This window comes from Thamnophis elegans, chromosome 15 (assembly GCF_009769535.1).
Source record: "Thamnophis elegans isolate rThaEle1 chromosome 15, rThaEle1.pri, whole genome shotgun sequence".
In the NCBI taxonomy this organism is placed as follows: Eukaryota; Metazoa; Chordata; class Lepidosauria; order Squamata; family Colubridae; genus Thamnophis; species Thamnophis elegans.
The window spans coordinates 14,688,465-14,976,822 of record NC_045555.1 but is presented as its reverse complement, the minus strand read 5'-3'; the positions used below and the strand labels follow the sequence as shown (position 1 = coordinate 14,976,822).

Sequence of the window (288,358 nt, the reverse complement as noted above, 5' to 3'; positions counted from 1 at the left end):
GAAAGCAAATAAAGTTGGCAAAAAATCAACAGTTTGAGGAAAAACTCATCGTCCTCTTACATCACAACTGGGTGCAAATCTGACCTAGCTAGTGCTATTGAACTATTGAGTAGAAAAATGCACACGCCAGACAAGAGGACTGGACAGTAGTAAAAAGGTCAGAAACTGATGGTCTTTAGTGCTCCCTGAGCTTGGTTGTTTTCTTGCAGACATTTCATTACCAAACTATGTAACATCATCAATGCACTAATAAAACATCTGCAAGAAAACAACCAAACTCAAGAAGCAACAGGAACCCCCAATTCCTGATCTTTTTATTATTTTCCAGTCCTCTTGTCTGGATTGTGGACAAGCCAATTTTAAACCCTGAGCCACAAACATTCTCCTTTACTGAGAGCACGAACTAAGGGCTGTGGTTTAAAACTGCCTACAATCAACTATGGCAAAGCTAGACGGCATACTAAAAATCAGAGACATCACCCTGACAACAACAATGCTTATAGTCAAGGCCATGGTTTTCCCAGTTGCAATGGATGGCTGTGAAAGTTGGATCATAAGGAAGGCTGAGCTCCAAAGAATGGAGGCCTTTGAACTCTGGTGCTGGAGAAGACTCCTGTGAGTCCCTTGGACTGCAAAGCGATCCAACTGGTCAGTCCTAGAGGAGATCAACCCTGACTGCTCTTTAGAAGGCCAGATCCTGAAGAGGAAACTCAAATACTTTGGCCACCTAATGAGAAGGAAGGACTCACTGGAGAAGATCCTAATGCTGGGAAAGATTGAGGGCAAAAGAAGAAGGGGACGACAGAGAATGAGGTGGCTGGATGGAGTCACTGAAGCAGTAGGCGTGAGCTTAAATGGACTCTGGGAGATGGCAGATGACAGAAAGGCCTGGAGGAATGTTGTCCATGGGGTCATGATGGATCAGACATGACTTTGTGACTAACAACAACAACCAATGATTCTACTCCTATTGAAATTATAGATTTGGATTGGACTGAGAATAAATCTGCTAGGAAAACCATAGTGGAATCCAAACAAAGCCTTACAATCTTCTCATCTACAGAAGCTGGAGACTGTGCTACAGAACAAGTATGCAGCAGAGACTTGACTCCTCCTTCCAGCACTGATAACGTTACCCAGCTGGGCAACGAAAGATCTGCAAGGAAACGAAGAAGCTCAGAGAGCACCAAGGACTCCACTATTCAACCCTGAGCTACACCTATTCTCTTCTGTAGACCTGAGTTTGGATGTGGGACAAATCTGATTTATAGTGGTTAGTTTTTCACTGAAGAACTTCTGACAACAGCCACAAGATCATTCTGCTGAATCAAGTGGCATACCAATCTTTACACTACACATATGCCTTTCAGGCATTCGAACGATACTAGCTGCGTTTTTAAAAGATAGTAACTAATACTATGTTTTAAAATGTTTTAGAATTCAGTGAAGGTCCCACTCACACACATCATTTCTGGGTTGAGGGCATGGATAGGATAAGGCTGTGATGGTGAACCTGTGGCATGCATGCCAGAGGTGGCACGCAGAGCCCTCTCTGTGGGCATGCACACTGTCGCCCCAGCTCAGCCAGGTAGTTGTCAAGTTTCTGATATGCGGCCTGCTGGTCGTCGGGTTTCCAGAACTCTGGCGCATTTGTGCCTTCTGGTTTGGGCACTCTTTTGTGCCAAAAGGGTTCACCAACACTGGGAAAGGTTTGAAAACCTGGCTACCTAGGTGTTGTGGCCCAGCACGAGCCATTGGAGCTGCCACCAGACTCTGACAGCGAGGGGCCCTATGATTCGGCTCTGCAGGATGTGGAGGACCCTGAACAGGGTTCCGACTCCAAGCAGGGCTGGTTGGCTACCAGGAGGCGCCTGAGCCTTGGACTCAAGGGAGTGTGATCCTGACATCATGCATTGGAGCAGTGCGGAGGAGACAAGGGAGTTGGTCCTGGATGCCCGGCAACGGAGAGCTAATAGGCGTAAAGAACAGTTAAGCAGTTACAGGAGATAATTGCACTCAACTGGTGGTAATTAGGCTCCTCTCAAGATTATAAAAGGAATGATTGTGCACACACTCGTTGCAGGAGTCAACGTATTCACTAGAGCTGGAGAACTCTCATGGCTAGCTTGGCAGGATGGATTGCTGCCAAGGTTAATGTGGGCTGGATTGCCACCAACGTCTAGTCTGTGCTGGATTGCTGCCAAGGTCTGGACTATGCTGGATTGCTGCCAAGGTCTTGTCTGTGTGTCAATAAATCCTTGAAGTATCTTTGTCTCAGCATGCTTTGGTGTAGGATCAGGGGGGTCAGAACACCTATGGATGTCAGGATGTCCTTGAAAAGCAGTCAGAAGAACAGAGTTGGAAGAAACCTTGGAGGTTTTCTAGTCCAACCCCCTGCTCATGCAGGAGACCCTACATCAGTGATGGCTAACCTTTTTTGGTCAGAGTGCCCAAAACCTGTGTGCCTGAATGACCAAAATGCAATGCACAATCAGACACACACCCCTGTGCATGCATGCATGAACTTCAACATGCGCATGCACAGCAGAGAGCTAAAGACCAGCTGTCCGGCAGGAGGCACATGTGCATGTGCGGCGGGGCTGAACTGGGGCAACGGCTGGCATGCCATCACAGAGGGTGCTGCGTGCCACATTTGGCACTGTGCCATAGGTTCGCCATCATGGCCCTATACCTTTTCAGACAAGTGGCTGACCAGTCTCTTCTTAAAAAATCTCCACTGTTGGAGCACCCACAACTTCTGGAGGCAAGTTGTTCCCCTGATTAATTGTCCTCAATGTCAAGAAATTTCTTCTTGATTCCAGGTTGCTTTCTCTCCTTTCCCATCCATTGCTTCTTGTTCTGACTTCCGGTGCTTTGGAACATAGGTTGACCCCTTTGTGGCAGAACCCTCAAATATTGGAAGCCTGTTATCATATCATGTCCCCCTGGGTCCTTCTGATGAAAAGAAATCCCAGTATTTGGATAATATCACTGTCTAAGTTCCCACCTTCTCCTCTTAATTGAGGAAGAAGCGGGAGAGCTTGAAGATTGCTGATACTGTAAAGAATGGGAAGGGAAGGAGGCAGGCATGGAAAATTAAAACGAGAAATTTGGCTCACCAGTGGATAACAAATGCAAGATCATCCTTTAGGCATCCCCCCCAGGGAACGATGTGCTCCAGATACGTAGCCACTTAACACTGCAGGTTGGTTTTTAATAAATAGGCACCGTATTGTCAGTGTAACATGCACGGTATGTTGTTCTCATTATATCAGTCATCGGCCCCATCATAAATTAAAGTAATGATGGCAGCCTGACATAAGCCTTGCAGCCATAAAACTCAAGTCCTACCCTTAATAGGCAGATGAGGGACTCACAAGCCGCATGTGAGCCATCTTAATTTCTGACCTGGTGCTGAAAAAGAACCACTGCTTAACTGGATGAGACACTCATGGCATTTGGGGACCTTAGCTCAGCTCAGATTGATTGAAGGCAAACCTGGAGGAAGTAAGGTTGACAAACTAAAAGAATAATGACCACACACATTGTTATGTATCCTCTTTCCCTGAAAATAAGACCTCTCCGGATAATAAGCCCAATCAGGCTTTTGAGCGCATGTGCTAAAATAAGCCCTCCCCAAAAATATTGCTGCACAGCAGCAGCCATGAGGAGACCACACTCGCTGCCTCCTGCAGCTCAAACATAATAAGACCTCCCCGAAAATAAGGCCAAGCACTTATTTCAGGGGTCAAAAGAAAATAAGACCCCGTCTTATTTTCAGGGAAATGTGGTATTAAATGTATATAGTTATGCTAAAGGGGGTTAAGCTTTAGATGACCCTGACTGTTGAATTGGGCTAAAGTGAAACTAAACTTTACATGAGTCCAACTGTTGGAAAGAAGTTCAGAACAATTATATGGGGGTGGGTTTTTACTAGTTTATGATTGGTTAAATCCCTGTGAGCCTAGAGCCAGGATGGCGAACCTATGGCAGTATGGTTTGTCCCTCTGATGCTTGCTTGCTATAAAGCTGCCATAGTAATGGGGAGGTGGGGGGATGACACTTGGGTTTGGGAAGTGCGCTGGTATGATGAAGGCCCATGTGAAATAAGAGGGAGGTTTGCTGTCCCAAATTACTGTGCGGTTGAATGGAGTTGTTTAGACCCAGTCAAGGCCAACCATCTTAGAACTCCAGATGGAGCAAAAAGATGATTAAGGGACTGGAGCCTAAAACATATGAAGAATGGTGGTGTGAATTGGGTATGTCTAGTTTAATTTGGGGGGGAAGGATTATGGGGTGATATGATAGCACTGTTCCAATATGTGAGGGCAGGGGTGGGTTATACAATACAATAGCAGAGTTGGAAGGGACCTTGGAGGTCTTCTAGTCCAACCCCCTGCCTAGGCAGGAAACCCTATACCGTTTCAGACAAATGGCTATCCAACATCTTCTTAAAGACTTCCAGTGTTGGGGCATTCACAACTTCTGGAGGCAAGTTGTTCCACTGATAGATTGTTCTAACTGTCAGGAAATTCCTCCTCAGTTCTAAGTTGCTTCTCTCCTTGATTAGTTTCCACCCATTGCTTCTTGTTGTGCCCTCAGGTGCCTTGGAGAATAGTTTGACTCCCTCTTCTTTGTGGCAACCCCTGAGATATTGGAAGACTGCTATCATGTCTCCCCTAGTCCTTCATTTCATTAAACTAGACATACCCAGTTCCTGCAACCGTTCTTCATATGTTTTAGTCTCCAGTCCCCTAATCATCTTTGTTGCTCTTCTCTGTACTCTTTCTAGAGTCTCAACATCTTTTCTACATCGTGGTGACCAAAACTGAATGCAGTATTCCAAGTGTGGCCTTACCAAGTGGTATATAAAGTGGTATTAACACTTCACGTGATCTTGATTCTATCCCTCTGTTTATGCAGCCTATAACTGTGTTGGCTTTTTTGGCAGCTGCTACACACTGCTGGATCATATTTAAAATGTTGTCCACTAGGACTCCAAGATCCCTTTCACAGTTACTACTGTTGAGCAAGGTACCACCTATACTGAACCTGTGCATTTCGTTTTTGTTGCCTAAATGTAAAACCTTACTCTTTTCACCATTAAATTTCATTTTATCAGATAGTGCCCAATGTTCAAGTTTGTCAAGATCCTTCTGTATCTTTAGCCTATCTTCTGGAGTGTTGGCTATTTCTGCCAGCTTGGTGTCATCTGCAAATTTGTTGAGTTCCCCATTTATTCCCTCATCCAAATCATTGATGAAGATGTTGAAGAGGACTGGGCCCAAAACAGAGCCTTGGGGTACTCCACTGCAAACTCCCCCACCATGAAGATGCAGTTCCATAGAGGACTACACGTTGATTGTGGTTGGTCAGCCAGTTACGAATCCAACTGGTGGTGATGCTGTCCAACCCACATTCTTCTACTTTATCATGTAGTAGGTTATGGTCTACCTTATCAAATGCCTTACTGAAGTCCAAGTAAACTATATCGACAGCATTCCTCTGGTCCACTAATTTTGTCACATTATCAAAGAATGCAATAAGATTAGTCTGGCATGATCTGTTTTTGACAAACCCATGTTGGCTTTTGGCTATTACTTTGTTTGATTCTAGGTGTTTGCCAATTTGTTGCTTGATTATCTTTTCCAGAATCTTTCCTGGTATTGAGGTTAGGCTGATAGGTCTGTAGTTTCCTGGATCTGTTTTTTTCCCTTTTTTGAAGATGGAAACCACATCAGCTCTTTACCAGTCCTCTGGTAGTTCCCCGGTGCTCCAGGATCTCTGAAAGATATAGTTCAGGGGTTCTGAGATCTCGTCTGCCAGTTCCTTCAGAACCCTGGGGTGTAATCCGCCCGGTCCTGGTGATTTGAACTCATCTAGGGCAGACAGGTGCTCACTTACCATTTGCTTCCCTATTTCAACTTGTGTTCCTATTCTGATTTTTGTGGTGCTGTTTTTGATAGGTTGGACTGTTTTGTGTAAAGACAGATGCAAAACATGAGTTAAATAGTTCTGTTTTCTCCCTGTTGCTTGTCACCTTCTTGTCACTTTCTCCCAGCAATAGACCAATTGTTTCCTTAATTATTTTTCTTGTTTTTAACATGTTGGAAGAAGCTTTTTTTGTTATTTTTTACTTTTGTGGCAAGCATTTCTTCATTGTGAGCCTTAGCATTCCTCACTTCATCTTTACAGGCTCGGGCTATTTGCTGATATTCTGCCTTATTCTCCCCCCCTTTCCACTTTTTATACTTATCTTTTTTTGTCCCTCAATTTGTCAGAGAGTTCTTTATGCAGCCATGCTGGTTTCTTTTGGGAGCTGTTCTTACCAGTTCGGCCAAATAGGTAGTAACTCAGCCTGCCACGCCCCCAAATCAGTTCTAGTGTCATTGACGCCATCTTGATTTTCGGTTCTGCTCATGCACAGAAAAATCTTCATTGCAAAAATGTACATTTTTTCCCTTTTCTAACATTATGCGCATACACAGATCTTTCTACGTGCAAATGCGCACGCACACGGAGCACATGTTTTGGCACGCCGAACCAGCAGTAATCCCGGCAGCAACTCACCCCTATGTGAGCAGTTGCCACAAAGAAGAGGCAGTCAAGCTATTCTCCGAAGCACAAGATGGCAGAATAATAAGCAATGGATGGAAACTAATCAAGGAGAGACGCAACCTAGAATTAAGGAGAAATTTCCTGACAGTTAGAACCAGTAGAAGGGCTTGCTTTCAGAAGTTGAGGGTGCTTCATCACTGGAAATTTTTAAGCAGAGACTAGACAACCCTTGTGTGGAATGGTATAAGACAGTGATGGCGAACCTTTTCGGCACCATGTGCCCAAATAGAAACATGTGTGCATACACATACATGCACGTGCACCGGAGTGCCAGAAATGCAAAGATTAGCTGGGTGGTGCACATGCATGCTATATTCAGGCTGTTTTTCAGGCCACTTTCTGGCGCTCCAGCACCCACAAAGACCAGTGTGCCAGAAACCAGAAGAGCAGTTGGCGACATCGTGTGTGCCCACGGAGAAGATTCTGCATGCCACCTCTATCACGTGTGCCATAGGTTTACCATCACGGGTATAGGATTTCCAGCTTGAGCAGGGGGTTGACTAGAAGACCTCCAAGATCCCTTCATCTCTGCTATTCCATTGTTATTCAAACGACTCTCCTTCCTAAATTCTGTCTCTCTCCTGTTTGATCTCATCAGGAAATCTAGCCCATCCCCATTGCTTAGACCTCTTAATTTCTCACTCCTTTTACTGTGATAACCGAACTGGACAAAGGCCTTTGAAATCATTTCTATGGAAAGACACAAGGCCAAAAGAAAAAGAGCCTTGTACTGGCTGTGTAGCCTCTTCGTTTAAGCTCTTGTTTGAAGTCCATTTCACGTAATTCTTTTCTGTTTGGTTACCAAGGTAAGAAATGGCAGTTCTCTGAGCCGCCTTCACCTGCAGCTTCATCGCATAAAGGAGTGTGCGTGCCAAGAATAAAAGAGATTCTTCATCGTTGGGAGGGAAACCCCACGGCCCTTCCTAAAAGGCAATTCTTAAGACATCATCCAATGCTATTTTGCATTTGCAGAGATGTCAGTCTGTCCATGATTGCACAGTCAGACCAGTAAACGACCATGGGGAACTGCAGCCAATTAGTGGGAAGACTGTGGTGTCTGGAGAAAGGCATTTCCACAAATATTTCACATGCATGCATATACATGCACACATGGACACAACTGGTAGATAACGGCAATTTTGTCAATAGCAATACCTATTGACCAGCCTTCCTTAACCTTTCTGAGCTGGCGACCCAGTGCAGGGGGATATGGAGGGGCAGTGCAGGGGGGGTGAGGGGGGAAGAGGGGATGGTTTTATGTGAGAGGCAAGCACATGTGCACACATACACACACCAGTGGTGAGATTCAACTTTTTTTAATACGGATTCTGTGTGTGTGGCTTGGTGGGTGTGGCTTGGTGAGCATGTAAAATCTCCATTCCCTCCCCTCTCCAGGGGGAGGATCCTGCAAAATCCCCATTTGCTCCTGATGAGCTGGGACTTAGGAGACAGAGAATAGATGGGGGTGGGACCAGTCAGAGGTGGTATTTACTGGTTCTCCGAATTACTCAAAATTTCCACTTCTGGTTGTCCAGAACTGGTCAGAACCTGCTGAATACCACCTCTGACATACACCACTTCATTTATGTGAGCAGTGGCACAAACCTGGTTGCAAATACCCCACAGCTTAGTAGTAGATCATGGCCCACAGCTTGGGGGGGGGGGGCTGACTTAGACTTATATACCACTTCACAGTGCTTTGCTGCTTTACAGTGCTTTACAGTGCCTTAACCCATGGATCGTGGCCCACCAGTGGGCAGTGAGGAGTTTGCAAGTGGGCCATGGAAACGAGTGGTAGGTGTGCATGCACACACTTGCACCTTTACTTGCACAAGCATTTGCATAAGTGGAAGACCAGTGTGCATGTTCTCTACTCTGTAGAGCAGGATAGAAAAGATGTAACATCTGACAAGCTTGATTGTCAGAGCAGTTTACAGAGTTGGCATATTGCCCCCATCTGTCACGTTCTGGCATTCACGTTGCATACAAACAGAGATTCAGTTTGTTTGGTGAAAAACTTTTATCTCTATCTAAGAAACTACATGATAACCAGCACTAAATGACAATGATACAAAGGTGTGGGGATTCCCCCACATCCGTCCTCAGATAATGAACGTTAAGTGTAGTTCTCTGAGGTCATTGACTGGCTGTTGAGTGACAGGTCTGTGGCTCAGGGAGGCCCATGTAGTGGTCTTCACAAACATTCCTCTCTCAAAACATCCCTCGCCTCTGTATTTGGCAAAGATCACATTTCCCGTGTAAATCACAGAATGCTCAGTTCTCTGGAGTTGTGGCTGTTAAGTCTGGGGTTGTATTGTTCCATAAGGGACAAAAGTCAGACAGTAGGGGGGGGGGGGTTGAGCGAAAAGGCCATTTATTGGATGGAGCAAACATGGTTTGCATATTTGAAATGTTTTCTTTTTCCTTTCCCTGACTGTAGATTTGGAAACGTTTATTTTTCTAACATGCCTCCCTGACTCCAGTCTCTCTTTCTCTGAGAATCAAGTTCACATGACGTACTAGTCAGAGGTAGTATTCAGCCGGTTTGAACCGGTTCACCGGAAATTGTGGCTGGGCCCCCCCCCAATCGCCCCGGCTCTTTGTCATCCTATTTAGGCACGTTTTCAAGCCACATGCACATGTGCAAGCCACAAAGCAAATGTGCGGAAGGCCAAGCGCATGCGTGGATGTGGCTCGTGCCCTCACATTTGTGAACTGGTAGGGAAAGTAAGTGAATACCACCCCTGGTACTAGTGCCTCTTTATAAAGACTTAGTAAGACTGCATTTAGAACACCGCAACGAGTTTTGGTCACCCATATTATAATAACGATGTTGAGACTCTGGAAAAAGTGCAGAAAAAAGCAAAAAAGATGATTAGGTGGCTGGAGGCTAAAAATGTATGATGAACAGTCACAGGAATTGCATTTGTCTAGTCCAGGGGTCAGCAACCCGCAGCTCTAGAGCCGCATGTGACTCTTTCATCCCTCTGCTGTGGCTCCCTGTCACCAGTCAGCACCACAATTTTGAGAGGAGCTTCCGGTTAGCGGAGGGAAGCAGGGCGCGCCAGGAGGAGACTCTATGGCAAGGGGTGGGTTTTTCTTTCAGCTCCTCAATTGTAAGGGCTTTTGGTTAGGACAGGTAGAGGAAAAAGGATGCAGCTCTAAAAGGAGACTCTATGGTGGGGAAACCGGACTTCCAGACAGCTCCAGAATTGAACAGGGGGCATCCGATTAGGACCTTTGTGGCTCTTTGAGTGTTTAAGGTTGCTGAGCCCTGGTTTAGTCCAGTGAAATAAAGGACCAGAGGTGACATGATAGCAGTCTTCCAATATTTGACGGGCTGCCACAAAGAGAATTCCAAAACACCTGAAGGCAAGACGAGAAATAATGGATAGAAACTAATCAAGGAGAGAAGCAACCTTTTTTTTTCCAAAGCATCAACAGGGGGGGGTAGAATCAAGGCTAAAACATCTAACGAAAGGCTGCAGGAATTGGGTAAAGCTAGTCTAGAGATAAGAAGGATTAGGGGGCGACATGATAGCAGTGTTTCAATATTTGAGGACCTGCCACAGGAAGAAGGGGTCAACTTATTCTCCAAACTCTGGAAGGCAGAACAAGAAAGAATTGATGGAAACTAATCAAGGAGAGAAGCAACCTGGAATTAAGGAGAACGTTTTTGACAGTGAGAAATATTAACCAGTGGAATGGCTTGCCTCCAGAAGCTGTGGGTGCTCCATCACTGGAGGTTTTTAAGAAGAAGGTAGCTATTTGTCTGGAATGGAACAGGGTATCCTTGCTGGGGTAGGATTAGAAGACCCCCAAGGTTCCTTCCAACTTTGTAATTCTGTTCTTCTTTGCTTGTTGATTTTTCTCACCAACATCACAGGAGGGGAGGGAGCTTCACCCCTTGTCGGGCGCTGCGAACGAACTGAGCGGAGAGAGGGAAACCACTGCCCTCTAAAGGCCACATCAGGAACGACACTTCAGAGAAATAAAAACTTTTTTTTTAAAGGCGTCCTTTTTAAAATTGTTTTCTTTCTTTTGGAAAATCGGGACTTTTTGAACACGCTGCAGAACACGGGACAAATTATTAAAAATTGTGACTGTCCCGCCAAAAGCAGGATGTCTGGTCACTTTAGGAAAGGGGCTCATTTCCAGCCTCTGGAGGGCTTCGGGTTTCTGGGGGAGACAGTTTTCGCCCTCCTGGAGGCTCAAGGAAAGCCTCCAGATCCTGGGGAGGGAGAAAATTGCCCCCACCCACCATGGGGCAGGAGACTGAGTAGGCCAAGCCCACCATTGCCACATGCACCCAGCAACTGGGCAGAGAACCAGTTGCTAAAAATTTTTAATCCCATCCCGGGTGGAAGCTTATAAAAAAGATTCAACCTGGAAATTAGGAGACATTTCCTGACAGTGAGAACAATTTATCCGTGGAATGGCTTGTCTCTGAAAGTTATAGGTGTTCCATCCCTGGAGATTTTCAAGAAGAGGCTGGACAATGGTTTGTCTGAAATAGTATAAGGTCTCCTCCTCAACCAGTTGGTTGGACTAGAAGACCTCCAAGGGCCTTTCTAACCCTGTTAATCTATGTTCTGTATTCTATCTTGACTGAACACTTAAAAAAAATATTGGAAAATTAGAGAAGCCTGGTTAAGTTGCCAACTCATAAATGGCTGCCATTTTCAACAATAGTGTTGTGTTTTTTTGCACTCTAAAATTCAGTGCCAAGTGTAGGACTCTTCTTTGGGCAGAGATGGATTTTACTGAAGCTGCAGTGAATTTTTGAAATTCACTGAATCAAAAACTGTCAGCAGTGGGTTTCACATTTTGTTACCACCGGTTCGCTGTGCACACCCCTTCTATGTATGCACCCAGCCTTCCATATATGCGCTTTGCTCACACGCGCACCTTCCATTCATGCTCCCAGCCTCAAAAACATGCCTAAATAGGACGGCATAGAGCCGGGGCGGGCAGGCGGGCCCACTCACAATCTCAGCTATCAGTTCAAGTGAACCAATCTGAACCAGCTGAATACCACCTTTGAAATCAGTGCATTGGGACTATGTCATAGGTTTAGAGAGCTTCATTTTAATCAAAACTTCAAAGTTCTCCCCTTTGCTTAAAAGGATTTGCTACCCTGCATGTTTCAAGCCAACGAGAGTGATTTCTACACACATACAAGGGTCAGGTTACATAAAGGCTTGTCTGTCTTTCTTTCTGTCTGTCTGTCTGTCTGTCTGTCAAATTTATTGGCTGCCTGCCTCACCACACAGCAATTTTTAGTGTGATTACCTCAGCTGTAATTTGTTCCTGAAATGCAACAATAGATTAACACAACCGCATCCCATCTTGCCAAAGGTGTGGATTTCACATATCTCCCTGTTTTTTGTCATCCTCCGTGCCTGATGGCTTTCTTTTCCTTTGCCAAGCAGCTGAGATCCCTTTCAGCCGACCAAACCTTGACAAGTTTGATTGTACTGCGATGTTAAAGAACACCCAGGATTGAATGGGTTGGCCTCTAAGAGGATGAATGTCTGCCTTACAGAAAGCACTTGCTGTGTCGGGCTGCCCGTTTTGACATGCTAGTCACATCCAACCTGCCATCTATCTGCTAAGAATGCTGCGGCGAAGAGATTCCTGCCAGAGTTTGGACGGTAAATAAGCTGGAACGAAGACCAGAAGACGTGAGATTCTGCCTGACCAAGAGAGAGAGGCTGTTTCAGCTGCAACATGTTGTTTTTTCTGTCTGTGCCAACGTATCCCCATGGGCACTTAGCCGCTGGCTGAAACATCATCCAGTACAATGCAGAGGAAAAGGCCAGGATGGTGGTAGTGTGGGAAAAAAGAAGACCAAGGAAAGACTTTAGCCATTAAGCTGTGTGTCATTCAACACCAGGACTCTGCTTTCTTCTGTAGAGCTTAAAGGGGTCACTCCCTATTACTGTCAGTGAATGGAAACTCTTTAAATAGCAGGTTATACACCAGCCGTGTGAACTAAAGTCAGAACGGTTAAACTGGTCAGCTCCCAAATGAACAGCCATGTTTAAAAGGCTGGAATGGACCAATAAAGGAGAATATTTGTAGCTCAGCATTGACAGGAAGGCCTGGAGTAACATTGTCCATGGGGACACGATGGGTCAGACACGACTTTCGGGATCACGTGATCCCCTTTTGTGACCTTCTGCTAAGCAAGGTCATTGGGGAAACTGGACTCACTTAATAACCGTGTTACTAACTTAACAACACCAATGATTCACTTAACAAGTGTGGCATAAGAAAAGCCATAAAATGGGGGGAAAGTCACGTAACAAATTTCTCATTTAGCAACATAAATCCTGGGCTCAATTGTGGTTGTAAATTGAGGACTACCTGTACTATGTTTCTCTCCTAATACTAAAGAGCTGGAAGGCACACAAATTAGGATCAATTATGTGAATTGCATCTTCATTCTAAGACAATGATCCCCAATCTTCCCAGCTCCGCATACTGGCAGTGGTGGGTGGCGGTGGCTGCAGTGGGGAGGAGGGGATGGTTTCACACATATAACCTAATCCCGCGCATTCTCAAATGGAGTTTCATGAATTCACCTACTGCTTGCGCTGCCTGGCTCCCAATGGGCCACATATCAGTACTGATCCCGTGGACTGCGGGTTCTAAGATACCAGAGGCACATTTGTGATTAAGAAGAGGTGATGTGCCACCACCCAACTGACCTTCTCTGGCTAGGAAGCTAAGCGAGATTATAGCAATAGTTAGACTTATATACCGCTTCATAGGGCTTTCAGCCCTCTCTAAGCGGTTTACAGAGTCAGCATATTGCCCCCAACAACAATCCGGGTCCTCATTTTACCCACCTCGGAAGGATGGAAGGCTGAGTCAACCTTGAGCCTGGTGGGATTTGAACAGCCGAACTGCTGAACTGCAGTCAGCTGAAGTAGCTTGCAATGCTGCATTTAACCACTGCGCCACCTTGGCTCTTATGTCTGATCAACACTTGAATGGGAATCACCAGAGCTGTAGGCTAGACTGTAGGGGAATGGGTTTATCCATAGGGTCACTAAGGGTGAACCTTGATTCAATGGTGTCTTCCTTTAACAGATTAACAGAGTTGTGGAAGGAACCTTGTAGATCATCTAGTTCAACCCCTGCACCCAAACAGGAGACCCTACACCATTTCTGACAGATGGCAGTCCAATCTCTTCTTGAAAGCCTCCAGTGCTGAAGCTCCCACAACTTCTGAAGGCAACTTCTTTTTTTTTAAACAATTTTTATTTGTTTTTGAACAAGGACAAACAAATATAAAACAATATAAAAAACCAATCTTCCATCACAAATTGTAGAAAGTGTGTCAATTGGTTACAGTATTTCCACGCATCTCTTCCATAGTCACCACCTTCTTTTCATATCAAATCGCATATTTTAAATTCACCTATATTCATGTACATCACAATTATTATATCTCAACCTTAATTTGACTATAATTGTTTTTACATTCTTTTATATATAATATTCAAAATCTAGAATAGGATTATATGATAACATTCCATTAAATCATCCTAAAATCATTCATTCACAATACATCTTTATAATATATTCTAGATAAAGCTTTTAAACCTCCTCTCATAATCTCCATATATTGTTTAGATAAAATTTCATATTATCAAACTAATATATCTATATGTATTGTTATCATTATTAATCATTATTTAACTATAGCTATTATCGCTTCATTTTATACATACTACTAGTAAACTAAATTTAGCTTAATTTTTATTATACATTTTCATTACATCAACCTGTATCCCTCCAGCTATAGTACGGTCTTATATCTCTTGCCATTTGTACCATTAATGTTCTAGTTACTTTCTTAATAAATCTTGTATAAACCTCCCTTGGCAAGATGCTGTTCCTTTCGTATCTCACAAAAGCTTGAAACCCAATATCTGCTCTTTCCATCAGCTTATCTTTGGTTCTCACTAGTGCTTCTATTAAGATTTCTCTCCTTATCTCCGTCAATTTTTCTCTCTTTTCTTCTTCTGTGCTTTGAAGTCTGGGGTATCCAATCCATCCATCTCTCCTTTCCATATTCCGCTCTTGCCATTACCAACCACATTCACTTTGTTGTCAGTATCCACAGTTTTCTTATTTTTTGCTCGTTTTTTTCTTCCATCTTTTGAACTCAGTCCTCCACTTTCTTCATTTGGTAAACATCCTCAGTTTCTCCATCAGATTTTTCTGTTTTGAATTCCATATTCTCCAAACTCTTTTCAATTCTCTCTGTCACAACTAATAGATTTTGAATTTGAAACATAATCATTTGCAATGTTACAGTTTCTTTTTCCTGCTGGGCCATTCTTTCAATTTTGTGGATACTGCCACTATAGGGTTCAAGGCTATTTTAATAAACTTCAAACAGGTTCATTTATTATCTTTCAAGTCAAAATGTTGTCTTCTCTCCAATAGCTAGTGATAGAACTTCCAAAAGGCACCTGTATAAACAACTTGTGCACTTCCTACTATCACTGTCAGTAAACAAGCTGAAAGAACCTTATATCTCAAGTGATCAAAGAGAAAGAAGAAAAAACAATGTATCCAGCCTCCAGCCTCTAAGTGGCAGTGTAACTGCTTTTCCTCCTGTTGTTACAACCCTCTTTATAATCCTTCTCATTTTCTTCTTTATATTCCAAGCTTATGAAAGAAAAAAACCCTTACATGGAGATCAGAAACAATCCAATCAATCAAATCAAGCATTATTTTAAAAAGGAGAATTTTAATCCATAGGTATAAGCAAAAGTGAAAAAAGAAGAAGAAAAAATTAATCCATTCAGTTTAAAAAATAGGGAGCTCCTGGAAAAGTTCCATCCATGAAAAAAAAAGATATTAGAAACTGGATAACACAGTAAGTTCCATGCAGATCAATCTCACCACCTACAGTCTTTTGTCTTCAATCTTAACTTCAATTTTTTTCTTGGGTAGTCTCTTCCTCTAATAATACAATTTCCTCACCAATTCTACACACTTTCTCTTTCCGCTTTCTTCCCATTCCGCAGCTGTCCCAACTTCAGCAGCTTCATTAACTGTGTTTCTGTCAATGGGAGAAAAGGCTATTCCTAGATCTTTCAGGGACTTTGTGGTGTCCCTGAGATCAGCAGGAGGGGCCCTTCTCAATCACCGTCTTTACGGGATGGTTTAGGTCCGAATGGACCATCCAGCAGCAGGAATTCGACTGCAATCTCGGAACACCAAGATCGCACATCGTGCCGTCGCGACGTCAACTCTCTTCTCTCTTCCTGAAGGCAACTTCTGTTACATTGGTTGATTGCTCTCATTGTCAGAAAAAATCTCCTTATTTCCAGATTGAATCTCTCTTTGTTCAGTTTCCATCCTTAATCAAGCTTACAATTCCTATCACAAAAATATGCATGTCTAGTTTCCTCAGAGTCCTATTCCAGCCTTCCCTTGCAGGAACAAGCTTTTAGGCAGCTGATATTGGAAGTGAAACCCCCTTTCTGATCTTCCAAAGGTCCAGTTGGACAACTGCTATTGATTTCAAAGATTGACATCATTTCCTCTTAACTATAAATGTACCTCTGGTATCTTAGAACGGAGGTCCACACCCACTAATCTACAGACCAATACTGATCTGCATCCTGTTGGGAACCAGGCAGCACAAGCAACAGGTGAATGCATAAAGCTCCATTTGCACATGTGCAAGATTAGGTTGTGCGCGCGAAACCATCCTTTCCCCGCACTGGCGTTGCCACTGCCCACTGCCACCAGTCTGCAGAGCTGGAAAGGTTGAGGACCCCTGCCTTAGAATAAAGATCACATATCATGAAATGTCTATCAGGTTGTCCCCCGGATATACAAGAACTTAAGGGAACAGAGGAACCAGCAAAGAAATTAGAGCTGTAAGGGGTTACATTAAGACAATCTGAAAACTTGGTGACATAAAAAATTGGTTGACTATTTGCCTCAATGCAGCTTACTGTTGATAACAGCAACATCCAGAGATGTTTTTATGCATTCCTGGAGGATAACTGTATAATGGTGTAGGTCTCCTGTTTGAGCAGGTGGTTGGACTAGAAGGTCCCTTCCAACTCTGTTTCCATTCTATTCTATTCCATTCCATTCTTTCCATTCTATTCTGCATTATATTATATTCTATTCTGCATTCTATTCTATTCTATTTTCTATTTTGTTCTGTTTTATTCTGTTCTAACCTATTCTACTCTATTCTGCATTCTATTCTAATTCTATTCTATTCTATTTTCTATTCTAGTCTGCATTCTGTTATATTCTATTTTCTATTTTGTTCTGTCCTGCTCTATTCTATTCTATTCCATTCCATTCTTTCCATTCTATTCTGCATTATATTATATTATATTCTGCATTCTATTCTATTTCTATTCTATTTCTATTCTAATTCTATTCCATTCTGCATTCTATTCTTTTCTTTCTATTTTGTTCTGTTGTTCTATTCTATTCTATTCTGCATTCTATTCTAATTCTATTCTATTTTCTATTCTATTCTGAATTCTATTATATTCTATTTTCTATTTTGTCCTATCCTATTCTATTCTATTCCATTCTCCACTCCACTCCACTCCAGTCCATTCCATAATTCTAGTCTAGTCTAGTCCAATTGCAGCTTCTGTTTCTAAGCACGTCTTATTTTGTTTTTTCTTGAAGTTGGATCAGCCATTTCCAATATATTTTTTCTCTCTCTTTGAAACTTTCATGTCTGTGGCTGCCACCTCTTCTCCATTTATTCCATCTGGACATGCAGTCTCGAACACCACCTCTCGCTGTAGATCTGGCACTCACTGTCTGTCAAGCATACGGAGAAGATCCTGATCTAAGGAACCCCAGGGATTGTCACTGTGTTAATGAGTGACACCTCTAAACAAAGCAGCCAGCAAAAAGGTAAAACTCCTCTGGGTATGTGTGTGTGAGGACGTAATTGTTTTCTTGTTTCACACAAAGGCTCAAAACTATGTAACAAAGACTATGTAACAAAAAATACCAATATTACAGGTGCGCTTAAAATCTGGACCTTAGTTCTTCTGTAGCTGATGAAAAGAGAATGATTCCAATAAAGAATGACTCCAAGTTCTAGGACAAGCATGTCAAAATTGCGGCCCATGGGCCAGATGTTGGCCATGCCCCCACCCAGTTTAGCAAAGGGGGAAAGTCCTGATACGTCACGTGATGCTGCCGTGATGATGCGGGTTTGATGCCCCTGTTCTAGGAACATCTCCTCCTACAGGCAGCTCAAAGAAAAATCCAGTCTGGTTCCAAGTCAAGAGAAAGTTGCAAGCGCCAATAAATTGGAGGCAGGCTGCAGGGAAGGAAGTCTCCATTTATTTAGGAATCAGAAACAAAGTGATTCAGCATTCAGTTCTGGTACAGCTGACAGGCTGGCATGGGGAGTAGAGTGATTTTTTTTTTTTACCCTGTTTGGACCTTTGAAATTGAGATGTCTGGTAGGGTTATTTGATTAGATTAGATTCTGTATTCTAATTGTCCCTATTTGGTTTCCTGAGTCAGGGTCATGGCCAGCCTCGGGGAAAGGTGGGGAATTCTGTGTGGCTTTGTGTTTTCTGACTTAATCCTGTCAATTCAGCCTCTCTCAGCCTTCTAACACAGGTCACTTGAGACCACTTTGGCTGGGAAGTAGGGATTGCTTTAGCTTCTGTGGATGGTTTTCTTGGCCTTCTCTGGGGACATGGAAATAAAGGGGAGGGGTGTATTATGATCCTTCCTACACAGCATTGAAACATTTGGTTGATACAGAACACTGATATCAAATCTCAACCAACAAATGCTCTGCCTTACCCATTGGCAAAAAAAAAATCAGAACACAAAATACAAACTCAGTGGACATGGCCTTGTAGATGACCCCCACTCTGACAAAGACCTTGAAGTACTCATATCTAATGATCTAAGTGCCCACTGTAATAACATTGTCAAAAAGACATTAAGAATTGTTAACCTAATCTTGCATAGTTTCTTCTCTGGTAATATTGTACTGCAAACTAGGACATACAAAACCTTTGCTAGACCAATTCTCAAATACAGCTCATCTGTCTGGAACCCACACTGCATATCAGATATTAATACAATTGAGCGAGTCCAGAGATATTTCATGAGAAGAGTCCTCCACTCCTCTGCTCTCAACAGAATACCTTATGCCACCAGAATTTGGGGCTTAGGCAACTTAAAACTACACCGTCTTCGGGCTGACCTAAGCATAGTACATAAAATTATCTGCTACAGATAATTGTACAATGTCCTACCTCTCAATGACTACTTCCGTTTCAACCGCAACAACATACGAGCACACAATAGACACAAATTGAAGGTAAACTGCTCCAAACTTGATTGCAGAAAATATGACTTCAGCAACACAGTGATCAATGCCTGGAATGCCCTACCTGACTGTGGCTTCTTCCCCAAACCCCAAAACTTTAACCTTAGACTGTTTACTGTCCACCTCACCCCACTCCTAAGAGGTCTGTAAGGGGCATGCACTAACATGCCTACTGTCCCTGTCTTAAAGTTACTTTTTATTCATATCCATTTCATGTATCCAAAATCATGCTTATACATATATATGTTGTCTAATACATGCTTGATGAAATAAATAAAATAAATAAAAATAAAATAAAAGTGTTGTCGGCCATGCCCACCTGGCCACGCCCACCCAGCCATGCCCACCTGGCCACTGTTAGTCATCAGTGTTACCTGCAACTGGCCCTTTGAGGTCAACCATAATGCTAACGCAGCCCTCAATAAAATTGAGTTTGACACCCCTTGTATCTTGCCTTGAGCCGTGACCCGTCAAAACCGTGCTCAACTAAACTGCGCCCGATTAAACCGTGTCGCTGACGTCATCAACAGGACGACAACAGCCAGCGTGGAGAAAGAAGGGCGCTTTAAATAGCGCTTTGAACGCAAGCCGATTCAACTTAAGGTAAGGGTTAGCTTTAGGGTTAGCTTTAGGGTTAGTTTTAGGGTTAGGTTAAGGGTTAGGGTTAGGTTAAGGGTTAGGGTTAGGGTTAGGTTAAGGGTTAGGTTTAGGGTTAGGTTTAGGATTAGGTTTAGGGGGGCTAGGTTTAGGTTTAGGGGTTAATTTTAAGTTTAGGGTTTACAGCGTGCTTCTGTCTCCGCGCTGTTGTCACCCTGTTGATGACGTCAGCGACGCGGTTTAGTCGGACACGGTTTAGTCGAGTGCGGTTTTGTGGTGGAACCGCCTTGAGCAAGGGCTTGGACTGGAATACCTTTGATGTCCCTTCCAACTCTATGATTCTATGTTCTACATAAGCGAAGGCTGACTTTGGGGGTCTTCACCTTTCTTTCCATGACCATGAGTCTTTGGATATTGATTCACTCGTGTACAGAACACACTTGATTTCTTCAGCTTCGGTGACTCACCCCTCTGACTTGGCTTCTCTGGAAAGCTTTGTCTTTGAGGTTACACAGGTTAATCTTCCTTCAGAGATGCTCAGTAACATTTATGATGCCCCATTCACATGCAAATCATGAGGTCGCAGTAATCCGACAGCGTGTGGACCAGGTTTCCACCCATGGCTGCATGAAATAATATCCCTGAAAATCAATGCATTTTCAGTTTGTTTCATTCATCAATATGAGCTGGGTTTCAGGAAACTAGACCTCTGCCTGCAGATACAGACATGACATAATATCTTGAGAGGCAAGAAAGAAAAATAGCAGCTATGAAAAAAATGCCCCAAAAGTCAGTTTACCTGGAATATAGCTAATCCTGCAAGCCCAGGAAGGGGTGATCTGAATATGAATATTATTTGCATCTTATTTGCATATATTGATATCTGCCTCGCTTCAGCTGCAAAATATCTGAATGTGTCAGCCCTCTCAGGTATACCTGACAGAAACACATGAGCTCAATGATGAGCTAAATCTACTTTAGATGAGCTAAATCTACCTTATTTGTATGAGCTGTTAAGCTACTGTAGGAAGGAAAATCCATCTGGTTCAGTTCCAAGCTGGGAGAAAAACCCTGGAAATAAAATGGAGGCTGGAGGCTGATTGGAAAGAGGGTCCATTTATTGATGAACAGAACAGGGGTGGGTTGCTGCTGGCATTACTGCCGGTTCGCTTTGCGCATGCTGCGCGCATATATGCAGTTGAATGTAAATTGTTCTGTGCATGTGCAGAACATGAAAAAATGATTAAAAATCAAGCAGGCAACAGCAGCGGAGGCTGGGTAACCGGTTTGGTGGCATGGCCAGCCTGCCATCCCCATTGGTTCAGCGATCCAGTCCCAATTTCCACTACCGATTGTGAACTGGTAGTAACCCACTTTTGGAACAGAAGCACCAGGGTGGGATTCAGCCAGTTCCGACCATTCAGGCAAACTGGTTGTTAAAATTCTGCCCAGTTCAGTGAACCAGCTAATCCCATCACTGACTGGCCCCGCCCCCACCCATTTTTCAGGCTGTTTTGGAGGGCATTTGGGGGCCTTTTTCAGGCCATTTTGGATGTTCAGTAGTAGCATATAGAGAGGGAAATTGTACCTTGTTGAGGCCTTTGAGGTGAGTGGCTAGGAGGCGGGGCTTGGTGTGATGAGTGACATTGATTTGGCCATGCCCACCCAGTCACATGACCACCCGGCCACGCCTACACAGCCAGTCATTAGGGCAGAGAACCAGCTGCTAAATTATTTGAATCCCACCACAGGATAGAATCAAGGCTAAAACATCTGAAGAATGGTTGCAGGAATTGGGTATAGCTCGTCTAGAGAAAAGAAGGTAGGAGTGACATGATAGCAGTGTTTCAATATTTGAGAAAGTGCCACAAAGAAGAGGGCCTTACATTATCAGGTAGGCTCAGTAGATGTGAACCAATGCTCAATTTTCCCTCCTTGCTTTGTGTTGTTAAACTGTTTGGCAATGAGTGGGTGTAGATTTGTCAGAGTTTTCAACTAAACACAATGCAGTTCATCTTCACCTGGGCTCACCCAAACTTGATCTTCCTTGCTTTTTTCTCCAAGTATTTTTTTTATTTAAATTAGGGTAGTCTGATAACTTTAAAACTTCCAAATATTGAGGGAATCCTTTAGGTATTACTCCAGGGGCTCCAAACATGATTAGTATAACAGTGGGTTTCTTTTTTTCATAAATGTTAAACTTTGATCTGGTATTTTGTAATTTTTTTTAGATTGCTTTTCCTTAATCCTAGCATCACTCGGTATAATAATTTAACTGAAATAATCTTCTTTCTTTCTCTCTTTCTTTCTTTCTTTTTCCTTCTTTCTTTCATTCTCCTCCTCCTTCTCCTCTACCTCTTTTTCTTTCTTCCTCCACCTGCTTTTCTTTTCTTCTTTCTTTCCTTCTTTTCTTTTCCTCTTCCTCCTGCTCCTCCTTCTCCTCCACCTCTTTTTCTTTCCTCTTCCTCCTCTTGCTTTTCTTTCTTTCCTTCTTTCTTCTTCTTCTCCTACTCCTCCTTCTCCTTCTCCTTCACCTCTTTTTCTTTCCTCCTCCTCTTCCTGCTTTTCTTTCTTTCTTTTTCTTTCTTTCAGCAGTTCTTCATTTGTAAATCTTTCAGAAAGCTAGCTCATATGTACAAAGATATAAGAAATATGGGGACATAATGGTTTCAAAGAAAAGATATTAATGCAATCCCTTATTCCACATATTCAGGGCAACTTCCAGATTTTGTGAAAGAGGGCTAGAGTAGGAAATAAGGCTGTTTGAATTTGGGAAGCAGTGAAATGAGAACCACATTGGGAGAGCAGATAACAAGTTCCAGCTGAAATCTCCAGTGTGTTTCAGACTTAAGATTCCGTTGGGATGATAGCAGAAAGAATTTCTCTGAAATTCCAGTATCCTTTTGCCCCCAAATCTGTGCAAGGCTTTGACATTTCAACTAAGTGTACTGACAGTATGATTGCTACAACTTGATCAAAAACAAGTGTGCTGCATTTCTTAGCTGGTCTGTGAAGCATGACATCACTAGGACCTCTTGATATTCCTTGAACCTCCAAGACAGGTGTAGCTAATGCTCATGGCATTAAATTTCACACAATTGTCAAATCCATATGAACAAGAGCAGGGTCAGAGAACAGGATTTTCTGCAAAATCCATTTTCTTCTTGATGCCGTGATTTGCATTCCAAAACTCTGATGATAAGGGACGCGGTGGCCCAATGGCTAAGACACTGAGCTTGTCGAGCTCCCGTTACTTGTCCCAGCTTCTGCCAACCTAGCAGCTCAAAAGCATGTAAAAATACAAGTGGAAAAATAGGAACCACCTTGGTGGGAAGGTAACAGTGTTCCATGCATCTTCAGTGTTTAGTCATGCTGGCCACATGACCACAGAGACATCTTTGGACAGCGCTGGCTCTTTGGTTTTGAAACGGAGATGAGCACCACCCCCTAGAGTCAGGAACGGCTAGCATATATGTGCGAGGGGAACTTTTACCTTTACCTTTACTCAGATGATAGGACTAATCAAGCGAGCATCATTCCAGCTTCCTTTACTGCCATGTGGATTCCAGGGCCCATCTGCTCATACATCAACATGATTCCTTCATTTCAATAACAGAGGCTTTTGATGGCTTTCTTTCAATTTATGGCTATTATTTATTGTGAAGCCCAAGGCAGGTGTCTGTGCAGAAAAGACGGTGGAAGCAGAAACGCAGTTATTAAAATAAAATAAAAACTCATTTGGGGAAAAAAACAGCAATAGTTAAAAGTGCATCTAGACCAGGGATGTCAAACTCGATTTCATTGAGGGCCACATCAGGATTGTGTTTGTCCATTGGGGGGGGGGGTGAGGGAGCATGGCCAGGGATGGGCATGGCCAGTTCAACATCACTCATCGAGACTCAATTTTCGGCTGCAATGGCCTCCTCTTCCTGTTTCCAGTGTCTTTTTCCCCACTTGGAACTGAACCCAGAAGGACATTTCTTTCCAACATTGGTGTTCATGGATGCATTCTGTTGTATGGAGGCTATGATTTGCAGTTGTGTACGCATTTGCTTGAGCTGTACCAGGAATCATCCTACTTAATAATACCATCCATTGCCATCCTTTTAACAAGAAGCCATTCTCCACAAGCAATAAACGGGTTTAAGGTTTACCTTGAACGCCGTCGTTTTCATTAAGCAAAATCGGAGCTTTTGCCTAGATGTATTTTTGCTTCTTCCTTCCCTGCTAGAGATTCTGTTTTCCAGGAAGAAAATCCTCAGGGAGTTGGTTAAAACCATCGAGTCAACCGTGGTTGTGTTGTTTTGACAAAGTGAGGAGGGGGAAAATATTTACCGCGCCTCTCAAATCTCATTTAAAAAGGAGCTCTCTCCTAAGTTTAGCACCGATTTCTCATCTGCATAATTCAGAGGCCGCCTCGTGTCATCAAAACATGCTTTAGTAAAAACTCTCTTTTTTGTAAAAATAAAAATAAAAAAGGATCAAACAAACAGGAAAGGGCACTTGGTGTGCTCCACTTCAGCATTGCGGTAAACCAAAGGAGCGTCTAGGAGGGTTTTCAATTTGTTTGCGCATATAAATGTTCTGCCTTTATTAAAGTGAACAAAGGAGTTTCTAAACATCACTGGTCGGTCGTTGTTAAGATGCCGGCCCTTTGAATGCAATTTTGGAAAAGACAAAGATGCTGGAACATCTGGTTATCTTTCTCCAGATGTCTCCAGTGGCCGTGAAAAGGAGATAAACAAGTTTGAGAGGGAAGGAACTCGCCTCCCACTTTAATGTTTATTCTTCGTCTCCTTCCATGAAAAACCTACAATCATGTTTGTTTTGGTTTGGTGTTTTTTTTTAAATCTCTTTTTAAGAAACTCTTGATTTCTGCCTTAGGAGACCATCGCTTGGAAGCGTTTAAGTCTTCTCCTGGTTAGGAGAGTTGTTTACGTTTGGGCATTAATGCACGCCCACTCCTAAATTTGTGTAAACCTCGTCTTTCTTTTTCAAATAAACGCCCTGAAGTAGAAGCAGAAGAAAATCAAAGGAAATATGTTTGTTCTCTCCTTTTAACCCAGTTCCTCCAAATCCTCGGCGGAAGAGCATTCCTCCTGTGTAAGCTCTTTTTGTCTTCCACTTCAACCTACAGAGCCCTTGAAAAAGATAGATATATTCTTATGTTTCACCCCCAAGGTCTTTAGGGAATTTAATGATGAAAGTAGGGCCTCTGTCATCAAAAATGTTATAAGTCTTCCTTCCCTATCCTACCTTTCCCTTCTCTTTCCTTTCCTTTCCTTCCCTTCCCTTCCCTACCCTTCACTTCAGGGGTGGGTTGCTGCTGGCGTTACTGCTGGTTTGCTTCATGTGCATTTCACTTCATTCATGCTTCACTTCACTCGCATGTGCAGTTGCCTGTAAATTGTTCTATGCATGCGCAGAACATTAAAAAGGACAAAAAACCATGTCAGCAGCAGCAACCAAGGAATGGTTTGGAGACATGGGCAGCCTGGGTCACATACCACTGCCGGCTCTCTCAAACTGGTGTGAACTGGTAGCAACCCACCTCTGCTTCACTTCCTTTTCATTTCATTTCCTTCCTTCCCTTCCCTACACTACCCTACCAATTCCACTTCTCCTTCCCTTTTTTCCCTCCCTCCCTCCCTTCCTTCCTACCTTCCCACACTAAAAAAAGACTTCCATCGGTGTAGAAGGTCAAGTCAATGTATGACCAAAACAAGTACATTAAAAGGATAGAAACTCTCAGAAAACCATCAACCTGCCCAGCGTCTTCTATACCAAGTGACCTCTACATGACTTTATCTCCTGTCCTGGTTCAACAGACCGTATTATAGGAGGATTCAACGTCGCACCGACACGGACATGCGGTCTTGATGCTCCGAGACTGCAACCGATACTTTTGCCACTGGGTGGTCCAATCAGACCTAAACCGTCCCAAAGAGACAGTGAACAGGAAGAATACATCTTGCTGACCTCAGGGACTCTTCCTCCTTCTCCTCCTCCTTCTTCTTTTCTTCCTCCTCCCCCCCCCCACCTTGCATTGCATATATGCAGGGGTGGGCTGCTATGGGTTCGCCTGGTTTCAAGAGAACCTGTAGCTAACGTTATGGCCAGTTCGGAGAACCTCCAAATCCCACTCCTGGCTGGCCCCACCCACCTTATCCACCCTACCCCGCTCTTCCCAGGAGTCTCCACGCAGCCTGTTTTGAATGTGAGGTAAGTGTAGGGCCCATGCGGAGGCTTGGGGAGAGGGAAAAACAGACCTCACGGAAGGCCTCTGGAGCCCGGGGGAGGCAATAATGCCCCCAGCCACCATGGCGCAGGAGGCCAACTAGGCCATGCCCACCCAGAAACTGGGCAGAGAACTCGTTGCTGAAATTCTTGAAGCCCATCCCTGCATAGATGGATTTTAAAAATCCATGTTCCATCACTCTATGCAGGGCCCAACGTCATGAATAAGGCACAAGCTATGGAATAGAAACTTTCTCTAATTACAATGTAAAATTTAAGCAACTTTCTCGTCCCCATATTATCATCAAGTATGTCTACTACCACTGCACTCTAAATTCCAAGCTGTCTGGGTTTTTTGCTACTGATAATACTGTTGTGATTTTTAGCTTGAGGCTTAATGCTCATGAGGCTAACATCTACAAAATACAGAATGCAGATTTGATCTTTTGCATTCCTATTGCACCGTTCCTCTCAGCATCACACCTTATTATTCAAAATTATGCAGTATAACACCTTTCTAACCTTTTACCCTGGCAGATAAATTGATTTTGTTTTTCACACCAGGCAGTTCTGGAAAAAAAAAGCCAAATGGAAGTTGCATTCTGGGTAGATTTTTTTTCCATAAAGAAATAGGTTTGTAGAAGCTGGCAGCAGGGAAGAACATCTCAAAGTCACGTCTGCGTTCCATTACCTGTGACAAGCAGAGTGTTTTGCAACAAAAGAGTGTTAAATCAGTGGGTGAATGGCAGGAGAATAATAATTAAAGCTTGCTTTGGAAAATAAACGTGTTTTCCAAGCATCTCAGGAAAACTGTGGGCAAAGTTAAATTCATTAGCTGGTTTTAAAGTTCCTTTTTAAGAAAGATGGGTAGAGTCCAGGGGTGTGCTTCAAAATTTTAGCAACGGGTTCTCTGCCTGGTTGATGGGTGGGCGTGGCCATGGTGGGTGTGTCCTAGTCAGCCTTTTGCACCACGGTGGGGGGAGGGTGTTTTCGTCCTTCCAGAGACTCTCGGGAGTCTGGAAATGGACCCATTTCCAGCCTTCTATAATTTCTGGAAGACCTCTTTTTCACCCTCTCCAGGCTCCGGAAGCTTTTTTTGAGCCTCTGGGAGAGTGAAAATGGCCTCCCCTGGGCTCCAGAGGCTCCCTGGAGGCTGGAAACAGGCCAGTTTCCAGCCTTCTGGAGCCTCCAAGAGGCCTGTTTTTCGCCCTCTCCAAGCCTCTGTGTGGGCCCTGCACTTACCTGGCATTCAAAACGGGCCACGTGAAGATTCCTGGGAGGGGAGGGGTGGGTGGGGCCAGCCAGGAGTGGGATATGGGGATTCGCCGAACAGTGCAGAATCTTTGCTAAAGGATCACTCAAACCCAGGCGAACCTGGAGCAGCCCACCCCTGGTAAAGTCTCTTAAACTGTACTGGATGCATTTGCACACTTTAATTTTTTTTAAAAAAAAATGGTTATTTAAACTTTCTCAGACTTTCCATGTAGTTAGAAAGGCCCCTAAAGTGAAACAAGCACAGACTGCCATCTGTTATTTTTCTCTGCAAAGTGACAAATTAACTTTGCCTCCTGTCCTCTATGCAGACTTGCCTCTGCCTCTCCCGCCATGCATCTTTTGATAGCAGCCAAGCGATATTGGCCTGGCGGTAGCTATTAAAGAGAAAAGATAAGGCTTCTTCTGGCCCTCTTCCTTTTAATTCACCCTGCATGGCAAGCGGCTGCTGGAAACCTGGGGCATTAGCTAGCTATCTCTTGACCTATGGCAAAAGAAGGACGGGCAGTTTTGAAGGCTGTCCTTTAGAGCAAACAAAAGGAATTGATGGGGGTCGGGGAGGTAAAATGAAAAAAAAGGAGCGATGGAGAGAGAACCAAAAACCCCTGAGGGAGCATTCATTGTGCTCAAAAGAGTTTCATTTTCTAGAACCATCTTTCAGGATTGACTTTGTTCTACAGAGGAATTATTGAGTCTGTCACCTGAACCTCCATAACTGCCTGGTTTGGTTCTGCAACCCAACAAGATAGAAACAGGCTTCAGAGGATAATCAGAACTGCAGAAAAAAACAATTACTACCAACCCTCCTTCCATTGAGGACCTGTACACTGCAGTGGTGGGTTTCCATTTTTTTTACTACTGGTTTGCTCATGCGCACATGCGCAGAAGCTTCCGGGCAGGTGGGTGGAGCCTCCCACTGCAGCCACTACTGGTTTGTCCGATCTGGGCTGAACTGGGAGGAACCCACCTCTGGTACACTGCATGAGTCAAAAAGAGGGCCGTGAAAATATTTACAGACCCGTCGCATCCTGGACATAAATTGTTTCAACTCCTACCCTCAAAATTATGCTATAGGGCACTGCATACTAAGACAATTAGACACAAGAACAGTTTTTTCTCAAATGCCATCATTCATAAACAAATAATTCCCTCACCTCAAACCATTCACTAAGTCTGCATTACTATTAGTCTTCTCATTGTTCCTATCACCCACCTCCTCCCACTTATTACTGCAGGACTGTAACTTTGTTGCTTGTATCTTTACAATATATATTGATATTGATTGTTTCCTGATTGCTTATTTGTACCCTATAACTATCATTAAGTGTTGCATCTTATGTTTCTTGATGAATGTATCTTTTCTTTTTATGTTCACTGAGAGCATATGCACCAAAGACAAATTTCTTGTGTGTCCAATCACACTTGGTCAATAAAGAATTCTATTCTGTTCTGTTCTGTCCTGTCCTGTCCTGTTCTGTTCTATTCTAGTCTATTGTGTTCTATTCTTTGATTCTCTCTATCTCTTTCTCTTTTTTTTCCTCTCTCTCTGTTTGCCTGTCTCTTTCTTTCTGCTTTCTTTCTTTCTCTCTCTTTCTTTCTTTCTTTCTCTTTTTCTTTCTTTTTCTTTCTTTCTCTTTCTTTCTTTCTTTGTCTGTCTGTCTTTCGTTTTCATTCTCTCTCTTTGCCCCAAAGGCATGGGTGGTATACACTTACCTTACCTACCAGTTTGCAAATGTGAGCATGCATGTGAACACACGTTTTCTTTTTTCCTTTCCATTTTACTTTTATAGGGTTATGATCGGCCCATAAATTGGTTTCTATTTCTGCCTCTTGCATGTTGGTTCTTAATTCAGGTGTGCTCCAAATCACGTCGATTCTGGACCATGACTTGTGCCTATTTGAATAGAATGTATATTGATTTTCCCCCGGATTCATTTCTCTCCATATATCCTGCATAGAAATTTCTTCTGCCATTTTAAAAAATGCTTTTGGGATTATCTTTCTTGCCTTCTTCCCAATCTAGTCTTGAATCTACAATTGCATTAAAATCTTCTGGTCCACAAATATTTTCACATTCCAATTCTAATATCTTTTTATACAGCTTTTAATAGAATTGATATTTCCCTATGTTAATTAAAGGTTACTTACTCTCAAATTCCACTGAGAAATGACTTCTCTTAACTGGCCTGATGTCATTTTTTTCTGTTCTTGTAAAGGCCTGGGAGAGTTAATGAACTGGCTGTATTCACAACAAACTCACACCATAGTCAACCAAGCATATTTTGTAAATGCAGCTCATGGGAATATGTCTTTGAACTAAGTAAATAATGTTAGGTGTGTGATTGTGATTGTGAATGCAATTTCTTTTTTTTAAAAAAAATCCGACATTTTCTTTCCGGATTATTTAAAGCAAAATTGCTTTCTCTCTATCTGTCTCTGTCTGTCTGTCTGTCTGTCTGTCTGTCTGTCTATCTATCTACCTATTTATCTATCGTCCGTCAGTCTGTCTGTCTGTCTAAGTAGCTAGCTATGTAGTTATCTATTCTAACCTAGGCTTCACAATATCACGAAGCAGACTCCTTGTCCTGACAAAAACTCCTTTTATTAAGCAAATGTGAATTCCCCTCATTCACGTCCAACAAAGTCCCCGCAAATAGTCTTTCAAGGGTGAATTTACAACCACAGACTTTATCAGGCTTGGAGCTGCCAGGCCAATATCTTCCAAATGCAACACTGTACAAGAAAATACTTGGCAAGGAGTCTCTGAGAGTCATGAACAAATCTTCACACTAATTAAGTGAACAAATTGTCTCCTGCAAACTCCACTCCCCTTTCGCTCCTCTTTATTCCCTATTCCCTATACTGTGGGGATAAGACACTCCTAAAACTCCTTGGGGTGTGCAGTCTGTTCAAATACAGTCTGTTGTGCCTTAAAATGGCTTCTACTGTACTGTTGTAGAATGACTTCTACTGTACAGCGCAGTGGAGTTGCCATGATAATGGCTTCACAGTACTCCACAAGGGGGCTTCCTCTGGTAAGGGGGGGGGGAAATCCAACATTATAAATTACATTTGGTCTGGACATTTTCCCCCTATAAATAAATGCCTGGGCAACGCCAAGATATTAGCTAGTGAATAGTAATAAAAAAAAAACATTCTGCATGTACTATCTTGATCTGTCTTGCTCTAATAAATAGCTTCTCTTGCTAAGTGGCAGAACTATTCTGCCAGGCCGCCAGGCCAGAAAAGTTGGGGACCACTAGTCTATTCTCCTTGGAAGATGTAGAAATTTGGTAAATCTAAACATCATAATATTGTATTTTTTTTTAATATATATCACCTCTATGAGTTGTCTACTCAATCTCGGGTTGTCAATAAAAAGTCTGGAGTCTGAGGGTTCCTTCATGTATTTTAGCTGTTCCTAGCACTACACACTTCTGGATAGAGAGCTCTGATGTCATTCCTGGGATCTGTTGGAGCCCCTCACCCAATTTAGGAGTCACAGCTCCAAGTGCTCCTATCATAAGGTGACCAGACGTCCCGATTTCAGCGGGACAGTCACACTTTATAACAATTTGTCCCGTGTCCCGGGGCGTTTTTAAAAAGTCCCAATTTTCTGGCTTCATGTTGAAAGCCCAGTGGATTTGCTTAAGAAATCCTAACCAGGACAAGACAAAAGACACTCTGTCTAACCCTTCTCTCTCTGTCTCAATACTTTCATTGAAGATATTGAAGATATTAAAATGTTAAAGCAAGAAAATGGACCCCCCGCGCCCCTTTTACCTCATTTTATAAGAAAAAATGACCAAGTACCATAGAGCTCCACATATGGAGGTGTGCGCATGCATGGGGATCCATATGGGGGACTGTGTTTGCATGCACAGGAGAGTGGGGAACATGTGGGGACCGCGTGGACATGTGTGAGGGGCAGGACACATGTGGGGCTGTATGTGCATGCATGGGGGTGCATGCATGGGGGCCACACGTGCAGTGCATTTTGGGTTTCAGACACATGTGGGTGCATTTGTGCAGGCACTTTGGGGCACTTGGTCTGGGTTAGCCACCTCTGGTCTAGCCCACAGTGTGTGCATTGTGTTCCTGTGCACAATGCCAGCTACTTGGTTGTTCTTTTCAATATATGCTGTTCTATCCTGCCTACACTTTTGGCAATGCATGTATGTATGAGTGTATGTAAGCATGTGTATGTACACCTCATCAAAACATCACACAAGAAACCTTTTCCCATAAAAAATGAAAGTGTATTTCAGGGTGCTTCACTTTTTCAGTTGTGTTACTAAATCATTTTTCCCTTCCAAAGAGATCCGTGGTGAAGCATAAGGAGAAAACTGTTGACAGATGGCCCTGAAATACCACAGCCTATAACTAGGGTTTATTTTCATACAGCCCTGCCAATTTGGAACTTATTTGCCAATAAAACAGTGCTGTGATATTGCCACTTGTAATTCCAACATATCTGAAATCCAGGGGGAAAATATGAAAAAGAAAAATGGTTAATATTCCCTTTAAGTTGAGTTCCACTCCTGAGGAGTTCCATTAAGCTCTTTGTTTATTTCTTTTTAACTTGATGGAAAAGTTGGTATTCGCTGCCTCCAAGCTACTGCTAAATCCTTTTCCCCACTGACAAATATACAAATATGCACATTTCCCGTAAAGTTCAAACTCCAGTATATTTTGAGCAGGATCAGACAAACCTCCAGGGGCCTCAACCTCTCTCTAAAAGGACACAAATGACTAGCTGTCTGCAAGGAATATAAATCCTTCCATTCCCCATCATCCAGTCAGAGCTGAAGAAGCTTCTTGGATGCAAAGCGAAATGTCTTCAAAGAAAAACAAAGAAAGTCCAATTGCCTCTGGAAAAAGCACCTTTGGGACATTCATTACCTCGGTGACTGAGAATCTCCATAGACTGACTGTCTCTCTGTCTGTCTGTCTCTCTCTCTTCTCTGTGTGTGTGTCTCTCTCTCTGTCTCTCTGTCTCTGTCTCTCCCTCCCCCCTCCTCTCATGACCAACAATAGAATTAATGTCCAGGAACTGGGCGTGGCTAGTCTAGTGAATAGAAGGACCAGGGGAGACATGACAGCAGTCTTCCAATATTTGAGGGGCTGCCACAGAGAGGAGGAGGTCAACCTATTTTCCAAAGCACCTGAAGGCCAGACAAGTAATAATGGATGGAAACTGATCAAAGGGAGTTTCAATCTGGAATTTTTTCTTAACAATGAGAACAATCAACCAATGGAACAGAAGTTGCCTTCAGAAGTTGTGGGAGCTTTATCCCTAGAAGCTTTCAAGAAGAGACTGGACTGCCATCTGTCAGAAATGGTGTAGAGTCTCCTGCTTGAACAGGGGGTTGGACTAGATGACCTACTCTATCTAATGCAAAGAATACAAAGAAGCCCCATGGACAGAAAATTGGTGAAGAAGACACTCAAGAGACATATGACAAAGATGATGCTTCTGTCCAATCTCTGGTTCAGCCTTAGTGCCTGCAGAACATAGGTGTTTAGGTGAAAGAAGAAGAATTGTCACTAAGCTAGTACAGCCACCTATTTCTCCAGCCAAGAATTGGCTTGACGAATTTGCACTTTAAGAGGCTGCAAATTATCAGGGTTTTTTGTGTTTTATTATTATATTTTATTCTCTATGCAAGGTAGATGAACTTTAGCTTTTCTCTGATCACTTCTGAAGGTCATGAGCTTATCAAAGCATGGAAAGATGCAGTATTTTCATGGTCATTACTGTTCTGACCCAGCCTTAGCAGAAGCAAGAAATAAATCCCTTGTCACAAAACAACCCTCTTTATGTGAATTAATTGCATTCACCCACTGAAAAATCCAGGCAAGAGTCCTGCAAGGAATTAACTACAGGAACAGACTTTATCAATTCCTTGTGATAATTGTAAGTCCATGAGCTCCCAGCCAAAAGGCTTCAAATTAAGTTCTGGCAAGCAGTCTTTTTGGCACAAAACACAATGCGCAAAATCTTCAGAAATACGAACTGTTGTCTCCTACAACAACCACTCCCCTTTCCTTCTATATATTTCCCAGCCAGGGAGAGGCCATTCAGCATCCAAGTGTGCTTTGCTTCCCGAGTTGACTCCTTGGCCTCCATTGTTCACCTCACCACTCTGTGCATACGTGCATCTGGAACAGGCCCTGGCTGTTCTTCCTCCTCGCTCATATCAGCCTCCAAAGGCAACTGCCTCTCTGGTGGCTGGGAAATGTTGGAAGTCCCTGGCTCTATCTCTGCATCTGATGCAGCACATTCATCAGACTCCAGCACTGGCCCAAGTTCCTCCCCAACCTCCTCATTATCCAAGTCTGCCACCAGCTCTGCTGGCAGCTGGTGGGCCACAACAGTAACTATCATATCTGGAGTCTATGGAAAAGACATTTACTTGTACTTCATGAAGATTGTTGCAAGTTGTGCACATCACAAGTGTGATCTGAGGCAATTGGAATTATTGCATTTCTAGTATTGGGGGTCAATTTTCACCACAAACCATCTAACCACAGGTCCAGGTGAGTGGCTTACCCTTGCTAAGACCTCACTTGGAGGTCTTAGCAAGGAACAATCTCCCCATGGAGATTCGGACCCTCACCACCCTTCAGGCTTTCCGCAAAGCTATCAAGACCTGGCTGTTCCGGCAGGCCTGGGGCTGATGAGTTCCTAGCCCCACTTGAATTGTTGCGACTGTTGCGTTGTTTTTTAAGCTGTTTTTGTCTTTGTTTTTGTCTTTGTTTGTTCTTGTATTTTCCCCCTCCCCACCTTGTTTGTTAGCCGCCCTGAGTCCCTCGGGAATAGGGCAGCATAGAAGTGTCATAAACATAAACATAAACATAAACTTGGAATTTTGCGTCCAGTTTTGGTCACCATGATAAAAAAGATGTTGAGACTCTAGAAAGAGTACAGAGAAGAGCAACAAAGATGATTAGGGGGCTGGAGGCTAAAATATATAAAGAATGGTTGCTGGAATTGGTTATGTCTAGTTTAATGAAAAGAAAGACTAGGGGTGACATGATAGCAGTGTTCCAATATCTCAAGGGTTGTGTTAAAATATTCATGACTAGGGGAGACATGGGAACAAGATCAGCCAATGAATAGGCATAGCAACTAAACCAGCTAATGGGAGTTTAGACAGATCTGAGTCTGTGCAGAGAATTGAAACAAAAACCTAAGCAATCTGCTGCTCTGAAAAGTAAACAAGCAGTCTGTCTGGGCTTGTCTGCTGATACGAAACTAACTGCTTGTGTTTGCCTGTAACTTTCCTGCCTTGTTTACTTGAAAGAACCACCTATTGGTATTGTACATTTATTCATCTGTTGTTATCTATATAAAAAAGTTAATAATCCAGCTGAATCAGTTATCTGTGTGTGCTTTCTGGATTTGATTTTTCTGCAACAAACTCTGACAGGTTGCCGCAAAGAAGAGGGAGTCAAACGAGTCTCCAAAGCACTAGAAGGCAAGACAAGAAGGAATGGATGGAAACAAAGCAAGGAAAGGAGCAACCTAGAACTAAAGATAAATTTCCTGATGGTATGAACAATAAACCAGTGAAGTTACTTGCCTTCAGAAGTTATGGGGGATCCAACACTGAAAGTTTTAAAAAAGAGACTGGACAACCATTTGTCTGAAATGGTCTAGGGTTTCCTGCCTAAGCAGGGGGTTAGACTAGAAGACAAAAAAACTCCAAGGTCACTTCCGATTCTGTTAGTCTATTATTCTGCTAAAGATGAGATGGAAGCCTGGGAGCTGAGCAAGCCAAACCTGCATTCAATCTTGGCTGCAACTGAACAGGGAGACCAAGCGGCGAACTACTTCTACTGGAGAATTTGCTCACCTCAAGGCCTCGAAGTTAACTGCGGTCGGTTGATTAGACTGTCGATGCTTGGTTTCATAGAGAGTTATGACAGGGAAAAGGTGTTTTATTTCCACAGGGCTCAATGAAATCACCCAACAAGGTCAAACACGTGTGTATCTTCATCTTACTCAAGACAGTAAATTTTGATTGCTCACTAGCAAAGTCCTTCCACGGATTTCAAAAGATCAAGAGGGTTACACTAATTACATATTTGCAAGCTTGACAGGCTGGGAGGATGGTAGACGCGGAGACAGGGGTGAAATTCAGCAGGTTCGGACCAGTTCTGGAGAACCGGTAGCAGAAATTTTGAGTAGTTCAGAGAACCAGCAAATGCCACCTCTGGCTGGCCCCAGAGTGGGGTGGGAATGGAGATTTTGCAGTATCCTTCCCCTTCCACACCCACAAAGCCACAGAACTGGTAGTAAAAAAAAACTGAATTTCACCACTGCGTGGAGAGTTCTTTGCTTCCTCACACCTAGATTATCCCATTTCTCCCTAATTTTCTCCAAAAGTGAGGTCTAGGCTCAGGGCCACTGGGAAGATTATTAAGTGCTGGAACAAGACTAATATGGGCCCCCTCTCACCTACACATGGACACATAAATCAATAATGTCATAATTGTACATTTGTTAATTGCATTCAAACATACTTGCAAATATATTAAAAAGAGGACGGGTACTTCTGTAAAAGATAATAAAAACAATAATACACATTAGTATATAAACAATAATGAAGCAATATACATGAGCAAAGAATTTAATACTAGACTGATTACATGATCATAACAGTTATTATAGTTGCGATGTAATGGCAGTTATATTCTGCTAAACAAAGCCTTTTTCCCTGGCAAAATTGCAAATCACATCATCAAAATCAATCGTTTTTGCAAGATCAGATCCAGTACTGAGTCTTGCCAAATCTACCAGTCACCTCTGTGACATAGTCGATCTTAGATATATTTTTTTTAATCAGCTTTAGTTTGCTGAATGAGCGCTCTGCAGAGGCAACAGTATGGGCCCACCAGTTCGGACCAGTTCTGCTGGGTAGGTTGTAACTAGGCCAGCCCTGGCCCCAAATTGGTTCTATCGGCCATCTTGTTTTTTGCTTCTGTGCATGTGCAGAAGCATTTTTTACCTGCTCCACATCAAGCAAGCAAGTGCCTGAAGCGTGTCCCTGAGCCAACCAGCAGTAGAAGAAGCCGGAACCCACCCCTGGCCCACCCTTTGAACTCCATGGGCCCTGGAACAATGTACCAGCTGCACCCCCCTCTCCTCAAGCCTGTCTGGGCTTCAAGTGAAATTGGGCTTGCTTTTTCCAAGCACAGCTGCATCTCTTTTTCCATAAGTTGAACATAGCTTACAAGTTCAAAGAGAAGATGGAAATGTTCCCCTATTTCTTCAGAGTTTGTGAGGGGAAGGAGAAATAAAGCCCAGGTTGCCTTCTCCCCTTTCTTCTGTCCTTCAGGATTCTGAACAAAGCTGGAAACATAATTCTCCATGTTATTGGGCAACTACAGGTAGGCTCAGTAGCCAAGACGCTGAGCTTGTCAATCAGAAAGGTCGGCAGTTTGGTGGTTCGAATCCCTAGTGCCACATAACGGAATGAGCTCCTGTTACTTGTCCCAGCTTCTGCCAACCTAGCAGTTCGAAAGCACATAAAAATGCAAGTAGAAAAATAGGAACCACCTTTGGTGGGAAGGTAACAGTGTTCCGTGCGCCTTCGGCGTTTAGTCATGCCAGCCACATGACCATGGAGATGTCTTCAGACAGTGCTGGCTCTTCAGCTCTGAAATGGAGATGAGCACTGCCCCCTAGAGTCGGGAATGACTAGCATATATGTGCAAGGGGAACCTTTATCTTTACCATACAGGCAGGCCTCGACTTACAACCAGCCTACAAACCTGAGTTGGGCAACTGTCAATCAAACCACTGCAGAGTAAAACCCTGATACAGGGTCCTTGATGCTGTAACCTTGATACAGTAAGCCCTCAACTTACAACAGTTTATTTAGTGGCTGTTCAAAGTTACAACGGCACTGGAAAAAATGACTTGTGACCATTTCTCACACCTGGGACCATTGCAGTCACATTCTCCAATGAAGCAATTTCACGGGTTGTAGAGATCACTCCCCTCCGACCACTGTGGGTAACCGCGGAGGTGGCCTTGACAGAGATGTGGCTGGAATGTGCTTTTGTTTCTGACTGAGTGCTCCCTCGCTTCCTCATTTATTTATTTATTTATAAAATTTATATGCCGCCCAATCCCGAAGGACTCTGGGCGGCTTACAAAAAAGAGGGGGGGGAAAAACAATTTAAAATCACAACACCACATACATTCATTCTAATCGGGGCTGGACCTCAACAGTGAGGTCAACAACCCCAGGCCTGCCGGAACAGCCAGGTTTTTACAGCTTTCCTGAAGGCCAAGAGAGTGGGTATGGTCCGGATCTCTGGGGGTAGCTGATTCCAAAGAGTCGGAGCAGCCACAGAGATATTCCCATCTCTCTTGCCTATGGCAACTCAAGAGCAGGCCAGGGATGCTTTGAGAGTTGACATTCTGCTATTTGTTATTCTCATTTCAGGATTCCCTTGGCCACACCCTAAGTTTGTTTGAAGCCCCACAGATGAGGTGCTTTCATAAGAGCTCCCAATACAAGTGAGAAGGGCAGAACCAAATATTGCTCCAAAATCTCTCTCAGGGGTGAATAGAATTGCTAGAATCATCCATAGGGTATATATTTCATGTTAGGGGTTTTTTATTTAAGACATTTAAATTCCAAGGCCCCCAACGCATCAATGCATCAATGCATCCTTGGCAAGCTACAGTTTATCATTCAGGAACCAAAACAAACCTCCCTCAATTCAGAAAATCAATTCACCTTGGTCCGTCACAGATACATTAGTAGTATCAAACCCAGGGTGCTATTGATCATCTCTTGTAAACCTAGCAGAATTTTGAGGAATGGATTATTGAAAGAAGGTGATGAATAATCTGCTTATGTGTTCCAAAAGCTGAAGCAGAAACGTGGTCTTACATATACATCAAATGCAACAAATATATATTAGATTATATATCTACTAGGAGCTGGCTACCCATGCTTCATGATGAAACTATGTCATCGGGCTATGAAGGAGAAATTTGGTTCACAATCCGTTGGCTCAGTGGTGGTCAATGATTGAAACACATAAGGGAAAATCACTCCTGCCGCTGTGAGACCAGAAGCAGTTCTATAGGTGGAAAGCATAGACAATTTTGGTGAGGTACTGATATTTAGTACTGTAAGGAGCTCCGGACTGCTCCTGAGGGAAGGAGTGGAACATCTGCCAGTTTGAACTGAGGTAACAAAATGTGAGGCAACTGGCAGTTGGAACAGAGTTCTTTTCAGGTGGGAAGGAGGAGTAGAACTCCTTAGCATCAGGGCATGTTAATTACTGTATAAGAAATACTAATGATCTGATGGTCATTTTGAAAAATCCTTTCTTAGTGAGCACCTAGAAGCTAAGAGGAACATACGTGCCAAATGTCAAGTTTGTAGGTTGTACGGTTCTGGAGACATGAGTGAGTGATACTTGCCAGAATAACAGATCCCAGTTCTGATTCTGTTATTAGTCTAACAAAGAGAAGGACTAGGCTAGGGGTGATATGATAGCAGTCTTCTAGTACTTGAAGCCTCTGAAGGGCAAAAAACGACCCTAGGAGCAAACCAGAAGTCACTTCCGGTTTGCTCGTAGAGTCAGTTTAAGCCCGCCGGAGGCTTCAGGGACCTTCAGGAGGCTTCCCTGAGGCCTCCGGAGGACTAAAAACGACCCTCTGAGCAAACCGGAAGTGAGGATCCTTTTTAATCCTCTGGAGGCTTCAGGGAAGCCTCCTGAAGGTCCCTAAAATCTCCAGAGGGCTTAAACTAACCCTCCGAGCAAATCAGAGGTCCGTTCCCAAACTTCCGATTTGCCCTTAGGACCAATTTTTTGTGCTCCAGAGGCTTCAGGGAAGCTCCTGAAGCCTCCGGAGGACCTTTGGGGGGCAGGGGGCTCTTTTCGCCCTCCCCAGGCTCCTATAAAGCCTCTGGAGCCTGGGGAGGGTGAAAAATGTCTTTAAAAAAGGCTGAACTCAGCTGCCCAGTGTGTGCCTCAAGTGCCCTGACAAATGGCTCCGCGTGCCACCTGTGGCACACATGCCATAGGTTCACCATCCCGGGTATAGGGTCTCCTGCTTAAGTAGTGGATTGGACTAGAAGACCTCCAAGGTCCCTTCCAATTCTGTTATTCTGTGTTCAATGTTATAACACAACCTGAGCCATGGACTACCAACAATTATGCTTCTCCGCATTTCTCCCAATAAAGTTCATTTAAAAGAGTTTTCATTATTAGTTTTCATGTTCTCTTTTCTTTAACAAAAGGAGTCTAATGTTTGTAGAACCGGTCTTTTTTTTAAAAAAAAAATGTGGTTGAAAATTCTTTATAAAACCCCTTTGCATGTTGCGATCTGTTTACATGAATATTTAATAGAACATCACTTGGAGATTAATGTCTGTGATCCTTATTTTTTAATTTTGTTAAGCAAAGATGCTAGAGGGTCTCCTGTACTTTGGAAAACAGAGCAAAATAGTGATATAGATTTGGGTTAAAATTGCTCAACCCCCCCCCTTTTTTTTTTTGGTCCTCTTCCGCTCCTAAAAAGACATCCATCCCTGGGTCCTAACAGAGCTCTGATTAAATATTCCAAGCCATAATTTATGCAAAAGCAAGTCCCAATAGGACTCTGTAAAATCTGTTGTGAAATAATTATCCTGAACGACATTGTCACAAGGATGTTGTCAATAATAAATTACACAAAATCAGTTGGAAATAAACCCTGAAAATTACACCACATTCCTGGAACCTTGAAAGAATTACAAGTAAACAAATTTAATCAGTTTGATGCGATGCATCCTATTCAACCTCTTATTATCTGATCATCTTGGTTTTAAAGTACTTTGGGGAATAAAACCATAATGAGCTGCAAGTTAGAGCTGAGGAACTTTGTCTGCCAGTTTGTCAGCTATCTGATTGCCCTTAATTTTCCTGACTTGAAAACAATTTGCATTCTTGCCTTGTTTCAACATCTTTGCCGATACCTACCAATAGCTGTTTGTTCTGCTACAGTCCTTTTTCTAACAAAGCTTAGAAACTCTTAAATAATCACTTTATAAAATGTCTAACCTGTTTACTGTATTTTTTGGAGTATAAAACACACTTCCTCCCCCCTTAAAAAGGGTGAAAATTTGGGTGGGTTTCAAAAATTGTTCGAACCTACTCTGTGGGTGTGGCCTCCTTTGTGGGAGTGGCTTGCCACCCATGTGACCGGATGGGAGTGGCTTGCCACCCATGTGAATTATGAATTAGTACTTAGGTCGGTCCAAGTAGCTATTCAGGAACTCTGGCATTGAAGCATGCAAGTCTTAAAGCTGTCAAGTTACAAAATCCTTGCACCCCTAACCCTTTAGCAGTGGTGGGTTTCAAAAAAATTTGGAACCTCTTCTGTAGGTGTGGCCTGCTTTCCAGGTCCTCTGGTGGACCTCTTCTAACCGGTCCGGTAGATTTGACAAACCGGTTCTACCGAATAGGCTATGGCAATCCCTGCAGCCTGAAACAACTGATCATCAGGAGCCCCTGCCGAAACTGAAATTGAAAGTGAAAGAGGCTGTTTGCTATTTGCTGCAAGGAAACAAATTGCTGGGAGGCAGAGGCAGATTTTTTTTTTCTTGTGCTAATCAGGTTAAACTGAAACAGGCTGTTTGCTGTTTACTGCAAGGAGGTAAGTCAATAACTATAAATGCCTATAGAATGTTCAAATTATTAGAGTTATTTTTTTAAAGACAGCTTTATTATTGTTCTATACAACTTAACAAAATGAAGAAGCTTTTTAAAATAAATGCTTGATCTGATAAAGCCCAGTGCTATTGTATCTTAAATAGCAGAGAATAACATATACTTCCAGAAAGCCACATCGATTTTAACAGCATCTGTACCAGTATAGTCTGACATGTAACACCACAAACTGTGTATATTGTTTGTACTGTTTGCTGCAAGGAGGCAAATTGCTGGGAGACAGAGGCAGATTTTTCCCCTTGTTTTCCTCCCCAAAAGCTAGGTGTGTCTTATACTTTGGAGCATCTTATACTCTGAAAAATATAGTATTTTACCAATTTTGCTGTCTGTTAACATGAGGTCTCTCTTGTATACTGATAGGATTAAAAACAGAAATAAGGAAACACTAAAATGTTAAACTATCAGGTGCAAGAAATCAAGAGCAAAGGCAGTTCAAATGAATAGTTTTAATGGTTTAATTTAATGTTTAATTTTAATTAGGAGCCACAGTGATGCAGTGGTTAGACTCCAGTACTACAGGCTATGTCTGCTGACTGCCAGCTGCCTGCAATTTGGCAGTTCAAATCTCACCAGGCTCAAGGTTGACTCAGCCTTCCATCTTTCTGAGGTGGGTAAAATAAGGATCCAGATTGTTGGGAGCAATATGGTGACTCTGTAAACTGCTTAGAGAGGGCTGTAAAGTACTGTAAAGTGGTATATAAGTCTAAGTGCTACTGCTATTGCTAACACTTTCTACAAGAATCTAAATTACTGACAATCAAAGGAAATTGGTGGTAGATAAGAGTCAATGGAATTCAAGGTGGGCTAGACTGAGATCTCTTGTGGGCATGAGGGGACTTGAGGCTGATAGCGTGTTTGACCCCTCCCTCAGGGGCAGCCTGCTCATCTCCTACAGAAACACTATAAAACATTCAAGAGTGAAACAATAAAGGCTTAAGTATGTGATGTACAACTTAGGATTGCATTAGCTTTAGTAGCTAACGTTGGTAGTTGGGCTGTTGGTTTGAGCTCCAAAGTTGGCATTTTGGTTGCGAACATTTTGTCACCATTTGAGGAGACATTGTCAGTGTGCTTTGAACTGTGGTAGTCTATCAGAACACTGGCCTTAAGTATCTTGTCCTGCCTTCTGATGCTTTGGAGAATAAGTTGGCCTCTATTTCTTTGTGGCAGCCCCTCAAATATTGGAAAACTGCTATTATGTTACCCCTGGTCCTTCTTTTCTCTAGACTAATTAGAATAGAATAACAGAGTTGGAAGGGACTTTGGAGGTCTTCTAATCCAACCCTCTGCTTAGGCAGGAAACCCTACACCACTTCAGACAAATGGTTATCTAATCTTTTCTTAAAAACTTCCAGTGTTGGAGCATTTACAACTTCTGGACACAAGTTGTTCCACTGATTAATTTTTCTAGCGGTCAGGAAATTTCTCCTTAGTTCTAGGTTGGTTCTCTCCTTGATTAGTTTCCACCCATTGCTTCTTGTTCTACCCTCAGGTGCTTTGGGAAATAGTTTGACTCTCTCTTCTTTGTGGCAGCCCCTGAGATATCGGAACACTGCTGGCCTGGTGTCTAAGGATTTGGTCCCAGCTTTGTTGCCAATTGATTTGACACTCCGTCCTCAGAAGACATTGATATTAGGAAGTCCTGAACAGTAACAATTTCCAATTGTTATAACCGTGGAGTAGCTCTGTTTTGACATTTCTCGTTGCCTAAAGGAAGCGAGGAGTAATGGGGTGGGGGGAACCTAAACAGCAGAAGAGAAACCATTCTTTTAAATTATCATAACATTTCTAGGCTTTCTCTTACCTAATCTTACACTCACAGTAGGGAATTGAGGCAGAATGATGCTCCCATCCAAAACATGGATCTGTTTCATGTTGTTGATTCAACTTATTTTCCTCTCCTCTTGCTGTTTCTTCTTCTTCTTCTTGTTTTGCTCTTTCTCTTTCCCAGAATTCACACTGAGACTGTGCCGGTAGCACCTGCTGTAGCTGTTCAAGCCCACCAGCCCAATGGGACTAATTACTGCATTTATAGTAAAACATGCAAGGAAATGTATCTTCCCGTCTCCGTCTACCCCAGATTACTCAAGGATAACCCGGTACATTACACAGTTTAATACTCCAGTGAGTAAATTAATCCTCAAAATTTCACTCACTCCTTGTGGCTTATGACTCTTAATTGGCTCTACACCACCACATGAATTTACCTGAATGGCTGTGGATGGCGTGCTGGAGATCAGAAATTATTCTACCAACATCTGAGCCTCCAGGATAAGCTAGGCTGAGACTGATTCACAAACATGTCAAGCTGGGAATTCAAAACATATAGGAATTACAGCATTTGCATATTGTTTTACACAAATCCCAGAATTCAGGAGAAAGGAAAATAACATAAAAATATGTTATGTGCCCCGATTTGGTTTCTCTTGAGCACATACCTGGATCATTGATCATGCATGAGAGATGCATTTTTAATTAAACAAATCAATAGAGGATGGATTTAACCAAGATATTAATAACTAAACCTGAATGCAGCTTCATTAAATACGAGCCTGCGGTGTGCCGCAGCAGCTGCCAGAAAGACCAATGCAGTCCTAGGTTGCACCATCCGAAGAATAGTGTCAAGGCAACCAGAAGTACCATTTTCTACTCCTTTGGTAGGACTGTGCTTGGTATACTGTGTCCAGTTTTGGTCACCACAATACAAAAACGTTCAGCATTCTCTAGAGCAGGAGGCCCCAAACCCCAGGCCGTGCCCCACTACTGGGCCATGGCCCATTTGGAACTGCACCATGCAAGAGGTGGGCCAGTACACATGTACCGGTACACACAGCTCCACTCATGCAAATGGCACCCCAAGGGCTTCTCTTCTGTCGTGTGTGAGTGGAACCAGGCATGTGCACATGTGTGCCAGCCCACCATTCGGGAAGCATGGTTCCTGTCAGGGTAATGATTTAAGAGCTGATCAGCTACTACGATGATGTAATGCCGGAAATGAGTCAGCAAGGTTTGTTGGCTGATATCACTTTAAGAGCCTGTAATAAAAAGAGGCCCTGTTGGGGTGTATCTCTCTCTCCATGGGTGCTTCCATGCTATAATTGCTGATTGCTGTTTGTTTGAGGTCTCATTAAAGTATGTGTATGTATGTATTCTTTGTAGATAAAACCACTATTTAAATACAAACCTCCATTTACTGTATTTGCTCCTGGGTTGTCTCACACAGTAACACTGTGCGCACTCTGACAGTTCCCCTCTCCCCCACCCACCCACCCACCCAGCTGGGCCACCAAGCCACCTACCTCTGATGCTCCAGAAGCAGAGTAGTGAGAGCAAAGGCTGAGTGGAACGAGCACATCCTGCTCAGCTTCACTAACTCACCGAGGCTGCCAGCACAGGACACCCCATCTGATTTTGGAGTGTCGGGCAGCCTCGGGAAGTCTGAAGGAGCATGCAGCCATATCCCCAAAAGCTTCTCTTTTCCATGCCGAAAGCTTTTGCTAACAAAGAGTTTCTGGGGAATGATCTCATATTACTTCAGGCCTTCCATCCCTTTGCAAAAAGCTTTTGGTGCAGAGAAGCCTGAAGAAGGGTTCAGCCATGAGTGGCCACAGAAGTCGGGCAGTTGTGCAACAGGTGCCTGTGGTGGTCCTAACGTAAGAGGATGTGGGGTGCGTGGGGCAGCTCTACCCCCCCACTCCACCCTAGCTTGATTTTTACCCATGTGCCTCGCCCAACTTCGTACAACCAGATGATGGGTGGGGTTAACTAGGGCTTATTTTGGGGACAGGACTTATATTAGGCGCAGGCATGAAAATTAAGGTAGGGCTTGTTTTCGGAGTAGGTCGTATTTTCAGAGAAACACAGTATATTACGGTGGTAACGAACCTATGGCATGTGTGCCACAAGAAGCACACAGAGCATTTGTCAGGGCATGCGAGGTGTTGCCCTGTCAGCTGGCCAGCGTGCATGTGCACACTGGACAGCTGAATTTGGCCTTCTTTTCAGGCCTTTTTTTGCCCTCCAGAGGCTTCCCTGAAGCCTCAAAAGCGCAAAAAAATGGCCCTATGGGCAAACCGGAACTTCGGGAATGGCTTCTGGTTTGCTCGTAAGGCTGTTTTTTGCCCTCCAGAGCCTTCAGGGAAGCCTCCTGAAGGCCCCTGAAGGCTCCAGAGGACAAAAACCAGCCCTACAAGCAAACAACAAATGACTTCCAGTTTGTCCATAGGTCCATTTTTCGCCCTCCGGAGCCTTCAGGGAAGCCTCCTGAAGGCTCCAGAGGTCGAAAATTGGCCCTACAGACAAACCGGAAGTCACCATTCCTGAACTTCTGGGTTCCCCGTAGGTCCATTTTTTGTCCTCCAGAGGCTTCAGGGAAGCTCCTGAGGCCTCCGGAGGGTATCCGGGGGGAGTCAGGGAGGCTGTTTTCGCTCTCCCCAGGCTCCTAGAAAGCTTCTGGAGCCTGGGGAAGGCGAAAAAACCGTGGCAAAAGTGGGGGGTTGCTAATTGTGCACATGCGTACATGCTGGGGGGTGCATGTGCATAGCATTATGGGTGTGACACGCCAGTGCACAACACACACACCCTGTGCTTCCCCCGCTTTTGGCACGGCAGCCAAAAAAGGTTTGCCATCACTGGTATATTAGATCCCTTGCAGCTTGCAAATTGTTTCTAATGCAAGAACAATTTTAGCAACTATTTTGTTCGTCTCACTTAGATGTATTTATTAACTTATTGTAAAATACATAAGGCTAGCTGATTCCATCGTGATTATGGGCCGGGCATGAAATAAAAATTTAAAACAAGGCAATCCAAACAGTACAAAAAGGAAAATCACAATAGAGACAATCAATCAGAATAGAGCTGGAAGAGACCTTGGAGGTCTTCTTGTCCAACCCACTGCTGAAGCAGGAGAACGTATATGATTTCAGACAAATGGTTGTCCAGTCTCTTCTTAAAAGCCTCACATCTGAAGGCAAGCTCTTCCATTGGTTAATTGTCCTCACTGTTAAGACGTTTCTCCTTAATTCCAGGTTGCTTCTCTCCTTGATTAGTTTCCATCCATAGCTTCTTGTCTTGCCTTCTGGTGCTTTGGAAAATAGATTAACCCACTCCTCTTTGTGGCAGCCCCTCAAATATTGGAATACTGCTGTCAAGTCACCCCTGCTCCTTCTTTTCTCTAGACTAGCCAAACTCAATTCCTGCAACTGTTCTTCATATATTTTCATCTCCAGACCTTTAATCATCTTCGTTGCTCTTCTCTGCACTTTTTCCAAATCCTCAATGTCTTTTTTGTAATGAGGAGACTAAAACTGGTCACAGATATATCATCTCTGACTCAAACATCTTCTGGGATATCTTGAGTCTCACAAATCAAACCTCCCAGAGGGATTCAACAACAGTGCTTGTCCCAGGTCTGAAAGAACAAGTCTTTTAGATATTACTCCAGACCCCTGGCATCATGATAAGGAAGAAATTTTTCCTGCACCCCATCATGTGATGCTCTTTAAATGATATTGTCTGAACTCTCAACGTTATCTTAATGTTATTTGTCTGAGACTAAAGAAATGAACTCTAAATGGATGGAGTTTTCATTTCCTTTTACCGAGTTTATAATTAACATTTCCTGAAACTCCTGGACAGCTTAATTCAATTGTAACTACGGAAGGCCTTCTACGATTAAATCCCTGCAGCAAAAGTGGGGCATTTCTGTTATGTTTTAAGCCATGGCACTTAAAAGTCCATGGAGAAGCCAGATTCCCTTAACAGTCGTGTTACTAATATTGCAATAGCAATAGCACTTAGACATATACTGCTTTACAGTGCTTTTACAGCCCTCTCTAAGTGGTTTACAGAGTCAGCCTATTGCCCCCAACAATCTGGGTCCTCATTTTACCCACCTCGGAAGGATGGAAGGCTGAGTCAACCTTGAGCGGGTGAGTTTTGAACTGCCAAACTGCAGTTAGCAGTCAGCTGAAGTAGCCTGCAGTACTCCACTCTAACCACTGCACCACCGTGGCTCAATTTAACTTACTAATTAGGTTAAGTTAATTTACTAACTTAACAACTGCAGGGATTCACTTAACCCCGTGACAAGAAAAGTCGTAATATGGGACAAAAATCACTTAATAACTGTCTCACTTAGCAGCAGAAATTTGGGGATCAGTTGTGATTGTTTAAGTTGTGGACTACCTGTCGTTCATATTTGCTCATTGAAAATGTAATGGCAATGGGCTTTTAAGCATTTTTGCCACACGCTAAATCAATAAATTCCTCCAATCTGTCTCGATAGGCAAAGAAAGTACACATATAAACTGGGTGAAACAGGCTTAATAGCAGTAACGTTGAGAGGGATCGTAGAGTCTTAGTGGACATCCAATTAAATATGAGCTAGCAGTGTGCAGCGGCAGCCAAAAAAGCCAATGCAATCCTGTTACATTAACAGAGATATACAATCAAGATCAAGTTAGATACTAATACCACTCTATAAAGCCTTAGGAAGACCACACTGAGAATACTTCATCCAGTTTTGGTCACCACACTATAAAAAAGATATTGAGACTCTAAGAGGAGTTCAGAGAAAAGCAAAAAAGATGATTGGGGGACTGGAAGCTAAAACATATGAAGAACGGTTGCAGGAACTGGGCATGGCTAGTCTTGTGAAGAGAAGGACCAGGGGAGACATGAGAGCAATGTTCCAATATTTGAAGGGCTGCCACAGAGAGGAGGGGGATCAAGCTATTCTCCTGAAGGCCAGACAAAGAATAATGCATGGAAACTGACCAAGGAGAGATTCAACCTAGAAATAAGAGGAACTTTTCTGACAGTGAGAACAATCAACTAATTGAACAGCTTGCCTTTGGAAGTTGTGGCAGCTTCATCACTGGAGACTTTCAAGAAGAGACTGGACTGCCAGAAATGGTGTGGGGTCTCCTGCTTGAGCGGGGGGGGGGGGGGGTTGGACTAGATGACCTACAAGATCCCTTCCAACTCTGTTAATCTGAAAAGCAAATATGTTTGTTTGGGGTTGTTGTTTTTTTAATTGGGAAGGTCACTTGCTCTCCCTGAGACCCCCCAAGCGGAGCCCCCAGAAATCTCATCCCTTCCTCTCTCACCTGAGGGATGGATTCTAATTTGATAGGAAAGTGCAAACATGTTTTGAAAAATAGATCTCAGCAGAATTCACTGCAGACGCCCTTCAAGCCTCTGCCAGAGCAATCATTTATCAACTCTGCGGAGAAGGTGTCACAGCAAGGATTTCTGAGTCTTATCCCAAATTGCATTTTATATATGGATTAATGAATGAAGTAATAAATCAGGAAGGACGGCCAATTGCTTTCGCTCTAGCGGGCGGAGGCTCATTTTAAAAGCTTTCTCTCCCGCCAAGCAGAGAGAAAACAAGATCCTTGGACCGTGGTTGTGGCTCCAATAGCCTCTTTGTCTTCGGAAGGCCCTTCGCTTTGGGGAGGGAAGTGTTGGAAGAAATGTCCATCTTGTTGCAAATGCGGGGTAGGGGAGACACTGGAAACAATGGTGGCTGTTTGGAAAGATGGTTTTAATGGTGGACAGGACCACATGATTTTGAAGTCCTGGGCAAAAAAGGCACATGAATGAGAGGAGAGAGAGAGAGATTTATACCCTCTGTTGGGCTTTGAATTTGAGCTTGCATTCTGATTGGTTGTCATGGGGCAGGGGTCTTAGCTAACTTTGTAGGCTGTCCTGAGTCCCAGGCTTGGTTGAGTCTTGCTGGGTGATGTAATCTTCCCAAGTGCCATGTGGTGAGATGGGTAGAGGGCTAATCATAACATGTCCCAAGGCCACATCTTAATCCCATTGTTCTGACCTAGGCTTCCCCAAAAAGCACGAGGAAGAGTCCTGGTCCTGACAAAATGCCTTTTATTAAACACATTTGAATTCCTCTCATTCACATTCAGCAAGGCCTGGCACACAGTCTTTCAAAGAAATATTTATGACCACAGACCTTATCTATCTTGGAAAGCTGCCATGTAAATATTTTATAAATATTTTCCAAATGAGGCTCTATGCAAGGAAAGACTGGGCACAGAGTCTCTGAGATTCACGGACAGATCTTCACACTCCTGAAAAGAACCTAACGACAGAACAAACAAATTGTTTCCTGCAAAAGCCCACTCCCCTTTCGCTCCTCCTTTATTTCCTATGGGAGGGGCCAATCACCTTCCACCTATGACTTTAGTCCCAAGCCTACCCTGGTTTCTGACTTGATTTTTTCTTCTGGCAGCTCTGCATATGCTCACACTGGGAACAGGCTCTAGTTGTTCCTCTACCTCAGTACTGTCTAGCTCTGTAGGCATCTGATCACTGCCAGACGGCCTCGGTCCTGTCTTTGCCTCCGATGCAGAGCCCTCGTCCGAGCCTTCCCCAACCTCCAGGACTGTCCCATGCTCCTCCCCAACCTCCTCACTGTCTGACTCTGCTGCCAGCTCCTCTGGCCAATGGCAGGCCACAATATCCATCACCCTGGAGATGAAAGGGGACAGAGAGCTGCAGGAAGCTGCTTTGTCTTTAAAAACATGTTTCTCCTTTTCTCATCAAGAGAAATATAATATTCTGCCTTTTTAATATTTCCCAGAATATTTCATTCTTCTAGGAGGGGGTGCTAACTTCCTACAGAGGCAAATGGGGCTTTTGGAAAAAGGATCGGACCAGCTTAGAAATAAGAAGCCCTACAATATCACATCCCCGTTATCTTTCTAGCCTAGGCCTTGCAGGACAATTCTCAGTGTCGCCAACAGAAGTGAGCTAAGTGAGAACTGTTCCAGTTGGCTACCTAAACAAATCTTTTCACCTCCCAGAAGTCCAGCTTACAATTTTTGAAAGTATTTTTAAAAGAGACCAAAGGGGATGACAGATAGTTAAGTATGCAAATAGAGAACAAGTCCTGCTCCTTTTCTAGCACTGGTGATGTTACCTAGTTGGGTAATGAAACATCTCCAAGAAAACAACTAAGCTCAGAGAGCACCAAGGACCACTCAGTCCTCCTCCTCCTCCCTCCAGTCCACAAACCCTACTCACTTCTGGCACTGATAATGTTACCTAGTTGGGTAATGAAACATCTCCAAGAAAACAAGCAAGCTGAGAGCACACCAAGGACCCCACAGTCCTCCTCGGTTCCACCACAAAACCGCGTTCGAATAAAGGACGCTTGACAAAACCGCGTAGCTGATGTCATCACAGCGCGACAACAGCACAGAGAAAAAAGCACGCTGTAAACGCTAAACCTAAAATTAACCCCTAAACCTAAACCTAACCCCCCTAAACCTAATCCTAAACCTAACCCTAAACCTAACCCTTAACCTAACCCTAAACCTAACCCTAAACCTAACCCTTAACCTAACGCTAAACCTAATCCTAACCCTTAACCTAACCCTAAACCTAACCCTAAACCTAACCCTTACCTTAACTTGAATCGGCTTGCTTTCAAAGCGCTATTTAAAGCACCCTTCTTTCTCCGCGCTCGCTGTTGTCACCCTGTTGATGACATCAGCAACGCGGTTTAATCAGGCGCGCTTTAGTCGAGCGCGGTTTTGTCATGCCACGGTCCTCCTCCTCCTCCTCTTCCCTCCAGTCCACAAACCCTACCCCCTTGTAGCACTGATCATGTTACCTAGTTGGGTAATGAAATATCTTCAAGAAAACAAGCAAGCTCAGAGAATACTAGGGACCCCACAGTCCTTCTCCTCTCCTTCCTCCAATCCACACACCCCACTCCTTTCTAGCACTGATAATGTTATCAAGTTGGGTAATAAGACACCTCCAAGAAAATAACCAAGCTCAGAGATCACCAAGGACATCACAAGGCCTTTTAATATTCTTTTTCATGACCACAATTTGGGTGGATGAGGAAAATAAAGAAGCATTGAAACAAAGCAATGGAGTTTCTCCATTATTCCCACCGAGGAAATTTTTTTTTTTATTATGACAGACAAAACAATGTAATTTTAGGAAAAGGAAATATTTTTCTTTCTTTTTGAACTAAGCAAGATTGTTTAAGACAAGATCTGTTGCAGAGGTGGTATTCAGCAGGTTTTGACCAGTACTGGAGAACCAGTAGTGAAAATTTTGAGTAGTTCGGAGAACCGGTAAATACCACCTCTGACTGGGCCTGGCCCCATTTATTCTCTGCCTCCCGAGTCCCAGCTGATCAGGAGGGAATGGGGATTTTGCAGTATCCTTCCCCTGCCATGCCTACCAAGCCACGGCCATAGAACTAGTAGTAAAAAAATTTGAATCCCACCACTGATCTGTTGGTCTTTTAGAATGTACAGTAGATGAAATATTAATAAAATTGCAGAGATATTATGAAATGATCATCATTTTACTTCCTGAATAAGCCAATTATTTATAATTATTAGTCACACTGGTAAATTAGATTTCTTCCTGATTGCTGTTTTTTTCCTTCTTCGTCTCGACTACGTTTGCTCACCTGCTAATATTAGATACGAAAATCAATAATGCAATTTGCGCCATCAGCCTGTCTGCCGATAGTATTTTGAGGTCTGCAGAAAAGTCTGCAAAGGCCCTTCCAGCTTTGAAAGAGACATTAGAGGACTGTCATATCCATGGAAGACGTGCAAAATCAATTTTGAAAAACCCTTCTGCTTCTTTCAACATACCTTTACTAGATATGGGTGGGAGGGAAGCGGAATTTAAAACAGAATTTCTCCAGAGTCATTCCTTAAAGAGTCATCCTTTAAACCTTTGCTAGGATAGCTTCCTACAGATTATATATTTCAAGCTAAATAGCTTGAAATAGATCTATACTAGTCTCCCTTTATTTATTTATCAGCACAAATACAACAAATGTAACAAAAAGGCAACAGTAAAAATATTGGGTTTCTGTCTGGATGGTCTCTTGTGACGAGCTGAAGCACAGAGAATGGAAGTAGTGATCTTCCTCCCATATTTGGGCATACCGGGGGTTGTAACTCATCATATATATATATATATATATATATATATATATATATATATATATATATATATATATATATATATATATATATATATATATATATATATATATATATTATATATATATATATATATATATATATATATATATATATATATACATACATACATACATACATACATACACACACACACACACACACACACACATACATACATATATATATATATATAGTGTCACAACCCCTGGTATGCCCCAATTATGGGAGGAAGCTAACTGCTTCCATTATCTGTCTATCGGCTCGTCACAAGAGTCCATCATGACAGAAACCCAATATTTTTACTGTTGCCTTTATTACATTTGTTGTATTTGTGCTGATAAATAAATAAAGGGAGACTAGTATAGATCTATTTCAAGCTATTTAGCTCTCATCAGCTAGCCATACCCTTACTGGGATTTGAACCTGTGCTGTATTGCATCTTAGGCAGATGTCTTAACCATTGAACCACAGGTCCTCCTCCTTATCAGCTGAAGCCAGGGAGGTAGATATATATTTAGTGTCACTACATAGATAGATAGATAGATAGATAGATAGATAGATAGATAGATAGATAGATAGATAGATAGATAGATATGTGTGTGTGTGTATGTGTGTGTATTTGTGCTGATAAATATTATATATATATATATATATATATATATATATATATATATGTATATATATATGTATATATGTATATATGTATATATGTATATATGTATATATGTATATATGTATATATGTATATATGTATATATGTATATATGTATATATGTATATATGTATATATGTATATATGTATATATGTATATATGTATATATGTATATATGTATATATGTATATATGTATATATATACATACACATACATACATACATACATACATACATACATACATACATACACACCAAGTGCCACTCACTCATCACGAAATCTCCAGAATCATTAAGCCGTTACTTCTCCATGCTTGATGTTATCCAACTGCAGAATGCCTAAGTATTTGTAGGCTTCATTTTTGTTGCATTTAATTAGTTGGCCATTGGGCATTTCAATTCCCTCACATGCAGGGATTTTGCCCCTTTTTATGGATACAGTGGCACATTTTTCCATGCCAAACTGCATTGAAATATCGGTGCTGAATACTCGGACTGTGTTTGTCAATGATTGGATTTCTATTTCTGACTTTCCATAGAGTTTCAAATCATCCATATAAAGTAAATGCGAAATTTTTTCAGCTTCTTTGGCTGTTTGGTAGCCTAATTTCATTTTTTTTAAGATTACTGATAGTGGGATCATTGCGATGATGAAGAGAAGAGGTGAAAGTGAATCACCTTGGAAAATTCCTCGCTTGATATTAACCATTCCGTAGATCTCATTCCCTACTGCCAACTCAGTTCTCCATTGTTTCATCGCCTTTTCAGTAAAGGATGTAATATTTTTGCTAATGCCAGTTGTTTCTAAGCATTTTATGATCCAACTATGTGGCAGTGAGTCAAGTGCCTTTTTGCAATCAATCCAGACCATATTCAAGTTCGAGGTGGCGCAGTGGTTAAATTCAGCACTGCAGGCTACTGCTAGATCAGCAGTTCAGCGGTTCAAATCTCACCGGCTCAGGGTTGACTCAGCCTTCCATCCTTCCAAGGTGGGTAAAATGAGGACCCGGATTGTTGGGGGCAATATGCTGACTCTCTGTAAACCGCTTAGAGAGGGCTGAAAGCCCTATGAAGCGGTATATAAGTCTACTGCTATTGCTATTTTATCAATTAGGAGCTGATCTTTTGTGCCCCTGCTCCTTCTTTTGTTGCCTTTTCGCTCTACTGGCAAGATGTTGTTTGTTTCCAAATAATCCATCATGTTATCTGCAATAATGCCTGTGAGTAATTTGAAGGTTGTTGGCAAGCATGTTATTGGTCTGTAGTTTTCAGGTGTTGTTCCTTTAGTTGCATCTTTCTGAATCAAGTATGTTTTTCCAGTTGTCAACCATTCATCAATTTGGCTCTATTATTATTATTATTGTTGTTGTTGTTGTTGTTGTTGTTATTATTATTATACTTTATTAATTAAACTTGAAACTCAGTCAACTCAACATTCAAAACTGCATCACAAATACCATTTACAAATACCAATTAGTTTTATTGATATTATTGGTATTAATTAGTATTATTAGTATTATTTTTATTATTAGTATTCTATTGCTTTGCCTATACACTGAGAGCTTCTGCACCAGCTTTTGCATCAGAGACAAATTTGTTGTGTGTCAAATCACACTTGGCCAACTAAAATTCAATTCAAAGCATGCATGGAACTCTCTGGATCTATTAATATAGGGAATGGTGACAGTTTTTTTACATTGTATAAATATGTATATGTATAAATATGTTTTATATATGGGTACAGTCAGGAGGATGGGCAATTGGCATCACCTGAATTAAGACGCCACCACAGCTTCTGCTGGGGAATGTCTACAGGCAGGATGTTATCAAGCTATTCGGTTCCTTGCTTCTTTGTTCTCCATAAGCTGTTACTGCCTTTATCAAACTGCTGTTCAGGCGAGAATAGCCTGGGAACCAGCTCAATAAAGTTTCTGGCCGGGGCCCATCCCCACCATAAATCTGAACCCAGTATTATCAGGATCAACCTTCCCACGATGGACAATGCATTCGAGTTGGCAAAGTTGGTGGCTTCACCCGGACGAGACACTTAGCGTCCAAGTTTTTCCTCTGCCAGGCATCCATCAATCTGCCTTCAAAATAGACGCCACATGAACACATTTGGATGTTCTGGACCACTCAGGACTTCCCAACCAAGTGTATATAAGATTGGTCTGGTTTCCTTGTCCATCCTTCGATATTTTAGCTGTCCTTATCCCCAAAATAGGGACACGGTAGCTCAGTGGCTAAGATGCTGAGCTTGTCTATCAGAAAGATCGGCAGTTCGGTGGTTCGAATCCCTAGCACCCAGTAACACAGTGAGCTCCCGTTACTTGTCCCAGCTTCTGCCAACCTAGCAGTTCTAAAGCATGTAAAAATACAAGTAGAAAAATAGGGACCACCTTTGGTGGGAAGGTAACAGTGCTGCGTGCGCCTTCACCATTTGGTCATGCTGGCCACGTGACCACGGAGACGTCTTCGGACAGCGCTGGCTCTTCGGCTTAAAAACAGAGATGAGCACTGCCCCCTAGAGTTGGGAATGACTAGCACATATGTGCGAGGGGAACCTTTACCTTTACCTTATCTTCAAAATAGAAGGAACTAATTGCTACAACCATACTCTTTTCATTTGCTCCTCTTTGCCTGGTGTTCATTTCTCCACAAGCTAAGCTTGCCTTTCCAATCTTAAGTAATAAAGTTAGCTCTGCTTCCGTGATTTTGCTGAAACGGTACAGAAATAACATCAACAAAGCCATGCCTTCATAACAAGCAATTATTTTATACAGGAGAAGAACATCTTTGAAATTTTGCTGTTGACAGTAGCAAGGCCACACCTAGAATATTGCATCCAGTTTTGGTCACCACACTATAGAATGATGTTAAAGACTCTGGAAAGAGTGCAGAGAAGAGCCACCAGGATGATTAGGGGACTGGAAGCTAAAACATACAAAGAACGGTTGCAGGAACTGGTCATGGCTAGTCTAGTGAAGAGAAGGACCAGAGAAGACATGATAGCAGTCTTCTAATATTTGAGGGGCTGCCACAGAAAGGAAGGGGTCAAGTTATTCTCCAAAGCACCCGAAGACCAGACGAGGAATAATAGATGGAAACTGACCAAGGAGAGATTCATCCTAGAAATAAGGAGGAATTTTTCTGACAGAGAGGAGAGCAATCAACCAATGGAACAGAAGTTGCCTTCAGACTTTGTGGGAGCTTCATCATTGGAAACTTTCAAGAAGAGACTGGGCTGATATTTTTCAGAAATGGTGTACGGTCTCCTGCTTGGGTGGAGGGTTGAACTAGATGACCTACCAGGTCCCTTCCAACTCTGTTAATGTGTTAATCTCCAGTGAGGTGGGAGTAGAATCATGGTCTGTCTCAAAGTGAGGAGGAGACCCATAATATCCCCCAACTAGAAGGAAAGGTTTCCATTTTTCTCTTTTTCTTGTTCTTAAAAAGCATCCCTCCTTTTTAAATCTAGGTATAAATATGCTCCTTTGGGCCTTCGAGTTATTGCCAGCATCACTGGTATATTGAACGCTACTCAGCAGTTACTCCACCCTGGGACTGTAGAGTAAACTGTACAAAGAATGCAGGGAAGTCTACTTTAACGAAGAGAACTGGGAACGTCTAGTTTAACGAAGAGAAGGACTAGGGGTGGCATCATAGTAGTCTTCCAATATTTGAGGAGCTGTCAAAGAGAAGACAGGATCAACCTAGACTCCAAAGCACCTGAGAAAGAGAACCAACTGGAACTAAGGAGGAATTTCCTGACTGTGAGAACAATTACTCAGTGGAACATCTTGCCTCCAGAAGTTGTGGGTGTTGCACCACTGGAGGTTTACAAGAAGATATTGGGCAGCTCTTTTTCTGGAAGGTGTAGGATTCCCTGCCATAGGCAGGCGGTTGGACTAGAAGACCTCCAAGGACTCTTCTTTTCTTCTTCTAGTTTCTGATAATCTTAACCAGTGATGGTTAACATTTTTGGTGCAGAGTGCCCAAAGCACATGCACGTGCAAATGTGCATATGTGACTCCAAAATGCAATGCAAATCCACGCCCAGCATGTGTCCCACACACCCACCTACCCCATGGCACATTTTTGGCTTCCAGGTTGGTGCAATAGCAATAGCAATAGCAGTTAGACTTATATACCGCTTCATAGGGCTTTCAGCACTCTCTAAGCGGTTTACAGAGTCAGCATATCGCCCCTACAGTCTGGGTCCTCATTTCACCCTCCTCGGAAGGATGGAAGGCTGAGTCAACCTTGAGCTGGTGAGGTTAGAACCACTGAACTGCAGATAACAGTCAGCTGAAGTGGCCTGCAGTACTGCACCCTAGCCACTGCGCCACCTCGGCTCTTAAGGACGTGCAGGAGGCTTTCCAGGCCCAAAAGGTGGGGGGGGGGCCTTGCACGGCACCATGCACCTCATTTTGGGCCTGGAAGACCTGCACCAACCTGGTCCCTCTGGGAATAGGGCGGCATACAAGTCTAATAAACTCAACTCAACCTGGAAGCCAAAACAGGACACGGGGGAGGCGCACGTGCCCCTCCTGCACCCCGTTTTGGGACTGGAAATCCTCCTGCACCAACCTAAAAACCGAAAGGGGTGTAGGGAGGCATCACGCGCCCCTCCAAAGCCCTGTTTTGGGCCTGGAAAGCCTCTTGCACCAATCTGGAAGCCAAAATGGGGCGCAGGGGTGCCACATGAGGCCCCAAAATCCAATGTGAATGCCTTACCGTAAAAGTGTCCTGCCATCCCACACATGCACACATGCGTCCCCTGCATGTGCCTGGGGGTGCCTTGCGCATGCATGGCAGAGACCTGAAGACCAGCTGGCCAACAGGAGGCACACACGCGTATGCACAATGGAGCTGGGTTGGGGCGATGGCTGGTGTGCCCGCAGAGAGAGGTCTGCATGCCATCTGTGGCATCCGTGCCATAGGTTTGCCATCAATTGGGGGGGGGGCGGAATGCTGTAAGGCTTCACAAGACGTACTGTATGTCACAGTCATTTTAGCAGTAATACAAACAGAGGGAAAAGTGAGGGGAGGGAAAACACAGACGTGTGACAAGAGTGGTGGTGAGTTCTTTCAAGATGCCACAGAACAAGCTGTCTTCCAACTCGTGTCCCCATTCTCCAAAGGGCTTGATTATCACATCAAGCATTTGTTTCTTTGCCGAGCTTGTCTGCGTTTGGAGCCATGGAGGCTCAGAAAGGTGGAAGAGAAAGCACTCCTATTCCTTTAAGGAAAGCACAGAAGTTAAACAAATCCCCTTTCCAAGTCCACCTCTCCGTGACGTTTAAGCTTTGTAATCTCCATTCAGGGATGCTAGAAATTTGCATCTCCACCCAGTTGGGGGGGAAAAATGTGACAATTTCCTCCCTCGATGTTCAGCTTGCTGAGAATTGAAATTCAAGCGCCACCAGCTCCAAATTTGAAAATCAGAGCTGTTATCTTTGCCCAGATGTTTGCAAACCTTCTATTTCCCAACATTATTGAAGTTCCCTAATCCTAATTATTGTGGAGATACGCCACAAGTTTCATGCTGACCTGGTTTTTTAATCCCATTTATTTATATTTACAATCTCTTTCCTCCAGAAGTGCAGTGTGGCATTAAATTTCCCACTTAATTTCCCCCCCTACAATAACAGCAACCAGTGTAAGATACATGTTGGGGTAAAAGAAAGGGGCTATCTTAAGTCTGCCAACGAACTTCCATGGCTGAAGGCAGACTACCTGTTTCTCTGTTTCTAGTCCATGGCATTCACCATTACATCACAATATCAATAGTAGTGGGATTCAAAAAAATTTACTACGGGTTCTGTGGGTGTGGCTTGATGAACGTGGCAGGAGAAGGATACTGCAAAATCCCCATTTCTTCCCAATCAGCTGGGACTCGGGAGGCAGAGAATAGATGGGGATGCGGCCAGTGAGAGGTGATATTTACTGGTTTTCAGAACTACTCAAAATTTCCACTACCGGTTCTCCAGAACTGGTCAGAACCTGCTGAATGCCACCTCTGAATAGCAATAGCATTTAGGCTTATATACCACCCCAAGGACTTTTACTGCACACTCTGGGTGGCTTACAATGGAAAGGCATTATTTGCAACTTGCCCCCCAACAATCTGGGTCCTCATTTTACAGACCTCGGCAGGATGGAAGGCTTAGTCAACCTTGAGCTGGTCAGGATCAAACTCCTGGCAATGAGCAGTGATTTAGACTGCAATACTGCATTCTAACCACTGCACTGCCACTACGCAGTGTAGAAATATCTGCCAAAAAAATGTTTGAAGTAGAAAACAACAATCCTGGATGCAGTATTTCAACTGTGATTTTAAGATAAAGGTTCCCCTCGCACATATGTGCTAGTCGTTCCCGACTCTAGGGGACGGTGCTCATCTCCGTTTCAATGCTGAAGAGCCACACTGTCCGAAGATGTCTCTCTGGTCATGTGGCCGAAGGCACACGGAACCCTGTTATCTTCCCACCAAAGCTGATTCCTATTTTTCTACTTTTTTTACATGCTTTGGAACTGTTAGGTTGGCAGAAGCTGGGACAAATAATGGGAGCTCACTCCGTTACGTGCCGCTAGGGATTCGAACCGCCGAACTACCAACCTTTCAGATTGACAAGCTCAGCATCTTAGCCTCTGAGCCACCACGTCCCTGTGGTTTTACCAAGGCATTAATTATAAAACGATGCGAACACTTCACGTGATCTTGATTCAATCCCTCTGTTCATGCAATAGTCACAGATCCGTAGAATTATAATGTTGGAAGGCAGCAATTCTCAGACTATCCCAGACATTATTATTTTTTGCAGATATTTCTACACTGCATGGTGGCCCAGTGGTTAGAATGTGGTATTGCAGGCTGACTCTGCTCACTGTCAGCAGTTTGATACGGGCTCAAGGTTGACTCAGCTTTCCATCCTTCCGAAGTCAGTAAAATGAGGACCCAGACTGTTGGGGGCAATAGGTTGACTCTATAAAACCACCTAGAGAGGTCTGGAAAGTAGTATATAAGTATAAAGAGCTGAGGTGGTGCAGTGGTTAGAGTGCAGTACTGCAGACTGCTTCAGCTGACTGCTAGCTGCAGTTCGGCAGTTCAAATCTCACCAGGCTCCAGGTTGACCCATGCTTCCCACTTTCAATGGTCGGTAAAATGAGGACTCACATTGTTGGGAACAATAGGCTGACTCTGTAAACCACTTAGAGAGGACTATAAAGCATTGTGAAGTGGTATATAAATCTAAGTGCTATTGCTATATAGTGATCCTGTTTCATTTCTTGTAAATCCTGATCCTTTATTTCAGAAAGTTGTCCTTTAGATGCATTTTATTTATTTATTTATAAAGAGCTGTGGTGGCTCAGTGGTTAGAATGTAGTATTGCAGGCTAACTTTCCCCACTGCCAGAAGTTCGATCCTTACTAGCTCAAGGTTGACTCAGCCTTCCATCCTTCCGAAGTCAGTAAAATGGGGATCCAGATTGTTGGGGGCAAAAGGCATTTAGAGAGAGCTGTAAAGCACAGTGAAGTGGTATATAAGTCTAAGCGCTGTTGCTATTGCTATTTAGTTAGCAGTATTTTCGAAACAGCTCTTAGGGCTTTGTATTATTGGAAACATGATCAGTGCAAGGTGGAAGGGAAAAAAAAGATTCATTTTCTGAAGAAAACAAGCTTAGAATCATTCAAAGTAGTCGGAGGTGTTCTGATCAGTGGTGAAATACTACCATTTCTGGCCAGTTTGCTTGAACCACTAGTAAAAAATACTAAAAAAAAATTTTTTTTTTTTAATGTTCCAATGTTCCCATGTTGCACAGCTGATCTTTGGAACTTTTTTTCAAAAAAAACTTTGAAGCATTTTTTTTTACTACAGGTTCTCTGGAAACACAGGGGTGGGGGTCCATTTGTGCTCCCAGCAGGCTTCCCTGAGGTCTGCTAGGCTAAAAACAGGGGTTGGGATGTACTGAGAAAGAAAGAAAGAAAGAAAGAAAGAAAGAAAGAAAGAAAGAAAGAAAGAAAGAAAGAAAGAAAGAGGGAGGGAGGGAGGGAGGGAGGGAGGGAGGAAAAAAGGAGAGGAAGGACTAGAAAATCTAGCACTAGATGCAGCTTCAGAGGATAATCCAGGGCTGGAAGGGACCTGGAGATCATCTAGTCCCAGGGAAACATAATACTCTGTCTTTTTAATATTTCCTAGAATATTTCATTCTTCTAGGAGAGGGCTAGGTGCTAACATCCTACAGAACATTGCAGTATCCCCACGGTCACGTGATCAAAATTCAGATGCTTGGGAACTGACTCATATTTATGACCGCCGCCTTGTCCCATGGCCACGTAATCACTTTCTGCAACCTTCTGACATGCCAAGTCAATGGGGAAGCCAGAGTCACTTCCCAACCGGGTGACTAACATTAACAACTTCAGTGATTCATTTAGCAACCATGGCACAAACAAAAAGTCGTATGAATGGGGCCAGCTCACTTAACAAATGTTTCGCTTAGCAGCAGAAACGTTGGCCTCAGTTGCAGTCGAAAGTCGAGGACACAGCTAAGATGCTGAGCTTGTCAATCAGAAAGGTCAGCAGTTCAGCGGTTTGAATCCCTAGCACCGTGTAATGGAGTGAGCTCCCGTTACTTGTCCCAGTTTCTGCCAACCTAGCCGTTCGAAAGCATGTAAAAATGCAAGTAGAAAAATAGGAACCACCTTTGGTGGGAAGGTAACAGAGTTCTGTGAGTCTTTGATGTTTAATCATGCCGGCCACATGACGACGGAGATGTCTTTGGACAGCACTGGCTCTTCAGCTTTGAAACGGAGATGAACACCACCCCCTAGTGTTGGGAACAACTAGCAAATATGTGTGGGGGAACCTTTACCTTTACCTTTAAATCTCAAACTCAAAAAAGCAACGTGTTCTGCCTAAAAACCCAATAGCAAGTTTTAGAACTGATTTTAATGAAGGTTATTTTTTTCCTGAATGATATCACTCTGCTAAACAACTAATTCCCACAACACTGTCAAACTATTTACTAAAACTGTATTACTATTATTCTTCTCTTCCTTCCTAGTACCTATCTCTTCCCACTTATGACTATAACCTTGTCGCTTGTATCTCTACAATTTATACTGTTTTATTTGTTTCCTAGCATGATTTGATTGCTTATTTAGTAATCTATCTCTAAGTGTTGTATCTTATGATTCTTGATAAATGTATTTTTTTCTTTTTATGTACTCTGAGAGCATATGCACCAAAGACAAATTCCTTCTATGTCAAATCACACTTGGCCAATAAAGAATTCTATTCTATTCTAGTCTAGTCTAGTCTAGTCTAGTCTAGTCTAGACTAGACTAGACTAGTTTAGTCTATCCTTGAAGGATAGCATCAGCTTTCTTAATAGCACTCCCATATCTCTTAATAGCACTCCCATATCTCCAAATGCATTCCAAGTAGAAGTGGGTTGCTCCCGGTTCAGCCCAGATCAGGTGAACCGGTAGTAGTGGTGGTAGGAGGCTCCGCTCTCCCACCTAGACACTTTCGTGCATGCACAAAAGTGCCATGTGTGCACGTTAGTGGTGGGTTCCGGCTTCTGTTGCAACCGGTACACTGCAACGGGGCCGGGCATCCATCACGTGCATGCACGCAGCACGCGCATGTGTACCCACCACCCGCGACGCTCCAGCTGCTCGGTGGAGCATTGCACAGGCGCCATAGGTCCCATGCACATACGCAAATGCCCCTGTCAGCTCAAATAGAGGTAAGGAGAGCAGGGGGGAGCGGGGGCAGGCCCTCCGGAGCAAACTGGGATTTGCAACCCACCTCTGCTTCCAAGTACAGTACAAAGTAAACATTCTGAAAAAAAAGAATGCAACGCAAATTCCCAGCAATCTTCAGCAGGATGTGTCTGTGTGTGTGTATGTATGTGTGTGTCTGTGTGTGTTGCATGCATTCATGAACAAAACAGGGGATTTTGGTGGGTGGGGGAAGGAAGACTAGCAATATTTCATCCTGGATTAGTGGATTCTGTTACCCTTTTGTATATCCTTCCAGCAAAACGTTCCAAACAAACATTTGTCTTCCCGCTGGGAGTTTTGGAAGTTCAGTTGTGGGATTGTATCGCCCTCTCCTGGAGAAATGTTTGGTTTACATGCTTTGAAATCAAAACGGAGGTGCTCATTAGATAGAATAGCAGAGTTATTGGAGGTCTTCTAGTCCAACCCCCTGCCTAGGCAGGAAACCCTATACCACTTCAGACAAATGGCTATCCAACATCTTCTTAATGACTTCCAGTGTTGGAGCATTCACAACTTCTGGAGGCAAATTGTTCCACTGATTAATTGTTCTAACTGTCAGGAAATTTCTCCTCAGTTCTAAATTGCTTCTCTCCTTGATTAGTTCCCACCCATTGCTTCTTGTCCTGCCCTCAGGTGTTTTGGAAAATAGCTCGACTCCCTCTTCTTTGTGGCAGCTCCTTATAATTAAAATTATTAGGGCACAAGGTATACAGGCAGTTTTCAACTTGCAACCACAGTGCAGCCCAAGATTTCTGTTGTTAAATAAAACCTTGGTTAATTGAGTTTTGCCCCATTTTACCACCTTTCTTGCCATTGTTAAGTGAATCACTGCGGTTGTTAGCATAGTGACATAGTTGTTAAGTGAATCTGGCTTCTCCATTGATTTTGCTGATCAGAAGGTCGTAAAAGGGGACCCTGAAACTCTGCAAGTATCATGAATCAGTTGCTAAACATTTGAATTTTGATCACGTGACCCTGGGGATGTAAATGTGGAAAACCATCCTAAATCATTTTTTTTCCTCATAACTGTGGAAAACGGTCCTAAATCACGTTTTTCAATGCCGTTGTAACTTTAAAACCGTCACTGAACAAACTGTTGTACTACTACTTGGATAATCCAAATGCAGGCTAGAACTGATGAGTGCTTCCTTACTCCTTAAGGAAGTGTAATAATAATAAATATGGAACAAAATCCAGTACAACACTCGCAGCTGATCAATGCTTGAGTCTCTCCTTTATTAATTAAATGTATGCATATGAGTCACATTTATGCATTTGTGTTTTTACTTACTTATTTACTTGCTTTATTTTTCAGACTGTAAGATGCTCCGGACTCTAAGAGGCATCTAGATTTTGGGGAGGAAAGCAAAAAAAAAACAACCTGCCTCTGCTTCCCAGCAATTTGCCTCCTTGCAGCAAACAGCAAACATCCTGGTCACCTTCAGCTGATGTAGCACGAGCAGCTAATTGGCGATTGGATCAGCCTCCCAGAATACCATCGATCAGCTGTTCCAAGCTGCAGGGATCGCCACCAGCCAGCATTGCCATCGCTGCCCAGTGCTGCCACCACCTATCTCCACCTCCGCGTGTCCCATTTTTGACCTCTGCGCATCCTGTTTTCAGCCCGTTCCAGGCGCCCATCATCGCCGCTTATCCCCACTGCCTGGAACAGGTCAAAACGGGATGCGCAAAGGCCAAAAATGGTGCATGCAGAGGCCAAAAACAAGACACATGGAGGCGGTGATGGACAGTGACAGCAGTGATGGGTGATGGTGAGCCCTGCAGCCTAAAACATCTGATTCCAGGAGGCAGATCCTACTGCTAATTAGCTGCTCATGCTAATTCATGCTGTGCTGAAGCTGACCAGGCTATTTGCAAAGAGACAAATTGCTGGGAGACAGAGGATGGGGGGCGGTGGGTGGTAGGGGCTTTGGCCATTCACTCTATAAGACGCACAGATATTTTCACCCACTTTTTTGGGGGGGGGGAGTGTGTTTTATACACCGAAAAATACAGTGTATCATCTCTATTGTTTTGTAAACAACTCAAGGCTGTGAAATGATGGTGGGAGTTTCATCCCTGGAAGCTTTCAAGAAGAGACTGGACTGCCATTTGTCAGAAATGGTGTAGGGTCTCCTGCTTAGGCAGGGGGTTGGACTAGATGACCTGCAAGGTCCCTTCCAACTCTGTTATTGTGTTTCAGTTATTCTGTTACCACACACCAGTATTCACAAGGTGCCCCGTTCTGCACCCATTCATCCATGGTAGGTATCAAACCGTCTTTCCACTTTTGCCCATACAGTGAGTTCCATTTTTTTTCTCCCGTTCTTTTTCCATTAGTGACTAGTCCCAAAAAGGTAGGGGGGGGGGAATCTGGTTTGAGAACGGAAGGGGTGTTGTCCCTTTGGAGCAAAGGGAGAATACAGAGCTGAGATTCCTTTACATCACCTGTGTCAGAAATACCGCTGAGCTAGGAACTGTGCTGCTTTTAAGAAGTCGGGAACAGCTGAGCAAAACGGAAAAGCTGTTTGTCTTTGCAGAGATATGCCATTTCTTCTCTGGTTAGTGCGTTAGCATCACAAGCTTCATGGATTTGTTGTGGCTTCAGGTTGATCAAACACACAAACACACATATAAAGAAGTTCAACTGGAACACAGCTTAGTGATGTCTTCCCCCCACTCCTTGAAACACCTCAGCAGACAGTTCTACAACATGCTGGCTTGAAAAAGCTGTGTCATTTCTGGCAGACGGGGGCGGGAGGGGGGGAAGCACCCCACGTATGAAAATACGAAAACCAGCAAGGAGGTTTACTGAGATCAGTCAGACAAATCCCGACAGTCTTTGTTTTCAAGGGCGCCCCTGTAGAAAGTCAGCACCCACCCACCCGCCTAGAGAATGAAATATTTGCAGAATATTAAAAAGGCACATAGAATATTTCCCCTGAAGAAGAAATGGGGAGGCAGAAACCAGCCCCAGTCTCCCTGCCCCAAGCAGAAACTGAGGAGGCCAGCTTTTAGAAATGCAGATTTGGTAATCCATTCAGAAAGACTGGGTCAGACAGAGACTTCAGATAAGCAGCACAGTTAGGCAAGCCAAAGGTTGACAAGATTAGCTCAAACACCTAGAATTTTCCTTTTCCATTTTGCCTATAGAGCCAGCCATGACCCCTACATGACTCCATAGGAATCAAGGTATTTTTTTAAAAAAAACCCACCCACTCTAAACTCCATTTTATCAGCTGTCCCAGCTGTGTGTGTGTGTTGGTTCTCATCAATAAACAGAATCTTTCTTTCCAATCAGCCTCCATTTTATTCCCAGCTTGGAACTGGAACTGGATTTTTCTTCCTACGCCTCCTTCAAAGGTAATGGTTTAAACAAAGGCAATTGAATTTAAAAGAAAAAGTCAAACAGGGAAAGCAACCATATACGGTCATCTGGAGGCCAGGCCTTGGAAAGAAAGCAGAAAGCGGCATAATTACTGTTGCAACCTGTCTTGATGATGGATGGAACCAGGTCAGCAGGAGATGGGAAGGTGTACTCAGGGCGCCGTAAGCATAACATTAAAAGCCTTTGATTCATCAATACAACTGCTTCAGCTAGCATAGGAAAAGGGGTTCCCCATCGTATCCTCCTGGCATGAAGCTTGCAAGTGGTTTTTTTTTAAAAAGGTTATACAAGGCTGGTGCTTATGCATGCTTTTTTTGAGAAACAGACATCATGTACTGCCTCAATTGTAAGCTGAGGACATTTATCCGGTATCTGATTATTATTATTTTTTTAATCTAAACAAAGCTGTGGCTCAATGGTGAGATGGCCTAGACCAGTGATGACGAACCGTTCTCGGCTCAGGTGCCAAAAGTGAATGCCCATCCTCATAACTTAATGCCCCCCGCACCTTGCCCCCCATGCATGTGCGTGTGATATCCCCACCCCAACCCGCTGCCCCATGCACGACTTTCTTGGAGCCTGGGAAGGGTGTCCCGAGGCCGGAAACAGCCCATTTTCTGACTTCCGGTGGGCCCAGTAGGTTTGTTTTTCGCCCTCCCCAGATTGGTTTTTCGCTCTACCCAGGCTCCAGAGGCTTTCTAGGAGCCTGGGGAGGGCGGAAATAGCCTCCGCCCCACTCCCAGAGGCTTCTGTAGGAGGGAAATGGCTCATTTTCCGACTTCCAGTTTGTGTGTCGGGCTGTTTTTCGCTCTCCGGAGGTTTCAGCGGGCTTTCCTGAAGCTTCCGGAGGGTGAAAAACGGTCAAAAATGAAGGCCGAAATCAGCTGGATAGTGGGCGCATGCACGCTGGAGCTGACAGGGGCAACCCCTCGCGTGCCCTAAGAAATGGCTCCATGTGCCACCCGTGGCACACATGCCATAGGTTCGCCATCACAGGCCTAGACATAGGTATTTGAACGAGCGCAGGAGCACCGGAAACCAGAAGAGCATCCGCCCAGTGCGCATGCGCACGCCAGGAAGATCATCTTCCAGTTTCTGGTGCACGCATGCTGACTGGCCAGCTCTGGCATGCACACCAGAAACTGGAAGACCCGGCTGTCAGCATGCAAGCTTGTGCTGGAGACTAGATCATCTTCCCGGCTGCACACGCACACCCGTTTCAGTGCCAAAAGGGTTCACCAACATTGCTCTAGAACGTCGGTCTCCAGCTCTTTCTGACTCAGCGGACTGGAGGTGGCAGCGGTAATGGGGTGAGAGAGGGGGTGGCTTTCTGCGTGCATGTGTGTTGCTTTCACAAATGCAGCTTTGCAAAGACACACTCTCTCGTCCTCCACTTTTGCAGCCCGGTTCCAAATGGTCTGCGGGCCAGACTGGGGGTTGGGGGGCCCTGCCGTAGAAAATTGGGGGGGGGGGGGTAGATATCTCTCACTGAGGCCTAGGTCATAGCAGAATAATGAAACGACACAAGAGTAAGTTTAAAAAAGAAAAAAAAACCTTAGCTTGAGCTGTTCTATTGTTTTTATCAGGAGCTAAATGCCACCCTTTCTATCAAGTCTGCCTCCAAAAATGGTTCGTCAGCTTTCTCAAAATTTAATATACAAGCAGAGACCAATAGGGCAAACAGGAATTGTTTTTTTTTCTTTTTAAAAAGTAGCAATTTAGCTTTTTTTTTTCCCCCTTCATCATTCTCTCAGCAGCTCCCCCAATGCAAAAAGTTAATTTGTTAACCCAAGTGACTGGGAGAGTTTCAGAGAGAACCCACTGCAAAGCGATTTCCTCGTTAATTAGCCCCCAGAGGCATCATTACCAGGTCAGAATTGAAATCAACCAAAAAGCAATTTTCAAAGTTGCTGGAAGTGAGGACTCAGGCAGCTGATGAAAAAAAACTATTGGAAAGTTTCAAGTCACCATTGATGTTTTTAGTTAAAGAATAAAGAATGATTGCATGCTCCACGGTTTTAGATATTTTTTTTCTAAGGATCCAAAATCTATAATAAATGAGCCATCAAGAATCCCTAAATCAGCCAAAGAAACCAAGTTGCAAAATTGTCACTATTGACAGTCATGTCACTATTTTCCATAATTAATGTCAGTACCGGATGGCTCCTGCAGTGATGGGATTTAAATAATTTAACTGGTTCCCTGGCTTGGTAGGCGTGGCCAGGTGGTCATGTGACTGGGTGGGTGTGGCCAACTCAACATCATTTATCACACCTAGCCCTGCCTCCCAACCACTCAATAGCAGAGCTGAGATTCAACAATTCTGACCAGTTTGGACTAATCCCACCACTGGTTGGTCCTGCTCCCGCCTGTTTTTCGGGGCCAAAAAAACAGGCAGGGGCGGGGCCAGCCAGTGGTGGGATTAGCCGGTTCACCAAACTGGGCAGAATTTAAACAACCAGTTCACCCGAACCGGTCCAAACCAGCTAAATATCATCTCTGGGTTCCTGATACCTTACGTAAACCAAGACACTTACTCTTCATGTGGAAGGAAGTTCAGAAGTGCCTGAATTTATTCTTCAAGGTTTCTCTATCCTACACTGAAGATCATCAGGGTTTCTCAAATAGCTTGAAAGCCACCATCATGGGGAATTCTTGGAAACCCAGAGCCAAATTGAGAAGAAACTAAAAGGTTAATTCTTGCAGCATTTACTCGGACACCTGGTTCTGCCTTCCAGTTGGGTTTTGATGATAATTACATCATTGCAAAACCTGCTTTGAGACTTTTGAGAGTCTAAACTAGCTAGACGACATTACTTCTGACAGATAAAGGCGGAAATGCCAGAAAATCCGATCAGGGCAAAGCAACAATGGAGGATGTGATATTAGTACATACAGTACAGCACAACTTGTGACGATAAGACAAAATGCAGGACTGGAGGAATCTCTCTTTGGAGACCCAGGAATGCTAGGGAACAAGAGCTAGACTGTAGCAGAGGAATTCCGCCAGTTCTGCTTTGTTGTCTTCGTATCTGACGACCCACCAAGACCAAAAGGAAACAGATACGAAGGAGGAAGAAATTTAGACAGACAAGATTGCTTTTGTGGGTGGGTGGGTGGTTTAAGATAATGGTTATCTTTTGAGAGATAAATGCAACAAAAATTAATTTTAATGTATGCTGATTAGTGTACAACTAAAGTGACAATAGTCTATTCTGCATTTTATTCTATTCTAATTTCTCTATTCTATTCTACTCTATGCTATTTTACATTCTATTCTTATTCTTATTCTACTCCACTCCATTTCTCTATTCTATTTCTCTATTCTATTCTACTCCATTTCTATTTTATACTTTCTATTCCATTCCATTCTGGATTCTCTTCTGTATTCACTTCTCCCCTCCCCTCCCTTTCTGATTGCTGCTCCTGGAATTAATGCTCAGTATCTCAGGGTCATTTCCCAATGTAAGGATTGTATTCTACATTCTGATTTGAGTAATTATGGCTGCTCTTTTGCAAACGCACTTAATTTTAAACACCACTATTTTAGATTAAACTTCATCTTCTCACTCCCTGGGGCCAATTACCTGATTAAATCAAGTTTGTTTTTCTCTTTTTGATTCTGTGTGCAAATCTGAGCAGTCCCAACTCATCAGGACAAGAACATTCAGTAAGCAGAGCTTTGATTTTCATAGAAATTTATTCATAGAACTGACTTCAGTACAACCTCCATAGACGCGGGCTATTTTAGTTTTCCTATAGGTAAAAAAAAAGGAAAATAGTCAGTTTTTAGCATTAGGCAGTAAATTATAAATCCGAGTAAGATGCATATAGTTCCTCCTATCAATTACAACCCAGAACTGGGACTCAGATGCATTTATTTATCTAAATATATTGATTGACCAACTTCAGTAATGAGCTTATTATAATTGCAACAGTGCTAAAAAAGAGCAGCTAACTGAAAGCATGTGAGAATCTAAGATTCCCAAAACACTTCTGCTTGCAATACTACCAAAATAATATCAGTCCCAGAGCTGTTAAAGCATCCAAAATGTGATTGTGAGCTCCTAATTGTTTGTACTTCCATTCCAGCTCCAAGGGATTCATGTGAAAAGAGATTTAGCAGAACTTTCTAACTTTGTTGGTGGAGAAACACAGCCTCTTGCTCCAAAGTCTGGATTAGCTAAATTCCACATTAAATGACTAGTGTCAGCTAATCAATATATAGATATAGGTGTGTGTGTGTGTGTGTGTGTGTGTGTGTGTGTGTGTGTGTGTGTGTGTGTGTGTGTTCTCCATCATAACTCTGCAACGCCTCGAGCACACCCCTAAAACCACTCAGGGTATGTATTCTGTTCAGATACAGTCTTTTGTGCCTTAAAATGACTTCTACTGTACTGCCATAAAATGGTTTCTACTGTACAGCGCAGTGGAGATGCCACAGTAACTGCTTCACAGTACTCCACAAGGGAGCTCCCACTGGTAAGGGGGAAAAATCCAACATTAGAAATTACATTTGGTCTGGACATTTTCCCCCTATAAATAAACTTGGTCAATGCCAGATTATCAGCTAGTCCTAACTATAAAATTCACTACATCCAAACATTCTGGAGGAAGCAGATAGTTAAAGGAAATCTTTCCCCACTAAGGTAAGCAGGTAGAAAATGAACTGTAGGTAAGCAGGTTGTTGAATAATATAATTCAAACTACTGTACCTGTTTGGCTCCTTGACTGGATTACTGCAAGAAAAGAAAAGAAAGTTTGTCAGTACATCTTTAACATGCAAGATGTAAAACATGCTTCAAATAATCCAATGGTTTGGCTGTTCTGCTACTATGGATACTAACCATTTCCAAAGGAAACAGCTTACCAAGATAAAAAATTTACCTGAGCTGTCTCAGGAGGTTAAAGATTCAGTTGAAACTTGGTTCAATTTCTAAGGATGATCATGTTAGATTCTGTTTGTGGCACAGAGGACCACGGACATGGCAAAATAGAGTAGATGGAGGAGGGGAAGCAATGAAGCAACGGAATTTTGAAGGTAACAAAAGCACATAATTTAGTCGTTGACAATTATTGCTTTTGGAGTGAAATATTTAAAAAAAATTCCCACAGATTAGCTATTTAACACAAGGGAAAAAAATATAGTGGGTTTCTTTTTACTGTACAAGTCAACTGTAACAGGTGAGATGAGAGAGTGCTCTGCTAAACCTGGTTTAGCACTCCAGTGAAATCAAACCTTGGTTATAATTGACTACTACAGGATACATACTAGACAGAAAATGAATGCTATACATACAAAAATAGAATTACGCATGCATAAAGCTATGAATGGGTTCTGTCCACTAAACTAGAGTCCAGTAAATCAATCAAGGGTTTTGTGGCATGTTAAGGAACATAAATTAGATGTAGAATATGTGATAGCCAATTTGCAACAGATTTACTCCAAGTGACTAATAGAGGCAGCAACAATTTGATACACTCTGAGTGGCCGTAACAAATCCAATCTATAAACATTCAATTTAAGGCAAGCCAAAATAAGGCAGGGATATAAAATGCCTGCATAGCACAAGACATTGGATGTCTTCTTGTCCTCTAATTTATATAGCAAGGAAACTACCATTCTTGGACCTAAACCCTGAGAAGAAGAAAGCTTACCAGACATTCCACAACCCTCATCAATGTGGGTTGCCCCAAAATTAACTTTACTGATCTTTTACCAGTAACTTACAAGCAAAAAAAGGGGGATTTTCTTCCCATTCTACGAAAAGGAGAGAAATCTAGAGTGTCAGTTTTCCCAACCCTTTTAATTATAGTTAGCTAACTCAAAGAGGTATTTTCTACAAAACTTCGGTAATACAGTTCAACCTAAATGTGAAATAAACATGAACATAGGAACAAGCCAATAAGGGCAACTTATGAGTCTATAGCACATGCAGCTGGAACCAGGGTGGATAAAAATTGATTATTAAAAAAAAACCAATGGATTTAATTTAAATTGGATTTTTATCCAATTTATTTTAATAAAACGCTTTTGGAGTAAAACATTTATCTAAAGATAGTTTTCTGTTTAAGATACATTAATAATTTAGTTTATTCAGCATGAAATGGAGCTTAGTTATGTAGCATAAAGCTGTACTATATTCTGCAACATTGGGACTATCAGTGAGTCAACAGCGGGGTCAGAGGAGCTGCTGCAGGACAGAGGTGACGGTTGCTCTTTAAAAATTATGATTTGAGATGTTTAAAAATGTGTGTGAAATTTTGGAGGGCAAGGTTAAGCTAGAAATTCAGATGGACCCTTCAGACCTGGAAATAGAATAGAAAATAAAAGAGGGCTTAATTGAAGAACAAGAATAGAAGAAAAAGCAACTAAAATAAAAAAAATAACTATATGGTTTCATTGGGGTACAATAGATGAAAAGCAGAACCATGAAATAATAATTTGGTATAACTTTAAAGGGGCAATTAATGATATTGTATATATAACAAGAAGAAAATAAGTTGAAGATGGAAAATATGAGAAGAGAATAATAGAGTTGAAATTGGAAATAAAATTATGATGTAAAAAAAGAGGATGTAAAAGGGGAAAACCTGGACAACGCTTTGTTCATAAATACGTTATTTGTGTTTAAAAAACAATAAAAACTTTATTTAAAAAAAATTATGATTTAAATCGAGTTGATTTAAATCAAGCCTTTTTACTAGTGATTTAAATCCACCCTATCTGGAAATATATCAGAGATGCTTTGCAGAGTTAGATTGGCAGCATACTAAATTAATAAACTAAATGTGCAGAAATGTGCACTAAAATAATAAACTAAATGTGCACAAAACACAGAAACTCGGCTTGAAAATGAAAACCCATCAAAAAAACAGGTGAGGGACACTCGGCTCATGCAATCATAACCATGCTTATTCTCTATACCTACCAAACACCTCATTTCTGATTAGGAAGAAATCCAAGGAAGTAGAAAAGAGAAGTGAAAGCAAACAGTTATTAACAGGAAGGATTTATTGAAAGCACCATAAAACCTGGCTGAATAAAAAGCTTGAAAACCACAAAACCTTTCAAAGGAATTCCACACAAAATAAAACTGGCCCAGGGGTGTTCTAATCCTAAATAGGCTATTCCAGAATCTGAACAATTATGTCCTTGATAAAAATGGTTACATTTGTATGCCTCTCCTTAAATGCCAGTTTTAACGAACATCTGTTAAAAGCCCGTAACTTTCTTTTTCTCTTTTGAAGCTAACATTATAATTCGACCTACATTTTCCCCATCTCATTAAATGCCAGTTAAATGAGCATTTCAGTTTTGACACCTGCCAACCACCAGCCAGAAGAAATTATTTCTCAATTCTAAAATTAAATAATAAACTGTAATTAAAGCGGCATTTGACAAGGTAAGCGAAGGAGGAAATTAGATGCAATGCGAGGAAAAAGAGAAAGGGGGGGGAAGAGACATGCTCTAAAAATTCTAGGTTTCTATGGAAATGCTGAACACCCCCATCCTTTTACCGCTTCACTTTGTTGGCTACAAAGCCAAAACAAAGGAGCTCGGAATTACCTTCTGTGAGCCATTGGTGAAAGATGGAAATTGGCGAGAGGGGGAAAAAAAACAAGAGTCCTTTTGTCAATGAAATAAGTAAAGTGGCAATAATTGTGTCTGGTCGACGTTTCTAATGTTCAGGGGGATGCCCTTACCTTCTTGCCAGCGCCCACTGTGGCTTTCGCCGTTCCTCTGACCTTCTTCATCCTATTCTTACGCTCTTTCCGTTGTTTCCTGGATGTCTTTTTCTTCTCGTAAAGGCCATGCTGGTGAAGACAACGAGAATGAACCTCACATCGACATTTCTAGGGCCCTCAGGGCCTAGTCTTTTGATGAATGGACTACCGTAAGGTGCTCTACCTGGGGCTACCCTGGGAGAGCATTCGGAAGGTACAACTGCTGCAGAATGTGGCATCGTGGATAGTTCCCCCCCCCCCCGAATAGCCCCTGGGACACCACTGCTCCGTTAGATGCACTGGTTACCAGTCTGCTTCCGTGTGCAATTTCAAAGGGTTGGTGATCCACTTTTAAGCCCTTCACAGCATGAGTCCAGGTACTTGAGGGACCGTCTGGCCCCACTCATGCTGGCAGATGGCCAGTCTCTCTCTCTCTCTCTCTCTCTCTCTCTCTCTCTCTCTCTCTCTCTCTCTCTCCCTCCCTCCCTCCCTCCCTCCCTCCCTCCCTCCCTCCCTCCCTCCCTCTCGGCCCAACCCATCTCATAGGGTGGTGGTCGTTGTGGGGAAAAATAGAAGAATATTATGTGTCTTCACTGCCTTATTCATAAAAACAAAGGTGGGATTATAAATAAAGAAAGAAATAGAATTACATTTAATTTGAGTAGCTGTATTCCATTTCACAAGATCTAAGATTCTATAATAGGATTATTACAATTTACAGAAATTATGAGCTAATGATTCTCAATCTATAATGAGCCGCTATTCAAGTACCCAACTTGTACAAAAATCACTTTTTTTTGTAAGCAAGTTACATACATCTAAACAAAAAACTAGACTGCAGTTAACCACTATTTGTATTTTCAAAATACACATCAAAGATAATAATAGCTAGTGGTTTGCACAATACTTACTATCCTGTTACAAACCCTTTTACACAAATCACTGGTAGCAGAGAAATGGGGACACGACATCAGGAAAATACAACTTTAATTTAGGCATTTTACAAACATGGTATTTATTTATTTTGTTATAGAAATGTGCAAAAACATTGGGCACAACAGTGATTCTTGCTTCAGTGGTAGAAATATTAAACCTCTTTAAACACATTCAGAAATTGTCCAAAAGGTGTTTTTTTCCAAGAGGAAACTAGGCTTTCTGGTTTTTTCTTTGAAGATGTTTCACTTCTCATCCAAGAAGCGTCTTCAGCTCTGATTAGATGGTGGGGAATGGAGGGATTGGATTGGAATGGAAAGAAGAAAAATCCTTCCATTCCCCACCATCCAGTCAGAGCTGAAGAAGCTTCTTGGATGAGGAGCGAAACGTCTTCAAACCAAAAAAAAAACCAGAAAGTCCAATTGCCTCTTGGGACAAAAGATGACATGGATGACTGAGAATCTCCATAGACATTCAGAAATTGACATTTTCATTGATGTTTCATTAACTACTGAAAACGGAATAAGAGAAAGTGCCTCTTAATTCCAAACTTCGTAAAGTGATACGCAACCAGAATATTCCTTTTAGCCCAAAATGATCCATATTCCAAGAAAAAAGAAAGATTAAAAACAACCTACCCTGGCCAGTCTGTGCTTTGGTTCATTTTTCTTTGCATAGTCTAGAGAATCGTAGATCATGCCAAAGCCAGTGGTTTTCCCACCACCAAAATGGGTCCTGAAGCCGAAGACAAAAATGACATCTGGTGTTGTCTTATACATTTTTGCCAACTTCTCACGAATTTCTGTTTTGGGGACAGTGGCTTTTCCAGGATGAAGGACGTCAATTACCTGCAAATTCAGGAGTGGAAAAAAAAATCAAAGCTTCTTTATGCCTGTGAAGGAAACATTGTAGTGGCAGAGATGGCTCATAAGCTTGTTAACAATGCAGCATCAAACTTGAACCGGTAGGCCAGAAATATGCAATGCCTCAATCTTTATTGAGTGTGAAGAGGAACTAAAGAGCCTCTTGATGCGGGTGAAGGAAGAGAGCGCAAAAGTTCGCTTGAAACTCAACATTAAGAAAACTAAGATCATGGCACCCAGCCCTCTCAATTCCTGGAAAATAGATGGGGAAGAAATTGAGGTAGTGACTGATTTTACTTTCATGGGCTCCAAGATCACCGCAGATGGGGACTGCAGCCAAGACATTAAAAGATGCTTGCTCCTGGGGAGGAAAGCTATGGCAAATCTAGACAGCTTACTAAAAAGCAGAGACATCACCCTGCCAACAAAAGTGCATATAGTCAAGGCTATGTTTTCCCAATTGCAATGTATGGCTGTGAAAGTTGGACCATAAGGAAGGCTAAGAGCCAAGAATTGAGGCCTTTGAAATACGGTGCTGGAGAAGACTCCAGCAAGTCCCTTGGATTGCAAGGCGATCCAACCGGTCAGTCCTGGAGGAGATCAGCCCTGACTGCTCTTTAGAAGGCCAGATCCTGATGAAACTCAAATACTTTTGCCATCTAATGAGAAGGAAGGACTCACTGGAAAAGAGCCTAATGCTGGGAAGAATTGAGGGCAAAAGGGGACAACAGAGAATGAGGTGGCTGGATGGAGTCGTTGAAGTAGTCGGCCTGAGTTTAATTGGACTCCGGGGGGGATGGTAGAAGACAGGAAGGCCTGGAGAAGTTTGTCCATGGGGTTGCGATGGGTCAGACACGACTTCACAACTAACAACAACAACAATCTTAATGCTTATAGGTTGTCCCAATACATAAGAGTATTTTCAGATTTAAAAACGAGATGAGATTTTTTGAGGGCCTTTTGTAGGGGGAGTGGTGGTGAAGAAAGACAGCAGCAACAGGGGCTACCCGTGCAGAAACATAGGCAAAAACCCAAAAATGAAACAGGTCAATTGTATGGTAAATGTTTGCAATTTTAGGCATTTTGATTCTCTACTTGAACACACAAGAGTTTGTGTCGGAACTCATTTGTATATTGGCCAGCGCAAAACATATATGCTGGTACACCATGCACAAAGCTCTTAATACAGGTAGTCCTCAACTTACAACAGTTTATTTAGTGACCATTCAGTGACAATAGCACTGAACCAAGTGACTTATGACCAGTTTTCACACTTACGACCGCTGCAGCATCCCCACAGTCACACGATCAAAATTCAGACACTTAGCAACTGGCTCATATTTATGACCGCTGCTATTTCCCAAAGTCACGTGATCCCCTTTTGCGACCTTCCAACAGTGTCAATGGGGAAGCCAGATTCACTTAACAACCGGGTTATTAACTTAACTGCAGTTGATTAATTTAACAACTGAATCAAGAACGATTGTAAAATCCACTTAACAAATGTCTCACTTAACAACTGAGCTTAACTGTGGTCATTAAGCCAAGGACTACTTGTACAGAAAAATAATAATGCAATATTTAAGGACTGAAAAACACTCTGTTGTTACACTTTGGGAATACTGTACAGTCCATATAGAATAGAATAGAATTCTTTATTGGCCAAGTGTGATTGGGCACACAAGGAATTTGCTTTCGGTGCATAAGCTCTCATTATAAATAAAAGCTATGGGTGATAAATCATGATCATAGTCATCATAAAAATAAGTCATAAGATACAACAGTGATAGAATCAACATAAATCGTACTAGGAAACTAAATAAAATATAAATTGTAAAGATAGAATCAACAAAGTTTTAGTCATAAATAGAAAAGGAGATAGGTAATAGCAAAGATGAGAAGAATAATATTAATAGTCTTACTAAATATATTATTGAATCTATGTTTGCCAAATAACCATTTCAAAACTTGCAATTCCGCAGTCATTTTATCCACACCAATTTCATATTAAAGATTGACAATTCCCTGGACATTTAGATCATGAGTTTATGACAGCCAGTAAGGATGAGAACAGAACGAATTTACAAATGACACCTCATGTTTTGTGTATTCATACAGCAATTTTTGCTTCAATGTAACACACGTTTCCCAATTGTCTCATTATTAAACCATACTCATTGGAGGAAGGGATCCATCATTGCAACTTATTACATCCACATTGTTGTAAAACCTCCTGAACCTCTCCAGTTAGCCTGGCATGTCACCTTTCCCATCAACACGGATCAGCCTTCCAAAAGCTAGACTATACTACTAGCTATGTTTACAGTGGGAGGTTTTAACTCTTCCTGTAGGCCAGCGGGATTAGGTTATTAAGATGGCATGCAAATGAAATAATTGCAGGCCCAAGAAGTCTTTCACCTGGGACTCCAATAAAATAAGCATCTTACCATTTGCTTACGTTGAAGCAGCCGGTTTGTCATGAACTTCCTCGTCCGGATGGTGACTGTATCGTTCTATAATAAAGTAAAACAAAAATTCAATAAAAAGCAATTCCTCTTTTCCAAAACAACCAACCACCAGGTGAGCGTGCACAGCTACAAACCTCTAGAAGTGTACAAAGTTGCAAAAAAAAGTTCAATTTAGAGAGCCATGTTAGAGCAAAGACCCACAGTTCTCCAGCCTGACACCCCTCAATGCTGGAGAACAGAAACAGAATAACCGAGTTGGAAGGGACCTTATAGGTCATCTAGTCCAACCCCCCCCCAAACAGGAGACCCTGCAACGTTTGACAGATGGCAGTCCAGTTTCTTCTTGAAAGCCTCCAGTGATGGACCCACAACCTCTGAATAACAGAACAGAATAATAGAATTGGAAGGGGACCTTGTAGGTCATCTAGTCCAACCCCACCCCCACCCCCAAGCAGGAGACCCTACATCTTTTATTAAATTAACAGTTGGAAGGGACCTTGTAAGTTATCTAGTCCAGCACACACACACACATAGCCCAAGGAGGCCATACACCATTTATTAACAGATTAACAGAGTTGGAAGGAACTTTATAGGCCATCTAGTCCAACCCCTCATCCAAGCAAGAGACCCTACACTATTTCTCACAGATTCCACTCCACTTTCTTCTTCATGAAGCTGGCCCATAGCAGAGAACCGGGGACCCACGGGGAAGCCCCGGCGTCGGCATCTTCTCCCCCTTTTCTCCACTCCATAATCCCCCTAAAAGACTCGGCAGCCCCCGCGTTAAAGAAGGCAGGCGGCCCAGAGTCCGTAGTGCCGAGGATGGCGCCCGGGCAGGGAGGATTGAAGGAGCTTCTCGGTCCCGATAATCTCCAGCGCCAGCACTCACCATCTTGGCGGCCTGTCTCGCAGCGCCAGAGAGAAAAGAAGGAAGGGATGTTCGCTAGCCAATCATATGTCGCAGCGGGGAGGAAAAGGAAGTGCTCTCACCAAAAAAGGCGGGACTTCCGGCTAGTCGCGGGAAAAAGACTTTCCGGGAAAACCAGCGAGTGGAGAGGGGAAGAGAGACCCCTTATTAGTGCTCCTGATTCTATCAGGTTGAATGTTATGGCGTATGGATTATGAAGTTCTGATTCATATTTTGTATGGAGAAAAATGGAAATAGGAATTCCTATCGGACATTAATAAGATGCATATGCATTTCAATCGTCAGCTAGCAAGCAAATGCAATTTAAGGATAATCCAACCAAGTCTGTTTGTAATCCATGAAATATCTCTGCAACAATGAAGCTCTACATTTTCAGGGATGCTAGTAGCAGTTTGCAAATTCAATGGATAGCGACCATCAACTGGATATCAACTGTGTCCTGCTCATAATAGTGGAGCTGTGTCGCAATTCAAATTTAAAACACACCCCTATATGCAGCTTTTAAACATTGGTGCAGGTAGTCCTCGACTTACGGCCACAACTGAGCTCAGAATCATCTGTTGCTAAGCGAAACAGTAGTTGAATGAGTTTTGTCCCATTTTGTGACCTTTCTTGCCACAGTTGCTAAAGGGAATCGCTGCAATTTTTAAGTGAGCCACATGGTGGTTAAGTGAAATCTGGCTTTGCCGTTGACCTAGCTTCTCAGGAGGTCGCAAAAAGGTCACATGATCCTGGGACACTGCAACCGTCGTAAATATGAGTCAGTTGCCAAGTGCCCAACTTTTGATCATGTGCCCCTGCGGAGGCTTGTCATAAGTGTTAAAAATGGTCTCTTTTTTCACTGCTGTTGTAACTTGGAATGATCACTAAACAAATTGCAATTTCTGTATTCCACTTCCATATTGCCAAGATAAGCTAATGTACCCGTGTTCCCAAAATCAACATGGGATGAGCTTGACTTGAGGTATACAGTCTATATTTCCATGTGTGTTCTGTATTGCTCTGTGTAGCCCATCTAACACACCAGTATTAGGTATTTTACATGAAAATTAAAATCTTCAAGTGAAGCCAAACTCCTCCTGAAAACATGGACTAAATCTGTGCATTTTTCTTGCCAAGCATACAATTTGCCAACATTATTCTTCCTACCCACAACTGGGTAAATACCATGCCTCAGCCATGAAAATCAAGCATCTCCCAACGTGACATCCCTTTTCATACCAGTGATTGCAATTGCTTATGTTATTCCACTTTTTATTGTTTTTAGTTGTTTTCAGTTCCCTTTTTTACCTCTGGCCTTGGGCTGCAATAGATTCATTCATTCAACCCTAACATTGCTTGGTGGTTTCTCATCCAAGTCCACCTTGATTTCTTAAGGTGACTAGGAGCTGCCACTTGCTGAGAGTCATGGTTTACCACCACCTTCTTTGCTGTTTTGTTCACAGACTTCTATCCCTACATAGTTTATTTACACTACTCAATTCTATACAGTTACCCTTTCATCACATTGTTGTGTCTATATAGTTATAGTCTATCAAGAGACTCCTCTATCTTGCTAGTATCTGATGATCTATTAACTATTGATTATACACCCATCATTCTAAGAAATTTTCTCTCTATAGATGTATATTAATGTCAAGTCTTCTTTAGCTATCAAATTTCTATTACTTTTTAATATACCTATGAACCATCTATCTATATCCATCAAGAGACTATATGAATCAATTAAACAATAGTCAAGAAACTCCTCTATCCATTTCTCTGTCTCTATCATCTATCACTTATCTGCCTGTCTATCTCTAGCAATCTATCTATCTATCTATCTATCTATCTATCATCTTTTTTGCATTAATCATATCTAGATAGATAGCTATCTCTATTCGGTCATCATATCTATCTATTTCTTCATTGTGTCTGTCTGTCTGTTTGTCTATCTATCCAATCTATCTCTTCATCATCATATCTATCTTTATATATATATATATATATATATATATATATAAATATATATAATTTATATTTATATTTATTCTTGGTCATCATATCTATTTCTTCTTCATCATCATTGCATCTATCTATCTATCTATCTATCTATCTATCTATCTATCTATCTCTTCTTCATCATTGTATGTATCTATCTATCGCCATCTCTGTTTATTGTCTGTCTTTCCATATCTGTATCTCTCTCTATCCAGACATTTTTTCTATATATATATATATTATCTATCACTCGAATGATCAAGTGAAGAGACTCCCATTCATATTCTTTCCCCCTCCCCTCTGTCTGCCTATCAAAAACTCCTTCCTTCCTCACTTCCGGGGTTTCCCTGGGCTGCCCGTGGGAGGCGCTCGTGACGTCACGGGGAGGCGACCGTCGTCGCTCCGCCGTGTCGTCAATCGGTCGAGCTTCTCTGCCGGCGTGGTGTTCTCTTCCCTTCGCCTTGCTCGCTTCGGGCCGACCGGAGCCATGGTGAAGGAGCAGTTCCGTGAGACGGACGTGGCCAAGAAGATGTGAGGCCGGGAGCGGGCCGTGGGGGGTGGGGGTGGCTGTATGTGTGCGCGTGCGTGTTTGCGTGTGTGTCTTTGGGGGTGTCTGTACATGTGTTTGTGGGGGGGTTGTGTTTGTGTATCCTGTTTTGTATGTGTTTGTGTATCCCTTCATTTGTGGGTATGTTTGTGTGTGTGTGTGGTGTTTGTGTGTGTTCATGTGTCTGTTATGTTTGTGTGTTTGTGTATTTGTCCATGTTTTGTGTGTGTGTGTGTGTTGGTGGTTGTGTTTGTGTGTGTTGGTGGTTGTGTTTGTATGTCTGTTCTGTTTGTATGAGTGCGTCCATTTGTGTATCTGTGCATTTTGTGTGTGTTGATGTTTGTGTGTGTGTTCATGTGTCTCTTCTGTTTGTGTGTGCCTGTTTGTGTTTTTATCTGTTGATGTGTGTGTATGTTAGTTGTATTTGTATGACTTTGTGCGTGTTTGTATGTCCAATCAAGGAGAGAAGCAACTTAAAATTGAGGAGAAATTTCCTGACAGAACAATTAACCAGTGGAACAGCTTGCCTCCAGAAGTTGTGGGTGCTTCATCACTGGAGTTTTTAAGAAGAGATTAGACAGAAACTTGTCAGAAATGGTATCTGGTTTCCTGCTTGAGCAAGAGTTTGGACTAGAAGACGTCCAAGGCCCCTTCCAACCAGGATGGATAAAAATCGATGATTTTTAAAAAAATAAAACCTATTTTTTTAATTTAAATTTATTTTACTAAAATGCTTTCAGAGTAAAAATTATCTAAAGATAGTTTTCTATTTAAGATACATTAATAGTTTATTTTATTCAGCATGAAATGGAGCTTAGTTATGTAGCATGAGGCTGTATATTCTGCAATATTTACATTTTTTGTAAACTGATTCAATGAATCCAAGCTCTGCAAGCTGAGAGAACATGCACTGCATTGATGCATTCACACCATTTCACAGTAACCATGAGATAAATCATAAAACAAAGTTCAGGAATATTCCTTTATCCCATTTGTTTTGCAAATCTATGTACACTACAAACTGGTTTGAAGAGAAATGTATGTACCACCAGGCTCTATGTGTGAGGAGGAAGGACAAGCAGTAAAAATGAAAGTGAAACCTAAGAAGCTTATAAATATAATATTAAAGGGCACCTGTCATTTCAGATCCATCATGGCAGCGCTTGTTAGCGGGCATCCACTCACCTGCTGCTCACCACATCCTTCACCTAATTGTGTCACTGTTGCATCACCAGCTGTCCCATTAAAGTGAATGGGACTGTCGGTGAGTCAACAGCAGGTCAGAGGAGGAGCCGCTGAGGGGGAGAGATGACAGTTTATCTTTAAAAATTACAATTTAAATCAAGCCTTTTTACTAGTGATTTAAATTGTGATTTAAATTAACTATTTACCGTATTTTTCAGAGTATAAGATGCACCTTTTCCCTCAAAAAAGAGGCTGAAAATCTGGGTGCGTCTTATACACTGAATACAGCATTTTTTGCCTCCTGAAACCCTGCCTCTTCACCAAAAATGGCCACGCAGAGCCTGTAGAAAGCTTTCAGAGAGCTCCTGGGGGCTGGGGAAGGCAGTAATGAGTGAAAAATGGGCCCCAGCCCCCAGGAGTACTCTATAAGCCTCCTAAAGGCTATGCATACAATTTTGGGAGGTTTGCAGAGTGCAAAAACTTTTCTTTTAAATTTGCCTCTTCTTGTTTATATATATTTTATTCATTTTCACATTCCATTTTACAATCACTTATATACAGGGTATTTGCTATAAGGAAAAAAAATAAAAAATAAAAAAAAATAAAAAAAAATAAAAAAGTAAACACAACTCATCATTCACAACCCCACCTGACACTTCCATCCTCCATACACCCCATCTACCCCCTCCAACTTTCCTTTCCTCCCTCTAACACTCCCCTCCTACTTCCCTTTCCCCTCAAACCTTCCTTCTCCCCTTACTCCCAACACACCCTCCTTACATTCCCCTTACTCCTTCCTTACTCCTCCCTCTTCTTTCCCTCTACCTCCCTCCTTGGTGTATGCCTTTATTCAAGTGTTGTTTAATCTGATAAAAAGTAAAATAAACCAAGGAAAAAAAATATAAAGAAAGAAAAAAGAAAAAAAAGGGGGGGGAAAAAAACAACCGTATATAAGTGCATTCTTATTCTTATTGAGACTATGTTAACACCCACCCACCCCCCATAAATCCCCATCCCTAATCCTCCCGACTTCCCAGGGCCCACACCTGGCACTGCCTTCTATCTAAAGTATCTTGTGTTCGTATGGATTAAAAATAAAAGTAATATATTAAAGGAAAGAAAAACAAGAAAAAGGAAAGAAAAGAAAAAAGAAAAAGGAAAAAAAAGAAAAAGAACTCTTTGTGTTAAGCTCAGCCCCCCATCTTTATCTATGCTTAAATAGTGTAAGTCATTCTATCTATATTTTATTCTCGTCTCTTACTTCTTTGTTATTTACCCCAACCTCCTGTAGACTCTCCCGTTCCTCTTCCTTAACCTTGTATTCAGATAAACATTTATACAAATTTGTATAGACATCAATATACAATCTAGCTCAAAAATAATCCCTTCTAGTAAAATTTAAGCAGCGTGGATCATTCCACATATTCAAATATTACTTTACAGAAGAATAATCAAACTTTCCCTTCTAATAGGATTTAAACAGCGTAAATAATCTTTCTTAACCTTATTTTCAAACAGTAATTCAAAATAATCTAACCAAACTTTCCCTTCTTAGTAAAATTTAAGCAGCGTGGATCAAGTATTACTTTACACAAAAATCAGTTTACATTCTATCTTAAGATGATCCCGACCGGCTTTCCCTTCTAATAGGATTTAAACAACGTAAATCATTCCGCATGCATTTTACCCTCATCCCTTGCTTGTCTGATATTTACCACTATCAAATTTATGCAGACATTAGTTTAAGATCTAGCTCAAAATAATTTCACCAAACTTTCCCTTCTAATAAGAATTAAATAGCATGGATCATTCCACATATTCAAATAATACTTTCAACAAAAATCAGTTAACCTTCTGTTTTAAAAAATAATCTCGTCCAGCTTTCCCTTCTAACAGAATTTAAACAACATAAATCATTTTGCATCCTTTTACATATATACATTCAATATCGCCCCACCAATATACGTAAATCATTCCGCATGCATTTTACCCTCATCCCTTGCTTCTCTGATATTTACCACTATCAAATTTATGCAGACATTAATTTAAAATCTAACTCAAAATAATTTCACCAAGCTTTCCCTTCTAATAAAAATTAAATAGCATGGATCATTCCACATATTCAAATAATACTTTCAACAAGAATCAGTTTACCTTCTGTTTTAAAGTAATCCCTTCTAACAGAATTTAAACAACATAAATCATTCCGCATTCATTTTACATATATACAATCAGTATCACCCTACCAATAAGTTCCGCTTTTTCTACCGGAGAGAGGTCGCAAACCCCCATTCAAAGGTATTTCTTTGAAGACAATCAAGTCCTGGTCATCAACTCGCAGAGTATTATTATGAAACTTTTGCATAATCGCGTTTCTGGATTCTTTTGTGGAAAAATATAAAATTATGTCCCTCGGGAGCTGTCGCTGTTCCGCTACCAACGAGTTCTGGCGATAGATTTTCCGAATCTGCCAATCAAAGTTAAGTCCCGGGCTTCCCACCGCATGGCTGAAGGCTTCAACAAAGGTCTGTTTCAGATTCTCTCACTCCTTTTCGCGGAATCCTCTGACTCTTATTGCAAATGCCTTCTTATTAAAGTTTATCATCACGAGCTGTTCTTGAGTGTCTCTAATTTTTTGTTGTAATATTTGAATATTAGTAGTCAAATTAAAATTAGCCTCCTCCAGGCTTTCCAATTTATTCTCTATTTCAGCAGAATAATCTGACAGGGCAGACACGGCTGCAAACGTATTCGCCTTCATTTGGTCAATTTTAGACTTTAAATCATCATATAGCTCCAATACAAATTCCTTAATTTCTTGTTTAAAATCATTAAGCATTTGAAAGAAAAATTCCTGTGTTAAAAATTCTCCAGTAGAGGGCGTAGGAGACAAGGGCTGCGATTCCAGTATAGATTCTTTAGATTCTTTAGGCACATTTGTAGAGAGACGCTTCGATTTTGGCCTGGGTGCCATTATAAATAAACAGATAAACAGCGCTTTCGCTCCCCTCTGTTTCCAAAAAAAAAAAAAAAAAATTATTTTGTTAAGGAGCGGTCTGCAGGAAGGTAAAACCGGCTAAGTACATCCCCTATCAGTCACCAACGGGGAGAAATCGCCATTTTGAAGTCCGTTTAAACAAAGAAGCCTCTAAGACAAATGGTGCTGGTATTTAAGATAGTAATAAAAGCATAAATCTCACAGGAGTGGGACCCGCCCGTATTAATCCTAGCTTCAAACAACTTTGCTTTGTCCTGGGGGGGGGGGGCTCGCCTGTCTGGGGCTGCAAAAAAGGCAGCTGAGAAGAACTGGCTGGAGATAAAGCTCCGCTCACGCTGGATCTAATCTCTGTCCACAGCCAAAAAAAAGAGAAAGGCTGTGAATTACGAATAGACCCTAGCACACAGAGCTACTCCCTGCCCCTTTCTTAGCCAAAAAGGGGTGATATCTATGATCTTATTTAGATATACAGACCAGATCTCTGAGAGGAGCTCGGTTGAGCCCTCCTTGGCAACAGGCTCCGCCCCCCCAGATCCCTAAATTTGCCTCTTCAAAACCTTGGTGCGTCTTATACTCCGGTGCATCTTATACTCCAAAAAATATAGTAAATCAAATCCACCTGCTTCCAACTCTGTTAGTTTGTATCTCTACTTTATGATATTCTGTGGTGTCTTTTTGTTCTAGAAGCCACATCTGCTTTGGGATGAAATCTCCTGAAGAAATGCGGCAACAGGCTCACCTCCAGGTGGTTAGTAAAAATTTATACAGCCAAGACAACCACTCTCCTCTTCAATATGGCGTATTGGACCATCGCATGGTAAGCCTTCTAGGTGCTCAGTCTGTTTTAGTCACGGTGGCAGCAAGATTGAGGAAGTAAATATCTGAAGAGTTTGAGAATAAATGATGGTAAACTAGAACTTAGAAATTATTCAGCTGATTGGAACTGAGAAATCAGTAAAGCTCAGTGAAGCAGCTCTAAAACAGAAAGGATAGAATTTGTCTCATATATTCCTATTGAGGTGAAAGTACTTCCCTGACCATGCTGAGCCAATCCATGCTTCATTTTGCAAATTATATAATATTAAGTTTAGCTTCTTTGTAATTTGTTCATGTGCAAGCTCACATCTTGTAGAATTACAGACCCCTTACATCCTGGGCATAAACTGTTTGAACTTCTTCCCTCAAGACGACGCTAAAGGGCAGTGCACATCAAAACAATTAGACACAGGGACAGTGTGTCCGTTCGACCCCTCCCGTCCTGTCCCATCCCCCCTCGCTGCCTATTATCCTTCTCATTGTTCCTATTACCTATTTCCTTAGTTTCTTATGAGTATAACTTCGCTGTTTGTCTCTCATGATATATGTTGATTGCCTTTATTTGGTACCCTATTGTGATTTATGTTGATTGCTTATTTAATATATCCTATGACTATCGCTGAGTGTTGCATCTTATAGATTTATGATGAATGTATATTATGATAATGATGTATCACTTGTTGCTTGCATGTACACTGAGAGCTTCTATACCGGAAACAAATTCCTTGTGTGCCCAATCATACTTGGCCAATAAAGAATATTCTATTCTATTCCCATTCCATTCCATTCTGTATTCTGTTCTATTCCATTCCATTCCCATATTCTATTCTATTCTGTTCCACTCCATTCCATTCCTATAATGATTGTATTGCTTTCTGGGATTATCGCCATCCTTAAGACATCCTTCAGTTCAGATTTGTGCAAGATTTGTGAATCTAGAAATGGACCCTTCTGGAGCAAAATGAAATGTATCATTTTCCTCCAGATCCAGGTTTTCATGGGAATAGTTTAAAGTGTTTGTTGGAAATAAATTCTTTGCGCTTTAAGTGACTTGAGGTATTCCAGAGGTATTGGTAAAATACTTGAGGCACTTTTTTTTAAAGAAATCTCCACTTCAGGCCATGGATTGTTGTTACTTCTCTTTCTGAAAGTTTGTGATTAATTGGAGGAAAAAGTCTGATTCATCTAATAGTACCTTGACAAATTTTCATCTTCTTTTTATTCTTTTATTCAAGGGTACAAGTGAAAAGGATCGTCCCTGCAAAACCTGTGGAAAAAATCTGGCAGAATGTTTGGGGCATTATGGCTACATTGACCTGGAGTTACCTTGTTTTCACGTTGGATACTTCAAAGCTGTGATAGGCATTCTCCAGGTAAGTTCAAGCCAAAAACTGCAGAAGACGCATCTTTCATTGGAACTGATGTCAAGCTGCATGGTACCTTGAGTTCGGTTTGGAAAACGGTGCATTATAACGTGCAGGAATGCAAGGATGTGTTGGGCTCATTAAAGCAGTTACATCTCTTTCTGCAGTTGCACAGTTAGAGCGGAAACAACTTTCTAGAGCCCTACATGTCTGAAAAGTGATTCAGTAACTTTAATGAGGAGTGTTTAGGATGCGTTTACACTCTTGTTTGTGCCGAGTTTATCTGAACTATGACTTAGCTGTAATATATGGTTTTAATTAGGGGATAAATGCTCCTGCTAAGAAAAATGATGCAGAAATATGATATCTGTCTGTCTCTCCATCCATCCATCTATCTCCATCTCTATCACTATATTGTCTACCTGTTTGTCTATTCTATCATCCTTACTCCAACTTTACCCCCTCTCTGTGTGTATACACCACACACACATCTATATCCATGACCATGTATCCATCCATCCATCCCCATCTCCATCTCTATTTGTTTATTGTCTGCCTGCATGCCTCTGTCTTTCTCTTCCTGTCTCCCCCACTCTCTCAATCTCTCTCCTTTCTCTCTCTCTGTATATGTGTTTGTGTTTATTATCTATATCTATCTATCTATCTATCTATCTATCTATCTATCTATCTATCTATCTATCTATCTATCTATCTATCTAAAAGCAGGAGCAGAACTGTTTAGCCGTTGGATGGAAGTCTATCAGGGAATGTATTGAATTTTGTTGTCTTTATATTGCTTAAACAATGAGGTGTCCAGAATAGGTTGGAAATGAGCAGGCTATCCATTGCTAAATTCTTTGTGTGGTGTTCAGAAGAAGATTGATTGCTTGTCAGGTATTTGCTACCACGTATGTTTCTTTATATGTCTTGTATATAAACCACTGTTAATTGTCTAAGTCTCTTGTGTGCTGTGTTTTGCTGCTGGTTTGTCTCCTAAGAGTAGTCCCACTGCAAACACTCTGACATTTTTCTCCTCCTCTTTTAGATGATTTGCAAGACTTGTTGCCGTATCTTACTAACTACTGAAGAACAGAAACAATTTTTGGATTATCTGAAGAGACCTGGGTTGACCTATCTCCAGAAAAGAGGCTTGAAGAAAAAGATCTCTGAAAAATGCAGGAAGAAGAACACTTGCCCCCATTGTGGTGCTTTCAATGGTAGGTTTGATTCTCAACCCCCTTCATCTGCATCTTGACAAGACGATTGGAATTTACATATGGAGTTCAGCAAATAGCAATAGCCCTTAGACTTATATACCGCTTCACAGTGCTTTGCAGCCCTCTCTAAGCTGTTTACAGAGTCAGCCTTTTTTCCCCAACAGTCTGGGTTCTCATTTTACCAACCTTGGAAGGATGGAAGGCTAAGTCAACAGCAATAACACTTAGACTTATATACCACTTCACAGTGCTTTACAGCCTTCGCTAAGCAGTTTACAGAGTCAGCCTCTTGCCCCCAACAATCTGGCTCCTCATTTTACCAACCTCGGAAGGATGGAAGACTGAGTCAACCTTGAGCTGGTGAGATTCGAACTGCCGAAGTGCTGGGAGTCAGCTGTCAGCAGAATTAGACTGCATTCTAACTACTGCACCACTGCTACACCTAATATAGTAAAATAAGAGGAATGGATATTTGTTTATGGATGGATGGAAGGAAGGAAGATAGCAATAGCACTTAGACTTATATACCATTTCACCAGGCAGTTTACAGAGTTAGGATATTGCCCCCAATAATCTGGGTCCTCATTTTACCAGCCTCAGAAGGGTGGAAGGCTGAGTCAACCTTGAGCTGGTATGTATGTATGTATGTATGTATGTATGTATGTATGTATGTATGTATGTAAGGAAGGAAGGAAGGAAGGAAGGAAGGAAGGAAGGAATAGCACTTAGCCTTATATACCGCTTCACAGTGCTTTACAGCCCTCACTAAACGGTTTACAGAGTTAGCCTCTTGCCCCCAACAATCTGGGACCATAGAAGGCTAAATCATCCTTGAGCCGCTGAGAAGCAAACTGCTGACAGTTGGCAGAATTAGCCTGCAATACTGTACATTCTAACCACTGAACCACCAGGGCTCCTTGACCCTTTGCGGGGGAAAGTTGTCAGAGATGGTTTGCCATTGTCTTCTTCCTAAGGCAGAGAGAACGTGACTGGCCCCTGGTCACCCAGTTGGCTTCCCCAGTTTCTAGCCAGTGTCTTGAACCACATTACCAGATTGGCTCTCTTATCTCCATAACGGTCACCTTGAATATTAGTGTCCCCAACAAAAACCAACTGGGGCTGAATGTGCTCATTCTTCACATTTTGGAAATCATAACATTTGCACCACCTTTACAGTTTTTGGGTGGTATCCTTATGGCAGAAGACTCTTTTCGTTGCTTTTTGTGCTAAGCCGCAAACTCAGTTAAAGAGCGGATTCAAATATAACCTTGGTTTGGAACCTTGTTACCTTGTAGGTACTGTAAAGAAATGTGGCTTGCTGAAGATCATTCATGAGAAGTATAAGACCACCAAAAAGATTGTCGACCCCCTGGTGTCTGATTTCATCCAGTCCTTCGACACTGCAATAGAACATAATAAAGAGATTGAATCTTTACTGGGAAAAGCCCAGGTGAGTTAAAAACATATCAAACCATAGATTAGCCCAGTTCGCTCTTTTTTGTTTTTTTACAATAAGTGGATCTCCTCTATAGGTGATGGCGAACCTATGGGATGCAGAGCCCTCTCTGCGGCCATACGAGCCGTCACTCCAGCTCAGCTCTGCTGCACATGCGTGGGGGTCACAGGTGCATGTGTGGGGGTCATGCATGCATGCGCAGGGGGTTGGGGCACACCAGATGGTCGTGCATGTATTGCATTATAGGTGTGCGTGCACGTGCTTTCGGCACTCATTGCGGAAAAGGTTAGCCATCACTGTTTGTGTGTCTGTGCCTTGACTTGTATAGAAGGATCACAGGGAGAGCAAATTAGCTTAAATATTGGGGGGCGGGGGGGGTTTATAGTCCTTGACTTAACGACCATGATTAAGCCCGAAATTTCCATTGCTAAGCAAGACAGTGAAGTGAGTTTTGCCCCATTTTACAACTTTCCTTGCCACGGTTGTTAAATGAATCAGTGCAGTTGTTAAGGTAGTAACCCAGTTGTGAAGTGAATCTGGGTTCCTCAATTACTCTGCTTGTCAGAAAGTCACAAAGTATGATCACGTGACTTCAGGCAAGGCAACTGTCATAAATATGAACAAGTTTGCCAAGCCTTCGCATTTTGATCCCATGGCCTTCGGGATATTGCAAAGAGGTGAGAAACAAAAGTCATAAGTCACATTTTTCAGTGCTGCTGTAACTTCAGTCACTAAACAAATTGAAGGCTACAAATTCCTACCAGGAGGAATGATAATATGAATTTATTATTACTAAAACTACACTGTAACACTCTAATGGAGACAACTCACTGCGGGACAATTCAACAATTCAATTTAATTATTTTAAATAATTAAAAAATAATAATTTTTGTCATTCATATTTTATTTTGTCCCTTCTTTGGCATCCTTTCTTTAATGATTCTATTCCATTTCAATATTAGTGTAACTAATGCTGTGGTGAGTTGGCCATACTGAATTGGCCATGGCAAGTTGGCCATGGTGAGTTGGCCATGGTGAATTGGCTATGGCAAGTTGGCTATGGCAAATTGGCCCATGCAAGTTGGTAATGGTGAGTTGGGTGTAGCGAGTTGGCCATGGTGAATTGGCTGTGGCGAGTTGGCTGCGGTGAGTTGGCTGTAGCGAGTTGGCCATGGCAAGTTGGCTGCGGTGAGTTGGCCATGGTGAATTGCCTATGGCAAGTTGGCTATGGTAAATTGGCCCATGCAAGTTGGTCATGGTGAGTTGGGTGTAGCGAGTTGGCCATGGTGAATTAGCTGTGGCAAGTTGACTGCGGCGAGTTGGCCCTACTGAGTTGGCCATGGTGAGTTTGCTGAGGTGAGTTGTTGCCCTAGTAGGGAGATTTGGTAAAAATGTGACTCTATTGTTTTGACTCTTACAGGAGAACCTGAACCCCCTAATGGTATTGAACATCTTGAAGAGAATTCCTGCAGAAGACATACCTCTCCTTCTGATGAACCCTGAATCGGGGAAACCTTCTGACCTGATCCTGACCCGCCTTTTGGTTCCACCCCTCTGCATTCGGCCTTCTGTGATCAGCGACTTGAAATCTGGCACCAACGAGGATGATCTGACAATGAAGCTGACGGAAATCATTTTCCTTAATGATGTGATCAAAAAGGTAGCTGCTTTTGCTTCTTGCAGCTACAGAGGGAGGGAGGGAGGGAGGGAGGGAGGGAGGGAAGAAAGAAAGAAAGAAAGAAAGAAAGAAAGAAAGAAAGAAAGAAAGAAAGAAAGAAAGAAAGAGAAAAAAATTTAGCTTTGGGTTTTGTTTTGTTTTTGTTTTTTATTTACTTTTTTCCCCATCTTTTAATTTGAAGGGAAAAAATGAAAAATCTCCATGTTGTTTCCTTTTTTAAAAAATGATAAAGAAAATTGGTCATATATTACAGTACACATCTTACTCTCCCCCTCTCACTTTAAAATATAATTTGTAAAGTGGAATAGTTTTATTTAAAGCTTTTATTTTAGGCTGCTTAATTTAAGGCTTTAAATTTTATTTAAGGCAGTTTAAATACCAGGTCCTTCCACTTGCTGTACATAATGTGCTAACTATAGAGTGAAACTGTGACTGAATGCAATTTAACTTCGTCTATTTTACTGTTCCAAGTGAAACTAAATGAGAAAATTTACACGGGGCAAAATATAAAGCCATCCAAACAGAAGGCCACCGATGTACATTATTGTTTATTTTTAGCAGGTTTAAAAAAAAACAATTTCTGTAGTTAAATATAAAGAAAAGAAAGAGCTACAGGAACAAAATGAACCAGCTGACAGCAGATACGAAGTACAAGTAGCACTCCTGAAATTCCTAATCAATTGTGCTTAATGTAGCTTGGACAATGAGTCCCAAATCAGTATGAAAGGTGGTATAATAGTTGCAGGTGTCCCATGGTTTTACCTAGAGATTTTCTCTTGGGTTGGTCTCTCTCTTCTCCTCCCCACCCCTCCCTTTTTCTTCTCCCTCTCCTCTCTTCTCCCTTGCTCTTGTGTAAGTGTTTCCTGGAAGAAACTTCTCCCAGTTTGTTGTCTGTTGGGGTTGCAAGACCTGTTGGGGTTGCAAGAATCTGGTCTCCTATTAATTGTGAAATATTGTCTCAACTATTTCAAATATTGAACATCTCAAGATTGTTCTTTCCTCCTCATGAATTCAGACCAAGACATATTACGTCTCCATCTGGATATCTTATTGATTTTTCCTTCAGCTATTTTAATTAACAACTATTGCCCAATTCTGATGGTAATCATGTTTCTGGCTGTCCTGTGTTGTTTTCTGGCTCTGGTGATATTCTTGCCTCTTTTTTTTAACTCTTATTTTAGTTCTTGTTAAATTTCCACTATATGAGGGTCAGAACAATATTTACATCATCCTGATATATACGGTAAATTATTATTTTAGTTTTCCTGCACACGAGCTGTCTGTTTACAGAATAATGGAGAGAGGCTTTTATTTGACCCTATATAGGCTAAGGTCAAAGGGATGTGGTGGCTCAGTGGCCAAGCTGAGCTTGTTGATCAGAAAGGTCAGCAGAACAGGGTAAATATGCTGTCCCCTCAAAATTATGCAACACACAGCCTTAATGTCTAAACCACTGGCAACAAAAGTATGGCAAAAAATGGGCCCAATGTTTCCAAACTTCTGGTAGGCCCATTGGGCCTATTTTTTGCCATCCAGAAGCTCCGGAGGCTTTCCTGAAGCCTAAGGAGGGCCTACCGGAAATCCGGTACCAGAAGTACCGGAGGTCCGGCACATGCACGATGGAAGGGCATTGCATTATTGGTGTGGGCACACATGCTATTGCATGCACAAGCATCCTTTTGGCACCTGAGCAGAAAAGCATTCGCCATCACTTGCTAGGCCATCTTTATGTAGAGTAAAAAACCGTTTTTTCAGATCCTCAGAGAGTTCATTGCCATGAGGTGCCATGTTGAACTTCCAGTGACCAGTATGAGAGAGTGAGAGGAATAACATCAAATTTAACACACCTGAGACCTTGTCACACTAACCAGTCACATGACACCAGGGAGGGCAAATGTCTACTTGGGCCCCATTTGGACATGATCACTTAGGGGTGTATTAACTTTTGTTGCCAGCAGTTTAGACATGAATGGCTGTGTATTGCATTATTTTGAGGGGACAGCACATTTACACTGTTATACAAGCTGTATGCTCACTACTTTACATTGTATCAAAGTGTCATTTCTCCAGTGTTGTCACATGGAAAGATATACTTAAATATTTACAAAATGTGAATGGGTGTACTCACTTCTATGATACATTGTAAGTCTAAGTGATGTTACTATTGCTTAAGTTGCCCATGAGCCATTCTCTTTTAAAAAAAAGAGTAAACTTTCCAATGTTACAACCAATAATTTTTAATCTGTCTTTCTTTGTTTTGCCTTTTTTTGTTGGCTTCTCTCTGTTCAGCATAGAATATCCGGAGCCAAAACTCAGATGATAATGGAAGATTGGGACTTCCTGCAGCTACAATGTGCCCTGTATATTAACAGTGAACTTTCTGGCATTCCCCTCAACATGGCGCCCAAGAAATGGACCAGGGGCTTTGTCCAAAGGCTCAAAGGAAAACAAGGTTGGTGCTCCCCATTTTAGTCGCCTCCATCATTTGTGGGCCCCACTGTGAGGCATTCGGACGCCTTTTGAAAATTAATCCATATCTGGAGTCTCATTGTCGTCTCTGGTTACCTTGAAAGTTATGTGCAGGTAATGTTTGAATGTTTGAATGTTTATTTTATTTATATGCTGCCCTTTTCCCCCGAAGGGGACTCAGGGCAGCTCACAACTCAAACCAGGGAAGGGGGGATACAGACAAAATTAAAAATGACACAAAACAATGCATGATTTAAAATACACAACAGTCATACCATTCGAGACGGGGGCAACGGTTCCTTAGCCCCAGGCCTGTCGGAACAGCCAGGTTTTAAGGGCTTTGCGGAAGGCCTGGAGGGTGGTGAGGGTTCGAATCTCCACGGGGAGTTCGTTCCAGAGGGTTGGAGCAGCCACAGAGAAGGCTCTCCTCCGGGTAGTCGCCAGTCGACACTGGCCGGCGGATGGAATTCGGAGGAGGCCTAATCTGTGGGATCTAATCCGTCTAGTGGAGGTAATTGGCAGCAGTAATCCTCAGCAAAGGGATGCAGTGGCTCATTGGCTAAGATGCTGAGTCGATCAGAAAGGTCAGCAGTTCAGCAGTTCAAATCCCTAGTGTTGTATAACAGACTGAGCTCCCATTACTTGTCCCAGCTTCTGCCAACCTAGCAGTTCGAAGGCACATAAAAAATGCAAGCAAAAAAATAGGGACCACTTTTGGTGGGAAGATAACAGCGTTCCGTGTGCCTTTGACATTTAGTCACGCCAGCCACATGGCCACAGAGATTTCTTCAGACACGCTGGCTCTTCAGCTTTCAAACGGAGATGAGCACTGCCCCCTAGAGATGGAAACGATTAGCACATATGTGCGAGGGGAACCTTTACTTATGTGAATGACAACGTCCATGTCAGCCTCTGGCGATCACGTTACACAATCTTGAAAATGTTTAGCATTATTCTTGAGCCAAGGATGCCTTTTGCTTGCAGCCTTGGAAAGTGGATATGCACCTATAACAGACTTGCAAGCCTACACTTGGGTTTGTTTGTTTTTTCACTGAAACATCAATCAGGTTTTATTTCACTAAGTTCACCTTATTTTCCCTCTTTCCTTTTTTGTTTTTGTTCTGCTTAGGTCGGTTTAGGGGAAACTTGTCTGGAAAGCGAGTTGATTTCTCAGGCAGAACAGTGATCTCTCCCGACCCTAACCTGAGAATTGATGAAGTGGCTGTACCTGTCCATGTGGCAAAGATTCTCACCTTTCCTGAGAAGGTAGCTCAGACACGTTCTTATTCTCTTTGGGTGGCCCTTTCGTATAGAACTGTAATGGCAAACCTATGGCACGTGCCCAAAGTGGCACATGAAGCCATGTCGCCGGCATGCAAGGCCTGGCCTGTTTGGGTTTCTGGTGCACATGCCCACGCAACGATCAGTTGTCCTTCACACACACAGCAATGCCGAAAATCGGTGTGGGCATTCCCGCTGGCCAGCTGATTTTTGGGTGCACATACATCAGAAACTGGAAGTTCAGCTTTTCCAGAGCGCGATCCCTTCGCACATGGGGCATTGCCCAAAAAAAGCCTGCACATGGATGCTGGCCAGCTGATTGTCAGGCGCACATGCACACTAGATTCCAGAAATTTCTGGAATCCTTTCTGGAGCACAGCCCCAATGAACACGCGCACCCTCGTGATGTTTCTGTGCAACTTTTTGGCACTCGGTGCCAAAAAGGATCACCATCACTAGTATAGAAGCCCTGTCCAAGTTGCCCTCAGTTAAAGATTTCACACTTAGTTTTAATCGAATTGAATTAAGTCCTAGGTTGCATTCATAGAGGGATAGAATTAAGATCACATGAATTGTTAATGCCACTTTATAATACCTTGGTAATACCACACTATAACAAGCATCTAGTTTTGATCACCATATTTATTTTTTAAAAAGATGTTGAGACACTGGAAAGAGTGCAGAGAAGAGCAACCAAGATGATTAGGGAACCGAAGGCTAAAACATATGAAGAATGGTTGCTCAAATTGGGTATGTCTCATTTGATGAAAAGAAGGACTAGGGGTAACATGATAGCAGTGTTCCAATATCTCAGGGGCTGCCACAGAGAAGAACGGGTCAACCAATTCTTCAAAGCACCAGAAGACAAGACAAGAAACAATGGATGGAAACTAGTCAAGAAGAAAAGCAACCTGGAATTAAGGAGAAACTTCCTAATAGTGAAGATAAAGCACCAGAAGACAGGACAAGAAGCAATGGATGGAAGCTAATCAAGGAGAGAACCAACCTAGAACTAAAGAGAAATGTTCTGATAGTGAGAACAATCAGTGGAACAGCTTTCCCACAGAGGTTGTGAGTGTTTCATCACAGGAGGTTTTTAAGAAGAGGTTGGATAGCCATTTGTCTGAAATGAAATAAGGTTCCCTGCTTGAACAATGAGGAAGTTGGGGAGGAACATGGGCCAGTCCTGGGGGTTGAGGAAAGCTCAGATGAGGGCTCTCGTCAGAGGCAGAGAGGGAGTTAGACAACAGTGAGGCAGAAGAACAGCTGGAGCCTGTTCCCAATGTGTGCATATGCAGAGCTGCCAGAAGACAAGAACAACTAAGAAAGCAGGGTCAACGTAGGAGTAAAGCCACACCTTGGAGGTGATTGGCCCCTCCCATAGGAAACAAAAGGGGAGTGGACTTTTGCAGGAAACCATTCATTCATGTCAACAGTGGAAAGTTCTGTTTGGGATTATAAGAGACTCTGTGTCAAGTTTTGCTTTGCCCTGTGTTTGGAAACTACTTATCTGGCAACACTCTAAACAAGGTAAGGTGCATGTGGATAAACATTCCTCTGAAAGACTGTTTGCTAAGCCTTGCTGACAGTGAAAGAAAGGAATTCACAGTTGTGTAAATAAAAAAGGCTTTGTTGGGATCAAGGCTTTGCTTCTTGCTTTCTAAGGACGCCTGGGTGAGTTCTTTAGGTCATCGTAAAGGTTTGTTTTCCCTTACACTCTGGACCTTTAAAGGTGCATTTCCTTTCTTTCTCCTGCAGGTAAACAAAGCCAACATCGCCTTCATGAGGAAACTGGTACGAAATGGTCCCGAAGTCCATCCTGGCGCCAACTTCATCCAGCAGAGGCATACACAAATGAAACGGTACGGTCTTTGATCAAAAGTGGCATTTTTCTACTTCACTGTCCCTGTTCCTGCATTTTCAGTTGTTGGCTTCAGTCATACATAACCTCTTCAACACCGAGTGCCCAAACCAGAACGCGCATGCATGTGCATGCGCCGGAATGCTGGAAATCCAAAGACCAGCTGGCCAGTGCACGAATGCCTATTTTCTGGCTGTTTTCAGGCCGTTTTTCAAGCTGTTTTCAGGTTGTTTTTGACCCCAAAAAACAGACTGGTTTTTTTGGCCATTTTTCGGGCTGTTTTCAGGCGGCTTTCCGGCGCTCCAGCGCCCACAAAGACCAATGCCAGAAACCAGAAGAGCAGCTGGCGATGGCACGCATGCTCACAGAGAATGCTCTGTGTGCCACCTCTGCCATAGGTTTGCCATCACGGCTCTATAGTGTATCGGATGTAATACAACATGAAATGCGTGGTTTCTTCCTGTCAGTTTATTTCATTTCTTTTCCTAAGGCCCTTCTGTTTTTAAATGTGGGTAAAATTAACCCCTATAAACATACTTTTCCAGGAAAGCAGGGATGGGCTTTTAAGATGTAAAAACCTTTAGAGGCTTGGATTCCAATTCAGCTGATAGAAGCATGTGCAGTTTTAATTTAATCCAATTAACTGTACAGTTAAAAATGATTGTATTGTTGATCAGCACTTTGGACAACAAAGTGTGCTGCTCTTTCTTGTCCTGAACAATTGAGCGTAATGCTTGCGCTGCAACTTTTGATTGTTAGATGAATAACAGGTTTTTGTGGAAATCATTTTTATTACTAAAGAAGGCATTTCCAAGATATAAGGGGGCAGGGTTTTTCTGAGGAGGGAGTGAAAGCGGTAATCATTTCAACAATTAATTAAAAAAATCAATTTTTCTACTATTAGGAAAATGTTCTTACACAGAACGGACTAGCTTTCTCGAGAGGTTTTATATAACATCAAGCAGCTTCTAAAACCCAAGTAGACAGTACTTCAAAATATCTGTGTGTGTTTCCCCCCCCCTCAATCTAGGAATATCAAGAAGCAAACATAGAGATAAAGATCTAAGGAAGGAACTTGGAAGCCAAGTAAAAAAAAAGGCATAGCAATTAAAATATTGAAGTGGGCCAGAGACGATGAATAGACGATGATGATTATTATTATCTTTAATCATTGTTTTGATTTGCTTTTTTTTCTCCCTCTCTTTCTCTTAAAACATAGCAATTAAAGTTTTGAAGCGGGCAAGAGACAATGGATAGATGATTTCTTTTATGTTGTTATTCTGATTTGCTTCTCCCTTTCTCTTTCTCTTTCTCTCTTTTCTTTTTTCTTTTTTTTTAAGATAGGTGACTTGATTAGAAGTTAGAAAGGAAGGAAAGGAAAAGTCTTCTAATAAAGAGTGATATGATTAAAAGCTAGAATAGATTATAGAAATAAGAGAAAGGGGAATAGCAATTATACATTTTTATATAATAAAATGAAAATAATAAGAGAAAACATGGAATAACTGAACAATGATAGATTGCAATCTAAGACAAATGTGTATTGTTTACTAGAAATATATAAGTTGATTGAATGTAATAATTATGATTAATTTTTTAGTTTTATTTGTATGAGAATGTATGACACCCACATCACACTGTTCACATATTGATTTGATACATTTATAAAAAAAAAACTTAGAAACAAAAAATAATATTTAAGGGCAAGATTGAATCGCATTCTGTATTTCCTTTCTCTCTTCCTGCCCCTGCTCAGGTTTTTGAAATACGGAAATCGGGAGAGGATGGCACAGGAACTGAAGTATGGAGACATTGTAGAGAGGCACCTGATCGATGGAGACATAGTCTTGTTTAACCGCCAGCCCTCTTTGCACAAGCTCAGCATCATGGCTCATATAGTAAGGGCAAATCTACGTAAGGTTTCTCATTGTTTCATGGTCTTTCGTGGAATCAGCTTTCCATCTTTCCGAGGAGGGTAAAATGAAGACCCAGATTGTTGGGGGAGATATACTGACTCTGTAAACCATTTAGTGAGGCGGTAAAGCACTATGAAGCAGTATATAAGTCTAAGTGCTATTGCTATTGGAAAAGGTAAAGGTTCCCCTCGCACATATGTGCTAGTCGTTTCCGACTCTAGGGGATGGTGAGTTTCTGCCTTTTATGGGAAATATTCTGCCCTTTTTAATATTTCCTAAAATATTTTGTCTTCTTGGAGAGGGATGGGCTACAAGGGCTTCCTTCCTGAGCAGGGCATGGACTAGAAGACCTCCAAGGCCCCTTCCAACTCTGTTATTCTGTGATAAATAGCTAACTATTCCCTAGTTTCTGTAGAAAGTAGAACCAAACCTAAGTTGCAAAGGAAAACCCAAAGATGCTTTTTTTTAAGACAACTGGACTTCCTGGTTTTTCTTTGAAGATGTTTCGCCTTTCATCTCGGAAGAAGCTTCTTGGATGAGAAACAAAACGTCTTCCAGGGAAAGCAAAGAAAGTCCAACTGCCTCTTGAAAATGCACCTTTGGGACAACCATGACCTGGATGATGGAGAATCTCTGTAGATATTTGCCAAGCATCCCCATGGTCATGTGATCAAAATTTGGATGCTTGGCAACTGGCATATACTTAGGACTGTTGCAGGGTCCTGGAGTCACACGATCCCCTTTTGGGACCTTCTGACAAGCAACGTCAATGGGGAAAATGGATTCACTGAACCATTGTGTGTTACTGTATTCCAAAGCAAATATGTCCTTGTTGTTGTTGTTGTTGTTAAAACAGCCCTATTCAAAGCCATAGGACAGAAGCATTCCGTTATTAGCATATTGGCGTATTTAAAATCATCGAGAAAATGTGATTTAAAAAGTATTAGAATGTGCTGAAATGGACAGACTTGCAAAAGAAATAAAAGATAAAGGAGAATCTGAGTATTACTTAGTATGGAATTTATGGCGCAAAATGGCTAGAGGAAAGATGCAAAGAATAAGAAAGCATTAAAGGAAAAAAGATTAAGAAATTAGAAAACAATCATAAAACTGCATAATTAATAAGAGGAGGGGAATGTAAGATATATTGTATATAAAATAGTACAGAATAATATTTATAAGAGGAATATATGTATATAGAATGATATTAAGATGTATAGAAATAAATACGTTCAAAGAGTAATATGTATAGAAGAAATAGAAATGATCATATTAGTGTATGAAAAATGTGTAAATAGATATAGATATATAAAGGTATACATGTATGGATAAAAAGAGTATAATGGAGGCTTACCAATGTGGAAATGTTGCAAAGATGATATTTGTGTTTAAAAAATGGGGAAAAACCTGTTTAATAAAAAAACATTTTAAATAAATAAATAAATAAAATCCTTGAGCATTTGTTCTCTTTCTTACCTCGGATTGATGTTGTGTTTCAGGCTAAAGTAAAACCACACCGGACTTTCCGGTTCAATGAATGCGTTTGCACACCATACAACGCAGATTTTGATGGCGATGAAATGAATCTTCATCTTCCTCAAACAGAAGAAGCCAAAGCCGAAGCATTGGTCCTGATGGGGGTAAGCAAACCTCTTGTTCTCACCAGCGTTGCAAACAGACCCACAGGCCGCTGCCGAATTCACGTGGTTAGTGACAGCCTTCAGGAGTCGGAAGAGTTTTCAGCAGCGCAAATTGACCTCTCCCCCCCCCCCCCCCGAAATGAAGCCAGTCGATTCAATTTTGGTCACCATGATACAAAAAAATAATGTTGAGACTTTGGGGGGGGGGGAGTATAGAGAAGAACAACAAAGATGATTAGGAGACTGGAAGATGAAATGTTGAAGAACAGTTACAGGAATTGGGAATGTCTAGTCCCGTGATGGCGAACCTATAGCATGCGTGGCACAGGTGGCTCGCTGATCCCTTTCTGTGTGCACGCCTCCTGCCAGCCAGCTGGTTTTTGGGTCTCTGATGCCCGGGGGGGGGGTGCACATGCAGAGGTCATGCGCAAGGGGCAGGGTGCATGCAGGGGGGGGAAACGGGGGTCATGCATGCATTGCATTATGGGTGCGTGCTGGCAAAAAGGTTAACCATGACTGGTCTAGTCTAACGAAGGGAAGGACTAGGGAAAACAGGATGGCAGACTTTCAATATTTGAGAGACTGTCACAGAGAAGAAGTCAATCTACTCTCCAAAGCACCTGAGAGCAAGCAGGAAACAAAGGATGGAAACTCATCAAGGAGAGAACCACCTAGAACTAAGGAGAAACTTTCTGACAGTGAGAACAATGAATCAATGTAATGGGTTGCCTCCAGAAGTTGTGAGTGCTCCATCACTGGAGCGTCTCTAAAAGAGATTCGACAGCCCTTTGTCCAGAATTGTACAGGGTCTCCTGCCTAAGCAAGGTGTTTGTTTTGCTGGTTTCAGGGGTGACTTGGTATAAAGAAAGACAGAATCCAGGTGCTTACCTTGATAAGTGGTATTTATGTGTTTATTCAGCTAAACAAAAAATTCCTCTTTAGCAAGAGGGAACCTTGAACATATTTTGACACTCATATTTATATGCTTGTCCACTTCACCACGCAGAAGCATTGGTACACTTCACCTAGACAAGCTGACACACTTTAAATAATAGAAAGAAGTGCAGAAATCGTCATCCGCCCTTCCCCCCCCCCTAGGAAGTCATCCTAGAGACATTGGGTGTCATCCTAGGGACATTGGGTGTTTCCTGAAAAACTTTCCATGGCCTTGAAGGCCTGTAGAGCCACTGGTGACATTGACATCAGAGGTGGTATTCAGCCTCCCAAATTGGAAGGGACTTTGGTGTTTTTAATTATTTCCGCCCTTATGTTCAATAGAAATGTGCCGCCTTCTAATTTAAATGCTCTGTTTTGTATCCTCTGGAATCTTGGCTTTCCTCCGTGTGACTTATTTTCAGTTTGAAGAATTCTCTCATGCTTTCAGATTAGAGATAGATAGATACTGTGGATGGATGGATGGATGGATGGATGGATGGATGGATGGATGGATGGATGGATGGATGGATGGATGATGGACGGAGGATGGGCAGACACACAGACAGACAAAGAGATAAGATAGGTAGGTAGCAAAGGTGGTATCCAAGAAGTTCTGGCAGCGGAAATTTTGAGTAGTTTGGAGAACCGGTAAATACCACCTCTGGCTGGCCCCGCCCCCATCTATTCTCTGCCTCCTGAGTCCCAGCTGATCGAGAGAGAATGGGGATTTTGCAGTATCCTTCCCCTGCCATGTCCAGCAAACCACGCCCACAGAACCTGTAATAAAAAATATTGAATCCCACCACTGATTGGCACATATGCTTCCTCAGAACTATCAATAGGAACATTAGATTCCGTGTCAACAGGTTGGACTAGAAGACCTCCAAGGTCCTTTCACCCTATGCTATTTTTTTATTCTGTTCATTTCATCTACCCAAAACAAACTATAGTGGTTCTCTGAGTTAGGAGGGGTGGGGGGAAATTCAGTGGCCATTCGATGGATTCCTACCTTGACAGACTTCCTTAGAGAGAGCCTTAAGGCCCCATTTCTGTCTTGAATACGTTACAATTGAGCTCTGCTATTTCATTTTACGCCCTGTTTTTAACTGCATTTTTTTTCCTGCTTTAGAGATACGGTTTGCCATATCGGTGGGCAGCTCTGTCATAAGGGTTCCTCATTTCAACCCTGAGCTACAAATATTCCCCTTTATTGATAATCCTTTTTATTACGTGCCCTGCAACAGATCAGATCACTGCAACTCTATTACATTTTAAGCTAGTTACCGTATTTTTTGGAGTATAAAACGCACCTGGGTATAAGACTCACCAAGGTTTTGAAGAGGCAAATTTTTTTAAAAAGGGTTTTGCACTCAGTAAATCTTCCCAAAATGGCCCGTTTTTCATGAAAACGGGGCCATTTCCCCCCCCCAAAAAAAGGCCTGAATAGCCTTTAGGAGGCTTTTAGAGTATTCCTGGGGGCTGGGGGGGGGCAAAATTGAACAAAAAACTGGCCGTTTTTCCCTCATTTCTGCCTTCCCCAGCCTCCAGGAACTCTCTGAAAGCCTTCTACAGACTCTGCACAGCCATTTTGGTGAAGGGGCCGGGCTTCAGGAGGCAAAAAATGCTGAATTCGGTGTATAAGACGCACCCAGAATTTCAGCCTCTTTTTTGAGGGGAAAATGTGCGTCTTATACTCTGAAAAACACAGTAAGCTGACCAGTTCTAACGCCAGTAAGGGTGGATTTGATTTAAATCGAGTTGATTTAAATCACAATTTAAATTGTTAGTAAAAAAGCTTGATTTAAATCAACTCGATTTAAATCCTAATTTGTAAAGAGCAACCATCATCTCTGTCCTGCAATGGCTCCCCTGTGACTCACCAACAGTCCCAATATTGCAGCATATAGTACAACTTCATGCTACATAACTAAGCTTCATTTCATGCTGAATAAACTAAATTATGAATGTATCTTAAATAGAAAACTATCTTTAGATTTTTTTACTCCAAAAGCATTTTATTAAAATAAATTTAATTTTTAAAAATCCGATTTAATTTTTTTTTTAATCTGATTTTTTTTTTTTAATCATCAAGTTTTATCCACCCTGACACCAGTCCTTGGTGGAGCTATTTTGCTAGCTCATTGGTGTCTACTTGTTATTAATCAGGTTCTGAGCCAAGTTCTCTTTTCGCCTAACTTCTATTCCTTCAGGCTGAAGAATTCTTTCACTCCTTTTTGAAAAGGATTTTTGGGGGGCAGCAATTTTTTCTCCTTTTTACTTTGTTTCATTTTTTGGAAGCCCAAATACACACTTATCTAGCAATTTCTCTGCTATCCATATGTTTTGATGCTTTCCATATCTCAAGAGTATCTTACAGTCTACATTTGAACCAGGAAAGTTAAGTAATTGGCTTCCAATGTGAAGATATGCTTGATCTGATCAATTTCTTTTCTGCAAGGAAAACTAGCAGAGAATAAAATATTTTCTTTTTTCAGACAAAAGCCAACTTGGTAACCCCAAGGAATGGAGAACCCCTTATTGCTGCAATTCAGGATTTTCTGACAGGTGTGTATTTTAAACCCTATTACCAATAGGAGTTGCATTTTTATCAACTTCAGCCTCAGATATGTCTTTCTAAAATAACGGGGCGTAACAAGGATATTTTATTTTAGCCTTTCCAAATGTTTCATTTTTCCAGTGTTGTGGAAAACAAAGCAAAACCCAAAAAGATTATGACCCGAGGCGAAAAATAGAAATGAAGATTCCTTTTTTGTTGTTGTTGTTGTTGTTGTTCACCTGAGCTTTTAGGGAACTTATTGTTAAAAGAATGTTGGGAGTCTTTTGCTCATAATTGAAATAACATTTCCCCTTAAATTAAGAAATTAATACAATGTCACAGGTGTTTTTTTTTAATCTCTTGAGAAGATTGGTATCTGAGTATTTCAGAAATAGTTATGTATGAACTGTAAATTCATGAACCTTGGACCACTTTTTCTGAAAGTTTTCCCCTAAAAGTTCCTGCTTTTTGACATAGTCTTACAGCTTTATAAAGGTGAAATAAAATGTGGGTATATAAAGAAGGAAAGTGCCAGGGGATAAAATATTTTTCTTCTTTGTAATCACTTTTTTTGCTCTTTTATCTTCTTACCATGTAAATGATCTTTGTTAAATAAACACATTGCTTTTTATTTTGGGGTTGTTTTACATCGCTGTTCTTCGCGATGTCATGGTACGAAAACCTGAGAGCTGATAAAATGCACCCACCTGAATGCTTTTTCTTTCTTTCTGGATTTTTTTATTTTCATATTGTAGGTGCTTATCTCCTCACACTAAAGGACACTTTCTTTGACCGAGCGAAAGCATGTCAGTTGATCGCCTCTATTCTGGTGGGAAAGGATGAAAAAGTGAAAGTTCGCCTCCCACCTCCGGCAATTCTTAAGGTATGGCAGAGAGAGAGAAAGAATGAGAGCGATGGAGGGAGAGAGGGAGGGAAAGAGAGAAAGGGAGGGAGGGACACAGAGAGAGAGAGAAAGAGGGACGGTGAGAGGGAGAGGGAGAGAGTGGGAGGGAGGGAGAAAGAGGGACAGAGGGAAGTAGAGACAGAGGGAGAAAAAGAGGGAGTAAGAGGGAGAAAAAGAGCAAGAGAAAGAGAGGGAGAATGAGAATGAATATGTTTGAGTTCATGATGCTCATCAGGTTGCTCCACTCTGCTCGATCCCTCCATTCTTGGCTCATGGCCCTCAGTTGCCAGCTCATCCTCCTTGAACTAGCACCTGGAGAACATTCTTCCACATCCCTATTTATAATCCTTTTCTCTTGGCCTCTTTTTTTATTTTAGCCAGTCACCCTGTGGACAGGAAAGCAGGTCTTTAGTATCATTCTGAAGCCTGGGGACAGTTGTCCAGTTAAGGCCAATCTCAGAACCAAAGGCAAACAATACTGTGGCAAAGGAGAAGATTTGTGCAGTAACGACTCTTGTAAGTAGGAAGGATCCCCTGATTTGTTATTGTGCTCATCGATTGCCAGGATTTGTTTACTGTTAGTTTTGCAACAGTTGTTTTTTTTTGGGGGGGAGGGGGCAAGCTGTGAAAAACAGGGAAGAAAAATAAAGTATGTGTGTATGTGTATGCTGGTCTTCTTGTATTCGGGTCTTTTTCCATGTAAGATTGAGATTGTCTTGGCAATGTTTTGGTAAGGTCCCACTCGCCATCTTCAGGCTGATGTTTTCTGCTTCGTGCTTGTGCGAGGTAAAGCGTGGTCGGAGCTGCCATCTCTCTATAAATCTGGGAGGGGGGGGGCTGCCGGCTTTGTTCCTGTAAGTGGGTTGATTGGCTATGTAGTTACATCCTGACTGATAGATGGAGTTGATGTTTGTAGATTGGTCGGCTGTTTCGTATCATCCTGTGTGGCTGAGGTGCTGGCTGTGTGTCCATTGTTCTTTTGTGTTGTAATGAACCGGGTGGTATGTGGGGCTCGTTTGTTGACTAGGGCTGGTTTCCAGATGTCTGGTAGCCAGGAGGTATCGTCACATTTATTCATGTTGTGGGAGTGTTTTTCTATTTCGATGGCTTCCATAATTATTCTCTTGAAGTGTTCAGTTTTGGAGATTAATTTGGTTCCTTCAAAATCAATTTCATGTCCTGTTGCTTTGAGGTGCTGGAAAAGGGAGGAAGTTTTTTCTTTTTTTCTGACTGCGTTCTTGAGTTCTGCGATGCATGCATTTATTCTCCTATTAGTTTGTCCAATGTATGTGGCAAGGCAGATTTTGCATGGTATTTCGTAGACTCCTTGGTTTTCTAGCTGGATCTTGTCTTTGGGGTTTCTTAAGATGTTGGCTATTTTTTGGTCAGTGCTGAAGGCTGTCTTGATATTGTGCTTATGGAGAATTTTGCTGATTTTATGCCTTTGATGTAAGGGAGGAGGGCGATGCCGTTGTCTGTTCTGTGTCTCAGTTCTTGGGGTGTGTCTCCTTTTGGATTAGGTTGGTAATTGTTTTTCTTTGGAATCCGTTGGAGATTAATGCGTTTGTGAGAGTGTGTAATTCAGTTTTCAGGTGGTCTTTGTCGGCTAGGCGTTTGGTTCTGGAGATGCGGGTCTTGGCTACAGAGTTGATCTGTGCAGGGTGGTGATAGGATTGTGAGTTTAAGTAGCAGTTGGTGTGTGTTTTTTCCAGTAGATGTTGTGTCCTAGGGAGCCATTGGGAGTGAATTGTATTTTGGGGTGTAGGCTGTTGAGATGTGTGAGGAAGTTTTCCAGTTTTTCTTTCCCATGTGGCCATATTATGAAAGTGTCATCTACATATCTAAGCCCCAGAATTTGGGTTTGTGTTCAGATTTATCTAAGGCATTAGTTTCTAATTAACGTCTAAGGCAATTAATTGGGCACAGAGATGACGTCTCATTTCAATCAAGACGGATTGAAGCAATTTTTCTTTTCTTTAACACTAGCCAATAGTCCGGTGTTGTCCAGGTATTTATAGGGGGGAATGTCCGGACCAAACATAATTTCTAATGTTGGATTTTCCCCCTTACCAGAGGGAGCCCCCTTGTGGAGTACTATGAAGCTGTTACTGTGGCCACTCCACTGCGCTGAGCAGTAGAAGCCACTTTAAGGCAATACAATAGAAGCCATTTTAAGGCATAACAGGCTGCATCTTAACAGAACACATACCCCAATGAGTTTTAGGGGTGTCTTACCCCCACAGTATTTGTCTCCAGAGAGTAAGTCATCTGTGTACCAAGTTTGGTTGCAATTGCTCGAGGCGTTCCAGCGTTATGCTGGAACATACACACACAGTCATTTTTATAGATAGATGATAGATAGATAGATAGATAGATAGATAGATAGATAGATAGATAGATAGATAGATAGATAGATAGATAGATAGATAGATAGATAGATGATAGATAGATAGATGATAGATAGATAGATAGATAATAGATAGATGATAGATAGATAGATAGATAGATAGATAGATAGATTAATTATTTTCAAAATGCTTATAACTAGATTCTTGTAGTTCCTTGGATCTAGTTTATAATGTTGAATTGTATCCATGATGTGTCATATCAGCCTATCGATGGTTCAGAACTTTCTCCCTTGGGAAAGAATTCGCATAAAAAATCACCTGTTCACGTTCTATACTGAGTTATTTTCCAAAGTGATGGTTTTATAGTGAGAACGATTCATTTTGTAACACCTTATACGATAAGTAGAGATCTGGGTAAGTTAATACACTTAAGTAATTGTTCCAAAAAAACAAGCACAGGAAAGAAAAATAGCCTTTTTTATTTGATTCCAAGCTGGTGTGCTATGGAATCTGTAACAAAAAGAGCACATCAGGTGAGAAATTTCAGGCACACAATGCTATCGAAATGTAATGAACCTTTTAAAATAGCCATGTCTTCTCCCAGGCTCATTGTAGCTGCTGCAGAATACCATAGAAATGCAGCTGCATTTCCCATGTTTCTCAGAAAATAAGACCAAGTCTTATTTTCTTTTAGACTTGAAAATAAGTACTTGGGGCTTATTTTTGAGGCAGTCATCCTTCCTTCAGTCTGTGCTCAGCTTGAGGAATGGATGACAGGCAGGAAAATCCCCCTCCTCATTTTCCTCCCGTTCGCCAAAAAGCCTCCTGCAAGCCTCCCAAAAAGAGGGGAAAAGCAAAGCAGCTGACTGCGGAGCTACCAGCTTCAGGGAAGCAGCCCAACAAGCAGAAGCACTTCTCTCAGGAAGAGAAGGTCAAAAGCAGTATTTGCACTGCCCCCAAGTGGCCAACGGGCTGCAGCTGGACAGTTGCCCATCCCCCACACCACCACTCGTGCTAGCCATACCCATCCCCCCCCCTGCGGTTATTTTCAGGGTAGGGATAATATTAGGCCCACCCCCAAAAAATTACAGTTGGGCTTATTATTGGGGTGGTTCGTGTTTTCGGAGAAATAGGGTAACAGTTGCAGACGAGTTCCCAGTTTGTGCCTTTGTGCCAGAGGTGGGTTGCAAATCCTGGCGCTATCGGTTCGCTCGTGCATGCGCAGAAGCGAGCGGGTGGGTGGAGCCTCCCACCGCCGCCACTACCGGTTCACTCGATCCAGGCCGAACTGGGAGCAACCCACCTCTGCCTTGTGTGCTCCAAATCCCCTTTTTGGAATTAAATCAAGAACTTTGCACAGCCGAGCAAGGAAGGATCGAAGCTAACTACTCCAAAATGTTCCGTTGGCCAACTCAATTGCATTTGTGTTTCAGATGTTGCAATCCACAACAGCGAGTTGATGTCTGGTAGCATGGACAAGGGAACGTTGGGATCCGGATCGAAGAATAACATATTCTACATTTTACTGAGAGATTGGGGCCAAGTTGAGGCAGCTGATGCTATGTCAAGGTTGGCCCGACTGGCTCCTGTCTACCTCTGTGAGTACCTTGAACCGTGCTTTCCTCTTTAACTGATGTTACCTTTGAATTTCCCTTCGTTCTTTTCCCACTGTTGATTTTTACCTTCACAATGATGCAGTAAAAGAGATTAGTTTGATGTTGTGGCCCAGCAGAAGCCGTTGGAGCTGCAAACAGGCTCCGATAGCAAGGGACCCTATGAGTCGGCTCTGGAAGACAGGCTCTGGACAGGGTTCAGACTCCGAGCAGGGACCAGAGAGGCTGGTTGGCCACCAGGAGGCGCCTGAGGCATAGCGCAGCGGTGAAAGCCAAAGAGAGTTTGTCCCTGACTTTGTAACTTTAATAAAATTGGTATGCCGCCCACTCCCTAGGGACTCTGGGCAGCTTACAACAAAGCAAAGACATAAAAAATTAAAAGTACACTTGTTTAAAATGAAATCACCATTCAGTCACATGGGGCTGAATTATTACTCAACAGCCCCAGGCCTGCCGGAACAGCCAGGTCTTAGTCACTTTACGGAAGGCCGGGAGAGTGGTGAAGACGTCAGGCCTTTGAGCAGTGATGAGGTTCAGAGGGAATTGGCCCTGGACGCCCGGCAGAGACGGGCAGATAAGTTCCGGCAGCAATTAAGGAGGCAAAGGAGATAATTGGACCCAGGTGGTTGTTATTAGGCCCCTCCCAAGAGAGTATATAAGAAGAGACTTTGGGAGGAGGCTGTTTGCAGGAGTCAACTAATATACTAACGCTGGAGAAGCTCTCGTGTATTTCTTATCTTGGAAGTCTGGGTTGCTGCCAAAGTCTTGTCAGTGTGTTAATTTACTGTGAATAAATTGTCTAGCAGTAATCTTGTGTCGGTGTGCCTCACTGTACTGAGGGGGTCAGAACAGTTTGAGAACAATGGGTCACCCCAAAATATCCTCCGCTGAGTTTCTAGGAAGATTCTCACCCATCCAGGTCATGGTTGTCCCAAAGGTGCTTTTTCAAGAGGCAACTGTACTTTCTGGTTTTACTTTAAAGACGTTTCACTTCTCATCCAAGAAGCTTCACCTCACAAAAAGATCACCTCACGATTATCTCGTGTAAAATGTTCTCCTTTACTGCAAGAGTGCTGATGTAGATGTTTGTTCTTTCTTTGCCACTGCATAGCTAATCGTGGGTTTTCCATTGGAATTGGCGATGTCACCCCCGGTCAAGGCTTGCTGAAGGCAAAATACGAACTCTTGAATGCCGGCTACAAGAAATGCGATGAATATATTGAAGCCTTGAAGACTGGAAAGCTACAGCAGCAGCCCGGCTGCACAGCGGAGGAGACACTAGAGGTTAGTTATGTCCCATTTTCGAATTTTAATTTATTTACTAAGTTTATTTGCACCCAAGCAACGTCATCTGTCCAGTTGACAAATCCAGAAAAAGACATTATTTTACCAAGAGTTAAAAAAAAAATATTGCACAGAAGAAGCAAAACTAGTTCTGCGTTTCCCACACAAAAGCAAGCATAATTAGTTCTCCCCTTTCCCTACAGCCCACCCACAGTCCATTACATCCACCAACCCCTTCTGCTGATTTTGCTATGGGAACCTGCTGGCCATGCTGGGACACCTGCTCGGTGTGTCCTTGAGGTGGAAGCAATGTCTCATGGGAACCAACGGATGCTTGGATGCTATTTCCCCCCACATTTCATTCCACACACACCCGCCCTTTTATTGTCAAGCTGCGAGCGAAGTCGAATGTAGGTGAAAATGCGAGTCAGTCTTAACAGCGACTCCTAAGTGGCTTCCAGCAAAGATAAAACCAACAGTACAAAACATTAAAATATTAAAACCATGAATGTTAACATTAAAATTAACAAAAATAGCCGAGGAAGGAAGCAATGTATAAATTAATGGGTAATATGACAGTTTTCCTGAGAAAACAATTAATCAGTAGAACAATTTGCCTCCAGAAGTTGTGAAGGCTCTAACGATGAAAGTTTTTAAGAAGATGTTGGATAACCATTTATCTGAAGTGGTGTAGGTTTTCCTGCTTAAGCAGGAGGTTGGACTAGAAGACCTCCAAGGTCCCCTTCCAACTCTGTTATTCTATTCTATATGCATGTCAAGTTCAGAAATTGGATCCAGCATAGGATTGTTTTATCTTTGACAATATTGTAAGCCTGCAGTGCATGTGACGTAGCCATTAAAATTCAAACTCCTGGTTTATTTATGATTTGAAATTAAAGAACGAGGCAGCTCCTCTTAATTTCTGTTGCCACAGAAGCTACGTCCTCTTTAGTTCTGAAAGGAACACTGCAGGGCAAATTCTTACAATTAGTAATCACTAATGGTAGTCTTAGGGACGCAGTGGCTGAGTGATTAAGACACTGAGCTTGTCAATCAGAAAGGTCGGCAGTTTGGCGGTTCAAATCCCTAGTGCCATGTAACGGAGTGAGCTCCCGTTACTTGTCCCAGCTTCTGCCAATCTAGCAGTTCAAAAGCATGTAAAAATGCAAATAGAAAAATAGAAACCACCTTTGGTGGGAAGGTAACAGCATTCCATGCACCTTTGGCATTTAGTCGTGCCGGCCACATGACCACAGAGACTTTTTGGGTCAGCACTGGCTCTTCAGCTTTGAAACAGGTGAGCACCACCCCTAGAGTCAGGAACAACTAGCACATATGTGCAAGGGAAACCTTTACCTTTTCCTAATGATAGTTTTATGCCCTGGGAAAATTCAGAGTGATTAATCTCTTGTCTATTATTTTGGGTACTTTGTTCTATTCCAAAAAATATGTGTTGGATTGCTACCTTAAGGATAATGTCAATTGTGATTAGACCTGGTTACAATGAAATGAAAATAGACAAATTCTTGCAAGCATTGTTTGTTAATCAAGTCTTATTCTTAGGCCCTGATTCTGAAGGAGCTGTCTGTTATCCGAGACCACGCTGGCAGTGCCTGCCTTAGAGAACTAGACAAAAGTAACAGCCCCCTCACCATGGCCGTTTGTGGTTCAAAAGGTAGGACTGTCCATCCAAATTAGCACCTATCTCTGGGATCGATAGGTAGATTCTGCTTAGATATACCGTATTTTTTGTACTATAAGACTCACTCCCCCCCCCCCCAAAAAAAAAGTGGGTAGAAATGTCTGGTTGTCTTATAGAGTGAATATTGCAGTGGATGTGGGGGGGACAGGTTGGTGTGGTACCAATCAGCAGCAGGGATTGCTGCCACCTATCACCACCACCGCCACCATCTGTTCATGGCAATTGGCAGTGAATGGTGGCAGTGAATGGGCCCTGGTGGCAGCGAATAGCCCACCGCGAATGGGCTGCGGTGAATGGGCCGTAGCAGTGGCGAATAGGCTGCAGTGAATGAGCCGCGGCAAACAGGCAATGGAGGCAGAGGCAGAATTTTTTTTTCTTGTTTTCCTCCTCTAAAGCTAATATGTGTCATACAGTCTGGAGCATCTTATAGTCTGAAAAATATGGTAATTACGGTCTATTCCCAGCAATAAAAGTCAGTGGGAGCAGTGTAGAGGCAACCTTCTAGCTAAGAGAGTATTCTGACCCAGCTTCCCAAACACGACAAACCTTCTGTAATTAATCAACGATTCTCAACAATGCCAGCAGCCCCAGCAAAAAGCTTCTCTCCCAATGGAGGCTAAGTCTGTCCAGCAGGGCCTGCCACATCTATTCATCTCCACCCCCTGCCTTTTATCCCCAGAGCTAGAGTGGGACTTCACTAGCAGGGGTGGCTCTTCCATCTCAAGGACCGGCCCATAGATTTCCACTGCTCTTCTCTCCTCTGCCTTCTGTGCATCCGTGCATCAGGCACTGGACCCAGCTGTTCCTCTTCTTCCTCATCAGCCACCTCCAGACCTGGGGGCTGTTGACTCTCCGTCTGAGGGCTGATGGATGGCTCAGGCTCTGCCTCTATCTCTCTCTTCGCCAGCTCCACTCCCTCTTCCCCATTGGAGCTCTCATGTTGCCTTGATGCTGACCCTGACTCCCACACCTCCTCCTCCTCTGATTCAGCTGCTGGAGGGGCTGGAGGCATCTATCTATCTATCTATCTATCTATCTATCTATCTATCTATCTATCTATCTGCATTCTACTGGTTAAAATGCAGGGGCTGCATTCTAATCACTGTGCCTCCTAAGTTAATTTGGAGCACAGAAGATTTATTAAGCCTATTCACAACAATCTAGTCAACTAAAGTTAAACATTAAATTGGCGCCAGGTAAGGGTCAACGGAATTCAAATGGGGATTGGACTTGGGATTGTTTGTGGCAACGTAAGGGCTCTAAGCTGATGATCTGTTTAACTCTGCCTCCTTCCCCAGCTCTGCCTGCTCTTCTCGACTTACACAGTTAAAGTGCTGAGATTTCCTGCTAGGCTCTTGTCTAACCATTATTCAGACCTGGCCATACTTCGTTTTGTTTCGTTTAAGCTCAGCTGAGGGGGTAGGGATTCCTTCACCATCAGTCAGAGAGTAAAATCATCCCAAGAAGAATTTATTCACAGTGAATGCAACATTACCGGAGAAGCAGAAAATGTTATCTATATTGACTTTTGATATTTTACTTATAGTAATAGAATTGGGGTGGGGGGGGGGGACAGTGTGGTAATATGTTTTCAGTCAGGGTGCTGCTGACCTTTGTTACTGTCATTTTTCCCCCCAATAGGATCCTTTATTAATATATCCCAGATGATTGCTTGCGTAGGTCAACAAGCCATCAGTGGGTCCCGCGTACCTGATGGCTTTGAAAATCGATCCTTGCCTCATTTTGAGAAGCATTCCAAGGTAAGGAGCCTGTGAGTTAGAGTTCTTTAGCTGTTCCTTTCGTCTGGCGACTAATTGTCTCCTGCAAACTCCACTCACCTTTCACTCCTCTTTTATTTCCTGGGCGGGGGGGGGGGGGCATTCATCGTCCACCTGTGGCCTTACTCCCAAGTCAACCTCTTTTCTTTAGCTGTTCCCTTGGTCTGGCAACTCTGCGCATGCCCACACTGGGAACAGGCTCCCGCTGTTCTTCTGCCCCACTGATCTCTGACTCCGAAGGCAGCTGATAACTGGAATATGGTTCTGGCCCACTCTCTGCATCCAACACAGAGCCCTCATCAGAGCCTTCCCCAGACTCCAAGACTGGCCCATGTTCCTCCCCAACATCCTGCCTGTCTGAATCTGCTGCCAGCTCCGATGGCAGTCCACAACAATCTGTGCCCACCACTACTATCCTAACATGTTACCTGTGCAGACCGTGGAAGTAAATTCTACAGCAATATATTTCAAATGTTTGTTTTTTTTAAAATTCTCTTTCAGCTCCCAGCTGCTAAAGGTTTTGTAGCCAACAGCTTCTATTCTGGGTTGACGCCCACTGAATTTTTCTTCCACACCATGGCTGGTCGGGAAGGTCTTGTTGATACAGCTGTAAAAACAGCTGAAACAGGATACATGCAGGTAATTGGAGGCACTTTTCTATAGGGGGACCATCTGTGAAGCCAACTATAAGCATTTATGCTCCTTTAGGGTCAAGGGTTATTTCCCTGCTGACCAGTCTCTTGTCTCCTGTCTGGTTTCAGTTCTGAGAATAAAGAAAGAAAAGAAATACCAAAAAACCAACTGTTCTATCCACAGCTTTCTGCCAGGATAAATAGACAGGTAGAAGGGTGTGTGCACGCGCCCACACTCACGCGCACACACACAGACGTTTGTATGAATAGGGAGACAGCCAGGAAGAGAAGAAACTCTGTTTTAAAGTTTAAACAACAACACCTTGTCTAGTTATTTGCATCAAGTTGATTGTTTAAGTAGCATGTGTAGGCATTGATCTTGGTTTCGTATGGAAAGAATCCCACCTGAGGGGAAAAAATCCAATATACTAATTAGCAATAGCCATAGCCCTTAGACTTATATACCACTTCACAGAGCTTTACAGCCCTAAATGGTTTACAGAGTCAGCATATTGCCTCCAACAATCTGGGTCCTCATTTTAGCGACGTCAGAAGGATGGAGTCAAGCTTCAGCTGGTCAGGATCGAACTGCTGGCAGTTGACAGAATTAGCCTGCAATTCTGCATTCTAAGCACTACGCCACCATGGATGGATGGATGGATGGACACAGATGTGGATGCATAGATACATGGAGGCATGGATAATGCATGATTGATCATTGATACATGATAGATAGCAATAGCACTTTGACTTATATACCATTTCACAGTGCTTTCACTTATTTTCCACCATAATTTGCAAAAAAATTCTTTCCAAATCAGACAATATGATTGTCTGGATTTGTTTTCTCATTTTGTCTCATAGTTGAAGTCTACCTATGATGTCAATTACAGGCCTCTCTCATCTTTTTAAGAGGGAGAACTTGCACAATTGGTGGCTGACTAAATACTTTTTTGCCCCACTGTAGGTAGATAGATAAGATAGATAGATGATGGATGGATGGATGGATGGATGGATGGATTAGAGAGAGAGAGAGAGAGAGAGAGAGAGATGATAGATAGATGACAGACAGATAGATAGATAGATAGATAGATAGATAGATAGATAGATAGATAGATACAGACAGACAGACAGACAGACAGACAGACAGACAGATAATGAGATAGATAGATAGATAGATAGATAGATAGATAGATAGATAGATAGATAGATAGATAGATAGATAGATAGATAGAATAGATATATGATATGATAGGTGGATGGATGGGTGGATGACGGAGAGATATGGAGGGATAGATAGATGTGGAGAGAGAGATGACAGACAGATAGATAATTTACATTTGCTATTCAGCTGTATAAGTGAACATTCTTCTGGATATTCAAAAATAGGAAGTAGACCTCAATTCTTTTTTGTGGTATTTAGTAGGAACTGGTTAGTACTCCCATCTTGAATAATATTTCGTTCCTGTGGTTGTGTACTGAAGAAGATATTTATCCTCCCAGAGACGATTGGTGAAATCCCTTGAAGATCTTTGTTCTCAGTATGACTTGACCGTCAGGAGTTCTACGGGAGACATTATACAGTTCATTTATGGTGGGGATGGTTTAGATCCAGCTGCCATGGAAGGAAAAGATGAACCTTTGGAATTCAAGCGCGTTCTGGACAACGTCAGAGTAAGTATTAGCACTGGGTATTCTTTTTAAAGAAGAGGAAGAAGAATCTTCTGGATAGCAATAGCAAGGACATTTAGACTTGTATACCGCTTCACAGCCTCCCTAAGCGGTTTACAGAGTCAGCTTCTTGCCCCCAATAATCTGGGTCCTCGTTTTACTGACTTCAGAAGGACAGAAGGCTGAATCAATAGCAATAGCACTTAGACTTATATACCGCTTCATAGTGCTTTTACAGCCCTCTCTAAGTGGTTTACAGAGTCAACATATTGCTCCTAACAATCTAGGTGCTCATTTTATCCACCTCAGAAGAACGGAAGGTTGAGTCAACTTTGAGCCAGGTGGGGTTTGAGCTGCTGGCAGCCGGCAGTCAGCAGAAGTAGCCTGCAGTACTGCATTCTAGCCACTGCGCCGCCACGGCTCTGTCCACCAAACCATGAAGGCTTTGAACTTAAAATCCCGCTTGGTCCTGTCATAATTTCAGTTTCTGCTGCTGAAATGCCCTTGGCAAGATTTCTTCATCTTGCAAGGTTTTATCCCACATTGTTTTGGGGAAACTACTACAACACTATTTTAATTTACTTTATTGTCATTGCACCTTGTACAACGAAATTAAATTAAACGAAAAGCCTTTGAAGGATCTGGGTCAGAATTTTTTGCGTCGGAGGGTTATATTTCTAACATGAGCGCCGAGTGGCATCCCTTTCCGAATGCCTATTGAATTGTCTCAGGAACCCCAAGCATAAAACAGCCCTGTAATTGGATCTGCATGCTGTTTTGTGCCCTTAGGCCGTCTATCCCAGCCGAAGCGAGCCTGCGCTTAGTAAAAATGAACTGGTGCTAACCGCCGAATCCATCATGAAGAAAAATGAATTCCTTTGTTGCCAGGACAGCTTCCTGCAGGTATTGTTTTGTTTCAGTCTCCTTTTATTACAAAGATATTTTTTTCATAAAAGGCGCCACCTTGTTTTGAACTCAGAACGAATGTCCTTGTATTCCTATCTTGATCCATTCAATACATGGACTTGAGACAGGGGTGAATTCCAGCTGCTGCTACTGCCAGTTTGCTCAGGGATGCGCCCTGCCTGTGCTTGATGCGTGCATGCATGCGCAGTGCAACAAAAATTGCTCTGTTTATGCGCAGAAGGCAAAAAACAAGTTGGCGCTGCCTACGGCGCCACCAAGAGAACCAGTTCAAGGGTGTGGCAGGCCTGGGTTGCTACTAGTTCCAGCGACCCAGGCCACCAAGTTACTACTGGTTTGGCTGAACCGCTCCAAACCAGTGGGAACCCACTTCTGACTTGAGTTTAATGTATGTTAGTGTTTCCCTTGTCCCTGTCTTTCCCCTAACTTCTCGAAAATGGCATATTTAGAATATAGAATAACAGAGTTGGAAGGGACCTTGGAAGTCCTTAGTCCAATCCCCTGCTTAGGCAGGAAACCCTACACCACTTCAGACAAATGGCTATCCAACATCTTCTTTAAAACTTAAGGGTTGGAAAATTCACAACTTCTGGAGGCAGGTTTCGTCAACCCCGGAATGGATAAGATTCCTAAATCTTCATTTTTAAGACTGCATGTTATTTTAAGACAGGAGGGAGGGGCTTTATTATTTTAGAACTGTTCACCTGGAAGCGGTCTTGATATCCAAAACCAGAGATTTGTTTCAAAAAAAAGGAAGGAAGGAAGGAAGGAGAGAGAGGGAAAGAAAAAAGGAAAGAAAGCTAAACTAAGTAGCAAAAACATGTTTGTTGTAAAAGCAGAGAAGTGTTACTCCAACAACAGCAAAATGCCGTTTTGTTTTTCCTATTCATTCTTGAAGGCGTTAACTGAAAGCGACTATGTGGCCTATAATAAGGTAATTGACGCATGCGTGTGCATGCGTGTGTGTGTCTCGGGGGTTTGTCTGCACACATTATGACGAGGCTCATAATGCGTTAAAGTCAGTTGGCTATTGGGGCGGGGTAGAAACATAGTCAAATCAATCAATGTCATTCTGGAACCTACCCAGTTTATTAGTGCCGGAGCTTATTTTGTTAGTGGAGTTTGAAATGCAGCCTCTCACGTTAGGCACAAGTAATCTTTTGCAAAAGCTGGAGACTCACAACAATATGCTTGTCTTTCTCAGCATGACATGGTCGCAAAATCTTTGGTATCGCCTTTTCTTCACTTCAGACTTCGTTAGAAGGAAAACCAAGACCAGATTTTTCATTGGCAATTTCTACTCTGGGTGTCTTCCTTCCTTCCTTCCTTCCTTCCTTCCTTCCTTCCATCCATCCATCCATCCATCCATCCATCCTGCAATCCTTCCTTCCATCCTGCCATCCTTCCCTCCCTCCCTCCGTCTCCCTTCCTTTCCTCTCTCCCTCCCTCTGTTCTTCCTTCCTTCCCTCCATTCCTCCGCTCTTCCCTCCCTCACCCTGTTCTTCCTTCCTTCCCTCTCTTCTTCCTTCCCTCTCTCGCTCTACTTTTTTTCTTCCTTCCCTCCACTTTTGTTCTTTCTTTCTTCCATCCTTTCCTGCCTTGCTCCACTTTTTGTTCTTCCTTCCTTTCTTCCCTCTCCTCTCCCTTCCTTTCCTTCATTCCTCCCTCCATTCCTGTGCTCTTCCTTTCCTCCCTCCCTTTCTCTGCTCTTCATTCCCTCCCTCACTCCACTTTTTGTTCTTCCTTCCCTCCCTCCCTCTGCTCTCCCTTCCTTTCCTCCCTACCTCCACTCCTCCCTCCCTCCCTCATCTCTGTTCTTCCTTCTGTTCTTCCCTCCCTCTGCTCTTCCTTTCCTCCACTCTTCCTTTCTTCCCTCTCTCGCTCCATTTTTGTCCTTCCTCCCTCCCTTCCTTCCTTCCTGAAGATGAAGTAAAAAGCACCAAAAAGTTCTAAGAAGAGTATTAAGTGTTATCCGAGGTTCACTATAATCTATGGTAACATGTACCTCATTGCCAACACAGACTTCTAGGTTCATATATAAGCGGAAGGGATGTGAGCTACTCGGGAAAGATTCCCCCCAAACATTTGAAATTATGGTATAAACTGTTGGTGCCACAACCTTGAAAAATACGGAATTTCATTTGGAGGCAATTCAGGAAATCTATGGAGATTTTCAAATCTATGGAGATTGTCAAACTCGATTTCATTGAGGGCCGCATCAGTGTTGTTTTTGACCGGCGGGGGGGGGGGGGAGGCTGGAGTATGCATGGCCAAAGTGGGTGTGGCAAGCTCAACATCACTCGTGTCCGGGGTACCTATGGTGGCTTAAACGTTCTGCCAGAGAAAACGGGCTCCCAAGCTCCATTTTCGGCTGCAATGGTCTCCCGCAACCCTCTAGCAGTGAAAACGGAATTTGGGAGGGCCACGGGCAGCCCTCTCGAACTCCGCTTTTGCTGGTATAAGCACCGCGGACCAGTCCTTTGCTGTTTTCAGGGCAGCCCCGCGGGCCAAATCTAAGCACCCCTGTGGGTCTGTTTCAGCTCCCGGGCCTTGAATTTGACACCCTTGCTCTGCCCCCAGTTCTCAACAAACAAAAACAACAAATCTGTTAACAAGGGTACAAAAGCATAGATAGAACAGGGGTGCCCAGGCCGCAGCCTAAACTACCTCTTCGAAACTGGGCGAGATGGACACACATGTGCATACAAAGCTCCACCTTTGCAGGCCGAGGGCAAAGAAGCGTGAGTGGAGTGTGCTTGCACTTACGCGCAAAGCTCAGTTTCAGACTGATAGATTCATTTAGTGGGCCAATCCAGTGATTAAATAAATGAGTAAACCAGCAAATCATAGTTAGTAGCAGTTACGGTGTGTCCAGAATTAAATTAGAGGGGTGGGTTTGGTCCATTTATTTCATTGGGTGCTTCTTAATACTAATTTTCAGGGGAGCAGGTGTCTCCACCTCTTCTTCCTTTTCTTCTCTCCTCCTCTTCTTCTTCTTCTCTTCCTCCTCCTCCTCTTCTCCTCTGGTCCATTAATTTCATTGGGTACTTCCCAATATTAATTTTCAGGGGAGCAGGTATCTCCTCTTCTTCTCTTCCTCCTCCCCTCCTCTATTCCATTCCATTCCCCGTTATATCTCCCTCTTGCTATTTGAAAAATGTAAAATAAGAATAGAAAATCCCAAAACAAGAAAAGACAACTATAATACTTTTATTTCTGCTCGCTAGGTCGTTTCTGAATGTTACGTCTTAGATGCTTCCCAAAACCAATGTAAAAAAACTGGCTCTTGTGGCAGGAAATTCAGACTTCGGGTCAACTTTCTAATTCTTTTTTTTTATGTATGGCCCAGTAGATGGCAGCACTTCACTGACTTCACTCAGGACTACTAAGCTGAGCAGGGTCAACCTTGGTAGTACTTGGATGGGAGACTACCATATCTCGCTAGGATGTGGACATAATTGGGAAGCAGAAAAGAAATTCTGTATACAGAGTCAGAAGCAATGGCAAACCACTTCTATATTGTTGGCATAAAAACTGCAGTGCCTAGAAAGTCAGCAGGGGTTGAGTTTGACTTGTAAAGGTAAAGGTTCCCCTCTCACATCTGTGCTTGTCGTTCCCGAGTCTAGGGGGCGGTCTCAGCTCCATTTCTAAGCTGAAGAGCCAGTGCTGTCGGAAGACGTCTCCGTGGTCATGTGGCCGGCATGAGTAAATGCCGAAGGCGCACGGAACGCTGTTACCTTCCCACCAAAGGTGGTCCCTATTTTTCTACTTGCATTTTTATGTGCTTTAGAACTGCTAGGTTGGCAGAAGCTGAGACAAGTAATGGGAGCTCACTCCATTACGCAGCACTAGGAATTCGAACTGCCAACCTTTCTGATCGACAAGCTCATCGTCTTAGCTACTGAGCCACCATGTCTCTCTGAGTTTGACTTGAAGGGTACCTTCTTTTTTCTCCTAATCACTTTTTTCCTCCCTCTCCTAGCCTAATGTCCTGTGGAAGCTGCTGGTGACTTTTCGTCATTAATTGGCAGAAACGAAACGCCAAGCTAAATCCATGCTATTCTTTATTGCAGGAAATAAAAAAATTCATCAAAAGCATGTCTGAAAAGATCAAGAAAACAAGGGACAAGTACGGCATCAACGACAATGGCACAACTGAGGTAATCTGCATAATGAGTGGTTTCTGTGGTTTGGGATATATAGTTTGAGTGATGGAAAGGAGAATCTTACGGCCTGAATAAATTCAGGTGCTTTAATACTGAACTTCTCTCTTCCTTTTAAATTCTCTGCCCAATGTATGTATGTGGCCTTCAGGGATTCAACATGAGGGATTGAAACCCTTCCAGTGCATGTATAAGAATTCAGATATTTTTAAGAGGCAATTCCTTACACTTTCCCAAAATCTCAAAGCTAAATGATGATTTTTGCAGAAGAAAGCACCAGAAACCCGAAGGCCAGCTGGCCAGTACATGCATGCCTGTTTTTTGACCATTTTTCCAGCCATTTTCGGGCCGTTTTTCGGTGGGTTTTGGCCATTTTCAGGCCATTTTCCAGCGCTCCAGTACATATGAAAACCAGCTGACTAAAAAAACATGTGTGCGTTGGAGACCAGAACCTGACAACAGCGCACATGCCCACAGAAGGCTCTGTGTGCAACCTCTGGCACGTGTGCCATAGGTTCGCCGTCATGGCTCTAAACCTTCCTGGTCAAATGGTTGTCCAGTCTGTTCTTGAAATCCTCTTGTGATGGAGCACCCACAACTTCTGGAGGCAAGCCATTTCATTGATGAATTATTCTCAAATGTCAAGAAATTCCTCATTAGTTCTAGTTTGGTTCCCTCCTTGATTAGTTACTTCTTGCCCAGACATCAGATATTTTGGAAAATAGCTTGACTCCCCTGTTCAAAGCACCTTGAGAAAATATAAGACATTTGTTGACCGTTTGAGCCATATGTAGAGAACACAACGCCCAATTATTGTCCAATATATCGAATATACTTGTAATCGTTCTGGATCTTCATCCCTTTAGCCCTATGTTTTATACCAATTGGACCGAATCACTCCAACCCAGCTGGAAAAGTTTCTGGAGATCTGCAGAGAGAAGTATATGAGGTAGGTAAAATTAACAAGAAGGCTGGTTCCACTTGTTGATTGTACTCCGCGTTAGGAAATGTTTCCAAAGTCCTAAGTTGGTTCTCTAATTTTGTGTTCCGACCTAGGCTTCCCAAAAGCACAAAGCCGACTCCTCGTCCCGATAAAACCTCTTTTATTTCGTTTAAAGTGAATTCCTCTCCAACAAAATCCCGGCCAACAGTCTTTCAAGGGATTTCACAACTACAAACCTTTATCAGTCTTGGAGAGCTGCCAGGCCAATATCTTCCAAACGCCATGCTGTAGCAGACAATACTTGGCAAGAAGTCAGGAACAGATCTTCACTCTAATGAATTGAACTACCGTATTTTTCAGAATGTAAGACGCACCTTTTTCCCCTCAAAAAAAGAGGCTGAAAATCTGGGTGTGTCTTATACATCAAATACAGTATTTTTTGCCTCCTGAAGCCTCACCCCCTTCACCAAAATGGCCGTGCATAGCCTTATGGAGGCTTTCAGAGAGCTCCTGGGGGCTGGGGAGGGGAGAAATGAGCAAAAAACGGGCCGTTTTTTGGGAGGTTTGCAGAGTGCAAAAACTTTTTTTTTCTTTCGGAAAGCTCTTTAACTGATTGATGAGAATTACATTGATCAAGTGCTGTGCCAGCAGAAACAAAGTCTTAGGTGCTGCAGATTGCCAGCGATTTCCTTCTCCAGCACATGAATAAATCTACCTACCTACTCTCTCTCTCCCTACCTATCTACTGCATTTCTCTCTTCCCCCCCTTTATCTACCTACGTACCTACCTACCTACTCTCTCCCTCCCTACCTATCTACTGTATTTCTCTCTCTCTCTCTCTCTCTCTCTCTCTCTCTCTCTCTCTCTTTATCTGCCTTACTACCTAACTACTCTCTCTCTCTCTCTCCCTCCCTACCTATTGTATTTCTCTCTCTTTCTCTCCCTCTCTATCTCTCTATCTAACTACCTCCTTTTTTTAAAAAATTGCCTCTTCAAAACCTTGGTGCATCTTATACTCCAAAAAATACGGTAATTGTGTCCTGCAAACTCCCCTCCCCTTTCACTCCTCTTTATTCTCTATGGGAGGGGCCATTCACCATCCACCTGTGGCTTTACTCCCGAGTTCACCCTTGTTCCTTAGCTGTTCCTTTGCCCTGGCAACTCTGCATGCGCACACTGGGAACAGGCTCCAGCTGTTCCTCTGCCTCACTGATGTCTGACTCCGAAGGAAGCTGATAACTGTCAGACGGCTCTGGCCCCATCTCTGCCTCTGCCGCAGGGCCCCCATCAGAGCCTTCCCCAGACTCCAGGACTGGCCCATGGTTCTCCCCAACCTCCTCACTATCAGAGTCTGCTGCCAGCTCCACTGGCCACTCTTGGGCCACAACATTTTGCTAAAAGTAATCTATAAATAGCCTGTTAGCCTGCATATAATGAATAGATATTGGTGAGGAGTGTTCTATATATTTGAGACACTTACCTTAAGCCCGACCCAGGGTCCTTGGTCAATAAAAGTTCCCCTTGTTATGCAGATAAACAAGAGTGTGTACTGTTGACTTACTTAAACAAAGAAGTAAAATATATTTTAAAAAATGACTTTTGAGCTTCTCAGTCATCCAAGTCATGGTTGTCCTACAGGTGCTTTTTTCAAAAGGCAACTGCAGTTTTTTTTTTTTTTTGAAGATGTGTCACTTCTCCTCCAAGAAGCTTCTTCAGTTCTGATTGAATGGTGGAAGATGGAAGGATTTATATTCCTTGCAGTCACCTGGTTTAATATAAATCCTTCCATCCTCCACCATTCAGTCAGAACTGAAGAAGCTTCTTGGACAAGGAGCAAAACGTATTTAAGGAAAAACAAAGTCCAGTTGCCTTTTGAACATGCACCTTTGGGATGCCTGTATAGGTAGTCCTCGACTTATGACCATTCTGGAGGCAAGTTGTTCCACTGATTAATTGTTATGTCAGGAAATTCCTCCTTAGTTCTAAATTGCTTCTCTCCTTGATTAGTTTCCACCCATTGCTTCTTGTCCTGCCCTCTTCTTTGTGGCAACCCCTGAGATATCGGAACACTGCTATCATGTCTCCCCTAGTCCTTCTTTTCATTAAACTAGACATACCCAGTTCCTGCAACCATTCTTCATATGTTTTAGCCCCCAGTCCCCTAATCATCTTTGTTGCTCTTCTCTGCACTCTTTCTGGAGTCTCCACATCTTTTTTACATTGTTGTGACCAAAGCTTGATGCAGCATTCCAAGTGTGGCCTTACCAAGGCATTTATAAAGTGGTATTTTCAATGCAACCACAAAGTGTCAAGGAAATCGAAAGCTGTGGAATGAACAAAAATCAATGTTTCTTTGAATCCCTTATCTTAGAGCACAGATGGAGCCTGGCTCTGCAGTGGGAGCCCTCTGTGCGCAAAGCATCGGCGAGCCCGGCACACAGATGACTCTGAAGACTTTCCATTTTGCTGGTGTGGCCTCCATGAACATCACATTAGGAGTGCCAAGGATCAAAGAGATCATCAATGCCTCCAAAGCCATCAGGTACCTTGGCTACAGAAGTGGTCCTGGATCATAATCGGCTGTCTCGGTTCCATTTTTTGCCTTTAAAAAAAAATAAAAATGTACAGTTATTGAAGTAGAACAGGGGTCAGCAACCTTAAACACTCAAAGAGCCATTTGGACCCATCTCCCCACAGAGAAGAAAACACTGGGAGCCACTAAACCCTTTGGACATCTAAAATGAAGATAGCACTGCATATATAATTTTTTTACCTTTAGGCTATGTAAAAAAAAAACGATAGGATGTTGCATTTATGAAATCAATGAGCTGCTACAGAGAAAGCAAATTTTTATTTCTGCATGCGACAGAAACATTTTGAAGATGGGTCGGAAACCTCAATAAATCGCATGCTGGCGGATATTGCACATTGGTGGTTGTGGCGCAGATTTTGAGTGACGGAGCTGCAGTAGAGGGATGAAAGAGCCCATGTGGCTCCAGAGCGGTAGGTTACGGACCCCTGGAGTAGAACATCATGGAGAGCACTTTGAGGTTTTTTTTAGTAGGAAGAGATACACACATCAATAAAAAAGCACCTGGGCTCCAAATATTTTTTTAAAAAGGTCTTTTGTACCAAGGGAAGTTAGTAAGAAAAAATTTGAGAGTCAGTTTGATCTAGTGGTTGAGGCATTGGGCTAGAAAGCAGAAACTGTGAGTTCTAGCTCTGCCTTCGTCGTGAAAGCCAGCTAGGTGACTGGGCCAATCACCAGAAGACAGTGAGTTCTAGTCCCACCTTAGCCATGAAAGTCAGGTGGATGACTGGCCCAACATCAGGAGACAGTAAGTTCTAGTCCCGCCTTAGCCACTAAAGTCAGCTGGGTGACTTTGGGCCAATCACCAGGAGACCATGAGTTCTAGTCCCACCTTAGCCATGAAAGCCAACTGAATGACTTTGGGTCAATTGCTAGGAGATGGTGAGTTCTAGTCCTGCCTTAGCCCATTCTTTCTTGCCAGTTCTTTCCAATTTCAAACAAAGCCTTAAAAGAATCACTAATTTTTAAAATTCTGTGATGGATCAGTCTTAAAAGATACTTGCTCTAAGTACCACGCTAGGAGATAGCAAAGCATCTATTTAAAGTTGACATAATTTTTATATAACTTTAAGAACATTAAGAGAGAGCAGAGCATCTATTTAAAGTTGATGTAATTTATATATAAAACATTAAGAACATTAATAAGAGGGAGAGCATATATTGCTTTGTACTGGTTTTATATATATATATATAAACCATTTCACATTTATGCTTTTCTTGCTTCTGTATAGCACACCAATTATCACTGCCCATCTCGACATAGATGATGATCCTGATTTTGCTCGTTTAGTCAAAGGAAGAATAGAAAAGACACTTCTGGGAGAGGTATAGTGTGTTTCTTAACAACTAAATAGCTCGTTGTATATACGGGTAGTCCTCGATTTATGGCCGTTTGCTTAACAACCATCCAAAGTTACAACAGCACTGAAAAAAGTGACTTAGGACCATTTATCACTTAATAGCCGTTGCACCATCCCCATGTTCGCCTGAGGAAAATTCGGACACTCGACAACTGACTTGTATTTATGACGGTTGCAGTGTCCCGGGGTCACATGATCCCCTTTTGTGAACTTTTGACAAGCAAAGTCAATGAGGAAGCAGGATTCACTTAATGACCGTGCAACAAACTTAACAACTGTAGTGATTCACTTAACAATGGTGGCAGGAATTGTCGTAAAATGGGGCAAAACTCATTTAAGAAATGTTTCACTTGGCAACAATTGGGCTCAATTGTGGTTAGGGGCTAACCGTGTTTGCAAACTCTTTACAATAGTCCTCAACTTACAACAGTTTGTTTAGTGACTGTTCAAAGTTATAACAGCATTGAAAAAGTGAGTTATGACCATCATTCACACTTATGACCGTGGCAGCATCCCCATGCTCACTTGATCAAAATTCAGATGCTTGGCAACTGGCATGTACTTACGACAGTTGAGGAGTCCTGAGCTCCCGTGATCCCCTTTTGCGACCTTCTGGCCAGTAACGTCAATGGGGGAAGCTGGATTCACTTAAGAACCATATGACTAACTTAACAATGGCAGTGATTCACTTAACAACTGTGGTGAGAAAGGTCGTAAAATGGGGCCAAGCTCACTTAACAACTATCTCACTTAACAACAGAAATTTTGGGGTCTACCTTGGTCGTAAATCGAGAATCAGGGTTCCAAGTAATACCCCTAATCAAAGAAGACTCCGAGACTTGAGTTTCCTCAAAGTTCCATTTTATTAGAGATGTCATGTTGGCACATCTGGGAAACCTCAAATCTGAAAGCTTCTAGGTTTTCCCCACCCAAAAGAAAATCCAAATCCCTGCCCAGCACCCACATGTCCGTCACATGGTCCAATCAGGCACCATCCAAAACTGGAGATGCATCCCAGTCACACCATCGCAGCTTCAGGGCAAGATGTCCTTGACTCTCTGAGAAAGGAATGTTATTTAGACTATATATCTCCTATACTCCATATAATCCCCCCTCCCATTTTCCCACAGCAGAAAATGTGGCGGGCCTGAAGGCCCAATGCAAAATATGGGTTCCAGGCCTCACATTGAGGACTGCCTGTTCTGTGTTGTTAATACAGTGAGTATTTGGAAACAAATCGGGCTGTTGAGGAGTTTTTGTTTGGACTTGCAGATTTCGGAATACATTGAAGAAGTCTTCCTTCCCGACGATTGTTTTATTCTTGTCAAGCTTTCTTTGGAGCGGATTAGGCTGCTGAGACTGGAAGTAAGTACAGACAACTTAATACAGGTATAGGTTTGGAAGGCTATTGTATTTCAGAAAGAAAGTAAAGATTAGAACTTAGAATAAGTTCCCATCATAAACGTTTGGTTCAAAGCGGGAAGGCTAAAAATAGATTTTTATGATTAAAATCGGATTTTTTTTAATTTCAGTTGGATTTTTTATTATTATTAAATTTATTTTAATAAAATGCTTTTGGAGTAAAAATCTGTCTAAAAATAGTTTTCTATTTCAGATGCATTAACAATTTAGTTTATTCAGCATGAAATGGAGCTTAGTTACGTAGTAGGAGGCTGTATATTCTGCAATATTTACGTTTTTTGTAAACTGATTCAATGAATCCAAGCTCTGCAAGCTGAGATAACATGCACCGCATTGATGCATTCACACCATTTCACAGTAACCATGAGATAAAACATAAAACAAAGTTCAGGAATATTCCTTTATCCCATTTGTTTTGCAAATTTATGTACACTACAAAGTGTATGATTGTTTGAAGAGAAATGCATCTGTACCATCAGGCTCTTAAATGTGAGAAGGAAGGGCAAGCAGTAAAAATGAAACCTTCTAAGCAGCTTATAATATTAAAGAGCACCTGTCATTTCAGATCCATCATGGCAGTGCCTGTTAGCGGGCATCCACTCACCTGCTGCCCACCATGTCCCTCACATTGTTGTGTCACTACCACCTCAACAGCCATCCAGGGGTGGGTTCCTATGCAAACAAGTACTGGTTCTCTTGTGCATTTTGTATGCACGCTGCTTGCTTCACTTGCGTGCGTGCCAGCCACATATTGCTTGTGCATGCGCAATTCACTGAACATGGTTGTGCACATGCGCGAAGACCATTAAAAAATAATAAACAAGATGCAAGCAACGCCAAAGGAGACCGGGGAATCAGTTCCGGGGCATAGCCAGCCTGGGTCGCTGCTGGTTCTGTGACCCAGGCCAGATTATCACTTGGCCGAACTGGGAGCAACCGACCTCTGCAGCCATCCCATAAAAGTGAATGGGATTGTTGGTGAGTCAACAGCAGGTTAGAGGAGGAGCTGCTGCGGGACAGAGATGACAATTGCTCTTTAAAAACCATTATTTAAATTGAGTTGATTTAAATCAAGCCTTTTTACTAGTGATTGAAATCATGATTGAAATCGATTTAAATTAAATCCAACTTTTTTAAAGTAATCTTTTGAACATCTTGTCTGGTAGCGATTCTATGCTTGTGGGAACAGATCAGAGGCCAAAAACCGATGCAGGTAATAAAATGACATTTTTCCCACACATGCGCACAGGTTAATGCGGAGACTGTGAGATATTCCATTTGCGTCTCAAAGCTCAGAGTGAAGCCCGGGGATGTCGTTGTCCATGGGGAAGCAGTAGTCTGCGTTACTCCCCGAGAGAATAGCAAGAGCTCAATGTATTATGTCTTGCAGTCCCTGAAAGAAGATCTGCCAAAGGTGAGCATTCTTCATTTTATTGTCATTGATGAGTAAGTGAAATTGTTTGTTTTTTTTTCCTAGAAATTGATCAACTGTCTTCTGAACAGAAAAAAAAAGAATTCTTACTGTTGTTGCAACTTTTGTTACGGCTTTTTGGATGTTCAGCCAGATGTTTACATTTTGTTTTGGCATGGAGTCCTTCCCACAGATCTGGGCTAGAGTTTGGTGCCAAAATCAAATTCAGAAAGCACACATAGCAGTGGTGGGTTCTGGGAAGTACAGCCTGGTATGAGCATACCAGTGGCTGCTGGGAGCAGCAGCCACCATACTGGAACAGTGTTTCGATGGGCCCACCCGCCCGCCTATGTTTTTTACCTCTTTTTGAGGGAAACAAGCCAATTGCGCATGCACGCACAGTGTACAGCGCCTGTGCAAACTCACTGAGCAGCTGGGGCGTTGCAGGGCGGTTGCGTGCGCAACGCACGTGCCCGAAGTGGACGTCCGGCCCTGTCGCAGAATACCGATTGTGATGGAATCCAGAACCCACCACTGACACACAGGTAACTAATGCAGCAGGATTCATTAACGTCTCTTTCTACATATTATAATACATGAAGTAAATATACAATACCAACAGCTGGTTCACAGGCAGAGGAGAGAAAACAATTTTGTTTCAGTTCAGAGTTGAAGACAGACAAGACCAGACTAGACTTGTTTTAGAGCTGAGCACAGAGCTAAACCACGCCCTGACTCCTTGCTTAAGTTTCTGTTTCCAAACAGCCCTCAATGGCTGACTTAGTTGCTATGCCTATTCATTGGCTGACCTTGTTACCATGTCTCTGCCAGTTAATGAATATTCTGACAGGCGAATGTGGGTGTTTGATGGTATCTTTGAAGGATGTCAGCCATTCCAATTGCCTTTTGCAATTGACTGATGGTGATTTTGTCAATTCCGATGATGGTGTTCAAGTGGTGCTCCAGTTTTTTGGGAATTGCACCAAGGTGCCTTTGACTATCGATGCCTATCTTCTTGATCCTTCTCCAACTTGATAGTCATCCAGACTGGGGTTTATCAAATCACGGATTATTCAAGCATCAGTGGGATCTCAAACACTCTGACCTGATTAAAAAGCAAATTTTGATCACGCAGAAAGCCTTGATTTGCAAAATTTATGAAGCATCTCACCCCAGGGGCTACCGATGATGTACAGAATCCAGAATTATCATATTTAAATAATCATAAGCAATAATAAAATGGTAATGATATGATTTTCCTCTGGCTGCTTAATCCACCAAAGAATTAACATAGCTAATGTTGTCCATTCATATCCTATCCATTTTCCTTCCATCAGAACATTCAGATGAACTCCCGAGTCTTAAGTAAAAACTGTGAAAGAAGCATGTAGTTATATTTTTACACTACTAATCCAATATTTCCTGTGGGGAAAAAAATCAAATGTTTCTGGTTTTTGGGGTGTTTCCCTTTCAACCTCTAGGTCGTGGTACAAGGTATCCCGGAAGTATCTCGTGCCGTCATTCATATTGACGAACAGAGTGGGAAGGAAAAGTACAAATTGTTGGTGGAAGGGGACAACTTGAGAGCTGTCATGGCCACTCATGGGGTCAAAGGAACCAGAACAACATCAAACAACACTTATGAGGTAACACAACACGAGAGGGGATAAACTGGTGGAACACAGCAGTTAAAATGGGGGTCCTAACATGTCACATTACTTCTTAGTTCAAATCTTGCTGCTTCTGTGAAGTGATTTTTTTAGTACTAAAGTAAGCCCTTTATTTAAGCGTAGTGCCTTGTCTGTGATATAGGCCTAATATAGGTATTGTAGGGTCTGTGTAAGGATGATAGTAAGATCATATTGCAAATGATTCTGGACATAGTGATGGGGAAAAACAAGACTTGAGTCAACCTTGAGCCTGGTGAGATTCGAACTGCCAACTTGCATGCAGACGGCAGTCAGCAGAAGTAGCCTGCAGTACTGCACTCTAACAACTGCGTCACCGTGGCTCAAATGCAGTGGCCCCCAACCTTTTGGGCACCAGAGACCCGTTCCATGGAGAGAGGCTGCCTGCATCCTACAGATGGGGCTTCGCTTGTTTGCGCAGACTGGTTTCTGGCATGCCAAGGACTGGTGCCGGTCCACAGACCAGAGTTTGTGGCCAGAATGGTTAAGGCACCAAGCTAGAAACTGGGAGACAGTGAGTTCTAGTCCCACTTTAGCCAATTGGGGAATTTGGGCTAATCACACTCTCTCAGCCCAATCCACCTCACAGGGGTATGGTTACGGGCAAAATAGGAGGAGGAATGTGTTGGATATGTCTCCCATCAGGGGATGGGTGGGTGGGTGGATGGATGGATGGATGGATAGAGAGATGGAGAGAGAGAGGTGGAGAGATGATGAATAGAGACAGACAGACAGATAGATAGATAGATGATGGATAGATGATATAGATAGATGATGATAATAGATAGATAGATGATAGATAGATAGATAGATAGATAGATAGATAGATAGATAGATAGATAGATAGATAGATAGATAGATAGATAGATGATAGATAGATGATAGATAGATAGATAGATAGATAGATAGATAGATAGATAGATAGATGATAGATAGATAGATAGATAGATAGATAGATAGATAATTTACTTCTTTATATATTTCTCTGGTATATCTATCAGATATGCCATAGAAATGTGTAAAGAAGTGAATATAATTGGGTTGGAGAACAGAGAAAATTGAATAAGGATTTTTCCATTTCATTAAGACAACATAAATTAATCTTCCAGGTTGAGAAAACCTTGGGCATTGAGGCTGCACGAACCACTATTATCAGTGAAATCCAATATACTATGGTAAACCACGGAATGAGTATTGATCGGAGGCATGTCATGCTGTTGTCGGACCTAATGACCTACAAGGTTTGGGAATTTTTTCCCCTCCATTATTGTATAAAATTACTCATTCTTTCACCTCTCTCACTCTGAAAAATATATAAACACGGAAAAATGCTAAGAAAAGTTTAGCAATAATGAGCATGAGATTTGAGCAGGGGTCCTTATCTTTAAGATAGGAGAATTTTTAAGTGGGAGAATGCCTTCCATTGAGGACCTGTGTATTACATGAGCCAGAAAGAGGGCTGAGGAAATATCTATAGACCCCTCACATCCTGGACGTAAACTGTTTCAACTCCTCCCCCTGCATCCCCGCTATAGGGCATTGCAAGCCAAAACAATTACACCCAGGGACAGTGTCAGGGTTCCAAGTAACAGCCCTAACGAAAGAAGACTCCGAGGCTTAAGTTTCCTCAAAGTTCCATTTTGTTAGAGATGTCATATTGGCACATCTGGGAAAACCCGAATCTGAAAGTTTCCAGGTTTTCCCCACCCAAAAGAAAGTCCAAGTCCCTGGCCAGCACCCCACATGTCTGTCACATTGTCCAGTCAAACACCGTCCAAAACTGGAGATGCCTTCCAGTCACACCATTGCAGCTGCAGGGCAAGGTGTCCTTGACTCTCTGAGAAAGGAATTTAATTTTGACTATACCCCACTGCATATAATCCCTGTTTCCCACAGCAATAAATGTGGAAGGCCTGAAGGCCCAATGCAGAAGATGGCTTCCAGGCCTGACGGACAGTTTTCCCCCCTGTTCTATCACTGTGCTGAACACCTAATTCCCACAGCATTGTCTTAGGTCTAAAGGTATTTTACCTATGTAGTAGGCTGTGTTGATATTATCTTTCCATCATTTCATTTTTCCTAATACCTTCTCCTATTGGTGTCTATGATTTATCCCTTGTTGTATCTTATGATTAATGGTTGTAACTATGATCTATGATCTGTCGCATGTACACTGAGAGCTTATGCACCAGAGACAAATTCCTTGTGTGTCCAATCTCACTCTCCCCATAAAGAATGAGATGCCTCTCAGTCACATCCCTCCAATTGCAGGGTAGGATGACCTTGACTAGAAATGTTATTTTGACTATATCTAACCCATTCCATATATATCTAACCCACTCCATATAATCCCTCCCAGTTTCCCACAGCAATAAATGTGGCAGGGGTCAGGCCTGCAACCATCTTTTCTTTTAGATCTTTGGCATGCCACACTTTCTATTATTCTACTATGCATTTTCTATTATGGGAAAATGGGAGGGGGGATTGTACAGAGTTAGATGTGATGTAGCCATAACAAAATTCTTTCTAGAAAGCCAAGGTCATCCTTTGTCTCTGCACCTGACCGGAACTGAATGGGTGGAACTGCCAGCATGGCAGTGGAAGATTGGACCATATGATGGACCTGTGGGTGTGGGGGCAAGATCTTGAACTTTCAACTGGGTGGGGAAAATCGGGAAGCTTTCAGATTTGGGTTTTCCCAGATGTGCCAACATGGCTCTCTTAATAAATTGGACCTTTGAGCAATACTTTGCCTCAGACTGTAATTTAATTTTGGATGCTATTTGGAACCCTGACAGTAGGCCTGAAGGCCCAAAGCAAAAGATGGCTTCCAGGCTTAACAGAGCATTGCAAATCTTGCCAGTTTTTTTCCCTGGTTACCTATTCGGCCAATTCTCTAGTAATGTTAATAGCTTTTTCTCCTCTCTTTTGGGATAAAGGGTGAAGTTCTGGGAATTACTAGATTTGGGCTGGCCAAAATGAAAGAGAGCGTCTTGATGCTTGCTTCCTTCGAAAAGACAGCCGACCATCTCTTCGACGCTGCATACTTTGGACAGAAGGATTCAGTGTGTGGTAAGTATTTGTAGGTTCGTTTAAGGTTCAGTCAGGGTGTTCGCCCAGCCATTAGGTACGTTTCTATAAATCGGTTGTGTCTTTTATGTAAAATCAATTGAAGTCCTCGAGTAGAGTGAAAAAATATATAAAAGACGGCCTTTTTTGCTCAGCCCCCCCCCCAAATATTACCGTATTTTTTGCTCCATAAGACACTTTTTTATCTCCCAGAAGTGGATGGGAATGTATGTGAGTCTTATGGAGCGAATATTGCCGAAGCCCTGCTCACCCGCCTCCATGCACCCCGTTTTCAGCTTCCACATGCATCCCATTTTTGGCTTCCATGCACCCCATTTTTGGCATCTGCCAAAAAAACACGAGGTACACAGTGGCCGAAAACATGATGTGCAGAGGCCAAAAACGGGAGTGCATTTTATGGTCAGGTGCATTTTGAAGTGCAAAAAAAATACAGTAAGTCCATTCTCTTGACTTTTCCAATGTGGTACAATAAGGTAATGAATTTTTTAAAAAGAAAAAAGTCTATACAGTGGTATACCTCGGTACTCTTTGTTTATTGGTTCTAGGAGGTGTGAGGAGTACCAAAAAATGATGAGTACTAAACAGATTTTTCCCATAAGGAATAATGTAGTGAGTCACAAAGGCAGTCAACGTCGACAAATTAAGGAGAAACTTTTGTAACAGTGAAGACAGTTAACCAGTGGAACAACTTGCCTTCAGACGTTGTGGGTGCTTCATCACTGGAAGTTTTTAAGAAGAGACTAGACAGTCACATGTCTGAAATGGTATAGGGTCTCCTGCTTGAGCAGGGGGCTGGACTAGAAGACCTCCAAGGTCCCTTCCAGCTTCTATGCTATTCTATCCTATTCTATTCTGCATTCTACTCTATTCTTATTCCCTATTCTATTGTATTTTATTCCTATTCCAAAGTTCTAGCTTCTCCATTGAGTACCAAACAAACAATGAGTACCAGGCCAAACTTTTCACGTCATAATGCGTTGAGTACCAGATTCGATGACTTTCAAAGCAAACTGGTACCACTATGTGTGGATTTATTTTATTGATATTGTATGAGGTTTTTATTTTTTTTTTATTTTTGCTGGCAGGGGTTAAAAGATACAGCTTGAAAAGTTTGCAAGCCCAAGAAAGGGTTACAAGTTTGAGGCGCAGCCTGCAGGCCATTGTTAATTAAATAAATAAAAAATTCTAATTCAGAATAACTCTGTTATCAAAACTGGTGAAGATCTCTCCCATGCTCCTTGTGCAGTCTGTACCAATCAGGAAACGTCAATAGGCTGAAGACCTTCATATATTCCTGTGTCTGAACATTACATTCTTGATAGCACATTGAAAACATCTGATTTAGGTTTAATACAGGAGAGAGCTGGAAGGGACCTCAGAGGCCTTGTAGTCCAACCCCCTGCTCGAGCAGGAGACCCTATACCATTTCAGACAAATGGTTGTCCAGTCTCTTCCTAAAAACCTCCAATGATGAGGCACCCACAAAAGGCAAGCTGTTCCACTGGTTAATTGTCCTCATGGGTAGGAAATTCCTCCTTAGTTCCAGTTTGCTTCTCTCTTGGGTTAGTTTCCATCCATTGTTTCTTGTCTTGCACTCTGGTGCTTTTGCAAAATAGGTTGACCCCTTCTTCTTTGTGGCAGCCCCTCAAATACTGGAATACTGCTATCCTGTCACCCATTAGGCCTTCATTTCTCTATCTAGCCATACCCAAATCTAACGCGAAGAGGTTAGATGGCTCTATTCCAAGATTCCAAAATGCAGTTTGTGACACTCCTCTAATGCCTACCTTACGATTCATTGATAGCGGAGTTGTTTTACAGATAAATCACAACATTCAATAGGATGCATGTGGTTGTTTTAAAGCAGCCGTGTTTCATCCCATTATTATTATTTTTTCATCCTGCGTGAGTTGGGCAGCCGGGTCAAACTGTTTAATAAATAAACAATTAAACATAGAAAAGCTGGGTGCACAACTTTTTCTTTTTTTCTTTTCTTGATGTTCTACAGGTGTTTCTGAATGCATCATTATGGGCATCCCAATGAACATCGGAACGGGACTGTTCAAGCTGCTGCATAAAGCTAATAAGGAAGCTGTTCCACCAATGCGGCCTTTAATTTTTGATAACCCTGATTTCCACATCGCCCTTCCATCATAGTAGCAGCACCAACGAATAAGTGTATGGGGTGTGTGTGTGTGTGTGTGTGTGTGTGTGTGTGTTAATGGTAACGTACCGTATTTTTCAGACTATAACATGCATTTTTTTCCCTCCTAAAAGAAGATGAAAATTTGATACACTGAATGTAGCCCCACCCACCGACCCTTCAGCCATTTTCAGCCTCCGCATGTCGTGTTTTAGACCCGTTCCAGGCTGCAGGGATCACCACAGACCATTGCTGTTGATCACCGTCTCTGTGCGTAACATTTTTGGCCTCCATGCATTGCGTTTTTGGCCTCCACATGCCCTGGTTTTGGTCTCTGCGCATCGCGTGTTTGGGCAGTTCAGGGCAGTGGGGATTGGCAGTGATCCCCGCTGCCTGGAACCATCAAAAAACTAAGGTGCATCTTATACTCTGAAAATACGGTAAATTGGTGTGTGCTTTACAAATAGGGGGTTGGTTGCTTGGATGGATGGATGGATGGATGGATGGATGGATGGATGGATGGATGGAAATATGCAACTTGATCAGCCAGTGGAACAGAAAGTTGCACTTGTAGAACTTACGATGTAAATAGTTATAAGCAAATGTCTATTTAAGAATCAAAGTAAGGAGGTAACCTGCATGAACCTGAATCCAGAAGCAAGTATATTTATGCTTTGGGTTTTTTTTCCCCCATCCAAAAAATGTAAAAAGTTTTATGGACCTTGAAATCTAGGATTCTATTGCTGTAGATGTGAATAAAGAGACTTTTTTTACCACGATTAAATGGAGGGAGAGGTGCATTTTACTGGGTAAACCTTTTACATTCTTTTATAAAGTTAATTATAGTGAAGTGTCATATTAGATTATACACCAACACAGATACACATATAGCAGCGATGACAAGGTAAAGGAACCTAAAACTTATATCTGTGATAATTAAAAACGAAGAAAGATTTGGGGGAAATTATAAACAGAACAACATCCCAGGGTTTGACTTTACACTGCTCTGCTGCTTTCTTCCTTGCTTCTGTCAGCATTCAAATTAATTCATTTTTTACAAACGTATACCATGATTTCATTGCTGCAAATCCTATATGCATTTCTTCTCAGTATTGTATAAATATTTTAACCAATTCCTATATTTGGGGGGAAAACACCACACAATTGTTAATATCTTGGTAGATTCCAAATGTTAGGAATTTAGACACAAGAATATTATAAACAAATCCTTTATTATAGCTCCAGATCAGCATTATGTGCAGCGTCATACAAAAGATAAAATACAATTAAAGAAATTACTATACGGGATCACATGATTGCAGGATTAAATGTGATTATCCAGAATCTTATCTTGCTAATCCTTCTATTAAACCGTTGAGGAAATCCATATAATTGAAGTAATAGAGATAAGGAAAAAGGAACAAGCTGTGCAAAAGACACAATCCTTAAGTCAGAAGTGTTTTCATCTGTTTGTCATGCTGCCATCTCCTCCTTTTAGATTAGGGCCCTTCAACCTTCCTGACATTATGGACATTCTCATAAAATTATGCGGTTTTGTAGATCTTCAGAAGACGTCGACAAAATTTCTTCAGCCAGGAAGATTTTGGTCACTGCAGAATTTTATCTCTGAATGATACCTAAAGGAACGCAAGGAAAAATAAATTCATTTTCTGTAGATTCAATTGATATATTGGGGGGGGGGGGGGGTTTGAAGGTGTGAAGATTCTGAAAACTTTGCTGAGTTTCTGCACCAACCTACTTACTGAACATAGATGAGCTGCTATTATTTGTCTTGTAAATCTGCAAAAGGAGATTGTTATTTCACAGTGGTTAGAGTGCAGTGCTGCGGGCTCCTTCAGTTGATTGCTAGCTGCAGTGCAGTTCAAATCTCACCGGCTCAAGGTTGACTCAGCCTTCCATCCTTCCGAGATCGGTAAAGTGACCCAGATTTTGTGGCGGCAATAGGCTGACTCAGTAAATCACTTAGAGAGGGCTCTAGAGCACTGTAAAAAGTCTAAGTGCTATTACCTCAGCTTTCCATCCTTCTGAGGTCAGTCAAATGAGGATTGTTGGGTACAATAGGCTGACTCTAAACCATTTAGAGAGGCCTGTGAAGCACTGTGAAGCGGTATATAAGTCTTAAGTGCTATTGCTATTTTGTTAGCAGTATCCAGGTTGAACAAAAATGCTGTTAGCAACCAGCTACTCTGTTCTGTTTTGTGTCACTATTTCATCCTTTTCTCCTCAAATCATTTTATTCTCCGCACACTTGACTATTAGCATTCTTGTTTGCATAATACAGGATGGACCTGATATTTCGGTCTAAGTTTTTGCTTACTGATGTGCCTGTTATATTTAGCATCTCTTTTCCAGTCCTTATTCTTCAAAGTGCACTTTTCCACCTTGTGACTCCAAGGTTGCGCCAATGCAAAGAGACAACAATTCCCTACAGCACTTACATCAAAACAGAGCGCACCGGGACTGAGTTTAAGTCAGCCGTACACTGAATTCAATCCCTTTAGGACAATCTTGTCCCTTAGCTTGGAGGGGAGTGGGGAGAACCCACTGCATCGTGAGCTGAGATATGACAGCCATCACCGTGATGACCTTGGACATTTGGGTAGAGACGACCTCCTGCGGTGAGGAAATGAGAACTGGACTTTGCTCTAACGTTTCTGGGTCCCCGAAGATACTGCAGCTTGACTTGTGTGGGAAAAGAGAGGCGGCCGGGGGGGGGGGGGGTGTTAAATAAGACAAATTGGCTAAACCACCTGAGATTCGCTGGTAGGACCACCACAAAATGGTGGCTTTGCAATCCATCCCTTTGCAGCCTTGGGGGATGATGGCCAGTCTAGAGAAAAGGAGGACTAAGGGCAGGGATTTGCAACCTTAAACACTCAAAAGAGCCATTTGGACCCATTTCCCACAGAAAATAAAACACCAGGAGCCACAAAATCTGGGTGGGAGTGGCCAATTTGACATCACTCACTCCCACCCAGTCATATGACATACACCTGAGCCATGCCTACCCAGGTTTTGTGGCTCCAGGTGTTTTCTGTGGGAAACGGCTCTCCCTCCATCCCTCCCTCCCTCTCTCTCTCCTTCCCTCTCTCTCTCTCTCCTTCCCTCTCTCTCTCTCTCCTTCCCTCTCTCTCCCTCTCTCTCTCTCTCTCCCTCTCCCTCCCTCCCTCCCTCCCTCTCTCTCTCTCTCTCTCTCTCTGTCAATTTATTTTCCAAAGCACCAGAAGGCAAGACAATAAACAATAGATGGAAACATAATATGGTTGCAAGATGGGATAATTTACAGTATTTCGGTGTCAGTATATATTCAGGTGTGGTATAGTTTTTCATGTTTTCTTATAGCTCTCCATGTTTCATGCATCCAGTTTTCGTCACCACGTTACAAAAAAGAGCTGTTGAGACTTTGGAAAAAGAGCAGAGAAGAGCAACTAAGATGATCAAACGCCCTGAGATTAAAACATGAAGAGCGGCTGCAGGATTTAAATATGGCCAGTCTGGAGAAAAGAAGGACTGGGGGGGGGGGGGACATCATAGCAGTCTTCTAGTATTTGAGGGGCTGCCACAAAGAGGGAGTCAAATTATTCTCCAAAAAACCTGAGGGCAGGACAAGAAGCAACAGATGGAAACTAATCAAGGAAAGAAGAAGCAACCTGGAATTAAGGAGAAACTTCCCAAGAGTAAGGACAAATAACCAGTGGAACGGCTTGTCACCAGAAGTTGTGGGTGTTTCATCACTGGAAGTTTTTAAAAAGAAACTGGACAGCCACCTGTCCGAAATAGTATTGGACCTGGGTACTTGAGAGACCGCCTCCTGCCAATTACCTCCCAAAGACCCATTAGATCACACAGAGTAGGCCTCCTCCTGGTTCTGTCTACCAGCCAATGTCATCTGGCCACTACCCAGGGGAGGGCCTTCTCTGTGGCGGCTCCGGCCCTTAGGAACGAACTCCCTGCAGAGATTCGGACCCTCACCTCTCTCCAGGCCTTCCGAAAAGCCGTTAAAACCTGGCTGTGTCGGCAGGCCTGGGGTCGATGAGTTCCCTTCCCCTCTCGAATCGTGTGCCTGTTGGTTGTTTTTAAATGCCCTGTACTTTTGTAGTTTTTGTGTTTTTCCGTCCGTCCCCCCCTTGGGTTTGTGCGCCGCCCTGAGTCCCGCCAGGAATAGGGCGGCATATAAATAAAATGAAACTCGAAACTCGAAATGGTATAGGTGAGGGTCTCCTGCTTGAGCAGTGGGTTGGACTTGAAGATCTCCAAGGTCCCTTCCAGCTCTATTCTGATTTATTGGAAAGGAAGAAAGACTTTATGGGACATGCTACATGGCGTCTCTGTTTATTTTCTTCATTGTCGTTTGATTTCAAGCCGTTGCTGTGCACTCCAGCCCCTCGGGCGAAAGCTGGATCAAGTATTAAAAGAAAAGATAAACACAACTGCCGGTAGATTATTTTGAATGTATTAGCATGACTTGGGGCCTTGGTTCAAATTAATCTCTCGTCCCTAAGGTGTTGCCTGCTGCATCATCTTGCCAACAGTCTTTGCAAGCAACCGTCTATGCAAAACTTGAATTATATTTTTTCTTGCTTCTCAGTTGACTTTCACATTTAAATCATGTCAGCTTATACTGCTCTGTGCCAAAGTATCTCTGGAAGAGGAGCAACAGCTAATCCTTTCCTCTAATTCTGCTCGTATTTATTTGCATAGCAGTTGCCCTGAAGTTATGTATTGTTATTATTTTTTAACGGTGCAAGTAATTTATCAGCAAATGAAATGGCACTTTCCCAGAGAATTCTGAGGAGGCGGGGGGAGAGAACAAATCTCCACTTGACCTTGTTGGAAGAAATGTCCATCTGCATTCAGTTCCAAGTGGGGAGAAAGACACTGGAAGCATGGAGGCTGATTGAAAGGATGGTTTTATTAATGGACAGGACCACATGGTTTGAGATCCTTGGCAAAAAGGTACATGGGTAAGAGAGAGAGAGATTTATACCCTCTTTTTGGCTTTTAATTTGAGCTGTTGTGGGGCCATGCAGGAGTAGTTTGAGTTTGAGTTTGAGTTTTATTTCATTTGTATGCCGCCCTTTTCCCTAAGGGGACTCAGGGCGGCTCACAGCTCAAAAAAGGGAAGGGGGATACAAACAGTTTGACAACACACAAAATAATACATAATTAAGAAGCACAACAATCATACCATTCGAGATAGGGGCGACGATTCTTTAGCCCCAGGCCTGTCGGAACAGCCAGGTTTTAAGGGCTATGCGGAAGGCCTGGAGGGTGGTGAGGGTACGAATCTCCACGGGGAGTTCGTTCCAGAGGGTCGGAGCAGCCACAGAGAAGGCTCTCCTCCGAGTAGTCGCCAGTCGACACTGGCCGGCGGATGGAATTCGGAGGAGGCCTAGTCTGTGGGATCTAATCGGTCTGGTGGAGGTAATTGGCAGCAGGCGGTCTCTCAAGTACCCAGGTCCAATACCATGAAGGGCTTTATAAGTAACGACTAGCACCTTGAAGCGTATCCGGAGACCAATAGGCAGCCAGTGCAGCTCGCAGAGGATAGGTGTTACGTGGGTGAACCGAGGTGCACCCACGATCGCTCGCGCGGCTGCATTCTGGACAAGCTGAAGTCGCCGAATACTCTTCAAGGGCTGCCCCATGTAGAGCACGTTGCAGTAGTCCAGTCTAGAGGTCACAAGGGTGCGAGTGACTGTTGTGAGAGCCTCCCGGTTCAGGTAGGGACACAACTGGCGTACCAGGCGAACCTGGGCGAATGCCCCCCTGGTCACAGCTGACAGGTGGTGTTCAAAAGTCAGCTGTGGGTCCAGGAGGACTCCCAAATTGCGGACCCTGTCTGAGGGATGTACTGTTTGGCCCCCCAGCCTGAGAGATGGAACACTTGGCCAATTAGTAGGAGGGAAGCACAGCAGCCACTCGGTCTTATCTGGATTGAGTACAAGCTTGTCTTTTGAGTCCCAGGCTTGATTAACTTTTGCTGGGTGATGATGTAATGAAGAGGGTGATGCAATGAAGAGGGTAATAATTCCTATTATGGCTGAGGGCTCATCCTACCTTTGTTGGATCTTGGGTGAGGGCATTTGCTTATGAATAGATCTAGCTACTCTGTTTCCCAGAAAATAAGACCTCCCTGAATAATAAGCCCTATCAAGCTTTTGAGCACATGCGCTAAAATAATCCCTCCCCAAAAAATAAGCCCTCCCAGAAAATATTGCAACACAACAGCAGCCATGAGGTGACCATGCTCGTCATCTCCTGCACCTCAAAAATAATAAGACCTCCCCGAAAATAAGGGCAAGCGCTTATTTTCAGGGGTCAATTTTCAGGGAAATATGGTATCTTTATCTCCTAAGTGCTGACTTCTGCTGTGGGCTATTGGGGAGGGTGGGTGCTATTAAGAGTGAGTCTGCTTCCTGCCTTTAAAAAAAATTTCTCATCCAGGGAAATATAATATTCTGCCTTTTTATATTTCTTAGAATATTTCATTCTTCTAGGAGAGGGGTGGGTGTGAACTTCCTACCGCCTTTTCTATGAGGGTCCTAGAGCAGACACAGACAAAATCTGTCCTAAAATGTCCTCTTTGGCCAGGGAATAAGTTTCCAGTGGCTTTCATGGGTAGTAAAGTCTAGAGTGAGAGATGAAACAATTATTCCCGTTTTAAAATTGAGATAAGTAACAACGGTCTACTGTAGAATTTTTCTCAGCTGCGGTTAATATCTACAACCACTATACTGAACTTAATCAGCAAAATCTAAATCTTTGCACACTGTGGTCATTCCTAAAATGAAAGTGGCTTTTTTTGTTGCAAAGTCATATAATAACACAGATAATATTTTCCAAAACAAAAACCAGGCTTTTTAAGTTGTCTAATCAGTTATATAATAAACTTATATAACATTTATATGTTAGCCATATAGAACACTGGGGCAATTTCTAATGATTTTATTGATTTTAAAACAAAATAAAAACTACAAACTAATATGGAATAAGGGAAAGGGGGGAGGAGGAGGAGGAGGAGGAGGAGAAAAGAAGAAGAAGAAGAAGAAGAAGAAGAAGAAGAAGAAGAAGAAGAAGAAGAAGAAGAAGAAGAAGAAGAAGAAGAAGAAACAACAGGAAACTAACAGTAAAAGAAAAGGGGAAAAGAAAAATAGGAAAAAGATATACTAGAACATTTCAAGGAAAAACCCAGGTAGTTCTTTTTATATGACCATTTACATAATAATTACATAAGTTATTTATGTAAGAGATAGGAGATCATTTCAAGGTAGCGTATGGAGGAGGCAAGACAGCTATCTTGAATTTAAAATTAAGAGCTATAGTGCCAGGGTTTTCAAACATTTCCAGACTGGAAACTTCTGGTTCAGTTGTTCTCCTTGATAATTTTTTATGTAAAGAAAAAAGAAAAGAAAAAACATAGGACAGATGGTGTAAATTTATCGGGAAAGAGAAAGAATGTGACAAAAACATACCTGTCTGCCTGCAAATGGAAATCCATGCTACATCTATCAGAATCGAGATGGAAGAGGCCTTGGAGGTCTTCTAGTCCAGCTCCCTGCTCCAGCAGGACACGCTGGCCTATACCATTTCAGACACGTGGCTGTCCAGTTCCTTCTTAAAAACCTCCATTGATGGAGCATCCACAACTTCTGAAGGCAAGCTGTTCCACTGGTTAATTGTCCTCACTGTTAGGAAGTTTCTCCTTAATTCCTGGTTGCTTCTCTCCTTGAATAGTTTCCATTCATTGGTTCTTGTCTTGCCTTCTGATGCTTTGGAAAATAAGTTGACCCCCTCTTCTTTGTGACAGCCCCTCAAAAACTGGAATCCTGCTATCATTTCACCCCCTAGTCCCATGATGGCGAACCTAAGGCACACGTGCCAGAGGTGGCATTCAGAGCCCTCTCCGTAGGCACAAGGGCCATCACCAGCTGGTCTTTGCGGATGCCGGAGCGCCGGAAAACAGCATGAAAAACAGCCAAAAAAACAGCCCGTTTTTCAGGCTGTTTTCAGGGCATTTTCCGAGCCCTTTTCAGGCTGTTTTTGGCCTGAAAATAGCCAAAAAAAACCCATGTGTGCTGCGCGTGCCAGAAACCCGAAGACCAGCTGGCTGGCATGTGCACCTGGGAAATTACACCACCCAGCAAGGCTCAACCAAGCCTGGGACTCGGGACAGCCTACAGAGTTGCCCCTGCATGGCCCCATGGGAGTCTGAGAACCAAGCAGAATACAAGCTCAAATTCAAAAGCTCAGAGAGGGTATAAAACTCAGGCACTCTCAGCATATCTTCCCTTTTTTGCTTCTTCACCCAACATCTCCGAGGCTTGTGATCCTGTTCGCCATTAAAACCATCTTTCCAAACAGCCACCATGAATCCAGTGTCTTTTCCCCCACTTGGAACTGAACCCAGATGGACATTTATTCCAATAGCCCTAAATCCAGACCGATGAGGAAAAGGACAGAAGGGACTATATCTCACATCGTGTAACTTAAGGAAGTGGTGTGCATTTTATGGATCTGACTAGAAGGAAGGCAATGTCATTATCAATTTGCATCTATTTGGTCTTCATAATGTAACCTTGAAATGCCTTTGGCTCCCACAGATGCAGCTAAAACAGGAAACGGCTTCCAATCACAGTTGAGGCCATCATGGAAACATGACAGGACAGTCTACGTGGGGCATGATGGGAGTCATTCAAAGACCATTTGAGGGCAGGGGAAACTGAGAGCAATGAATTCAGGCACGTATTGTGGTTTTTATGCTCAGCGTTCAGTTTTTTTAGGAGACTGATGTAGGCTGGCTTCAGCAGCCTAATGGTGTGTTGGAGGAAATGTCCTTCTGGTTCAGTTCCAAGTGGGGAAAAAGACACTGGAAACATGGAGGCTGCTTGGAAAGATGGTTTAATGGTGGACAGGATCACATGGCTTGAGTTCCTGAACAGAAAAGGGGGATCACATGCTTCCAGATGTTGGGTGATGAAGAAAGGAGAGAGTTCATGGGTTTTTTATACTTCCTGTTCGGGCCCACCTCCCTGTTCCCTGTTTCTCTGTAAGAAATGCATTCTGATTGGTTGTCAGACTCGCGGGGAGAGAGAGGGAGGGGTCTTAGCTAACTTTGTAGGTTGTGTGTCTTATGAGTCCCAAGCTTGCTTGATGCCATGTGAGTTTCTGTGGATGGCTAATCCCACTTTTGCTATGTAGAGTAGACTAGCTCATGCTTTTTAACGGCCCATTGACAAAGGTGGGGGCTATTAAGAGTGAATCTGTTTCCTACCTAAAAACATGTTTCTCCATTTCTTATCCAGGGAAAATACAATATTCTGCCTTTTCAATATTTCCCAGGATATTTTATGTATCTAGGAGAGGGGTGGGTACTAACTTCCTACAGCTGAAGACACTCACCTCCCATTCGGAAGGTTGGGAGTTCAATCCTCAGTAGCGGCAGAGGTTTGTCTCGTAGGACACAAAGGAAAAATATCTGCTGTGAACTCCACGTAGGCATCAGGAAGGGCATACGGCCAGTAAACTCGCAGCTCCATCCAGTCACCCTGATTCTACCCTGAATTAAGGCGTTATAGGGTTGTAAAGAGGGGGTAATGTGGGCCACCTTCAGTCCAGCTAGACTTGCCCCTCAATGAATGCCCCTGATATAGAAGTAAGGTCATTGGGCTGGGCACAATTCAGTGCAGCAACATGTAGAGAAATAGCAATTATGACTGCAAGTGGCATTAATTGGGTAGCAGAAGTGTTAGTGAAATCCTACATAAATAATTGGATTTATTGATATCAAGAATACGAGCAAATGTTGGAAGTGTGAACAGCAGTTAGATAATAAAATAAGGTTGGTCTCCATATGAGCAGGGATGGCACCATTTCCAGCAGATGGCAATGCTTTATTCCCATGTTCTGGATGTTGTCTTTTGCTGAATATCTAAATATCTCTCCTTTTCCCTTCATTAATACTCAACCAATCTTCTCATGGAGCTGCAAGAGACATTTTCTTCCCATGCCCGTATTATAAATTGTGGCAGTTAAAGGTGAGCAAAAGTTGTAGAGTTTCCACAAGCATGGAAGCCATGAAAACATTGGGGAGACGGGGAAGAAAGAGACAGGAGACACCAAAATATATCTAAAGCACATAACCCACTTTGGCTGGTCTTCAAAAAGCAAAGGATCATTAGATCTGCTAGAACCGTGATGGCAAACCTATGGCACACATGCCACAGGTGGCATGCAGAACCTCTCTGTGGGCACATATGTGCGTGCCGGGCACCTGGTCTTCTGGTTTTTGGTGCACACATGCATGCCGGCCATCTGGTCTTTGGGCTTCTGGTGCACACATGCGTGTCGGCCAGATGGTTTTCACGTGTGCCAGAGCTCCGGAAATCTGAAGACCAGGTGGCTGGCCAGCTAGTCTTCAGATTTCCGGAGCTCCAGCATGCGTGAAGACCAGCTGGCTAGAAGACCAGGTTGCCAGCACACCCATGTGCATTGGCCAGCTGGTCTTTTGAGTTTCTGGGGCTCTGGTGCGCACAAAGATCAGCTGGCTGGCATGCATGCACGCACCAGAAGACCAGATGGCCAGCACGCGCATGCACCCAGCCAGCTGATCTTTGAGTTTCTGGGCCTCTAGTGCATGCAAAGATCAGCTGGCCAGTGCACATGTACGCACCAGAAACCAGAAGATCAGGTGGCCAACAAGTGCATGTGCATGCTCATGTGCACCAACCAGCTGGTCTTTGAATTTGTGGGGCTCTGGTGTGTAAACGCATGCATGCAGGCATACACGTTCTGGTTTGTGCACTCGATGCCAAAAGGTTTCACCATCACTGTGCTAGAACATACTTAGGAAATCTCCAGGAAATCTCGGAGCTGAGAATAGGGCGTTAATTTCATAGGGAGAAAAAAAAAATATTTCCATACTGTTGCCAAGAAAATGGTATGAACGTGTTCTTAAATCATCAAAAGATAAGCTCCACCGTTCAAATGGATATTACGAAGTCTCCTGTCTGGTTAACATTGTCTTCCTAGCTAATTTAACAGATTAACAGAGTTGGAAGGGACCTTGCAGGTCTTCTAGTCCAACCTCCTGCTCAAGCAGGAGACTTGGCCTACACCATTTTAGGGCAAGTGGCTGTCCAGTCTCTTCTTGAAAGCTTCCATGTTGGATGGTCATCAAAAGCTAAGCTCGACTGGACCTGGATAATGTTTGAATGGGGGCCAGCCGGCAGTCAGCAGAAGTAGCCTGCAGCACTGCATTCTAACTACTGCACCATCACGGCTCCAGTTTTTTTTTGAACTCTCCAGATAAGGTGAGGATGGGAGACGACCCACATGTGCTCTGGATCAGCGGTCACCAGCTGGTGGTCCATGGATGAACACTTGTGTTGCTGCAGAGAGTCTCTCCCTTCGGGGTCTTTTTGGGCAGGTCGGAGGGGGGAAGAAATTCCAACTTGGGGTCTGCTTCAGCCTCCTGGTGCGGATCTTTGGGCAAAGGCTGGAGGGAAGTGGCTGCTGGTGGCAAAGAGATGGAGGGCCTCATTCCAGTGGGACTGCATCATGGCCATGAACTGGCTGAACATCTCAGCCCAGTGAGCCTCCAGGCCAGTACCTGGCTTTGCACTACTGCAGGTCTTTCCTCTGCTTGGAAAGCCTATGCTCATAGTCATCAGTGAGGTGCTTCTGCTGTGCCTCCTTCTAGGTCTGATCCAATCTGAACTGAACTGTTTTGCCAACTCTTTCTCGTAGTGGCTGCTTAGCTCCAACAACTGCTTCCTGTTGGGGCCTTAAGGATTCTCAGCGGGGAGGCGAGGAGTGACTAGCAGGGGAGGGGCAAGTAGAGGCTGGTGAGGTGCCCCCCCATGTAAGTGACACCGAGTTGGCCACACCCACCCAATCACATGACCCTCCCCTAGCCACACACCTCCAGCCTGTCATTAAGCAGATTGTATTAGTGGTCTGCAGGATTTAAAATTATGAATTTAGTGGTCCCCGAGGTCCGAAAGGTTGGTGATCCCTGCTCTGGATGACTGCTCCTCATGAGGGGATCACAGGGCAGCCATCTTCCACAGATTGAATACTGTGCGACATCAGCATTAGTCTTGTCACTCACACCTATAGTGGATGCTTTTAAATCTTTCCAATGATTTGGATGGCAGTATACAGTATATAACAGGATGGGTTTTTTGTTTTCTTCCTTTGATTCTGTAACGTTTAAAAGAAAATACTGCAGGATCCAATCTGAGTCGGTCACCAGGTCCAGAGGTTCAGTCTTCTGAGTTTTTGTACTCGTGCTGGAGCCCATCCTCAGATAACTTCTCTTGCATCATTCTGCGGTATCCAAAAGCTTGGAAGACAAAAATTCTGGTCCCGGTGAACATTCCCAGATTGGATCCTGCAACATTATGCTGGAACACGCCTTTGTTTATGAAAACATTAAAAACTTTTTTGTCCTCATTCTTCCCTTCCCCTGGATAATTATTTTCCAGAAGCATTGGGAAATGATTTCCCCTTTGTGCATGATTTTGGATTTTTGGCTCTCCCCTTTTGGAAATTTCGGTTTCTATGCCTCTTGCCACCCACTGTGGCAAGGTCAGCGTGAACACCCAGACACCTCATAAATAAGTTAAAAACAGGTCATTATGACCCGGTATTTTCAAGCAACTGTCAAGCCCCAGCCAATCGAGTAAATTCATATCCTGGCTCTGAGTGACAAAAAGTTGATGTTTCTAATTTTCCACAAAGCCTTAAGATATGGTTGTGTTGAAGGCATCTTAAGAACATTTAAATTTATCACCAGGACTCCCAGAATAATTATTGTCATGGATCCTAGATGGTATACAGCCATGATGGCCAATCTTTTTTTCCCTTGGGGACTGAAAGCATGTCTGTGTATGCAATATATATATATATATATATATATATATATATATATGTATGTATGTATGTATGTATGTATGTATGTATGTATGTATGTATGTATATATATGATTTTTTACAACCCCTGGTAAGCCCCAATTATGGGAGGAAGCTAACTGCTTCCATCATCTGTCCTTCGGCTCGTCACAAGAGTCCATCACGACAGAAACCCAATATTTTTACTGTTGCCTTTGTTATATTATCAGCACAAATAAAAAAACACACACACATATATATATACATATATACATATATACATATATACATATATACATATATATATATATATATATATATATATATATATATATATATGTATGTATACACACACACACACACACACACACACACATATATATAGTATGTAGTATTTGTGCTGATAAATAAATAAAGGGGGACTAGTATAGATCTATTTCAAGCTATTTAGCTCTCATCAGCTAGCCATACCCTTACTGGGATTCGAACCTGGGCTGTATTGCATATTAGGCAGATGTATTAACCACTAAGTCACAGGCTCTGATCCGTTATCAGCTGAGCCAGGGAGAAAGGTATATATTTAAAGTCACAACCCCCAGTATGCCCCAATTATGGGAGGAAGCTAACTGCTTCCATTCTCTGTCCATTGGCTAGTCACAAGAGACCATTCAGACAGAAAGCCCAATATTTTACTGTTGCCTTTGTTACATTTGTGTAGTATTTGTGCTGATAAATAAATAAAGTTAGCTTCCTCCCATAATTGGGGCATACCAGGGGTTGTGACTTTAAATATATACCTTTCTCCCTGGCTCAGCTGATAACGGATCAGAGCCTGTGGCTTAGTGGTTAATACATCTGCCTAATATGCAATACAGCCCAGGTTCGAATCCCAGTAAGGGTATGGCTAGCTGATGAGAGCTAAATAGCTTGAAATAGATCTATACTAGTCTCCCTTTATTTATTTATCAGCACAAATACTACACAAATGTAACAAAGGCAACAGTAAAATATTGGGCTTTCGGTCTGGATGGTCTCTTGTGATGAGCCGATGGACAGAGAATGGAAGCAGTTAGCTTCCTCTCATAATTGGGGCATACCAGGGGTTGTGACTTTATATATATATATATATATATATATATATATATATATATATATATATATATATATATATATATATATATATATATATACACACACACACACACACACACACACACACACACACACACACACACACACAGAGATAGGTCCAGCTAAGCCACGCCCAGACTCCAAGCCATCTGAGTCATCAAAGAGTTCCCATTGGCTGACCTGTTACCATGTCTATTCCAATTCATGAATTCTCATACACTGACAGTGTCTACTCTGTGCCTAGCCTGGTTTTGCAGGTCTTCTAACAAAGCATCCATTGCTAATGTAAGCAAGTCCATCCACCATACTCCTGGTGGCCCTCTTCTTCTTTTTCCTTCTACCTTTCTCAAGATTACATATATAATCAGGGTTTCTTTGATTGAAACTTAATTTTAACAGATTAACAGAGGTGGAAGGGACCTTGCAGGTCTTCTAGTCCAACCTCCTGCTCAAGCAGGAGACCCTACACCATTTCAGACAAGTGGCTGTCCATCTCTTCTTGAAAACCTCCAGTGATGAAGCTCCCACAACTTCTAAAGGGAAGTTGTTCCATTGGTTGATTGTTCTCATTTTACTATATGTATCTAAAACAAGAACAATCTTCCCCTGTGCCTGAAGAGAAAAGTTCTCAATAAGTGTGTGCTACGGGTTCTAACATATGCTGGTGAAATATGGACACTAGCCTCACAATTGGCAAAAACTACAAGTGGCGCAAAGAGCCATGGAAAGATAAACGCTCATCATCACAAAGCAAGATAGAAAGACCACATGGATTAGAGAACAAACAAAAATATACGATGCCATCAAGAGAATGGAAGAACGGAAATGGAAACAGGCTGACGACGTAGCAAGAACAACTGATGGCAGGTGGAACCAAGGCAGTCATAGAATGGGTCCCACTTGATCAAAAGCATCCACGAAAGAGACCTAAAACAAGATGGATGGATGACATCAAGTATGGCAGGCCCAATTGGCCCATATTGGGACCATATGGGTTGGAAACAACCACTTCATCTTGCAGTGGGTAGAGAAGGGCTAGGATGATGATGATGAGAAGGACGATGATAGCATCATGGACTTAAATGGGAGTAACTCATAGAGCCAGAATACGAGGTAAAGGTACTGATGTATCATTCTATTTCTATGAATTATATAGTATATAACTGGACAACCACTTGTGTGGAATGATATAGGGCAGATGGCTAACTTTTTTATCGTGTGCCAATAGCGCGTGCCCACCCACACTCAAACTCCCCCATGGCCCATGCATATGCACGCACAAACCCCATGCATGCGTGCGCATCTCCCACATGTGCCTAGCCCCCTGTGCATGTGCGGCAGAGACCTGAAAATCAGCCGGCTGGCAGAAAGCATGCGCGCATGCACGGTGGAGCTGAGCTGTGGACGACTGCTCATGTGCCTGCAGAGAGGGCTCTGTATGCCACTTGTGGCATGCATGCCATAGGTTCGCCATCACAGATGTAAGGTCTCCTCCAAGGTCCCTTCCAGCTTGATTGATAAGAACAGAACAACAAAGTTGGAAGGCACCTTGGAGGCCTTCTAGCCTGACCCCCTGCTTAAGCAAGAAACCCTATTCCAGACAAGTGATTGTCCAGTCTCTTCTTGAAAACCTTTCAGTTTTAACATCCCAGCAGGTGGGGGAGAGGGAAACCACCCAGCCTCTCGTGCGGCCCAGTTCTGAAGGGACCACAGCCTGGTAGTGGGCCCTGGGATTGGGGTGTACGGCAGTGGTGAAATTCATTTTTTTTTACTACCGGTTCTATGGGTGTGGCTTGGTGGGCATGGCAGGGGAAGGATACTGCAAAATCCTCATTCCTTCCCCACTCTGGGGCCAGCCAGTGGTGACATTTGCTGGTTCTCCCAGCTCAACTACTCAACTACTCAAAATTTTCCGCTACCAGTTCTCCAGAACATGTCAGAACCTGCTGGATTTCACCCCTGGTGTGTGGTCTCCTGGTTGAGCAGGGGATTGGCCTAGAGCCATGATGCGAACCTATGGCACACATGCCAGAGGTGGCATGCAGAGCCCTATCTGTGGGCACGTACGCCGTCGCCAGCTGCTCTTCTAGTTTCTGACGTGCACATGCACTCCGGCCAGCTGGTCTTCCCTGCTGCCAGAGCACCGGAAAACAGCCTGAAAATGTCCCCAAAACAGGCCGTTTTCAGGCCATTTTTCAGGCTGTTCTTGGCCCGAAAAACGGCTAAGAAATGGCTGAAAACCAGCCTGAAAATGGCCCCCAAAATGTCCCAAAACAGTCAAAAAACAAGCATGCGTGCACCAGCCAGCAGGTCTTCGGGTTTCTGGTGCTCAGGCACACGCAAAGACCAGCTGGCTGGCATGCATGTGTGTCCCAGAAACCCGAAGACGAGTTGGTTGGCATGCGCATGTCTACCAGCCAAATAGTCTTTGGGTTTCCAGCACTCCAGCGCATGTGCATGTGCGCACATTCTTGTTTGGACACTCGGTGCCGAAACACCATCGCTGGCTCCCTTCCAACTCTTGCTTGTTATTCCGTTCCCCTGTCCCCAAGGTGCTTTTTTCCCCCCAGGCAACTGGACTTTCTGGTTTTTCTTGGAAGACCTTTCGCTTCTCAACCAAAGAAGCTTCTTCCACTCTTCAATTCCCACTCTTCCAAGTCTCAAACTGGCCCGACCCTGCTTAGCTTCACAAGAGCACAGTTTCGGGTCAGAGGAGTCCGATTCTGTCAAAAGCACTCAGCGGCCGGGGCGGGGTGGGGGGAGGCGGACGCGCTTGCAACGCCCAGCAGGTCGGTCGAAAGTTAATGCAAGCTGAGCCAAGGCGGGGAGCTGGAGCCGCCTTCCCCTCGCCTCGCCCGGCTGCTCTTCCAGCGCTAGGTGGGGGCCAGAGGAGGAGGCGGAGGAGGCGGGCAGGCGAGCCGCCCCGGTCTCCGCTCCGCCGCGCAATCCGGGGGGGAAGGCGGCCCCAGGGAAGCCAGGCGGGGAAAGGCAGATCCTGCAGCCCAAGAGCAGCGGCAGCGGCGGCTCCCGCCCGAGCCTCAGTGCAGCAAAGATGGCTGCGTGCGCCAGGCAACGCCGGAGCTGCTGACCCCAGGCCCGGCCGGGAGGAGCGCCCACCGCCCGCCCAGAGAGGGAGAGAGAAGGGAGAGATGCAGGCGGCCGCGCTCGGCCCACCGCGGAGCCCCGCCGGCCGTTGAAACAAAACCAGCGGCGGCGGCGGCAACTCCTGGGATAGGCGAAGGCTCCCCTCAGCGAAGGGGGCTCCTCTCGGAAGGCGAATGGAAGCAACCGCCGGGTTTCTCCCGCGGAGCCGCCCCGCGAGGCCCGGCAGCTAGGCGGCCCCTGGAGCAACAGTTGCCAAGCTCGCGGCGTAACTTTGTGCCGAGTCGGAGGAGGAAATCCGCCCCGAGAAAGAAGGAAGGAAGGAAGGAAGGAAGGAGGAGGGCCTCTTGCCTTCCCCTCGCTGCCTTGCCTTCCCTGCCTGCCTGCCTGGCTCTGCCAGGGCGCGGGTGGGCGAGGGCCGCGTGTGGGAGCCCCGCGCGGCGCCCATTGTCTGAGGGCGAAAAGTTGCGGAGCTCCCTGGGCGGGTAGGAGGGGCCTCCTCCTCCTTCCATCGGAGGAAGGCAGGCAGGAAAGGAAAGAAGGAAGGAAGGAAAGAAAGAAGGACAGGGAGGGAGGAAAGGAAGGATAGAAATCGGGAGGGAGGAAAGAAAGGAGGGAGGAAAAAGGAAAGAAGGAAGGGAAAGGACAGTAGGAGGAAAGAAAGGAGGGAGGGAGGAAGGAAAGAAAGAAAACAGAAGGAGGGAAGGAGGAAAGAAGGAAGGGAAGAAGGAAAGAAAGAAAGAGGACAGGAGGGAGGGAGGAAAAAAGGAAGGTAGGAAGGAAAGAAAGGACAGAAGGAGGGAGGGAGGAAAGAAGGAAGGAAAGAAAGAGAACGAGGGAGGGAAGAAGCAAAGAAGGAAGGAAGGAAAGAAAGGGAGAGAGGAAGGAAGGAAAGAAACGAAGCGGGGCCGCCGTCGCCAAAACAACAGCTGCAGCCGCCCGCCAGCATCTCCTCCTCCTCCTCCTCGCCGCCGTCGCCGCCATCGCGGGCCGGGGAGTCGCGGAGCTTCGGGCCGGGGAGAACGCAGGGCCCCGGCGGCGGCGGCGGCGGCGGCTGCCATGGAGCCCAAGCACAAAGAGCTGCTGGCCCAGTGTCAGCAGAGCCTGGCGCAGGCCATGACCGAGGTGGAGCAGGTGATCGAGCTGCTGGAGGCGGCGGCCGTGCTCAGCCCCCGCGACTTGCACCAGCTGCGGGAGGCCGGCCTGAGGATGGCCGCCGGGGGAGAAGGCGAGGAAGGAGACGGCGGCGGATCTAGCGAGCCGATCCCGGCCAGCGTGGGCAAGGCCGAGCTGCTTCTCCAGCTGCTGCTGGCCAAGGAGCGGGATCACTTCCAGGACTTGCGGGTGGCGCTGGAGAAGACCCAGCCTCACCTGCTCTCCGTCCTCTACCTGAACACCCAGGAGGTGCAGCCGGGAGAGTCGGCAGGTGAGTCGGAGGTGAACCCCGCCAGGTTTAGGCTTACCTGGGAGGAAGAAGAGGGGAGAGAGGGAGATCGGCCAGATTGGGGGAGAAGCAGCGTTTGTCCAAACTGGAGCACTCCCATCCAGGAAGTCTTCCACTTAACAACCACAGTGGACCACCCCAGTATTTCTATCCCCCAACTGAGACTCTTAAGTGAGTTTTGCCCCGTCTTCACGACCTTTCTTGCCACCGTTGTTAAGTGAATCGCAGCAGGGGTTAAGTGAGTCACACGGTTGTGAAGGCTTCCCCTTTGATTTTGCTCATGGGAAGGTTGCAAAAAGGGGATGATGTGATCTTGGGATGCCACCACCGCAACTGTCATAAATGGGAGTCGGCATCTGACTTTTGATCCAGCAGCCGTAGGGGATGCTGCAACGGTCATAAGTGTAAAACACGGTCATCAGTCCCTTTTTCCAGCGCAGTTGTAACTTTGGGCGGTCACTGCATGGACTGTTGTAAGGTGTACCTGTAATCCAGATTGAACACCTTGCTGGGAAATGTTTGAACACTGAGAACAATCAACCAATGGAACAGAAGTTGCCTTCGGATAAGGTCCCTTCCAACTCTGTTAATCTGAAGGCTGGCAGAAGTCCCAAGCTTGGATAGAGACCGTTCCCCCCCCCCCAAAAAAATGCTCCCTGCAGGTGTGCAAATGGTGAACCAATCCAGAAACAGTGTGTGTGGGGGGGGGGAAGCACATGGCCTTGGCAGAAAATCCAGTTTGCAAACATGTTTTAAGCTTGTCTGTGTGCTTAAAGAAAAAAGATACTTCCGTTCCAATGGTAGCATCCATAAGCTGAAGGGTTGTTGGATGCACCAGAGATTGAGCTTCTTTTGGCGACTCTAAGAAGGGGTACCATATGTATTTGTGGCATCCGGATTTGTGGCAGCTCCAGACAGGTGGAGAACTCCCTGTGGGGTTCCACCACAAAACCGTGGACGACAAAATCACGGTCGACGAAAGCGCGTATGTGACGTCATCACAGCGCGACGAAAAAGATCGAAAAATGTAAAAATAAAGCAAAAACCTTACCCTAACCCCCCCCCAAACCTAACCCTAAACCTAACCTTTAACCTAACCCTAAACCTAACCCTTAACCTAACGAAAAACCTAATGCTAACCCTTAACCTAACGCTAAACGTAACGCTAACGCTCTAAACCTAACCCTAACCCTTAACCTAACCCTAACCCTTAACCTAACCCTTACCTTTATGTGAATCGGCTTGCTGTAATTTAATTTTTATTTCAATTTTTCGATCTTTTTCGTCGTGTTGTGATGACGTCACATACGCAATTTCGTCGACCGCGCTTTTGTGGAACGCGGTTTTGACGGGTCACGCCCTGTGGTTGTGGCTCTGCCAGTTTTTTTAAAAAAAAAATGCCTTTGGAGGCCATCAAGTTGCCTTGGTTGATAGTTGGACAAACTTGAAGGCTTCAGCTGATACAGATTAACAGAGTTGGAAGGGACCTTGTGTGTCATCTAGTCCAACCCCTGCCCGCCCGCCAAAACAGGAGATCCTACACCATTTGTGACAGATGGCAGTCCAGTCTCTTCTTGAAAGCCTCCAGGGATGAAGCTCTCACCACTTTTGGACTTTGTCTCTTTGGGATTGGACAAAAAGTGTTTGGGTTTTTAAAAAAACCCCAAGATGATGGTCGAACTTCCTAATACGTAGAAATTTGCTTAGGGAGGAATTTTGGAGCTTGCAAATGGCTTCATCAAAAGTGAAGCGTTTCTCCTGCTTGAAGAGGGTGATTCATCTAAGCTCACATCCCTGCCAGAAGCTTTCCTTCTGGCCTCAAGCCTTGCTTTCATTGTGACTCCCCCCCTCCCAATTTTCAGAGCAGTAATAATAATAATGGTGTGCAGGGCTTTAAAAAAATAACTTCCATTATCTCAGTAACCATTGCAAAAGTGCCTTGAGGTAGCTTGTGTTGTTTCTATTTGCAAAGTCATGTCCGACCCATCGCGACCCCATGGACAACGTTCCTCCAGGCCTACTATCCTCTGAAATCCATTTAAACTCACACTGACTACTTCGGTGACTCCATCCAGCTATCTCATTCTCTGTCGCCCGCTTCTTCTTTTGCCCTCAATCGTTCCCAGCATGAGGCTCTTCTCCAGTGAGTCCTTCCTTCTCATTAGGTGGCCAAAGTATTTGAGTTTCATCTTCAGGATCTGGCCTTCTAAAGAGCATTCAGGGTTGATCTCCTCTAGGACTGACTGGTTTTGATCGCCTTGCAGTCCAAGGGACTCGCAGGAGTCTTTTCCAGCATCTTCTCTTTCTTATGGTCCAACTTTCACAGCCATCCATTGCAACTGGGAAAACCATTGTACACACTTTTGTTGAAAGGGTGATATCTCTGCTTTTTAGTATGCTCTCTAGATTTGAAATTGAAATTGCCATAAGCTACCTCTAGTAAATCTAGAGGTAGTTTGTATGAATCCTGACTTCCAAGGATCTGTCTCCTTGCCTAGGAACATCCAGTGAATCAATTGGGGAAGTATGACTGGGTTGCTAGATTTATCAATGAGACTTACTTCCCTGAGTAGGTTTTAGAAATACATTTTGCAAAGAAATACATTTTGGGGAAGCAGATAATTCCACTGGACGCTTCCTGAAATTGAATTACTTAAGTGACCATTCAAAGTTACTACAACACTGGAAAAAAGTGACTTAGGACAATTTTTCACACGTATGATCATTACAGCATCCCCCTTAGTCATGATTTACATTTGGATGCTTGACAACCGATTCACATCGGTTGCAATGTCCTGGGGACGCGTGATCCCCTTTTGACAAGCAAAGTCAATGGCGAATCCAGATTCACTTAACAACCGTGTTACTAACTTATCAACTGCAGTGATTCACTTAACAAAACGTGGCAAGAAAAGTCGTAAAACTGGTCAAAGCTCACTTAGCAAATGTCTCACTTAGCAACATACATTTTGGGTTCAATTGTAGTCGTGTATTTAACACTGAGAAAAACATCGTTTTTCCCTTTGCAAATGCTTTAGAAATGCCCTGAAGTCTAAAATATTCCTGCAACATCATATTTGCTAAATTTGTTACTCCATGGATTTCTCACCTCTCCTAAATGTTGATTCATCCCTGGGTCCAAATTAAAAATGGTGGTTATTGTCTTGAAAAATGGCACATTTTTACCACCTCTAAGCGCTCAGCTCATTTTGCTAACTCTGGAAGTTCATGTGATGATAAGGGTTCATGCATCCCACTGTCACTCTTTGCAGCATAGTTGCTGAAAAAAACCCTCAATTTCAACTCAACCTGTCTTTGTAGAGAATGCAATTTTCGTGACAACAAGGTGGAAGTCTCCCAAGTTTTGTTTTGTTTGATTACCAAAATGTTTCTCAATTTTCCGTCTTGAAGTTGTGTGAACGTCAACTCCCACACTGTCTGAAACATTCTGGAAGTTGAAATCAGCACATTTTGAAGTGGCCAAGTCCAATAAACCTTGGACCCTCCCTTCTAGTTCCTGGTAGTCACTTATCTAAAGATTTAGAATACATAATAAGAGAATTGGAAGGGGCCTTGGAAGTCTTCTAGTTTAACCCTCTAGTCAAGTAGGAGACCCTATGTGCCATTCTGAACATGTCTGTCCAAATATCTTCTTAAAAACCTCCAGTGATGGAGCATCCACAACTTCTGCAGGCAACTTCCACTGGTTAATTGTCCTCACTGTTAGGAAATTTCTCCTTAGTTCTAGGTTACATCTTTCTTTGCTAGGATTCCACCTGTTACTTCTTGTTCTACCAAAGGTGCTTTAGAGAATAGGGTGACCCCTTCTTCTTTGTGGCAGCCCCTCAAATGCTGGAAGACTGTTGTCATGTCACCCCTAGTTCTTCTTTTTTCTAGACTGGCCATACCCAATTCCTGCAACTGTTCTTCAGATGTTTTAACATATCATATGCTAAAAAAATGTTCACCATGTTTATTTGTTTGTTTATTAAATTTATGCACAGCCTATCTTGTTATCCTAAACATACATAAGGTATTTTCTACCTAGCTTTTTAACCTCAGCCTGGCTCTATTAAATACCATCCTTTTCTGATACTCAGTTTGGAGATATGCTTGGAATATGCCTGTAGCTGCTCTTAATATTCCTCTAAAAACTCCTTCCAGGTTTGGCTTCCTTATGTTTTGTCTGCAGTTTCATTTCTTTTATTTTCTTTTTAAAGAGGAGTTGCTTTTATGTGATAATTACATTTTTTGCCTGGTAACAGCAAGGAGGTAGTAATAAATCATAACTCTGGAAGTTTCTTCTCCAGAGAGAGAAATGTGGAATAGAAAGTGTTTCCATCAATAGCTACAAGTGTGTCTTTTTCAAAGACAGGCATTGATGATGGATGGATGGATGGAAGATAGACATTTCCCTCCTCCATTTTCTTTGTTATTTGGGGTTTCTAATGGGGTGGAACGCGGTGGCTCAGTGGCTAAGATGTTGAGCTTGTCAATCAGAAAGGTTGACAGTTTGGCGGTTTGAATCCCTAGTGCTGCGTAACAGAGTGAGCTCCCATTACTTGTCCCAGCTTCTGCCAACCTAGCAGTTCAAAAGCACGTAAAAATGCAAGTGGAAAAATAGGGACCAATTTGGTGGGAAGTTCTGTGCTCCTTCAGCATTTATTCATGCCGGCCACATGACCATGGAGATGTCTTCGGACAGCGCTGGCTCTTCGGCTTTGAAATGGAGATGAGCACCGCCCCCTAGAGTCAGGAACACTAGCACATATGTGCGAGGGGAACCTTTACCTAATGGGGTGAGGTGGGGGATAGAGAAACATCATATTACGGAAAAGAAGGCATTATGTGCAAGACATTTTGCCACTGCTATAAGATGTGATCATTGATTTTCAAAGTTGCTTGTCCAGTTTAAGGAGGGTGCGTAATCAAATGCTGGTTGTTACGGTGTATAATCTGTAACTTTGGGGATCATAAGCCTGGTGACATAGATAGGAACCTCCATCTCAACTGTACAGGTAGTCCTTGACTTAAAACAGTTAATGCAGTGGCTCATCAAAGTTAGAACGCTACTGGAAAAAAAGTAACTTATGACTATTTTTCCCGTGATCATGTGATCAAAATTCAGATGCTTGGCAACTGGTTGTACTTATGACTTGCTGAATCTCAAGGTCATGTGATCCCCTTTGGCCACTACCTGACAAGCAAAGTCAGTGTGGTCGTAAGTCAAGAACTACCTGTAGTTGGATCTGTACTTCAGTCTTACAACCAGAAGGAATAAGGGAGCTTCCATGTAAGGCTTACATGGTAGTTCACAACCAGTGACCAGATCGTACAGTAGAAGCTGATTAGGTGCTCCAATGATTTCTGCCACCTCTTAGCTCAGTAATTTTCTCTCTCTTCTTTTACTCTCCCCATAAAGTTTCAAAAATCCTGCTTCTGGTACCCATCAGCAGGCATTCTGTAGAATGCCCTCCGCTTTGGCCACATGTCAATTAGGGTGTGATAGCTGCTGAGAACAAACGTGCAAAGTTGCCAAAATGATAATGCGTTATCATCCCATCGCAGCTAATAAGCAGCTTTAAAATGGAGCAGAGGAATGGCTCCCTTGTGGCTGGGAAGCTTCCCCTTGTAGCAGCTATTCAAGAGGGGTTCAGCACTCAAGAGGGGTTCATTATAAAGTAGAGGAAGAATTAGTTAAAGAAACAATGACTGTCTGGGCAAAGAGTTTCAGATACAATATAGAATTAGAGAAATAGTTAAAAATTTGGGATAGAAACTACTGACTATGGTCTCGGTCTGTAAAGAAAACCTCTATAAAATATTTTACATCTGCCAACTGCTAGTTTGGCAAAAATGTATAAGAATTCTTCCACCAAATGCTGGAAATGCAACCAGATCCCAGGGACCTACTACCACATCTGGTGGAAGTGTAGGAAAGCAAGGAATTACTGGGGGGAAAAATCATAATTGCTTGGAAATGATAACTGAGCAGCATATTGAGTTTAAACCAGAAACATGCCTCTTAGGTATACTATCGGAAAGTTATGATAAAGCAAACATATACTTAGTGTTAGATATACTGACGGCAGCAATAATTATATATGCTAAGTACTGGAAAAACGTAACCAACCCATCGGATGAGGAAATAATTAGGAAAATTGGGGATTGTGCCAAAATGGATAGATGAACCTTAAAAATTAAAGGTAAAGAAGACTCAAGGTATTATCGGACATGGAATAAATGTTATGAATGGATAGAGACAAGAGGTAGAAAAGAGAGGGAAAATAATTGTTAGTATGGAAAATAAAGAGGTATAAAAATATGACTATAGTAAGGGAAAAAATGTAAATAGACTAATGTAAGTAGAAATTTAGTTAAAGTTATTTTTCTTTACTCTTTTTGGTCACATTACTAAAATTACTGTTATTATATTATTGTTACACATACTAGCTTATGTGTTAAGATTTGCTATTAACTTTTCATTGGCTTTGCTTTATATGTACTGTATTTTTCGGAATATAAGACACACCGGTGTATAAGACACACCAAGATTTCGAAGAGGTAAGTAAGAAAAAAAGATTTTGTCCTCCCCGGCCCCAGGAGCACTCTGTAGGCTTCAGCAGGGCTGGGGGAAGGCAAAAATACTCCCGTTTTTGTGGAAAATGGGTGGAAAATGGGCTGTTTTTCGCAAAAACAGAGGCGTTTTTGCTTAACCCCAGTCCTGCTGAAGCCTGCAGAGTGCTGCTGGGGGCTGGGGGAAGGCAAAAACACCTCCATTTTTGAAAAAAATGCCCCGTCTTTTGCAAAAATGAGATGTTTGGGCGGCACTGCAGGATGCCAAAAATGGCTGTATTCGGTGTATAAGACGCACCAACATTTCCACGCTCTTTTAGGGGGGGGAAGGTGCATCTTATACTTTGAAAAATGCAATAACTGTTATTCTGATGTGTTACTTTTCAATTTAAATTAAAAAAAATTAAAAGATCTTTCCAGGGCATTGGTAGGAGCATGTGGAATACCATCCCTTTCTGATACTCAGCTGAGGTGGCGCAGTGGTTAGAGTGCAGTACTGCAGGCCACTTCAGCTGACTGCTAACTGCAGTTCGGCGGTTCAAATCTCACCGGCTCAGGGTTGACTCAGCCTTCCATCCTTCCGAGGTGGGTAAAATGAGGACCCAGACTGTGGGGGCAATAATGCTGACTTTGTAAACCGCTTAGAGAGGGCTGAAAGCCCTATGAAGCGGTATATAAGTCGAACTGCTAACTGCTATTGCTATGTGTGAAATAGTGTTCTCTTTCAGAAGTACATTCTGAAAATATAGCTCTGTTTCTGCTTCTGCAAAATATATTGGGGAGAGGGGTATTTTTTAAAATTATTATTTTATTTTGTATAGAATGAGTGGGTTTTTATGCTTGCAGTACCTCGGGGTAGACAGTGGGTTCTTGCAGCCAGAGTCTGAACTGCTTTTTTGTATTTCTTTGCATTTTGGGGTCTACAGCAGTGGCCCCCAACTTTTGGGGCACCGGGGACCAGTTCTGTAGAGGGAGGTTTTTCTGTGGACTGGAGGGGGGGCTGGTATCGTGTGCTACCTGTATCTCGTCTATGGGGCTTCACTTTCTTTGCACAATACATGTTGTGGCCCACTGACGCTCCAAGACTGGAGGTTTCTGTAGACACCCCCCACCCCGGTCTACAGAAATGCAAATCAGTCTCAGATCAATTTCAGACCACCTTGGAAGAGATTGCAGAATATAATATAAACATATTTACAGTCTAGAAATGTGTCGGTGATGGTTTGTTCTCCAAGCTTGTGGTTTTGCTTCTGAACATTTCGTCACCAGGCTAAAATGATATCCTCGGCGTGACTTCGGTTGGAGAGTCTTGTTTTGGTTCTTCACCGTTTTCATGGATCTCATGGGGTCGATGGGTCATCTGACCAGTTAGTCATTATGTGTGAAGGTGAAATAATTCCAATCTTATTTTCTCACCAAGTGATGAGGGGGTCAGTGTCGTTGTTAGTTTATTGCTCGATTGACACAGCTCCTTATGGGTTTGTTGGCTGGCTCCAAATCGACATATTTGTTGATAAATCCATAGGTTGAGTACCAGGCTTTGATAAATTTGCATGTGGTAGCATGACCAATGATTTTTGTTCCGTCCCAGTCAAACTGGAACTGTTCGGTATCAATGTGAGTCAAGATCGGGTGAGGAAGTGTCCCTAAAATTAACTAGTGATAAGGTAAAGGTTCCCCTAGCACATATGTGCTAGTCATTCCCGAGTCTAGGGGGCGGTGCTCATCTCCGTTTCAAAGCTGAAGAGCCAGCGCTGTCTGAAGACGTCTCCATGGTCATGTGGCCAGCATGACTAAATGGTGAAAGTGCACGGAACGCTGTCACCTTCCCACCAAAGGTGGTTCCTATTTTTCTACTTGCATTTTTACATGCTTTCAAACTGCTAGGTTGGCAGTGCTAACTAGCGATAGTACTTAGCAATAGCCCTTAAACCAGGAGTGTCAAACTTGCTTCATCACAGCAGTGTCATGTGACGTATCGGGACTTTTTCCCCCTTTGCTGAACTGGGTGTGGGCAGCATGTGATGCATCCGGCCCATGGGCCACAAGTTTGACACCCCTACCTTAGACTTATATGCTGCTTTATAGTGCTTCACAGCCCTCTCAAAGCAGTTTACAGAGTCAGCCTCTTGCCCCCAACAATCTGGGTCCTCATTTTACCCATCTCAGAGGGATGGAAGGCTGAGTCAATGGCAATAGCATTTACCACTTATATATATCGCTTCAACAGTGCTTTACAGCCCTCTCTAAGCGGTTTGCAGAATTAGCCTATTGACACCCCCCCCCCCGGCCCAACAATTTGGGTCCTCATTTTACAGACCTCAGAAGGATGGAAGGCTTGAGCTGATCAGAATCCAACTCCTGGCAGTGGGCAGAGTCAGCCTGCAGTTCTGCCTTCTAACCCCTGCACCACCACGGCACCCTAAAAGTAGGCAGATTCCTTTGTAATGTTGCCTCTTTTTTTATCAACGGTGGTTGAATAGTTCACACCCCAAGCAAGGACAAAGGTTATACCTGCAAACTTTTTTTCCTTCTCTGGCAGTGCATCTGTTTTCGGAGTGATTTCGAATGCTAAACAGTGATTGCATATGCATTGCATTTCTAGAGGAAGAGACCTATGTCAACTCCAGGTTCGTCCCCACCTCCTTCCCCCGAGAATAGCATCTAAACACGGGGAAACCAGATGCCTCCCTTGCAGTTTGTTACTCTTCTGTCCGAAGTTCTGTTGCGAAGCATTAGATTAAGCAGTTCAAAAACCTCAGGGCAAAATTGTGCAGCTGAACTTGCTTCTGTTCCAGAGTTGAGCTGAGCTGAAATGGCCTGATGGAATATGACAGTTTATTCTGACAGCTGGCCTTTGAGGTGATAAATTTGATCCTAAGGGATTATTCCGTGCAAGCCGGCCTTTCTCTCGGCTGCAGATGTTCCTTCTTGAGACGGGAGAGTGATTAAGGGTTACCTTGGATCTAGTTGACAGCGTGTTTAGTATGACGAGGCGATGCATGAGTGCACATTGATTCCAGTTTCCTCTGTGGAAATAATAACTGGAGAATATCTTTGACAAAATGCCTCTTTAGTCACCTTAGAAGTAGCTGTTCTTTTTTTTTTTCCAGTTCACTGGAAGTCTATAGAACATAGACTCCTAGGGCTGAAAGGGGCCTCCGAGATCTTCTAGTCCAACCCTCTGCTCAGAGCAGGAGAAATTATACCATACTGGTCAAAGGTTGACTATTCTTGAAAACCTCCAAAGATATAGCACCTACAATCCAGAAGATCCCATTGATTAATTGTTCTATCCAGGTGGATAAAAATCGATGAATTTGTTTGTTTTTTTTAATCACATTTTTAAAAATGTAATTTTTAAAATTACATTTATTTTAATAAAATGCTTTTGGAGTAAAAATCTACCTAAAGATAGTTTTCTAATTAAGATACATTAATAATTTAGTTTATTCAGCATGAAATGGAGCTTCGTTATGTAGCATCAGGCTCTGTATGTGCTGCAATGTTTACATTTTTGGTAAACTCGCTCAATGAATCCAAGGTCGGAAAGCTGAGATAACATGCACTGCATGGATGCATTCACACCATTTCACAGTAACTATGAGATAAATCATAAAACAAAGTTCAGGAATATTCCTTCATCCCATTGTTTTGCAAATCTGTGTACACTACAAACTGTAAGATTGTTTGAAGAGAAATGCATCTGTACCACCAGGCTCTATGTGTGAGGAGGAAGGGCAAGCAGTAAAAATGAAAGTGAAACCTTATAAGAAGCTTATAAATATAATATTAAAGAGCACCTCTCATTTCAGATCCATCATGGCAGAGCCTGTTAGCGGGCATCACCTGAGTTTGAGTTTTAGTTTCATTTTATTTATATGCCGCCCTATTCCCTGCGGGACTCAGGGCGGCGCACAAACCCGAAGGAGGGGAAGGAAAAAACACAAAAACTACAAAAGTACAGGGCATTTAAAAAACAACCAACAGCCACACGATTCGAGAGGGGAAGGGAACTCATCGATCCCAGGCCTGCCGACACAGCCAGGTTTTAACGGCTTTTCGGAAGGCCTGGAGAGAGGTGAGGGTCCAAATCTCTGCGGGGAGTTCGTTCCAAAGTGCCGGAGCTGCCACAGAGAAGGCCCTCCCCCGGGTAGTGGCCAGATGACATTGGCTGGTAGACGGAACCCGGAGGAGGCCGACCCTGTGTGATCTAATGGGTCTTTGGGAGGTAATTGGCAGCAGGCGGTCTCTCAAGTACCCAGGTCCAATACTATGAAGGGCTTTATAAGTGACGACTAGCACCTTGAAGCGTATCCGGAGACCTGGAGACCTGCTTCTCGCTACATCCCTCGCCTTGTTGTGTCACTGCCGCATCACCAGCCGTCCCATTAAAGTGAATGGGATTGTCAGTGAGTCAACAGTGGGTCAGAGGTGGAGCCGCTGCGGGACAGAGATGACAGTTGCTCTTTAAAAGCCATGATTTAAATCGAGTTGATTTAAATCAAGCCTTTTTACGAGTGATTGAAATCATGATTTAAATCATGATTTCAATAGACTTAAATCAAATCCACCCTGGAATCAAATAAATATATCACAATACCAGGAGTGTTGAGTCCTAGTGACTGTCTGGAAGAGTCCTGGCAGTGTTTTTGGGGACAAAGGTTTTTGGAAGTGGTTTGTCATTGCCTCCTCCTGAGGACTGAGAGAGAGTGACTAGCCAAAACTCACCCAACTGCCCCTGTGCTGAAAGTAGAACTCACAGTTCACCAGATTCTAACCGGATGCCTTAACCACTACACCAATCTGACTCTGTGCAATGGCATTTACTTAGGCAAAATCTTCCTATGGTGAGCTGAGTAAAAATCTTGAGTAGGGGGTACAGAAGACCACCATAAAAAAGAGAAGCAATGGTATATCTACATGACAGGCACGGAGTGTGGGGAATTCAGTGCTCTCTTTAGAGTTTGGTGGTTTTCTTGCAGACGTTTCATGAGCCATCTAGGTAGTGCTAGGCAGCTAATGGAATGGATCATGAAATGTATGCAAGAAAAACACCCAGCTCAAAGAAGCACCAAGGACACCACAGTTCAACCCTCAGCTAAAGATTGTCCCTTCTAGTGAGACATGTGGTGGCCAGCTGTTCTTTGTGCCTGAAGGTCTGTTGGTCGAGATGGGTATGGAGGCCCGCAGTGACCAGGGAACCAGCCAGGTCCAGGATGGTAGTGCCACTGCTCTCCCCTGCATTTTGGTCACCAGACTAGTAAAAAGACATTGAGACTCTAAACAGTGTTTCTCAACCTTGGTGACTTTACGTCCTGTGGACTTCAACTCCCAGAATTCCCCAGTAAGTCACCAAGGTTGAGAAACACTGCTCTAGAAAGAGTGCAGAGAAGAAAAACCAAGATGATTGGGGGACTGGAGGCTAAAACGTACGATGAACGGTTGCAGGAAATGGAGATGGCTAGTCTAGTGAAGAGAAGGACCAGTGGAGACATGGGAGCAGGGTTCCAATATTTTGAGGGGCTACCACAGAGAGGAGGGGGTCAAACTCTTTTCCAAGGCACCTGAAGGCCAGACAAGGAACAATGGATGGAAACTGATCAAGAGGAGATTCAACCTAGAAATAAGAAAAACGTTCCTGACTGAGAGAGCAATCAACCCATGAAACAGAAGTCAGAAATGGTGTAGGGTCTCCTGCTTGGGTGGAGGGTTGGACTAGATGACCTACAAGGTCCCTTCCAACTCTGTTAATCAAAGGTGCAACACCTTCCTTGCAATATGAAACTATGCTAATGTGGAATTCAGACAGAGATGGAAGCCAGTCTTGTGTTCACAAAAGGTATGCCCAATTGAGTCACTCATGTTGTACATGTGGCTGCATGTACACCCATCAAGAACATTCCAGTGTTGGAACAGAGCAACAGGCCGCAAAAGATCTCTACAGGAGTAGTCTTTGACTTACGACCGTGGTGGAGCCCCAGATTTCAGTTGTAAAGTGAGACATTCCTTCAATGCCATTTTCTGACCTTGCTTGTTCCAGTTGTTAAGTGAATAACTGTTAAGGTAGGGGCACGATGGTGGTTAAGGCTAAAAAAAGACCTTGCATTTTGTCCCACGATTGCTTGATTGTTTGGAAAAGATTTTGACATTGTTTACAATCTGGGTGCGTCTTATACACCGAACACAGCATCCGACATGGGGTGTGCTTCAGCCTCCTGGTGTGAGGCTTTGGCCGAAGGCTGGAGGGAATTGCCGCTGGTGGCAAAGAGATGGAGGGCCTTGTTCCAGTAGGACTGCTTCATAGCCTGGGACTAGCTGACCATCTCAGCCCACTGAGCCTCCAGGTGCCAGTACCTGGCCTTGCACTCCCGCAGGTCTTTCCTCTGCTTGGAAAGCCTATGCTCGTAGTCCTCAGTGAGGTGCTTCTGCTGAGCCTCCTTCTAGGTCAGATCCAATCTGAACTGAGCTGTTTTGCCAACTTTTTCTCCTGGTGGCTGCTTAGCTCCAACAATTGCTTTCTGTTGGGGCCCTAAGGAGCTCGGCCAGGCAGGCGGGGAGTGGCTGGGGAGGGGAGGAGCGAATAGAGGCCAGTGAAGCGCCCTTTGACATGAATGATATCTAGTTGGCCACGCCCACCTAGTCACATGAACACCTAGCCACACCCATCCAGTCAGTCATTAGGCAGATCATACTAGTGGTCTGCAGGATTTAAAATTATGGATTTAGTGGTCCCTGTGGTGTGAAAGGTTGGTGACCCCTGTTATAAACAGTCCTGACTCGCTTTTTTCAGTGCCGTGGTAACTTTCAATTGTCACTAAATGAACTGTTGTAATTTGAGGATTACCTGTATTCCGCCAGTGCTTTTTTTTCTCCAGCCTATCCAGTAGAGACTTGCTGTCCCCTCAATGGTATTGGTTGAAAGGGATTGAGGTGATGTGGGAGTGAACGCCGAAATGAAATAAGCATTTAAACACATTGCTAGACAGAGGATGGCTGTTTGCAGTTGAACAGCCTGTCAGGCTGTCTAGCCAGTTACTGGTGTTTGTTTTCCTCTTTTATTTAAAAAAATAAATAAATAAAAATAAAAATCTTTCCTATTGAGAAAGGAGAGGGGATCTTGAATCAAACGTGCTATTTGTGGTGTTTGGATTTTGCAGCCTGCCCACGGAAAGCTGTGTGCGAGTGTGTCTTGCTGAACTTTGCACATGGATGGCTGACCTGCGGAGCCGTTGGGTGCATGCAAAGGTTACTAAAATAATGTTGCTTTTTGGCTAGGTTAAAGCATCCATGTGCAGACGCATTGTGTCTATGTGTTGTGGCCCGCCAGCAGCCAGTGGAGCTGGCAGCAGATTAGGACAGTGGGGAGGTTGGGGAGGAACATGGGCCAGTCCTGGAGCCTGGGGAAGGCTCTGACGAGGGCTCTGTGTCGGAGGCGGAGATGTGGCCAGGGCCGTCTGATAGTTATCAGCTGCCTTCGGAGTTGGATATCAGTGAGGCAGAAGAACAGCTGGAGCCTGTTCCCAATGTGTGCATATGCAGAGTTGCCAGGAGAAGGGAACAGTTAAGGAACAAGGGCTGACTTTGGACGGTGAATGGCCCCTCCCATAGGGAATAAAGAGAAGCGAAAGGGGAGTGGAGCTTGCAGGAGACAATTAGTTCAATCCATTAATGTGAAGATTTGTTTGTGACTCTCAGAGACTCCTTGCCAAGTATTTTCTTGTACAGCGTTGCATTTGGAAGATATCGGCCTGGCAGCTCTCCAAGCCTGATAAGGTCTGTGGTTGTAAATTGACCATTGAAGGGTCAATTTACACTTTGCTGGATGTGAATAAGAGAAATTCACATTAGCTTAATAAAAAGTTGTTTTGACGGATAAGGAGTCTGCTTCATGTTTTTGTGAAGCCTAGGTCAGAACACTATGTTTGCTTCCTCTTGAGTTTGATCTTCAGAGTGCAAACATTTTACTTTGGCGCATGTCAGCCTGCTCTCTATTTGCGCTTGTGTATTTCTTGCTCCAGGAATATAAATGCTGTTTATGTAACTAACTCACACCTCCAGCTTTCCATCCATCGTCACCTGCAAACAACAATATCAGTGGAAAACAGTATAGTTGTTTTGGTTAGGCTTCCAGGTTACAAGCAAAGAAAAGGAAAAAAACAGATTTGTTTCTTTGTTGACTGATCAGTGCCTACTGAAAAATTGGTCCAGAAGATCGTTGCTAAAAAGATACAAACGCAAGAAAACATTAAGAAAACTCAATGGAAGTGGCATGTTAATTGAACAAATCTCTTTTTTTTAAACACAATCCACAGTTCTTTGTCCTGAAGCTGGTTGGCTGAGAAACCCGGGAAATGTTTTTTAATGCAACTAAAAGTATATCTACCTCCTGGGGCAAGGGGAGTAGGAGAGAAAATCTTGTTGATAGTAGCTTTTAATCTAAATACTTTTTTCCTCACCAATGGGAAAAATAGAACTGTGCTTCCAGTGCTATAGGGATCTATTAAAAGTTCTTGACATATTACCATAATTGAGCCCCAAAATTCTGTTGCTAAATGAGACAATTGTTAAGTGAGCTTTACCCCATTTCACGACCTTTCTTGCCAGATTTTGTTGTGAATCACTGCAGTTGTTAAGCTAGTAACACAGTTGCTAAGTGAGTGTGGCTTTTCCATTGGCTTTGCTTGCAAGAAGGTCACCAAAAGGGATCACATGATCCCAGGATACTGCAACCATCATAAATAAATGCCAAGCAGCCAAATTTTGATCATGTGACCACGAGGGTGCTGCAACGGTCGTAAGAATGAAAACGGTTGCAAGTCACTTTTTTGCATTGCCGCTGTAACTTCGAACAGTCACTAAATGAATGATTGTAAATTGAGGACTAGCTGCAACGAGCCAAAACTCCTAACTTCAAGCATAAGCTGGTAGGATACCACCTAGTAGTGGAATTGTATTGGGGAGATGGGAAAACAATTCTCTGTCTGTCTGTCTGTCTGTCTGTCTGTCTGTCTGTCTGTCTGTCTGTCTATCTATCTATCTATCTATCTATCTATCTATCTATCTATCTATCTATCTATCTATCTATCTATCTATCTATCTATCTATCTATCTAATCTGTCTGGCTGTGTGTGTATGTTCCAGCATAACTCTGGAACGCTTCGAGCAATTTCAACCAAACTTGTTACACAGATGTCTTACTCTCTGGAAACAAATACTGTGGGGGTAAGACACCACTAACACCTGTTGGGGTGTGTGTTCTGTTAAGATACAGCCTGTTGTGCCTTTAAATGGCTTTTACTGTACTGCTATAAAATGGCTCCTCCTGTACAATGCAGTGGAGTTGCCATGGTAAAAGCTTCACAGTACTCCACAAGAGGGCTCCCACTGGTAAGGGGGAAAATCCAACATAAAAATTAACGTTTGGTCCGGACATTTCCCCCCCTTATAAATAAATACCCCACCAATGCTTTAAATAAATAAAAAGTATATTTCCAAACAAACCTGCAGCTATAAATTTTCTATAAATAGGGTAAAAAGTAGCTATCAGTGTAGACTGCTACCCTACCTAGGGTGAAAATGCAGAACTGTTGATGTTTCCAAAATATCCAAAACTACTTCCTACGGCTATAATTGCTAAGACATTCCATCTTTTTGCTTTTTAGTGGTACACAAAACACTCAAAGTTTATTTCACGTTTATTTCTCCGAAGGCAGCTTCATTCTGCCTTCTGTTATCCTCTCCATTTCCTACCCCACCTCCCTTGTCGCTTTGCAGTTTATAGGAATGAGCAAAATGCTTTTTAATTTATTTTCTTTCTTTCTGTCTGTCTTTCTTTCTTCCTTCCTTCCTTCCTTCCTTCCTTCCTTCCTTCCTTCCTTCCTTCCTTTCTTTCTTTCTTTCTTTCTTTCTTTCTTTCTTTAAAAGGCAGCTCCGTACCATAAAAATGTAAGAACCTATCAAGCCCACAAAGGCCAAATTTGATGAATTTGGACCGACGTGGTTATGCCTCAGGGTGAGATTATTATGCTGGCAGGAATGACGGTTCGCTTCGTTTGCGTTCCGAGATGAAAACTGGAGTAAATTGAAGGCCACTGCTCTCATCGTGTCTTTTAAGTGGGTTTAACTGATACGGCTTTTTTTTTGTCTAGGAGTTGTAGTTAGATTACGGTAGTGTGAGGGCTGCATAGGCGGGCAGGAGGCCCCTTAGGGTTTCCTGGCAATAAAACCATATTTAAGATTTTAATTCAGGCCTGTCTGAATCTTGTACTTCATGGGCAACTTAATTTCCCCTCGATGGCTCCATCTATGCTCTTTCACTGCAATTCCTGAACGTGCCGTTTTAGTGCTAAATACAACCCAACCGCTTCTCTTAAAGGAAATAAATACTTGTTCATGTATTCGGCCCATCCCACATTTGGCTTTCTTAGGGCTGGTTCTCCCCCCACTCCCTCTCTGTTTCCCCATCCGGCTCTGCCTTACTTAGAATATAATTAATGAAGGAATTTAGGGCAAACACAATTAAATTACAGGCTTGTTCTCCGACAGCCAATGATCGGTTTGAATGGGCTAGCTGGAGTTTCACATGATAAAGAGTTCGCTGTGCCTTGAAGATGTCGGAGAGAACCAGAACGGTAAGGCTTTTGGGTCCGTTTTATGAGCAAACAGTCGGAGAAAGTTGGAGGGCTTGGCTGGCTGGTTGTCGGATTGATTAACTTGGCGAAAGGTGAATCGGGAACGATCTACTTACAAGCTGATTTCCAAAGGCGATGTGGCCTACTCATAAAGTTCTCTCTTGTAGACTTTAAGACAGTTGCCTTGCTTAGCAACAGAAATTCTCCTGCTATTGGAGTTGTAAGTTAAGGACCATATTGTAGAGTTAAAGAAGAGCAACAAAGATGATTAGGGGATTGGAGACTAAAACCTGTGAAGAAGGTTGCAGGAATTGGGGTATGTCTTGTTCAATGAAAAGAAAGACTAGGGGTGATATAATAGCAGTGTTCCTAGGTTGCAATCATAGACTGATAGAATTAAGATCATGTGAACTGTTAATACCACTTTATAATACCTTGGAATACTGCATCCAGTTTTGATCACCATATTTATGAAAAAAAGATGTGGAGACTCTAGAAAGAGTGCAGAGAAGAGCAACAAAGATGATTAGGGGACTGGAGGCTGAAACATATGAAGAACAGTTGCAGGAACTGGATATGTCTAGTTTAATGAAAAGAAGGACTAGGGGAGACATGATAGCAATGTTCCGATATCTCAGGGGAAGAGGGAGTCAAACTATTCCCCAAGGCACCTGAGGGCACAACAAGAAGCAATGGGTGGAAAATAATCAAGGAAAGAGAAATTTCCTGACAGTTAGAACAATTAATTAGTGGAATGACTTGCCTCCAGAAGTTGTGGGTGCTCCATATCTGGAAGTTTTTAAGAAGATGTTGGATAGCCATTTGTCTGAAACAGTATAGGTTTTCCTGCTTAGGCAGGGGGTTGGACTAGAAGACCTCCAAAGTCCCTTCCAACCCTATTATTCTGTTAAACGAGGACCAATTCAGGAAGTTCCTCCTTGAAACCCTTTTTTGGTTTCCAAAAAGGGCTTGGTTCCAGCATTTACATGCTACCTTGGGTTTTTGTTTTTTTTTAATTGGCAAATCAAGGATCTCACAAGAATGGCAACTGCTTTGTGTTGTTGTGATTGTTTTGCTCATTGCAACCAGGCGCCTTCTATTCTTGCTAAAAGTTGGCAATGGAAAAAGAATAAGGCCCTACAAATATATCACCGGCAATCAGCCTTTTCCATTGCAAATTAAGAACTGCAAGTAGTGCTCGACTTACAACGGTTCATTTAGTGATGACTCGAAGTTACAACGGCCTTGGAAAAAAGGGACTAATGACCGTTTTTCAGGCTTACCACCATGGGAATCTCCATGGTCACATGATCAAATTCTGATAATTGGCAAGTTGTTCATATTTATGATAGTTACGGTGTTCCAGGATTCCACCCCCTCCAGGAGAGAAGAAAGAAGGGAAGGAAGGAGGGAATGTAGGAGAAAAGGAAGGGGGGAAGGAAGGAGGAAAGGAAGGGGGAAAGGAAGGAGAGAAGGAGAAAAGAAAGGAGGGAAGGAAGGAAGGAGGGAAGGAAGGAGAGAAGGGTTACTGTCCCATTTATATGTACTCTTTTTGTGTGTTTATGGCTATGTTTTGCTTGTTTTTATCAATTTATTTGTGCCATTTTTTCATGTGTTTTTCCTACTTGTTTCCTTTTACTTGTTGACAAATTAAAATAAATAAATAAAATACTAAGTTTAAGATATTGGGTCTGACAGGCTGAGAAATGATTGGCAATAGGCAGAAAGCCAGTTACATACCCTGTTTTCCTGAAAATAAGACCTCCCCGGATAATAAGCCCTCCCCGAAAATTTTGCAACAGCGGCCGTTATGCAGTGACCACACTCACCGCCTCCTGCACCTCAAAAATAATAAGACCTCCCCAAAAATAAAGCCAATTGCTTATTTAGAGGGTCAAAAGAAAATAAGATCCTTTCTTATTTTCAGGGAAACACAGTAGAATGGGAAAAGCAAGTTTTAAAAAATAGTTCAGAAGATCAGTAAACTTAGTTGTTTGTTTTCCTGAGTCATCGCGTCTGCGGTACTTTGGGTCTACAGCATGATCAAATTACAATTCTCAGTGCGGAGCAAAACCAAAGTCAGCATTTGGGATTTCGACACACTATCCACAAGCGATACACATTTAGCAATACTAATTTAGAAGACCATAAGCCCAATTCTGCCAGAGCATCCCGAAGAGTTTATCTGGCAATGGCCAAGGAGAACTTTAGGAGAACAGAATTTTAAAACAATGGTAGTCTTTATAAATTGGCATTCGGGGGCTTATGGCGTCCAATATTACCGGCAATATATCGACCTTTGCCATTATGACTAGGATAACAGAACCTTTGTATAACAGTGGAGAATTGTGGAGTTTTAATTGCAGAAGGATATCCTTTTCTCTGTTATAAATACTCGTCATTCAGCTTCAGTGAGTGATCTGTAGCTCTACAATCATAGGAGAGAGCTGGTATTTCATTTCTCCTTTCACCAGGCTTAATCTATAATTGCATAATCTCCCCTGGTAAATGCCCCCTTCATCTCTTCCCCAGTTTGCCTTAAAAACAAGTTCCTTCTTTTCCAGGTATTTCTTAGATGTGCAGCTCACGTTGTGATGCTTAGGTTATTTATCTATTTCTTCATTTATATGAAACACGGGAGTCTTATTTTTCCACTGAAAAAGAATCTTGAACCAGATCTCAAAAACTTTTTTTTCTTTTTTGGCAGTCTGTTGAGTGCAGTGGTGCCCTGTGAAATGATAACAAGGATTATACACACACACAGGCACGCACTATCTGAAGTGGTACCTATTTGTCTACTCGCATTTGCATGCTTTTTGAAGTGCTAGCTGGGCAGGAGTCGGGACAAGAATTGGGAACCCATCCTGCAGCATGCTGCTTGGGTCTCGAACCTACTGTTGACTCCAGCTGCCAAATTTGGCATCCTTAACCACTGAGCCAGATGGTGCAGTGGCTCAGAGCCACAGAAAGAGTCACGCTTGGCATTACAAGACAAGGTAGAAAGACTTGCACGTGGATCAGAAAACAAATGAAAGTTTTATTTAGCTGCTAACCTGGCATTGCCTGGAACAAATCCGCCTTACCAGAGGGAGCCCCCTTGTTTTTTTGTTTTTTGTTTAAAGAACCTATCCCCCTTACCATAGGGAGCCCCCTTGTGGAGTACTGTGAAGACATTACCATGGCAACTCCACTGCGCTTTACAGTAGAAGCCATTTTAAGGCACAACAGGCTGTATCTTAACAGAACTTGAATCCAAAATGCGCACTATCACTGTCAAAAGTATTGTGATTTGACACTAAAGATATAATTCATTCCTTTTCATTTCAGTGGCTCAGGCATTCCAGAGTTATGCTGGAACACGCGCACACACACACATACACACACACACACACAGTCATTTTATATATATAGAAGACATTGGGTTTCTGGTTAATGACTGTAATAATAATTAAACTCCATCCTTGGCCAAAACCCATCACTTCCCAGTGAAAGAAATTGGCCATTTATCTTCATTTCTTTTTCTTCTGTTGTTTTATTCAGGCTAAAAATAATCTCCCATCTTTCCCATGTTTGATGTAATTCTTGTTTGGAAAAGATTTTGACATTGTTTACCACATCACCTTTACCCATGCAGTTATAGGTGCTCCCAAATAATTGGAGAGGAAATTGACTGAAAGCTGTCAAAAATTGTCTTGATCTTTCTTGAAAGAAGTTGTTCTTTCACGGATCCTGCATTTGTTTGTATAGGTAGTCCTCATCTCACGACCATAACTCAGCCCAAAATATTCGTTGTTCAGCGAGATAGTTATTAAGTGCATTTACCAATAAAGGAGAATATTTGTAGCTCAGGGTTGACGTGGGCCCTTGGATCTCTCTGTCTGAGCTTGCTGGTTTTCTTGCAGATGTTTCATGACCAAAAGTAGATGACACCATCAGCCTAAGTGAATTTTGCTCCATTGTACGACCTGTCTTGCCATAGTCATTATGTGAACCACCACAGTTGTTAAGTTAGCCACAATCTGGCTTCCCCGTTGATTTTGCTTTTCAGAAGGTAGCAAAAGGAGACCACATGACCCCGGGACACGGCAACCGTCATAAATACAAGTCAGTTGCCAAATTTTGATCACATGACTATGGGGATGCTGCAAAGTTTGTAAGTTTGGAAAACCGCCAAAAGTCACTTTTTTCAGGGCTGTTGCAACTTTGGACGGTCACTAAATGAACTGTGGTAAGTCGAGGAATGCTTGTATTCTATAATGCTTTCATTAATTTGCCTACAATGTATAAGCCAGTAATTTCCTCAATCGCTTTTTAAAAACTAGTGTTTTTAAAACCAATGGTTGGAATTATGGCAATTTTTTAAATAGAAAAATGCATTAGATGTATATTGGGACCCCAAATTAATGATGTCACAACCAGAAATTGTTTGGAAACACTCACAAGGTTGATTATACTATTTTCCAGACACTTGAAAACAATTGGAACAAGATTGTTGTTTATTGTTGCTTAATGTTATTGTCTGAAAAGATACATCATCATTGCGTCTCCATCTCGACAGGCTTGTGACTTACTTAATTAAGAACTTAATTTCATTTATCGTATTTTTCAGACTATAAGACACACTTTTTTGCCTCCCAAAGGGGTTGAAAATGATTGTGCATCTTATAGACAGAATATTGCTGAAGCCCCGCCCACCTGCAGGCCATTTTTTGGCCTTCACACATCCTTTTTTCAATTCATTTTGACGCTTTTTTCAGGCTGTTTTCAAGGCTTTTTTCAGACCATTTTAGCAGCTTTTTGGCCATTTTTGAAGCTTTTTTTTGGGGGGGGGGGCTTTTTTCCAGGCTTTTCTTGGCCCATTTGTGAGGGGTTTGGGGGCTTTTTTTAAGGTTTGGGGGGCATTTTTGAGGCTTTCCTTGCCCCATTTAAAAAAAAAAACAGGCCTGAAAGAAGCCTTGAAAACAGCCCAAAACATCCTTGGAAATGGCCCCCAAAAAGCCTAAAAAATGGCCCCAAAAAGCCTCGAAAATGAGCCAAGAAATGGACTAAGAAAAGCCTCATAATGGGCTGAAAAAGCCTCAAAATAGGCCAAGAAAAGCCTTAAAATGGCGAAAGAAAAGCATGAAAATGGCCAAAAAAAACCCTAAAAAATGCGTAGAAAAAGCCTGGGAAAAGGCCAAAAAAGCCCCCTAAGGGCCGAAAATGAGGCCCGCAGAGACCAAAAACCTTTTTTGTCATTGTTTTTCTCTTCTAAACTTAGGTGTGTCTTATAGTCAGATGCGTCTTATAATCCGAAAAATACAGTATCCCCTGTTTCAAAAACAAACAGCTTTAAAAAAAAACAGGAAAATAGCTTTACAGCAAGAATAAACAGTCTTGAGGGTACCCAAGAACAAAATCAAATTAAAAGATGGAGGATAGAGGAATAACATTAAAAGAGGATATGGCTGAAGGAGCTGACCTCCCTGATACAGGTAGTCCTCGACTTACAACAGTTCATTTAGTGACTCTTCGAAGTTATGACGGCACTGAAAAAAGGGACTTATGACCATTTTTCACAGTTACAATCTTTGCACCATACCCATGGTCACATGATCAAATTCAGACGCTTGACAACTGACTCATATTTATGACGGTCACAGTGCCTTGGGGTCACGTGATCTCCTTTTGCGACCTTCTGACTAGCCAAGTCTATGGGGAAGCCAGATTCACTTAACAAGCTTGTTACTAACTTAACAACTGTAGTGATTCGCTTACCAACCGTGGCAAGAAAGGTTGCAAAATGTGGCAAAGTTGTCTCATTTAGCAACAAATATTTTGGGCTCCATTGTGGCCGTAAGTCGAGAATTATCTGTAGTACTTGGGGGACCCTGATTAGGTTGAGGGGTTGGAGTAAATATAAAATCAACATGCTTAAAAGGAGGCCTTTAGTGGATAACACACACTGTGTAAATGTGGAGAGATGGAGAGCTCAGTCCATCCGCGGATATGTCGGCTACTACCAGAAACATGTACCAATAATGACTTATTTTTGGCCAACAACAAAACCAAGAAACAAACCAACAAAACCGTTGTCCCAGCTTCTGCCAATCTAGCAGTTTGAAAGCATGTAAAAATGCTAGTAGAAAAATAAGAATCACCTTTGGTGGGAAGATAACAGTGTTATTATTCGGCTTTTAGTCATGCTGGTTAATGACCACAGAGACATCTTTGGACAGCACTGGTTCTTCAACTTTGAAATGGAGATGTGCAGCGCCCCTAGAGTCAGGAACAACTAGCACAGTGATGGCGAATCTATGGCACGTGTGCCACAGGTGGCACGTGGAGCCATTTGTCAGGGCACTTGAGGGGCTGCCCTGTCAGCTGGTCAGCGCACATGCGTGCGCTGACCAGCTGAGTTCACCCTTTTTAAAAGCCATTTTTCATCCTCCCCAGGCTCCAGAGGCTTTATAGGAGCCTGGGGAGGGCAAAAAGAGCCTCCCTCACCCCCTCTGGAGGACCTCCGGAGGCTTCAGGAACTTCCGTGAAACCTCCGGAGTGCAAAAAACCGGCCCTCCAGGCAAAGGAGTGTCGTTTTGACTGCTCCGGAGGCTTCAGGAAAGCCTCCTGAAGATCCCTGAAGCCTCCGGAGGGCGTCCAGGGGGCGGGGGAGGCTGTTTTCGGCCTCCCCAGTCTCCTATAAAGCCTCGGGTGTCTAGGGAGGGCGAAAAAAGCCTGCAAAAAATGGGGGGAGTGCCTTTAGTGCACACATGCACACTGGGGGGTCGTGCATTGCATTATGGGTGCAGCACGCCTGCACACAACCCCTCTGCGCTCCCCCCACTTATGGCACATGAGCCAAAAAAGGTTCACCATCGATGAACTAGCACATATGTGCGAGGGGAACCTTTACCTTCTGTTTATACAGCCAAGGATTGTATTAGCTGTTTTGGCTGCTGGGACACCCGACTTGTTCATGTTGTGTCTGTGAAATGTCTGCCAGAAAGGCACTTGCAGAAGACAGTTAAAAGTCTGAAGAATCAAGATTTATTATCGTGCCTGCTGTGAAGCCCAATGCACGTAAAGATGATATAACAATAACAACAACAACAACAATAGCAATAACAACAACAACAACAATAATAATAATAATACAATGAATCATGCTTTGCACCCTAAAAGTGATGAGTGATTATATCTACCAAGAGCAGAGGGTGGTCGAGGACTCCTACAAGTAAAACAGTCTATGGAAGAAGAAAAATACAGCTTGAATGATTACATCCAGAAAAGTGAAGAACCAATGATCAAGAAAGTAAATAAAGGAGGCCTTTTAAAGACAACTAAGTCAAAAGCTAAATATAAGAAAGAAGTAATTCAGAAGTGAGCTGAAAATTGGAAAAACAAAGCTATGCATAGCCAATACTTGAAAAGTATTGAAGGCAAAGCTGATCAAAAGCTAACTTGGAACTGGTTAAGATCAAGAGCACTGAAAAAAGAAACAGAAGGCTTTATTTTTGCAGCTCAAGAACAAGCCTTAGCCACAAACTGCATGAAGGCAAAAATTCAACATGTTACCACCAACAGCAAATGTCGCCTCTGTAATGAGAAAGACGAGACAGTCAACCACTTGATCAGTGGGTGCAGCAAAATTTTACAAACTGACTACCTACAATGCCATGACCGTGTTGCTAAGATCATTCACTGGAAATTGTGCCAAAAGTTTGGATTTGAGTACAGCAAAAACCACTGGGACCATCAGTTTGAGAAGGTTTTAGTGAATGAGAAAGTCAAGATCTTGTGGAACTTCAGAATCCAGACTGACGGGCACTTGGCCCACAACACACCTGAAAGTTTATTTGGACATTTTGGATTGAAAAACCAGGAAACTAATGACAATGCACTACAGTTTACATCCACGTGGTGATACTGATAGACTACACCAGCCCCGAAAATCAGGTGGCAGAGGATTATTACAAGTGAAGCAAACAGTTGAAGGAGAAAAACATGCAGTGGCTGATTATTTAAAAGAAAGGTTCAAGGTTCATTTTATTTATTTGCCGCCCTATTCCCGGCGGGACTCAGGGCGGCGCACAAACCCAAGGGAGGGGAAGGGAAACACAAAGAACTACAACAAAAAAGTACAAGGGAATTTAAAACAACCAACAGCCACATGATTCGAGAGGGGAAGGGAACTCATCAACCCCAGGCCTGCCGACACAGCCAGGTTTTAACGGCTTTTCAGAAGGCCTGGAAAGAGGTGAGGGAAAGTCAAGAACATCTATTAATCGAAGTAAAGAACAAAAATCTACTGAAGGCCCAACAGACGAAACAAGAATACAGAAAAGATGTGATAAAATCAAGAATGGAGAGTTGGCAGAACAAAGCACTGCATGGCCAATTTCTGGAAAAAATAAAAGATAATGTGGACAGTGAACAAACTTGGTTATGGTTAACAACAGGTACATTAAAGAAAGAAACAGAGTCACTAATCCTGGCTGCGCAAGAACAAGCTATCCGCACAAATGCCATTAAGGCCAAAATCGAAAAATCCTCTGATGATGCCAAATGCAGACTTTGCAAAGAAGCTGATGAAACTGTTGATCACATACTCAGCTGTTGTAAAAAAAATCGCACAGACTGATTATAAATTGCGGCACAATTCAGTAGCACAAATGATCCATTGGAATTTGTGCAAAAATTATAATATTAAAACAGCAACAAACTGGTGGGAACATCAGCCTGAAAAAGTCACCGAAAATCAGATGGTCAAGACCTTGTGGGATTTCCATATACAAATGGACAAAATACTGGTGCATAATACACCAGACATCACACTGGTTGAGAAAAATAAGGTCACAATCATAAACATCGCAATACCAGGTGATAGCAGGGTCGCCGAGAAGGAACTTGAAAAAATCGCAAAATACCAGGACTTAAAAATCGAAATTCAACCATTATGGCACAAACCAGCAGTGGTAATTCCAGTGGTAATTGGCACACTGGGTGCTATTCCAAAGGCACTGGAATTACATTTAAAACAGTTAAAAATTGACAAAATCACCATCAGTCAAATGCAAAAAGCCGTACTGCTTGGATCTGCACGCATATTACGAAAATACGTTACGACGTCCTAAGCCCCTGGGTGGGACCCGACTAGTAACCAATGTTGAAGTTTCTCTTTCTAAAAAACACATGTCCGTGTTGGTTAAGGGATTTTTTTAAAAAGGCAAGCAGGGCAGAACTTGGTGTATGCCATGGGAATTGTGGTTATAATCTCTTTTTTAATTACTTTGGCTGTTTGTCGTTTCCTGATTGTAGTTGTGTTAGCCACACAAAGAGTTGCAGGGCCAAGACTGGCTGTCTTATAAATTATTTAAATCAATGGAAAAAGCCTTCTTTACAAACTGCCTCCCAATTTGGTTATTATAAGACTTCGCAATTAATTGGGTAAGATTCACAGTGGCTTAACAGGGCTGTATGTGCGGCGATACAGATTTAGATGGGCAACCCAACATTGAAGCATTGCACGATTCTGGTACAGGCAGGCCTCAACTTACAGTAGGGCCACAATTGAGCCCAACTGTTGTTAAGCGAGACATTCGTTAAGTGAATTTTGCTCCATTCTATGACTTTTTGCCACAGTTTTTAAGTGAATCATTGCATTTATTAAGCTAGTCACATGGCTGTTAAGTGAATTGGGGTTACCCCGTTGACTTTGCTTGTCAGAAGGTTACCAAAGCGGATCACGTGACTTTGGGACACTATGAGCCCGTCGTAAATATGAGTCAGTAGCCGAGCATCTGAATCTTGATCACGCGACCATGCTGCAGTGGTTGTTAAGTGTGAAAAACGGTCAGAAGTCACTTTGTTCAGTGCCTTTGCAACTTCAAATGGTCCCTAAGTGAACTGCTGTAAGTCGAGGACTCAATGTACAGTACTCCTACAAGGTTCAATTTTACTCTCATTTTGGATCGCTTATGAGTAACTCCAACTTCTTCATTAGTTGCTAGAGTGACAGCAACTTTTCTTTTCTTTTCTTTTCTTTTCTTTTCTTTTTCAAACTTAGCCTTCCGCTCTGCGGCCAACTGGTTCAACTGCTGTGCCGCTGCCTGTGTGAGACAAAAGATCTTTGTTGTGTACTTGGATGTCCAAAGTGCATTGTCAGCAGATTGCTATGTTCAATTTTTTTTTTTTTAAAGTTTGAACCACTCGCAGGATATTCCTCTGACTTCGTTTTCAGAATCTTGCACGGTTTATGGTGGGATAGTCATCCAAAAGGAAGTGATCCCAAGGTGCCTTTGGGTCTTGTTCTACCAGGAGAAGAATCTGAGAAATATTTCTCCCTTCGCACGGAATTCCTCTGGATTACGCTGTACTTTTGTTTCCATTGTTATTGCTGATGTGAATCATCCAAGCCTGTTCTGTTTACTCTTGGGTCGCTCTCCTAAGCACAATAGGATATATTCATCCCTATAAAAGCTGAAGCTTTGGGCTTTTCAGCACGGCTTGTGTTGCACTCTATAAAAATCAAATTAAAAATAAAACCAATAAAACTAGCTTCAAAAATTGGTCTCAAGTAAGGGATGGGTATTTTATTTCAAACAGGTCTGCCCTTTGAGGCCTTGTAGGAGACTTTCCGATACCGGGTTTCATCAGCCCTCGCTAGTTTTTATAAATTCCCAGGAACGATGAGTGTGTAACTCCAGTGTAGACTTAGTGTTTCTTACTGCCTTACTTCTGCTTTAGTGCACAATTAGGATAACGTCATTTGTGTCCCTTTGTTCATCTACAGCAGTAGAATAATTTGTGTTTGAGATTAAGGAGTAAAGTGTCAACATTTATTTAAATATTTATCAGTGGTGAAATTCAAATTTTTGTATTACCTGTTCTGTAGGCATGGCTTAATGGGCGTGGTGTGGCTTGGTGGGTGCACTGGTGGATTTTACCCCTGATATTTATATCTCACGCTGCACATGGAACAAGTCAGATTAAAAGGAATCATGAAAGTGCAGTAGGTAAAGATCTTGATTCAAATATGAACTTAGCATTAATTATGCCAGGGGTGTCCAACCTTGGCAACTTTTAAGAATTGTGGCTGGGGAATTCTGGGAGTTGAAAGTCCACAATTCTTAAATGTTGCAAAGGTAGGACCGCTCCCTGGTGCATATGATCCCCCCCAACCTTTCCAGCTTTGCGGCCTGGTGTGGGAGAGGGAAGGGATGTCTCCACGCAGGTGGCTGGGAAAAACACACGGGCATGTGTGCAGCTCCATTTGCATTTGCACTGCTTGTGCAAATGGAGCGCCCCCACTCACCTAATGCTTGTACAAGTGGTGATGGGCACCTGCGATCACCTGCCACTTTGGCCCAGTTCCGAATGGCCCAAGGTCTTATAGTGGGCTGCGTCCCAGGAATTGGGGACTCCTGCTTTACAGAGAGAGTGGAGTGGAATGGAATGGAATGGAATGGAATAGAATAGAATAGAATAGAATAGAATAAATAGCAGAGTTGAAAGGGACCTTGGAGGTCTTCTAGTCCAATCCCTGCTCAGGCAGGAAACCCTGCACCACTTCAGACAAATGGTTATTCAATCTCTTTTTAAAAACTTCCAGTGTTGGAGTATTTACAACTTCTGGAGGCAAGTTGTTCCACTGAACAATTGTTGTCAGGAAATTTCTCCTTAGTTCTAAGTTGCTTCTCTTCTTAATTAGTTTCCACCCAATACTTCTTGTTCTGCCTTCAGGTGCTTTGGAGAGTAGCTTGACTCCCTCTTCTTTGTGGCAGCCCCTGAGATATTGGAACACTGCTATCATGTCATCCTTAGTCCTGCTTTTCACTGAACTACAGATACCCAATTCCAGCAACCGTTCTTTATGTTTTATCCTTGAGTCCCCTAATCATCTTGGTGGTTCTTCTCTGCGCTCTTTCTAGAATCTCCACTTCTTTTTTACATCGTGGCGACCAAAACTGGAGGCAGTTTTCCAAGTGTGGTCTTATCATGGCATTATATTGTATAAAGTAGCATTAACACTTCACGTGATCTGAACTCTATCCCTCTGTTTATGCAGCCTAGAACTGTGTTGGCTTTTTTGTCAGCTGCTGCACACGGCAGGCTCATATTTAAGTGATTGTCCACTAGGACTCCCAAGATCCCTCTCAAAGTTATTGCTATTGAGCAAGGCACCACCTGCATTTTGTTTTTCTTGCCTAAATGTAGAACCTTGCTTTTTTTCATTTTCTGTGAGGATAGGTAAAGGTAGAGGGTTTCCCTGTCCAGTCATTTCTGACTCTAGGGCATGATGCTCATCTCTGTTTCTCAGCCAAGGAAGCTAGCATTGTCCAAAGACACTTCCATGGTCATGCGACCTGCATGACTATAGACCCGTGATGGCGAACCTATGTCATACGTGCCACAAGTGGTACACGGAGCCATCTGGATGGATGAATGGAGAGAGAGAGAGAGAGAGAGAGAGATGATAGATAGATAGATAGATAGATAGATAGATAGATAGATGATAGATAGATAGATAGATAGATAGATAGATAGATAGATAGATAGATAGATAGATAATCACATTGTCAGTTTGTATCTGAGTGTTTTATCCTTGGGGTGGACAAGCTTCTTCCTTAATGTAGTGTAGGAAGTTAAAACCCACCCCTTTCCTAGAAAAATGAAATATCCTGGGAAATATTAAAAAGGCAGAATATTATATTTCCCTGGATAAGAAATGGAGAAACATGTTTTTATGCAAGAAACAGACTCACTCTTAATAGCCCCCACCTTTGTCATTGGGCCATTAAAAAGCCTGAGATAGCCTACTCAACATAACAAAGGTAGAATTAACCTTCCACAGAAACTCACCACATGGCACCTGGGAACTCAACCAAGCTTGGGACTCAAAAGACAAAGTTAGCTAAGACACACACACACACACCACCCCTGGGAGTCTAACAACCAATCAGAATACATTTCGTACACAGGAATAGGAAACAGAGAGGTGGGGCCGAACAGGGAGTATAAAAAACCCAGGAACTCTCAGCAAGCCCCTTTGCTTCTTTCTTCAAAGCATGTGATCCCCTTTTTGCCTCAAGCCATGTGATCCTGTCCACCATTAAAACCATCTTCCCAAGCAGCTTCCGTGTTTCCAGTGTCTTTTTCCCCACTTGGAACTGAACCCAGAAGGACATTTCTTCCAATAGTAGTCTTCAGCCTCAAGGAAAAAACAGCCTAGTTGCCTTTTGAAAAGCACCATTGAGACAACTGTGACCTGGGTGACTCTTCTCAGACGTGTGAAGGACTCACCCTTACTTCCTTGGTCTGCTAAAGGCCAAGTCTTTCTTCGTTGGAGTCCTTCCTCTCTTTGGGTTTGCTGCACTTTGGGGCTAGCTCATTAAACTATTTGGGGCAACCCCTGACAAATCTACTGATTCAACAAAGCCTTTTCAACCTCATAATGAGGGGGCAGAAATTTTGCAGTTTGTTCTCTCCCTGCTTCCCTTCCGCTCCTTTTAATTCCTCCTTCCAGCCAGAGGGAGAAAAATAGCACTGGAAGAGCTTTGGAAATGAGATTCTCTTCTCCCCCCCCCCCCCCGCCTGCCTTGCTCTCCCATCGCATCCTTCCCTGCTTCCCTACTACTCTCCCCCACCCCCAGGAGACGGCTTAGATATTTCCTTTGATGATTATTTTATTTGAAGATAATGTCAGTGAAAGTGTTAATTGTTACAGGCAGCTAATGAGAAGGGTTAGCCAAAGGGACTCACAACATAAAATGCCCTAGCAGTGTATTTGAAGTTAAAAGCGCACTGGGAACTGGAGAGGAAAGATAATGAAAGAGGAAAAATTAGTAGCTTTTCCAATACCTGAATTCAAATTTGTTCTCCGGTTCTGTTTCTACCCTGGGCCAATTGGTTTTAGGCAGAGGTGATATTCAGCAGGTTCTGATCAGTTCTGGAGAACCGCTAGTGGAAATTTTGAGTAGTTTGGAGAACTGGTAAATACCACCTCTGACTGGCTCCAACCCCATCTATTCTCTGCCTCCCGAATCCCAGCTGATCTGGAGGAAATGAGGATTTTGCAGTATCCTTCCCCTGAAGTGAGGAGGGAGTGGGGATTTTACAGTATCCTTCCCCTGGAGTGAGGAGGGAATGGGGATTTTATAGTATCCTTCCCCTGGAGTAAGGAAGGAATGGGGATTTTGTAATATCCTTCCCCTGAAGTGAGGAGGGAATGTGGATTTTGCAGTGTCCTTCCCCTGAAGTGAGGAGGGAGTGGGGATTTTACAGTATCCTTCCCCTGGAGTGAGGAGGGAATGGGGATTTTATAGTATCCTTCCCCTGGAGTAAGGAAGGAATGGGGATTTTACAGTATCCTTCCCCTAGAGGGGGGAGGGAATGGAGATTTTACAGTATCCTTCCCCTGGAGTGGGGAGGGGAGGGGGATTTTACAGTATCCTTCCCCTGGAATGGGGAGGGGAGGGGGATTTTACAGTATCCTTTTCCCAGGAGTGGGGAGGGAATGGCGATTTTGCAGTATCCTTCCCCTGGAGCGGGGAGGGAATGGAGATTTTCCAATATCCTTTTCCCAGGAGTGGGGAGGGAATGGGGATTTTATAGTATCCTTCCCCTGGAGTGGAGAGGGAATGGAGATTTTACAGTATCCTTCCCCTGCCACACCCACCACGCCACGCCCACCAACCCATACCGCGGAACTGGTAGTAAAAAGTTTAGAATCCCACCACTGGCTTTAGGTGTTCTTTGCACATTTGGTGATTTTAAAAAAAGAGTCATCGTACTTTTCCTTTCAGTACAGCTAACTTAAGACAACAACAAAATATTCTTTTTATATAATCTGACATCTCCTATTCTCTCTTTTTTTTAAAGTAAAATAAAATATAATACCCTGGGCAAGCTAGGAAAATGATTTGGAAGAAGTATTTAATGGGATGGAATAACAGAATGACAAGAGCTGGAAGGGACCTTGGAGGTCTTCTAGTCCAACCGCTTGCTAAAGCAGGAGTCATTTGATTACCAAACTAGGTCATATCATCAGTGCTAGAAGGGATTAAGGTGACAACACTTCCACAAACACTGAAAGGCAAGCCACCAGCATATAAATAAAGAACAAACCCTACTCCCTCTAGCACTGATGATGTGACCTAGTTTGATAATGAAATGTCTGCAAGAAAACCACCAAGATCAAGAAGTACCAGAGACCCCACAATTCAACCCTGAACTACAAATATTCTCTTCTATTGATGGAATATTTACTTCCCTGAATTCTTTTTTTTCTTTTAGTGTTTTTCTTATTTAGAGTCCACTGTGAAAAAACTAGTGCTGACAAGTGAGGTTTTCTGTTTACATGCCTTAAAAGTAATATGTTTCAGAAGTTTGAAAGATGATGATGTTAACAAGATTATTTAGTGGGTTAGTAGGCTATGTAAATTAATGTACCATCCATGCCAGTAGGCCTCCTACGGGAATATATAAATGTTGTTTAACATTTTAAAGAAGGCATTAAAATGCATGTTAAAACCTAGAGAACTGTGACACTAAAAAGACTTAGAAAAATATATAGGTTTTTCATGTTCCCCCAAACCTATCATAATTAATTCCACAATAATTATTTATTACTGTTCTCTGCCATGGAGAGAAACATAATTTGTTTTGTCTTTTAATTAGAACAAACAAGCCAGCTGTTTTGAGTTTTGCTAAAGCCGTGCTTAGGGCAGTAAGGATTGAAAAAATTAAGGGTTGTTTAAACAGACCTGTGAGGTTCTATAATGGCCCACAGAAAAGCCATTTTTTAAAATAAAATAAAAATGATAGCATTGTTATTACATTGTCTTAGAAGTTGCATCAGTTCTGTGGAATACATTTAGTTGCAGGAGTTATAATCCTATCCTTTTCATTTCCATAGATTTTTAAGAACATAAAATAATATGGTTGGAAAGGACCTTGGAGGTCTTCTACTCCAACCCCCTGTTCAAGCAGGGTTAAGAAATTTCTCCTTAGTTCTAGGTGGCTTCTCTCCTTGATTAGTTTCCACCCATTGATTTTTCTCCCTCTGCCCGCCTTTCCATCCTTCCTACCTACTTAAAACATAGAATAATAGAGTTGAAAGGGACCTCAGAGATCTTCAGGAGAAATTTCCAGACAGTTAGAACTGTCAGCTGAGTGGAACAGATTCCCCCCAGAAGTTGTGAATGCTCCAACACTGGAAGTTTTTTAGAAGATGTTGGATATGGGGGTCAGACTAGAAGACCTCCAAGATCCCTTTCAACTTTTCTATTCTATTCTATTCTGTAATTCTATTCTATTCTGTCCCCTTACTTAAGCAGGAGACCCTACACCATTCTGGGCAAATAGCTGTCCATACTCTTCTTGAAAACTTCCAGCAATGGAGCACCCACAATTTCCTTCCTCTACCTACTTAGAACATAGAATAGTAGAGATGGAGAGACATTGGAGGTCTTCTAGTCCACCAACCTGCTCCAGCAGGAGACCGTATACCATTCCAAGCAAATGGCTGTCCAGCCTCTTATTGAAAACTTCCAGTGATGGAGCGCTGAGTTGTTTTCAAGTAAAGAAAGGCTTGCTTTCAAGTTGAGTCTGTAGCCCCAGAGGCTGATAACACCCAGCCCGAACCAGTTCACAGAGAACATTTTGAGTTGAGCTGTTTCGTTCCAAACTCATTAGCCAAACGCAATTCCTCTTTTGCTCATTTCCCTTGCATAGCCTGTGAAAGGAGATACAGCGTATATACATGTGCATACACAAAACACACACACACCATTTATATTTTGTCTCTTTAGATACACATACACAGAGATGTACATAGGTAAGCAGTGCTATTGTTGGATATGGAAGGAGAGAAGATTAAAGAAGAAGGTAGCCAGGAGAAGAGAGAGACTCAAGTGATCTAACTTGAAATAGATATTGGGTCTTATTGTGACTGAGAGGAAAATACAGATTGACACAGTTGGAAGGGACCTTGTAGGTCATCTAGTCCAACCCCCCACCAAGCAGATTCCACACCATTTCTGACAAATGGCAGCCCATTCTCTTCTTGAAAATCTCAAGAGATGAAGTCCCTACAACTTCCAAAGGCAACTTCTGTTCCATTGTTCTCACTGTCAGAAAATTTCTCCTTATTTCTAGGTTGCTTCTCTCCTTGTTCAGTTTCCACCCATTGCTTCTTGTTCTACCTTCAGGTGCTTTGGAGAATAGCTTGACTCCCTCTTCTTTGTGGCAGCCCCTGAAATATTGGAACACTATGCTATCATGTCTCCCCTAGTCCTTCTTTTCATTGAACTGGACATACCCAGTTCCAGCAACCATTCTTTATATGTTTTAGCCTCCAGTCCCCTAATCATCTTGGTTTCTCTTCTCTGCACTCTTTCTAGAGTCTCCGCATCTTTTTTACAGTGTGGTGAGAAAAACTATTTTCGATTATGTTAGAATCTTATGGTATGTAGTTTCTTAAGGAAGTTTGGTTCTTAATTAATGCGTGAGAAAATGTTGTTAAATGTTCTTGTGAACTCCCGATCAGCTGTTTGGCAGGGAACGTAATGTCTGTTATTGTTTTTACTTCTCAAGGGTTGCCACTTTCAAGTCAGGAACATGGTGTTCTGCAGAGTCCTCCCCAGATTTTGATAGCGATCTTTCTAATGTCAACTCTGCGTTCAAAACTGTTGTGTAGCATTTGTCCCGTTTATTCGTGCCTAGTGTGAAGGATTGTGAAGCATTGTGAGCAAAAGGTGATCCAAATCAACACATAATCTATTGAGCCTCCCAAAGATGCTTTTTCAAAAGGCAGCTGGACTTTCTTGGTGGTTCCCCCACCCCCCTTAAAAGCTTTTCACTTCTCGTCCAAGAAGCGTCTTCGGTTCTTTAAGAACTGAAGAAGCTTATTGGATGAGAAGCAAGAAGTCTTCAAGGAAAAACAAAGGAAGTCCAGTCACCTCCTGAAAAAGCACCTTCGGGACAACTATGACCTGGATGATTGAGAATCTCTACAGACTTTTAGCTATACAGTTCGGGATGAACACCCTTTGAATGGTGTGGGAGTAGGAAGAAATGGATTTCCAGAGGAAAAAAATGCAGACTATAGGAACAGTTTGCACCACTCAGGTGACCCTGAGGGACACAGATAAAGCTCCAAGTGCTTCAGCAACCCTCTAAAAGAATGCAAATGACCAGCTGTCTGCAAGGAATATAAATCCTTCCATTCCCCGCTATCCTGTCAGAGCTGAAGAAGCTTCTTGGATGAGAAGCAAAATGTCTTCAAGGAAAAACAAAGAGAGTCCAGTTGCCTTTTGAAAAAGCATCTTTGGGACAACCATGACCTGGATGACTTGAGAATCTCCATAGGCAAATTTGGTGTCAAATTTTAGATCCTTCAGTAGATTTGTCATCAGAAGAGTGGGAGTGACCTGTTCTCTGTTGTCTCATTTTAGCAGCTTGGTGATGCGTATAAATCAAGAAAATTTTACAAAAATGCGATTTGACTTGCTTGCTCATTAATAATTTGTAAATAGTTATTTTTCATAACTATCAACGATAAAAAGCAAAGATGAAAGCAAGAAACCATCCACCCAAGATAGCACTTCCTTCAATCCTTGGATTTCCTTCTCCACTCGGAAATTCAGAGGCTGTATCAGTTTTCCTTAGGATTGCAAAAAACTGGTTGAAAAATATTTTTCAGAAGTCAAAACATTGCGCCCGGTGTCAGCTTCCAAGGTAACCGTAATTGTCTGTAGATTTACTGAATAATATTTAAGTCTTCACAAGGAATTGGTCACAGTTAAATGTAATTTTGTGAGGCTATTAATGCTGCTGCAAATAAAGTTATAAATGTGAAGCTGGCCTAATAGTACATTGGCTGCTGGCTTATAGTTGTTTTTTTTAATGTATAAAGGACTATGATTGCAAAAAGACAAAGTAACATAGATTTTAAAAAGGGAAGCAAAGGGAAGGAGAAAGGGGAGGGAACGGAAGGAGAAAGTGGAGGGAAAAGAAAGGAAAGGAAAGATTTCTAACTTTTATCACAAGAAATATAAATAATTTAAGTAACCACCTCTTAATTTACAGCTAATGGTCTCTCATTTCATGCCCTTTCTCTACAAACAAATCTATAAAGCATCATCATTCCAGTCCCAGTGTTGGCAAAAGGGTTGCCACAAATAACAACGTACCTATTTTAACCTTGATCAACTTAGTCAACTTTATATTTCTTTCTTTTCTTTCAAACAATCTTAATCTTTAGTCCATTCCAATAAGGTCATAGAATTTGATTTAAATGAAAGGCGATTCCTTCAATAAAGATTAGGAAAAAGGTATTATTTAGGCTGCTGGTCTGGATCCAATGCCTCTCAGGTCTTGTGAAACACACAAGACTGAATGGAAATTCTTAATGGAGAATGCCATAATATTGTACTCAGGAGCGTCGAGTGTTGTTTACCAAGAAGTTGTGGTCAGACCTGTCAGTAGACTATTTACCTGGGAAGCATGTTCAATCTGACTGGAGCTGGCAGGGAGGAAGTCTTGCAAATTTGAGTAACTTGTTGGTGAGGAGGGAAAATGTCCTCCTGCTCATTATTCTTCAAGGTTAAAATAGATTTGATTTGATTTCTGACATAAGCCATTTTTATGGGTGTTTAGAATTCAGTTATGCTCATTTCCTGAAGTCCCAAAGTTGTGAACCTAAGGAGAACTAAAAACCTAGAACTTAGGAGAAATGTCATGACAGAACAATTCATCAGTGGAACAACTTTCCTGGAGAAATTGTAGGTGCTCCAACACTGGAGGTTTCTAAGAATAGATTGGACAGGAATGGTATGGGGTTTTCTACCAGAGCAGGGGATTAGACTAGAAGACCTCCGAGGTCTCTTCTCTTCTCTTCTCTTTTCTCTTCTCTTCTCTTCTCTTCTTCCCTCTCCTTTGATTCCATTCCATCTTTCACTGCTGCAAAATGCAATTCTTAGCTGTTGTAACAGTGGTTTTCACATGTTTCATCATAGCCAAAGAAATTAATCATATATTGACATTCAAATAGACATGTTCTGAACCAATTTTTATTCAAATAATTCCAACAACCAGTGCTTTTTGACTTTTTAAAAACTAGGCGTCTGTTTGAGGTTCATGAAAGAAACAGCAGTCTTTTGCTTAATCACTTTTGGTTGAATATGTTAATGTCTTCCCTAAATTTCCCAGTCTTAATTTCTCTGTCGCTTGTTAATCTCCATATGTTATTTTCCCGCCTTTGTCTGCCACCAGCTGCTCGTTTCCTAAGTTGCTCTGTGGCTGTAAGTAGACATAGTTAATGAGAAAAAGGAGACCCTCGTTCCTTAATACTTTTTTGTGAAGACATCAGTCGAAACTGTCTTCATCCATTCAGAGAGAAGCCCACAGAGTAGAGCTAGACCCGGGGTGACAAACTTGATTTCATTGAGGGACGCATCAGGGTTGTGTTTGACCTCGGAGGGACCAGGGTGGGCGTGGCTAGGGTGGGCATGGCCAGCTCGACATCACTCGTGTCAGGGGTACCTGTGGTGGCCTGAATGCTCTGCCATCGAAAACAGGCTGCCCAGCCTCCTGCAACTTTCTGCCAGCAAAAATGGAGTTTGGGAGGGCCGCAAGCTCTATTTTTGCTGGCAGAGGCACCACAGGTTGGTCATTTGCTGTTTCCAGGGTGGCCCTGTGGGCCAGATCTAAGCACCCCGCAGTCTGGATGCAGCCCCTGGGCCTTGAGTTGGGCACCCCTGAGCTAGATTGTTAATCCATCAGTGGATAAGAGATATGAAAATACATAAAAGTTGGCCAGAGATACTATTAGAGACTTGGAGATTGCTATCATACCTATTTTTTATTCATTTATTTATTCATTCATTTATTCATTCATTTATTCATTCATTTATTCATTCATTTATTCATTTATTTATTCATTTATTTATTCATTTATTTATTCATTCATTCATTCATTTATTTATTCATTTATTTATTCACTTATTTATTTACTTATTTATTTACTTACTTACTTATTTATTTACTTATTTACTTACTTATTTATTTTATTAGTTTGTCAAACGTGTACAAGATAGCTGGTATAAGTATGAACATGGACACGACTGAAAGAAATAAGTACAAATAAATGGGAGCAGTAGGACAGTGACGGTAGGCACGCTGGTGTGCTTGTGCACCCCACCTTACGGACCTTTTAGGAATGGGGTGAGGTCCACGGAAGACAGTTTGAGGCTGAAGCTATGAGGGTTTGAGGATGTAACAACGGAATCGAATAGAGCATTCCAGGCATTGACCACTCTGTTGCTGAAGTCGTATTTTCTGCAATTGAGATTAGAGCAGTTTACCTTGAGTTTGTATCGGTTGTTTGCCCATGGGTTACTGCGGTTGAAGCTGAAGTAGTCGTTGACAGGCAGGACGTTGTAGCAGACAATTTTGTGTACTGTGCTTAGGACCGACCGCAGGCGCAATAGTTCCGGATTGTCCAAGCCCAAAATTTCAAGCCTGGTAGCGTAAGGGATTCTATTGCGAGCAGAGGAGTGGAGGACTCTTCTCATGAAATACCTCTGGACCCGCTCGATCGTATTAATGTCCGATATACAGTGTGGATTCCAGGCAGATGAGGTTATAATTCTAGGTTTTGAAGAAAGGGGTGGCAAACAAATCTGTGGTTGGTTCAGTTTTCTTCCAAATGAAACTCAGCTAAACTATATAAATTTCATAGACAACTAAATAATAAAACAAACAAACAATATACCCATTTTCTCGGGTGTCATCAAGTTGGGCTTGACCATTGGTGGTTCTTTGGTCACAAACTCACCACCTTGCCCGCACCTTTCCAAGGGATTTCTAAGGACAGTCTTCTTGTCCTTTTATCTGCTTCCATCCACCTTATCTTTCCTTTCTTCTGTTGCCCTCAAGCTTTGCCAAGAATGAATTCCTTTTCAGTCCATACACAAAGCAGACAGGACAGCTGGGCCTCGACTTACAACAAACAGTTCATTTAGTGACTGTTTGAAGTTACAATGAGGCCGAAAAAAGCAGCTTAGAACCATTTTTCACCCTTATGATGGTTGCAGCACCCCCCCCCTCATGGTCATATGATCAACATTCAGGTGCTTGGCAACTGACACATATTTATGACGGTTGCAGCCTTCCTAGGTCACCTGGTTCTCTTTTGAGACCTTCTGACAAGCAAAGTCAACAGGGAAAGCAGATGCGCTGAACAGCTGCGCTACTAACTTAATGGTGGCAATTCACTTAACAACTCTAAGGAAAAAAAGGTCATAAAATGGGCCAAAACTCACTTAACAACTGTTTGGCTCAGCAACAGGCATTTTGGGCTCAATTGTGGTCCTAAATCAAGGCAAGTGTGAAACTGATTCTTGCTCTTGATAAGCTTCCCTACTTGAACAAGAAGCAAGTTGTTTGCATTGCAAATTATAAGGTAAATGGCTAAGGAAAACATTGAGATGATACAAGTGGTTGGTTAGAAACATGCAGAAGAGCCCTTCATCCTGCAGTGGATAGACAAGGGCTAGGATGATGATGATGATAATGATGATAGCATCAGGAACTCGGGGATCGACCCTGAGGCGCGTCACTTGTGGGGTGGCCCAGGGGTCGGTTCTCTCACCCCTCCTGTTCAACATATATATGAAACCACTGGGTGAGATCATCCGTGGTTTTGGGGTATGGTATCATCAATATGCTGATGATACACAACTTTTCATCTCTACCCCAAACCACCCAAACGATGCCCTCGACGTGATGTCCCGATGCCTGGAGGCTGTGTGGATCTGGATGGGGAGGAACAGGCTCAAGCTCAATCCCTCCAAGACTGAGTGGCTGGGGTTTCCGTCATCCCGATTTGTGCATCTTGTTCCATCGTTGATGATAGGGGGAGAAATTTTAGCCCCCTCAGAGAGGGCCCGCAATCTGGGCAGCCTCCTGGATACGCGGCTTAGTTTAGAAGAACACCTGACGGCCGTGACCAGGGGGGCCTTTTACCAGATTCGCCTGGTACATCAGTTGTGCCCCTTCCTAGATCGGGATACTCTGTGCACAGTTACTCATGCCCTCGTCCTTTCTCGCCTGGACTACTGTAATGCTCCCTACATGGGGCTGCCCCTTGAAGAGCACCCGGAGGCTTCAACTGGTCCAGAATGCGGCTGTGCGGATTATCATGGGGGCACCTAGGTGCTCCCATGTTGCACCCCTTTTAGGCAGCCTGCACTGGTTGCCGATTGTCTTCCGGGTGCGATTCAAGGTACTAATTATGACCTTTAAAGCGCTCCATAGCTTAGGCCCAGGATACCTGCGAGACCACCTACTGCCACCGGTAGCCTCCCACCATCCAGTACGATCCCACAGAGTTGGCCTCCTCAGGGTGCCGTCGGCCAGACAGTGTCGGCTAGCGATCCCCAGGGGGAGAGCCTTCTCTGTGGGAGCGCCTTCCCTCTGGAATGAGCTGCCCCCGGAGCTTCGTATAATCCCTGACCTCCGGTCCTTCCGACGCGCCCTAAAAAGTTGGCTTTTCCCGCAAGCCAGCCTGGCCTGAACAAAACAAAATACATTATTGATCATTGTTAATTTTAATTGAATTTTTTTAAAAAAATGTTATTGTTAATCCTAATTGGGTTTGTTTGGGATATTCTATTTAATTTTTTTTAACTTTTGTAATATGTGTTTTTTAAATGTTGTACGCCGCCCTGAGTCCTTGGGAGAAGGGTGGCGTATAAATCCAATAAACCAAACCAAACCAAATGAAAGTAACTCAGGGGGACAGAAGGCAAGGTAATGGTACTGATGCATCATTCTATTTCTATGAATTATATACCATATAATTCATATAATATACCAGTGGTTCCCAAACTTGGCAACTTTAAGACTTGTGGAGTTCAACTCCCAGAATTCTCCAGCCAGAAGAGCTTGGGAACCACTGTAATATACCATATAAACTTTCTAGCATATAATATCAATAGCACTTAAGACTTATATACCACTTCACAGTGCTTTTACATCCTTCTCTAAGCAGTTTACAGAGTCAGCCCATTGCCCCCAACAATCTGGATCTTCATTTTACCGACCTTGAAAGGGTGGGTCAATAGCAATTGCAACAGCACTTGAGACTTATATACAGCTTTACAGTCCTTTTACACCCCTCTGTAAGTGGTTTACTAAATATCCCCCAACAATCTGGCTCCTCATTTTACTGACCTCGAAAGGATGGAAGGCTGAGTCAGTAGCAACAGCATTTAGACTTATAAACAGCTTTACAATCCTCTTACACCCTTCTCTAAGTGGTTTACAGAGTCAGTCTGTTGCCCCCCCAACAATCTGGGTCCCCATTTTACCGACCTCAGAAGGCTGGAAGGCTGAGTCAATAGCAATAGCAACAGCACATAAGACTTATATACAGCTTCACAGTGCTTTTACACCCTTCTCTAAGCAGTTTACAGAGTCAGCCTATTGCCCCCAACAATCTGGGTCCTCATTTTACCCACCTTGGAAGGCTGAGTCAACCTTGAGCCTGGTGGGATTTGATTTGCCAAACAGCAAGCAACCAGCAGTCATCCGAAGTAGCCTGCAATACTGCACTCTGACCACTGCGCCACCGAGACTCAGGGATCAGATCAAAGAGAAGCGCCCCAAACTATATTTAATTGCCCTTAAATCTCCCTTTTTTCCCCTCTCCCCAGGATCAACGTATAGCGTTCTTTCTATAATGCCTTCGGACTCTGAAAGCAGTAGTTCTCTCAGCAGTACTGGTAAGTAAAGAGCTACACGAGTTGTGGTTTGGCTATTTAATTTGAATTGATGGTCAGTCTTGAATATATGTATTTTCTTACACAAAAATCTATGCTTAAGAATTGTGGTCACTGGTTGAAAGTTCCAGACAGTTCTGTGTTTGAGAAAAGATGTCTCTGGATGCTTCTAAAACGGTTGAATTTCCTACAAGTAGTCCTCTAATTTATGAGCCCAGAATTTTGGCTGCTAAGGTTTTTGTGTGTGTGTTGTGTGTGCGTATTATGGGACGCGGTGGCTCAGTGGCTTGTTGATCAGAAAGGTTGGCAATTTGGTGGTTCAAATCCCTAGCGCCGCGTAACAGAGTGAGCTCCTGTTACTTGTCTCAGCTTCTGTCAACCTAGCAGTTTGAAAGCACGTAAAAATGAATACATAGAAAGTGTAACAAAAGAAAAGGGTATATATTTAGAAAGTAACAAAATGTAAATGATGTATATATTATAAAAATGAGTAACTATGAAATAAGGAGGTATATGTATAAAACAATAGGCCTTAGAATGGAAAATTGGAAATTGGAAAAAAGAAATATATACCGATAACGGAAAGCTGTAAAAGTGTACTTGTGATTTTAATGTTTTAAAAATGTTGAATAAAAATTATTTTTAAAAAAATGCATGTAGAAAAATAGGTGGAAAGGTAACAGAATTCCGTGCGCCTTTGACATTTAGTCATGCCAGCCACATGACCACAGAGACATCTTCGGACAGCGCTGGCTCTTCGGCTTTGAAATGGAGATGAGCCCCGCCCCCTAGAGTCAGGAACAACTTGCACAAGTGTGCGAGGGGAACCTTTACCTGTCGGAATATACCTCTGTCTGGACCCTGTTTTTTCAAACCTCTCTGTCCTTTTTCATTGCTGCAAACTACTCCTAGATCCATTGTTCACCTATAACTTTTTTTTTACTATTCTATTTCTTCATTGTTGCAAACTGTTCATAGATCAGTCATTCATCTATAATGGTTTTTAAATAGCTATTCTAATTCTTCTTCTTTTAGAATTTGGATCCTATCTGTCTTTATAATGGGCAGATCTTTTTAGTCTGTTTAAAATGCAACACTAATTTTAGGGTTTGTTTCTTGATGTTCATCTGGACCAAAATCCTGATGGTAACCTTGAATCTTCCATTTTGTCTGGCGATTCTTAAGCCAGTAATTCCAGTTTCAGAAACCCTGAGTCCAAAAGCAGCTGGCTTTGACCACACATTTCCTGCTAACAAGAGTGCTTGGGTTTCGTTTAATACATTTAATACCTCATTAATTATAGAGTTCCCAGCAAGCTTTACGCTACGCAAGCGCTCTAAAGTAGCGCATAAAGCTTAGCCTTCCACGATTTAAGTAGGTGCCCACTTGGGTTTTATTTTCGGAATCTGGTTTTAATTCTAGGGATGTTTGGAAAAGTTTACGCTTCTGGAGCGAAGTCCAGAAACGGATCTATCAGTCCAATACTCCTGTGGGAGCGATTCTTATGCAACTGAAATCTTGCGGCCTGATGCTAAATCAGTCCCGTGATCAAAACAGAGACTAATGTAGACGCTACACACAGAGAGACAGAGAGGGGGGGGGACTTTCTCTTCACGTGTGGCGAATGAGACCACAGCAAGCATTTGCACCCTGTTTGCAAGATAAATAAAAATTGTGTTCCATATGAAGCAGTCCCTGAATGCTGTTTTTTAGCTTTCCTGCAATAAACGAAAAGTTGCAGAAGCCTTGCAAGGCTGTTTCTTTGTTGCAGGTCAGGCTTGTGTTGTGTCTGTAAGAGATAACATGTTTCACTGAGTGAAATCAGCTTTCAGTAAATAAAAAACATTGGTTCAGCCTAAGCTGATGAAGAGTGTCTGGCATTATTTTGCGCTGCCAGCCCAGATGGTTTAAATCACATTTCTGCTGGTATTTTCATCCCAATAAGACGAACAGTGCCTTTTAAAAAAATAGAAAGCTTCTGTTTATTTAAAAGTGAACTCGGTGGAGGTTTAACTCTCAGTCCCTCGTCAAAGATCCTTCTCTCCTTTTCCCAATCAAACACTCCTCTTTCTTTCCTTCTTTCTTTCCTTCCTTCCTTCCTTCCATATTCACTCCCCTTCTCTTCCCTCCCTTTCTTCCCTCTCTTCTTCCCACCCTCCATCCGTCTTCCTTCCTTCAATTCTCTTCCCTTCCTCCTTCCTTTCTTCCCTCTCTTCTTCCCACTATACCTCCCTCCATCTTCCATCCTTCTTTCCTTCCCTTCTTCCCTCCCTTCTTTCCACCCTCCCTCCTTCAGTCTTCCTTCCTTCCCTTCCCCCTTCCTTTGCTTCTTCCCTCTCTCCATCTTCCTTTCTCTTCCCTTCCACCTTCCTTCCCTTCTTCCCTCTCTTCTTCCCACCCAACCTCCCTCCCATCTTCCTTTCTTCTTTTCTTCCTTCCCTTCTTCCCTCCCTTCTTTCCACCATCCCTCCTTCGGTCTTCCTTCCTTCCCTTCCCCCTTCCTTTGCTTCTTCCCTCTCTCTGTCTTCCTTTCTTCTTCCCTTCCTCCTTCCTTCCCTTCTTCCCACTCTCCCTCTATTCATCCGTCTATCTTCCTTCTCCTCCCTTCCTCCTCCCTTTCTTCCCTCCCTTCTTCCCAACTTCCCTCCCTCCATCTTCCTTCCTTCTTTCCTTCCCCCATCCATCCATCCATCTTCCTTCCTTCCTCAAAAGTGAAGCATTTCTCTTTACAGACTACACTGTAAAAAAATTATGGAATTGTCAGGAGCATTTTTGCTCTCTCTCTTTTTTTCTTAAAGAAAAAAGTGTTGTTTGGCACTTCCCTGGGGAAAAAAATACATCACTGTTGTCCAGGAAAGTAAAGTGTAAATGCAGTCTGATTCTGATTAGTCATAATCGGAGACATAAGCAGGATCAGATCAGCAGAATAAATAAGTAAAAGCATTTCTTTAAAGACTGTGTAAAATATCTGGGATCTGCTCCCACTACCAGATTACCATCCTCCAGGCTTGCTGGGCTGAATTTGTTCTGCATCATTTACTGCAAAAATGTTGTTAGCCTTTTGACATTTTCTGTAACTTACCAGGAAGTTAACATTGGGTGGTGTTCAGGCTAGACAGATGATCAACTATTTTAGATTTTAGCAACAGGTTTTTGAAGGGGAGTTATGAGGATTGGTTGAATGGAGGCATATATCAGAAAAGGTAAAATGATGACAGCTGTGTGTTTCTGTGAAGATAGAAAAACTCCAGCTGATGATAGCAACAGCACTTAGACTTATATACCGCTTTATAGTTCTTTTACAGCCCTCTCTAAGCGGTTTACGGAGTCAGCCTTTTGCCCCCAACAATCTGGGTCCTCATTTTACCGACCTTGGGAGGATAGAAGGCTGAGTCAACCTTGAGCCTGGTGAGATTTGAACTGCCAAATTGCAGGCAGTCGGCAGTCAGCGGAAGTAGCCTGCAGTACTGCACTCTAACCACTGTGCCACCTTGGCTCATGATAGTTGCAACTTGTGATAGTTGCAAGTTGCATTCCAGGGAATTGTGATAATAAGGGAGTCCTATGGATTTTACTCCGCTAGTCGTTGCTGACTATTGCTGGCCACTGAGCCAGCTCTCTCCGAAGACATTTCTATGGTCATGTGGCCAGCATCACGTCCCTGTTACCTTCCCACTGAAGTGGTACCTGTTTATCTACTCACATTTGCATGGTTTCGAACTGCTAAGTTGGCAGGAGATGGAGCAAGCAATGGGAGCTCACCCCGCTCACCCCATCAGGTAAGTGGGGAAAATGGTCCTAAGTCCTTTTTACTGCTGTTGTAATGGTGACTAAACAAATGTTTGTAAGTCAAGGACTCCCCATATCTTCAAGATGCTTCTTCTAACCACCACAACTCTGTTTCTGTTTGATCCCAGGCACAACGGGCAAAACATCGTCACCCCCACCTCCATCGGTGGATGTGAGGCAGATGAGCGAAAAAGTGGAAACCATTTTGTTTCAGCTTCGCCAAGTGACCCGGGAGAGGGATGAGCTCCGCAAACGTCTCGCCCTGTCCTCACCCGGGTCAACCTTCGATGACTGCAGGTGAGAGCAGAATGCAGAGATTTTATTTCTCTACTGGGTGTAGAATTCTACTTGAGTATTCTGGCGCAGCTTCCCAAACATAACAAACCCTCTATAGTTAAATCAATTATTCCTTTATTAGGAGTGCCAGCAGTCCCAGAAAAAAGTCTCTCTCTCACACACACACACCAGGCTAACAAGTCTGTCTGGCACGGAGATAAATAGTTGCCTGTCACACCTATTCATTTCCGCCACCTGTCTTTTATCCCCAGATCTTGGGTGGGCCTTCACTAGCAGCAGTGGTTCTTCCATCCCAAGGATCAGCCCATTGATTTCCACTACTCTCCTCTCCTCTGCCTTTTGCACATCTGCCTGTCAGGCACTGGACCCAGCTGTTCCCCCTCTTCCTCATCAGCCACCTCCAGACCTGGGGGCTGTTGACTCTCCGTCTGAGGGCTGATGGATGCCCAGGCTCTGCCTCAGTCTCTCTCTCTGACAGCTCCATTCCCTCTTCCCCCTCGGAGCTCTCATGTTGCCTTGATGCTGACCCTGACTCCCACGCCTCCTCCTCCTCCTCCTCTGATTTGGCTGTTGGAAGGGCTAGCGGCCGACAGGCCACAACATCGAGCTTCAGTTCCTGGGAATCAAAGATGCTTCCTTTTAAAATAATAATAATAACAATAACAACAACAACAATAATAACCATAATCATAATACACCTGACATTACACTGGTTGGAAAAAATAAGGTTACAATCATAGACATCGCAATACCAGGTGATAGCAGGGTTGATGAGAAGGAACATGAAAAAATCGCGAAATACCAGGACTTAAAAGTCGAAATTCAACGATTATGGCACAAACCAGGAGTGGTAATTCCAGTGGTAATCGCCACACTGGGTGCTATTCCAAAAGCACTGGAATTACATTTAAAACAGTTAAAAATTGACAAAATCACCATCAGTCAAATGCAAAAAGCCGCATTGCTTGGATCCACATGGATATTACGAAAATACGTTACAACGTCCTAGGCCCCTGGGTGGGGCCCAACTAGTAATCAATGCCAAATCTGGTGAAATAACTGGCTGCTGTGATACAATTCTGTTGTTGCGAATAATAATAATCTGAATATATTAATTGAAAGCACAAAAGAATTTAGCCAAGACATTGGTATGCAGTTTGGAATTGACAAATGTTCAACAATGGCAACCAAAGCAGGCAAGGTCATAGAAGATGATGGAAAAGAACTTGAGAATGAAGAAATGATAAAGGCAGTAAAACCAGAAGTTGGCTACAAATACTTGGGGATTTTAGAGGCCTCTGACTTAATGCATAATAAAGTCAAGTATATTTAACTTTAGCCAAGTACATTCGATGAATTTGCAAGATATTAAAGTCCAAATTGAGTGGAGGAAACATCATAAAAGCCATAAATACCTGGGCTATACCTGTGATTCGATACTCTGCAGGTATAATTGACTGGACCCAGATGGAGTTGGACAATTTGGACAGAAAAACAAGAAAGCTTATGACAATGAATCATGCTTTGCACCCTAAAAGTGATGTTGACCGACCAATGATTAAGGAAGTAAATAAAGGAGGCCTTTTAAAGACAACTAAGTCAAAAGATGAATATAAGAAAGAAGTAATTGAGAAGCGAGCTGAAAATTGGAAAAACAAAGCTATGCATAGCCAATACTTGAAAAGTATTGAAGGTAAAGCTGACCAAAAGCTAACTTGGAATTGGTTAAGATCAGGAGCACTGGAAAAAGAAACAGAAGGCTTTATTTTGGCAGCTCAAGAACAAGCCTTAGCCACAAACTGCATGAAGGCAAAAATTCAACATGTTACCACCAACAGCAAATGTCACCTCTGTAATGAGAAAGACGAGACAGTCGACCGCTTGATCAGTGGGTGCAGCAAAATTTCACAAACTGACTATCTACAACACCATGACCGCGTTGCTAAGATCGTTCACTGGAAATTGTGCCAAAAGTTTGGATTTGAATACAGCAAAAACCACTGGGAACATCAAGTTGAGAAGGTTTTAGAGAATGAGAAAGTCAAGATCTTGTGGGACTTCAGAATTCAGACTGACAGGCACTTGGCCCACAACACACCTGACATAACAATCGTTGAAAAGAAAAAAGTATGGTTCATTGACATTGCAATACCTGGAGATGCATGAATTGAAGATAAGCAGCAAGAAAAAATCACAAAGAACCAGGACCTGCAAATTGAAGTTGAGCGACTATAGAAAAAGAAATCGTGTGTTGTCCCGATTGTACTTGGAGCCCTTGGAGCGATACCTAAAGGGCTACCTCGCTATTTGGAAATTTTAAATTTATCAAACTTGAACATTCTGATTCTACAACAGCACAACACAGCCATTCGCTCCTGAGGCTGTGCCCGGTTCTTTGGGAGCCCACTTGCAAGAGAGCAGCCGCCCGGCAACTCCCCTCTTCAGCTGGGCACAGCATTGCTCACCAACTTAGCGGTATCCTGAAGGCACCAAGCAACGCAATCACCTTTGCCTCCCCCCGGTTCCCGCGGCTTGGCACCTTCGGGATATTGTTAGGTTGGTGAGTGGCAATCTGCCTGGCTGGATGTGGGGGGTTGTTCAGGGGGCTTATTTGCAGGGGAGGGCTAATATTTTTGCCCACTAGAAAAATGTGGCATGGCCTTATTATCAGGACATGTCATATTTTGGGGGAAACACAGTAATAAGGTATGTAGATACACAGACAGACTGCCTTTAATATTCTTACAAATAACTCTAGAGGTCAAACATCTTACACACCTTCCTCCTCATATTTTTGCCACAACAAGAATCCTGTGAGGTGAGTTGGGCTGAGAGTTACTGGCCCAAAATCCTCAAATATATTCTTTGTTTAGTAGAGAAAAATAGTCTAACAATCTGTCTGCTAATATGCTTTAGAATAAAATATTCAGGGTAGAAAAAAAATACAGTCATTGGGATCTCAAGCTAAAAATACTTTGTAAAGAGGATTTGGTGGTACTTCAGTCCACTTAATTTCTTTTCTAAGTTGAAATTTCTTCTTTGCTTGTCTAGCAATTTCTCTTGCAAGCCTATTGTGTCTTATTACAAAGACTTGATCTTCAATGGTCATGGATCTTGTTGATTTCGGCAAACTGGTCCTATCCCGCTGCTTACAGTGTTCTTTATTGAAAACTTCACTTGATTTTTCAGTATCCACTACTCCTTATGAACTGGAATTAGGCATTTTGAGGTGGCTTTTATGTCCATCAGGAGAACTTCCACAAAATTAGGAGATTGTTGAGACTGCCTTCAATTTTATTTGCCCAAGCCTGCTTTTCAAATCACTGTCTAATAATTTGCAAATGTTCTGCCAGGTGAATGTTTAAGCCAGTGTTGGTGAACCTTTTCACCACTAAGTGCCAAAACGGGAGCACACACGTGAGGGAGCACTGAAAACCGGAAGAGCAGCTCTCCAGTTTGCATACGCAGGCGTACCACAAACCGGAAGAGCAGCTCCCCGTGCACCGGGAAGCTGAGCTTCTGGTTTCCGGTATGCGCATGTGCGCCGGTCCTCTGGTCTTCCAGTTTCTGGCACACATGTGCACACAAAGACCAGCTGGCCAGCCTGCATGTGTGCGCCAGAAACCAGAAACTCTGCTTCCCGGTGCACATGTGCGTGCCGGGGAGCTGCTCTTCTGGTTTCCAGCGCTCCCAAACGTGCGAAGATCAGCTGCGCTGGAACCCAGAAGAGCAACAGGCAAAGAGATGGCTCCGCATGCCACTTCCAGCACGCATGCCATAGATTCGCCACCATGGGTTTAAGCTTTTGCAAGCCGTGTGTCAATGCCGTGTAGATTAGACAACAGGAGAGTTTTCTGAACACCTCGGAGAAAAACCTTCCTCTCTACAACATTTAGGCCAAACTACACACGATCCAGATTGTGTAAATGTTGTATGGTACAAAATGGAAGGAAACATCATGCTTCTCACTCTAGATACAATTTATAGTGAGAGCAGAATTGGATGACTATCAGAGTTGTGGGTTAGTAGCTTGGCACGTTGACATATCAGCCATCGAGAGTCACATATACATAAACAACATCTATAGACTATGCAAAAAGGGACAACGAACCAGCCCAAAAAAGAACAAAAGACCCAAGCTCCTCTCCACCAGCTATCAGCTCCCAGATCAGCATAGATGAACTCCAAGGTTAACCTCAGACCCCAATCAAGAAACTGCCAAAGAAGCCAACAGCAAACAGCCCAACCAAAGAATCTCTAAGACCGTCCCCACTTACAGAATGGGACAATTCACCGTAGCCAACTCACTGCAAAACAACTCTCCATGGCCATGTCAACATTTGAGAATTCTCTGGGAGACAATTCAACAATTCAATTTAATTATTTAAAACAATTTAAACAAAATATATTTTTTAATTTTGGTCATTCACATTTTATTTTGTTCCTCCTTTGGCATCCTTTGTTTCATGATTCTGTTGGATTATGTCAGGGTTCCAAGTAACACCCCCCAATGAAAGAAGACTCCGAAGCTTGAGTTTCCTCAAAGTTCCATTTTATTTGAGTTGTCGTATTGGCACATCTGGGAAAACCCGAATCTGAAAGTTTCCAGGTTTTCCTCACCCAAATGAAAGTTCAAGTCCCTGCCTAGAACCCACATGTCCATTGCATGGCCCAATCATTCACTGTCCAAAACTGGAGATGCCTCCCAGTCACGCCATCGCAGCTGCAGGGCAAGGTGTCCTTGACTCTCTGAGAAAAGAATGTTATTTTGACTATATATCTCCCACACTCCATATAATCCCCCCTCCCATTTTCCTACAGCAGAAAATGTGGCAGGCCTGAAGGTCCAAAGTAAAAGATGGCTTCTAGGTCTGACAAATTATTTATTTGATATTAGTGTAACAAGTTGACTGCGGTGAGTTATCGTAACTCCTCTCACCAACACTGACAGGGCAAGCCACTAGAATATAAACTGAGAACAAATCCCACCCCACTTTTGGCACTGTTGATGTTACCTAGTTGGGTCATGAAAGGTCTGCAAGAAAACAAGCAGGCTAATGAATAGGTTAACATTAGCAATTAAGGAGAAAGAACAAACTGATTATTACTTGATATGGGAAGGGTTTTATGGATGGTTAGAGAATAAAAAAGGAAATTGGAAATAAAAGGAAAGTTTTAAAAAAGGTTAAAAGAAGAACAGAAAATATATTAAGATAAAAATGAGAAAAAATGACAATAGTATTACTATGATGAGAATAATTATGTTTAATGTTGTTATGGTATTTTTATTGGAAATCATGTTAAGGAAAGGAAGAGTATTATAATGTTTAATTGTTCAATGTACTAACATTTGTGGAAGGATGTTGCACAGAAATATTTATACTCAGATGACACACTGCTTAAGGAAAGATGGAATGTTTATATTTAAAATTTGGAAAAGTAAATAAAAAACTTAAAAAATAAAACAAGCAGGCTCATGTCCCTGAGCTACAAAGATTCTCCTTTATTGTCTGTGGGCTAGATCTGAAAATTGGGGGGAAAGCAGTGATAAATCCCTTCCATACTGTTGACCAAGTGCTCCAAAGACACTTTAGCTTACTCATGTGACCATCTCTTTGTGGTAGGCCTAACCCCAAACCAAACCACGATTACGAAAGATTGAAGATACAGTGTATGAAGGCTATGTCGGATCTACAGTCCCTACAGAACCAGCATACCAAAACGCTAAAGAGATGCGAAGAAGCTGCTAAGGAAGCTGATTTCTATCAGTGAGTAAACATACACAACCTTACTGGATTTTTTTTTCTTATCTTTTGCATTGAATAGGTTCTCCTAGAGTTGGATATTCAGGGGCTTTTAATGCTAGCTTACTTATCCTCAGTCTGTTTGTCTCTAAAATGTCCTAATTCTAACATCGGCGGAGGGAGAATCTACAGAGCATTTGATAGCGGATTAAGGATTAGGGTTATTTTTTTTAATCTCGCAGAGAGAAAATCAGCTTTTGAAAGCTGTTTGAATGCAAACTTCTTTTGCAAAGGGATGGAGCAAGGTCTGTAAAAGTTACTTTCCCCAGGCTTAAAACATGCTTTTATTTCCTTTCGATTGTATGTTTGGGAGACATATTTGTTTTCTGTTTCTGAATCTTTTTTCCCCCCTTGATTGGGGTACAGATGAAAATATTTCCCTGGGACAGTTAGATACAGTAGTCCTTGAATTTCAACCATTCTCCTCCTCCTCCCCCCTCCCAGGATTGCATTGGTGTATCAATGAACACTCAAAAAGCTGAATCTTCATTTGAAAATTTTACTGTTTTTAATGTCCAAATACTTCATGACCCTCAACTTTTTCCTTGCATTTTAGTAGAGAAGGCCAGCAGTATGATTATTTATTCATTCATTCATTCATTAGAAATTGTCAAACAAAAACAAGAAGAAGAATAAAAGAATAAAAAATACAGTGACAGGGACGATAGGCACGTGGTAAGGCGGCCTCCCTCAGTAACCAAGAAAGACACCACTCAACTCCATTTTGCAGAATTAAGAATACTTTTACTGGTCATGAGTAGATAGCAGCTAAGCAAAGCAAGATCTGAGGCGAAAGCGTGCGTAATCATAGATATCAATTTGTGACCCAGCCCTCTCCCCCTGGTAACCCCATCCCATGGTCCAATCCACACATCCCTCGGGTGTCATGTGGGAGACATCTTCAAAAAGCATCATCAGGTTGGTATGCTGGACAGTTGGCTTTGGCGGCAAATCCTCTATCTGCAGCATGCGCAGTAGATGGTGAGAACAACTCCCTTTTAACAATCACTCCTGTACTGGATACTTCCCCACCCAAATACTATGCCCCCCCTCCCTGTTTCAATGGCAGCCGAAAGCAAGCAGTAAAGCAGAGGCTGACAGCATGCTTGTGCGCTTATGCAAAAACTATTGACCATTTAAGTCTGAAGTAAGGGCCATAGAAGTCGATTTGTGATTGAAACTGTGAACATTTGCAGCTGAGACAACTGAGTCAGGTAGGGCATTCCAGACTGTGACAACTCTGTTACAGAATACTGATTTTTTACAGTCACATTTAGAATGATTTACATTAAGTTTAAAGTGGTTGTTAGCGCCCGTATTATTGCGATTAAAACAGAAAAAGTCATTTGCAGGTGAAGCATTACTACGTATAATTTTGTATGCAATACCTATGTCTGACCACAAGCGTTGCTGTTCTAAGTTATTCAAACTGAGAATTTCGAACCTAGTAGCATAAGGAATTCTATTGTGTACAGAGGAGTGCAAGACTTTTCTCGTGAAATACTTCTGAACCCTCTCAATTGTGCTGATGTCAGATATATGGTGGGGATTCCAAACAGTTGAACCATATTCTAAGATTGGTCTAGCATAAGTTTTATAAACTCTAATTAGCAATACAATGTTTCCAGGGGGGGAAAAATCTGCACAAAATTAAATTTACAACTTTTAATGCTTTTTTAGCAATGCTGTTACAGTGAAATTTGGAGCATAGATTGTCAGAGATAAGTACACCTAGGCCTTGACAAAGTGAGGGTCATCTACTAGATCAATACTGCCTAGCTTATGCTTGACTTTCTGATTATGTTTACCAATATGTAAGGCAGAGCATTTATTGATTGAAATTTGAAGTTGCCAAATAAATCAGGGGTCCCCAACCTTTTGGACCTCAGAAATCACTAAATTCATAATTTTAAATCCCACGGACCACTAATATGATCTGCTTAATGGCCGTCTGGGTGGGTGTCACTAGGTAGTCATGTGACTGGGTGGGTGTGGTCAAACCGATGTCACTCACATTGAGGGCTGCCTTGCCGGCCCCTACTTGCCCCTGTCGTCCCAGTCACTCCTCACCTGCCCACCCTGGCTCTGTAAGGCCCCAATGGGAAGCAGTTGCTGGAGCTAAGCAACAACCATGAGAAAGAGTTGGCAAAACAGTTGGCTCAGTTCAAATTGGATCTGACCGAGAAGGAGGCTCAGCAGGAGCACCTCACTGAGGACTACGAGCATAGGCTTTCCAAGCAGAGGGAAGACCTGCAGGAGTGCAAGGCCAGGTACCGACACCTGGAGGCTCACTGGGCTGAGATGGTCAGCCAGTTCCAGGCCATGATGCAGTCCCACTGGAACAAGGCCCTCCGGCTCTTCGCCACCAGTGGCACTTCTCTCCAGCCTTCACCCAAAGCCCCACACCAGGAGGCTGAAGCAGAACCCAAATCAGAATTTCTGCCCCCTCTGACCCACACAAAAAGACCCCAAAGGGGGAGACTCTCTGCAGCAACACAAGCGTTCATTGCTTGTATCTGTCCCAGGAGCCATAGTTTGACGACTCCTGGTTTAGTGCAATATAAAAAATGCAAATAATTTCCCTGCGGATCACCAAAACTTTCTCGTGGACCATCAGTGGTCTATGGGTCACCAGTTGGTGACCTCTGGAATAGATGACCATTTGAGACGATTGCTCTTTAACTATCTCCTTGAAAAGTCACTTTTAATTTCTAGGCACAAGGGATCATTTCATTTTGGCCTTACTTGTGTGCCTTTCTCTTCTGGCCAGTACGTTACACAGCCGTCTGCTGAGTGACCAGTCCCAGCTGAAGGAGGACCTGGACACTTTAAAAAGGAAAAACAGCCAGTTTGTACGAGAGCACAATCACCTCCAGCAGTTGTGTGAGGAAATGAAGAGGCTTCACGAAGATGATCAGAAGGAGATAACAAACCTACGCAGCCAACAACAGCAGGTATTTCTTTCCCTGTTTTTTTTTAAGGTATAGCTACTCCTCGACTTGCAACAGTTCATTTAGTGACTGCTTGAAGTTACCACGGCACTGACAAATGCGAGATATGGCCGTTTTTCACATGATCATTGCATCATCCCCGTGGTCACGTGGACAGAAATTGGACGCTTGGCGACTGGTTCATATTTATGACGGTTGCATGTAATTCCCTTTTGATACCTTCTGACAAGCAAAGTCAGTGGGGAAGCCAGATTCACTTAGCGACCGCATCACTAACTTAACAACCGTAGCGATTCACTTAACGAGTGTGGCAAAAAAACTCACTCAACCAGTGTCTCGATTAACAACAGAAATGTTGGGCTCTGTTGTCATAAGTCTAGGACTGCTGTAGTTTCCATAGGAAAGGTGGTGGGGTTTTTTTCACAATTAAAATATGTATTAATGCATTAGTAGCGCTTTTCATTTAATTAGCGTATTGGTTGCATTTATTGCTGATGGCTTTTCGGCTATGCTTTTTGCAGAATTTAGGCACCGTGGTTGAAATTTTTTCTAAGGCAGATCTAAGCAATTTAGTGTTTCTATTTATAAACTTTCTGGTTTTTCAGCTTTGCAATCAGCTTGAAGATAATTTATTCCAAAAGCAGTTTTCTGATATTAATTAGATCACACTAGGATGTTCTATAGTAGCTCAGTGGCTGAGCTTGTCGATCAGAAATGTCTGCAGTTCGGCAGTTTGAATCTTTAGTGCCACATAACGGAGTGAGCTCCTGTTACTGTCCCAGCTTCTGCCAACCTAGCAGTTAGAAAGCATGTAAAAAATGCAAGTAGAAAAATAGGAGCCACCTTTGGTGGGAAAGTAACAGTGTTTCGTGCGCCTTCAGCGTTCAGTCATGCTGGCCACATGACCATGGAGATATCTTCAGACAGCTCTTTGGCTTTGAAACAGAGATGAGCACCGCCCCCTAGAGTCAGGAATGACTAGCACATATGTATGAGGGGAACCTTTACCTTTACCTTAGAGTGTTCTATAGTTCGGTCTTTAATCTGCTTGTTTCTATACCGAATTTCGGTTGTGCATCAATGCATGCAGCTCTGTCTTCTCAGTCTGTAAGGAATTCTTCTAGGATTCAGTTTCTGGAAATCCACTCTGGATTTCTTTCTCTTGTACCTGATTCTCACCGCCTTACTTAGAGGATAATTGATGAATTTTCAGCTCCCTTGAATCTTCTTGGCCAAACCAACAAGAAGTTGCCAAATGGTTAAATGAGAGAAATCGAACCAATGATGTCCTTATCTACCATATTTTTTGGAGTATAAAATGCACCATTTTTCCTCAAAAAAGAGGCTGAAAATCTGGGTGCGTCTTTATACGCCGAATACAGCATTTTTTGCCTCCCGAAGCCCCGCTCCCTTCACCAAAATGGCTGTGCGTACCCTTATGGAGACTTTCATAGAGTTCCTGGGGGCTGAGGAGGGCAGAAATGAGCCTAAAACGGGCCTTTTTTTGCCCCCCCCTCTATAAGCCTCCATAGGGCTATGCATGCAATTTTTTTGACAAAAAATGGGCCAGTTTTCGCGAAAAACAGGGTGTTTTTTGCTCGTTTTTGCCCCCCTCCTCCCCGGAGCCCTCTGCAAGCCATGGAAAACAGGCTGTTTTGGGGAGGTTTGCAGAAGGCAAAAACTTTTTTTTACCTTTTGGAAAGCTCTTTAACAGGTTGATGAGAATTACATTGATCAAGTGCTGTGCCAGCAGAAACACCTACCTGTCTATCCCTTTATCTACCTACCTAGCTAACTACTGTCTCTCTCTCCCTATCTATCTACTGTATTTCTCTCTCTGTCTCTCTCTGTCTCTCTCTTTCTCTCTCTATCCGTCTACCTACCTACCTACACACACACTCTCCCTCCCTCCCTACTGTTTTTTTCTCTCTCTATTTCTCTCTCTCTATCCCTTTATGTAACTAACTAACTAACTAACTAACTAACTAACTAACTAACTACTATCTCTCTCTCCCTACCTACCTACTGTATTTCTCTCTCTTTCTCTCCCTCTCTATCCCTCTATCTACCTAACTACTTTTTTAAAAAAAAATTGCCTCTTCAAAACCTTGGTGCGTCTTATACTCCAGTGCATCTTATACTCCGAAAAATACAGTAAGTAGTTCAAACTGATGAGCTCTCTTTTCTACATTAATTGAAACAGAATAACAGAGTTGGAAGGGGCCGGTGGAGGTCTTCTAGTCCAATCCCCTGCTGAAACAGAGGACTCTACACCTCTGATGGCGAACCTGTGGCACCTATTCATTGGCCTGTTGGGCCAGTTGTTTGCTCTCCCCAGGCTTCTCCTGAAGTCTGGGAAGGGCAAAAAACAGCCCAATTTGTTTGGGAAGTTTGTTTCCCAACATCTCGTTGGGCCGTTTTTCTCCCTCCCCAGGCTCCAGAGGCATTCCTGAAGCCTAGGGAGGATGAAAATTCCTCCCCCACATGGGGGTCACTCACACATGTGCAGTGTGGGGGGGGTGGTTGCTCACTCATACACCAGGGGGTTTGCTCACGCATGTGCAGGTGGGGGGGGTCACTTGCACATGCACATGTGTGCAATAGCTTGCGCACACACAGTTTTGGCACACTTAGAAAAAGGTTAGCCATCACTGCTCTACACCATCCAGTCAAATGGTTGTCCAGTCTATTTTTGAATAACTCCAGTAAAGTGATAAATCTGTGTAGAGATGGACACAGACTATTTAGTTGAAACGAACCTGGTATTTCATGCTACATTCAGACCGTTGTCAATAAATTAATCCATCTTATTTTCAGTACAAAGTAATTTTGCAAAGTAAATTTTTCAGTAAAAACACACACACACCCCTCCTTTATATAGTAAGCCATCCTGCATTGCAAGGAAACCAACAACTTAAGAGTGACATGAAAATCTAAATTTAACACAATTCCACTTTATTAAAGGGATTTGCAGATGGTCAATCATAGGAATTGAGCACATCTTCAGATTAGGATGAGTTGTTTTTTTTCCCCCAGAAGTCATTGCATTGGCAGAACATCTGTAATCTCAGAGGATTGTCCTGATGGATTTAGCTCTTTCTCTGGGACTCATCCAGCTGTTGTTTATGCCATAATTCTTTTGCAAGTTTCAAGCCATTCCTAAAGACCTCAGTGTCCCTATTTTCTATTCTGGCAGCCTGAAGTTTCCTGTTGCTTCTATTTTTAGATTTCTAGGTAGTCCAGTTTTTTCCACGCAGTTACTTTTATTTGTATTTTTGCGACTTCTCGCTGTTGTCCATTTATCTGCCTCCTGTTTCGCATTCATCATCCCTTCATCTTCTAAAACAGGGGTGTCAAACACAAGGCCCGCAGGCTGGATCTGGCCCATGTGACTATCCTGGAAAATGTAAGGGGCCGGCTCGCGTTGCATGCCAGCAATTTGGGGAATGGTGTCAAGCTGGCCACTCCCACCTAGTTTGTTAGAATATTCATGACTGGGAGAGACATGGTAACAAGTCAGCCAATGAATAAGCATAGCAACTAAGTCAGCCAGTTGGAGCTGAGACACATTAAAGCCTGGGCGTGGTTTAGCCCTACAGCTCTGTGCTGTGCTGAGAATTGAAACTGAAACTAGTCTTGTCTGTATTAAGCACTGTGCTGGAAACAAAGCTACTCTGTCTGCTCTGAACTCTGAGAACAAACTATTCTCTCCTACTTGTGTTCTGCTTGTAACTTCTACCACGTTGAAATAACCTACTATTGGTATTGTACATTTATTCATCTGTTATTATGTATATAAAGAAGTTAATGAATCCAGCTAAATCAGTTATTTGTGTGTGCTTTCTGGATTTGATTTTTCTGCAACAAACTCTAACACAGTTTGCCACGCCCACCCAGTCAACCATGCCCAGTGAGTGGAGCTGGCAACGCTCACCCAGTTGGCTACACCCACCCAGTCAGCCAAACCACCCCCCAAGGTCAACCACAGCCCTGATACAGCCCTCAATGAAATTGAGTTTGACACCCCTGCTTTAAATTACCAGCCCTGCATTTAAATTGCATTAAAAGTTATTGATGTATATAATCACTAAATAAATGTATCACAGCAATATGGTTTGTGAGTGCAAGAATTAAGATAAACTGTAAAATTCACTAATAACTACAGTGAGCCATTGACTTACGACCACAATTGAACCCAAAATTTGGGCATTGGCATTGGTTAAGCGAGTTTTGCCCCGTATTATGACTTTTCTAGACACGTTTGTTAAGGGAATCACTACAGTTGTTAAATTAGTAAGTGAAACTGGCTTCCCCCGCTGACTTTGCTTGTCAGAAGGTAACAAAAAGGAGGTCACATCACCCCCGGGACACTGCAACCGTCATAAATACAAGTCAGCAGTTGCCAAGCATCCAAATGTAAATCACATGACCCTGGGGACGCTACCATGGTCATAAGTGCAAAAAATGGCCATGTCACTTTTTAAAGTTGTAACTTTGAAAGGCCACTAATTTAATTAGTTGTAAGTCGAGGACTACCTGTATGGTATGGAAGATTCACCAATTGCCCTCTCGTATTTTCTTTGCTTCCTATAAACATTTAACGTGAATCTTACTGTATTTTTTGCTCCATAAGACACCCTTTTTTGTCTCCCAAAGGTGGGTGGAAATGTCTGTGCGTCTTATGGAGTGAATATTGCCACAGCCCCGCCAACTTGCCAACCCCTACCCTTTGGGCATTTTTGGCCTCCGTTCATCCTGATTTCAGCCTCCGCCCCCTCTCCTTTTCAGCTTCCACACATCCCATTTTTGGCCTCTGCGCTTCCTGTTTTTGACCTCCATGTGTCCTGTTGTTGGCCTCCATGTGCCCCATTGTTGGCCTCCGCATGTCCTGGTTTTGGCCTCCACGCACCCCATTTTCGGCCTCTGCAGGTTGCGCAGAGGCTGAAAACGGAGCACGTGGAGGCCGAAAATGGGAGTGCATCTTATGGTCAGATGCGTCTTATGGAGCAAAAAATACAGTAATTAATTTGGAGACATCGAGAAGCTCCAGTTGAGGCAAAATGCAGAAGCCCACTTGGGTTTGTGCACATGTGTCACCTCCCCCGCAGAGCTGTGTTGATTGCTGATTTGGTTTCGGATGCAAGCCCTTCATGGCTTGGGACCAGATTGTCTGAGGGACCATCTCTTGCCGGTCACATCCACCTGACCCGCTAGAGCGGGGAGACAAGGAATGTTGTAGATCCCGTCCCCTAAGGAAGTAGATCTGGTGAGACCCAGAAGAAGGGCCTTCTCCGTGGTGGCTCCCTCTCTAGAATATCATCTCTTTGGAAATTTGTCCGGCTCCCACTGACACTCTTTCGTAAGCCACTGAAGACCTGTTTTTCCCAGTGGGCCCAAGGAACCCACAGTTGGATGGAGCCCATTAAACAATTGATTTGAGTGTTTTGTCGCCGAGGTAGGGTCGGGTGTGTGTGTTTATTTATTTATTATTATACTACAATTGTATCACAGCGGCCAGTTGTTTCACCGGATTTGGCATTGGTTACTAGTCGGGCCCCACCCAGGGGCCTAGGACGTTGTAACGTATTTTCGTAATATGCGTGCAGATCCAAGCAGTGCGGCTTTTTGCATTTGACTGATGGTGATTTTGTCAATTTTTAACTGTTTTAAATGTAATTCCAGTGCTTTTGGAATAGCACCCAGTGTGCCAATTACCACTGGAATTACCGTTCGGAATTATAACAAAACTGAACGAAGGATGCCTGAAATTATGGCTGTTGCAGCACCCCCATGTCACCTAGGGTGTAGGATATAACCAGACTAAGCCCGAGGGACAACTTCCTTCGAGGCCTTCCTGTCCTCTACCATCCCCCGTAGTCAATTTAAGCTCACGCCAACTTCTTCAGTGACTCCATCCAGCCACCTCATTCTCTGTCGTCCCCTTCTTTTGCCTTCCATCTTTCCCAGCATGAGGCTCTTCTCCAGGGAGTCCTTCCTTCTCATTAGGTAGACAAAGTATTTGAGTTTCCTCTTCAGGATCTGGCCTTCTAAAGAGCAGTCAGGGTTGATCTCCTCTAGGACTGACTGGTTTCATCACCTTGCAGTCCATGGGACTCACAGAAGTCTTCTCTAGCACCAGAGTTCAAAGGCCTCCATTCTTTGGTGCTCAACCTTTCTTATGGCCCAACCTTCACAGCCATACATGGCAACTGGGAAAACCATAGCCTTGACTATACGCACTTTTGTTGGCAGGGTGATGCTTTTTAGTATGCTGTCCAGATTTGCCATAGCTTTCCTCCCCTGGAGCAAGCGTCTTTTAATTTCTTGGCTGCAGTCCCCCTCTGTGGTGATCTTTGAGCCCAGGAAAATAAAATCTGCCACTACCTCCATTCCCATCCCATCTATTTGCCAGGAATTAAGAGGCCGGATGCCATGATCTTAGTTACATGGACTTACAGTAGTTCTAGTAGTTCAAATGTTAATGTCCACTCTACTGAGCCATTCAAGGACAGGGTGGTCTATGTTGAAAAAAGCAGACATTGGCCAGTGTAAGCTCTTGATGGACACTTGGACACAATGTGGTGGATATTTTGTTGAGGAGCATTACAGTCACACTGAGGGATAGAGACCACACCCCACTTAAACCATGAGTCCTGACAGACACCATGTTGGGTAAGGATCTTGTTCAGAGTTGACCAATGCTGGCGAGGAAGGTCAAAACCTGGCACCTTTTGTGTAGGGTCATCTGTGTAACTTCCTGTATCTGGGCGTTCAGCAGCCCACTTGGCTTTCCACTTGTGTCTTTATCCGTTGCCATGTATTTAGAGAGCCAGGAGTTCTGCCAAGATGTCAGCTGCCAACTGTCGTTAACTGCCATTTCTTCAATGTAGTCTGGCTCCCAGTTGTTGCTAGTTATTTGGTTCACACTACCATGCTATCCAGGGTGCATCACGAGGAGGCGAACTAGCATCCCACCCCTCTTATATATAAATATAAGAAAAAGATTTACGTTTAAGTCTTTTAAAACCTGTTTAAAGATTTATGTTTAATAAAGCTATTAAAAATATACAAAATAAAATATTTTTATAAAATAAAATATAAACCAAGCTGTGGTGGAACAGTGATTAGAATGCAGTATTGCAGCTAATTCTGTAACTGCCAGCAGTTCGATTCTGACCAGCCAAAGCTTGGCTCAGCCTTACATTCTTCCGAGGTCAGTAAAATGAGGACCCAGATTTTGGGGTGGGGGGGCATGATGCTGACTCTGCAAACCGCTTAGAGAGGGCTGTGAAGCACTGTGAAGCAGTATATAAGTCTAAGTGCTATTGCTATTGCTAAATATAGAAAAGTATACAAATATAAAATATTTGTTGATGAGTTTAAAATACCCAGCTAGTAAAATAGCCGCAAGTCATTCTGACTCAGGCATTATTACCAAGCTATATATTTCTTACTCAGTTCCAGGTGACTAAGAGAAACAGGGTTTTATTTTTTTATGTACATACGAAAGTTGGAATTCTAACTCGGTTTGAGGAAAAAGGGAGTACACCAAAAGAAAACCCATTCCTTGGCTAAGATGCTGAGCTTATCGATCAGAAAGGTTGGCAGTTTGAATCCCTAGCACTGCGTAACAGAGTGAGCTCCCATTACTTATCCCAGCTTCTGCCAACCTAACAGTTCAAAAGCATGTAAAAATGCAAGTAGAAAAATAGGAACCACTTTTGGTGGGAAGGTAACAGCGTTCCGGGCGCCTTTGGCATTTAGTCATGTTGGCCACATGACCACAGAGTCGTCTTTGGACAGCTCTGGCTCTTCGGCTTAGAAACAGAGATGAGCACTGCCCCCTAGAGTCGAGAATGGCTAGCACATAATGTGCGAGGGGAATCTTTACCTTTGCCTTATATAACGTGGGGGATTATAGAGAGGGACAGACGTTCTTCTTATTCTCCTCCCAAAATAAGATTTACTAGTGTCACTGTGCATGCAGGCTCAGCAATTTTTTTCAAACAGGAAGGTACAGGAAGCAATAAATTGGTATTTTCTCATAGCCTGACCCCTTTAGAAGCTGCAGCTGTTGCAGAATTTTATGGCTCCGTTTTAGCATGGAAGGCTGCTTTAACTGTGTGAGGAGGAAACACAGGAGGGATATAAATAAATGTATGTATAAAGCAAGCAAACAAGCCAGTCGTTTGTGCTGCTTAACCATTTGCTTCTATAGCCACTTCAAAGAGAAAAGAGCTTGACCAGTGCAGGAAATATATACCACATATGGAAAACAAGCAAGGCAAGGAAAAAGGGTACCGTGTAAAACCAAAAAAAACCCCGCTTGCCTGAAACTTACACACAGTTCAGGAATGTCTCTCCCAGTCCTGACCTCCTCCATTTTTGATCCGTTAAGTCTCAAAATAACTTGCTCTTTAACCAAATTCAAGCAAGAATGCTTTCCATATACACAATACATCACACAGCAAGGCAAGCACCAACGCATAATTTTCAGGGTGGTATAAATGTTTACAAACGCTGCAGATCAATTGGTATATAAAGAAAGAGGAAGTTAGAAATAAAATAGCTTTCTTTCTTTTTCTTTCTTTCTCTCTCTCTCTCTTTGCTACCTCCTTTTCTTTCTTCCTTTCCTTTCAACTTTCCTTTCATCTTTTCTTTCCTCCCTCCCACCCTCTTCCTTCCTTCTCCCCCTTTTTTCCTTTCTTTTCCCTTTCTTTTCTTTTCCGTCCTTCCTCTCCCTTCCTTCCTTCCTACCTTCTCCCTTTCCTTTTCCTCTTCCTTTCATTTTTGTAAAAAGCATTTATAAACGATGAATTATATGCCATAAGATAGATAAGATTCTTCTATGATGATTTATTAACTATAATAATTAACAACACTGTGGAGACCTTAGCAAGATTGTTAGGAATATAATCTAACGGTTGGGTTGGCAATATATAAATCATGTAACAATGTTGTACCTGTTTCTTTAAAACATACTGTAAAATGTGATTGGTTGCTGTTTTCCTCAATTGGCCATAAGAGGGAGCCAGAATGACTGTTAGCTCTCTCTGTTCTTAGATGCTGGGCTGATCTGAGTGCCATGAGCTATTATTGTAAGTTTTGCAACTGTTAGCAAACTTTGTGTACCGGACTGATTATATGATACTGGACTATGTTATTTGGATTATCCCTTAACTGAATGACATTGATGACTGACTGTCTTATCCGTGTATGACTTGGACTGTTTGATGGACTCTGATACCTCTATTTCCATGAAAGAAAAAGCCTATTTAAACTGCAGTGTCTCTGTATGCTGGTTTGTGTGTTCTCCAACACAACTCTCACAATGTTTCTCTGAACGTACTCGCTCTCCCAATGGGGAGCTTACCTAACAAAAATAATGTAATGCTCTGTGCCATTGTCTGCCAATGCACACATAGCTTGAATCCTGCCATTCCAGCAACCTTATCTTTTTTATTAACCTTTTATAAATTTGATTTCAACATTGAAACAAACTTATTTTCTCCTTGTCGTTGAAGGTTTTGTGGATATTCAAACCATTGTAGGATTAACAAGTTCTGGTTTTATATGGCACCAATTCCACTGTACCCAATGAACACCTGCATTTTATAATGTACATACAGGTAGAGCTATGGCCAATAATTGGGCCCCAATTTCTGCTGTTAAGTGAGTTTTGCCCCATTTTACAACCTTGCTTGCCACAGTTGTTAAGTGAATCACTGCAGTTGATAAGTTAGTAACCCAGTTCTCAAGTGCATCTGGCTTCAACAAGGACTCTGCTTGCCAGAAGGTCACCAAAGGGGATCACAGGGATGCTGCAACCATCATAAGTATGAACCAGTTGGCAAGCATCTGAATTTTGATCACATGATCATGGGAATACTACAATGGTTGTTAACTATGGTCCTAAGTCACTTTCTTCAGTTCCGTGGGAACTTTGAATGCTGACTAAATAAACTGTTGTTACAGTCGGGACCTACCTGTATTGTTCACCTGTTGTAATGCAATAAAACAATCCATGGGCGTAACTACTGTGGTGTTAGTTACTATCGGTTTTGTTTCCTTAAAATAGGACACATCTCTTGGTTGCTTTTCAAGAAAACAAGGGAGCAGGCAGTTATTGTGGCCCAGCAGCCGCCAGTGGAGCTGGTGGCAGACTCAGACGATCTGGAGGTTGGGGAGGAACCTAGGCCAGTCCTGGAGCCTGGGGAAGACTCTGACGGGTGCTCTGTGTTGGAGGCAGAGATAGAGCCAGGGCTGCTGCCTGACATTTATCAGCTACTTTCAGAGTCGGAGATCAGTGCGGCAGAAGAACAGCTGGAGCCTGTTCCAGATGCACTAATGCACAGGGCTGTCAGGAGAGGAAAACAACTGAGGACAAGGTGCTGACTCAGGAAGAAAGGCACATGTGGATGCCGAACGGCCCCTCCCTGGCTGGTGGAATAAATAGAAGCAAAAAGGGGAGTGGGGGTTATAGGAGACAACTTTTAGGATCTCTTTCGGAAGATTTGCTCATTGTGGTTTGTGTCTCAGAGACTGTTTGAGAGTTTAATTTACAGTTTTGCAGCTGGGAGGCTCTCGGCCTGGCAATTATCCAAGGAACTGATAAGGTCTGTTACTGCAATTAACCCTTTGAAGGATTATTGCTGGATTTTTCTGGATTCACAGTAGCTAAATAAAGAAGAGTTTTTCGGGACAAGGAGTCTGTTTCTTGGTTCTGCTAAGGCTGGGTCAGAACAGCAGTGAAGTAGACCCTCGGATACTTGGCAGATACTCTGAAACTTGTTCCAACAGGCCTGCAATGAGGTCGCTTGGAAGGACAGATCCTTTGGCTCAAATTACTTCCTCCAACAGAGATGCCCATTGATTTTTCTATCTGTCTGCTCTTTCTGCCTACGAGCTTCCTGTTTCCATGGGGGTAGCCTTTGGCCTCGCCGAGATTTATTTGCTCTCTCTTTCTCGTCAGCGAGTTGAATGGGGAAACTCCTTCTCCGCTTTTGTCCCTCCGATTTTTTGTGGACTCCTGTTGACCGTTCTTCTGTATCCTCCTGCCTTTTGTCTTTCTTGAAAGAGCAAAAGTAGTATGGTCTCCTTCGATCAGATTTGACTCCCGGAGATGTCCTTAAGTCACCCTGCTTGATTTCCTGGCAAAGGTACAGGAGCAGATTATAGGTAGCCCTTGGCTGAACAACCGTTCATGAGTGACCATGTAAGGGTTCCAAAAAACACCCCCAACAAAATAAAATTCCGAGGCTTGTATTTCCTCGAAGTTTCGCTTTATTAGAGATGTCACGTTGACACATCTGGGAAAACCTGAATCTGAAAGCTTCCAGGTTTTTCCACCTAGTTGAAAGTTCAGGACCCTGCCCCGGCACCCACATGTCCATCACATAGTCCAATCTTCCACTGCCACAATGACAGATTCCACCCATTCAGTTCTGGCCAGGTGCAGAGACAAAGATGACCTTTTTTTTTTTTTTAGCAATAGCAGTAGACTTATATACCGCTTCATAGGGCTTTCAGCCCTCTCTAAGCGGTTTACAGAGAGTCAGCATATTGCCCCCAACAATCCGGGTCCTCCGGACCTTGACTTTCAGAGAAAGAATGTTGTTATGGCTACACATCACCCAACTCCGTATAATCCCCCCTCCTTCTATTTTCCCACAGTAGAAAGTGTGGCAGGCTTGAAATAAAAAAAAAATGGCTTGCAGGTCTGACAGACCGTTCATAGTTACAACGGCACTGGAAAAAAGGTGACTTAGTTTTTCACAGTTACGACTTTTGCAGGATCCTCATGGCCATGCAATTGAATTTCAGATGCTTGGCCAGTGGTTTATACTTATGACCTTTGCTGTGATCCCCTTTTGCGGCCTTCTAACAAACGAAGGTAATGGGGAAGCCAGATTCTTTTAGCAACCAGGTTACAGACTGCAGCAACTCACTTAACAAATGTCTCACTTAACAACAACAAAAAACAACTCAACTGGAGTCATAAGTTGAAGACTACCTGTATTTTCCTAGGATTTTTCTTTTCTTTCTTTTTCTTAACTCCCCAATCAAAGCTGCAGCCCTGGGGTTCCCGAACCCCTGCGAACCCCCAGCAACCCACCCATGTATGTGTGTAGAGATTCAGAGTGTTTATTACAAAGATCAGTACAATTAAAAAAAATACTCAAAACAATATCTAATTAAACATTCTGGAATAAAATAATAACAAATAACAAAAACTATGTTACTAATAAAGGAGAATATTTGTAGCTGTGGGTTGACATAAAGCGTCCTTGGCGTTCTCCAAGCTTCCTTGTTTTCTTGCAGACTTTTCACCACCCAACTAAGTAACATCATCAGTGCTAGTAAGGAGCGTGGTTTGCTGTCAGTTTATATTCTGGTGGCTTGCCCTGTTAGTTTTGGTGGGTTTGCTCCTAGAGATTCTTTGATTGGGCTATTTGCTGTTGGCTTCTTTGGCAGTTTCTTGATTGGAGTATTGTTTACCTGATTGCTGGTTTGAGATTAACCTTGGAGTTCATCTATGCTGCTCTGGGTGCTGGTGGCAGGTGGAGAGGTGCTTGAGTCTTTTTTATTCCCTGGTTGATTGTCACTTTTTCATACTGTAGTCCAGTGATGGCTAACCTTTTTGTTGTTGGTTGCCAAAAATGCGATCACACGTGCACAATCGTGCATGTGCCTGCCGGCATCCATAATGCAAAGCACAACCCCACATTCGCATGTGTGCACAATCCCCCCATGCTCCCCACCATACATGGCACACTGCTCACCTCCAAGCTGAACTTAGTATTTTCTCTGGGTGGCCAGTAGACGCTGCTTTCGCCCTCCCCAGACTCTAGGAAAGCCTCCGGAGCCTGAAAAACGGGCCCAAAATTGGCTTTCCAGAGCCCTTTTGAAGTGGGAGGCTTTCCTGAAACCTGGGCAGGGTGAAAACGCCCCCAACCCCCACCCTGGAGGCCCTCTGGAAGCCGGAAATGGATCATTTCTGAACTTCTGGTAGCCCCTGTTTTTCGACCTCCCCAGGCTCCGGAGGCTTTCCTGGAGCCTGGGGAGAGTGAAAACAGCTTCCCCTAGCCCTTTGGAAAACCGAAAATCAGCTGGCTGGTATGCACATGTACGCTGGAGCTGACGGCAGCAGATATGGCTCCGTGTGCCACCTGTGGCACACATGCCATAGGTTCACCATCACAGCTGTAGTGTATAGATGTCATGTCTAGGTGTCTAATGATGGCTGATTTGTCAGAGTGCCAGGCTTCTGGAAATTCCCCAGCATTTTTGGATTTGGCTTGGTCTAGTATGGTCATATTTCATGAAATCTGTGTCAAAAACTTACATTTGGCAGCCTAACTATCAATTGCACGTAAACAAGAGCACGGCTTAAAATATAATACAATATTAATCCTTAAATCATGGTAGCCTATAATTTATAGGTGCCAAAATACAACAGGGTGATAATATCAAAAGATTTGGTGCATTAATTGTATAACATGGTTATAATAGATTATGTAACAGGTTCTGGTGACTCTTTAGTGCTGCTGTGCAAAATCTACATATGTGTGCACACACAATCAAGTTTAGGTAATTACTACCACTTATAATGACACTGAATGTCACTATAAGAGAAAATGTAGAAGAGAAAAGAATTAGGTTGGACATCATCAGGCTTCATCCAATTTTTGCCTTGTGGATACACCTATGTTACAACTTGGTCCTTGGTTAGAATGCAGTATTGTAGGCTGACTCTGCCCACTGCAAGGAGTTTAATCCTGACTGATTCAAGGTTGACTCAGCCTTCCATCCTTATGAAGTTGGTAAAATGAAGATCCAGATTGCTTCGGGACAAAAGGTTGACTCTGTAAACCACTTAGAGAGGGGTGTAAAAGCACTGTGAAGCAGTATGTAAGTCTAAATACTATTGGTATTGCTATGGTCTGTTGAGGAGACAGCTACTCATGGCTTCAGCAGAAGGTAAGTAGCCTATGATGTTTGAACCTAAATCTAAGTCTAAAATTCCTTTTATTCTATAACGTGTGATGTCCCCTATTGATGAAAAACATCATTAATATTCTTTATTATTCTTTGGAAACCCTGAAAATTACAGTAACTTCAAGGAATGTAAGTACCGTATTTGTTGGACTATAAGACGCACCGGAGTATAAATTGCATCATGATTTTGAAGAGGTAATTTTAAAAAAAAAAAGTTTTTGCACTCTGCAGGCCTCCCAAACCCTCTGCATGCCTCATTTTTTGCAAAAGAAAAAAAAAGGCATGCAGAGCTTTGGAAGCCTTATAGAGTGCTCCTGGGGGCTAGGGGGCAAAAAAATAAAAAACGGCACTCCCCAGCCCCCAGGAGCACTTTGCAAGCCTCCCAAACCCTCTGCACGTCCACTTTTGCAAAGGGGGCAGGGTTTTGGTAGGCAAAAAATGCTGTATTCAGTGTATAAGAGACGCACCCAGATTTTCACCCTGTTTTTTGAGGAAAAAAGAATGCGTCTTATACTCCGAAAAATCCAGTAAGATAAATACAGGTAGTCCTCAACTTACGGCCACAATTGAGCCCAACATTTCCATTGCTAAGCGAGACTCTTGTTTAGTGAATTTTGACTCATTTTATGACTTTTCTTGCCACAGCTGTTAAATGAACCACTGCAGTTGATAAATTAGTAACACGATCATTAAGTGAATCTGGCTTGGAGGCTGTGAGCTTGATTTTCCCTTATAAAGCTTTGTTAAAAGTGTCCTTTCCTCACGCAGGTTATGAAGCAGAATGGGTCATCGGAGATCTTGAACAAACTGTATGATACAGCGATGGATAAGCTAGAAGTTGTGAAGAAGGACTACGATGCACTAAGAAAGCGGTACAATGAAAAAATAGCCAGTCACAACAGTGACCTGAGCCGGTTAGAGCAAACCGAAGAAGAAAACAAACGTCTCCAGAAACAGATGGACATGTTGATGAAGCAGAGGGACACCGCGGTCCATTTTCAGCAGCAATGTTCTACTTCTCTGAGAAGGTGAAAATCAGTTTCTCAAATGGGGTCTTCTAGCTCTGTAGAAGCATCTTCACTCAGTTCTCTCTTTCAACTGCCTTGATGGTGCCCATGGTCTCTCAGGACCAAAGTAAGATTTAAGATTTAATTTATTTGTATGCCGCCGTTCTCAAGGAGGGACTCAGGGCGGCGAACAACTCCAAAGGGGAAAAGGGGATACAAACACAATACACGTAATTAAAATACACAAGAGTCATACAGCCATACCAGTCGAGAGGGGAGGGGAACTCATCAACCCCAGGCCTGCCGGCACAGCCAGGTTTTGACGGCTTTCCGGAAGGCCTGGAGAGGGGTGAGGGTCCGAATCTCCGCGGGGAGTTCATTCCAAAGGGCCGGAGCTGCAACAGAGAAGGCCCTCCCCCGGGTGGTAGCCAGATGGCATTGGCTGGTAGACGGAACCCGGAGGAGACCGACCCTGTGCGATCTAACGGGTCTGTGGGAGGTAATTGGCAGCAGGCGGTCTCTCAAGTACCCAGGTCCAATACCATGAAGGGCTTTATAAGTTACGACTAGCACTTTGAAGCGTATCCGGAGACCGATCGGTAACCAGTGCAGCTCGCGGAGGATAGGTGTAACGTGGGTGTACCGAGGTGCACCCACAATCGCTCGCGCGGCTGCATTCTGGACAAGTTGTAGTCTCCGAATACTCTTCAAAGGCTGCCCCCTATAAGTAGACATAACAGATCCAACCGCATTGGTTTTCTGCTTGTTTATCAGTTGACATTTAAAGTGTGAGCCTTATGTTAACTAGTCTTTGTTTCCAATTCAGTGACCCCTATGAAATGGGCATACCAGAGACTTCTAGGGACAATGCTATTCTGAAACATGCCACTATCCCACTCGAGCTTTTAGGAAGGCTACAAAGCAGAATGTTTCATTCTGAACATCTGGCTTGGAACTTCAGTAAAAAGTTCCATGTGAAAAGCATCATGTATGCAGTAGCCCAGTTCAGCATCTTGGTCCAATTTTTTTGCTCTTCGTACAGAAGAAACATAGGAAACTTGTTCTGACCGAGGCTTCTCAAGAGCATGAAGCAAACTCCTGGTCCCAACAAAAACCCCTTTTATTAATTTACTATGAATTCTGGAATACATGGATACAGGGGGAAAGTCCACAAAGGTGGACTGTCCTTACATCCAGAATCAGAATAGAGTTGGAAGGGACCTTGGAAGTCTTCTACTCCAACCCCCCTGCTTAAGCAGGAGACCCTAGACCAGTGATGGCTAACCTTTTTGTCCTTGCGTGGTGAAAGTGTCCACACCCATAATGCAATGCACGTGTTCCTCCCCTCATGCCCTACTCCTGCACATGCAAGCATGACCTCCTCCATGCTCCCCACACACATGCATGTGTGATCCCTACCACCACCTGTTTTGGGCCTAGCAGGCCTCCCTGAAGCCTCCTGGGACCAAAAATTCCCCTCTCGCACTCCCACGCACTCCCACGCATGTGTGCATGTCTCACACATGCGCCCCGCCCCCATGCATGCATGGCAGAGACCTAAAAATCAGCTGGCTGGCAGGAGGTGTGCGCTTATGCCTGGTGAAAGTTGAGTTGGGGCAGTAGCTCGCGTGCCTGCAGAGAGGGTTCCGTGTTTCACCTGTGGCACGCATGCCATTGGTTCGCTATCATGGCCCTAGACTATTCCAGACAAGTGGCTGTCCAGTTTTTTCTTTATAAATCTCCAGTAATGAAGCACCTACAACTTCTGGTGGCAAGCTGTTCCACTGATTAACTGTTCTCACTGTTAGGAAGTTTCTCCTTCATTCCAGGTTGCTTCTTTCCTTGATTAGTTTCCATCCATTGTTTCTTGCCCTGCCTTCTGGTGCTTTAGAAAATAAGTTGATCCTCAAATATTGGAATGCTTCTATGCTGTCCCCCCACCCAGTCCTTCTTGTCTCTAGACTCTCCATTCCTAATTCCTGCAACCGTTTTTCATGTGTTTTAGTCTCTTAGTTGCTCTTCTCTGCACTTTTCCCCCCAAAGTCTCAACATCTTTTTTTTTTATAATGTGGTGATCAAAACTGGATGCAGTATTCCAGGTGTGTGGCCTTACTAAGGCTTTATAGAGTGGTAGTAATACGTGATTTTGATTCTAACCCTGTTGTCTCCAATCATTCTCGGTCTGCATCTGAAGAGGAGGGAAGTGAGGTAGATTTTTTTTTTAAAGGCACTTTAAAAGATAAACTAAGACACAGCTCAACTCCTCACATCCGCTCACTTTTTATTGGCGTTAAAGTTTAACTCCGCTTACTAATCCTATCTGAGGGCAGTAAAGAGCAGTGAGCCACGTTGTGTTTTTACTATGACTGTTTGAAACCGTTTGTGTTCTGGCTCCTAAGTGGGAAAAGGACTTTAAAAACCCCTTTCCTTTCCACCAAATGATCCCTCCTGGCTATTTTCTTTCAGATTTGAGACCATCCAGCAAGAACTGAGCAAAGCGACGGCCCAGAACAAGGAGCTGCAGAGAGAGATGGAACGGCTGCAGTCGGAAGCCACGAGGTATAAAACAGTGCAGCTCAAGGCCGCCAAGGACGCAGAGAAGTACAAGGAGGAACGGGACTCGGTTTTCAGCGAGTACCGTCTCATCATGAGCGAGAGGGATCAGGTGATCAAAGAAGTAGATAAACTTCAAACAGAGCTGGAGCTGGCAGAATCGAAACTGAAAAACACATCATCGGAGAAAAAAGTGGCCAGTGAGGAAATGGAAGCATTAAGACAGGTATGGAATCGGGGGTTTGAAGAAGTCAAATCCCTCTGCTTTTATTACAGTCTGGTGCAATCCTATCCATGGATTTGTTTGAGCAAGGAGCCCATTCAATTGTTTTGCCCGTCGATTAATGAATTTGAGCAAGGAATATTTGCAAGGTGACCGGCTCATTTGAAGAAGCCATTAGGATCTCGTTCCACAAGGTTAGCTAGTCCCTTTTGAGGTCTGTTCAACCCAATAGAGAACATGAAATTTCAGTGGCCCGCCAAACAATTATCTATACCAGTGTTGGCCAACCTTTTTGTCCTCATGTGCTGAAAGTGTGTGAATGCCCACGCCACCGCACGCCCATGTTCCCACACCCATAATGCAATGCGTGCATGACACTCCCACATGCCATGCCCCCCCTGTGCATGCCCGTGACCCAACACTCCCCCCATGCGTGCGACACCCCCCCCCCAGGCCCTGTTTTGGGACCAAAAAAATGAGCTGCAGTGGGGGAGCACCGCACCCCACATACACCCTCCCATGCCCGCATGTATCTGCGACCCCCATGCCCCCCACATTTGCCTACGCTTCTCCCGCATGCACCCCCCCCATGCAGCTGGCCAATGGGAGGTTTGCGTGTATGCGCCGTGGAGCTGAGAGGGCTCTGCATGCAACCTTTGGCACACATGCCATAGATTTGCCATCATGGATCTATACATAAAAGCGGGCCATAGAAGAGGTTCTAATGTAGATATCTGCTTGACATTTGAAAGAGCATGGGACAGGTTACTTGTGGGACCTGAGAGTATTTGCCTATTCCACCGTGTCAGATAGGGCGGGTACCCTCCTGGTCTCTTTCCCCAAATGCTGGCACCTAGCAAGGCTTTTGAGGTGTGCCTTCTCTAGATTGGTCTAGTGCAGTGAGGCTAACCTTTTTGTCATCACGTGCCAAAAGGGTGTGCGACTGCCCCCATAAGGCAATGTGCGTGTGACACCCCCTGTGCACCCTGCACATGCGTGTGCAACCCCCATGCTCCCTCCATGCCCCATTTTGGGCCTAGTAGGCCTCCCTACAGTCTCCTGGGACCAAACATGAGCCGTGGAGGGGCGCACCCTCCACCCTCATGAATGTGCATGTGACCCTGCGCATGTGCACAGGTGCGCATCTCCTGCAAGCACCCTGCCCCCGCGCATGCACAGCAGAGACCTGAAAATCAGCTAGCCGGTAAGAAGTGCATGCACATGCACAATGGAACTGAGCTAGGGCGACGGCTCGCATGCCCGCAGAGAGGGCTCTGCGTGCCACCTTTGGCACTCGTACCATAGGTTCGCCATCATGTAGTAGTTTAGGCATCAGCCTAGAAAGCGGGAAGGTGTGAATTCTAGGGCCACCTAAGCCATGAAAGCCAACTGGGTGACTTTGGGCTAATCACCAGGCAATGGTGAGTTCTAATTCTACCTTAACCATGAAAGCCAGTTGAATAATAACAGAATTCGTTGCAGAAAATCACTTCCAGAAAGGACACACAGATAACTGATTCAGCTGGATTCATTAACTTCTTTATATACATATTAACACATGAAGATAAATGTACAATACCAATATAGTTTTTTCCCCAATGTAGTAGTAGTTACAAGGAAACACAGTACAGCAGAGAGGAGTTTTTAGTTCAGAGTAGACAGAGTAGTTTCAGTTTTGATTCTCAGCACAGAGTTTGATCTGTTTAAGCTCCCATTGGCTGATTTGGTTGCTATGCCTATTCATTGGCTGACCTTGTTACCATGTCTCTCCCAGTCATGAATATACTAACAAATGATATTGGGCCAATCACCAGGAGATGGTGAGTTCTAGTCCCACCTTACCCTTGAAAGCCGGCTGAATGACTTTGAACCAGTCACCAGGAGATGGTGAACTCTAGTCCTGCCTTAGCCATGAATATTTACTGGGTGATCTTGGGCCAGTTTCTCTCTCTTTTATCCCAACTTTGCCTCACAGGGCTATTGTTTTGGGGAAAATAGGAGGAAGGTGTGTTACAAGTGCAGAAATGTTGCATATATTTGCCTCCTTGAGCTACAGTATTCGTAAAACCAATAAAGGCAAATACAAATAAATCAATCAATCGTTGCCACAGGATTTTTTTATAAGTGCCTAGTCTAGTCTATAAAGGTAATGGTAAAGATTCCCCTCGCACATATGTGCTAGTCATTCCCGACTCTAGGGGTCAGTGCTTATCTCCATTTCAAAGCTGAAGAGCCAGCGCTGTTTGAAGACATCTCCATGGTCATGGGGCCAGCATGACTAAATGCTGAAGGCACATGGAATGCTGTTACCTTCCCAAAGTGTTCCCTATTTTTCTACATGCATTTTTTTAACATGCTTTCAACCTGCTAGGTTGACCGAAGCTGGGACAAGTAACTGGAGCTCACTCCATTATGTGGCGTTAGGGATTCGAACTGCTGAATTGCTGACCTTTCTGATCGACAAGCTCAATGTCTTAGCCACTGAGCCACCGCGTCCCTCAATCTACCACATTTTTCAGAGTATAAGACGCACCTTTTTTCCTCTAAAAAGAGGCTGAAAATCCGGGTGCATCTTATACACCATTTCTATCTCTATTTCTCTATATATATTCCTCTACATACCTACCTATCTACACACTCTCTCCCTCCCTCCCTCCCTCCCTACTGTATCCCCCCCCCCTCTCTCTCTCCCTACCTACCTACTATTTTTTTAAAAAAATGCCTCTTCAAAACCTGGGTGCGTCTTATACTCCGAAAAATACTGTAGTCTATAGGATCTCACATCAAAGTACTTATTGGATGTGATATTGCTTAACTTTTTCAGCTTATACATCAAGATCAGCCAGATGCTGCCATCTTCTGGGGTTTAAATATAACATGTTTTCCCCAAGTTTAGCTCAGTTCTGTTATATATAATAACAGAACAGAATAACAGGCATCCTGTTTCCACATTAGCCAGCCAGACACCTTTGTAAGGCTAGAAAAACAAGTTCTATTTGCATCTCCTGATGTTCAAAAGAATGTTGTCTTAATACCCGTAGAGCTATGAATGGATATCACTGGATATTCATATACCTTGATACTTGTCTTCCATGTAGCTGTCTGAAAAGAGAGCCTTTTAAAATTTTGCAAATCAATGATTAATATTATGACAGTGAAATTCCTATCCTAACCATGTGCTTGAGTTGAAAATAAGATTTTTTTAAAAAACTATAAGTGTTATGAAGAAATTCCCTACAATAGCAGATTAAAAATTTAAGGCAGATACGTTGTTTTCTGCTTAATCCCAGATATATCTTCAAAAAGCTATCGGATTTCATATCAATTCAAGTAGATTTAGATGTTTAAGAGTAATTGTTTCATAGGATTGATGACACTTGAAGAAACATAATTATGGTCCTCTTCTCCGTTAGATTAAAATAGAACTTGTCATAGCAACAGTTTTAACTCCTATTACTTAGCAGAGCAGCTGCAGTCAAAATTACTTCTTATCATTTATTTTCACTTCACAGACTACAGGTCCCATTGATAATGAATACATACTTATATATAATTATATATTTTTAGAAAGCTTAGATTTACATAAAAAGCATGGTGTAAGATTTAGCATAAGAGAAAGATTTAGCATAAGAAATTGGCAATGACATTTGGGTGCTTTTCAGTTAAAAGAATTAATGCAAGTTGTTAGATGTTAAGATAATGTCCAATGGATACAAAGAAACTTTATTATTTAAAATAATACTATTTCCCATTGATCAAAGAAGAAATTCTAACTTGATTTGAGATGAATGACTTAGTTCAATCATTCTTCCATTATCCCATCAGTTCCTTCCTTCCTGCCTGCCTGCCTGCCTGCCTTCTGTCGCCACCCATCGCCACTGCCACCTATCGCTGCTGCCACCTATCGCTGCTTTTGCACCCCCCCCCCATTTTCAGCCTCCATGCATCCTGTTTTTGGCCCATTCCATGCAGCGGGGATAGATGGGAGCAATCCCTGCCACCTAGAATGGGCCGAAAATGGGACGCGCGAAGGTCGAAAAGGGGACACGCGGAAGCAGCAATAGGCGGCAGCGGAGGTGGGCAGCAATGGTGATCCCCGCAGCCTAGAACAGCTAATTGGCGGTATTTCAGGAGGCCAAGCCAACCACCATGTGCTAAATCAGGATGTGCTAAAGCTGACCAGGCTGTTTGCTGCAAGGAGACAAATTGCTGGGAGGCAGAGGCAGAATTTTTTTTCTTGTTTTCCTCCCCAAAAGCTAAGTGGGTCTTATACTTGGGAGCATCTTATAGTCCAAAAAATACGGTAATAAATAGAAAAGTATTTTTTTTAAAACCAACTTCTGTTACATGTCCAGAGATTAGAGTGTCTTTTGATCAACCCCCCAGTGCTTTTAAGAGTTCAGTGTGTGTTCATCCACATGAAAGAGTTTCCTTCTGCACTTGACCAACCTTTCAAGGGTTGCTTCCATTTCAGGAGCTGAATTCTGCTCTGGTGGAACGAGATCGAGCCATTTGTGAAAGGAACGAGCTCTTAGAGAAATACTGCCACGAAGTGAAGGACAAGGCCGAGGCCCAGAAGGAACTGGACCAGGCGTGTAAGGATATCGAGACCGTGAAGGAAGAGAGGGATGTCGCCCGGAAGGAGAGGACAGAAGCCATCATCCAAAGAGACCATTTATTAAGAGAATACTATCAAGCTCGCCAGGTAACAGTGTTAATCTTGTAAAAATTGCAATGTGGGATTCTGTTTCCTTGGAGGTTCTCTTTTTCTATGCCCATCAGCGGGTAATATGCATTTAATTTATATCGGAATCGTGACTGGTTTATAAACAGCAGGTAAACCGTCAACTTATGACTATTACTGAGTCCAAAATTGCTGACAATTGTGAATTGCTCAACCATACTAGGCAACCGATAGCTGCAGAAAAAGTGCCCCAAGGCAGTTCCGTCCTCAGCTTCGTACACCCATGTTTTCGTATTGTCTAAGTAGCAAAGCTACTAAGACCTGGCTGTTCCGGCAGCCCTGGGGCAGTTAAATCTTTCAGCCCCAGCCGAGGTTACGACTGTTGTGTGTTTTTAAACTGTTTGTCTTTTTATTTTTATTTTGTACCCCCTTCCCTTTCTGATTGTTAGCCGCCCTGAGTCTCTCGGGAATAGGGCGGCATACAAACTGAATAAAATCTAAATCTGAATAAATCTAATTGTCTTGTGGTGGCTTCTGATTCTTAGATCCAAGATTCGGCCACGCTGGATATAGAAAGAGCAAACAAAGAAATAGAAATGCTTCGGAAGCAGTACGAGGCCATGTCACAGGAGCTGAAAGAAGCCACGCAGGAGGCAGAAGTAGCCAAATGCAGACGAGACTGGGCGTTCCAGGAACGGGATAAAATCGTTTCAGAACGAGAAAGCATACGGTATGCCCACCATACATTAGTCCCAAACAGGGTTTTTAACTGTGCAGGAAGACTAGAAATGCACTTTTGAAACCACGGGTGGGAGGAAACAGTTTCCGTGACTTACGACCACAATTGAGCCCAACACTTCTGTTGTTAAGTGAGACATTTGTTAAGCAAGCTATCAGGCCTCAAAGCCATCTTCTGCATTGGGCCTTCAGGCTGCCACATTTGATGCTGTGGGAAAATGCGGGGGGGAGGGATTATGAGGCATATGGGAGAGATATAGTCTAAATAACATTCTTTTCTCAGAGAGTCAAGGGCATCTTGCCCTCCACCTGGATGGGTGTGTCTGGGAGGCATCTCCAGTTGGGATGATGCCTGATTGTGCCATGTGATGGATATGTGGGTGCTGGGCAGGGATTTGAACTTTTGTTTGGATGGGGAAAACCTGGAAGCTTTCAGATTCAGGTTTCCCCAGATGTGCCAATATGACAACTCAAATAAAATGGAACTTTGAGGAACTTCAAGCCTCGGAGTCTTCTTTCATTAAGGGTGTTAATTGGAACCCTGGAAGACACATATTTATGACTTTTCTTGTCTCCGTTGTCAAGTGAATCACCACAGTTGATAAGTTAGTTCCACACTCCTTATTCACCTTGCTTATCAAAAGACCGCAAAAGGGTGAAATCACGTGACGCTGGAGCACTACGACCATCATAAATATGAATCAGTGGCCAAGCGTCTGAATTGTTATCGGGGGGGGGGGGGATTCCATAAAAGTCATAAAACTGTGAAAAGCGGCCCTAAGTTTCTTTTTTCAGTGCTATTGTAACTTTGAATGGTCACTGAAAGAACGGTTGTAAGTCTGTAGTCTATCATACGGCAAAGGGGAATGTGTCAGGGTTCCAAGTAACACCCCTCCCCCAACAAACGAAGACTCTGAGACTTGAGTTTCCCCAAAGTTCCCTTTTATTAGAGATGTCATATTAGCACATCTGGGGAAACCCGAATCTGAAAACTTCCAGGTTTTTCCCACCCAAAAGAAAGTTCAAATCCCTGCCCAGCACCCACATGTCCATCACATAGTCCAATCAAGGCAACATCCCAATTGGAGATGCTTCCCAGTGACACCATCGCAGCTGCAGGGCAAGATGTCCTTGACTCTCTGAGAAAGGAATGTTATTTCGACTATATATCTCCCATACTCCATATAATTTCCCCCTCCCATTTTTCACAGCATTAAATGTGGCAGGCCAGAAGGCCCAAATGTAAAAGATGGCTTCCAGGCCTGACAGGATAGAGGTTGGTGGGGACTCCTGTGTAACCTTGCAATCCTCTCACATTGTGTTTCAATTTCTTTGAAGGACTTTGTGCGATAACCTGAGGCGGGAAAGAGATCGAGCCGTGAGTGACTTGGCAGAAGCTCTTCGTAATCTGGATGACATGAGGAAGCAGAAGAACGATGCTGGACGTGAATTGAAGGAACTGAAGTGCGTTATAAAAAACTCTTTGCATCCTCTGTGTCTGTTCTGACCTAATTTTCCCATAAGCACGAAGCCGATTCCTCGTCCCGATAAAACCCCTTTTATTTAGTTTAAAGTGAATTCCCCTCCAGCAAAGTCCTGGTCAACAGTTTTTTAAGAGATTTCACAACTGCAGACTTTTATCAGGCTTGGAGAGCTGCCAGGCCGATATCTTCCAAACGCCACTCTGTAGCAGCAATTACTTGGCAAAAAATCAGGAACAGATCTTCACCTGATAAATTGAACTAATTGTCTCCTGCAAACTCCACTCCCCTTTCACTTCCCTTTATTCCCTATGGGAGAAGCCATTCACCATCCACCTGTGGCTTTATTCCTGAGTCGTCCCTTGTTCCTTAGCTGTTCCCTTCTCCTGGCAGGTCTGCACATGCGCACACTGGGAACAGGCTCCAGCTATTCTTTTGCCCCACTGATCTCTGACTCCGAAGGCAGCTGATAACTGTCAGACGGCTCTGGCCCCATCTCTGCCTCCAGTGCAGAGCCCTCATTAGAGCCTTCCCCAGACTCCAGGACTGGCCCATGTTCCTCCCCAACCTCCTCACTGTCTGAATCTGCTGCCAGATCCGGTGGCCACTGGTGGGCTGCAACAGTGTCTGGTCTTTCTTTCCCACAGCAACCCTTGGAATAGGACAGGATGTTTAATAGTGTGCCCTCGACTTACCACCACAATTGAGCCCAACCATTCTGTTGCTAAACGAGAGAGTCATTAAGTGAACTTTGCCCCATTTTACAACTTTTCTTGCCACAGTTGTTCAGTGAATCGCTGCAGTTGTTATGTTAGTCATATACTGTTGTTAAATGAATCCGGCTTTCCCATTGACTTGGCTTGTCAGAATCCGGCTGAGATGGTTGTAAATAGCAATAGCACTTAGACTTATATACCGCTTCACAGTGCTTTACAGCCCTCTCTAAGTGGTTTACAAGAGTCATTGTTGTTGCCCCCAACAATCTGGTTCCTCATTTTACCAACCACAGAAGGATGGAAGGATGGGTCAATCTTGAGCCGGTCAGGATCAAACTGCTGAACTTCTGGCAGTGGGCAGAGTTAGCCTGCAATACTGCATTCTAACCACTGCACCACCACGGTTCCTCCGTGTTTAAGTGAGCCTGGGACAATCAAATCATTATAAATATGAGTTACTTGCCAAGTAACATACGTGTGAAAATGGTCACAAGTCATTTTTTTCACTGCCGTTGTAACCTTGGTCACTAAACAAATGGTTGTCCCAAAGGTGCTTTTTCAAGCAGCAACTGGACTTTCTCGTTTTTCTTCAAAGACGTTTCACTCAGAGCTGAAGAAGCTTCTTGAATGAGCAGCGAAACCTCTTCAAGGAAAACCAGAAAGTCCAGTGGCCTCTTGAAAAAAAAAGCACCTTTGGGACAGCTCTGACCTGGATGATGGAGAATCTCCATAGACATTTTAAAAATGGTTGTAAATCAAGGACTATCTATATTGTTTAATTTCAAATGCAGTAATTTCACACGTTGCGAATGTGTGCATGATATATGGAGAGAGGGAGGGAAGGAAGGAGAGGGAGAAAGAGCCACATACTTTTGTAATAAGCATATGTAATGTGTTATGGGTAAAAACATGTATTAAAACCTGAGAACCCACAAAATGTGGGAAAGAAGGAAAGAATGGATCTGTTTATAGGACAAACTTTGAATTGGAAGACAAACAAATCACGACTCTCCTATCTAAATGGGCTAGGAGAGATTCCTTGTTTGCTGACTTAGCAGATTTCTTTCAAGGTAGCTTTTTTTTTTTTAATCACCTGCCTATTAAACAGCGATCGGGATTACATTAAATCAGAACATAAGGAATCCAGCATTGAAATCAGGACGTTCATTCTGTCATCCAGAGCATATAAGGGTGAGAAAAAAAATAAGTTACCCTTTCGTTTGATTGTGATGTTCAACTTTCCAACAGAGAGAAGATGGAGAATCAGTTGGAAAAAGAAGCAAGGTTTCGACAGCTGATGGCTCACAGTTCCCACGATTCCGCTATTGACACAGATTCAATGGAGTGGGAAACAGAAGTAGTAGAGTTTGAGAAAGACAGGGTAAGTTGAAATCCACGGTGTGAGAAGAGACTTCTATCCATTGGAAAGTTGCAGGTAATAAGGCATAGGAGTGAGCTTACAGGCTTCACTGAACCATTTTTTTTAAACTAACATAATTGCAAAATGTACCAGAGATATTTCTAATGGGCTGACTTGTGTGCTGCGTTTTCTGCAAAGTATGTACTTGTACGGATAGATTTAGAGCAGGAAGAACGAGATGGTGGGAAATGAGGAATTGAAAGTAATGAATGGCTGAGAGCTTCAAATGGACACGGGTGTTTGCAGAGAGGGACGGCCAGTAAGTATGTAAGAAAGGAAGTGAAACTATGGAATGTGTATGTCAGTAAAAAAAGAAAATATAAGAAATGTGACTTGAGATGAGAATGGTGCCCTTTGCCCAATAGCAGTCCTGGTAGGACTTGCTATCTGTCATTGGTTCCCATTGCAATGGCTTAATAATGTAAGTTTTGTTGTGGAATTGCATTGCTATGTTGGCTATTCAAGTTCCAAATTGCTCATCAAATAAATCTCTGATCTTAAAGTAAGATTTATTGCTTGTGGTTTGTCTGTGTTCTTTTTTATTGGGATATTTTATTTTTACCTATTGGCCATAGGTTGGCAATAGAGCTGTGCTCCTTGGAAGTTTCCAGCAAACAGAGCTAGGATGGAAAGTAACATCTGACTTCTGCTCACGTCTTTAGTATAAAACCACTACAGGTGATGTGTGTTGCGTTCGTATCTTTTAGGAGGACATGGATTTGAAGGCTCTTGGTTTTGATGTGGCCGAAGGAGTGAATGAACCTTACCTTCCTGGAGACTGTGGAATTTTTGTTACCAAAGTCGATAAAGGAAGTATTGCGGATGGACGATTAAGGTATACTGTGGGTAGTTAGTCCAAACCCTTGAGTTGAATTGAGTACTTTTATTTGAATGGAATATTTTTATGTTGATCAAGTGTGATTAGACCCACAAAGAATTTGTCTCCGGTGCAGAAGCTCTCAATGTACTTGCAAAGCAAGAGAATAATGATAAATCGTAATAATCGCTAGTCATTATAACTTGTCATTATCAATAAGTGAATCTCTTTATAAACATATATATGTATATATATATATTGGGGGGGGGGGGTGTTCCAGCATAACTCTGGAACACCTCAAGCAATTTCAACCAAACTTGGTACACAGATGACTTACTCTCTTGAAAAAAAACACCCCTAACGTTCCTCAGTGGGGGGGTATTCTGTTAAGATACAGCCTGTTTTGCTTTAAAAGGACTTCTACTGTACTGCTGTAAAATGGCTTCTACTGTACAGCACAGTGGAGTTGCTGTGGTAATGGATTCGTAGTACTCCACAAGGGGCCTCTCTCTGGTAAGGTGGAAAATCCAACATTAGAAATTACGTTTGGTTTGGACATTTTCCCCCTATAAATAAAAACCCAAGCAACACCAGGTTATCTGCTAGTATATAAATAAATTCATGAAGAACCACAAGGGTAGTTGGCGGTTACATTTGCCAGGAACACATAAATATGAAGCCTACTTATCTGTCGATGCCCAAAAGAAATGGAATAGCTAAAATGTTGGTTGCATCTTGATTTCCAAAGATAGCAAAATGAATGGATAAATTTTAAGATGTGCCAACGTTGGAAGATGATGATGGGTGGTCTATTGAATCTTGCAAGGGAGAAATTATTTGTTGAAAGAGAATGTCTATATATCATGGCATGATTCGGCTCATTTTGTGGTAGGGACATGAAATTCGGGGTTATTTGGAGAAATCCCAGGGTGCAGTTATAAATGAAGGGCTTAAGAAGCTGATATTCTAAAATGAGAAGGTCAAGAATGAACGAGCCCACAACGATTGTGGATTCTGAACAAAGTTGTGTGACCTTTAACAAAAGTACTGTATTTTTCAGAGTATAAGACGCTCCGAAGTATAAGACGCACCTAGCTTTTCGGGAGGAAAACAAGAAAAAAAATCTGCCTCTGCTTCCAGCAATTTGCTTCCTTGCAGCAACAGACAGTTTCAGTTTCAGTTTAGCCTGATTAGCACAAGGAAACAAAAAATCTGCCTCTGCTTGCCAGCAATTTGCTTCCTTGCAGCAAATAGCATGTTTCAGTTTCGGGGCGCGCAGAGGCGGCAATAGGGAATGGCAATCCATGCAGCCTGAAACAGCTAATCGTCAGGAGGCCGATCCAACCAACAATCAGCTGATCGTGCTAATCAAGCTGTGCTGAAGCTGAAACTGAAATAGGCTGTTTGCTGCAAGGAACCAAATTGATGGGAGGCAGAGGCCAAAGGGTGGGGGCCGGCAGGTAGGCAGGACTACATTCAGTGTATAAGATGCACCCAAATTTTCACCCTCGTTTGGGGAGAGGGGAGTGTGTCTCATATACTCCGAAAAATACAGTATGTTTGGTCATGTCAAAGGTCATGTGTTTTTCTCTAATTAATCCAGGGTGAACGATTGGCTCCTGAAGATAAATGACGTAGATCTCACCAACAAAGACAAAAAGCAAGTGATCAAAGCAGTCCTTAATGGCGGAGGAATTATCAATATGCTGGTTCGCCGAAGAAAGTCCTTAGGAGGGAAGGTGGTCACTCCGCTGCACATCAACCTTTCAGGCCATAAAGGTGAGGCCCTCGTGCTGCTTTGGACTCTGTGGTTATTTATAGATGTTGCCAGCTAACAAATATTCAGAGATCCAGTCAATATTTCCACTGCATTCTTCATGGATTTGCTACCAAAGTGAATAAGTACGTTGGTATGGTTTCCTGGTTTGAGATTGAAATGTCTGTTAATGGAAGATGTTTTCTACTGTGTTTAAGTGACCTAAAACATCAGAATTTCATTTTTGCAACAGCTGTGGTTGTATTGCAATGTACAGTAGCTCTTAGGATACCGACTTTCCTAAATTCGAAGGACCCTCTAATTCTTCCAATTCCAATTCTTCAGTTGGATCAGTTTGATTCATGGATTTCAATGTATATAGCAGAGGTGGTGTTCAGCAGGTTCTGACCAGTTCTGGAGAACTGGTAGCAGAAATTTTGAGTAGTTCGGAGAACCAGTAAATGCCAACTCTTGATTGGCCCCGCCCCCATCTATTCTCTGCCTCCTGAGTCCCAGCTGATCGGGATGCAATGGGGATTTTGCAGTATCCTTCCCCTGCCATGCCTATCAAGCCACGTCCAACAAACCACGCCCACAGACCCGGTAGTAAAAAAATTTGAATCCCACCACTGGTATACAGTGCTTTTCTTGGCAGTAATAAGGTATCATTCTGGATGATTTAAAAAGACCTTCTCAATTTAGCTTGATCCCTGACATTTGGAGTTTTAACATTCAAATCCTGACCAAACCAGGCTTTGCTTAGTTTCTAAAGTCATCCAGTTGCTGCCAGATGTTGAGAACTCAAAACAAAATTGTGTGTTTTCAAGAGTTACCATTGTAGACTTACATCAAAGATTTCACCTACAGGTAAGGTAGAAACAAGGTAGATCAGCTGCTCAAATGATAGATGCATACCAAGGGGACTGTACTGGTTAAATTAGAAGAGAAATAACCAGTTCATTTCTGTAAAGAGCCAAGGTGGTGCAGTGGTTAAAATGCAGTACTGCAGGCTAACTCACTGCTCACTGTTAGCAGTTCGATTCTGATTGGCTCAAGGTTGACTCAGCCTTCCATCCTTCCTTCTGAGGACCCAGATTATTGGGGGTAAGATGCTAACTCTGTAAACCACTTGCCGAGTACTGTAAAAGAACTATGAAGTGGTATATAAGTCTAAGTACTATTTCTACTGACTCAGCCTTCCATCCTTCCGAAGTGGGTAAAATGAGGACCCAGATTGTTGGGGCAATAGGCTGACTCTGTAAACTGCTTAGAGCTGTAATAGCACTGTGAAGTGGTATATAAGTCTAAGTGCTATTGCTATAAAGAAAACATATTAAACCTTCAGAATTCTGAAAATGTATGCTGAATGCTGAATAGCAGGGGTGAAATCCAGCAGATTCTGACAGCTTCTGAGAACCGGTAGTGCAAATTTTGAGTAGTTTGGAGAACCTGCAAATGCCACCTCTGGCTGGCCCCAGAGTGGGGTGGGAATGGAGATTTTGCAGTATCCTTCCCTTGCCACGCCCACCAAGCCATGCCCACTGAACTGGTAGTAAAAAAAATTGAACTTCACCACTGGTGAACAGATTTGGGTGACTAAGGCTGGTTCGACCAGTCCAGGCTTCGTTTTGCAAGGAAGCAGGCATGGAACACACACTCAAACCCTCAAACATGGCTATAAGCAAAGACTGATTGTGCATGCCAGTAAGCTTTGTGTGAGAGAATTGCTAATAAATTCACCTTGGCTGCTCCATTTCAGAGAGTGGAATTGGTCTGGAAAATGGAATTTTTGTCGCCACCCTAACGAGTGGCAGTCCAGCTGCCAAGGATGGATCCCTCACTGTGGGAGATAGGATCATTGCTGTAAGTTACTTTTCAATCTTTTCAGGACAGAAATTCAAATCGAGCAAGAGTTGAAGCCTATTAGCCTATTAAGCAGAAATCATTTCTTCTAAAGTCACATGCTAACTATCTAGCGGTTGGTAAGCAAACAAACAAACATACTGGTTGTAAAGTACTTGATAAATGTCATTAAGTGACCTGATGGCTACAAGCACGGTTTTGCCGAAAACTGGAAATAGCTGCCAGTTTTGGGGGAAAACGGTCATAAAACATGGTAACTGGATGTTGCATACAGCTACAAATGTGGCCGGGTTTGCAGGCACCCAAAGTGGAGTCACATGACCATGGAAGGGGCCTAACCATCAGAACTTCTGATCTGAGTGGTAAGCCCTATTTTTCGGGTCAGTCGTCATTTTTAACAATTGCTAAATGACTGTTTGTGTCAAGGGTTATCTGTACAAAAACTGCAGCACTAAATAGGTTTAGCAGAAAAAGGGAGAGGAGTAGGAATAGAATAGAATAGAATAGAATAGAATAGAATAGAATAGAATAGCAGAGTTGGAAGGGACCTTGGAGGTCTTCTAGTCCAATCCCCTGCCTAGACAGGAAATCCTACACCATTTCAGACAAATGGATGTCCAACATCTTCTTAAAAACTTCCAGTGTTGGAGCATTCACAACTTATGGAGGCAGATTGTTCCACTGATTAATTGTTCTAACGAGGAGAAGAACATCCTGGCCCTTTCCATATACATGGAAGTCATGGTCTGAACCTATTTGCAGGTCTCCTTGCCCATTTTGTTCCTCGTCTTCCAAAATGTGTTGTGTGTAGGGGAAAGGAGTGGCAGAACTTGGAGGCGGAGTTAAAAGAGGAATCAGCCTAGAACTGTGATGGCGAACCTATGCCACGCATGCCAGAAGTGGCATGCAGAGCCAGTTCTCTAGGCAGGCGAGCCGTCACCCGTTGCTCTTCCAGGTTCTGGCATGTCGGCCAGCTGGTCTTCACACATGCGGGAGTGCCAGAAACTGGGAGAGCAGTTGCCAGTGTGCATGCACACACCAGAAAGATGACCTTCCAGTTTCTGGCGCATGCATGCGCATCAGCCACCTAGTCTTTGTGCATGCATGCCAAAAACTGGAAAACCAGGTGACAGGTGTGCATACGCGCGCCAGAAACTGGAAGATCATCTTCCCACACACGCATGCACACTGGGCGGCTGCTCTTCCAGTTTCACACACAGACCTTCCCATTTTGGCACTAGGTGCCGAAAGGTTCACTAACACTGGTCTAGAATCCCTACGTAGCCACAATGTGAATTCCATTGACTCTTAACTAACTCCAAGCGGGTGTTAATAGTTGAGAAGGTTCCTGTGTATAATGCGTTAAGCAATAAATCAGTTTTACGTGTACCTTCCTGTGTGGATCTGGTCTTTCATGCCCGACATTTTGGCTCAGAAAATTGTTCTCGCTTGCCTTACTATTCTAATACTGAAATTTGATGCAAACCACTGTTGATGTTGTGTTTATGATTCCCGAGGTTGCCCAAAGCAGAATTACCTATCCAAGCAGTAATAAAGGAATAGACAAAAAAACCTTCTGGGTGTGGAAAGTGAACCTGGAAGACCAATATTGAATACAGTGAATATCCTAGTGTTTGCTTGACAATTGCATGCTTGATACTCTTCCTTTTCCTGCAGATAAACGGCATTGCACTAGATAATAAATCACTGACCGAATGTGAAGCTCTTCTGCGGAACTGCAGGGAGTCCCTTACGCTTTCATTGATGAAGGTGAGCGAGGAATAAAGAGTGCATAGTTTTTTGTCGGTGAATAATATTTATTTAATAGGAGAGGGTTCCAATCATTGTACCAACCACCTTTGTAATGGTCTTCTTCTTACATTCCACCATACACCATCCCCATTTCTTCCTCGGAACATGATAATGACATACCAGAAGATTGAGAAAAATGATTCCTACTGTTCTTCACAGAAGCAAGAAACAGATTCCCTGCAAAGAAAACCCCCTCTTGATTTACACATTGGGAATTAACTGCATTCACCAACAGAAACCCTCCTACAACCATCTGCCAGCGAAAATAGATGCTGGGAGAGCCCAGGCTCCAATTTCCCTGGCAGAGGCACCGTGGGCCAGTCCGCTGGGCCAGATCTAAGCACTCTACGGGCCGGATCTGAGCCCTGGGCCTTGAGTTTGACACCCTTACTCTAAAGCCATCAAAATTTTGGCCGTTCTTTGATCTTAGAGCAGTGAATTTCACTTCTCTGTACTTATTTTAAATGGATATACTCTCTGGGATTTTACAAGTTTTAGTCCAACACTTCTAGAAGGCAGTGATGGCTAACCTTTTTGTTGTTGGGCAAAAAAGTGAGGACGCGTGCACAATAGCGCATTGGTGGGCCGGCACACATAATGCAAAGTGCCCCCCACATGCATGCACATGCATGCACACACACACGCACCTGCACCACACTACTCATCTCCAAGCTGAGCTTGGTATTTCCTCCAGGGGGCCGGAGGAGGCAGTTTTCACGCTCCCCAGGCTCCAGGAAAGTTCAGAAATGATCCGTTTCTGGCTTCCAGGGAAGGCTGTTTTCATTTCCAAACTTGCAGTTGGCCCGTTGGACCTGTTTTTCACCCTCCCCGGGCTCCTGAGGCTTTCCTAAAGCCTGGGGAGGGCAAAAACAGCTTCCCTCGGCCCTCCGAAAGGCCGGAAATCAGCTGGCCAGCACGCACATGTGCGCTGGAGCTGCTGGCTCATGTGTTGACAGATATGGCTCTTTGTGCTACCTGTGGCACGCATGCCAAAGGTTTGCCTTCATGGGCTTAGGGTAAGGAAACTCTGTTAGTGGGGTTTTTCCCCATCCCATAATTAATAAAAAATAATACAAATGACAGAATAAATTCCAAAAATCAGTGTATTTTATATGATTGTTAGAATTCAGCTTTTCTTGTAACAATATAAAGGTACAAAATATTAATGTATTTTAGTGCAGCATACCCACAGCTTGGTAGATCAATATGTAAGTTTGGTACTGCTTTATCACACAACCATGTCTATAAATTATGTAGCAGTGCCTTGCTAATTTCCTGCTGACGGTGTTCCATCCCATGATTTAACTTTGTATTAGTTTAACAAAATGTAAAATACAAAGAAAAAAATCCTGGAAAAGTAAGAAGAAAGGGAGGGAAAAAGAAGGGACAGAGTGTAATGGAAGAAAAAAAAGAAAAAGGCATTGACTTCTGACTTTCTTTAGCACAGTAGAAGGTAACAACATTACAACCACAACTTTTGCCTTTACACAACAGTACATACAAGCCATTTCTATAACAATGAGCCTGTCTAGTTTACAAAAAACAGAATCAAAGTTTCATTCCCCGCTTCCCTTGCAAACACAAAATCTGGAAGCAATTTCAAAATAAAAGACAAAATCAAATATAATGTCTTATTTGGATAAAACAGTTGGTTTAACCATCTCTGCTTCTCTTTGCTGTGTGGGATAATATATCATTCATTCTCATATTTTCAAATCTAGTCCAAAATATTTTACAAACTGTAGAATATTATTCAGCATTACTTAAAGAACCAGCAGATATGCATATACAGTAGTGGCCAAAATTGTGGAAACCTTTTGGGAAAAGTGTATTTTTGAGGTTTGATGTCTAATAACACCACCTTTTTTTTGAGTTTCAAGATAATCATATTCCACTGCTGGAATGGCCTGGAAATAGCCCAGACCTTAACCCAATTGAAAATCTATGGATCCGACTAAAGAAACTTGTTAGTCAGAAGCGACCCAGCAATGAAACCCAGTTAATAGTAGCAATCATTCAATCTTGTTTCACATTATCACAGCTGCAGAACTAAGAGACTTGGTTCACTCCATGGGAAGACGTTGTAAGGCCATAATTCATGCTAAAGGTTACCCAACTAAGAATTAACTTGACATGGTGATAATTTTTGTATATCTCGTGCACAGTACTGCACTCTAACCACTGCTGTGGTGATGCAGCGGTTAGAATGCAGTACTGCAGGCTACTTCTGCTGATCACTGGCTGCCAGCTGTTTGACAGATCGAATCGCACCAGTCTCAAGGTTGACTCGGCCTTCCACCTTCCTAGGTGGGTAAAATGAGGAGCCAGATTGTTGGGGGCAAGTAAACTGCTTACAGAGGTCTGTAATGCATTGTGAAGCGGTATATAAGTCTAATTGCTATTTCTATTTCTATGGTGATAATTCTTGTATATCTCATTTCACTTTTCTTTTTTATAACTGCTATTCTAATAGCAAATCCTTCATAAAAGTTATTGCATTACATTCTTGATTAAATTATCTTTCCATTGATATATAATGTTATGATACTACTCCCAAAAAAAAATAAGTGGTGTTATTAGCTAGTTTTAGAAAATACACTTTTCCCAAAAATTTTGGGAATTTTGGCCACTACTGATGTTGTACTCATTCATACTCATGTTGCTTCTTCTCCAACTAGGTTTATCCTCAGAGCTCAAGTTCCTCTTGGAGTGGGCAGAACATATTTGAAAATCTTAAGGATTCGGAGAAGATCTCCAACGGCCGGGTTCACGCATCCGAAGTACAAGTTCAAAATAAAAGAAACTTAAAGCACAACAGTTCAACCCAAACCGATATTTTCAACCCGGACATCATGGATGTCAAGAAGGATCAGAGCGATCAAGAGAATGGTTTGTATTGCAGTCTGAAACCGTTCTCCAGTAGCGTTTTACATAGTGACTCCCACCGGAACACGGCCCACGAGTGCCACAGTAATTCGGAACACAGCCTTGAATCCTTTGGTCCAGACGGCTATGGAGACCCGAGTTATGGGATAGTGAACTTGGACAACCAAAGGCTTTCCTTTGATCCCACAGTTGCAGACTGCATTGTTTTGGAGAGTGCCTTAGACAAAGGGCCAGGCGGGAAGCACAGTGGTGGCACATGGCCCAAAGTTATGGTCAACGTAGCTCCAGCAGAAACAGAAAAATTCTCAGTGTACAAAAAGCCCAAACAAAGAAAATCCATCTTTGACCCAGACACTTTCAAAAGACCTCTGACCCCTCCCAAAATGGATTATCTGTCTCCCAATCCGATGTTGGGACTGTCGGCCCAAACTTCAAAACCAGAAGCCATCTCCACTCCTCCAACACCTCCAACCAGAAGTGATTCTATTAAATTTAAACACAAACAGCAAGCCAGTTCTGCCTCGGAGTCTACCGTGACAATGGGCTCACCCCCTCCTAGTCCAGCTGCAGTCCAGCCCCCGCTCTCCATCGAACTGAAGCCAGACTCTTGCCTTCTCAAGGGGCGAGGGAGACCCTCAGGACATTACTACAGGGAAGAGGGGGTAGACCCTGGACATTTGCCCTCCAGAAAATCCTGCGAAGAGGACGTTGGCTTTCAAAGAGTGGAAGAGCCTGAAATCAAAAGACCAAGGCCCAAATCTGCTCCCGCCTTCAGGCATAAACTAACCCCCGTGCCCATTCCTAATCCATCTCAGCAGGTAGATATGGGATCTTGAAAAAAAAGATCCTGGCCAATCCTTTCCCCAGTGATTTGAGGGTTTAAAATCAGGGGTGTCAAACTCGTGTCGTCACAGCACTAAACCGGGCATGGCCAGCATGTGACGCATCCAGCCTGCAGGCCACGGGTTTGACAGCCCTGGTTTCAATGATCTTTTCTGACATCAAAGTGTATTGCATCGTACTCTGGTTAACTTCTTGTTCAAGGCGTCTAGGACAACTCGCTGCGACCAACTCACTGTGGCTAACTTGCCATAGCCAACTCTCTGCAGGACAGTGATCCATGGAACAAGAGTTGCATCAATATTGAAGGATTGGCGGAATAGAATTGTTAAATTAAAGATGCCAAAGGAGGGACATAATCAGGGGTGGGATTCTACCGGTTCAGACCGATTCAAGCAAACTGATTGCTCTGACGATCAGCAGGGAACAAACCGGTTCACTTCAATGATCAGCTGGGCCTGCCCCTGCTGTATCCTGTCCTTTATTTCCTGCTTTCTTGCTCATCTCAATCGCGCCACACAACTAAATCCCCTCCTCTAGCTGTTTTACTTACCGTTGTTGACTTGGAAGGTAAGCAGCTGAGCTTCTAAATCCTCCATGTTCAGCACTATGCACGGGCGCAAAGTACACACTCACCGAACCGGTTCTTAAGCCGCCAGCATCCCACCCCTGGGCATAATGAAAGACAAAAATTAAAATATTTTTAAAAATTATTTTAAGTAATTAAATTGAATTGTTGAATTGTCTCACAATGTCCTGCAATGAGTTGCCCATGGTGAGTTGTCCTGCAGCACATTGGCTGTGATGAGTTGGCCACAGAGGAGTACTTCTTTTTTCAGCTCATTTATACTACTGTATTTTTCAGAGTATAAGACACACCCTTTTCCCTCCAAAAAGAGGGTGAAAATCTGGGTGCGTCTTATATACTGAATACAGCATTTTTGGCCTACCAAAACCCCTTTGCAAAAAATGGACGTGCAGAGGGTTTGGGAGGCTTGCAAAGTGCTCCTGGAGGCTACGAAGGGCAAAATAAGCAAAAAAGGGGCATTTTTGCCCCCCCACCTCCCAGGAGAGCTCTATAAGCCTCCCAAAGCCTCTGCATCCCCCCCCCTTTTTTTTTTGCAAAAAAGAGGCATGCAGAGGGTTTGAGAGGCCTGCAGAGTGCAAAACCCTTTAAAAAAAATTACCTCTTCAAAATCATGGTGCGTCTTATACTCCGGTGCGTCTTATAGTCTGAAAATACGGTAAGCCTTTCTGTTTTTTGAGTAGGATCATAGAATTGGTACCATTTTCTGGTCGTGACCATAATAAAAATTAAATGATTAAAGGAATCTTAATCTCAGGGGAAAAAACCAGTTGTGCTTGACATTATTGTCAGTTGTTTGCAGGTGTTACTCTGAACAGGGAGTCCTCGACTTACAATCGCCATTGATCCCAAAATGTCTGTTTCTAAGTGCGACTGTAGTTCAATGAATTTTGCCCCATTTTAACAACCTTTCTTAACAAACAATACTTAACAACCAACGGTTGTTAAGCGAATCACTGCCTTTGATAAATTGGTAGCACGGCTTTTAAGTCAATCTGGTTTCCCTATTGACATTGTTTGCCAGAAAGTCGCAAAAACACATGACCTCGGGACACTGCAACCGACATAAATATGAGTCAGTTGCCAAGCTTCTGAATTTTGAACCCCTGACCATGGGAATGCTGCAATGGTCATAAGTGTTAAAAACAGTCATAAGCCACTTTTTCCCCAGTGCTGTCGTAACTTTGAACAGTCATTAAATGAACTTTTGTAAGTCTAGGATCACCCGTAAATGGCATTTCCAGTCACATTTAATGTTTCTTGTGAGATGATCAATCATTCAAATCTGCAGCTTGATGCTTGAGACGCAAATTAAAGCAAAAACTTAGTTATAAGTCAGCTCTGTTTAAATTTCCTGGGAGTCCTGGGAATACAATTTATTTGGAATCCGGATCTAAATCGCATAGGCCCCAAGCAAATTTATTTTAATACTTTGGAGTAAAAAATCTATCTAAAGATAGTTTTCTATTTAAGATGGATTGATAATTTAGTTTATTCAGCATGAAATGGAACTTAGTTACGTAGCATGAGGCTGTATATTTGCAATATTTACATTTTTTGTAAACTGATTCAATGAATCCAAGCTCTGCAAGCCGAGAGAACATGCACTGCATTGATACCTTCACACAATTTCACAGTAACCATGACATAAATCATAAAACAAAGTGCAGGAACCATTTGTTTTGCAAATCTTTGTACACCACAAACTGTATGATGGTTTGAAGAGAAATGCATCTGTACCACCAGGCTCTTAAATGTGAGAAGGAAGGGCAAGCAGTAAAAATGAAAGTGAAACCTTCTAATCAGCTTATAAATATAATATTAAAGAGCACCTGTCATTTCAGATCCATCATGGCAGCACCTATTAGCGGGCATCCACTCACCTGCTGCCTGCCACGTCCTTCACTTTATTGTGTCACTGCCACATCACCAGCCGTCCCATTAAAGTGAATGGGTCGGTCGGTGAATCAACAGCGGGTCAGAGGAGGAGCCGCTGCGGGACAGAGATGACAGTTGCTCTTTAAAAATTATGATTTAAATGGAGTTGACTTAAATCAAACCTTTTTAAAACTGATTTAAATCAGGATTTAAAATCGACTTGATTTAAATCAAATCCACTCTGAAATGCAACACCCCTTTATAAATTGAGGTCTCATAACGGGTACAGGCTTCTGTTGAAAATATTGCCCATCAATATAGAAAGATGCTTTGGATTTTCCTCCCCAGGTACAGAAATACATTCCAGCAAGTGAAGAGCTCCTGCCTCCAGAGGTACAAGAATGGCCAACCTATTCACCCAAACAGGCCAGTCGGCATAGCGACGGTTTCGTGTCGGCCTCTTTATACACCGGAAGCTTGTCCGGAGGTTAGTACCCGCGATTGGCACGTGACGAGTCTGTTCATTTGAGACTTTCTTTTATTGTAGGACCTCTGCCCAACTATGGATACTTCTTGGCTTACAACTTGTTTGCGTAGGGACCGTTTGGCACTTTTAAAAAGTGACTTATGACCATTTTTCACCCTTACGATGGTTGCAGTATCCCCACCGTCATCTGATCAAAATTTGGATGTGTTTATGATGGTTGCAGAGTCCCGGGGTCAGGGGATCCCCTTTGGTGGCCTTACGACAAGCAAAGTCCATCGGGAAGCCATATTTGATTAACAACCGAGCATCCAGTTTTGGTCACCATGATGTAAAAAAGATGTTGAGACTGTAGAAAGAGTGCAGAGAAGCGCAACCAACATGATTAGGGGACTAGAGGCTAAAACATACAATGAACTGTTGCAGGAACTGGGTACGTCTAGTTTAATGAAAAGAAGGACTAGGGAAGATATGATAGCAGTGTTCCAATATCTCAAGGGCTGCCACAAAGAAGAGGGAGTCAAACTATTCTCCAATATACTTGAGGGCAGGACAAGAAGCAATGGGTGGAAACTAATCAAGGAGAGAAGCAACTTAGAACTTAGAATTTTTCTGACAGAACAATTAGCCAGTGGAACAACTTGCCTCCAGAAGTTGTGAATGCTCCAACACTTGAAGTTTTTAAGAAGAGAGTGGATAACCATTTGTCTGAAGTGGTGTAGGGTTTCCTGCCTAAGCAGTAGGTTAGACTAGAAAACCTCCAAGGTCCCTTCCAACTCTGTTTATTCTATTCTATTAACAATTGCAGTAATTCTCCTTAACAACTTTGGCTAGAAAGGTGGTGAAATTGGCGGGGGGGATTCAGTTAACAGCTGCCTTGCTTACCAATGGAAATTTGGGTCTTTATTTTATTTTATTCTATTCTATTATTTTATTTTATTATTTTTATGTATTTGTATTTATTTTATTATTATTTTATTTAAAAATATATTGGCTGCCATCTTACAGTAGGGTAACGCTGGACAGCTGACTGTTACATAAAAGCTAAAACATAAAAAGTTAAAATCAGTTCTTAAAATCAAAGACACATGGGGAGTGAGGAGGAGGAAGGGACAATTATTGTTACTCAATCAACCCCCTCCATTTTGCTGATTTCCCCCACTGGGGCTCTAAACTGACTGGCAGACCCACATCTTTAGGCCCTTAAGAAAAGATAGGAGGGTTGGGGCCAACCTCACATTGGGGGCGGTGTGTGTGTGTGAGATAAGATGTTCCAGAGGGCAGGAGCCACAGCACAGAAGGCCCTGTTATAATTGGGCTGACGGGACCGACAGCATGCCTCCTCTGCCAGCACGAGTGGGGCAAATCAGTGGGGTGAGACAGTCCCTCAAATAAGCTGGCCCTATGCCATGAAGTGCTCTCAAGGGGATCCCCAACACCTTAAGTTGCACCTGGAAGTTAGGAGATACCTGTATCTTTGGGGCAGCTTTTCTGCAGTGATCCATTATCTATTATGGCTGAGCTACAATGCTACAGAGGTTATTCTTCTAACTTCCCTTTGTTGTATAGGTACCATGCCAAGAAACATTGCGCCATGCTCTGCTGTGACTGCCGTGATGAGAAATCCTATTTACACAGCCTGGAGTCATCGAATTGCCACCAGCAATTGCTCATCGACAACCAATCAATATTGCCACCAACACCTGCATCCCAGGTATTTAGAGAAGAAGAATCTTGAACTTCTGAAGTATAATCCCCTCAATCGTAGCATTCTCTCTTTTTTTTTTGTATGTACCTTATTATCCTTATCAATTATGTATTTAACATAGCACTCTAGAGATTACTAAATTACTAATCACTAATTACTAAAATTAACTAATTTTTTATTATCAACTTTCATATATCAGCCTGTACCCTTCCAGTAATAATGCAGTCTTATTTCTTTTGTCATTTGTGGAATTGATCTTCTATTTATTTCCTTAATAAAAATTTTGTGGACTTCTCTCCACACCCTGTTGCTTGTAGCATCACTTAAGTAATCTCGATGCCCTCCATCTGCTATTTTAATCAGCTTATCTTTGGTTGTCAATCATGCTTCTGAGAAGTTTTCTCTCCTTGAATCCATTGTTTTTCCTCTTTTTTTCTTCTTCCATGCCTTGAAATCCGGGGTAGAGTTCCTGTCGATCTAATTCCCTTTTCCATACTCCCCTTTTCCCACTTTCAACCACGTTCACTCCACTGGTAAAGTAATCAGTTGTCTTGTCTTTATAATCATTTTCCCCTTCAATTTTTTGAGACTCTGACCCCATCATTTTTTGCTGTTATAAACTCTAATGTTTCCATCTTCTCAATTCTCTCTGTTATTTCTAATAAATTTTGAATTCCGGCCAAGATGTTTTGCAAAGTTAATGTTTCTTTTGAATATTGTGCCATTTTGGCAAGCTGGTAGATACTGCCACTCTGGCTTTCAAGGCTTCTTATATTAAATTAGCTTAAACGCAAGTTCATTTATGATCTTCAAAAAAGAAGGTTCTGTTTCTTTTTCTCTCCCACTGCCAGTAAGACTCTCAAAGTGCACCTGTAAAAACAATTCGTGCCCTTGCTTCTTATCACTTTCTATAAACAAGTTGCAGAGCCTCGAGATACAAAGTCAGTGAGATCAAAAGGAAAAGGGAAAGGGCATTGTTTCATAAAAACTGAAGCCTCCAGCCTCCAAGTGACAGTATTGCTTCCCACTCTCTAACGTTATTTCAAACTTAAAAGAAACAAAGTTCTTAAGTGGAATTAATAGCAAGAAATAAAAGTCCTTGTTGAAATAAAGAAGAAGACTTTAATCCATAGATTAAAAAATAAAAATAAAAAATAGAAGAAAAACTGATCTGTTCTCTTTAAAAAGAAAAAAAAAGTTGTGAGCACTTCAATCCACAAAGTAGAATTACAAAGAAAAAGAAACACACTATCCAAAGGAATCCAATATAGGTTAATTTCGCCGCTTGTTTTCTTCTGCTTTCAGATTTCATTTAAGTTTTAAAAAAAATTTGGGCAGTCTTTTCCAAAACAGTAAAGTTTCCTTCCCAGATGGACACACTTTCTCTTTCTGCTCCCTTCCGTTCTGTATCTGTCCCAACTTCATCAGCCTGGGGCTGGACTTTTTGTCGCCAGCTTGAAGAACTTCTCTTGGATCGATCAGGGACTTTGCGGTGTCCCTGAGATCAGTATTCTTCTTGTTCACCGTCTCTACGGGATGGTTTAGGTACAATTGGACCACCCAGTGGCAAAAGTATCGGCAGCGGTCTCAGGGCATCGAGACCGCACGTCCGTATCATTGCGACATTGGCTCCTCCCCCAATCGTAGCATTCTCCTTCCAATTATGGTCAGCCCAAAAATTCAGAGATGCCTTTAAAGGGGCATCAAGTGTGCTGTCCCATTCACTCACCCACACACATGTAATGGTGGGTTAGTGGGTTTATTAATATTCCCCAGCAGTTCCCTTCACTCAAAACCCAGAACTGTCTCAATTAAGTCCAGCCACAAGCAGGCCAATGCTACTCCACAGAGTAATGGCCAGTGATTCCACAAGGCACTTGAAAGTTTCCCAATCAGAAAATAGATTTTGAATGACTGTACTACTAAATATGTATAAAAATACAAATAACAGTGGAAGGTTAGAACTTAACGATGAGCGATTATGGATGGAAGAACTGGAAATTCTGCCATCTGCATTGCTCTGCTCCTCCCTGTGTGTGTGTGTGAGAGAGAGAGAGAGAGATGGACTGGTGAATCCCTCCATTCTACTGTTTTTAAAATACATTTCATGTCGTATTTATGGGACAGAGATAGGTCTTATTCCATTTATGCCCCCCATTTATGATGTTGCTCTTGGGTGCATGTGAGCAAAAATCCAACTTTCTGTATTTCAGTACTCAACACCAAGGACATCTCAGTTTGGATCTGAGTCACAAGCACACCAGTGAGTGCTCTGAAAATACACGCTCAAGATCATCCCACGGTTCAAATTCACTGCCTTCTAGTGCAAGACTGGGTAAGATGTCTGAAAGAAGAAATGGTCTGCTCTGTTTCTGTAGTCTCAGTGCATCGTAGATATGGGCTTCCCTTGGAAGAAGGACATTATTGGGGACAGGAGAGTTCTTGAAATGTTCTGGAGAGGGTCTTTTGGGGGATGGTGAGGCCACCACTCTTCCACCTTCTATCATCTCACAAACCTCAATAAAACTTCCTTTTTATGATCCTATAATCCCTTAATTTGGGGTGACTGAATGGAGCTGAGAGTTTACTAGCTGGTTGCCCTTTCTAGTGCCTATGTGAAGTTCACAGCAGATATTCTTTTCTTCGCACCATAGGAGAGAAATATCTGCCGCTACCTAGGATTGAACTCTCAACCTTCCAAGTGGGAGGCGAGCATCTTCACCACTAGGCCACCATGTCCCTCTTACATAAACCTCAATATGACCCACAAATCTTATGCATTGATTTGATTGATTGATTGGCATCATATCTGATTTATTTTGGTTGATTGGCATTGTACCTATAGACGGATTAGCATTATATCTTTTTCATAATACACTGGCATCAATGTACAGTTATTAACCTGTGTTTTTATGCATAGTTGATAAGCAGAATTGATGTCTGTGTGTAGCTAAGCATAAAACCTACCCAGGTAGGTTTTCTGCTTTGCTACACACACAACATTTTAATTGCAAAACGAGATTTCTGGATGAGAAACTTTAAAAAGGAATGGAAGAGTTGAATATAAGAGGCTTCCAGCCTACCTTGGAGTCCATCCATAAGGACAAAATATAATATTTGGTTCACTCTTGACCCAGTAATGACATCCTATTTTCTTCACATCTGGTTCGGTAGTGGGAGTGCATGCGCAGAACATCCTTAATGACATCTGGGTGGGTGGGCGGAGCCCTGCTCCACCGCCACTACCGGTGCAAACCGGCAGTTTACCACTTCTGCTCTTGACCATGCAGCAAAGGTCACTTAAAGTTGATTACAAGATGAGCATTTTTTGGAGAAAGGGGCTTTTGAGAGATGGGGAGAGGTTGCCTTCTCCTAAATCCATTATTTTTTTAAAAGATGCTCTCCGATCCTGCATTTGATTGAAGTAGCTGTATGTTTAAATCAGTGGAGCTATCTTCATAAACTCAAATTTGGCCAAATTCAAATAGCAATAGCATTTATATACCTCTTCACAGTGCTTTAAAGCCCGCTCTAAGAGATTTACAGAGTCAGCCTCTTGCCTCCAACAGTCTGGCTACTCATTTCACCCACCTCAGAAGGATGGAAGGCTGAGTCAACCTTGAGCCTGGTGAGATTCGAATTGCCAAATTGCAGGCAGCCGGCAGGCAGCAGAAGTAGCAGCCTGCAGTACTGCACTCTGACCACTGCACACCATGGCTCATTCTCAAATGAGAATTTTTACCAAGTAAAACTTTCTTCAGAGTCTTATTACCAACCTAACTGGTTTCTTGGCACTTAAAGGAATATGTTTCTTTTATTTCCCCTTCATTTTCCATTTCCAAGTAGGTTCCTCCAGCAACTTACAGTATAGAACAGAACGAATAAAAATACCTTTGACACCAAGGTACCCAAGATCCATCATTGGTTCTGATAGAGGTAAGTAATTTTCATGCTTTCTTCTTTTCCATCTTTTCTTTTAAATGAAGAAGACACACAGTTCTACATCTTACAGTCTATTTTCCTTTCATCCCATATCATGGCTGTTCACTAGGATTGTATGAAATCCCCACGCAAATCTACTCATTCCATCATACGTTTGTGTCTTAATTTCTTTCAGCTATTAAATAATATGGAAAGTCATCTCAAAAAAATGTTGATGGTACCTGTCCCCTCTTTACATATTAAGAAAGGACAGTTTCCTTGTTGTGGCCCGCCAGCAGAGCTGGCAGCAGATTTGGACAATGAGGGGGTTGGGGAGGAACATGGGCTAGTCCTGGAATCTGGGGAAAGCTTTGATGAGGGCTCTGTCAGAGGCAGAAATGGGGCCAGAGCTGTATGCCAGTTATCAGCTGCCCTTTGGAGTCAGACATCAGTGAGGTAGACAAACAGCTTGTTCCCAGTGTGCACTTGTGCAGAGTTCCCAGATGAAGGGTCAAGCTAAAGAACAGGGGTCGACTTGGGAGTAAGGCCACAGGTGGACAATGAATGGTCCCTTCCAAAGGAAATAAAAGAGCAGTGAAAGGGGAGTGGAGTTTGCAGAAGATAATTAGTTCGCTTAATTGGTTCCTTGCCATGTTTTGCAGATATCAGCCTTTCAGCTCTCCAAGCCAGATAAGGTCTATGATTGTAAATCCTCCCTTGAAAGACTTTACTGGATGTGAATGAGCAGAAATCACAGTAAATTAATAAGAGGGTTTTTTGTCGGGACAAGGAATTGCTTCAGCCTCCATCAGAACATTCCTTCTACCCATCATATATCATGGTTGCAAACTCATTTCTGACATTTTAGCACCATATATCAGGAAGAGTATGGAGAGGAGGGAGGGAGAGAGGGGAGGAGAGAAAGAGAGAGATATATTGAGATACTTATGGTGGAAATCTAATCCAAAACGCTCGGAGGTAACCCGGTAGGAATATGGGAACTACTGTCTATGTTCATGAAATGTAAGTTTGCACCTAATCAACGTGGATCTTCCATCTGTCATTTATACAGGTTCCTTATCTCATTCCGAATGTAGCAGTCCCAGCTTGGTAACTCCTCCCCAGTCGCCCCTTAACTTGGAGACCTCCTCTTTTGCCAGTAGCCAATCGCAAAATTCTCTTTCTACCTTGCCCAGGATTTCAGTGAGTCCGGTCTCAATGGGGCAACGTCGAAAAGACAAGTAAGTCATAGTTGAGTTTGTGCCAATGCTTTGTCTCAAGAGGGAAAGAACTTCGCATAGTCAAGCTCCATTTCTGGTGACCTCAAATCCTTGCAGATTTTTTGACAACAGTGTGGAAATGGTCCTCCATTGTCTTCTTTGGGAAAGTTTATTTCTGCTTCCCAATGTTATCTTATATTTTCCACCTTCCCACCCATTCCTGGGTGGCGTCTCATACAACCAATACTAACCCATTCCAATCTGGTTTAACTTTAAAAGCCAGCTGTAAAGGTTCCAAATAGCACCCAAAAGTAAATCAGAGTTCAAGGCAAAGTATTGCTCAAAACTCCAATTTATTAAGAGAGCCATGTTGACACATCTGGGAAAGCCCGAATCTGAAAGCTTCCCAGTTTTCACCACCCAGTTGAAAGTTCAAGATCTTTCCCTCACACCCACAAGTCCATCACATGGTCCAATCTTCCATTGTCATGCTGGCAGTTCCACCCATCCAGTTCTGGTCAGGTGTAGAGGTGCAAAGACCATGAATGGCCTTGGCTTTCTAGAAATAATTTTGTTACGGCTACCTAGCATCTAACTCCGTACAATTACCCTTCCCATTTTCCCACAATAGAAAATGTGTAGTAGAATAATAGAAAGTGTGGCAGGCCAAAGATCCAAAAGAAAAGATGGCTGCAGGCCTGACACCAGCAGGTTCAGCTAGCTCTAGTCACCTTCACATATCTTGAGGTGTGTGTGTGTATTTTCTTTTTTACGATTCTTGTAATCCCTTTTATCAGAGTGGCGACTGAATGGAGCTGAGCATTTACTGGCCGATTGCCCTTCCCAATGCCTGTGCAGAGTTCACAGCAGATATTTTCTCTTTGAGCCCTGATAGAGAAACATCTGTCTCTGCCTAGGATTGAACTCTCAATTTTCCCAGTTGGAGGCAAGGCAGCAGATTTTCCCAGCCTCAATCCCCTAATTGGCAAAAGGGCTTAATTTAATTATATATCTTAGAGACAAGGAACATCCAAACCGGAGTGATTAAGAAATTAATCTACAGAGTTAGGAATGTTTTTATAAATTGTATGGAACACTGTGTATTTATTATTTCTCAATTTTGCATCCTACATAAGCTACATCATACATAACTTATATACATACATACAAAGAGATGCGGTGGCTCAGTGGCTAAGACGCTGAGTGTGTCGATCAGAAAGGTCGGCATTTTGGCAGTTTGAATCTCTAGCGCTGCATAAAAGAGTGAGCTCCCGTTACATGTAAAACTTCAGGTAGAGAAATAGGAACCACCTTTGGTGGGAAGGTAACAGCATTCCGTGCACCTTTGGCATGGAGTCATGACGGCCACATGACCACAGAGACATCTTCAGACAGCTCTTTGGCTTTGAAACGGAGATGAACACTGCCCACTAGAGTTGGGAACAACTAGCAAATATGTGCGAGGGAAACCTTTACCTTTACTAAGCCAAAATTCGGGCAGAATGTAACACCAATACGGAAATAACCCCCCCCCCCCGCCCCAAATAGTTCATCCACTAAGGAGTTCACCGTTCCTAGAACATACTGCTCCCAAAATTTATTCATGTATTTACTCAATATTCTCATTTTCAAATTAAAAATGAAAATGAAAATAATTTAAATTAAATTAAATTAATTAAAATTAAAATGATTAAAATTTAATTTATTTAATTAATTTAATTAATTTAATTAAATTTTAAATTAAATTTTAAATTAAATTTAAAATTAAATTTTAAATTAAATTTTAAATTAAATTTTAAATTAAATTTTAAATTAAATTTTAAATTAAATTTTAAATTAAATTTAAAATTAATTTTTTTTAATTTAATTTTAAATTTAAAATTATTTTTTTTTAAATTTAATTTTAAATTTAATTTTAAATTTAATTTTAAATTAAATCAAAGTAAAGTAGTAAAATTAATTAACATTAAAATTAAAACTATATTAATTTTTTAAAAAAAACTAAAGGCAAGCCGTTCTTTTGGGCCAAATTGCTACTTTGCCTTGAGACTATTTCGAGGACAAGAATCTGCATCAGGTGGCAGGACAAGAAACAATGAATGGAGACTAATCAAGGAGAGACCCAACCTAGAACTAAGGAGAAACCTAACAGTAAGAACCATTAATCAGTGGAACAGTTTGCCACCAGACATTGTGGATGCTCCATCACTGAAGGTGTTTAGGAACAGATAGAACAACCATTTGTCTTCTAGTTCAACCCTTGGGACTAGAAGACCTCCAAGGGCCCTTCCAGCTCTATTCTCATCAATTGATTGAATTCTTTATGGGCAACTCAAAGGTTCATGATCTCTTTCTTCATCAACAACTTTTCTGGAAGCCTTCCTTTCCAAATCTGAACACACAGAATCCGTAGTTTGCTTAATGACTGCGGCAAAAAAGGTCGTAACATGAGGTGAAACTCATTTAACAATTTTCTCCTTTTAAGCTACAAATATTTGGGGCTGAACTGCGGTCATAAATCAAGGACTACCTGTTTCCTGTTAGTCCAGAACGCTGTGATTTTCAGCGCCCACCCATCAGGAAAATCCACCAGATTGGAAAATTCCCACATCGTCCAATTGTAGAGCCTGTAATATTGAGCCAAATAAGCCTCCAATTGTCAATGTTGATCAATGCAAAGAACCGTTCTCTAGTGATTCTGGAACCTATTCCATGACCTCAAACATGCCCCCCAAACATGAGACTAGTAGATAAAGCTGAGTTTACTCACAACCAGAGGTAAAATGCTACCGGTTCAAGCCGGTTCACTTGAACTGGTAGTAAAAAAATGCTTTAAAAAGTGAAAAAAAGAAAAAGCTTCCTACAATCACGTGGCACAGCTCATTGACACAGCAGATGATCAGAATCTTTTTTCATTTATTTTTTAGCATTTTTTTACTAGTGGTTCGGGCGAATTGGTAAAAAAAGGCTTTCCAAAAGTAAAAAAAAGGTTCTGACAAACAGCATTATCGTGGGAACTTTAAAAAAATTATTTAGCAGTTTAAAAATGCTAAAAAAAAGTTGGCCATGCCCACCTAGTCACATGATCCTCCCCCACAAAGCCATGCCCACAGAACCAATAGGGAAAAATTTTGAAATTCACCACTGCTCTCAATTCTAGTTGTCCAGCCTGTTGATTGTTTCTTCCTTCTACTTCATGCCTTTTCCAGAGTCCTTGTTTTATCTGTGTCACATGATCTCCTGTACCTTAGCCTGCCCTGGATTATCAACAAAAGTATTGCTGTCCTAGTTAGCGCCATGGTTTTGTGGCTTTTCCTGCAATTTGGCCAAGAAACCAAGCAAGGAGTGAGTAGATAATTGTGAATTTGGCGTCCTCCCTTCTTAGCAATGGATTGTTAAGGAGGGTACAGAGGCCTATGGTGTGTTACTTAGCTCTTATAAATAGCAGAGCAGGGATCCATGGCCCACTACTGGGCTGTGGCCCGTTAGAAACTGGGCTGTGTGATCAGCTGGCCAGCTCCCTTCTCCCACCCCTGCTGGGCTACCTAGCCATGGCGACTGCTAAACTAAGGGATGCTTGGGTCTTGGCGTGGAAGGCACAAAGTAGGTAGATCTGTCCATAATTTTCTATGCTTAGTTAAAGAGTCTACATTACTCTGTAGAAGAGAATATTTGTAGCTGAGGGTGGAACTCTGAGCTTGGTTGTTTCCTTGCAGACATTTCATGACCCAACTAGTGTTCTGACCTCTCTCCATACGGTGAGACACGCCGACACAAGATTACTGCTAGACAATTTATTCACAGTAAATTAACACACCGACAAGACTTTGGCAGCAACCCAGACTTCCACAGATAAGAAATACACACCAGAGCTTCTCCAGCTTTAGTATAATAATTGAGTCCTGCAAAAAGCCTCCTCCCAAAGTCTCTTCTTATATACTCTCTTGGGAGGAGCCTAACCACAACCACCTGGGCCCAATTATCTCCTTTGTCTCCGTAATTGCTGCCTGCCTTATCCATCCATCTCTGCCAGGCTTCCGGGACCAATTCCCTCTGCACCTCCCCACTGCTCAAGGGCCTGACATCTTCACCACTGCTCCAGGGCCTGACGTCAGGGACAAACTCCCTTTGGCTTTTACCGCTGCTTCATGCCTCAGGCGCCTCCTGGTGGCCAACCGGCCTCTCTGGTCCCTGCTCGGAGTCTGAACCCTGTCCAGGGTCCCCCACATCTTCCAGAGCCGACTCATAGGGTCCCTCGCTATCGGAGTCTGTTTGCAGTTCCAACGGCTCCTGCTGGGCCACAACAACTAGATAACCTCATCAGTGCTAGAAGGGGCTGGGGTTTGCTCTGAGTTTACATACAAGCAGCTTGCCCTGTCAGTTTTGGTGGGAGTGTCCTTGGTGGTTGCTAGATTACCAAACTAATTAGCACGATTAGCATAATCAATCATGCCTAATAACTAGCAGGGATCAGCTATGCCTAATTAGCACAATCAATCATGCCTTATCAGCATGATCCATCCAGTCAACACAACAGCCTAATTAAGGCGCCATCAAGAACGCTTCCATCAACACTGACAGTACAAACCATATGGAGAGAGCAAACCCCTCTCCCTTCTCACACTGATGACGTTATCTAGTTGGATAAAGAGACGTCAGCAAGAAAACAGCTCACAGAGCACCAAGGACCCCACAGTACACTGTAACCCAGGTGATTAAGTCCTGTGCTTGACGTGTTTTATATTATAGGTAGTCCTTGACTTACAACCGTTCATTTAGTGACTGTTGAAAGTTACAATGCCATTGAAAAGTGTGACTTACGACCATTTTTCACACAGCCATTGCAGCATCCCCACAGTCACGTGACCCAAATTCAGACACTTGGCAACTGGCTCATAGTTATCGTGTGATCCCCTTTTGCAACCTCCGGATGAGCAAAGTCAATGGGGAAGCCGGGTTCACTTAACAACTGTGTTACTTACCGAACAACTTCAGTGATTCGCTTAACGACTGTGGCAAGCAAGGTCATAAAATGAGGCAAAGTTCACTTCACAAGGGTCTCAAGGACAGAAATGTGGGGTTCGGTTGTGCTCATAAGTTGAGGACTACCTGCATAAAACAGCCTCTCGTGGATGTAGACCGACCCAAAGGGCCTATCTCCACCCATCAATGTGTAGCATAGCTTTGGCTACTATCTCTTTCTCTAAGGCCTTTTTCTTTCTTTTTTTCCTTCCTTTCTTTCTTCATCCCTCTCCACCTTTCAGATATTTGTTCCGTAATAGGTCTTTTCTGAGAATTCCTGTGGCTTCTACGCCTAAGTTCTGTTCCCTCAGGAGTTTGAGGTTGGCTTGACATACAGGTTGTCCTTGAGAAGTTTATTTGTGTGCTATTTACATGTTTGGATAGAAACCCCCCCCCTTTTCCCAAAAGGGGGAAAAAACCCAACCCTGCATGGTAATTGCATCGCTACCATGCAAGGCGCCATTGTGAATTAACGGCTGGAGTTTGCTTTACAGCGGCTTCATTTCCATCGACTAACCCTGCCTTTTTCTTGCGTGGAAACAGAAACGATTCGGCGTCGCGTTTTCCCTTCTTCATCTCGTGATTCATCCCCATGAACTACGACGATGGGATTTCTATATTTCTATAGAAATGACACTCTAAAGCTGGGGTCCCCAATTCCAGGGCCACAGCCCACTGCTGGGCCATAGCCTATTTGGAACCAGGCCACGCGAGAGGAGAGCTGACACTCCGCTCAACTTGTGTGAGCAGTGGGCTGGCACGCCAACAAGTGTCCACCCATGTGACGCGTCTTGCAGCCAAGCAATGTGTCTGCATGCACGTGCATCCCAGCTCACCCCGTGCATGGCCCGGTGGGCCTATGACAATTCGCCATGGCCAGCTCGCCTCAGGACATGGGACAAGCAGCTGCAGGATAAGAGTTACACTAATATCAAAGAAATGGAGAGAGAGAATCATTAAAGAAAGGACAAAATAAAATGCGAATGGCCAAAATTAAAATATTTTTTATTTATTTCAAATAATTAAATAGAATTGTTAAATTGTCCTTCAGTGACTTGTCTTGCGGCAAGCTAGCCATTCCGCTAAAAGTTAGCTGTGGTGAGTTGGCCACAGCGAGTTTGCCGTAGTAAGTGGGCTGTGGGAAGTCGTCCCATTCCCCAGCCCGTTTCCCCTCTGTCCCCACACCCAGCTGGACCACAAAATTTGGGGACCACTGCTCTAAAGGGTCCAGAAATGGCTATACGTGGATGTATGCCTTCCCCCCCTTCCCCCGAATGCATTCCAAAATGGCCTATTATATATGCTTATTGACCTATATATAATATGGGCCAAGATATGTTTTCTTTATGACGTTTTTTCCACCCTAATTCCATTTATAATTTTAGTTTGCCATTCCATGCCTTTCCTGTTAGCAGCAATCACATTGATGCTATTCCATCGAAGACGGCCTGATCCAGCTTCCGTCCCTTGCATGTGAAAGGAATGTCGCCATTTTGAGCCAATATTTTAAAGGGGCCACTGTTCCACTTTCGAAGGAGGACGGTGGGCACGGTGCATGCCCTCCGTGTGATGTGAGTTATATATATATTCCTCCCCTGCCTTCCGATGCTCGCTCAAGAGGTGTCTCTGTGCTCTTTTTCTCCCAAAGACCCTACATGGAAGAACCACGTCAGGTCAAAGTGCAGAAGGGGGCGGAACCCCTGGGAATCTCCATTGTGTGCGGGGAAAATGGCGGGATATTCGTCTCGAAAGTAACCAGTGGCAGCATTGCCCATCAGGCTGGCCTTGAATATGGCGATCAGTTGTTGGAGGTAAAGCTACGAGTCAATCGTGACGACCCTGTTTTCCAGTTGGCTGTGCAGTACAGGGGGTTCTTGACTTACGACAGTTTGTTTAGTGACCATTCAAAATTACAGCATCACTAAAAAATAGGACTGAGGACCATTTTTCACAACAGCCAGTTTCTCTTCTGGTTTCCAGTGCGCTGGTCATTGTCCATGCGCGTGCCAGAAACCACCTGGTCTTCAGGTTTCTGGCGCTCCGGGGCGCCTGCACACACACATACACGTTCCGGTTTGAGCACTCAGTGCCAAAAAGGTTGACTATCACCAGGATAGACAAACGCTTACTATGCAGGTTAAAGAAGAAACTGAACATTTTTTTGATATGGGATTTATTTTACCAATGCTTAGACAATAGAAACAGAAGTTAGAAGTGTGGAAACATAAAAAGGATAAATATTAAAATGGAGATTTGTTAAAGTAGATAAATTAAACATTGTTGTTATTATAGTATTAATGTTTTGTGAGAAATACTATTGTAAACATTTCGATTATGATTGTCTAAGAACAATTGTACCCAGACAACACACTGTTTGATGGAAATTTAATAAAATTTAAAAAAATGATGAATGAATTTTTGTGTGGTTCTTTTATCTTCTCCCAGTTTAATGGCATCAACCTGCGGAATGCCACGGAACAACAAGCCCGGCTGATCATTGGGCAGCAGTGCGATACCATAACTATTTTGGCACAGTACAACCCCCACATGTTCCAGCTGGGCAACCATTCACGATCAAGGTAAGCTTAGACCTTCTCTACGATGGTCTCTATCATGTGAAGATCTTCTTCCCAGGGGTAGGTTGGAAGCAGAGACCAAGACGCTGTTACCATGAAGCACCAGTTGATTTATTGGACAGATTATAGCAGAACCTCCCAAATGATGAAGTGAGGAAAGCTAAAGCTTGAAGTGAACTAAGGCTTCTGGCAAAAGTCAAAAATAACAAATTGTTTATTTACATTTAACAAGCAACAATTTGTTTTTGCAAATACATGAACTGGCGTTTCTTACATTGTTCTAGAACAGGGGTGTCAAACTCAAGGCCCGTGGACCGAATCCAGTCCACAGAGTGCTTAGATCTGGCCCATGGGGCTGCCCTGGAAACAACGAAGGATTGAGACGTGGTGCCTCTGCCGGCAAAAACGGAGCTCAGGAGGGCTATGCACAGTCCCTGTCCCCCCCCCCCCCAACGAGCTCCATTTCTGATGTCAGAGGGTTGCAGGAGGCCATCCCAGCCAAAAACGGAGCTCAGGAGCCCATTTTTGCTGGCAGAGCGTTCGGTCGCCAGAGGTGCCCCCAACATGAGTAAGGTCAAGCTGGCCATGCCCACCCTGGCCCTCTGAAGTCAAGCACAACCCTGATGTGGCCTTCAATGAAATCAAGATTGACACCCTTAGATTGTCACCTAGAGTCAACCAATTGGAGATTTTCTGATCGTGGTTACCTTAATTGGACTGTTTTGTTGGGGGAAATCCCTTGAAAAAGTGTGCAAGACTGTAGGCTTGAGATAGAAGAACAACACGGTAGACTTCTGATATTTTCTCTACCATCCCAACATTATTTTAGTTAAAGAAAGTGACTCGCCTTGGAACACTCTTTTCTAAGGGTATGTTTGAACTGGACCCCAGAAAAAAAAATGGGGTACATTTGAACCTAACCCAGAAAAAGCAAGGTATGTCTGTTTTTCAAATAGCAGGTTGTAGCATCTGCTGATCAGCTGAAGCTGTAGGGAGCAGCTTCAATGTATGGGGTGTTCAGGGAGGGTTGGCACCGCTGGTGTAGGGGCATCATGTCGTGTCTTTTTAGGCCAGCTCGTTTTAGGGCAGCTTTTGGGGCAGCTCGTCCACCTTTGGTACCCACCTGTCACTCAGCTCTCACCTGTGGCTCCTAGTAGCTGTAGCATGCGCAGTAGCCACACCCTGGCCAACAGCTTCAACAAACTGGCCCAACCAAGTTGAGAGTAGCCATGGGTCATTGACCTTCGGTGAGAGAGGGACTTGCCTATCCTGAGCATGTGAAGACATATTCCGGCAGATTGAGCAGATGAAACCTACCAGAATAGGAGAACGGCCCTGAAGGCGGTCTCTGCAAGCGGTGTGGTATGCTAAGAGCACGGCAAACCACGAAAGATGCCCTAGTCAACCACTACGCCCAGCCCATCTCCAACTGTCTCGACTCTTGTCCTGGTATTGGAGCAAGATGGAATCTGGGAGAAGAGAGTGAGGCTGACTCTGCGCAACTCTCCCTCGCTTTAATCCAATTCATGCGCAAGTCTTGACATCCCAGATGTCAAGGTCCTATTCGAATACGATGGACAAACATCATCAGGGAGCAGTAGAAGAATTAAAAGTGTGCAAAAGTATGTTTAATTCTCACCTTGTGAGTGAGGTTTTTCTGGCTTGAAATGGAAAGAACCTGGCTTACTTAGTCTCTTTGCAAGGAACCCATGGTGGACTAAACTACAGTTTCATGTGAAATTCAAAGGCAGCCAATCAACCAGTCAGAATAGAGTTGGAAGGGACCTTGGAGGTCTTCTATTCCAACCCCCTGTTCAAGCAGGAGATCCTATACCATTTCAGACAGTTGGGTGTCCACTCCAGTCTCTTCTTAAAAGCCTCCAGTGGTGGAGCACCCACAACTTCTGAAGACAAACCATTCCACTTGTTAATCGTCCTCACTGTTAGAAAGTTTCTCCTTAATTCCAGGTTGCTTCTCTCCTTGCTTAGTTTCCAACCATTGCTCCTTCTCCTGCCCTCTGGCGCTGAGATCTCAAGGATCATCTTAGATCCCAAAAGCTGTACCGTTCTTAAACTACGTCGCATTTTAATCGCTTTTCATTCACTTCTTTCCTTTAAGCTCCCGTCTGGAACCGATGAGTAGTCATTCCACTCCACAAGGCAGTGGAGCTCCAACTCCTGACAGCCATTCCATAATTGATACTGTGAGCGAACAAGATGAAGGGACCATGACACCTCCGTCCAAGGACACCACTCCAACCACCAGTCCCCGCAATTCAGTCAGGTAAGCTACTTCCCGGCTCAAGGACAGATGGTGCTTATTTTTGCCTATCATCCATCCATCCATCCATCCATCCATCCATCCATCCATCTATCTATCATGTATCTCTCTCTCTCTCTCTCTCTCTCTCTCTCTCTCCCTCCCTCCCTCCCTCCCTCCTGTATCTATCTCTATCTATCTATCTATCTATCTATCTATCTATCTATCTATCTATCTATCTATCTATCATGTATCTCTCTCTCTCCTATATCTATCTATATCTATCTAATCTATCTACCTATCTATCATATCTCTCTCTCTCCTGTATATATCTATCATCTATTGTATCTCTGTGTGTCTCTCTCCTGTATCTATCTACTATCATCTATCGTATCTCGCGCTCTCTGTCTCTCTCCTCTATATCTATATCCATCCTATCTATCTATCTATCTATCTATCTATCTATCTATCTATCTATCTATCTATCTATCTATCATCTATCTATCTATCTATCTATCTATCTATCTATCTATCTATCTATTGTATCTCTCTCTCCTGTATTTATATCTGTCTATCATCTATCATATCTCTCTCTCTCTGTCTCTCTCCTGTATCTATCTATATCTATCTATCTATCTATCTATCTATCTATCTATCTATCTATCTATCTATATCTATCTTATCTATCTATCTATCTATATCTATCTATATCTATCTTATCTATCTATCTATCTATCTCTATCTATCTATCTATCTATCTATCTATCTATCTATCTAACTATATCTATCCAACTAACAATCGAAATATCTCTCTATTTCTCTCTCTATCAATCGAAATAGCAATCTAACTATCTAACTATCATCTCTCTCTGTCTCTCTCCCTCTCCCTCTCTCCTGTGATAGAAATAGGTGTTGAATTTTTTGAAGTAAAAAACAATACATTTTCATAAATATTCTGGACAAGGGCAAGAGGAAGAGTTAAATTTCCACATGGATCCTGACATCCAAATGTGGAGTTCATTCCTATCTTGAGGCTCTCAAGCCCGACTGCTGGAATGTCCTTTTATCTTTGTCCTTCTCCTCCCAGGAAGGGTTAGGGGAGCTATGGAGGATTAGTCTGACTGATAGGTCTTCTCTCTTCTTTGTCTCTTCTTCAAAGGAGTTCTGTTGACACGATTAAAAGGACACCGGAACCTAGAACGGTTAACATCAAGAAATTTCAAGCGGACCTCGGAATCCAAATTGGTGGTGGGAACATGCATGGAATATTTGTCTCTGACCTAGAAGAGGAGAGTCCAGCCAAAGGATCTGAAGGTCTAATGCCAGGAGATCTAATACTGGAGGTAACACTGTCAATATTAAAAGAAGGACCAAGAGAGACAAAAGACGTTCCAGATGCCATAAAACGAGAGTGATGGTGTAAACTAGATCACATAAAACTAATTTTGGGGTGGTTGTATTTTTAACCACAATTATTTCTGAGGTATCTTAAAAGGTTAAATTGTGGCAACTGGACCAGTTTATTAAAACTGAAGTGTTTTATTACTCATCCAAAGAGCTTCTTCAGTGTTCTGACTGAGGCTTCCCGAGAGCATGAAGCAAACTCCTGATCCTGACAAAAGACCCTTTTATTAATTTACTGTGAATTCTGTACATTCTCGGGCTACTCTGCTTTATCAGCTAGTTTCCTATAAGCAGTAGATCAGTTCATATGTATTTCTCCTCTTTGCTGATTCCAGCAGTTTTATTCAGCTGATTTTTCCAACACTGCTTCAATGGGTGGGTGGGTAGGGCAGTGAATCAACCCTTTGTAGGAACCTGGATTTTGAATAAAGTAGCAACTCTTCAGTTCCCCAATTGGCCCATTTAAATAATTCCTTTGTATTGGCTTTCATGGAGATGGAATCTCTGAATGGAGGATGGAAGTAAAGCGAACAAATTGGAGTGGACAAAACATTTGCCAACTTCTCTTCTCCCTTTTTCCCAAAGCAGTTAATTCTTTACTCAAGCTTTCTCCATTCTCCTGGTGGGGTGTTTTTTTTTTTTTAAAGAAATGGCAATCCATCAGAAAAAGGATCTTTTGACTCACCATTCGATCCATAATTGCTCTTGCATAAAATATCAGTGAACATAATTGAGATATACATGAAGTGTGGTCAGAAACTATGTGCTTGAGATCAGACTTGGTGACATTTTGGATCGCATAACAAGATTAGCGTTAAATACCAATTTTGGCTGGTGATGAAATTCATCAACAACACTTAAGCTCATGCTTATTGTTTTTTGTTTTTTTACAGTATGGGTCCGTTGACATGCGAAATAAAACAGCAGAGGAAGCTTACCTTGAAATGCTCAAGCCAGGTGACACTATTAGAATAAAAGCTCAGTACAGAATTGAAGAATTCAACAGGCTGAAAGATTTACCCGGAGATGGTTTCTATGTCAGGTACTTAAAAATCTCATCTAGTATTTTCATCAACTGTTATGGGCTGGTTATGGACACAAACTTTTCTTCCTGGTTTAGTGCAGGAAACCAAATTGCTACCACAACTTAATTGGAGTATTTGCACATGTAATGAACTTCCTGCTAAAACCAACACTGGAAGTTTTTAAGAAGACATTGGACAACCATTTGTCTGAAGTGATAGTGGGTTTCCTGCCTGAGCAAGGAGTTGGATGAGAAGACCTCCAGGTTCACTTCCAACTCCATTATTCTATTCCTATCCTTATTCTATTCTTTTTTTTAATTTACTTTTTAAATTTAAAAATAGAAATAATACAAATATGGTATCAAATATGGTAAATACAAAAAAAGAAAGAAAAAAGAAAAGGGAAAAACACAAATATTATAGTGCACCCTCAACCCCCGGAGACCTTTTTTTTGCCCTTATATTTCTTCATCTATAACGGTGATGACAAACCTATGGCATGTGTGCCACAGGTGGCACACAGAGCCATTTGTTGGGGCTGATTTTGGCCTCCTTATGAGGCCATTTTTTGCCTCCAGAGGCTGAAGCCTCCGGAGCGCAAAAAACTGGCCCTACGGGCAAACCGGAAGTTCAGGAACGTACTTCTGGTTTGCTTGTGGGTTGGTTTTAGCCCTACGGAGCGTTGAGGGAAGCCTCTGGAAGGCTAAAACTGGCGCTACGAGCAAACCGGAAGTCCATTCCCGAACTTCCAGTTTGCTGGTAGGGCTGGTTTTTCGTGCTCCGGAGGCTTTGGGGAAGCTCATGAAGCGTCTGAAAGGCCTCCGGGGGGGGGGCTGTTTTCACCCTTCCCCGGCTCCTATAAAGGCTCCAGAGCCTGGGGAGGGCAAAAAAAGCACACCAAAAACTTGGGGGCATTGGTTGTGCAACTTGGGGGCATTGGTCGTGTGCACATGTGCACTGGGATCATGCACATAACATTATGGGTGTGGCACACCCGTGAACAACCCCCCCCCTGCTCTCCCCCCGCTTTTGACACGTGAGCCAAAAAAGGTTTGCCATCACTGGTCTATAACAACTAAAAGGTATACAATATATTCTAATTGTGCCCTTATCTCCTCCAAAACATCATATATTCTTGAGTAGATTTATTCCCTTTGCCTTCCACCAACAATGTTTTTATAAAATCTCCCCCATATTTCATTATAATTGTTTGCTTTAATCATCCCTTTTTTAAATTTAATTTCCATTGTTATCATTTGTTGCCATACTTCTTATTCTATTCCCATTCCTATTCCCATTCCTATTCCCATTCCTATTCCCATTCCCATTCCTATTCCCATTCCCATTCCTATTCCCATTCCACTCCACTCCTCCCTACTCTACTTCTATTCCATCTGTAAAAATTATCATATGCCAGTTATGAAACATTGGTAGGAATACTGAATTGAAAAAGTAATTGAAAATGAGCATGTTCAAAATACTGTGGGATTTACAAATACAAACCAATAAAGTCTTGTGTACCAAATTTAACTATGATATTTTCCCCCCTTCAAGTGGCCCAAAGTAAATCTTTGTCTAAATCACACACTTCTGTATTTTGAAGGTCACTTTCGTTTCTCCAAGTTGTCAGAGATGCCTATTGGGATACCTGCCGAACAGGAGGTCTTTAGTTTTTCTCCCGTAACATCTGGAACAGTCTAAAAAAGATAGATGATCATCTGTCTTTGTGTCTTTCTGCCTCTTTCTCTCCTTGCAGGGCACTCTACGACCGGTTAGCAGAAATTGAACAGGACTTGAGTTTCAAAAAAGATGACATTTTGTACGTCGATGACACTCTGCCCCAAGGGAACTTTGGCTGTTGGATGGCCTGGCAGCTGGATGAAAATGCTCAGAAGCTGGAAAGAGGACAGATCCCCAGCAAATACATGTAATTCCATCCTAGAGATTTCAATGGGATTTGGGGCATTGCTGGAATAAAGTTAGTTGAAAGAAGAAGAGCAACAAAGATGATTAGGAGACTGGAGGCTAAAACATATGAAGAATGGTTGCAAATGTCTAGTTTGAAAAGAAGAACTAGGGGAGACATGATACCAGTGTTCCAATATCTCAGGGGTTGCCACAAAGAAGAGGGAGTCAAGCTATTCTCCAAAGCAACTCAGGGTAGAACAAGAAGCAATGGGTAGAAACTAATCAAGGAGAGGAGGAACAGAACTGAGGAGAAATTTTCTGACAGTTAGAACAATTGACCGGTGGAACAACTTGCCTCCAAAAGTTGTGAATGCTCCAACACTGGACGTTTTAAAGAAGATGTTGAATAACCATTTGTCTAAAGTGATATAGGGTTTCCTGCCTAGGCAGGGGGTTGGACTAGAATACTTCCAAGGTCCCTTCCAACTCTGCTATTCTGTTAAGTAAAAATGAATCCATGCCTTCCATGCTTTATGACTTGGTTGGGAGAAGCCATCTCTAGAGAAAGAGGTGAAAAAGACAGAGGCAAGAAAAGTGCTAAAATGGGACAAAATTCACGTAACAACCATCTCACTTAGGAAAATAAAATGTTGGACTCAATTGTGATTGTATGTCGAGGGCTACCCATATTCAGAAGGATGTCTCTTACAAATTCTGTAGAATTTGTAAGCACCCAAAGGTGCTTTTTCCAGGAGGCAACTGAACTTTCTTGATTTTTCTTTGAAGACGTTTCACTTTTCATCCAAGTAGCTTCTTCAGCTCTGACTGGATGGTGGGGAAAGGAAGGATTTGGCAAGGAGTATCAATCCTTCCCTTCCCTACCATCCAGTCAGAGCTAAAGAAGCTTCTTGGATGAGAAGTGAAATTTCTTCAAAAGAAAAAACAAGAAAGTCCAGTTGCCTCCTAAAAAAGCATCTTTGGAACATGTCTCCTTAGAATTGACTCTGTTTCCTTGAGGATTTTTTTCCCCATCCCAATCCTCCCACCTCTTCCTGCCTGACTCTCCCAAGCGTTCCTTTGTAGAATGGAGCAGGAATTCTACAGGAGGCACAGCATGTCTGAAGCCAAAGACGACAACAGCTCCTCCAAGGCATCTTCGGCTGCAGCCCGTCGATCCTTCTTCAGAAGGAAACACAAACACAAGCGCAGCGGCTCCAAAGACGGAAAAGATTTGCTGGCCCTTGACACCATCAGCACGGACTCCATTCCTTTCTTGGACGGCAAGTGGCGATTGCGGTCGGTTTAAAACGGGGCAGAACCATCTGTGGGACTTTCCTACGCAAGCTTTGCACTTCGCAAATGCAGGAGGAGGCTGCGGAATGGATAAGGCAGAATTTTCTTTTCCCAGCTGGCCACTTTCATAACACTTCTACTGTACTCCATTCCACTCCTCTCTGCTCTATTCTGCATTCTATCCTATCCTATCCTATTCTGTATTCTGTTCTGTTCATTCTGTTGTATTCTGGTCTACTCCACTCCACTCCACTTTTTTCTGCATTGTATTCTATCCTGTCCTGTCCTGTCCTATCCTATCCTATTCTGCAGTCTGTTCTGTTCTGTTCTGTTCCGTTCTGTTCTACTCTACTCCACTCTACTCCACTCTATTCTGCATTCTATTCTGCGTTCTATTCTATTCTATTTTATCCTATCCTATTCTGCATTCTGTTCAGTTCTGTTGTTTTTCTGGTCTACTCTACTCCACTCCACTCCACTCTTATTCTGCATCCTATCCTATCCTATCCTATCCTATCCTATTCTGCATTCTGTCCTGTTCATTCTGTTGTGTTTTGGTCTATTCTACTCTACTCTACTCCAGTCCACTCCTCTCCATTCCTTCCTCATTCTATTCCAATTTCATTCCATTCTGCCAGACAAGAAGATCGCTAGCTTTTTGAGATTCACAATGCTATTTTTTTCTGCTGAGAGTTCAACTGCAAATCTTTTCCTCCCTTAGCCTAGAAACACAATTGTACAATTATTTGATGAAGATATAATGTAGAATTTCCTGAACCATTTCATAATTATCCCTTTTCATGCTTCCTGTTGTTTTTTTTTTTGGGGGGGGGGGCATTTTTAGTTCAGCTGTTGAATTTTTATGTCTTCTTTCTTTGCAGATGCTGTAAGCCTGGCGTATCAACGAGTCCAAAAGGTAGATTGCACATCTCCCAGACCGGTGCTTATCCTTGGACCATTACCTGATGCTGTGAAAGATATGTTGGTCAAAGAATCACCGGGGAAATTTTGCAGGTGTCCCCTTGGTAAGTCCATTGCATGGAAGGGTTTCCTAACGAAAATGAGGTAGGAGAAGAACAGGGAGAGCCAGGGGACAGAGTTAAATGTGTCATCAGCTTAGAGTACTTACATTGCCACAAACAATCCAAGTTCAGCTCCTGTGGAATTCCATTGATCCATACCAGATGGCAATTTAGTGCTGAACTTTTAGTTCAGTGTTTCTCAACCTTGGCAACTTGAAGATGTTCTGACTTCAACTCCTAGAATTCCCCAGCCAGCATTTGCTGGCTGGGGAATTCTGGGAGTTGAAGTCCGGACATCTTCAAGTTGCCAAGGTTGAGAAACACTGTTTTAGTTGATGAGATTCTAACAAATGGTCGTACATGTAACATCTGTTTATGGAAGGAGCTGTTCTGACCTAGGCTTCCCAAGAACATGAAGCAAACTCCTTGTCCCAACAAAAAAATTGTTTTATTAATTTACTGTGAATTCTGCTCATACACATCCAGCAAAGTCCTTCAAGGGAGGATTTACAGTCACAGACCTTATCTGGCTTGGAGAGCTGATAGGCCGATATCTGCAAAACGTGGCAAGGAGTCTTGTAGAGTCACGAATCAGTTAAGAGAACTAATTGTCTCCTGCAAACTCCACTCCCCTTTTGCTCCTCTTTTATTTCCTCTGGGAGGGGCCATGCATTGTCCACCTGTGGCCTTGCTCCCAGGTCGACCTCTGTTCTTTAGTTATTCCCTTCGTTTGGCAACTGTGCATGTGCACGCTGGGAGCAGGATCCAGCTGTTCGTCTCCCTCATTGATGTCTGACTCTGAAGACAGCTGATAACTGTCAGACGGCCCTGGCCCCTTCTCTGCCTCCGACACAGAGCCCTCATCAGAGCCTTCCCCAGACTCCAGGACAGACCCATGTTCCTCCCCAGCCTCCTCACTGTCCAAATCTGCTGCCAGCTCCACTGACCTCTGCCTGGCCACAACAGGAGCTTCTTAAGAATATTCAAAAAGCAATTTTCATTTAAAGCAATTCGTATCTATTTATGTGACTTGGGTGCCAGCTGCTTTTATTTGTGGTTTGTCCCATTATCTGAACCTTCAAACTAGGAAGCGAAAAACGAGTAGAGTAATCCTTCTTCAAAGGTTGACCGCTTGATCATCTCTCGAAGGACTTTCTGGGATTTTTATTTTTTTAAAAGACAAGACTTCTCCGCATGAAATGTTTCCTCCATTCGCTTTTGCATCTCCTCTTTTGCTGCCTTAGGCAACTCTTAAATGTCTGTCCATCCAAAGTTGTTGACTTCATCTATAAAAATAGTTGCAAATTTGGGCAAGGCACAAATGAAACCAAGTGGGAAGCCAGCCTCCTCCTGTATTCAGGTGTTGGAAACCTACTCTATCGATGCAACAAGAGCCTAGTCTTAATTTACATTTTCAGAGATTTATGGTAATAGAATATTTTAAAAGGGAGTCTCTTTCAACCTTCATGCCTCGGTGACCTGCCACCATATTTATGGTGGGAGGAATAGAGAGAGAGAGAGAGATGGAGAGCCACTTTTGCCTAGTGGTTAATGCACCAGGCTAGGAACTGGGTGATTGTGAGTTCTAGTCCAGCCTTAGCTATGAAAGCCAACTCTGCTCACATGGCTATTATTGTTGTGAAGAAATTAGGAGGACTAAGATATGTTGGATATGTTTGCCACCTTGAACTATTTGTAAAAACAATAATAATAAAGGTGGGATATGTTCTGACCCATCCTTTGCAGAAACAAGAAACAGACTCCTTGTCCTAAAACACCCCTCTTTATATATCTCCTGTGAATTAATGGCATTCACACACCGAAAAGTCCAGGCAATAGTCCTTCAGAGAGTTAACTGCAATACAGACCTTATCAGTTCCTTGGGATAATTGCAAGGCCAGGAGCTTCCAGGTGCAAAAATGTAAATTACATTCTGGCAAGTAGTCTCTGAGGCACGAAACACAATGCGCCAAATCTTCTGAAAGAAATCCGAATCCTACGACCACCACTCCACTTTCTTTCTATTTATTCCCCAGCCAGGGAGGGACCATTCACCATCCACGTGTGCCTTGCTTCCTGAGTCAACTCCTTGTCCTCTGTTGTTCACCCCTCCTATCTGCTCTGCTCATATGTGCATCTGGAACAGGCCCCAGCTATTCTTCCTCCCGATTTATCTCAGCCTCTCTGGTGGCTGAGAAATGTTGGACAGCCCTGTCTCTGTCTCTGCATCTGATGCAGAACATCCATCAAAGCCTTCCCCAGGCTCCAAAACTGGCCCAAGTTCCTCCCCAGCCCCCTCATCGACTGAGCCTGCCACCCAGCTCTGTTGGCTGCTGGCGGGCCACAACAGGATACAAATAAATAACATTTTCCCATTTAATTTTGCTGCCTATATCAACCTGATCATGAAATAGGTAGGTAGGTAGTTACATACACACACACATGATAGATAGATAGATAGATAGATAGATAGATAGATAGATAGATAGATAGATAGATAGATAGATAGACAGACAGACAGACAGACAGACAGACAGACATAGATACATACATACATACATATATACACACACACACACACACACACACGCACATGATAGATGGATGGATGGATAGATACCATGGAAAATCTTACTTTCTTCAAATTCTGCCTTTTGATCTAATCGACTGAAGCAGATGCTGTGTGTTATCAATGCATATTTCAGTTTCTTTATGTGCTTAAAAAAGCCCGAACAGTTAGAACTAATTCTCAGCTTAATTGCTTGTGAGAGGCTGCTTTTCCGAAGGCTTAGTGCCAGCACTGAAATCTTTATCCAGATGTATTTTTAAAATGTTTCCAGTATATCATGTGCTTTGCCATTCTTTGGAGTTGTCTGGTTAACTTCTAGCGTGGCCTGTTTGCCGCCCACAATCAACAGATCCGGCATTGAATAGATTAAGATAATAACAGGTTTCTTTCTTTTCTCTTTCTTATATACACAAAACACACACTCAGAGAGACACTTACACACTTTCTCCCTTGAGCAATGTTGTATTCTCTCTTCTTTGTCACGTTCCATATTTCACTCTGATAACTCTTTTGCTATGAAAAAGAGCATGCGGTGGCCTAGAAGTAGCACTCTCGCCTCGCAATAAGGAGCCTGTTGACTTCGATCCTAGGTAGTGGCAGATATTTCTCTCTCTGGGCGCAAAGAGAAAATACCTGCTGCGAACCCCACAAGGGTGTCAGGAAGGGCATCTGGCCAGCAAATGCTCAGCTCCCTTCAGTCCCCGCAACTCCATTCTGATGCAAGGGATTACAGAAGTCATTAAAAGAAAAAACTGTTTTGCTATGAAAAATTCGCAGATGGCGGATGTATTCCTTGATGATCCCAAACAGCCTTTTCCCAGATCTATGCCACTAATAATTGCACCAGTGAAACCTGGGTCGGGGGGAGGGGGGGAAGAATGTTTCTGTTAAATCAATTTGGCTAAAACCAAATAAACCGTTGTTTGTTTTTGTTTTCCAAACAGAGGTGATGAAAGCTTCCCAGCAAGCCATCGAACGGGGTGTGAAAGACTGTCTATTCATAGATTATAAACGTAGGAGTGGGCATTTTGACGTGACAACTGTGGCTTCCATAAAGGAGATCACGGAGAAGGTGCTTTTCTTTCCCTCAAGTCTTAGCCCCTTGACCAGGGGTGTCAAACTCGATTTCATTGAGGGCCTCATCAGGGTTGTGTTTGTTCTGACCTAGGCTTCACCAAATCATGAAGCAGACTCCTTGTCCTGACAAAACCCCTTTTTATTAAGCAAAGTCTCAGCAAACAGTCTTTCAAGGGTGAATTTACAACCACAGACCTTATCAGGCTTGGAGAGCTGCCAAGCCGATATCTTCCAAACGCAACACTGTACAAGAAAATACTTGGCAAGGAGTCCCTGAGAGTCATAAACAAATCTTCACATTAATGGATTGAACTAATTGTCTCCTGCAAACTCCACTCCCCCTTCGCTTCTCTTTATGCCCCTATGGGAGGGACCATTCACTTCCACCTGTGCCTTTACTCCCAAGTCAGCCCTTGTTCTTTAACTGTTCCCTTCTCCTGGCAGCTCTGCACTTGCGTAGATTGGGAACAGGCTCTAGCTGTTCTTCTAACCCACTGATCTCCGACTCTGAAGGCAGCTGAAAACTGTCAGATGGCCCTGGCCCCATCTCTGCCTTTGATGCAAAACACTCATCGGAGCCTTCCCCAGACTCCAGGATTGGCCCATGTTCTTCCCCAACCACCTCGCTGTCTGAGTCTGCCACCAGCTCCGCTGACGGGCCACAACAGTGTTTGACCTCAGGGGGTGGGGTGGCGGAGTGGGCATGGCCAGGGTGGGCATTGCCAGTTTGACATCAGTTGTGTTGGGGGGCACCTGTGATGGCCTGTGTGCTCTGCCAGACAGAAAACGGGCTCCCAAGCTCCATTTGTGGCTGCGACAGCCTCCTGCAACCCTCTGCCAGTAAAAATGGAGCTTGGGAGCACCGTGTGCTGCCCTCCCGAGCTCCGTTTTCACTGGCAGAGGCACCACAGGCCAGTCCTTTGCTATTTCCAGGGCAGCTCCATGGGCCAGATCTAAACACCTTGTGGGCCGGATCCGGGCCTTGAGTTTGACACCCCTGCTCTTGATAGAAAAAGGAACACAATTGTAAATTTTCAAGTTTAACCCTGTAGGTTTCCGGAATAAGAAACGGGGAAATTTTTCCCAAACATTTTGAAATAGGATTCTCAGCTATATCAAAACGCCGTTCTTTAAAACTGGTACAGACACTTCGGGCTAAACCTCCACTCGTTTTAGTCATGGTTTGTTGAACAAGCCAGAATCAACCAGTCTTGCAGATTGAGCCAAGGAACAATGGTCTATTTGACCACTTCTTGGCTTGTTTTCCTTCCTTATTTTAGAACTGTTGACTCCTTCTATAAAAATAGTTATAGACTTGAGAAAGGCACAGCGCAGACTAGACAGCAAACCACATCCCATGTAGCTTCCTTCTCTAATTGTGCTAACCACAGGAGAATTGTGGCTTCGGATTGTGAAAACAAACCATTGATTTGGTCATTGACTTTGCTTGCACAACATGTTCAACTAGAAACAGCCCTAACCAAATGAGCTCTGTGTCAGAAATTAGCGGACCGATAATATTCATTTCTATTATTAGAGCAAGGTAGAGGCTCAGAAGTCAAGCTAATGAGTTCTACGTGAAATCAAAATTCAGCTTAAAAAAAACATTTGTAATAACTAGGCAATGTGTGCAGAACAAAATAAGAGAGGTAAACATCTCCAAGAATTCAACAAAAGGTTGGACAGCCACTTGTCTGTAATGGTGTAGGGTTTCCTGCTTGAGCAGAGGGTTGAACTAGAAGACTTTTAAGGTCCCTTCCTCTGTTCTGTTCTGCATTCTGTTCTGTTCCATTCTATTCCATTCTTGTCTATTCCATTCCATTCATTATTCTATTCTATTCTATTTTCTGTTCTATTCTATTCCATTCCATTCATTATTCCATTCCATTCTTCCAAGAGTTCCAAGGCTCCTCCCAACTCTTTTATTCTGTCATTTTTGTTTTGTCTTGATGGAATGGCTACATCAGTTCAGATGTGGTCCAATCACAACTTAAATGATTGGTGAATCTGTTTCTTTACATTAAGGACTCCCCTACACCTTCCCGTTAGAACAGAACAGAATAATAGAGTTGGAAGGGACCTTAGAGATCTTCTAGTCCAATCCGCTGCTCAAGCAGGAGACCCTTATACCATTTCAGCCATTCCATCAAGATAGAACATAGAGCACAGAATGAAACACATTCTTCCATTCCTTGGAAGAATGGAATGGAATAGAATAGGAAATAATTAGGATGGGATGGAATGGAATAGAGTATGAAATAATTAGGATGGGATGGAATGGAATGGAACAGAATAACAGAGTTGGAAGGGACCTTGGGGGTCTTCTAGTCCAACCCCCTGCTCAGGCAGGAAATCCTATACCATCCCAGACAAATGGTTGTCCAGTCTCTTCTTAAAAACCTCCAGCGTCAGTGCATCCACAACGTCTGGAGGAGGCAAGTTGTTCCGCTAATTGTTTTCACTATTGGGAAATTTCTTCTTAGTTCTAAATTGCTTCTCTGTTCGTTCTTTTATTACTGTTATTACTTTAATTATTTATTTATTATTATTATCTCTTATTAATTAAACATGAAACTCACTCAGCTGAACATTTAGATATTTGTGATACATTTTTAAATGTTCAGTTGACTGAATTTCATGTTTAATGAATAAAAGATAATAATATAATTAATAATTAAAATAATAACAGCCAATACAAATATTGGAGTTCCTATTAAATTAATACTAATGAGTGATACAAAGAACCTCAACTAATAATATTACATATATAATTGCAGTAAATGAAGGTGGAGGATGAGGAGGAAATGACCCAAAAAAATCTGCAAAATTTCCAGAGCAGATCCATAAATCATTATACTTAGTAATTGATGCTAGAATCAGAAAATTGATGCTGTCCTTTTTCACACTTGAGATAAATGCACAAGTTGGTGGTTACAGAGAATATTTCTTTGCTGTCTATGAGTATGGGACAGAAATGAGTTAGCAACTGTTAGTGATAGAAAAGAGGAGTCGGTAGTTCTGGGATCCAGGTAGGAAGTAGGGAGGGGAGGAAGAGGAGAGAAGGGGGAGGGGCAGGAGAGAAGTGAAAGGAGGGGAGGGGACAGGAGGGGAAACAGGGGAGGAGAAGGAGAGGAAAGGAATGGAGGGGAGAGAAGAGGGAGAGGAACAGAGGGGAGGGGAAAGGAAAGGGAGAGGAAAGGAATAGAGGGGAAAGGAGGGGAGAGAGGGAAAGAAGGGAAGAGGAACAGAGAGGAGGGGAAAGGGGAGGGAGAGGAAAGGAATGGAGGAGAAGAGGGGAGAGAGGAGAGGGAGACAAGGGTAGGAGAGAGGGAATGGGAGAGGAGTGGAGGGGAAAGGAGAGGAAGAGAAAAGCAGGAAAGGAGAGAGGAGTAATAGGTAGGTTGGTTTTGGATTTACTGTAGAGCAGCCGGCAAGCTCCTGTTGAGTCAACCCTCTGCTACCATATGGGTTTAATTATGCAGATCAGCCTTGCAGAATTCTCCGTTAAGGCTGCTAAACTAACATCATCGCAGCGTCTTGCATAACCAACCTGAAGCCTGTCTTATTCTTTTCTTAGGATTGCCACTGTCTCTTGGACATCGCACCTCATGCCATTGAGCGGCTGCACAGCATTCACATCTACCCAATAGTCATCTTCGTTCGCTACAAAAATGCCAAGCAGATCAAGTAAGTGTGAAGTATGGAGTCATAGACTTTATCTTTCCCTTCTCCTCACCAATCCTCAGTTTAAAAAAAACAACGATTATGACTTGCCTTTGCATTCCTGTGTGTAGGCTTCTTCCTAACAATTCCTTCTGGTAAGCTGCACTTGAAGCCAACTGGATTAAGCTGAGCATTCATGTTCATTGTATATCACATGTAATAAGAAACATGCCTAATCAAGCACAAACCTTTGCCAGAATGAAAGAAACTCCAGCTGCCCATTAGGACAGGTCGTTCTTGACACGAACCTACCCTGTTTCCCCAAAAATAAGACCTCCCCGGATAATAAGCCCAATTGAGCTTTTGAGTGCATGCACTAAAATAAGCCCTCCCCTAAAATATTTAAATCCATGCGCAGCCAGTCCCCGCCATTTCCTGGGGGAGAACATGCCCCACATGCACCTGCCATCCATGTGGAATGGCTTCAAAGAGGCTTCTACCACAAACCCTGGCTACCGTGCCCCTTCTCTTAGTGGTGGCACAAAAACAGCGGCATGCTCAGCGACACTAGGGCTGGCAAGAGTGTGCCAGAGACATAACCTCTGGCCCTCTCTGGATCAGCTGATCCGCAGGCCGAGGTTAAGGGGCCTCCTGCACCTCAAAAATAATAAGACCTCCCTAAAAATAAGGCCAAGCGCTGTCTTATTAATAAGACCCTGTCTTATTTTTGGGAAAACATGGTAGTTAAGGTAAAGTATTGCTTATTAAGAATAAAGGTTTTTCTAGTATTGACTTTGACTTAGTCCAACTGTATGGGTATATCTATGTGGGAGTTTTGTTCACATTGCTATTTCTTTGGGGAGCTATTTTTGCAAATTCCCGATCAAGACTACAGCCATGGGAATCTCCCATCCAAGGACCCAAGAGAAGAGTTTCAAAAGGAGCAAGGAGAAATCAAGCCAAAAGCTCTATTGTTTTAGCATTTATAAGAGGTGGACGAAAAACTGCCGACCTTTCTGATTGACACGCTCAGCATCTTAACTACTGAGCCACCACATCCCATTTTAGGAACGGTAGACATAATATATTGTTTATGGGGGATACAGGTCAGAATGGGACAATGCGCCCCTCCCAACTTGGCATGGCCAACTCAACCATAACCAACTTGCTGCAGGACAACTCACCATGGCCAATCCACCATGGGAACAACTCAATTCAACAATTCAACTTAATGATTTAAAATGATTAAACATTATTTTAATTTTCGCATTTCATTTTCTCCCTTCTTCGGCATCCTTTCTTTAATGATGCAATCCCACCATTTCTTCGATATTGGTGTAACTCTTGTCCCGCAGCGAGTTGTCATAGATCCGATACAGGTAGTCCTCAGATTAGTGGCCATTTGAAGTTACATCAACACTGACGTAAGTGACTTCTGACCATTTTTCACACTTAACGACCGTTGCAGCATCCCCATGGTCACCTGATAAAAATTCAGATGCTTGGCAACTGGCATGTATTTATGACGGTTGCAATGCCCCGTAGGCATGTGATCCCGTTTTGTGACCTTCTGACAAGCAAAGTCAATGGGGAAGCCAGATTCACTTAACGACAGTGTTCCTATCTTTTAACAACTGCAGTGATTCGCTTAACGACTGGAGCAAGAAAGGTTGTAAAATGGGGCAAAACTTATTTACTAACTGTCTTGCTTAGCAACAGAAATGTTGGGCTCAATTGTGGTCGTAAGTCAAGGACTATCTGTGCCTGCCCATGAGAGCAGATTGCTTGACCGTTTGAAAGTCCTTGCTCTTCCTTCTGTGGGCACTAGAGGGCGCTCTCCTCACATCCTTGCATCAGCTGTTGCTGTAAAATCTATGGTCTTTCATGGACCTGTTCTATCTCATTTATTAAGAGAGAGAGATGGATATGTACGTATTTGTGTCTTGCAGAGAGCAAAAGGATCCCGTCTTCTTGAAAGACAAGGTGACCCAGAAACATTCCAAAGAGCAATTTGAGACGGCTCAGAAGATAGAACAGGAATACAGCAAGTATTTCACAGGTTGGTATTTAAGAAAACAGGCGCTGCAGAACGAAGCAGAGTTTTCCGCTCCTCTTTGGCAGGGGGTAGGAACTCACTAGAGGGTTTTCAGGGAGCTGCCCTTCACTTCGTCCGTTCCCTTTGAGAAATTACAATGAAATCGGCAGGAGAGACCAACCATTTCCGTCCCATGGAGCAGCTTTGGATAATCAGGTCTACGGAGATTCTCAGTCACCCGGGATAAAGTTGTCTAAAAGTTGAAGCAAAACCATCTTCTTTTCCTCCTCCTCCTCCTCCTCCTCCTCCTCCTCATCTTCTACTCCTACTACTACTACTTCTACTACTATTTCTCCTTCTCCTCATCCTCCTCCATCATCTCCTCCTCCTGTTGTCTTCTCCTCCTCCTCTATCATCTTCTTCTCCTCTATCATCTCCTTTCAACCTTCTTCTTCTTCTTCTTCTTCTTCTACTACTACTACTACTACTACTACTACTAATCCTCCTCCATCTCCATCATCTCCTCCTCCTCCTCCTGTCATCTCCTCCTCCTCTATCATCAGCATCTCCTCCTCCTCTTCTTCTTCTTCATCTTCTTCTACCACTACTACTACTTCTCCTTCTCCTCATCCTCCTCCATCATGTCGTCTTCTTCTTCTTCTTCTTCTTCTTCTTCTTCTTCTTCTTCTTCTTCTTCTTCTTCTTCTTCTACTACTACTACTACTACTACTACTACTACTACTACTACTAATCCTCCTCCATCTCCATCATCTCCTCCTCCTCCTGTCATCTCCTCCTCCTCTATCATCAGCATCTCCTCCTCCTCTTCTTCTTCTTCTACCACTACTACTACTTCTCCTTCTCCTCATCCTCCTCCATCATGTCTTCTTCTTCTTCTTCTTCTTCTTCTTCTTCTTCTTCTTCTTCTTCTTCTTCTTCTTCTTCTTCTTCTTCTTCTTCTTCTTCTTCTTCTTCTTCTTCTTCTTCTTCTTCCGCTGCCCAAGGTGGCGCAGTGGTTAAATGCAGCACTGCAGGCTACTGCTAGATCAGCAGGTCAGCGGTTCAAATCTCACCGGCTCAGGGTTGACTCAGCCTTCCATCCTTCCGAGGTGGGTAAAATGAGGACCCAGATTGTTGGGGGCAATATGCTGACTCTCTGTAAACCGCTTAGAGAGGCCTGAAAGGCCTATGAAGCGGTATATAAGTCTACTGCTATTGCTATATTCTTCTTCTTCTTCTTCTTCTTCTTCTTCTTCTTCTTCTTCTACTACTACTACTACTACTACTACTACTACTACTACTACTAATCCTCCTCCATCTCCATCATCTCCTCCTCCTCCTCCTGTCATCTCCTCCTCCTCTATCATCAGCATCTCCTCCTCCTCTTCTTCTTCATCTTCTTCTACCACTACTACTACTTCTCCTTCTCCTCATCCTCCTCCATCATGTCGTCTTCTTCTTCTTCTTCTTCTTCTTCTTCTTCTTCTTCTTCTTCTTCTTCTTCTACTACTACTACTACTACTACTACTACTACTACTACTAATCCTCCTCCATCTCCATCATCTCCTCCTCCTCCTCCTGTCATCTCCTCCTCCTCTATCATCAGCATCTCCTCCTCCTCTTCTTCTTCTTCATCGTCTTCTACCACTACTACTACTTCTCCTTCTCCTCATCCTCCTCCATCATGTCGTCGTCGTCGTCGTCTTCTTCTTCTTCTTCTTCTTCTTCTTCTTCTTCTTCTTCTACTACTACTACTACTACTACTACTACTACTACTACTACTTCTCCTCATCCTCCTCCATCATCTCTTCTACTACTACTACTACTACTACTTGCTTAGGAAATGTTCTATTAAAAACCCAGGAGTCGGACTGACTGATATAGGGAAGTGCTGATGAGGTGCTCAGAATATGATGCTTAAACGCTCAGTTAAACGGAATTTAAATGTTGCATAAGACCTTCTTACTCGATCTGATTTTACCTGATTCATTCTTTTCAGGGTGTGGACAAGCAAATCTGCACTTTGAATGCTTCTTATATGTAGGTAGTTCACCGATTACGATCCTAGGAAAACTATGAAAACAAAATAAAATACAAGATAAAAGTCTGAGGTTAAATAGATAAAAAGAAAATACAGTGATAAAATACATAGAATCACGGGGCTGGAAGGAACCGTGGAGGTCTTCTAGTCTAACCCCCTGCTCAAGTGTTCTGACCTAGGCTTTCCAAGAGCATGAAGCAAACTCCTTATTCCGACAAAAAAAAGCCTTTTATTAATTTACTGTGAATTCTGCTCATTCACATCCAGCAAAGTCTTTCAAGGGAGGATTTACAGTCACAGACTTTATCTGGCTTGGAGAGCTGCCAGGCCGATCTCTGTAAAACTTGGCAAGGAGTCTCAGAGAGTCACGAACCAATTAAGTGAACTAATTGTTTCCTGCAAACTCCACTCCTTTCACTCCTCTTTTACTTCTTCTGGGAGGGGCCATTCATCATCCACCTGTTGCCTTACTTCCAAGTCAACCCCTGTTCTTTAGCTGTTCCCTTTGTCTGGCAACTCTGTGCATGTGCACATTGGGAACAGGCTCCAGTTGTCACACTGATGTCTGACTCTGACTAGCACTGATGATGTTACCTAGTTTGGGACATGAAACTTAAAAGAGAGAGAGAGTGTGTGTGTGTGAGAGAGAGAGATTGAGACTGAAAGAGAGATTGAGAGAGGGGGAGAGATTGAGTGAGAGACTGAGAGGGAGAGAGATTGAGAGAGGGAGAGAGAGAGAGAGAGATCGAGAAGGGAGTAAGAGAGATTGAGATTAAGAGAGAGAGATTGTGAGGAAGAGAGAGATTGAGAAAGACACATCGAGAAGAGAGTGAGAGAGACTGAGAGGGAGAAGGATTGAGAAGGGAGAGAGAGAGAAAGATTGAGAGATTGAGAGACAGGTGCTTATGGTGGAAATCCAATGCAAAATGCTTGGAGGTAAATCCTGTAGGCATGTGGGAACATCTTGCTCCATCATAAGTCAAGGCCTAGCTGTGCTTCATTTGTGCGGTTCTCTTAGTTGGCAAATAAAGACAGACGGTTTGTCTTCTTCTTTTCTCAGGCGTTGTCCAAGGAGGACCCCTTTCCGTCATTTGCACTCAAATCATGACCACGGTGGATCAAGAGCAGAACAAAGTCCTGTGGATCCCTGCTGGCCCCCCCTAGATCGGTGCCATGAAAAAAATACTGTTCACTTGCAACAGATTGTACCTAAGCAGCTGACGGAGGGAGGGTCCATTTGTTGTAGTTACCTATGTGGTAGGTTCGAAAGCATCACAAGCAACGTCGTCTGCAAAGTGTGTTTGGAAAACAGCGACGCGTCACTGACAGCCGAATCCATCTCATTTTTGTCTCGGCATGGACAAGCAAATCCAAGAGTCCTTTTTTCAGAAAAAAAAATAAAACCCGAAGACTTTGTGACTCTGCGAGAAAAAAACAGAAAGAAATCCTTTAGATTACGTTTACAAAAACCTTTTGCCCTGCTCCCCCAAGATTTTGGGTTTGTGTTTACTTGAATCTTTTTTTTAACAAAAGAATTTTTTTTGAGGTTCTCCTCCGCTGCCCTCCTTCCCTCCAACCCACCCACCCACCCACCCAGGCACCCCCATGACAACGGTGTGAGAAAGACTCTCTTCTTGACGTGTGGCTCCTTCCAAGAGCAGCCATTTTGTGTCAGGATGACTGACATGCATGGATTTTGAGGAATGGGCTTCCCCACAGGTACTTGACAGGGGGAAAAACATTCCTCCATGGGTCAGGCCACTGTGTGTGTGTGTATGTCTCTGTGTGTGTATGTGTGTGTACGTCCCGTGTTCTTTGTCCAAAGTTACCGCTTTTATTTTATGCATGGATTTTGCTATTTAAATATCACAATGTACCCAGTGTGCTCCTTGTCTCTTTTAAGAATTGAGTTTGGACCTCGCCATTCAAAACCATAAATCAAAAAGGGGTTTTAATTTAGGCCTAGACTGTTTATGTTACCAGGTGTAGATAGTTTACACAACGGGACAGGATGCTGACGTTGCTGAAACTTGGTCCTTGGAGTAAAATAGCCATAGGGATTTTTTATTTAATTAGAAACACAGTTCAGTTTTAGGGGACCCGAAAGCTTCAAGTTCGGTCTGTGACTCTTAGTTTTACCACTGTTGGAAACAAACAGACAAACACGTGTATGGTTTTGTTTGTTTTTTAAATTCGTTAGAATTCGTATTTCCTGCCTGTATCGATCTCTACTGTATATTGCCTTTTCCTCTTCCCTTTCTCTTTTTTTTAAAAAAAAAAATTAGGACTTTCTTTGTTTTCCTCCCCAACCATCATTTTATTATATTTTTCCTTCCTGAAATAATTGCATGTCATGTTTTTTAGGTACTGTACCTTGCTAAAAGTTTTCTTTAGAGCCGCGTTTGCGGCAACTGTTCCTAACATTTCATTAGATAGAGGGGGGGGATTATTATTATTATTTTGTTCTGTGGGCTTGCCTTCCAGTTTTGAGGGTTTTTTTTTCCTTTTTTTTATTTGCATAAATTTAAAAAAAGGGATTCGTCTTGCACAATGACTCAAAAGCAGCACTTGGTTGGAAATCATACCTTCTGATTTACAGATACTGTTTTGTAGTTCTGAATACCAGAGAGAAAGGAGAAAAATGTAGAAAGGTTATATAATGCACGCAGAATGGAAATATTGTTTATAGGTTGAGGGGCAGCATTTCTATTTTCTTTTTTTTAAAAGGAGAGAGGCTTGAGACGGACTATGGTACGATGAAAGAAACCAATACTGTTCCAACAGTAATTTTTTCTGTACTAAAAATGTCACTTTATATCAAAACAAAAAATGAAAGAAACTTAAGTATTGTGTTAAATAAAGGTCAATTTCTATAATTTGAAGGGTACGGACATTTGTTGCTTGCTTACAGTTGAATCTATTTTTTTATTTTATTTCAATTTATTTATTAAATTTATGTGCCTTTCATCTTGCTGTCCCAGCATCTTTGGGCAGCTTATGATTTATGTAGCCACATATCTCCGAATAAAGTGACACAATAACAGATGACAAATAAGCTTCTCAGCCAAAACACACTATCAGCAATAAGCAGAAAACCCATTTGTTTCACAGGAAACAAAATAGAAAGTTCTGAAATCAGTTTTAGATTAGGAGGAACCATTTGAAAACAAAGGTGCATTTTCCTTCAGCTCAGGTAGGGAAAATACTTTCCCAAATTTTGAGGCGTCTTAGAACAACAAAACTGAGTTTTAAAAAAGGACTAGATAAGCTAATGTAGGACATGAAAAATCGGGATCATACAGCTTAAGCTCCAATCTAAGCTGATTTATTACTCATGTTTATACACAATAATCCAGTCAACTAATGGTCAGCACTAATTCGACGCTAGATAAAGAGTCAACAGAATTCAAGAGAGATTGGGCTTGGATCGCTTATAGGACCACAATAACTCCAGGCTGATTACTTTTTTGACTCCATACTCAGGTTCTGTCTTTCTTTCTCCTACATTTGGGCTGCAATTCTTTTTCTCTTTATTACAAATGGGTAAGTTTGATGGAAATGACTCGGTTGTTGGTCTACATTTTTGTTTTTATCTGATCTTGTGTGCTACTGCTGAGAACCTGCAAATCAAGCAGGACTGCTTGCCTATCATTGTTTTTCAGAAGTGTTCTTTGATCTTTGCTGGAGAATCCTAAAATCTGGTACCGTTTCTGGGTTTGTTTGTTTTTTAATGAGGCGTCCTGGGCAGGACTGGGAAACAAGGCTCGGCACTTGCAAGAGACTGTGCTTCTTAAGAAGATGTTAAGAGGAATACACACACACACACACACACACACACACCATCATTTTGGAAGGTTTTGCCTCTGTAGGTGCATTCCCATGGAGAATCTGAACACACTAACAAAGAAAATAAAGCAGGCGTTCTCTGCTCTTCACTTCTTGGAACTTGTAATCCCAGTGAAAGCCTCATTGCTTTTCTTTTTTTTAAGAATATTTTTTTTTTTTGGTCAGACAAAGACAGACAACAAATAACACATAGAACCTTCTTTAATCACGTACAGGACGTCGTTTGGTTGTAAAGTTTTTGTGCATCACTTCCAAAGTCCTCACTTTCAAATGTATGTAAGATCACAAATTATCAACTCATTTCAAACAAATTCTCATGTCATCAATCAGTATATTATATAAAAAATTATTATAATTATTAAACATTCATTTGACTCTAAATTGCTTTTACATCCTTTTGTATGAAATATCCTAAATTTGAGGTAAAACTATATAATAGCATTCCATTCAATAACATTTC

General features: G+C 42.9%; 3 protein-coding genes across 6 annotated transcripts; 2 read left to right on the top strand and 1 right to left on the bottom strand.

The window, feature by feature from the left end:
* Positions 1 to 69,351: 69,351 nt before the first annotated feature.
* On the bottom strand, positions 69,352 to 78,632 carry RPS24 (ribosomal protein S24). The gene is made up of 6 exons (XM_032232152.1): positions 78,552 to 78,632; positions 77,642 to 77,707; positions 74,970 to 75,179; positions 73,378 to 73,488; positions 70,386 to 70,409; positions 69,352 to 69,426 (listed from the first exon to the last, which is right to left on the bottom strand). The coding sequence occupies exons 1-5, from the start codon at positions 78,552 to 78,554 to the stop codon at positions 70,407 to 70,409; spliced, it is 393 nt and encodes a 130-aa protein (XP_032088043.1). The 5' UTR covers positions 78,555 to 78,632; the 3' UTR covers positions 69,352 to 69,426; positions 70,386 to 70,406.
* A 2,313-nt stretch (positions 78,633 to 80,945) lies between these two features.
* Positions 80,946 to 136,270, top strand: POLR3A (RNA polymerase III subunit A). Its single transcript, XM_032232135.1, has 31 exons — positions 80,946 to 81,101; positions 85,985 to 86,117; positions 87,352 to 87,489; positions 88,526 to 88,697; positions 89,993 to 90,147; positions 91,574 to 91,813; positions 94,121 to 94,283; positions 95,430 to 95,566; positions 97,340 to 97,443; positions 99,199 to 99,340; positions 100,858 to 100,998; positions 104,430 to 104,499; positions 105,247 to 105,374; positions 105,773 to 105,911; positions 109,177 to 109,341; positions 110,468 to 110,640; positions 112,204 to 112,315; positions 113,984 to 114,102; positions 114,622 to 114,759; positions 116,256 to 116,426; positions 117,213 to 117,326; positions 121,421 to 121,507; positions 122,377 to 122,459; positions 124,826 to 124,996; positions 126,277 to 126,370; positions 127,678 to 127,770; positions 129,077 to 129,241; positions 130,720 to 130,884; positions 132,036 to 132,167; positions 133,866 to 133,998; positions 136,025 to 136,270. Exons 1-31 carry the CDS (start codon positions 81,058 to 81,060, stop codon positions 136,171 to 136,173), a joined length of 4,170 nt encoding a protein of 1,389 aa, XP_032088026.1. The 5' UTR covers positions 80,946 to 81,057; the 3' UTR covers positions 136,174 to 136,270.
* A 17,863-nt stretch (positions 136,271 to 154,133) lies between these two features.
* Positions 154,134 to 286,928, top strand: DLG5 (discs large MAGUK scaffold protein 5). Of its 4 annotated transcripts, none has more exons than XM_032231788.1 (33): positions 154,134 to 154,733; positions 196,660 to 196,728; positions 200,643 to 200,811; positions 206,436 to 206,579; positions 209,386 to 209,569; positions 224,333 to 224,592; positions 227,038 to 227,350; positions 231,822 to 232,052; positions 232,577 to 232,761; positions 234,108 to 234,233; positions 236,215 to 236,347; positions 237,094 to 237,221; positions 238,807 to 238,982; positions 240,719 to 240,822; positions 242,500 to 242,592; positions 245,313 to 246,338; positions 249,173 to 249,311; positions 250,878 to 251,022; positions 253,230 to 253,351; positions 254,863 to 254,952; positions 256,010 to 256,178; positions 262,828 to 262,990; positions 263,625 to 263,758; positions 265,875 to 266,039; positions 267,175 to 267,358; positions 268,313 to 268,461; positions 270,201 to 270,371; positions 271,436 to 271,632; positions 272,527 to 272,670; positions 276,181 to 276,308; positions 279,891 to 280,000; positions 281,926 to 282,035; positions 285,113 to 286,928. In XM_032231788.1, the coding sequence occupies exons 1-33, from the start codon at positions 154,367 to 154,369 to the stop codon at positions 285,214 to 285,216; spliced, it is 6,132 nt and encodes a 2,043-aa protein (XP_032087679.1). In that variant the 5' UTR covers positions 154,134 to 154,366; the 3' UTR covers positions 285,217 to 286,928. The 4 variants fall into 4 exon arrangements, with proteins under 4 accessions (XP_032087679.1, XP_032087678.1, XP_032087681.1 ...); XM_032231787.1 differs by having other exon boundaries at positions 254,860 to 254,952; XM_032231790.1 differs by lacking the exon at positions 196,660 to 196,728.
* The last annotated feature ends 1,430 nt before the right edge of the window (positions 286,929 to 288,358 follow it).

What these genes read in the sequence shown, in the direction of transcription:
- POLR3A (XM_032232135.1), top strand. Translation starts at nt 81,058, where the DNA reads ATGGTGAAGGAGCAGTTCCGTGAGACGGACGTGGCCAAGAAGAT. An exon ending in AAAAGACACTTCTGGGAGAG is followed by an intron (nt 126,371 to 127,677) that starts GTATAGTGTGTT and finishes TTGGACTTGCAG; the next exon opens with ATTTCGGAATACATTGAAGA. An exon ending in ACAGAAGGATTCAGTGTGTG is followed by an intron (nt 133,999 to 136,024) that starts GTAAGTATTTGT and finishes GATGTTCTACAG; the next exon opens with GTGTTTCTGAATGCATCATT.
- RPS24 (XM_032232152.1), bottom strand. An exon ending in TGCTTCAACGTAAGCAAATG is followed by an intron (nt 75,180 to 77,641) that starts GTAAGATGCTTA and finishes CTGAATTTGCAG; the next exon opens with GTAATTGACGTCCTTCATCC. An exon ending in CAAAGCACAGACTGGCCAGG is followed by an intron (nt 73,489 to 74,969) that starts GTAGGTTGTTTT and finishes TGTCTTCACCAG; the next exon opens with CATGGCCTTTACGAGAAGAA.
- DLG5 (XM_032231787.1), top strand. Translation starts at nt 154,367, where the DNA reads ATGGAGCCCAAGCACAAAGAGCTGCTGGCCCAGTGTCAGCAGAGCCTG. An exon ending in AAATGGAAGCATTAAGACAG is followed by an intron (nt 227,351 to 231,821) that starts GTATGGAATCGG and finishes CTTCCATTTCAG; the next exon opens with GAGCTGAATTCTGCTCTGGT. An exon ending in TTACGCTTTCATTGATGAAG is followed by an intron (nt 242,593 to 245,312) that starts GTGAGCGAGGAA and finishes TTCTCCAACTAG; the next exon opens with GTTTATCCTCAGAGCTCAAG.